The sequence below is a fragment of the Mobula birostris genome, chromosome 17 (assembly GCF_030028105.1).
Source record: "Mobula birostris isolate sMobBir1 chromosome 17, sMobBir1.hap1, whole genome shotgun sequence".
NCBI lineage: Eukaryota > Metazoa > Chordata > Chondrichthyes > Myliobatiformes > Myliobatidae > Mobula > Mobula birostris.
The window spans coordinates 23,801,304-24,089,661 of NC_092386.1; the positions used below are offsets into that span (position 1 = coordinate 23,801,304).

General features: G+C 40.8%; 3 protein-coding genes and 1 pseudogene across 3 annotated transcripts; 2 read left to right on the top strand and 2 right to left on the bottom strand.

Moving 5' to 3' along the window:
• Positions 1-14,008: 14,008 nt before the first annotated feature.
• Positions 14,009-202,197, top strand: LOC140211554 (adenomatous polyposis coli protein-like). Its single transcript, XM_072281384.1, is given in 16 exon segments — positions 14,009-14,183; positions 29,907-29,993; positions 69,073-69,231; positions 91,225-91,315; positions 114,146-114,332; positions 138,137-138,245; positions 152,584-152,691; positions 166,962-167,060; positions 170,460-170,838; positions 171,754-171,849; positions 175,007-175,146; positions 175,559-175,636; positions 176,219-176,335; positions 193,965-194,179; positions 194,675-198,182; positions 198,184-202,197. Coding segments are annotated over 14 exon segments (5,616 nt in total). The 5' UTR covers positions 14,009-14,183; positions 29,907-29,993; positions 69,073-69,090; the 3' UTR covers positions 198,532-202,197.
• Positions 200,020-202,084, bottom strand: LOC140211353 (adenomatous polyposis coli protein-like; annotated as a pseudogene).
• A 30,378-nt stretch (positions 202,198-232,575) lies between the features above and the next one.
• On the top strand, positions 232,576-248,222 carry srp19 (signal recognition particle 19). Its single transcript, XM_072281386.1, has 5 exons — positions 232,576-232,688; positions 240,246-240,321; positions 240,815-240,886; positions 240,983-241,091; positions 246,525-248,222. Exons 1-5 carry the CDS (start codon positions 232,651-232,653, stop codon positions 246,656-246,658), a joined length of 429 nt encoding a protein of 142 aa, XP_072137487.1. The 5' UTR covers positions 232,576-232,650; the 3' UTR covers positions 246,659-248,222.
• A 21-nt stretch (positions 248,223-248,243) lies between these two features.
• reep5 (receptor accessory protein 5) lies at positions 248,244-287,134 on the bottom strand. Its single transcript, XM_072281385.1, has 5 exons — positions 286,759-287,134; positions 286,119-286,212; positions 258,773-258,911; positions 250,914-251,082; positions 248,244-248,843 (listed from the first exon to the last, which is right to left on the bottom strand). Exons 1-5 carry the CDS (start codon positions 286,874-286,876, stop codon positions 248,794-248,796), a joined length of 570 nt encoding a protein of 189 aa, XP_072137486.1. The 5' UTR covers positions 286,877-287,134; the 3' UTR covers positions 248,244-248,793.
• Between the last annotated feature and the right edge of the window lie 1,224 nt (positions 287,135-288,358).

The window sequence follows — 288,358 nt, forward strand, 5'->3', positions numbered from 1 at the left end:
CAACGCACCTTATGTTCAACAGCATTTAGACAAACATTTGACTAGTCAAGGCATGCACAAGTATGGATCTAATGTGAGCGAATGGGATTGGTTTAGATGGGCAAAAAGGTCAATATCCACACAGTGGGCCAATCAGCTCATACATACTTCTGACTCTAATGGTCATAAAGCTTGTGAAGTTAAACTACGTTCTCTTGTGCGCTAGCAACTTTGGAGACTAGTCACATGGAACGTGAAATTCATTTATGTTTCTCTAATTTATAAAGAGTGGAAGACAAACGTAAAACAACATATTGTCAAGGGGCTACATTCAACACAGCAATGCAATTTAAAAGCCTTAATGCACATTTAATGGTTAATCCTGCAGTCTGTTACAGAGTGCACTGGAGGCAATTGGTTAATTCAGGAGACCCCCTTCTATTTATCCCAACAACTATTATTCATTATAAGGACTTCAGTGGTCCTACTGGTTTTGTTATGTGTGTTGGTGCTTTCCGATAGGTACCGGCAGTACAGCTGGTTTACCTGGTAATTTCTGTGATAAAGATCACAGAGCTTATTTCAACAGATTCTATACTCTGAGAGACTTCATAGACACACTCCCATCTTCAACTCTCAATATAACATTGTTTCTGGAGACTCAGGTCTTTTAGCAGCAGTCATGATGAGATCTGTAACTTCCAGAGTTAGAGCTACATACCTGTCTGGACAACTCTGACCATTAAGGTCTGGCTCATTGTCAATGTCCCTTCCAAGGTGTGCGTGCGTGTGCAGGCACACATCTTTTGCCCCTAGTGCACAAAAGGTTGTCACCCTCTACCTTGTTGGCATGTTAAATATATTTCACGATCGTACACTGTCACATTTCCTTTTCCAGTTTCTGATGAGGATGGTGTCAACAACGTGGAGTGTGCGATGATTTAAGACCATCAGATATAGGAGCAGAATTAGGCCATTTGGCCCATCGAGTCTGCTCTGCCATTACATCATGGCTGATCCAATTTTCCTCTCAGCCCAAATCTCCTGCCTGCTCCCCATGCAGATTTATCTGCAGATTTTAGAACTGGATTATTTATACTGTTTTTATTGAAAAATTATTGATTTACTTTGTTGAATTCCAAAGAAGCAAAGGGCCTAAAGCACTAAAGAACTGCTAGTTCATTTAAAGCAGAATGGCTGAATGAAACAGTAGAAACTGCTACACCGAAAGCTCATGAGGTCAGGACCATGCAGCTACAAGGAATACAGAACCTGGTGTTACCTGCGTGTATTGTCATGATGCAAAAGTTGTTGGAGACTTTGCAGGTGGGAAGAAATGGAGTGATATTTGGAAACTTGGCTTCTTAAGTTGTCATTCAGCAAGCAAACCACATATGGATGGTGTGCAAAATCTCCAGCGAGAAAATCCTTCATTACCCGCTACAGACCTGCGACGTATGTTTTGTGAGAGTGCAGATGAATGAGAGCAAAAACGATCAAACCCAGAAGAGATCAAAGTTCTTCTTGACAGTGTTTTGCTAGACGTTAAAATGAATACCTCTATATATAAAATTTAGTTCACACATGTTGTTGTCACTGGGCAAAGAATTGCACAGCACAGGACTTTTGCGCACACTGGTTAGAGGGAACATTGCTGTAGTCATCCTGAACTTCCCAGTATTTGGTCCATGACTGATGTAATGGCTGACTTACTTCGAATTTCACTATTTTCTCAGCAGTTTTTGAACTGAAAATCATCCTGGAGCTTGATAACTGGGAAAATTACAAAGTCTGCTGAAGGAACTCAGTGGGTTGAGCAACATCTGTATGTGGGGGGGGGGGAGGGAGAGCTGAGATATTGGCAGGGGGGAATGTTGCTTTATTAACTATAGTTTATACAACAGGGCTTTCTTACAAGTATCTCAAATCTAAGTGTCCTTCAGTTCCATCAAAAAAATTATTGATAGTAATAGATTGGATTACAGTTAATGGGACATCAATTAATTGGGGCAGCCGCTTATTTGAGACAACTCTTAAAGAATTAAAATCGGCAGGATTTGCTTCATTTATTTGGGATACTTCATCGCTTAGTTGGGGCTTAAGACTTGCCAAACAGTTTCTAACCACTGCATGCACTTGTGAGGCCATTAGACACTGCACCACGCTTACAGCAAACAGGTTTTAAATAGCATCAGTAGCATGTGTGTGTATTCAAAAATCAGTGATTTTTGTCACCGTTAGTTGGTAAGAAATTAGCAATGAGACAATACAGAATGGTTTTGCTCACTGTGGTTTCAAGCATTCAGGCCTGGAGGTGCCAGAAACGGCCTGGAATGAAAATGAAACCATTTCACAACTTAAACAAGCTGTGAACCATGAAAAATTTGAAGGTCTTGACAATTATGTTGAATGTTACAATAAAAGATACAGATTTGGAGGATGCAATCATCGAAAGCATTGCATGACGGCAGTACATCTGCACAAGATATCTGCACTGATTTTATTCATTTACAGTCAATCAAAAGGATACAACAGCGTGCACTGGATGAATTTCTATGTTGGTAACTATTAGGAACTAATACACAGTTTTATGGTACTGTTGTAGTATTGGTAGTGTTCTAATTTGTTCTGTATTTCACTTAAATACATAAATTGTTACTCAATTTGTCTTTTTTATACCTTTTAAGTATGTCCATGAAACTTCGGCTAACGGGGGCAGTCGCTTGATTGGGCTAAAGTGTACTGGTCCTGATGTGACCCAATTAACCGGAATCCACTATTTCACAGAATGGCTGGAATTCTGCCTTGCATAATTATTTGGCTAAATTCAAACAATGTTCGTCATTGTTTTCTAACTTATGATTTTTGCACTATCATATGAAGCCAGTACAACACCTCCAAGACTTTCTGTGCGTCTGGTAACCCACGAAGCTAGGCACGAGGGATTTACTTTTCCTTGCACTTGGCCTTCATGCCATAATCATGTTGTTTAATGTATAAAACATAGTTCACTTGTAGCTCCTTCATGAGAAAACGATACACCACATAAACATATATGTAGGCTTGAAAAATGGTGCAAGGGAGAGGAATTCAAATTTCTGGCGCATTGGAACCAGTTTTGGAGGACTTGGGACCGGTACAAACAGGACGGTCTGCACCTGGGCTGGACTGGAACCAATGTCCTAGGGGGAGCGTTTGCTACTGTTGTTCAGGAGGATTTAAACTAATGTGGCAGGGGGATGGGAACAAGTGCAGAGAGACAGAGGGGTGTAAAATGAGGGTAGAAGCAAAAAGTAGTAAGGTGAAAAGTAAAAGTGGCAGGCTGGCAAATCCAGGGCAAAAATCAAAAAGGGCCACTTTTCAACATAATTGTATAAGGGCTAAGAGTGTTGTAAAAGCAAGCCTGAAGGCTTTGTGTGTCAATGTAAGGAGCATTCATAACAAGGTGGAGGAATTGAATGTGCAGATAGTTATTAATGAATATGATATAGTTGGGATCACAGAGACATGGCTCCAGGGTGACCAAGGATGGGAGCTCAACATTCGGGGATATTCAATATTCAGGAGGGATAGACATGAAAGAAAAGGAGGTGGGGAGACATTGCTGGTTAGAGAGGAGATTAATGCAATAGAAAGGAAGGACATTAGCCGGGAGGATGTGGAATTGATATTGGTAGAGCTGCATAACACTAAGGAGCAGAAAACACTGGTGGGAGTTGAGTACACGCCACCTAACAGTAGTAGTGAGTTTGAGGATGGCATTAAACTGGAAATTAGAAATGCGTGCAATAAAGGAACAGCAGTTATAATGGGTGACTTCAATCTACATATAGATTGGGTGAACCAAATTGGTAAGGGTACTGAGGAAGAGGATTTCTTAGAATGTATGCGGGCTAGTTTTCTGAATCAACATGTCGAGGAACCAACTAGAGAGCAGGCCATTCGGGACTGGGTATTGAGCAATGAGGAAGGGTTAGTTAGCAATCTTGTCCTGCGAGGCCCCTTGGATAAGAGTGACCATAATATGGTGGAATTCTTCATTACGATGGAGAGTGACATAGTTAATTCAGAAACAAAGGTTCTGAACTTAAAGAAGGGTAACTTTGAAGGTATGAGACGTGAATTAGCTAAGATAGACTGGCAAATGATACCTAAAGGGTTGACAGTGGATATGCAATGGCAAGCATTTAAAGATCGCATGGATGAACTACAACAATTGTTCATCCTAGTTTGGCAAAAGAATAAACCAGGGAAGGTAGTGCACCTGTGGCTGACAAGGGAAATTAGGGATAATATCAATTCCAAAGAAGAAACATACGAATTAGACAGAAAAAGCAGCACACCTGAGGACTGGAAGAAATTCAGAGTCCAGCAGAGGAGGACAAAGGGCTTAATTACGAAAGGGAAAAATGATTATGAGAGAAAGCTGGCAGGGAACATAAAAACTGACTGTAAAAGCTTTTATAGATATGTGAAAAGTAAAAGATTGGTTAAGACAAATGTAGGTCCCTTACAGTCAGAAACAGGGGAATTGATCATGGGGAACAAGGACATGGCAGACCAATTGAATAACAACTTTGGTTCTGTCTTCACTAAGGAGGACACAAATAATCTTCTGGAAATAGTAGGGGACAGAGGGTCTAGTGAGATGGAGGAACTGAGGGAAATACATGTTAGTAGGGAAGTGGTGTTAGGTAAATTGAAGGGATTGAAGGCAGATAAATCCCCAGGGCCAGATGGTCTGCATCCCAGAGTGCTTAAGGAAGTAGCCCAAGAAATAGTGGACACACTAGTGATAATTTTTTAAAACTCTTTAGACTCTGGATTAGTTCCTGAGGATTGGAGGGTGGCCAATGTAACCCCGCTTTTTAAAAAAGGAGGGAGAGAGAAACCAGGGAATTATAGATTGGTAAGCCTGACATCGGTGGTGGGGAAAATGCTAGAGTCAGTTATCAAAGATGTGATAACAGCATATTTGGAAAGCGGTGAAATCATCGGACAAAGTCGGCATGGATTTGTGAAAGGAAAATCATGTCTGATGAATCTCATAGAATTTTTTGAGGATGTAACTAGTAGAGTGGATAGGGGAGAACCAGTGGATGTGGTATATTTGGATTTTCAAAAGGCTTTTGACAAGGTCCCACACAGGAGATTAGTGTGCAAACTTAAAGCACACGGTATTGGGGGTGTGGTATTGATGTGGATAGAGAATTGGTCAGCAGACAGGAAACAAAGAGTGGGAATAAACGGGACCTTTTCCTTGGCAGGCAGTGACTAGTGGGGTACTGCAAGGCTCAGTGCTGGGACCCTAGTTGTTTACAATATATATTAATGGCTTAGACGAGGGAATTAAATGCAGCATCTCCAAGCTTGCAGATGACACGAAGCTGGGCGGCAGTGTTAGCTGTGAGGAGGATGCTAAGAGGATGCAGGGTGACTTGGATAGGTTAGGTGAGTGGGCAGATTCATGGCAGATGCAATTTAATGTGGATAAATGCGAGGTTATCCACTTTGGTGGCAGGAACAGGAAAACAGATTATTATCTGAATGGTGGCCGATTAGGAAAAGGGGAGGTGCAACGAGACCTGGGTGTCATTGTACACCAGTCATTGAAAGCGGGCATGCAGGTACAGTGGGCGGTGAAAAAGGCGAATGGTATGCTGGCATTCATAGCATGAGGATTCAAGTACAGGAGCAGGGAGGTACTACTGCAGTTGTACAAGGCCTTGGTAAGACCACACCTAGAATATTGTGTGCAGTTTTGGTCCCTTAATCTGAGGAGAGACATTCTTGCCATAGAGGGGGTACAAAGAAGGTTCACCAGATTGATTCCTGGGATGGCAGGGCATTCATATGATCAAAGACTGGATCGACTAGGCTTATACTCTCTGTAATTTAGAAGATTGAGAGGGGATCTGATTGAAACGTATAAATTTCTAAGGGGATTGGACAGGCTAGATGCAGAAAGATTGTTCCCAATGTTGGGGAAGTCCAGAACGAGGGGTCACAGTTTGAGGATAAAGGGGAAGCCTTTTAGGACCGAGATGAGGAAAAACTACTTCACAGAGAGAGTGGTGAATCTGTGGAATTCTCTGCCACACGAAACAGTTGAGGCCAGTTCATTGGCTATATTTAAGAGGGAGTTAGATAAGGCCCTTGTGGATAAAAGGTTCATGGGGTATGGAGAGAAGGCAGGTACAGGGTTCTGAGTTGGATGATCAGCCATGATTGTACTGAATGGCGGTGCAGGCTCGAAGGGCCGAATGGCTGACTCCTGCACCTATTTTCTATGTTTCTATAAAATGTCGATTTATTTCCCAAAAATGGTTTCAAATAAATCTATCCCTACATAAATTACATATTTATTAATGACCAGAATTTTAGCGAGAATTATCAGTGCTTACATTTACTGTGCTTTTTTCATACTATATATTTCACAGTTACAATTTTTGTCCATTTGTATTTATCCTTCATTCCTTTTCTCCTTACTCGCTCAAATATTTTATCAAATAGTACAGCAAAGTTCTGATGAAACTCTGTTAAATGTGAACTCCGCTTCACTCTTCATAGATGCTGTCTGATTGCTGAATATGTCCTGCATTTTGTGCTTTGTTTTGCCTTACATTAAATAGGAAGCTGTTTCAAGGCACAAAAAATGAGGTTCACAAGGCACTGTATGGATCTCCTTTTGAGTACAGCTGTCTGCTACAACTTTGAACCCAGGCCCATTTTTTCTGCTATTGATGGAGACAGATTTTCAATGGTGCATATCTTACAGTCTTTCCTGTGTGCAAGCAGAGCAGTTCATAATATTTTGTGCAGTCACACAAATTAACCACATATGGCTTTGGGAATTGTTCACATTGTGAACAAACCTGCATTCTGTGGGCTCGGGCTCTTATAAGAGCCCTGTTCAACCACAACTGCTGTGTGTCAGTGGGGTGAATAGTGTATGAGTGATGCTTTCACAAAGGAGGGCAGCCACTGCCTGGAATTTGGCACTCTACAAGGAGATCAGCTGCATAGAACAGGAAGAGGAAAAAACTGAGCGAGAAGTGGTTCAGGACTTTGATTGGAAAACCAAAGGTATAATATCTTTTCGTGATTTATTTTTGGATAATTGTTTTATGTCTTTTGATCAACTTTCTAATAAATATAATTTACCCAGATCTCACTTTTTTAGATATTTACAGATTAAAAACTTTTTAATTACTGTTTCCCCTAATTTTCCACACCCATATCCAATGGACATTTTGGAAAAAATCTTAGATTTAAATCTTTCTCAGAAAAGTGTAGTAGCAATTATATATAATATAATTATGAATTTATGTCCTGATGCTTCTAATAAAATTAAAGCTGACTGGGAAAGAGAACTTGAGATTAATATACCGACTGAAAAATGGGAAAAAATTCTTCAGTTGGTGAATTCATCCTCTGTATGTGCTAAGCATAGGTTGATACAGTTTAAAGTAGTGCACAGGGCTCACATGTCCAAAGATAAACTATCTCGTTATTACTCTTATATTAATCCAATATATGACAGATGTCATTGCGAGATAGCTTCTTTGACCCACATGTTTTGGTCATGTCCCTTGTTGGAGAAATATTGGAAAGATATTTTTGATATTATTTCAACGGTCCTAAATATAGACTTACAACCTCATCCAATTACTGCTATCTTTGGACTACCAATGATAGACTGAAATAATTTAACCTCTTCATCACGAAGGATGATTGCATTTCTTACTTTAATGGCTAGAAGGTCCATTTTGTTGAATTGGAAAGAGATTACCCCTCCTAAGGTATTTCATTGGTTTTCACAAACTATGGTGTGTTTGAATTTGGAGAAAATTAGAAGTGCAGTTTATGACCCTTCCATTAAGTTTGAAAAAACTTGGAGGCCGTTCATTCAGCATTTTCACTTGATGTAATTTGATCATTTCCAAACTTGTTTTATCTCTCTGTACTGTTGTTGGAGGGGAATGGAGTCGTCGACACTGAAGTTTTCTTCTTTTCCATTTTTAAGTTGTTAGTTTTGCCCAAGTCTTTTAGTTTAGTTGATTAATTCTGTTTTTCTTTGGGGATGGGGTTTGTTTTTTTTTTGGTTTTGTTTTTTTTTCTTTTTCATGATTTTTTTTTCAGTTTTTTTTCGATTTGTATTATCCGTTGTCAGTTCTACATGATTGGGAGCTTTGTTAACTTACACTATTTGATTTTACAATTACTTTTCCTAAGTGTAACAATATTTCTCCTACTATTTGTATTATTGCTATGTTTTGTCTATATACTTCGAAATTAATAAAAAGATTGGAAAAAAAAAGAGAAGTGGTTCAGGAGGTAGCCAGACTTTCCTGTGGTCAAAGCTGCAGCCTTGAAAGCTCACCACATATTTCCTGCCTTTGCCAGTCAAGAAACATTATCATGAATAATTATCTTTGTTTCTCCACAAACAAAATGCTGGAGGAACTCAACAAGTCAGGTAGCATCTATGGAGGGCCCAGGCTGATCAGGACTGGAAAGGAAGGGGGGACAGCCAGAGAAAGAAGGTGGGGGAGGGGAATGAGTACAAGCGGGGAGGTGATAGGCGAGACCAGATGAGAGGGAAGGTGATTGGGTGAAGGTGGATGAAGCAAGAAACTGGAAGGTGATTGGTGGAAGAGGCCAAGGGCTGAAGAAGAAGAAATCTGTTGGGGATGACAGTGGAACATGGAAGATAAGGAAGGTAGAGGGAAACCAAAGGGAGATGAAGAGCAGATGAAAAGAAGGGATGAGAGGGGAACCTTCATTGCTCATTCCTGAAACCCGTTCTAAGTTGGATCCCTTAAGCTAATAATTGTTCTCAGATAAAGATTTCCTCTGATCTTCGTGGCTCTAAATTGCCAGAGTCTTTAGAATGGTTGGTGCCAAATGAAGGCTGCTTCACTTAAGCATTAGAAGTTACCCAGCTTACTGAATTGAATGCTGCCTCCCTCGTACCTGGGTCAGAAATATCACTGAATGGCTGCACAACATCTTGAATAGTGAGGATAAACAGTTTGAGGTTGGGGACCTCAACAATACCAATGACAATAGAGATAAAGAGAGAAGGTCTCCTGCAGGCAGAGTATGAAACAGTTTAAAAAGCAGGACGTCAAGGGTTGTATTCCACATATTACTACCAGAGTCATAGAGCACTGCATGTCCTAGAGTCAGAGGAACACGCCTTTGGCCCATCGAGTCTGTACCAGCCTGATTTTCTGCCTGGTCCTATATATCCGCAGCTGGACCATAGTTCTCCATATGCTTCTCATCCATGTACTTATCCAAATTTCTCCTAAATGTTGCAATTGAATTCGCATGCACCACTTCCATGGCAGCTTGTTCCACACTTGCATTAACCTCTGAGTGAAGAAGCTCCCTCACAGGTTACCCTCAAATGTTTCATTTTGTTTTACCCTAAATCTATAATCTCTAGTTTTAGTCTCACTCAACTTCAGGAGAAAAAAGCTTGCATACATTCTCCCCATTTGCACCCCTCATCATATTGTATACCTCTATAAGATCTCCCCCCATTCTGCTATGCTTTAGGCAGTAAAGTCTTAACCTTATTCAACCTTTACTTATCACTGTGTATGGTGGCAATTTAATCATAATAAACAGAAACAGCACACTCCCATGATATTGTACACTAGTTTTCAATATGATGCCACCCCTAAACACATCATCCCCACACTTTCTTCAGTATTTAGAAGGAGCTATTCCCTCTGTAATATTTTTTCACTCTTCTATTTCCACAAAGGACAACTCCTTATTTTTCCCCCATGGCATCTTCTCATTCTTCCTGCCAAAACAGTCATTTACTTACAGTTCAAAGTTGGGGCTCACCATGTGATTTCCTCTTCAGTGGAAAAATCAAGAAACGACTTCTTCGCTGAGCATCCCTGTTCAGTTTGTAAAAGAGACCTTGAGCTTCCAGTTACATGTAGCTTTGATTCTCTATCCCACTCTGACCTACCTACGTTGTTTCAAGAAATCTGATAAAGAACTGGAACACCTTGGCACGTTTAGAATCTTCAGTTGAATTGAATTTAAGAATTTCAGTGAACCAACTGTACTGTGTAAATTTTAAAAAAGTGGTCTGAATTTAAAAAAATATAAAATCAATAATACTAAAAACATGCAGAATCTGCAGAAAGAAAACAAGGAACTGCTTTAGGTCAAGCAGTCCTCATCAGAACTGGGTCAAAGAGAGGAAGATAGCAATTCCACTCTTCTATCATGTATTTCTGGTGATCAGTTTTTCTTTACATCTGTGTCCTTTTCTTGCATTTAACATTTAATTCACTTCCTCCTGTTTGCACTTCCTTCAGACGCTCACCTTTAGCTTCCACCATTATTTTCAGATTTCACGTATCTTTAATTCTCCACTCTGGCCCATCTGTCTGTTGGCTCCTACACTGTTCCTACATGGTAACGAACAACAGGATCATGTCTTATTTCTGGGAACATTGCGGCCTTTGGGACTCAATATAAGATTCAACTATTTCAGGGAACCTCTTTTCCCTGTTTGCAGCAGAACTGACCTATTCTGCTGCAAGGTTATTCATATGCAAAATTAATTTGGTTTCTGTCCCTCCACTGATGCTTTCTACCTTCATTGTAGTCATTTTTTATATTCTCTCAAACATGAGGAAATCTGCAGATGCTGGAAATTCAAACAACACACACAAAATGCTGGTGGAACGCAGCAGGCCAGGCAGCATCTATAGGAAGAGGTACAGTCGACATTTCGGGGCGAGACCCTTCGTCAGGACTAGACCTGACAAAGGGTCTCGGCCCAAAACGTCGACTGTACCTCTTCCTATAGATGCTGCCTGGCCTGCTGCGTTCACCAGCATTTTGTGTGTGTTGCTTCTATATTCTTCTTTTGGTTTTAGTTCTCTGCAATAGCTCTGATCTGCATTTCATAACATTTATATGCAGCTTTAGTTTTTTTTAATCTATCTGACTATCCTTGTTAAACCACAAATCTGTCGCAATGGTGGGGCATTGGGAGCAAGGGTGGACCCAAATGCAAGACACATCTTGTGAGGTTAAGTAAATTGAGTTTATTGTTTGACACCAGGAGAGCAAAGCAGAAGCAGGAATAGCGAACTGGACAAGGACTCAGGACTACGACTAGGCTGGGACTAGGGGTCTGGGCTAGGACTCGGAATTGGATCCCAGAACTAGCAGCGACATGAAGAGGACATGGTATGGACTCCGAGCCAGAGACTGGGCAAGGACCCAGTACCTGGGTCGTGCCCCAGGCTCGGACTCCAGAACCAGGCATGTACATGACATGGGCTAGGGAGAGGAGGAACATGGAAAAACAGAGCCTCGGTCTCAGGAGAGCAGGTACATGGAACCATGGACACATACACAGAACACAGAGTCAGGACCCCTCCTTGGGTACAAGACATAGGGTCGGGACTCATGACCCCCTGCGGGGCAACGGCAAGACGGCCTGACTTAGCCCACGGAGGCGAGGACAAGACAAGACCAACATGAAAGAACACCAGACAGTACCTATCTAGCTCCGGCGATAGAACTAAACTGAAGTGCAGGCAAGGGCTGCAGACGGGGGCTAGAGGTGAGAGGGGCAGAGAAGGGATTCAGACAGGGGATAGGACAGGAATCACAGACCGCCAGGGCCAGGATTTGACTCGGAACTTGGATGCCGCCAGGGCCGGGACTTGACTTGGTACTTGGATGCCGCCAGGGCCAGGACTTGGGACTTGACTTGGAGCCTCCGGGTAGTGGTGAGCTCTCGACTCGGCCCGGGAACAGTAGACAGCTGTTCTTGATTCCCTCCGGTGGGTTAACTGACAGACCCACCTCGGTAAGGAAACTTTGCAGGCTTGCTTTGGTGAGGTAACTTGACAGGGTTGCTCCGGTGAGGAAAGGTGAATTACCGGCACTCGCCTTGGGCGGAGACTAGGCTTGCTCCGGCCAGATGACATTGGCACACCATACCTTTGGTGACTTTGCAGATGCTCTCGCACCGAACAGCTGAAAGCCGGAGACTATAAGCTATCGGTTCAGCCGAGAGTAAGTTGCCTCTAATCACCAAGGCCGAGGGACACGGGAAAACAGGGAACCAAAGGGAAACAGGGAGTCAACGGTCCGGATTGTAACATAAACAAAGTAAATTTGAAGAGACCCCGATCCGGACCATGACAAAATCATTGATCAGGCTTCACAAACTGCATATTGTCATTGCCATCTTGGCTTCACTCTCTCACAGATTTATCTTTCCTCCTATCAATCCCTTCCCTCCTTTCACTCAATTTAGAACCTACTTGTGTTCTCAATTTTCCAGTCCTGCTGAAGGATCTCTGACCTGAGGCATTTTCCATGGTGCCACCTAACTTGCAGGTGATTCAACGCTTTTGGTTTATTCCAGCAGCTGCAGTTCTTTTTGAATTTTCAATTCCTGCAATAGCCCAGTTTCTTTTCCTGAGAATCTTTGCACATGAATTATTCACTTGGTTCTCACTCCTTTACTTCTTCGACTATCTTCATTTACGAACCAAACAGAGGGCTTCCAAACAGCTTATCTTCATAGATATTCTGGCCTCAAGCAGATATATTCTTCATCCTATCCATCCCTTCCCAATTCTCTTTGCAATTTAAAGCTGATTTATTTTCTCTTTTTCTTTTATTTTCTCAATTCCCTAGTCCTTTGAAGAAACAGCAGTGTTTGAACTCCTAGCTGGTGTGCTGCAAGGAGACACTCTGGCACCCTACATCTTTATAATCGTCCTTGATTACGCTCTGCGACAGGTTACCAAAGATCATGACAAGCTTGGTTTTACCATAAAACCAGGATGAACCAAGGGTCAGGCCAGTTACGATTTTGAAGATGACATAGTCCTGCTCTCTGACCAGATGGAGGAAGCACAGCAGCTACTGACAAAAGTGGAAGTTGAGTGCAATAAAGTTGGACTTCACCTAAACGCCAAAAAGGCAGAGTACTTGGCGTTTAATTGTGACGAAGGTACTCTCAAGACTGTAAAGAATGATACCATTAAGAAAGTCTTTGACTACAAGTACCTTGGGTCAAGAATGATGAGTTCGGAGAAGGACATAAAGATACGAAGGGCGCTGGCGTAGAGGGCTATGAATGACATGAAGGGAATCTGGAAGTCGAACCTGACCAGAGGGCTTAAAAAGAGGATCTTCATAGCAGTCAGAGAGTCCATTCTCACGTACGGATGTGAGACGTGGACACTCACCAAGACTATGCGAAAATGGTGGCTATACACAAATGCTCTTGACATGTGTTAGCAACAGCACATGACGAACGTCAAGCTCTATGACAACCTACCAGTGCTCACCACTAAAATCGAGGCGAGAAGACTGCAACTAGCGGGGCACTGTTTACGCCACCCCGAGCTACCTGCCAGCCTAGTCATCATATGGGAGCTCAAGCACGGGAGGATGAACCCTGGGCGCCCTCCGAAGACTATGGTCAACACGCTCCTAGAAGACAGTAGCGCAGCTAATGCAGATGAACTGAACACACCAATGAGGGAGAGGGAGAAGTGGAGAGTCCGTCATCGTGCCTGACGCCGGCCCCTAGGCCTGAGTCGATGTAGTAGTAGTTTGGAGGGTCTCTGACCTGAGATAGCAACTCTTTCACTTTCCTTACAGCTGCCTCACCTGTCAGTGTTTCAGCCCTTTTGCTGTATTCCACCAGCTGCAGTTTTGTTTTTTGGATTTTCAATTCCTGCAGTAGCTCGGTTTCATTTCTGTTGAATGTTTGCACATAAATAATTCATTAGGTTCTCACTCCATTGCTTTGAGAACAGATACGTGAATTGTTGATCTCGTTTCCTAATTCATATAGTATGAATCTGCGTCTAAACGTATTTGACAAGCTATATGCACGGTTAAACTCGTCGCAGCCCGGCTTTGTCAACCTTCTCAGCTGTTAACAGTGACATCCACATCCCGGCGTTCCGGGCAGCGGGGCACCACCGCGCATGCGTACCGGGCGCCCCCTGCCGGTGGTTGGGCGAAACAACTTGAACCAACATGGCGTAGGAGGGTACGGAATGAGAGAGCAGCAGAGAAGAAAGGGACGGTGGGAGAGAGAGGCGGCGGGGAATGTTTCGCCGCATGGAGGACGCATATTCGGTGCTTGAGGAACTTTTGAGCGTTGGTCGGTACCACAGCAGAAGGTTCGTCCGTGTGTGAAGGTGGGGCCCGGGCCTTGCGCGGTGGGGTTCCCGGTGAGTGCGGCGGCTCGGTGATCATGGTGAGCCGCACAGGGGAGGGATTGAACCGGCAGCGGGGCTGGGAGAGAGGGGAGAGTGGCTGGGAGCTCCTCCACAAGCTGCCGCCTTTGCAAACACTTAAACGAAAACAATGGGGTCCTGACGTTGGGTTTAAATCCAGTAAAGGATTATTTGGGAATTCATTTATTCCCAAATGGCCTTTTAAATCAGATGCAGTGATTGTGTTAAACTTTTTGAAAATACACAGCCTCTTTTCCTCTGTCTTTTGACTCGAGTGTGCCATGAATTTTAAAATCGCAGAGAAAATGGGCAAGAGGTCGTAGGAATATGTAATGCGGTCCTCTTTGAGTTTAAGAAACTAGTGTCACTTGGTGAGTTTAAAAACGCAAACACGAGGAAATCTGCAAATGCTGGAATTTCAAGCAACACACATAAAAATTGCTGTGAACGCAATAGTCCAGGCAGCATGTATAGGAAGAGGTACCGTCGACGTTTTGGGCCGAGACCCTTCGTCAGGATTAATTGAAACAAGAGATAGTAAGAGCTTTGAAAGTGGGAGGGGGAAGGGAGATCCGAAATGATAGGAGAAGACAGGAGGGGGAGGGATGGAGCTAAGAGCTGGAAAGTTGATTGGCAAAAGGGATAGGAGAGGATTATGGGACGGGAGGCCGAGGGAGAAAAAAGGCAGAGGGGGGAAGCCCAGAGGGTGGCCAAGAAGTACAGTGAGGGGGACAGAAAGAGAAAAAGGAGAGAGAAAAAAAATTAATAATAATAAATAAATAATAGATGGGGTACAAAAGGGAGGTGGGGTATTAGCAGAAGTTAGAGAAGTCAATGTTCATGCCATCAGGTTGGAGGCTACCCAGACAGAATATAAGGTGTTGTTCCTCCAACCTGAGTGTGGCTTCATCTTGACAGTAGAGGAGGCTGTGGATAGACACATCAGAATGGGAATGGGATGTGGAATTAAAATGTGTGGCCACTGGGAGATCCTGCTTTCTCTGGCGGATAGAGCATTCAGCGAAATGGTCTCCCAGCCTGTGTCAGGTCGCGCCAATATATAGAAGGCTGCATCAGGAGCACCGGACGCAGTATATCACCCCAGCGGACTCACAGGTGAAGTGCCGCCTCACCTGGAAGGACTGTCTGGGGCCCTGAATGGTGGTAAGGGAGGAAGTGTAAAGGCATGTGTAGCACTTGTTCTGCTTACAAGGATAAGTGCCAGGAGGGAGATCAGTGGGGAGGGATGGGGGAGGACGAATGGACAAGGGAGTCACATAGGGAGCGATCCCTGCGGAAAGCAGAGAGAGGCGGGTAGGGAAAGGTGTGCTTAGTGGTGGGATCCCGTTGGAGGTGGTGGAAGTTACAGGGAACAACATGTTGGACCCAGAGGCTGGTGGGGTGGTAGGTGAGTACAAGGGGAGCCCTATTCCTAGTGGGGTGGTGGGAGGATGGGGTGAGAGCAGATGTATGTGAAATGGGAGAGATGCGTTTGACAGCAGAGTTGATAGTGGAGGAAAGGAAGCCCCTTTCTTTAAAAAAAGAGAAATTATTAAGAGTAAGGACTAATTCTGCTAGACCACCACTCTGCTCCGTCTATTGGAATTAGTCCTTACTCATAATTTCTCCTTTGGCTCCTCCCACTTCCTCCAAACTAAAGGTGTAGTCATGGGCACCCGTATGGGTCCCAGCTATGTCTGCCTTTTTATTGGCTTGAACAATCCATGTTCCAAGCCTACTCATAGCCATAGTCATACTTCATTGATCCCGGGGGAAATTGGTTTTCATTACAGTTGCACCATAAATAATAAATAGTAATAGTAATATTACCATTAGTAAATAGTAATAGTCATAGAAATAAATAGTAATAGAATAGTAATAGAAAATAGTAATAAATAATTAAATATAATAAATAGACTGGTATGTGTCCCTCACTTTTCCTTTGCTACATCGACGACTGCATTGGCACTGCTTCCTCTATTTTAACTTCATCGGTCCACTGGACTTATTTCCAAACTGCATCAGGCTTGTTTAGATGTTCCTTTGAAGCTTTTGAATAGAACTTTTTGGCCGCAACGAGCAAAGGTATGTTTGGAGAAAAAAAGGGTGCAGAATTTCATGAAAAGAACTTCTCTCCAACTGTTAAGCATGGGGGTGGATCGATCATGCTTTGGGCTTGTGTTGCGGCCAGTGGCATGCGGAATGTTTACTGGTCGAGGAAAGAATGAATTCAATTAAATACCAGCAAATTCTGGAAGCAAATATCACACCGTCTGTAAAAAAAAAAGCTGAAGATGAAAAGACGATGGCTTCTACAATAGGATAATGAACCTAAACACACCTCAAAATCCACAATGGACTACCTCAAGAGGTGGAAGCTGAAGGTTTTGCCATGGCCCTCACAATCTAAACATCATCGAGAATCTGTGGATAGACCTCAAAAGAGCAGTGCATGCAAAACGGCCCAAGAATCTCACAGAACTAGATGCCTTTTGCAAGGAAGAACGGGCAAAAATCCGCCAAACAAGAATTGAAAGACTCTTAGCTGGCTGCAAAAAGCGTTTACAAACTGTGATACTTGCCAAAGGGGGTTTTACTGAGTACTGCCATGCAAGGTGCCCAAACTTTTGCTTCGGGCCCTTTTCCTTTTTTGTTATTTTGAAACTGTAAAAGATGGAAATAAAAAAGTTTTCTTGCTTAAAATATGAAAGGAATGTGTCATCTTTAACTTATGCCTTTTGGAAATCAGTTCACCTTTTACTCGCTTAGCTATTCACAATAACAGAAATTCTGACCGGGGTGCCCAAACTTTTGCATGCCACTATCTAGTTTCTGTCTGAATAGTATTTTGTGTTGCATGTTTATTATGGGTAATTTGTCATGTGAGTTGGGGCATGGAGCAGGAGAAAGAGAGTATAGTTACTAATTCACAATTTGGGTTTAGTTGAGAGTTGGAGGCAGCTGGGGAATCATTTTTTAAATCGCTAATTATGTTCATTTGCGATGTTCGCTAATTATGCTTAGTTATGCTAATTTGAATGCTAATAATGCTTATTTTGCTATATTACTAATGTAGCTTCATTAGTTTTTTATCGCTATGAGATCATTTGTCTTCGCTGGCTTCGTAATAAAGGGTCGAATGTACTTTTTTTTGACTTGGAACTCAGTTATTTTGAAGCACGTCATGCTGTGGCAACCCCCATACTCGAGTTTCTCAGCGGTTTTTGGTTTGTTTGCAAGTCACAGCTGTGCTGCCCTTCATTCAGGTCATTGAGTATTGAAGTTGGCATATTATGTTGCGTTGTTTAAGTTATTGGTGAGGTCACATTTGGAGTACTGTGTATAGTTTTGATTACCCTGTTAGAGTCATAGAGCACTACAGCACAGAAACAGGCCCTTCCACCTGTCTCATCTGTGTCAAACTGTTATTCTCCCTAGTCCCATCAATTCACAGATGAACCATAGCCCTCCACATCCCTCCCATCCACTTACTTACCCAAATTTCCCTTGAATGTCGAAATTGAACCTGTGTTTACCTCTTCCACTGGCAGCTCATTCCACATTCTCACCACCCTCCGAGTGAAAAAATTCACGCTCCAGTTCCCCTTAAGTATTTCACCTTTCACCCTTAACTTACGACCTCTAGTTTTCATCTCACCCGACATCAATGGAAAAAGCCTGCTTGCATTAATCCTATAGGCCTCATAATTTTGTATATCTCTATAAAATCTCTCCTCATTCTCCAACACTCCAGTGTGTAAAGTCCTAACCTATCCAACCTTTTCCTACAACTCAGGTCCTCAAATTCCTACAACACCCTTGTAAATTTTCTCTGTTCTGTTTCAATCTTATTGGTGTCTTTACATCAACGGCACAGGAGTAGAAACTGCTAGTAGTTTCAAACTCCTGGGAATGTACATCTCACTTAAATTCTCATGGTCTCAGAACACATCCTACACAATTAAGAAAGTTCACCAATACCTCTACTTTCTGCAGAAGCTGAAGAGAGCTGGACTATGCACATTGATACTCGTGACCTTCTGCAGATGCGCAGCAGAGAACATGATAACTTGCTGCATCACTGCACGGTACGGAAACTGCACTGCAGTAGACAAGAAGCCTCTACAACGGGTAGTCTGAACTGCCCTATGCGTCACCGGCACCAGCCTACCTGCCATCAAAGACAACACATATAGAAAGGTGCCAGAAAAAGGCCAGCAACATCATGGAGGATTCCACCTACCCTGCTCTTGGATGGTTTGTCCCACTCCCATCAGGGAGGTGACTGTATAACATTCATGCCAGGACCACCAGACTCTCTAAACAGTTGCTTTTCCTGAGGAGCAAAGCTGATCAACACCTGCACCCACTAACCCCCACCACCACTACTTTATCATTTCAAAGTAAATTTTATTACCGAAGTACATATACCACCATTTCCAACCTTGAGCTTCATTTTCTTGTGCTCAGCAAATCTATAGAATGGTAACTACTGTATAACGGAATCAGTCAATGATCAACCAGAGTGAAGAAGACAACCAACTGTGCAAATGCTAATATTAATAAATGGCAATAAATAACATGAGATAAGAAGATAAAGAGTCCATAAAAGTGAGATGCAACACACACAGGCAGGCCAGGCAGCATCTACGGAAGAGAGTAGCCAGTTGACATTTTGGGCCGAGACCATTCATCAGGACTGGATAAAAAATACAAGAAGTCAGATTAAGAAGTTGGAGAGGGGATGTCAGGATAAGAAGGTGGGGTGAGATCATTGGTTGAAGGAACATTTCGATGATGGGTCAATTGAGTATAGTTATCTCATTTTATTCAAGAACCTGATGGTTGAGGGGTATTAACTGTTCTTGAACCTGGTAGAGTAACTCCTGAGGCTCTTATACCTTCATTTCCTGAGAGTCACCTTATGTGTTTAGCTTCAATTCATGGACATACAATCAATCTATGTATATAAGCTGTATTTACTGTGCTTTTTTATTATTGTGTTCTTTATCTTATAGTGTTTTTCTGTGCTGCATCAGATTGTAGTAACCATTATTTTGTTCTGCTTTACACTTGTGTACTGGAAATGGTATGAAATAATCTTGTTCTTGATCTTGTACATAGGTAACCAGATCTGCCCACAGTACTCCAGATCAGGCCTCACTAACATCCTATACAACTACAACATAACATTCCAATTCCTGTGCTCAATACTCTGATTTATGGAGGCCAGTTTGCTTAAAGTTCTCTTTACAACCCTCTCTACTTTCAAGGAATATTCCCTTTCAATGAATAATGGATCTGTATTCACTGATCCCTGTGTTCTACTGCACTCTTAGTACCTTACAGTTCACTGTGTAAGCTTTACCCTGTTTTGTTCTCTCAAAATGCAACAGCTCACACTTGCTGCATTAAATTCCATCTGCCATTTTCATCCCATTTTTCCAGCTAGTTCATATCCCTTTGCAAACTTTGAAAGCCCTTCTTGCTGTCCACGACACCCCCAATCTTGGTGTCATCTGCAAATTTACAGATCCATTTTACCACATTATCATACCTATCATTAATTAAGGTGACAAACAACAATGGACCCAGCACCGATCCCTGTGGCACACCATTGACGCAGGTCACTAGTCAGAGAGGCTGTTTGGCTTCTTTCATGAAGGCAGTGTCAAATCTAATTTTCTACCTCACTCTGAATTGCAAGTGACAAAACCTTGACCAGTTTCCCATATGAGATTTTGCCAAAGGCCTTGCTGAAGTTCACGCAGACAGTGTCCACTACCTTTAGAGAAACTCTGAGATTGGTTAGACTCAACCTACCATACACAAAGCCATGTTAGCTATTCTTAAGCAGGCCCAATTTCTAAATACTTACATATCCTGTCCTTTAGAGTATCTAACAATAATTTACTTAATCCTGATATCAGGCACACCAGCCTATAATATCCTGGCTTATTCTTAGAACCTTTTTTGAACAATAGATCCACATTTGCCGTCCCCCAGTCCTCCATTATCTCCCTATGGTTAAGGATGTTTTAAGTACCTCTGCCAGGGCTCCCTGCATCTTCTACACTATTCTCCCACAAGGTCCAAAGGGACACCTTGTCAGGCCCTGGGAATTTGGCCCTTCCCAATTTGCCTTGACAGCAAGCACTTACTATTTTGCAATCCAGATAAAGTCATGGATACAGCCCATGAGTTGACTGTTTTATATCAGTTCTATGTACTCCATCCATTTCCCGAGTAAATACTGATGCAAAAAAATCTGTTTAAGATCTCTTCCATCTCCTTTGGAGGTGTGATGGGAGAGATGTGGCTAAACTGGAAAGAGTGCAGAGAAGTTTTGAGGAAGTTGCCAGGACAAGAGAGCCTGAGTTGTAGGGAGAAGTTAGGCTGGGTCTTTATTTCTTGAAATGGAGGAGAATGAGGGGTGACGTTACAGAGCTTTATAAAATCATAAGGGCAAATAGATAAGTTGGATGGTAGCTGTATTTTCCCTGGGGTCGAGGTGTCTAAAATCTAGGGGTGTGTAGAGGTTTTGGGTGAGAGGGAGCTGAGAGGCAACTTTTTCCACTCAAAGTGTGGTTGAGTATATGGAAGGAGTTACTAGAGGAAGTGGTTCAGGCATGTACAATTGTATCATTCATGAAACACTTGGATAGGTATATGAAGTGATGGTGCTGGCAGTGATATAGACTTAACACAGGAAATTGGGACTAACTGGGTGGGCATGGTTGTTTGCATGGACTAATTGTGCTGAAGGCCTGTATCCATGCAATTTTGCTCCAAGTATGAGCCATGTCGGGAATTAAGGGTTATGGGTAAAGGCAGGTAGGTGGGGATGAGTCCATGGTCAGATAAGCTATGATCTTACTGAATGGCAGAGAAGGCTCAACGGGCCAGATGGCCTACTCCTGCTCCTATTTCTTATGTTCTTTTGCAGGTAATGAGCCCAGAGAATTCCAAGGTTTTGTGCAGCTTGGCATTCATTACTAACATCCCTTCAAAACTAATCAACAAACTTCAAGATCTTGGCCTCAGTGAACACTCCAGCCAGTTGATCAGCCCAGGTCTTTAGTACCTGACCAGGCACCCCAACTGGGTCTGATGCTTTCTGTGGGTTCACCCTCCTGAAGGATGCTCTCATGTTGGCCCGAAAGTCTGAAATCACAGGGTCATCAGGGGATATGAGAGTCTGTGATGGTCCTTCCATGTTTTGATGGTCAGAGCGAGCATAGAAGGCTTTAATTTCATCTGGAAGCAAAGCCCTGTTGTCACCCGTGTTGTTTGATTTCACTTTACAAGAGGTGATTGCATTCAAGTCCTGTTTGAGCTGTCAAGCATACTTAACTAATTCAAGTTTAGTCCAGAATTGCCACTTCGCCATGAGGTGGCTTTCCAGAGATTGTACCTGGATTTCTGGTAACCTCCTTGGTTGCCAAACCTGAATGTCTATGAACTGTCCCTCAGCAGATTGCGGATCTCATAGATCATGCAGGGCTTCTGGTTGGGGAAGACTCTAAATGATTTTGTGGGGACTCACTCATGTATGACTGTTTTTATGAAGTCTGTAACAACCATGGCGTATTCATTCAGATTCACTGATGAGTCCATGAACATGGCCCAGACCACCAACTTGAAATCTTGTAATCACTCTGCTGCCTCCCGCAACCAGCTCTTTGTTGCCCTAATCTCTGTCATCTTGCTCTTTAGCCTTTGCATGTATGCAGATAGAAGGTCATGAGGTCAATTGCAAGATTGCATAATCAGATTTCCCAAAATGTGGTCTGGGCATGGAACGGTAGGCATTCCTCATCTTAGTGTAGCAGTCCTCTAATGTATTGAGATCTCTGGTGCTTCAGGTTATATGCTGATGGTAATTGGGCAGAGATTTCATCAAACAAGCCTGATTGAAATCCCTGACTATGATATGAAATGGGTCAGGGTGACTGTTTCTTGTTTGTTGATAGCATTTTCCAATATCTCAACCACTCGATTACAGTCGGCTGGTGGTGGTATGTAAACTGTGGTCAGGATCACAGAGGAGAACTCTTGGTGAATAGAATGGTCAGTATTTGATTGTTTAGTGTGCAATGTTGGGGAACACAAGTACAACAAAGTGGCCACATCACGAACTCTTCCCACAACCTGTAGATTCACTTTCAAGGACTCTTCGTCTTATGTTCTTGATATTTATTGCTTATTATTATTATTGTTTCTGTTTTGAATTTGCAGTTTGTTGTCTTTTGGAACATTGGTTATTTGTCCACCCTATTGGGTGTTATCTTTCATTAATTCTATTATGGTTCTTGGATTTACTGATTATGCCTGCAGGAAAACAGACCTCAAGTTTGTATATGGTGACAGATATGTTCTGATAATAAGTTTACTTTGAACTTTGAGTTGTGGGTCACAGTGCAGGACTGTCTTAAGAATAACTGCAAGAAGTGTGATCTGGCCCAGTGTTTTCATCACTACTTGAAGCTTCATTTTTTATCATCAACAGTTTTGAAGTCCTGTACTTGACCTCATGACCTTTGAGCACATTTGTAGAATCATTTGAGCAGCAGTTTTCCTCTCCTGGTCATCACTCAGTTCCACCAGGTCTCAATGCAAAATATTGACTGCCTATTACCCTTCAGAGATATTGCCTGACACACTTGACTGCTGCAGAATCTTGCTTGACATTCCAGATTCCAGCCTCTGAAGTCTCTTGTGTCTCAGTTCATCTATGACGGAGGTTTTCATGTACAGCCATGTTACATTTGGACTTGATTATTTGGACATGCTCCCAATGGCCTTTGTGTAAATTTGAAACCTTTCTGTTCTGTTTGTCCTAATAGCACAGACTAATTGCATTTTCCCCTTTTTTGGATTTCATGCCACCTATAATTTCCAAAAACAACAATGGTTATTCCTGTAAAACTAGATATTTACTAATATAATTACACGCAATTGTGCATTTGCCCTTCATATCTAAGGCCCAGATAAACAACATCTCAATTTTTTTTTGTGCATCTATTTTCATTTTTGTCCCTCCATGGCCGTTTCCTTTCATTAACTCCTCCAAATATCTGCACTCCTCCATTTCCAGTTTCTTGATCATTTCCATTAGTGGCTGCCTTTAGTTACCAAAGCTCAGCTGTGAGAAACTTTCAAATCTGGAATATTGAATGATTTTAGTCATCCCTTCTAATATCATCTTTTGCGATAGTCAAATTTTATTTGATAGTGATCCTGTGAAGCTTCTGGGATGCTTGGGTGAAGATGCTGTGTAGACATGCTGTTATTCTCTGTGGTGCTAAAAAAAAAATTAACACATTTAAACTAATTATCCTGACTGGTATTGCATGATGCATGTCTATGTATAGTCATACATAATTATGAAGTTTCATTTTGATTAAATTATTACTAAATGTACTTTATATTGTGGGGTCATGTATAGGAAAGTAGGTGAATTTCTAAATACTGATTCAACAATTGGTGTTTAATTTTTACTTGCTTGCAAAGAATAAAATTGTGTTGCAATTCTGTGAAAGCTAAAGGTTATCCACGGAATTTTAGGTTGGATTTGTAAATCTCCTTTCCTTAATAAGCTGTGCTTTAATATAGGTTAAGCGGTCTTGTGAAGTTAAAATTGAATATTCTTAAGTGAAAAGTTTACATCATTAATGAGTGGAGTGTAGACTGCTTCCTGAGTTTTGACAAATCCTTCAAGAACTCATTTGTAGTTTGTTCTTTTCATTGTCAGTTACTGGTTTGTCTGGTTTAAAATTTGTGGGTCTGATCTTTTTGGAGGCTTAATCTTCACATTTTTGCTTAAATGGTAGTTAAATTCTAAATATGCCCTCTGTTATTGAGATTTGAATGAACCTTGTCTAAAGCCATCAACAGAATTTTAATAAAAGAATGGAATGTACTATTTTGATTTACAAGCTGCGTTCACAAGTTTTTCAGGATTAGCAAGGCAATTGAGCCCATCGTGATTTAACCATTCTTGTGCTTATAATTTTAGTATCTAATTGTTTCATACATTCCAGCATTTCCGATTTATTTTGTTCCATATAAACTTAATCTTTGTGTTAGTCTCTTCGAGAAAGATTTTGGAATTGGCTTATTGTCACATATGCTGAGGTGCAGTGAAAAGCTTGTCTTGCATACTGTTCATACTGATCAATTTATTACACAGTACATTGAGGTAGTACAAGGTAAAAGAATAACAAAACACAAAGTGCAAGTCAATAATAAGCAGAAAAGTCTTAACAATATAGATTACGAAGTCAAGAGTCCATCTTATTGTATGAAGGAACCATTCTGTAGTCTTTACAGCAGGGTAGAAACTGTCCTTCAGCCTAGTGGTACGTGCCTTCAGGCTTTTGTATCTTCTGCCTGATAGCAGAGGGGAGTAGGGAGAATGTTTAGGGTTGGTGGGGTCTTTGATTATCCTGCCTACTTTTTATGGACAGTGAGAAATATAGACAGTCTGCAGGGAGTGGTGCGGACAGCCCAGCACATCTGTAGATGTGAACTTTCCACTGGACTTGGAGACTAAGATCCCTATGTTCCTCCACACTGTTAACAATTCTGCCATTTACCATGTACTCTGCCTTCAAGATCAACCTTCCAAAGTGTTCATATTTATTCCCTCAAACATTCATTCTAAATCTTTTAAATATCCTAACCTTGCTGGATGTCTATTATTAACTTGCACTTTTCTGAATGATTTTAAACTCTCTGAATCCCTCCAATAAAGATGAGTGGTGGCATATTAGCCAATATACTTGTTTCTGAAGTAGCTGGGGAAATGATTCTCACAATCTCCACTCTATCATCTTAAAAAAAAAGTGCTTCAAGAAGAAGCTATTACCCTTTTGAAATGTGAAGTACTTCTGTAAAGTCTCTGCTTTTGGATCTTATTGTGACTTACAACTTGACTTTTGTTCCCCTAATTTCCTCCTCCTCTTCCTCCCCCCAACCCCATTTATATTTTTTGTCACGATTAATTCTGCATATTTCCTAGAACTTCAATCCCAGAGGAAGTACCTTCATTGGTATCTTCAGTGGTGCATTCTCCTATATCAGCGGTCCCCAACCACCGGGCCGCAAAGCATGTGCTACCGGGCCGCGAGGAAACAATATGATTTGGCGATATGAGCCAGCTGCACCCTTCCTCATTCCCTGTCACGCCCACTGTTGAGCTTGAACGCACGCAAGGTCATTACCCGCGCGTCATCCATGTCGGCGCGGGGAAGGAGATCAACTCCTCGAGCTTGCAAATGACGACGGGCTTCATGAAAAGTATGTTTGATATAACATCTCTGACAGCATTCTGGATCCAAAGTCAAGGCTAAATATCCTGAGGTAGCCATGAAAGCACTGAAAACGTTGCTTCCATTTCCAACATCATATCTCTGCGAAGCGGAGTTTTCTGCAATGAATGCAACAAAAACTGAATTGCGGAATAGACTGGACTTAAGGAACCCCCTTCGAGTATCGCTGTCTCCCGTCACCCCTCCATAGGGCCGTCTTGTTGCAGGGAAGCAAGCCCAGGGCTCCCTTTGATTCAGCGATATTAGTGTGTTGCAATGATTTTATATGTTCATACGGGGAAAATATGTGCTATGTGTTTAATATCCAAAAGTTACTTAAAATGTTATGCTATTGACTTATAAGTGACTTTATATAACCATATAACAAGTACAGCATGGAAACAGGTGATCTCGGCCCTTCTAGTCTGTGCCGAACGCTACACTCGCCTAGTCCCACCTACCTGCACTCAGCCCATAACCCTCCATTCCTTTTCTGTCCATATACCTATCCAATTTTTCTTTAAATGATAGTATTGAACCTGCCTCTACTACTTCTACTGGAAGTTCGTTCAACACTTACTTCAAGCTCCCCTGTCCTCCCCTGATAATTGACTTATCACTATATTCATGCGAGGAAAATATGCGCTGTGTGTTTAATATTAAATTTGTTAGATAAACACTTTTAGAAACAAAATTAAGTGTAAATTAACCACTTATCACTTATATTCCGGTCGTGATTAACACCCCCTTCCCACCCTCCCCTTCCCTGAACAGAACCGCCAAAAATGATTTGTAGAAAAAAATCGGCACACATGGGCACTGCTTCCTGCGCAAGGCTTCATGGTCATTGTAGTCTTTATCGGGGTAAGCACAACGTATTTGACTGCTACTCTTGTCCGTTGGCAACCTTACCCTCCCCCCCCCCCCTCCCCCGCCTCCAGGTCAGCCAGTCTGCAAGGATATTGTCAATAATAAACCAGTCCGCGTTGCAAAAAAGGTTGGGGACCCCTGTCCGATATGGTACCCTAAAAAATTGTTTCTGGACTTCACATCCTCTTAGGTTATTTTTCCTCTTGTTACATGGCATCATGACAAATCTTATTTGTGAGCTCTACTGCAAAGTATATTTAGGATGCTAGGATTTTGGATGTCAGGATTAAGAATGCATTTAGAATGTATGAATGCTGCATGAAGCTCTTTCTACCCATTTTGCCAACCAGTCATTCTGAAGAAATCTCATTGCTGTACACTTGATTGTTAAATTTTGAAATGGCAAACGTTATAATGCTTCTGTCTATGCCTGAGACTAGGTTACTTAATTAAAAGGTGTGAATGACCCAAAACTGACTGGGGAATGCACCGCAGGCCACGTTCTAGTCAGAAAAAATTCCATCCGGAATGTTTAATTCAGACAATCAATTTCAGATTTTTTCAAAACACTTTCCAATTAATTATATAGACTTCTTTAACTAGTCTTTTTATGGCTCTTGTCAATACATTCTTAATTGCATATATACCACATATTTTGTACCATCAAATATCTCTCCTGTATTAATTGTTTCATCCACAATTTGCCTTTTTTGTGTGAAGTCCTTTCTTAAGTCACTGTAATTAGCTTCAACGTTTTCAAAGTAAATTTATTGTCGAAGTACATATTTGTCACCAAAAACAATCCTGAGTTTTTATCTAATTGTGCATATTTACCTTCATTTTTGATCTCTTTCCATAATTACACCAAACAAATTTTACGTTGTCATTTTTGGTTTTCTGCTCTTTACACCCGCCGCCTTATTTCATAACTGCAATGCTACTCCCTTCCTTGGAATGAAGATATAACAAAATTAGTTGTGAACAGAAATTCTCCTTTTCTGAACATTAATGCTTTCCCTATCTTTTAATAGGATAACTTAGATGACATATCAGCTTTTTTATGTTGAAAGCCTTTTTATCTTTGAAATTTGCCATTGAATTTGCAATTCTCTCCAGTGGACTATTACGAAAGTGCCTAATTAATGTCATTTTCATTATTCCTTAAGCCAAATAAATCACATTCTGCGGTCATCTTGCTTATCTATTTAGAATTGTAGTATCCTCCTTCAGTGCTACTATATTTCCTTTCCTTTTCTTTTGTTACTGAAAACTTGTTATACAGGTTTCCCCCGCCATCCGAAGGTAGAGCGTTCCTATGAAATGGTTCGTAAGCCAGAATGTCGTAAAGCGAAGAAGCAGTTACCATTTACTTATATGGGAAAATTTTGTGAACGTTCGCAGACCCAAAAATAACCTACATGCCAAATAACACATAAAACCTAAAATAGCAGTAACATATAGTCAAAGCAGGAATGATATGATCAATACACAGCCTATATAAAGTAGAAATACTTTTCCACAATCATTGCTGCACTGTTCTCCGTAGCGAAAATCTCACGCAAGCGCTCTCGGCAAAAACACAGCGCAAGCACTCTCCAGTAATCTTTAAGTTATGAAGCTGCCAAATCATACCAAATAACACGTAAAAATACACAGCCGGTATAAAGTAGAAATAATGTATGTACAGTGTAGTATCACTTACCGGAATCGGGAAGACAGCGCAGAGCACACTGATGATGGTGTGTTAGGCTGAGTAGTCGGAGGTTAGGGTGGTGCACTGGCCCCCACCCTCCAGGTCGCCGACCGATACCGATCCGCGAAGCATGCAGTGGTACAGTGGTAGCCGGGAGGCACACAACGCAACTTTAAGAAAAAAGCCGAAATAAACATGCTAATTAATTAGTTGCCGCCCGGCACGTAATTGTTGGCCCAGATCAGAGGCGATTGCCAATTGTCAAGGGTGCTTTTGCTGAGAGAGCTTGTATGAGATTTTCTGCCGGGAGCGCTTGCTGACGGCGCTTGTGCCGTGTCTTTGCCAAGAGCGCTTGCGTGAGATTTTCGCTATGGAGAACAGTGCAGGCAATGACTGTAGAAAAGTATTTCTACTTTATATAAGCTGTGTATTTATCATATCATTCCTGCTTTTACTATATGTTACTGTTATTTTAGGTTTTATGTGTTATTTGGCATGATTTGGTAAGTTATTTTTGGGTCTGCGAATGCTGACAAATTTTTCCCATATAAGTAAATGGTAATTGCTTCTTCACTTTACGACCCTCCAACTTACGAACCGTTTCATAGGAACGCTGTACCTTTGGATGGCTGGGTAAACCTGTATACACACTTCCCATATCCTGTCTGATTCTTTGTGAACTTGGTCTTGTTATGCTGTGTTTTAGCCTTATTCACTCCTTATCTAAAACTCCCTTCATTTGGGTTTTCCTGCTTATTTTTGATTTCTGGATAACTTTCTACTCTATCTTGACTTTATACTTCACTGTTCAGTTTTATCCTTGCTCACTTCACCAGTATACATAGCTTTGAAACCACCTTCCAAGTTGTGCTTTGTTTATCAAGGCTCTCATGGTGGTTGCTTTCAAATCAAGAGGTGTATACCTTTTGCACCATGTTGGAATTTTCAAAACAGTGCAAAATATCAAGTTCAAGTTTGCACGTCCAAACAACTCCATGAAGAGCTCTATGTAGGAGTGCTGTCCAGCAGCAAAACGTCAGATTTCTCACCATACTAAATTGTTTCTCTGATAAATTCATCAATTTACCACTGTAGTTAGATAACCCTGCAGCCTTCTACATGTAGGGAATACAAAGGGTTTTTTTTTTTTGCAGCCAACCTACTTTCAAAATTTAATATTTGGTTTCATGATACTATTCTGGTCAGTTTGCCTTCCTGATCTTTCCAAAATATGTATCATTTTTGAGTTATATAGTACTCCAAATGAGGTGAATAACTTCTCTTATCTGTAAGAGAAGCATAACTTATCTTTGAGTGGAACTACTCCCATTTTATAAGAGTCAAGGTTTTGTGAGCTATATTCATTGCTTTTAATGATTTTTTTTGTTCCATTTCTGAAATGGTTTAAAAAGATGTTAAAATTGAATCCCAGTACCATTTCCTAGGAAGTATTGCAACCAAGGCATAGAAAAGCATAAGATTAAAAACTAAGAATTGTCAAAATGACTCCTTGAGCTTTGTTAATTTCACTTTGGCCTCAACTTCCCTTTCCTGCTCATTTCTCATAATCCTTGATTTCCTTAAAGTTTAAAAATGTATATATTCTGAATCTTAGCTCAGATTTCAGTCTTCATCCTTTAATCAAATCCCATATTTATTCACACTGGAAAAGAAATGGCAACATGAAATTTATAGTTAATTGCCTATAATTTACTTTATATTGGAATACAATCATATTTGCAAAGGAAATTGGTTTTCAGTTGTAAATTTTGATCTTTTTCACTTTCTCAGATATATTGGACCTGTTCCCCTTGGTGAATTAAGTCTTGGATAAAAGAAACTACGTCCATTTGTTGCATCTTTTGTGGCCATTTTCCTGTAAGTGCAACATTCAGGTTTTTATGAATATGTTTTTTTAATAGGCACATGGTATTTTGAGAGATCTTTTGTTGTACTATTAGATTTGATGATTGGAATCAAACAGGAAGTAATATTCTAGTTTGAAGGTGAGATACAAGTTACTACTGACAAGCTCTCGCTGTTTTTTTAAATTTTAGGCATTTTAATCTATGAGCATGATAAAAATTAAACGCAAGGGAATTTAGATGATTTGGGTGGAATACCACAGTTTGTTTAGAAAAATTCTTGGACTCGTAGTAAAAACAAATATATGGATGGTTATCTTTGGCACGTTGATGCCAAATTCTGAGCTAACAATTCAAAAATAACTTAGTTTATGCCAGAAATTTTGTTAGCTTTTTCTTTTTAATAGAATCAGTAAATATATTACTAGTTGGATTAACTATTTTTTAATAAAACTTTATATAGTAATACTTTGTTAAAGAATACAAATTATTCTTTACGCTATTGAATGGAATTCCCCCGAAAGAAATTTATCTTTTACTCACATGTCTGAAATGTGATATTCTAACTACTTAATTAAATGACTATTTGTAGGTATGCTTCTAATATATTGTGCAGAAAATAACTGGTCCCAGTATTCAGTGTTGCAGACCTGCTGTGGAAATTTTTGCTGCAGTGTTATTGTAAAACATTTTTTCCTGATGTAGTTCTCTGAGACCCTGGTAATTTGAAATTCATTGAAGTTTGCTGGTAAATTCAGAGAGGTCAAATGAGGTAAATGTGCTGAAATAAAGTTTTGTAATTTAAATTATTTCACTGCAATAAAATTTACAAATTGAGTAGTCTTACCACCTTGTGATTTTTCAATAAACCATATGATTTTAAAGTTAATATTTTTGGGTTTATTCCAAAATAAATATGTAACAGATGGCAGTACAACCAGAATGTAGAATGGTGTTAAACTGGTAATAATGTTGGTTAATTAAGTGCAAAATTATATTTAACATTAGTAAATGTGATGTATAATGCATTTACTAAGGACATTGAGGTGGTATAATAAGATTAAGCTCAAGCACAGGAATAAAGAACTTCAGAATAGCAGATGTGTTATTTCTGATAGAGAGAAAATGCATTGTCTCTTTAATTAAATATCCTGAACTCAGCAGCTACAGTTCCAAATGTCTGTAGTTGAGCAAATATAGAAAGGTATTTGCAAAGTTTTGTGATTGAAAGTTTCATGAGCCAGCATGTTTCAGTAGAAAGCCAAGTAGTTAGGAATGGTGAGGATGGAGCTCTGCGGGAGAGGTGTGGGATAGCTGGCAGTGGAGGAGTGCCGGGCAGGGGGTGATGAGGGTGCAGACACACCCGGCCCTGAGACACCCAGTGAGGTCATTTGATTCTAAACAATTGGTTTATTAATCATTTCAGAATGTCCTTATGGTGCTTTCCACTCCCTCCCCCCTCCCTTTGCCTTTTCCCAACCATGATTTCCCCTCTCCCTGCCCTCTTCACATTCTCAGTCCACAATAGAGACCCACATCAGAATCAGGTTCATATCACTCACGTATGTCATTAAATTTGTTTTTTTTTTGTGGCAGCTATACAGTGCAGTACATAAAAATACAGTACTGTGCAGAAGTCTTAGGCACCCTAACTATATATATGTGGCTAAGTCTTTTGCACAGTACTGTATCTGTGCAGTATTCTATTCTCTATATTAAATGAATAGAATAGAATTACCAAAGGTGATATGACAATATTTGTTGCTGAATGCTGTTGAGTTGTCATCAACTCATGGCAACCCTGTGGAGAGTGTAGTTGTCTATAGGATTTTGGTGGCAAGATATGGAAGTAGGCCTTTCTTCCACACAGATACTGCTGCTCCCCAGGTTGGGATCCAGCTGGATACGAACTTGGGACCATCCACCTTGAAGTCCAGTGCTGATGCCACCTCAACACCAGCCGGCCAAAATATTTACAGATACATAAATATTTGAGGAATTCAAGCAGATTGTCTCTTCCATAGGAATAAAAACCAAGGGGTCATCTACTGGAGCTTTTTAAGATTGAAGAGCTTTGAATGTGTAGATACAATAAGATCTTTATATTTGTTACTCATTAAAATTAGAATGAAAATGATTGTTAAAAAGTCAGGAAGATCTCTGAGTATGTGGTAGCAGTCACAATGATAATTTCAGGAGAATAGCATGCAAATGGATTCTGGGTTTTGCAATAGAGGAATAAGATGATAGATCTAAATATAATGTGAGAGAGTTTGTTGGAATCACAAGTACAGACTGAATAGTTTTTTGCCACATACAGGTTTCCCCCGCCATCTGAAGGTAGATCGTTCCTATGAAACGGTTCGTAAGCCAAAACGTCGTAAAGCGAAGAAGCAATTACCGTTTATTTATATGGGAAAATTTTGTGAGCATTCGCAGACCCAAAAATAACCTACCAAATCATGCCAAATAACACACAAAACCTAAAACAGCAGTAACATATAGTAAAAGCAGGAATGATATGATAAATACACAGCCTATATAAAGTAGAAATACTTTTCCCACAATCATTACTGCACTGTTCTCCGTAGTGAAAATCTCATGCAAGCGTCATCGGCAAAAACACAGCGCAAGCGCTCTCCGGTAACCTTTAAGCTATGAAGCTGCCAAATCATACCAAATGGCACGTAAAAATACACAGCCTATATAAAGTAGAAATAATGTATGCACAGTGTACTATCACTTACCAGAATCAGGACAGCGCCCAGCACACTGATGATGGTGTGTTAGACTGAGTTGTTGCAGGTTGGGGTGGTGCAGTGGCCCCCACCCTCCGGGCCACCAACCAATACCAAACCGTGAAGCATGCAGGGGTGCAGCGGTAGCCGGGAGGCACACAGCACATCTTTAAGAAAAAGCCAAAACAAACATGATAATTAATTAGGTGCCGCCTGACACGTACTTGTCGGCCCAGATCAGTGCCGATTTCCGATTGCGTCGTCTCTGATCTTGGCCGACAATTACGCGTCAGGCGGCACCTAATTAATTAGCATGTTTATTTCGGCTTTTTTCTTAAAGATGTGCTATGTGCCTCCTGGCTACCGCTGCATTCTCTGCGAATCAGTATCTGTCCGTGGCCTGGGGGTTGGGGTGGTGGGACACTGGGGTGTCATCTCGTCATCGTCTGTTTCTATTAGGGCAGGCAAGTCATCTTCTATCTCTGTCCGCCTCGATGTCGAAGGTCGAGGTTTGTTGTCTGCTGTGGCTGATGTGGAAGGCTTGCTTGACTGCAGAGCCTCGCACAATTTTCTATCACACAGTTCTTTGTAAGCACTCAAACCATCCTGCAAATATCCCCTAAACCTACGTATCCTTTCAAAATTAAAGTCGTACTTTATCATTGCAGTGAAAATCTCACTCAGTTGCTTCCCGTTCAGTTTCTTGACGACTTCACTTTCGGTCCGTTCGCTGATGCATTCAGTTTCGATTGTTATCCTTTCCTCTTCCAATTGCATCAGCTCTTCATCTATCAGTTCTTGGTCATGGGATGCCAAAACCTCTTCAACATCATCTTTGTCAACTTCCACAAGCCAAACTCACTTTGTCCTTGCTTAGTTCACCACGATCGAAACGCTTAATTATGTCTAGTTTTACACTGTGTAACACCCTTACTCTTTCAGGCTTTTCCAACACCTTAGAACTCATCTTGCTAACGGCTGCTCAATGCAAAATGTTCAAGCAATGCCATTCCGAATCCGGAGCAGAGCGGCTGCTCGGGGCGCGCGCTGCCTTTCTTTGTAACAGTGAAAACACCTTCTGAAAGTGGAAACAGGGTACTAATGTAGGTCTTTCGTAACAGTGAGGTTTCGTAAAGCGAACTTTCAAAAAGCGGGGGAAGCCTGTACTAAGTTTCAGGAGCATCTTAATGGAATAGCTAGAGAAACAGGAAGCCTTAGGAAAGGAAATCAGTCGTAGTGCTAAATTTGGGAATATTCAAGACACCAATGTTAAGTTTTGTATGTCCAAAACGTAAAAGTAATTAAAAGAGAAATAAAAACAGGAGCCTGCGGATAACATGTCATAATTTTGTTTTTACTTTAGTGGACAGACATTTGACGTGGTGGCATGATGATGTATGCCATTCACATACTTTCACAAATAACCCATAATGAATTACTTAAGTGAACAAGAATGCTTAATCAAATATTTACAATATTACTGAAATATTAAATACACAACATTCCTCCCTGCTTTAGCTATAAGCTCAATATACTCAATATAGAATGCATATTAATGCACATGCACACGCAGGCACAACTATATAATACAACCACTATCCACAGCATAGTAAATTTTAAATTGTCCCATTGAGGCCTAAAGATTTAATCGCTGTGGAGGCTTTCTTACCTTGGTGGAATAATATCTTTCCTGATGAGGGGGATCATTTTGCTTGGCAGGTGAGATTATGTCTGTGAAACAATCTCAGGTTCTGGGGTCTGTGATATTTGTACCCATGACTGATCCAGCAAAATCCAGGTGAATCCTCTGCCAGGGCAGTGCAGGCCATTGCCAGGGATGGAGGGGTGCTGCTCTTGGCATCTGGTTGTAGGAGTTGATTTTGGACTGCAGGAAGTGGGTCTGACAGTTCTGGCCACTTTTCTTCTCTAACAATTGATTCTGCTCTCAACTGATCGATTTGTTGTCTCCAGATGATTTTAGATGCAATCTTCACTGTTTAGGAGAGTGGTCCAGTACTGCTCTCATTCATTCAGAGTACACACTTTTTGTCACCTCTGTAGTCCCTCACCAGGACTCCCTGTCCAGGAGTGAAATGTCAAACTTCCCTGTTTGATGAGCCCTCAGTTTGTCTCAGCTGTTTGTCCTGCATTCTCCTGTGATTGGCTTGAAGAGATCCAAGCTTGAGCACAAAGGATGGCCCAGGAATAGAACAACAGGTGAGTTGTTGGTTGTGGAATTTGCTGCATTGAGATATGCAAGGAGGAAATTGACAAGCTTCTGATTTGGTGTTAATGTAGTGTGTTCTGCTGACATTACTTGCGGTGCATTTTTTAGACTCTGGGCAACCCTTTCTGCCAAGCCATTTGTAACTGGATGGTACGGTGCAGATATATGTCTTATTTCATTCATTTTCTGGAATGCCTAAACTGCTCTACAACAAACTGTGGTCCATTGTCACTGACTAAGTGTTCTGGAACACTAATTCTTGAGAAGAGGCTTCTTAACTGTGTGCGAGGCTATTGGAAACACTTCTGGCCTCTTTGTAGCTGTGTCCACTATTACCAAGAAATTTGTGCCCGTGATTGATCCAGCAAAGTCCACATGAATCCTCTGCCAGTACAGTGCAGACCATTGCCAGGGATGGAGATGTGCTGCCCTTGGCATCTTCTGGAAGTTTTGGTATCACAAACACTGCATGGCAAGTTGCTTGATCTGATGATCTATTCCAGGCCACCAGACACAGCTTTGAGCCAGTGCTTTCATTTTGACCACACCTAGATGACAGGTGTGTGGCTCCTCCAACACTTTAGCTCTCACCTTGGATGGTACAACAACTCTCAATCCCCACATAAGACAACTTCCATTGGACTTCCGGGTCATCAAGGGAATGGCGGCGTAAGGAAAAGGTCTCTCGACAAAAAAGAAGGTAAACTGCCCCAAAATCGAATTTAGACAAATACTTAATATTGCATAACTATATTAATAAAAGGAGCAAGGATGATGTCTAAGAACAAGATTAAAAAGTCCGCTCCGAAGGCTGATAAACATAAAGAGACGCAGCAAGGCGACGGGCCTAGCTCCCCGACGGCAAGCCAGGACGGAGGTAATGAGGGGGAATCGATGACTCTGTCTTTGATTCTCGGAGAGATTCGCGAGTTCCGACAAGATAACAACAAACAGCTGGAAGATATTAAAGGAGAAATAGTAAAAACTAACTCGCGGATAGACGAAGCCGAAGCGAGGATTGTTGGAATTGAAGAGAAGCTACAAAACGCCGAGGAAGTGATAGCAGAAATGCTGAAGCTGCAAGACCAGCTCCAGTGGAAACTAATAGATCAAGAAGGCCGCTCGAGAAGGGAAAATGTGAGGATCTACGGAGTTCCCGAAGGAACCGAAGGTAAACCTGGATTGATGATTCCCTTCATAGAGAAGCTGCTTAGAGAGAACCTTGATATACCGGCCGCAAAAGACCTACAGATAGAAAGAGCTCACCACGCGTTGGCACCACAGCCTCCAGCAGGTGCCCAGCCCAGATTGATTCTGGTCAGATTTCTCAGTTACAGAACGAAGGAAGAGGTGCTTAAACGGGCATGGCAAAAGAAAGGTTTCATGTGGAACAACTGCAAAATCAGTTTAGACCACGACTACGCACCGGGGATTCTTGCCAGACGGAAGGAATATACGGAAACACGGAGAGTCCTGAAGGAAAACAACATCAGATTCCAGACCCTGTATCCAGCTCGGTTGAGAGTCTTTTACGACGGAGGGACAAAAACTTACGCTACGGTGGAGGAGGCAACGTCGGACCTGGCGGACCGGGGACTACCTATTAAAGTTATCACCCAACCAGAGTCGCTACTGGAGAGGATTCGGCAGAAGTCGTGGCAATTAGTGGGGCAAGGACGCTCCACTCGAACCAGAGTGTCAAACTACAAGGAAAAGCTGCAAATATTCAAACGCGAATGTACAGAGAATACAGATTAATTAAGAGAAATGACTGAAAAGGTAAATCGGACTTAAAGGTAAAATGAAAACTGGTAACTGAAAATAAACTAGGCGGAATAATTTGAATGATAGCAATTTGGTCGAGACATAGATAGGAGAAAATTCTCTATGATTATTCAAGCTGCTGAGGGCCCTCTAACATGGTGAAGATAGAGGTTATCCCTCTGAACTGAGGCAGGTTGGTGCTCAGGCCTCACTGTGGGAAGTCGGGAAAAATTTTCAAATGTTACACCTTCAAAAATGTCCAGGGTGTGGTTATATGTCTTGGTTTACTGTTGAGAAGGGATTGCTTACTGTTTGGTTAGAAAAGGAGAGTTTTTTTTCTACTAGAGAAAAATGCAAACTGAATTGGTAAAAATAATTTCCTATAATGTTAATGGGGTTTTGAATCCAATTAAAAGAAATAAGATTATGTCTAAATTGAAAAAAGAGAGGGCACAAATAGCTTTCCTCCAGGAAACACATATGAGCCAATCTGAACATGGAAAATTAAAAAGAATGGGCTTTAAGCATGTATTTTATTCATCATATAACTTGAGTCACAAAAGAGGGTTAGCTCCTTTACTATCAAGTACTCTTAATTATGAACATATTTCAGAGACTAAAGACAAAGAAGGACGGTTTGTAAAAATCACAGGAAAAATAGAAGGTACAGAAATAACATTGCTGAATGTTTATGCTCCTCCAGGTTGTGAATGGTCATTTTATAGACACATTTTTGACCTAATGGTCAGTTCTCAAGGGGTAGTAATTTGTGGAGGGGATTTTAATATTAGATTAAATCCTGTATTTGGTTCTTCAAGAACAGTTACTCAGAATAAACCTCTGACTCGGAAAATGAATTCATTGATGGAGGAGTTGGGAATTATAGATGTCTGGAGGGAATTACACCCTACTAGTGAAGATTATACACATTACTCTTTCCTTCATTCAGCCTATTCAAGGATAGACTATTTCTTTATCTTTAATACAGATAGACTCAGGATAAAAAACTGTAATATTGCAACAATTGATCTGTCGAATCATAGCCCAGTCTCTATGTCTCTAATCCTGGAAAGGAAAATGAGGAAAACACTATGGAGGCTAAACTCACATATACTCAATAACCCGTAAGTAATGGAGAGATTAAGGGGAGAAATCAAAGAATATCTAGACCTTAATGACACGGGAGAAACATCACCACTGATCTTATGGTATATGAAAGCTGTACTGAGAGGGAAAATTATTTCCATTACCACTCACATGAAAAAAATCAATGCACAAAAATTAGCAGACCTTCAAGGAAAATTAAAACAACTTCAAGTTGTAGATAGCAACAAAAGTAATTCAAATCGAAAACAGGAAATTAGGAAATTGCAAAGTGAAATTTATGATATTTATACGTTGGAAACTCAAAGAAATTTTCTTTACCTGAGACAAAAGAATTATGAAGTAGGAGGTAAATCAGCTAGATTATTAGCATATAAATTATGAAAACAACAAGCAGACAATACAATTCATAAAATAAAGAATCTAAAGACAAAGCTTGTGGAGAGTGCAATAGGGAAAATTCAAGAGAGTTTTGAAACGTATTACCGAGAGCTGTACTCCCAACCCCGGGCCCCCAATGAGCCCTATATAGACAGTGTATTGAATTTTTTAGATCTACCTAAACTTACAGATTTACAAAATGAAAGTTTATTAGAACCAGTAACTGTCAAAGAACTGAACGTGGCCATCTCTAGGTTAAAGGCTGGAAAGTCCCCGGGTTCTGATGGGTTTACCTCAGAGTGGTACAAGTCCCTGAAGACACAGTTAGCCCCATTACTACTTAACACCTTTAATTGGATCTTGCAGAGAGGAGAAACTCCACCTTCCTGGAGAGAAGCGATTATTTCAGTTATTCCGAAAGAGGGTAAAGATAAACTAGAATGTGGCAACTATCGGCCAATTAGTGTTCTTAATTTAGATTACAAACTATTTACATCTATATTAGCGCGCAGATTGGAAAAGCTTTTACCTGGCCTAATCCATTTAGACCAGACTGGATTTATTCAACAAAGACAAACACAGGGCAACATAAGGAGAACTCTGCACATATTAGAACAGGTTAATAAGAATGAGACAGAGACAATGGTAGTAGGATTGGACGCTGAGAAAGCTTTTGATTCGGTTAGTTGGGCATTCCTATACAGAGTGTTAGGAACATTCAGCTTTCAAGAAAAGTTTATTAAAGTAATTCAGACTCTATATGACAGCCCTACAGCCCGAATTAAGATAAATGGGGACCTCTCTGACTCCTTCATCTTAGAGAGAGGCACTAGACAGGGATGCCCAATTTCTCCTCTCCTTTTTGCGCTGTATATTGAACCGCTTGCCCAACTAATAAGACAGAGCGAAATTGTAAAAGGTATCAAGGTGGCAGGGATTGAACAGAAAGTGGCGTTATTCGCAGATGATGTTTTGGTCTATCTGACTGAACCAGAAAAATCATCTATAGGATTGTTTGCACTGTTGGATGACTTTGGGAAAATATCAGGTTATAAAATAAATGTAAAGAAAACTCAGGTTATGTCCCTAAATTATACACCATCCAAAAAGTTGCAGGATACATACGATCTTAAGTGGGAAGCTAAATCATTAAAATATTTAGGAATAACCCTGCCGAAGGATCTTTCAACACTGTCACAGGTAAATTATGGACCATTAATCTCAGAGATAAAAGCAGATATGCATAGATGGAATCATATCCCCTTTTTAAGTTTAAATTCGAGGATGAATACTATAAAAATGAATATTCTTCCTCGGTTATTGTATCTTTTCCGTACTTTACCGGTGGAGGTGGATGATAATCAATTCAGGGAATGGGACAAATGGATTTCCCGCTTCATTTGGCAAGGAAAGAAACCTAGCATTCGATATAACACCTTACAGTTAGGGAAGGAAGGAGGAGGTATGGTTCTTCCTTGCCTGAGAAATTATTTTTATGCCTCACAGATAACCCCTCTGTTATATTGGTGTAATAGGGAATATAAGGCTAGATGGAAGGAAATAGAATTTGGATTAGTTGACAGTTTTCCTCTTCAGGCCTCAATAGCTGACAAAGGATTGATGACCCAGTTGGAAAAATTTAAAAACGCTTGGATAAATCTTACATTAAAAGTATGGCAGAAGGTGGTTAATTCATGTGGAATTAGTAACATGTTAAAACTCTTTAGATGGTGTGCATATGATACCGAATTCCTTCCCAACAGAGGAGATAAAAGATTTGAGTTATGGATAAAGAAAGGTCTTACAACCTACCTCTCATTTATAGATAACAGAGTATTGCAAAGTTTCTAAATCCTGCAGGACAAACATGGCCTAGAACATAATGACTTTTTTAGGTACCTTCAAGTACGAAACTATGTTAACCAGAGTTGTAGATATACAGACCTATCAACAGTAGAATTAGAATTTTTCAAGATTCTGAACTCAGCTTGCAGTTCAATACCTAGTAAATCAGTTTCTCGAGTATATAATGCACTCTCCCATGCTAAAAATGTAAATACACTGTATATTAAAGAGAAGTGGGAGAAAAAAGCGGGGTTGGTACTTTCAGAGGAGGCTTGGGGGAAAATCTGCAGCTTTCAATGGTCCTCAACTAATTCTTTGACTTGGAGAGAACATTGTTGGAAAAACATTATAAGATACTTCAAGACCCCATATCAGGAAAAATATAAAGATACAAACGTGACGTGTTGGAGAAGGTGCGGCTCCAAGGAGGCAAATCATTTTCATATTTTCTGGGATTGCCCTAAATTAAGTCTATATTGGGAAGATATTCATAGAACATTAGTTAAGGTACTTAGGTCCCAGATACCTCTGAACTTTGAGACGCTCTATTTGGGGCATGTATTGTTTCTTGAACAGAAGGAAGATATAAAGTTGCTGCAGGCCCTCTTAGCGGCAAGTAAGAAATCAATCACTAGAAAGTGGCTAAATTCAATACCACCTACATTAGAAGATTGGCACGAAATTATCTTGGAAATATTTAAAATGGAAAAGTTGACTTATTCCCTGAGAATTCAAAAAGAAAAATTTTATCAAGTCTGGAATAAATGTATTGTATATATAACCCCAATGCGAGCAGACTTTAGATGACTCTCCTAATGATTTATATTGCTCTTCTCATCAACACAGTAACATTGCTAACGTAAGCACCCCTAGTCTAAATGTCTTTTTTTTGTTTTCTTTTGGAAAATAGAGAATTAACACAAGTAAAGGGAAAGATTTGGGAAAGGGATAAAAAATGGAAAAATTAAGTAAATAAGTACATAGGGATTGGATAATTATGTCTGCGGGCAGGAGCAAGCATGAACAAATTAGGATATAAACACCTACAATGGTTGTTACATAGGCTTATATACAACATTTTGGACCAGTGGAAATGGTCCAGAAGAGTTATATGGAAACTATTATTACCATTTTTCTGAACAACTAATACCATTACTTAGCCTAATAGATTAGAATCACCACAGTACATAATTATCTATTTAAGTGTCTAATTTCTTTTTATATCATCTCAATGTGTACTTAAGAATGTATAAATAATTATAGTTTTATACATATAAAAAAATGGAAAAGGTTATATGTGTGAAAAAGTACATGATATTTGTGAATTCCTTATCCAAATAAAAATAAAAAAATAATTAAAAAAAAGACAACTTCCATCAAGTGCAAGTTCGTCCCAGTGCTGGTACAGATGGGTGAAGAGGGTTTACTGTTGCATATTCCAGCCATTTTGGGTTGCCATATAGACCTGAGACAACGTGGAGTCTTTTCTAGTTTCTCTTTGGATCATCTGCCGTAATAGGGAGACTTTCGATTTGCATTTGGGGAAAATATATCAACAGGTGTGTCCTCCTTTGTAAATTCTTCAGCTACTTCCTTTTCTAAGGGTAAACAGGACAATTCATCAGCTTTTCCATGGTTAGTTGTCCTCCTGAATTTGAGCTTGTAGTTCTGTCCCCAAAGAAACGAAACCTATTTCTGTATTTGTGCTGCTTCTATGGATTGAAAATGGATACTAGTGTTTGATTAGTTATGAGGATAACCCTCTCCCATACAGATTCTGGTTGAACTGTTTTGCACCCCAATCCAGACTCAAGGCCTCTCTGTTAATCTGTGCGTAATTTTTCTCTGCAGCAGTAAGGGAATGTGACACAAAAGCTCTAGGGTGTTCACTTCCACCACTCATAACATGTGACATGACTACACCTATACCATAAGGTGAGGTGTCACAGGCAAGCTTCACTAGATGATGTGGATCATAATACGTGAGTACAATGTCTGCCATCATAATTTCCTTTACATTTTTGATAGCCACCTCACACTGTCCATTGACATTTCCTTCTGATCTGTAATAATGAGTTCAAGGGGTGGAGCACAGAAGCCAGGTTTGGCAGGAACCTGTTGTAGTAATTGACAAATCCTAAAAAGGACCACAACTTTGACATGTCCTTTGGCCTTGGGGAATCCACCGCTGCCTGAATTTTCTCAGTATACTTGTACATCAATGCTGTGACCACAGTAAGTGACGCTTCATTTTAAAAAAAACACTTGTTGCGTCATGCTCTGAGTCTGTAATCTTCTGTTTTTAACACTCTTGAGATTTCGGCAATGTTCCATGTTATCTTTACCAGTAAAAATGATGTCACTCAGGTAACACTGCGTGCCTGGACAACCTTCTAGCACCTCGTCTGTAGTTTTCTGTCAGAATGCAGGTGCAGTCGTTACTCCAAAAATAACCCTATTATGGACTCTTCTTCCATCTCCAACTGCAGGTAGGCCTCATCTAAGTCTACTTTGCTGAAGTGTTTTCCTCCAGAAAAGTTTGCAATGATATGCTCTTTCCTGGGCAGTGGATATTGATCTACTATCATTTCTTGTTTGATAGTGTTACATGCTCAAGGAGATCTGGTTTTTTTGTGAGAATGATGTAATGGTCTTTTGGAGGTCACCTGATGTGATTTTCCCGCCGATGTGAGGTCACGTGATGACATGTGCCCCGTGACTATATAAGGGCCGACCCAGATGACGCAGTTAGCTTTTGAGTTTGTAGACTTCCAGGTAGAACGTGTTGTGCCTCCGTTTCTGTTGCGTGTTCGTTTTTGTGACGCAGTTTCATTTTTAAAACGGAAGGTGCGTTCTCTTACAAGATATTGTATTATTGGACTGGAAATTTGTGGCTGGAAGTGCCAATTTACTCAATTCTGACAGTTTTGAAGGGAGTGTGAAGAATTCGTCGAAGTGAAGGATCGAGAGAAACCGGCATTGTTTGGCAAGTTTAATAAAGAATCGACCTTTCTGAATCTTCGTTGGGGAGAACCTGCATTGAGATAACTTTTGCAAAAGGGCAATGAGTTCATGCAAAAAGGTGCTCTCTCTCTCTAAAGGAATTTAAGGTCAGTTGATTTAAACTGTTTATTTTCGGCATCGGGAATCCTGTGGACAGAACCAGCAGTAAAGGTGCGTCTGTGAAGAAATCCTTCTCCAGAGAAGTCTCCCCCAATTGAATGCGTAAAACTGTTGGACTTCCGAAGTTATCGCTTTAAGAACTATATCTGACTATCGCTTTAAGAACTGTTTTCGCATTTAACGCTTTAAGAACCAGAGCTGAGTGAAGTTGGTGAACGGCTGTGTACCTGCTAACCTCCGGTTAAAGTTTTCCTTTGTTTTTTTTCCCTTATCGTTTATACGTGTTTAATAAATGTTTGGTTGTTTTTATATAACCTGTAACGATTACTATTCATTGTTGCTGGTTACGTAACAATAGTGACCTTAAAATCACCACAGATCCTGACTGACATATTTTTCTTGGCTACTGGGACCACTGGTGTTGCCCATGGCTCTACTCAGCCTTGGAAAGAATTCCTTCAGCCTCCATGTGATCTAGCTGACTGGCTGCTTTACCATGGATGGTACACGAAACCAGACTGACTTTGTAAAACTTGAGTGTGGCATTTTCATTTAACATTATTTTACCCTTGATGTGTTTGAGTTGTCCAATGCCAGTCTTGAACACTGCTGTGGGATCGTCCAGTGCCTTTCTAAGTTCACTTTCAGTTGACTCTATTACAGCAGAAGTGGTATGCAAATGATGGTGGATCTCCAATCAAGTTGTAGTTGTCTTAGCCAATCACACCCCAACAATGTTGGCCCTCCTGTTTATTTACCATATACAAGCCCAGTGTGGCTTGTTGTATTTTATTGTTACAAATGTTAAACCCATGGGAACGATCTTTTATCCAGTCTAAGTTCTTTGGATGTCTACAGGCTTTAGTTCAGTATTTTAGAAATGCCTTTCAAACTCAATTTTATGGAATGACTGAGACTGCCAAGACAGTGTCCAATCGCAAACAAGAGAAAATCTACAGATGCTGGAAACCCGAGCAATACACAAGATGCTGGAGGAACTCAGCAGGCCAGGCAGCATCCAGGAAAAGAATACAGTTGACGTTTCAGCCTGGCCTGCTGAGTTCCTCCAGTGTTTTGTGTCTGTTGCAAGGCAGTGTCCAATTCCTTTTTAATTAGTTTGCCATTCACTTCTGGTGTAAGCCATATTACTTGTCTGTTGTTAGTTTTCACATTGTAAATCTCATGGCTACGCAATCCTCTTTCACTCTCATCATTATAAGACTTTTCATCAACAGCATGCAGATTAGTGCTGTTTTTGAAACTGCAACTTGATTTTTAAAAATATTTTTTCTCTTCCCTGTGCAGTCCATTTATGTTTGTCTGCCAAACATGCTATTTGTGTGTGTTTTACTTTGTTGCATTTTCTGAAAATTTTGCCTTTAAATCTGCATTGGTCTGGTGTACATGAGCCCCTGCCACATTGATAACACAATTTGTTTGGCCACACTGGTTTCTGTTTAGACATTGCAGTTTTGTTCATGCTCACTTTCATTCCTGACTGCAACTCAGTTGCATCCCTGCATGCCTTTTCTATTGACAGTGATTTCAACTGCTCTTATAAATGTGAATAGTACTTCAGTTAGGATCAGTTCTTGTAAGATTGCTTTGAATGCTTTCTTGTAAGATTCCACAAATGAATCGATCCCTCAGTGCATTGTGAAGTCCATCACTGAACTGGCAATGTTCAGACAATCTCTTCAGTTCATCCATGCATGCTGAAATAGATTCCCCTTCCGCTTATGAAACCTAAGGCGTTCTGCAATCAACAATCGTCTGAATTCTAAATGTTGCTGAATTACTTTCACAATATCAGCAAAGCTCATTCCGGCTGTTTTTGTTGGAGCAGTCAAACTTCTAAGCAAGCTATATATATTTTTTAACTTTTGCACTCAGCAAAATTGGCACTGTCTTTCCATTGGCCATTTTGTTTACTTTAAAATATTGCTCAATTCGCTTAGCTTACAATGTCCAGTTATCTCTTATGCAATTAAACACATCTGTCTTTCCACTGTAGCCAACCATTTCTGCTTTGTTATAATTTATGATTATCACCCAATACTCATTGTTCATGAACCTGTGAATTCGCCCATTTTCTGTATATTTTTTAAACTCAACAATCTCTGTCCCTTCCTGAAGGAGCACATGCTGCACTTTTTTGTAAGCTCAATGGTTTCATGCTGTGCATTTTTAAAAAAAACTCTTAACACCTAGTTGCACATCAACCGCTACGTAGTCGTCTTGGGTTAGTTTATATCTTCCATGTCACCACTGTTATGGTTTGTAAATCCAAAATATAAAAGTTCTTGAAAGTAAAAGACGAGAGCCCGGGGATAACGTGTTTACTTTAGCGAGATGCACACTACTGATGTGGTGATGTGAGGACATGCCATTCACGTACTTTTGCATACAACATAACCTGTAATGAATTATTTAAATAACAAGAACTTAATCAAACAATATATTTAAAATATTACTCAGATATTACTTAAATATTAAATACACTACAACCAAAATTTGAGATGTGTAAATATCAAACAGGTTCATAGGATCTAGAATAGAACTAGAAATTGCTATTGCAATTTCCACCTTTGCTTCCCTCAAAGGTAGAAATTAGGTTGCTTTCAGGTGACTTTTTTTTTCTTGGAGAGCTACAATGAAACTCATTTTTCTTAATCCTACTTAAATTTTCTACTGTAATCTTTTAATTAACATCAATTGCATCTTTCAGGATGGTACATGAAAACCAGACTTCTTGCTTTCATAAGGTCGTTTTGCATTGCTTCATTCCTCATCCTGTGAAGTTAGTGCATTTTGCCTGAAATATGCTCTTTTTGACAGGTTAATACTTGGATAAGGAGTTGATGTAGGAGAGAGGGCATAAGATTTTTGGATCATTGGGTTCCCTTCCAGGGAAGGTGGGACCTGTACAGAAGGGATGACTTGCACCTGAACTGGAGGGGAGCTAATATCCTTGCGGGAAGGTATGTTAAGATTGCTTCGTGGGGTCGAAACTAGAATTGCAGGGGGATGGGAACTAGAGTGCCAGAACAGTTAGTGGAGAGGATGTGGAGGCAGATGTAGGTAAGACCTCAGACAAAGTCAGGAATCAAAAGGTTGAGCATGGTACGACTAGTATCTTGAACTGCCTATATTTCAATGCAAGAAGTATTGTAGCAAAGGCAGAAGAGAGAATAGTGCTGAAGATGAGGTAGCTGGTTTACAAACAGAGGCAATGTGTAGTGAGCAACACACATCAAAGTTGCTGGTGAACACAGCAGGCCAGGCAGCATCTCTAGGAAGAGGTGCAGTCGACGTTTCAGGCAGAGACCCTTTGTCAGGACTAACTGAAGGAAGAGTGAGTAAGAGATTTGAAAGTTGGAGAGGGAGGGGGAGATCCAAAATGATAGGAGAAGACAGGAGGGGGAGGGATGGAGCCAAGAGCTGGACAGGTGATTGGCAAAAGGGATATGAGAGGATCATGGGACAGGAGGTCCGGGAAGAAAGACAAGGAGGGGTGGGGGGAACCCAGAGGATGGGCAAGGGGTATATTCAGAGGGACAGAGGGAGAAAAAGGAGAGTGAGAGAAAGAATGTGTGTATAAAAATAAGTAACAGATGGGGTACGAGGGGGAGGTGGGGCATTAGCAGAAGTTAGAGAAGTTGATGTTCATGCCATCAAGTTGGAGGCTACCCAGACAGAATATAAGGTGTTGTTCCTGCAACCTGAGTGTGGCTTCATCTTTACAGTAGAGGAGCCCATGGATAGACATGTCAGAATGAGAATGGGATGTGGAATTAAAATGTGTGGCCACTGGGAGATCCTGCTTTCTCTGGCGGACAGAGCGTAGGTGTTCAGCAAAGCAGTCTCCCAGTCTGCGTCAGGTCTCGCCAATATATAAAAGCCCACATCGGGAGCACCGGACGCAGTATATCACCCCAGCCGACTCACAGGTGAAGTGTTACCTCACCTGGAAGGACTGTCTGGGGCCCTGAATGGTGGTAAGGGAGGAAGTGTAAGGGCATGTGTAGCACTTGTTCCGCTTACACGGATAAGTGCCAGGAGGGAGATCAGTGGGGAGGGATGGGGGGGACGAATGGACAAGGGAGTCGCGTAGGGAGCGATCCCTGCGGAAAGCAGAGGTGGGGGGAGGGAAAGATGTGCTTAGTGGTGGGATCCCGTTGGAGGTGGCGGAAGTTACGGAGAATAATATGTTGGACCCGGAGGCTGGTGGGGTGGTAGGTGAGGACCAGGCGAACCCTATTCCTAGTGGGGTGGTGGGTGGTTGGAGTGAGAGCAGGTGTATGTGAAATGGGGGAGATGCATTTAAGAGCAGAGTTGATAGTGGAGGAAGGGAAGCCCCTTTCTTTAAAAAAGGAGGACATCTCCCTCATCCTAGAATGAAAAGCCTCATCCTGAGAGCAGATGCAGCGGAGACGGAGGAATTGCGAGAAGGGGATGGCGTTTTTGCAAGGGACAGGGTAAGAAGAGGAATAGTCCAGATAGCTGTGAGAGTCAGTAGGCTTATAGTAGACATCAGTGGATAAGCTGTCTCCAGAGACAGAGACAGCAAGATCTAGAAAGGGGAGGGAGGTGTCGGAAATGGACCAGGTAAACTTGAGGACAGGGTGAAAGTTGGAGGCAAAGTTAATAAAGTCAACGAGCTCTGCATGCGTGCAGGAAGCAGTGCCAATGCAGTCGTCGATGTAGTGAAGGAGAAGTGGGGGACAGATACCAGAATAGGCACAGAACATAGATTGTTCCACAAAGCCAACAAAAAGGCAGGCATAGCTAGGACCCATACAAGTGCCCATAGCTACACCTTTAGTTTGGAGGAAGTGGGAGGAGCCAAAGGAGAAATTATTAAGAGTAAGGACTAATTCCACTAGACGGATCAGAGTGGTGGTAGAGGGGGACTGATCAGGTCTGGAATCCAAAAAGAAGCGTAGAACTTTGAGACCTTCCTGATGGGGGATGGAAGTATATAGGGACTGGACATCCATGGTGAAAATAAAGCGGTGGAGGCCAGGGAACTTAAAATTATCGAAAAGTTTAAGAGCGTGAGAAGTGTCACGAACGTGGGTAGGAAGGGATTGAACAAGGGGGGATAAAACCGTGTCGAGGTATGCAGAAATGAGTTCGGTGGGGCAGGAGCAAGCTGAGACAATAGGTCGGCCGGGACATGCAGGTTTGTGGATCTTGGGTAGAAGGTAGAAATGGGAAGTGCGAGGTGTGGGAACTATAAGGTTGGTAGCAGTGGATGAGAGATCCCCTGAGCGGATAAAGTCGGTGATGGTGTGGGAGACAATGGCCTGGTGCTCCTTAGTGGGGTCACGATCGAGGGGTAAATAAGAGGAGGTATCCGCGAGTTGTCGCTGTGCCTCGGCAAGGTAGAGGTCATTACGCCAGACTACAACAGCACCCCCCTCATCGGCGGGTTTAATAATAAGGTTAGGATTAGTGCAGAGGGAGTGGAGAGCAGAGCGTTCTGAAGGAGTGAGGTTGGAATGGGGACAAGGTGCGGTGGTCGAGACGGTTGATGTCCCGTCGGCAGTTGGCAATAAAGAGATCCAGAGCAGGCAGAAGACCAGAGCGGGGTGTCCGTGAAGAAGAGGAGGGTTGAAGATGGGAATGTATAGTGAGGAAAGGCTATTGATAGGGCGTAATTGCAGTCAACGGGATGAGTTGCAACATAAAAAGTGGACAAAATCTCGAAGGGTGATGAATGCAGGGCTGAAGGTGTTATACTTGAATGGACGCAGTATGCAGAAAAAGGTAGATGAACTTGCGGCACAGTTGTAAACTGGCAGGTATGATGTTATAGGCATCACTGAATCATGGTGGAAAAATTACAGCTGGGAGCTTAATGTCCAAGGATAGACATTGTATCCAAAAGATAGCAAGGGAGAGGGGGCAGCATTGCTCTGTTGGTAAAAAATGAAATCAGATCATTAGAAAGAGGTGGCATAGGGTTGGAAGGTGTTGAATCATTGTGAATAGAACTAAGGAACTGCAAGGGTAAAAAGACCCTGATGGGACTTGTATACAGCCCCCATACAGTAGGAAAGATGTGGTCTACAAATTACAACGGGAGATTAAAATGCATGCCAAAAGGGCAATGTCATGGGGGACTTCAATAAGCAGGTAGATTGGGAAAATCAGGTTGGTGCTGGATTACAGGAAGGGGACCACATGGGAGGTTAGTTCAGAAGGTTCAGACATGAGGTATCCATGGAGTGGTTGGAAACTGGATTTGAAATTGACTGTGTGGGAGAAGACAGAGTGGTAGTGGATGATTGCTTCTCAGACTGGAGGCCTGTGACTGGTGGTGTGCCGCAGGGATCTGTGGTGGGATCATTGTTGTTTATTGTCTATATCAATGACCTAGATGATAATGTGGTAAACTGGATCAGCAAGTTTGTTGATGACACTAAGATTGGAGACCTTGTGGACAACGAGGAAGACGTTCAAAGCTTGCAGAGGGATCTGGACCAACTGGAAAAATGGGCCAGAAAATGGCAGATGGAATTTAATGCAGATGTGTGGGGTGTTGCATTTTGGAAGGGCAAGTCAAGGTAGGACATACACAGTAAATGGTAGGGCATTGAGGAGTGCGGAGGAACAAAGAGATCAGGGAGTTCAGATATATAATTTCCTGAAAGTGGCATCACAGGTAGACAGGGTTGTAAAGAAGGCTTTTGGCATCTTGGCATTCATAAATCGAAGTATTGAATATAGGAGTTGGGATGTTATGGTGAGGTTGTATAAGACATTGGTGAGGCCAGATTTGGAGTATTGTGTGCAGTTCTGGTCACCTAACTGGAGGAAGGATATCAGTAAGATTGAAAGAGTGCAAAGAAGATTTACTAGGATGTTGCCGGGTCTTCAGGAGTTGAGTTACAGGGGAAGATTGAACAGGTTAAGACTTTATTCCTTGGAGCGTAGAAGAATGAGGGGGGATTTGATAGAGTTTTACAAAATTATGAGGGGTATAGACAGAGTAAATGCGAGTAGGCTCTTTCCACTTAGATTAGGAGAGATAAATACGAGAGGACATGGCTTTAGGATGAAAGGGGAAAGGTTTAGGGGGAACATTAGGGGGAACTTCTTCACTTGGAGAGTGGTGGGAGTGCAGAACGAGCTGCCATCTGACGTGGTAAATGTGGGCTCACTCTTAAGAATGAACTGGATAGATACATGGATGGGAGAGGTCTGGAGGGTTATGGACTGGGTGCAGGTCAGTGGGACTAGCAGAATAAAGTTGAAGGACTAGAAGGGCTGAATGGCCTGTTTTCTGTGCTGTAGTGTTCTATGGTTCTGTGGAATTTCTAGAGTGCCTGTGAGATGACTTTTTTTTAGAGCAGCTTGTGGTTGAGCCCACTAGAGGATCAGCTGTTCTGGATTGGGTGTTGTGCAATGAATCAGAATTGATTAGAGAGCTTAAGGTTGATGAACCTTTTGGGGAAAGTGATCTTAATATGATCAAATTCACCCTGAAATTTGAGAAGGAGAAACTAAAGTCAGATGTATTAGTATTACAGTGGAGTAAAGGGAATTACAGATGCATGAGAGGGAAGCTGTCCAGAATTGATTGGAAAACAGCACTGGCAGGGATGACAGCAGACCAGCAATAGCTGGAGTTCCTGGAAGCAATTTGGAAGGCACAGGATATATACATTCCAAAGAGGAAGAAGTATTTATAAGGAAAGATGACACAACCGTGGCTAACAAGAGAAGTCAAAGCCAACATTAGAGCCAAAGAGAGGGCAGAAAATAGAGCAAAGATTAGTACACAGTTTGAGGATTGGGAACCTTTTAAAAACCAATAGAAGGCAACTTAAAAAAAAGCCATGAAGAAGTCAAAGATGGAATACGAAACTAAGCTAGCCAGTAAAATTAAAGAGGATACCAGAAGTTTCTTCAGATACATGAAGTGTAAAAGAGAGGCGAGAATGGATATCGGATCTCTGGAAAACGATACTGGAGAGTAGTAATAGGGGACAATGAACAATGGATAAACAGAATTAGTATTTTTCATCAGTCTTAAGACTCTAGCAGTATGGTAGAAATTCCAGGTCTCAGAGGGCAAGAAGTGTGTGAAATTACCATAACTAGAGAGAAGGTTCTTGGCAATATGAAAGGTCTGAAGGTAGATAAAGTCACTTGGACCAGATAAAGAGGTGACTGAAGAGATCGCGGAGGCATTAGTTATGATCATTCAAGAATCACTAGATTCTGGAATGGTTCTAGAAGACTGGAAAATTGCAAATATTGCTCCACTGTTTAAGAAGGGAGAGTGACAGAATATAAGGAAACTATAGGCCAGTTAGTCTGACCTCAGTGGTTGGGAAGATGTTGGAGTTGATTATTAAGCATGAGGTCTCAGGTTACTTGAAGGCACATGATAAAATAGGCAAGAGTCAACATGGTCTCCTCAAGGGAAAATCTTGCCTGACAATTCTGTTGGAATTCTTTGAAGAAATAACAAGCAGGATAGACAAAGGAGAATCAATTGATGTGTACTTGGATTTTCAGAAGGACTTTGACAAGGTGCCACACGTAAGACTGCTTAACAAGGTACGAGCCCATGATATTACAGGAAAGATTCTAGCATGGATCAAGCAATGGCTGATAGGCAGGAGGCAAAGAGTGGGAATAAAGGGGGCCTTTTCTAGCTGGCTGCCGGTGACTAGTGGTATTTCACAGGCGTCTGTGTTGGGACCGATTCTTTTTACATTATGTCAGTGACTTAGATGGTGGAATTAATGGCTTTATTGCAAAGTTTGCAGATGATATGAAGGTAAGTGGAGGGGCCAGTTGTTTTGAAGAAGTAGAGAGGCTACAGAAGGACTTAAACAGATTAGGAGAATGGGCAAAGAAATGGCAAATGGAATACAGTGTCGGGAAATGTATGTTTATGCGCTTTGGTAGAAGAAATGAAGGGTTGACTATTTTCTAAATGGAGAGAAAATACGAAAAATTGAGTGCAAAGGGACTTGGGAGTCCTTGTGCAGGATTCCCTGCAGGTTAATTTGGAGGTTGAGTCTGTGGTAGGGAAGGCAAATGCAATGTTAGCATTCATTTTAAGAGGACTAGAATATAAAAAACAAGGGTATAACGCTGAGACTTTATAAAGCACTGGTGAGGCCTCATTTATTATTGTTGCCAAACAATTGATACTGGAGCGTACAGTCATCACAGTAATATTTGATTCTGCACTTTGCGCTCCCTGGAGTACAAATCGATAGTAAATATTAAAAATTTAAATTACAAATCATAAATAGAAAATAGAAAAGGGAAAGTAAGGTAGTGCACAAAACCAAGAGGCAGGTCCGGATATTTGGAGGGTACGACCCAGATCCGGGTCAGGATCTGTTCCGCAGTCTTATCACAGTTGGAAAGAAGCTGTTCCCAAATCTGGCCGTAGGAGTCTTCAAGTTCCTGAGCCTTCTCCCGGAGGGAAGAGGGACGAAAAGTGTGTTGGCTGGGTGGGTCGTGTCCTTGATTATCCTGGCAGCACTGCTCCGACAGCGTGCGGTGTAAAGTGAGTCCAAGGACGGAAGATTGATTTGTGTGATGTGCTGGGCTGTGTTCACGATCTTCTGCAGCTTCTTCTGGTCTTGGACAGGGCAACTTCCATACCAGGTTGTGATGCACCCTAAACGAATGCTTTCTACAGAGCATCTATAAAAATTAGTGAGGGTTTTAGGGGACAGACCAAATTTCTGTAGCTTTCTCAGGAAGTAAAGGTGCTGGTGGGCCTTCTTGGCAATGGACTCTGCTTGGTTGGACCAAGTCGGGTCATTTGTGATATTGACCCCAAGGAACTTAAAGCCTTTGACCTATTCCACTTGCGCACCACCGATGTAAATGGAGTATTGTGAGCAGTTTTGTGCCCTTTATCTTATAAAGGATGTGCTGAAACTGGAGAGGGTTCAAAGGAGGTTCATGAAAATTATTCCAGGGTTGAATGGCTTGTCATACGAACAGCCTTTGATGGCTCTGGGCATGTATTCACTATAATTTAGAAAACTGAGGGATGACCTCATTGAAACCTATCGAATGGTGAAAGGCTTTGATAGAATGGAATTGGAGAGGATGCTTCCTTTGGTGGGATAGTCTAAGAACAAAGGATACAGCCTCAGAATAGAGGGGTGTCCTTTGAGAATGGAGATGAGGAGGAATTTCTTTAGCCAGAGATTGGAAAATCTGTGGAGGCCAAGTCTTTATGTATATTCATGGCAGAGTTGATTGATTCTAGAAGGGTCAGGGCATTAAGGAATATGGGGAGAAGGCAGGAGATTGGGGCTGAGGGAAAAATTGGATCAACCATGATGAAATGGCAGAGCAGACTCGATGGGCCAAATGGTCTAATTCTACTCCTATATATTATGGTCTTATCTCCCAAAAATTGAAAGAACTTGTAGATCTTGGTAATCTGAAAGGTAAATTGAATGTCCCATGCAGAGAAAGACTACTAGCTGTCAGAGTTACTTGTTTGGTCACATCCTATCAGAGTATACACTTTATTCTCCCTCCCTTCCTCACCACCTCTGCAATTCAAAGTAACTTAATTTCCCTTTCCTTGTTTTGAGAAAGGTTCTCCGACCTTGAACATCAACCTTATTTTTCTTTCCACAGATAGTCGCCTATTCTGCTGAGTGTTCCCAGCATTTCTCCTGTGCATCTTTCAAGCATAGTAATCCCAGAATAGTATCAATGATGAATGCTGCTGTCCACAAGTAATTTTCTGGTCCCTATTTTTCCTTAATACATTGTAACTATTAATATTGTGTTTGTTTTCCCCCTTTCTTTGATTCAAGCCCCCTTTCTGTCATCATGCCATTTTGCTACTTGTTCTTGTCAATTAACAGTCATGCCATGCTTTTAACTTTATATGCAGCCACTCCAAATCCATCTTTGATTGACATATTTTTGTTTCTTCAGCTGCGTTGATAGGAGGGAAGAAAATGAAAATTTCTGACTGCTGATTAGTTTCTTACGGAAATCTCACATTGGAAATAATCTTACTACTTTTGTCCTGAATAATTTGAGTTTCCTTCCAGTGATTGAAGACTTAGGAGTATGTTAGCTATATACAGCCAGCAGAAACATCAACTCTGTTCAACTCTGCATATACGATGTCAAACACCATATGAATTATCAGTATCAAAGAGATGATCTCTCAGGCTTCAACTTCCAGAAGTATAAAGTTAGTTTGCTTAATCTTTCCTCATTTGTCAAATGTGCCTACCCCAGGGATCAGTTTGCTATACTTTTTTGCTGTGTTTCCTCTGTCACCAGAATACATAATAGAAATCATTGTACAATAAAAGGTCAAATATCCTGTTGAACCTATGCAATAGCTTTCATTCATACTTGTACAGCTATATTTTGGTCCCTCTACCATGGCCTATGAATCCTTTACCTTTTTTTAAAAAAACTCCCATTGCTTTCTCCCCTCCTCTCCTATTGTCCATTCTCCTTCCTCTCCAGATTCCTTCCTTTACAGCCCTTTATCTTTCCTACTCACCTGGTTCCACCTATCACCTAGCTCTCCTCCTTTCCCTCCTTCCTTTCCAGTTCCGAAGGAGGGTCTTGGAATAGTGACTACTTATTCATTTCTGTAGATGCTGCCTGACCTGCTGAGTTCCTCCAGCATTTAGAGTGCATTGCTTCAGAACATTCATCTATCTGTTGTCTGTCTTTATGTAGTTTCAATGGAACAGAATCAGAATGATTGTTTTCATTAACCAGTAACTTCTAACTATTATTTGGAAGTTAAATTATGTCCTGATTTTATTTCTTGAAGACTGGTTCTTATTTTAGTTAATCCAGAATTATGTTATCCCTAACTTTAGAACCCTGGAATGATCCCCAACATCCTTGAGTTCTTTTACTTAGAACAGCTGTCCTGTTTCCAAGATGCCTTCTGAGTCTTTCAGGAGACAAACACAAAATAATTCATTTCTTTGCCAGTTTTTTATCCCCCAATTTAATTTTCCTGTCTGAGTCTATAAGAGGCCCACATTAACTCTTGGTACCTTTTCCTTTTTACCTCCTCCCATGTTGATGGGAGTCTGTTTTTTTTTCTTTCCCCTTTCCTATCAATGCCTTGTTCTTCCTTTGCTGAAAATTGTAATTTTCACAATCCTTTGATTTATGATATTTTTGACAAGATTCAAGTTTTCTTACTTTGCCATTTCTGGAAAGGATGACCATACTCGGACCCTACCCTCTTGAAAAGAGAAAGTAGAAAGGTGATCCAACTGTTTTTAAAAAGTTGAATGAGGAGAAAATTGAAATGAAAGGCCAGTGTTTTAGGATGGTCAAGTGGGGAAAGAGATGAAAAAATGGCTAACATAATCTTTGAAATACTTCTGTCCCTTGGAACATTGGCACTGCCATTTTATGGACAATGAGGATCCTGTAAAACAATGAATTTATTCTGTTGCAAAATAAACCTTTCTCCAAAGGCATTAGTACTATCTGATGGCCAAAGTTGACTGGAAAGGGTCACGAGCAGAAAGGACAGCAGAGCAGCAATGGCTGGAGTTCCTGCGAAAAATGAGGGAAGTGCAAGACAGATATGTTCCAAATAAGAAGGAATATCTAAATGGAAGAAGGACAGTACCGTGGCTGACAAGTGAAGTCAGAGCGAAAGTGAAAGCAAAAGAAAGGGTATACAAGGAAGCCAAAGCTGGTGGCAAGATAGAGGATTGGGAAGCTTTTAAAAACTTGCAGAAAGAAACAAAGAAGGTCATTCGAAAGGAAAAGATGAATTATGAAAGGAAGCTGGTGACTCAGATCAAGGAAGGTACTAAAAGCATTTTTAAGTATATAAAGGGTAAAAGAGAGTTGAGAGTAGATATAGGATCAATAGAAAATGATGCTGGAGATATTGTAATGAGAGACACAGAGATGGCAGAGGAACTTAATCTGTACTGTGTATCCACAGTGGAAGACATCTGCAGTATACCAGACATTCAAGAGTGTCAGATAAGTGAAGTATGTGCAGTGAAAATTACAACCGAGAAGGTGCTCAGGAAGCTTAATGGTCTGTGGGTGGACCTGATGGAATGTACCTTTAGGTTCTGAAGGAAGTAGCTGGAGAGATTGCGGAGGCATTAGCAATGATCTTTCAAGAATTGATAGATTCTGGCATTGTACCCGATGACTGGAAATTTATAAATGTTACTCCGCTATTTAAGAAGGGTGGGAGGCAGTGGAAAGGAAACTATAGACCTGTTAGACTGACATTAGTGGTTGGGAAGTTGTTGGAATCGATTGTTAGGGATGAGATTACTGAGTACCTGGAGGCACAAGACACGATAGGCCAAAGCCAGCATGGTTTCCTGAAAGGAAAATCCTGCCTGACTAACCTACTGCAATTTTTTGAGGAAATTACAAGCAGGGCAGACAAAGGAGATGCAGCAGATGTGATTTATTTGGATTTTCAGAAGGCCTTTGACAAGGAGCTGCACGTGCGGCTGCTTAGCAGATTAAGACTCCATGGAATTACAGAGGTGTTACTAGCATGGGTGAAGCATTGGCAGATCAGCAGAAAACAGAGTGAGAATAAAGGGATCCTGTTCTGGTTGGCTGCCGGTTACCAGTGGAGTTCCACAGGGGTTGGGGTTGGGACTGCTGCTTTTTGTGATGTATGTCAATGATATGGACTATGGGATTAATGGATTTGTGGCTAAATTTGCCAATGATGCAAAGGTTGGTGGAGGAACGGGTAGTGTTGAGGGAACAGAGAGCCTGCAGAGGGACTTTTTTTTTTGATAGTTTAGGGGAATGGGCAAAGAAGTGGCAAATTAAATACAATGTTTGAAAGAGTATGGTCATGCAATTTGGTGGAAGAAATAAACGGGCAGACTATTATTTAGATGGGGAGAGAATTCAAAATGCAGAGATGCAAAAGGACTTGGGAGTCCTTGTTCAGGATACTGTAAAAGTTAACCTCCAGGTTGAGTTGGTGGTGAAGGAGGTGAATGTGTTGTTGGCATTCATTTCTAGAGGTATAGAATATAAGAGCAAGGATGGGATATTGAGACTCTATAAGGCACTGGTAAGACCACACAGAGTATTGTGTGCAGTTTTGGGCTCCTTATTTTAGAAGGTATATAATGACATTGGAGATGGTTCAGAGAAGAATCACGAGAATGATTCCAGGAATGAAAGGGTTACTGTATGAGGAATGTCTGGCAGCTCTTGGGCTGTATTCCCTGGAGTTCAGGAGAATAAGGGGATCTCATAGAAACATTCCAAATGTTAAAAGGCCTAAACAGATTAGATATTGCAAAGTTATTTCCCATGGTAGGGGTCTCTAGGACAAGAGGGCATGACTTCAGGATTGAAATACATCCACTTAGAACAGAGATGTGGAGAAATTACTTTAGTCAGAGGGCGGTAAATCTGTGGAATTTGTTGCCACGAGTGGCTGTGGAGGCCAAGTCATTGGGTGCGTTTAAGGCAAAGATAGATAGGTTCTTGTTTAGCCAGGGCATCAAAGGGTATGGGGTGAAGGCAGGGGAGTGGGGATGACTGGAAGAATTGGACCAGCCCATGATTGAATGGCAGAGCAGACTTGATGGGCCAAATGGCCTAATTCTGCTCCTGTATCTTATAATCTTATCACATCACTTAAACTGCTCTGCTCGGATATCTCAACATAACCAGCAGTTGAAGTGTATGATCATTCACTGAGTATTCAGTCAGCCATGAACACAGATAAATCTGACTGACTAGGTTGACTCTTCCCACTCCAGTGTCAGTTTTCATGCTTGCTATTCTTTATTTCCATTTTATATTGTTGCAAATGAATGATCAGTTCCTGACTGGCTAACTGCTGTACTCCCACTGGCATCATGTTACTTCATTACTCATTTGTCATGTTGACCAAACTATAGGTTTCTTTGCCAAAACCTGCTTCTGCTTCATTTTCTGTAGTCTGCATGGAACAACACCGTTCATGATCTTTGTCTAGTCGGTTACCTTGGGAGTTTCTTTTATCTTTTAACAATATTGGGATTAGATTGATAATTATACAAAACTTTAGATAGTGATGTGAATATTGAGCTTGCTATCAGAGGAATTGGTTGAGTTGAAAGGCATAGCTGCTTTTGAGGGAAGACTAGATAAGCTTGTAAGTGAAAGGAATTGAAGGTCACAATGAAAGATTTAGTTGAGGAACACAGTATAACATTAACATCATAGATGGAATGTCCACACAGTGGTTCAGTGCTATTTATGCGACTTGCGTTTGATGTTGTCAGTTTATATAGTTCATCACACTGGGGAGAAATTAGCTAGGGCAGTGTATTAGGTACTGCCACCTGTCCCATCCACACTCTGATTCCCAACATCCTTTGCTTCCACCAGTTTGACAAACTTGCCCTTTGCTCCACGTTGACAAATATAGCACTGTGGAAAAAGAAACAACAATAAATAAATAAATAATAAATATCGAACTTGAGTTGAGCCCTTGAAAGTGAGTCTGTAGGTTGTGGAAACAGTTCAGTGATGGGGTGAGTAAAGTTATCACCTCTGGTTCAAGAGCCTGATGGTTGAGGGATAATAACTGTTCTTGAACCTGAAGGTGTGAGTCCCGATTCTCCCATACGTTCTTCCTGATGGCAGCCATGAGCAGAGAACATTTCTTGCATGGTGGGAGTCCCTGATGGGTGCTGCTGCCCTGCGGCAGTGTTTCATTTAGATGTGATCAATTTTGGGGAGGGCTTTACCCGTGAAGTTCTGGGCCATATACATTACTTTTTGTACAATTTTCTGTTCAAGGGAATTGATGTTTCCATACCAGGCTGTGATCCAGCTAGTCAATGTACTCTTCACCACACATTTATAAAAGTTTGTTGAAGTTTTAGGTGTCATGTTGAACCTTCGCAAATTTCTCAGGAAATAGGAGTGCCGCCATGCTTTCTTTGTAGTTGCACCTTTATGCTGGGACCAGGACAAGTTCTCTGATATAACACTGAGGAATTTATAGTTGCTGACACTCTCCACTTCTGATTCCCCAATGAGGACTGGCTCATGGATCTCCAGTTTTCTCCTCCTGAAGTCAATAATTAGCTCCTTGGTCCTGCTGACATTGAGTAAGAGGTTGTTGTTGTGGTACCACTCAGTTCTACTGTGGAGAGGGATTTTTGTATTGTTATACAAAGTTAGCATGTTGATGTTGCAGCAAGTTAAGAAAATCAATGTGTTATTAGGCTTTATTGCAAATGTGATGGCATACAAAATTAGGGAAATCTGCGTGTCCTCATAATCATACAGTTTATCTCCAGAAGACCTATGAAGTTGTCACAGAGACCAGTACAGTAATGACATCACTTCTGAAGGAAGTATACTGGTGAGAACAACAAAATGCTGGAGATGTGCGTTGTTCAAGATTTCCACCATCTGCATAACCTCATGTTTATTGCGAGAACAAGATTAAGGTGGTCGATCTCTCTTGTTGCTTTACAGTGGCAGCTCTGTTCTAGATATAGCTTTAGTGATGGATCTTGAAGTTGCTTACAATGCTTTCCATACCTTTGCTGTATTGTGTTTGTTTCAGGTTTTGTTCAATATAGATGTTTCCTGTCATTCAAAGGGAGATTATCTTATCCATATTTCCCAGGGTCAAGAGTCAGTGTTTGGAATTTCTGCATGCGACCTTTCTTCCTCTGTAAATCAAGGAAGAGGAGTTGTTTCCCAAAGTTCTATACAGGGCAAGGGAAGGTTGGGGTTCAGCAGATTTATCCCTCAGCCAGAAACCTGGTCGAACTGATGTGCCCTTCAAGGTTAGAGGATTGTGCTGGAGAAGTATGTCACATGGAGTGTAAAGTCTCTGTCTTTGTTCATGATTATATCATATGCCACTTGGCCCATCAAGTCTGCTCTGGCCTTCCATCATGGCTGATTTATTATCCCTCTAGAACTCATTCTCCTGCCTTTTCCCTGTAAGCTTCAACACCATGACTGATCAAGAACCTATCAGTTCCTCTTTAAATATACTCAATGACTTAAGGCTGATTTATACTTATGTGTCAAATGTACGTTGTAGGTACGGCATAGCCGTGAACCTTACGCTGTACTGTACGCAAACCCTACGCCATAGCCTAACGCGCACCTCTCCCAAAATGTAACTACGTGTCACGGCAACGCAGACCACAACAACTGTGATTGGTCCGCTTGGTAGCATCACATTTCCTCCTACGCTGCAATAGCTTCCCATTGGGCGCGACTGAAGGGCAGGGAAGGAACTCTGGCTGCAATGCTTTCCATAAAGCTTTACAGATCTCTGAAATTATGGAGGACACATTTCACTTTTACAAAAAAAGACGCTCGCTTTCAGCTTGTTTACCCCGAGAAAGACTACCATGAAGCCTTGCACGGGCAGGTGTGTGCGCGTGTGTGACATGCACATGCGTATACGTGCCCGAATTGCAGAGTGACGCAGACACACCAACACACAAGTATGAATGCTCACAACGGCGTAGCCCACTTGCGTAGGCTACGGCGCAAGCTAGTACGCACAAGTATAAATCAGCCTTTAGCCTCTACAGTCATCTGTGGCAATGAATTCCATAAATTTACCACCTTCTGGTTTATAAAATTCCTTCTCTGTTCTAAATGGCTGTCCTTCTATGGAGGCTGTGCCCTAGACTCACCCACAAATCAGAAGCATCCTCTCCACATCCACCATCTAGACCCAGATCCTTGCTTAATGGTATTGGTTCGTGGCATTAAGGTAAGGAACCCCTGCATCAAATGCTCCTCATACACCAGCTCTTTCATTCCCAGAATCATTCTCGTGAACCTCCTCTGGACCCTCTGCAAAGCTGTTAATACCTCTCCAGCAGTGTTTTCCAGTGATCTGACCTCCACTCCCTTTCTCTTTTACTCTTTTGTGTATCTGAGAAAACTGTGGTGCCCTCTCATTATTGGCAAGCTTACCTTCGTATTTCATCTTTTCTCTCATGGTGTATTTAGTTGCCTTCTGTTGGTTTTTAAAAACTTCCCAATCCTCTAATTTTCCACAATTTTTTTTCTGTTCCTTTCTTTTATGCTTTCTTCGACTTCCCTTGTCAGTCAAAGTTTACTCTCCCCACCCCCCACCCCCCACTGGATACCTCATCCTCAGGATGTACCCATCTTGCACCTTCCACATTCTTCCCCCCCTACCCCCACAAACTCCAGCTCTTGCTCTACTAGCGTCCCCTTCCATCAACTTCGGCCAGCTTCTCTCTTTCATGCGTCAAATCCCCTTTACTCCACTGGTACATCTGACCTTATCTTCTCCCTCTCAAACTGCAGGGTGAAATTGTATCATTTATGAACACTGCCTCCGAAGGGTTTTTACCTTATGCTCCCTAATCAAATCTGGTTTATTCCTCAACAGCAATCTAGTGGGCTGAGCAAGCTGCTCTAAAGGCCAACTCAGAGGCTTCCTACAAATTCCATCTCTTGGGATCCAACAGCAACCTGATGTTCCCAATAAGTACTACAACTCCCTGCTCACCCTCCCACTGGAGAATGCTGTGTACCTGATCAGAGAGATGCAGCTCCTAAGGAACTGCGTTAAGGAACTGGAACTGCAGCTCGATGACCTTTGTCTGGTCAGGGAGAGTGAGGAGTTGATTGAGGGAGTTACAGGCAGGTGATCACACCGAGGCCACGGGAGGCAGACAAGTGGGTCATGGTTAGGAGGGGGAAGAGGAAGAGTCAGGCAATAGAGAGTACCCAGGTGGCTGTGCCCCTTGACAATGGGTACTCTTGTTTGAGTACTGTTGGGGGGGACAGCTCACCTGGGGGAAGCGACAGTGGCCATGCCTCCGGCACAGAGTCCAGCCCTGTAGCTCAGAAGGGAAGGGAAAGGAAGAGGGGACTCAATAGTAAAGGGGTCAGATAGGCGATTCTGTGGACGCAGTCCAGAGACCCAGATGGTAGTTTGCCTCCCTGGTGCCAGGGCCTGGGATATCTCTGATCGCGTCCAAGATATCCTGAAGTGGGAGGGTGAGGAGCCAGAGGTCGTGGTACATATAGGTACCAATGACATAGGTCGGAAAAGGGAAGGGGTCCTGGAAGGAGAATATAGGGAGTTGAGAAAAATGACTGCAAAGGTAGTAATCTCGGGATTACTGCCTGTGCTACGTGACAGTGAGAGTAGGAATGCAATGAGGTGGAGGATAAATGCGTGGCTGAAGGATCGGAGCAGGGGGCAGGGATTCAAGTTTTTGGATTATTGGGATCTCTTTTGGCGCAGGTGTGACCTGTACAAAAAGGATGGGTTACACTTGAATCCTAGGGGGACCAATATCCTGGCGGGGAGATTTGCGAGGGCTACTGAGGTGACTTTAAACTAGAATGGAATCAAATTAAAGAGACTAGGAGAGAGGAGGTTAGTTCACAACAGGGGGATGGGAACAAGTGCAGAGAGACAGAGGGGTGTAAAATGAGGGTAGAAGCAAAAAGTAGTAAGGTGAAAAGTAAAAGTGGCAGGCTGGAAAATCCAGGGCAAAAATCAAAAAGGGCCACTTTTCAACATAATTGTATAAGGGCTAACAGTGTTGTAAAAGTGAGCCTGAAAGCTTTGTGTGTCAATGCAAGGAGCATTCGTAACAAGGTGGATGAATTAAAAGTGCAGATTGTTATTAATGAATATAATATAGTTGGGATCACAGAGACATGGCTCTAGGGTGACCAAGGATGGGAGCTAAACATTCAGGGATATTCAATATTCAGGAGGGATAGACATGAAAGAAAAGGAGGTGGGGTAGCATTGCTGGTTAGAGAGGAGATTAATGCAATAGAAAGGAAGGACATTAGCCAGGAGGATGTGGAATCGATATGGGTAGAGCTGCATAACACTAAGGGGCAGAAAATGCTGGTGGGAGTTGTGTACAGGCCACCTAACAGTAGATTGGGGATGGTATTAAACAGGAAATTAGAAATGCGTGCAATAAAGGAACAGTAGTTATAATGGGTGACTTCAAACTACATATAGATTGGGTGAACCAAATTGGTAAGGGTGCTGAGGAAGAGGATTTTTTGGAATGTATGTGGGATGGTTTTTTGAACCAACATGTCGAAGAACCAACTAGAGAGCAGGCTATTCTAGACTGGGTATTGAGCAATGAGGAAGGGTTCATTAGCAATCTTGTCGTGAGAGGCCCCTTGGGTAAGAGTGACCATAATATGGTGGAATTCTTTATATATTGAATCAAAGGTTCTGAACTTAAAGAAGGGTAACTTTGAAGGTATGAGACGTGAATTAGCTAAGATAGACTGGCAAATGACACTTAAAGGGTTGACGGTGGATATGCAATGGCAAGCATTTAAAGATCGCATGGATGAACTGCAACAATTGTTCATCCCAGTTTGGCAAAAGAATAAACCAAGGAAGGTAGTGCACCCGTGGCTGACAAGGGAAATTAGGGATAGTATCAATTCCAAAGAAGAAGCATACAAATTAGCCAGCAAAAGTGGCTCACCTGAGGACTGGGAGAAATTCAGAGTCCAGCAGAGGAGGACAAAGAGCTTAATTAGGAGTGGGAATAAACAGGACCTTTTCAGAATGGCAGGCAGTGACTAGTGGGGTACCGCAAGGCTCAGTGCTGGGACCCCAGTTGTTTACAATATATATTAATGACAGATGAGCGAATTAAATGCAGCATCTCCAAGTTTGCGGATGACACGAAGCTGGGCGGCAGTGTTAGCTGTGAGGAGGATGCTAAGAGGATGCAGGGTGACTTGGATAGGTTAGGTGAGTGGGCAAATTCATGGCAGATGCAATTTAATGTGGATAAATGTGAGGTTATCCACTTTGGTGGCAAAAACAGGAAAACAGATTATTATCTGAATGGTGGCCAATTAGGAAAAGGGGAGGTGCAACGAGACCTGGGTGTCATTGTACACCAGTCATTGAAAGTGGGCATGCAGGTACAGCAGGTGGTGAAAAAGGCGAATGGTATGCTGGCATTCATAGCAAGGGGATTCGAGTACAGGAGCAGGGAAGTACTACTGCAGTTGTGCCAGGCCTTGGTGAGACCACACCTGGTGTATTGTGTGCAGTTTTGGTCCCCTAATCTGAGGAGACACATCCTTGCCATAGAGGGAGTACAAAGAAGGTTCACCAGATTGATTCCTGGGATGGCAGGACTTTCATATGAAGAAAGACTGGATCGACTAGGCTTATACTCGTTGGAATTTAGAAGATTGAGGGGGGATCTTATTGAAATGTATAAAATCCTAAAGGGATTGGGCAGGCTAGATGCAGGAAGATTGTTCCCGATGTTGGGGAAGTCCAGAACGAGGGGTCACAGTTTTAGGATAAAGGGGAAGCCTTTTAGGACCGAGATTAGGAAAAACTTCTTCACACAGAGAGTGGTGAATCTGTGGAATTCTTTGCCACAGGAAACAGTTGAAGCCAGTTGATTGGCTATATTTAAGAGGGAGTTAGATATGGCCCTTGTGGCTAAAGGGATCAGGGGAATGGAGGGAAGGCTGGTACAGGGTTCTGAGTTGGATGATTAGCCATGATCATACCGAATGGCGGTGCAGGCTCGAAGGGCCCAATGGCCTACTCCTGCACCTATTTTCTATGTTTCTATGTTTCTGTGTTTCACAAATTCCACTGCAGTGAGGCCTTTTACATTTTGCAGAGTAATACATTAAGTTTTTTTCCTGGATTTTGTGAAAGTATTTTCTCATGCATCATAAATTGCTTTTTTTAAAAAAAGATTGCATTTTACCACTTTCACTCTAGATTTTAAAGATGTTGAACTCTCAATATCTGCGATAAATCCCTCTTTTCTCTTTTTTGCTTTCCTGTATTTTTTTTAAATATTGCTTGGCACCTGGATTTGCTTCCTCCTGTTTTTCTCTGGATTGTAGATCATATCAGGAGGGATTGGATAGGCTGGAGTGAAGGAGGCTCAGGGGTAACATGATAAGAGACATATGAAATTGAGAGAAATAGATTGGAAAGATAGCCAATGTCTGTTTTGCATGTTAGGTTGGCTGAAACTGGAGGGGATAGGTTTTAGGTGAGAAGGAAGAGGTTTGAGTGGTAAATTTTTCACATAAGGAATACTGGGTATCTGGAGTAAGCTGCCAGAGGAGATTGTAGAAACAGGAGATTGATTGTAGCATGCTCAAAATAAGGTAAGTTGCTTGCTGTTTCTCAAGATTGCATTGGTTCTCATTGTAACAATGTAAGAACTGCACACAGGTTGGAGTGGGATGAAAAGTTAAAATTGAAGGCAAAAGGAAATTTGTTGTTGCCATTGCTAGCGATTTTTTTTTAGTCCCTCTTCTATTCGGACCAGTCTGTTTGTGGTCTTCTACGCTATTACTGTAAGGCCCAATGCAAGCTTGAGGAATAATATGGCAACACAAACTCAAAATGCTGGAGGAACTCAGCAGTCCAGACAGCATGTATGGAAAAGAGTCAACTGTTGATGTTTCGGGTGGGAATCCTGATGAAGGGCCCCAGCCCGAAACATCGACTATTTACTCTCTTCCATACAGGCTGCCTGGCCTGCTGAGTTCCTCCAGCATTTTGTGTGTGTGGCTTTGGATTTCCAGCATCTGCAGATTTTCTTGTGTTTGAGGATTAATATTCTTGTACAACATCTGGGCACATTGAAGCCTTCAGTATCAGAACTGACCATTTCTACTGTGAGTCATTCATTTGTGATATTAATCAATTTCTTGCTTTGAACCCTTGGTCCACCTGAAGTTCACAACATTTCATACTTCATTTCGATTTCCACTCTCCAACTAGCACCATCAACCTATCACTGCTTATTTCAGTACTCACTTCTTTGAGCCAGGTTTTGTTCGGGAATGGTTTAACCTAATTTATCAAGAGGATGGGCACAAAATTGAAATATTTATGGGAAAGGTTTCAACTTTGTGCCCATCCTCCTGCTAAATTAGGTTAAGTATTTCCTAATCACTAGTTTACTTCCATTAAAGACATTGGTTGGGGCTTTGAAGTGAAGACCATCCATCTACATTGACTCCTTTGGTCAAGAGCTCATCCAATGTCCCCCAAGAATTTGAAGCATGCACTCCAACAGTATTCTGTAACCTTCTGTTGACCAGCTTTTTATGCTCATTCATACATGGGAATATCTGGAACACTCCCTGTACCAGACGTGAAGGCCCTGCTTTATAGCTCTCTCCTCAGCTTCAGAATTGTTTAATGCTGAATCTCAGTTTTTTTCATATGTTGTTTGTCATATGATTCAGTTTTTGTTTGTTCCCCTCTACCAGTATCTTGCAAATCTTCTGGAGGAATTTAAATCAAAACAGCAAGATCTCACATGAGATAGCGCATGTCCTGTGGCAAGGATGGGGAATGGTGGCCAAAAATATCCTTATTTGTTCTTTGGTTTGCTTCCTGAGGCTCCATAACATACACACAAAGGCACCAAATTAAATTCTAAAAGTATTGAGCAGCATTGTTATCATAGTAAATAATTATTCTAATCTTATCTACAAACCCCATTTCCAGAAAAGTTGGGATATTTTCCAAAATGCAATAAAAACAAAAATCTGTGCTATGTTAATTCACGTGAACCTTTATTTAACTGACAAGAGTACAAAAAAAAGATTTTCAATAGTTTTACTGACCAACTTAATTGTATTTTGTAAATATACACAAATTTAGAATTTGATGGCTGCAACACACTCAACAAAAGTTGGGACAGAGGCATGTTTACCATTGTGTTACATCACCTTTCCTTTTTAAAACACTTCTTAATCGTCTTGGAACCAAGGATACTAATTGTAGTAGACTTGCAACTGGAAATTTTGTCCATTCTTGCTTGATATAAGACTTCAACTGCTCAACAGTCCGTGGTCTCCGTTGTTTGATTCTCCTCTTCGTGATGCGCCATACGTTTTCAATAGGAGATAGATCTGGACTGGCAGCAGGCCAGTCAAGCACACGCACTCTGTGTCTACAAAGCCACGCTGTTGTAGCCCGTGCAGAATGTGGTCTGGCATTGCTCTGCTGAAATAAGCATGGACTTCCCGGGAAGAGACGTCACCTTGATGGCAACATATGTCTCTCTGAAATCCTAATATACACCTCAGAGTCAATGGTACCTTCACATACATGCAACTCACCCATACTGTGGGCACTGATGCACCCCCATACCATCACAGATGCTGGCTTTTGCACCTTTCGCTGATAACAATCTGGATGGCCGTTTTCATCTTTGACATGGAGAACTGGACGCCCATTTTTTCCGAAAACTAGCTGAAATGTGGACTCATCTGACCACAGCACAGGGTTCCACAGTCTTTCGGTCCATCTGAGATGAGCTCGGGCCCAGAGAACTCGCCGGCGTTTCTGCATAGAGTTGATGTATGGCTTCCTCCTTGCGTAATACAGTTTCAAGTTGCATTTCTGGATGCAGCGACGGACTGTGTTGAGTGACAATGGTTTTCCGAAGTACTGCCGAGCCCAGGTGCCTATAATTGTCACAGTAGCATGACGGTTTCTTAAACAGTGCCGCCTGAGGTCTTGAAGATCACGTGCATTCAACAGTGATTTCCGACCTTGCCCTTTACGCACTGAGATGTCTCTGAATTCTCTGTATCATTCACAATATTATGTACTGTAGATGTTGAAAGACCTAAATTCTCTGCAGTCTTGCGTTGAGAAATGTTCCTTTTGAACTGACTAACAATTCTCTCACGAAGTTTGGCACAAAGGGGTGAGCCACGACCCACCCTTGCTTGCAAAGACTGAGCCTTTGATGGACGCTAGTTTTATACCCAGTCATGATACCTCACCTGCTACCAATTAGCCTGCTTAGTGTGGTGTCTTCCAAACCAGTGTTACTTGAATGTTCTGTGCACTTTTCAATCTTATTTTAACTCTGTCCCAACTTTTGTTGTGTGTTGCAGCCATCAAATTCTAAATTTGTGTATATTTACAAAATACAATTAAGTTGTTCAGTAAAACTATTGAAAATCTTTTCTTTGTACTTTTGTCAGTTAAATAAAGGTTCACGTGAATTAACGTATCACAGATTTTTGTTTTTATTGCATTTTGGAAAATGTCCCAAACTTTTCTGGAAACGGGGTTTGTAAGTGGCAGAGTAGACTCGATGGCCCAAACAGCCTCATTCTGTGTCTTGTGTCTCATGACTATTATATTGGATGTGATTGAAATATTTGGGTAAAAAATCCCAAATGCTTGTAAGGTGGATTCTGCAGGTTCAGCACGACTGGATGATCTTTGTTGCACTGAAGTTTAAAAGACAAACATACAAGTTAAAAGTTTGAAAAGAAATGGAAGTATCATTACCCATAGTCAATATGCAGTAAGTATTGCATTTGTAAAAGTTGAAGTGTGTAGCTTTATCATCATGGCTTGGCTTCGTGAACGAAGGTTTAGCAAGGGGGCTGCTCACGTCTTCTCCAGGTTCGCTGGTGGCTGACGAGTCCAATACGGGACAGGCAGGTTTGGCCACAACGGCTGCTAGGGAAATCCTGTTCTGGGTTTGGTGCTGCTGTGCCATGGTTCTTCCTCCTCCTCCTTTTGTCCTCAATGCCAGCCCTGCATGTGTTCTTGAAGGAGGAGACAGACTGGTGAATGGTGTGTCGCCAGGCCTCACGATCGGAGGCTAGATTAGACTTCTGGCGATGGTCAATGTGACAGGCACCAAAGGATTTCTTCAGAGAGTCCTTGTACCTCTTCTTCGGTGCGCCTCTGTCACGGTGGCCAGTGGAGAGTTTGCCATACAGCACAATTTTGGGCAGGCGATGATCCTCCAGTGTGTAGTTTATAAACAGGTATGATGCATATTTATCAACAGTTTTTAAAAAAAATCCTGTTCCAATGCTGGAATTTCCTGTTTTCTCTCCCCCCTCCCCTTCCCAAATAGGTCACCATCTCATTCAGGATGGCTACATCATCAGCTTCATATGATCAGCTGCTGAAGCAAGTTGAGGCACTTAAAATGGAGAATTCAAATCTGCGACAAGAATTAGAAGACAACTCAAACCATTTGACACAACTCGAGACAGAGGCATCCAACATGAAGGTACATTGCAAGTTTTATACAAGCTTGGATATTACTTTGAATCCTAATCGGATATTTTCTTGCTGTTTGGCATTTGGTACCAGCAGTTGTTGGCCAAAACTTTGCATAGTCAGTTATATGCAGTGTAGTAGTTATTGAGAACTGCTTTCATTGAAGTAAAATTGAATATGTTAGATTCTGTACATTTTCTGCTATCCAAAGTATTGTAAAGTTGATAAAGGGCTTGTTGCAGGATAAATCCAGAGTTGAAATTAGGCACAAGGTAAGTGAGAGTTTGATCGAAACTATCCTTTAAAGAAACATCAATGACTCACCTGGATTATACGCAGCTCTTGAAAACAACACACAGCTGACACTTACTTTTCTGCAATAGCCTATCTAGTCACCAAGTTTTATAAGGCCACTATGTATAAAAATACAAGATAATGGTAAAGATGACCACTAAACTTACTTCTAAGAAAATGTTTTGCACGTATCAAAGGCACACTCAACCCAGTTGAACTAGCAAACTCTTAAAAAAACATTCTGGAATTCTTGCTCAGTTGTGTCATTTCAGCTTAACACCTCCTTCAGCTGATGCTGGGCACCATCATTTAATCATTGAGAGTAATGAGGCCAACATGTTTATTCTGGGTCCAAGACTGTACTATCAATCACAGTGGCTTGATGACACCTCTTCTAACAGCTGTCGATATTGATTTTATGGTAGAAGATAAAATGACCAACACACAAAGGATGAATCATTTCAATAACTTAATTTTAGGATGCATCTGTCCTTGATATTGTTAATAACAGTGAACAAAATTCTTGAGGCACTGTTCTGTCTTCAAATTTAATTCGGACCTCACCATGCTGGATGAGAAGGAATTCAGAAAAGATCTAACAGCTCAAAACTATATCCTAAACTACATGTCTAGAAGACATAGAGGGGCTTCAAAGGCAGCAAATTTGTATTCTACAATTAAACACAACTCATAGCTGGTCCTACTCCTCAAAGTACCTTCATTATTAAGTCACAGGACCAGACTTGGCTCAGTGAGAAATGCAGAATAGCAGGTCAAGAACATTGCCAGATGTAGTACCCAGCATACCTGAAAATGAGATGCCATTCAGAAGCTACACTTCAGGACCACATCCATACTAAGCAAAGCTGAGCAGTGCACAACTAATGGATCATATCAAAACTCTCAAGTGGTGACAAACATTTCACAGGGAAAAGAGGCGCTAAAATGAGCTACATCCTCTGACAGTGGGATCCACCTTATAATTACAAATGACAGTGAAAAATCAAATTTTCTTCATGGTAGGTGAATGGGTACCAGTGGATGGTGTATATCTGGGTTTTTTTAAGTTATTTCATAGGATTCAAGGAATGAGGAATAATATAGAGCAAGGAAGGAAAGCAGCTAGTAGAAATAAATTAAATAAAGGATAAGTTGAGTTGGTGGCTTTGTGGCCAAGTTTACAGATGATACAAAGATAGGTGGGGAAGCAGGTAGTTTTGAGGAAGTAGAGAGGCTACAGGAGGGCTTAGAGAGATTAGGAGAATGGGCAAAGAAGTGGCAGATGGAATACAGTGTTGGGAAATGTACTGTCGTGCACATTGGTAGAAGAAAGGTAAGAGTTAGCTGTTTTCTAAATGGAGACAAAATTCAAAAATCTGAGGTGCAAAGGGACTTGGGAGCCCTCATGCAGGATTCCCAAAAGGTTCATTTATGGGCTTGAGTCAGTGGTGAGGAAGGCACATGTGATGCTAGCATTCACTTCAAGAGGACTAGAAGATAAAAGCAAGGATGTAATGTTGAGGCTTTATAAAGCACTGGTGAGGCCTCACTTGGAGTATTGTCAGCAGTCTTAGGCCCCTTATCAAAGAAAAGATGTGCTGGCACCGGAGAGAGTTTAAAGGAGGTTCATGAAAATGATTCTGGGATTGAAAGGCTTGTCACATGAGGAGCATTTGATTGCTCTGGGCCGCTACTCACTGGAATTCAGAAGAATGAGGGTGACCCCATTGAAACCTATCAAATAGTGAAAAGCCTCAAAAGATTGAATGTGGAGAGGATGTTTCCTATGTTGGGAGAGTCTAACCCCAGAGGGGACAGCCTCAAAATAGAGGGGCATCCTTTCAGAACAGTGATGAGTGGGAATTTCTTTAGCCAGAGAGTGGTGAATCTGTGGAATTCATTGCCACAGGAGCTGTGGAGGCCAAGTTATTGGGTATGTTTAAGGTAGAGGATGATAGATTCTTGATTAGTCAGGGCATGAAGGGATACAAGGAGAAGGCAGGAGATTTGGACTGAGGGAAAATTGGATCAGCCATGATGAAATGCTGGGGCAGACTTGATGGGCTAAATAGCTGAATTCTGCTCCTATAGCTTATGATCTTACAGAATTCACAGCAGTTCAGGTAGCACCTGTCGAAGCAAAAATACAGTTAGTGATTTAAGTCAACAACTTTTCAGAACTGGGAGAGTAGGGATTGTAATAAGTTTGCGAATCTGCAAGTAATTTGTTTTATTTCCCAATCCTGATGCATGTTTCTCAGCCTGATACAATAACTCTGTTTCACTTCAGCAGATGTTGCCCAACCTGCCGAGTGTTTCCAGTTCATCCTTAGCTTCGGGTTTCCAGCATGTGCAGATTTTTTAAATTGTCTGTTTCAGGAGGTAGGGTATTTTCAGATTAGGCGTGTCCAACAATGATCAATGGCAAGAAAAGAGCCCAGGAAAGATTGGGTTATTCTTATAGACAGGTGCCTATTTTTGCATATACTGTGGATTCTGGTTAATTAGAACACATTGGGACCAGTACATTTTGGCCCAATTAAGCGGCTGCCAGAATTAGCCGAAGTTTCGTGGAAATAGTTCAAAGGTGTAAAGAGGACAAACTACTGTTTAACTGAGTAACAATCATGTATTTAAGTGAAATACAAAAGAAATTAGAACACTGCCAATGCTACTGCAGTACTATAAAACTGTGTATTAGTTCCTAGTATTTATCAATGGAGAAATTCATCCAGTGTATGCTGCCACATTCTTTTGATTAATTTTCATCATCATCATTTTGTGCCGTGTTGGATGACATGGACGATCATAGTCTTTGACCATGTTTGTTCTTGGCAAATTTTTCTATACAAGTGGTTTGCCATTGCCTTCTGGCCAGTATCTTTACAAGACAGGTGACGCTTTCCATTATCAATACTCTTCAGAGGTTGTTTTCCCAGCATCGGTGGTCACGTAACCAGGACTTTTGTTATGCTCCAGCTACTCATACGACCATCCACCACCTGCTCCCATGTCTTCATGTGACCCTGAGCAGTGGGCTAAGCAGGTGCCACACCTTGCTCAAGGGTGACCTGCAGGCTAGTAGAGGGAAGGAAAGCCTTACATCTCCTCTGGTAGAGATGTATCTCCTCCCTGACCCACTTAATTGACTGTAAATGAATAAAATCAGTGCAGACACCTAGTGCAGATAGTCGACTGCCTAATATTCCAGATGATTGTCCATACCTTCAAATTCTTCATAGTGCCTAACTTGTTGAAGTAGTGAAATTCTTTCATTTTCACTCCTGTCTGCTTCTGGCATGCCCAGGCCTGAATGCTTGAAACTGCAGTGAGCATAACAGTTTTCAATTGTTTTATGGCTTATTTCTTGCTAACTATCAGTGACAGAAATCACTGCTTTTTGAACACAAACACATGCAACTGACTCTATTTAAAAACTGTTCACTCCAAGCATGGTGTATTGTCTAATTGTCTCAAGTCCACGCAACTAATTCTAGTTAGAAACTGTTCAGCAACAGTCTCCTGTCCCAGTTGTAGCATATTATCTCAAAATAAATGAAGGAAATCTTGACTATTTTCTCAATTAGTTTTTGTTCTTTAAGAGTTGTCCCAAATGAGCGGCTGCTCCAATTAACCGGAATTATGTTTGTTAGATGGCCAGATTTCTCCCTCAGATTACTGTGTCTGTGAGACAATCAGGTACCCAGCTTTAGTGTTCCCATTTACCAGCACTTGGTTCATAGTCTTATAGAACATAGAAGAGCACAGTACAGGACGTTTGGCACATGATGTTGTAATCACCTTTTAACCTATTCGAAGGTTAATCTAACACTTCTCTCCCTCTTTCATCCATGTACTTACCTAAATCTCTTAAGTCTCCCTATGTATCTGCCTCTACCACCACCCTGGCAGCACATTCCATGCACCCACCACTCTCTGTGTATAATAAAAACCTACCTCTGGTTTTGTCCTTATACTTTCTTCCAGTCATCTTAAAATTATACCCTCTCATATTAGTCATTTCTACCCTGGGAAAAGGCGCGGGCTGTCCACTCTATCAATGCCTCTTGTACAGATCTATTAAGTCATTTTTCATCCTCCTTTACTCCAACGAGAAAAGCCCTTACTTGCTCAACCTTTCCTCATAGGACATGCTGTCTAATTCAGGCAACATCCTGATGAATCTCAGGATTTCTTCTCTGCCTTGGTGATTCAAGTGCTCATCCAGTTGTTTTTAAATGTTCTAAGAGTAATTACCCCTATCACCAGTGTTTCAAATTGTAGCCTGGAATCCGATTCTAGAAGGGATAAAAAAAAACTTCCCTCTGATCCCCTCTAACCCTCTTACTCAAATTAAATCAATGCCTCTGGTTTTCGACATCTTCATTATAGGCAGGTTTCCCACTATCCACCCTATCTGAGGCACTAATAATTTTGTTATGTCGATCTTTTCGATCAAGATCTCCCCCACTACCCAGGCCACCTCTACTCTAAGAGAAACAAGCCCCATCTGTCTGTCTTCCAATAACTGAATCATGCATTACTAGGCAACACCTTGGTAAATCTTCTCTGCATTTCTTCCAGTGCATTCACATCCTTCCAATAGTGTGGTGACCAGAAAATTACACAATACTCCAGCTATGGCTGAACCAAAGTTTTATGAAGGTGTACTATAATTCATTGCTTTTATATTCTATGTTCAGCAATGAAGGTCAACATACCCAATGCCTTTTATCTGTCTGTGTCTATCCCTCTCCTCCTGTAGGGATTTACAGGTTCTGTAGCTACATGCCTCTCTTCCTCAATACAGGTTTCCCCTGCCATCTGAAGGTAGAGCGTTCCTATGAAACGGTTCGTAAGCCGGAATGTCGTAAGGTGAAGAAGCAATTACCATTTATTTATATGGGAAAAATTTGTGAGTGTTCGCAGACCCAAAAAATAACCTACCAAATCATGCCAAATAACACATAAAGCCTAAAATAACAGTAACATATAGTAAAATCAGGAATGATATGATAAATACACAGCCTATATCATTGCCACACTGTCCACCGTAGCGAAAATCTCACACAAGCACTCTCGGCAGAAACACTCTCTCCAGTAACATTTAAGCGATGAAGCTGCCAAATAACACATAAAAATACCTATATAAAGTAGAAATAATGTATGTACAGTGTAGTATCACTTACCGGAATTGGGAAGACAACGCCGAGCACACTGGTGATGGTGTGTTAAGCTGAGTTGTCTGAGGTTGGGATGGTGCAGTGGTCCCCAACCTCCGGGCAGCGACTGATACCGATCTGCGAAGCATGCAGCGGTACAGCAGTAGCCGGGATGCATGCAGCACATCTTTAAGAAAAAAGCCAAAATAAACAAGCGAATTAATTAGGTGCTACCTGGCACGTAAATGTCGGCCTGGATCAGAGGCGATTGCGGATTGCATTGCCTCTGATTGGGCTGACATTTACGTGCCGGGCGGCACCTAATTAATTAGCTTGTTTATTTTGGACTTTTCCTTAAAGATGTGTCGGGCTTGTCCCGGCTACCGCTGCATTCTCCGTGGCAATGTATCGGTCCGCGGCCTCGGGGTTCAGGTGGTGGGACACTGGGGTGTCATCTCATCATTGCCTGTTTCCATCAGGGCAGGCAGGTCATCTTCTTCTATGTCTGCCTGCCTCGATGTCGAAGGTCGAGGTTTGTCGTCTGCTGTGGCTGATGTGGAAGGCTTGAAAAACGACAGTATGCTTAACTGCTTAGCTTCGCACATTTTTCTATCATACAGTTCTTTGTAAGCACTCAAACCACCTTGCAAATTTGCCCTAAACCTACATACCCTTTCAAAATTAAAATTGTACTGTTCTGCAATCATTGTTGTCAATTGCAGCGAAAATCTCACGCAGTTGCTTCAAGTTCAGTTCCTGGACGACTTCACTTTTGGTCCGTTCGCTACTGCATTTGGTTTCGATTGTTATCCTTTCCTCTTCCAATTGCATCAGCTCTTCATCTATCAGTTTTTGGTCATGCGATGCCAAAACCTCTTCAACATCATCTTCGTCAACTTCCACAAGCCATACTCACTTTGCCCTTACTTCGTTCACCACGATCGAAACGCTTAATTATGTCTAGTTTTACGCTAAGTGTAACACACTTACGAGCTCTTTTAGGCTTTTCCGATGCCTTGGAACTCATCTTGCTAACAGCTGCTCACAGGCACGTGTTTAAGCAATGCCGGCTAGAATGCAGTTCCGGGGGAGGAACTTGGCTGCTCGGGGCGCGTGCTGCCTTTTATCGCGCACTGCCTTTTTTCGTAACAGTGAAAGCACCTTCTGATAGCGAAAAGAGGTAACTACTGTGGGTCCTTCATGACAGTGAGGTTTCGTAAAGTGAACCTTCGAAAAGCTGGGGACACTTGTATTCCCTAATCCCTACCATGTATATGTATATCTAACTCTTAATCCCAAAATGCATCATGTTGCACTTGACAGAGCTAACTTCCGTTTTTTCATTAATCTGCTTAATTTATCAAATGATCAATATTGTTCTACGTGGGCGGGGGGGAGAGGGGGGAGGAGCCAGACCTTATTGTTTGGGAATGTGTCTGAGGAAAAATTGCTACCTCAGTCTTATAACCCTCAATAACACCATTAATTTTCATTATCTGTGAACTTAATAATCATACCTTGAATTTGCATCCATATGATGAGCAGAACTGATCCCTGTAGACACCACTGACCACAGACTTTTGGTCACAAAAACAACCTGTCACCATGGTTTTATGTGTTCTGTTATGAATTCAATTTTGATTCACTTTGCTTTGGATAATAATAGCATTACTCTTTCACTGTCAATAGCACCACCAATTTTTTGGGATAAGCTTCTCATTGGGATGTTGTTGAAGTCTCTTATGTGCAGAATACAAGTAGTGTAAAGAATTGTACTGATAGCCATGCAATTGTACCTTTTGTTTGGGGGAATGCAGTCTTCCTATCATCGTTTTCAGTGATCTGTGGAATTCAGGTTTATCTCTATTGTAGCTCATATTTTCTACAGTAGTAGGCTTTGAGCTGATGTTAAAACTAATTATACAAGCTTAACAAGCCAGAAATCTGGTGCTCAGTGGCATGGTGGGTCCAAGATATCTGGAGATCCCATTTTAAGAAACACTCATCCAACATCATTATCGATCTGATCAGTTAGTTAGCACTTTGGAGTTGTATTGCACCTTGCCACAGATCTGCTCACCATGAATGACCCTATGTGAAACAGGGCATCCAGGCAACATAGTCTTGATGGTAATCTGAACAGAAGCCTCCCAGTTGCAACCAAGTCTTGATCTGAGAAGATGTAATCCAGGGGTTCTCAACCTTTTTTGCACCGCGGACCGGTTTAATATTGACAATATACTTGCGGACCGGCAGATGGGTGGTGGGGGTGGGGTCGGGGTGGTGTTCAAGTAGGGTTGCCGACTTTCTCACTCCCAAACAAGGGACAAAAGAGGCAGTCAAATACGGGACACTTGTGCTTACCCCAAGAAAGACTACCATGACCATGAAGCCTTGCACGGGCACCGGTGTGCGCATGCGTGTGTACGTGCCAATTTTTTTTCCTACAAATCAGCTTTGGCTTAATCTTCCCAATTCTGTTAAGTGAAACTACACTGTATATACATTATTTCTACTTTATATAGGCTGTGTTTTTATCATATCTTTCCTGCTTTTACTATATGTCAGCGTTACTTTAGGTTTTATGTGTTATTTGGTATGATCTGGTAGGTTATTTTTTGGGTCTGGGAATGCTCAAAAATTTTTCCCATATAAATTAATGGTAATTGCTTCTTCACTTTATGCCATTTCGGCTTACGAGTGGTTTCAAAGGAACGCTCTGCCTTAGCTGGGGGAATATGGGACAAGGGCGGTCCCGTATGGGACAAACCAATTTAGCCCAATATACAGGATGTCCTGGCTAATACGGGACAGTTGGCAACCCTATGTTCAAGTTCAACAGTGCTTGACGGAATGAAGAAAGGTGTGGCTGACTCATATCATTTCATATTGCCAAATCATATTGTTTCCTCGCGGACCAGTGGTCGGGGGCCACTCTTAGCACGAAGAGAGACCAATCAGGATGCTCGCTCTCCCTCTCAAAAAAATCTATTTCCGGGGTATTGTATATAATTTCCGGGCGTCAGGGAGCCACTGTTGATATGCGGGAGACGGGAGAGGTGGGATGTCTGCATGTATCCAGTTCCCTCATTAAGATGCAATGATATCTATCCATGCTTCACACATCAAAGTTGCTGGTGAACGCAGCAGGCCAGGCAGCATCTCTAGGAAGAGGTGCAGTCGATGTTTCAGGCCGAGACCCTTCGTCAGGACTAACTGAAGGAAGAGTGAGTAAGGGATTTGAAAGTTGGAGGGGGAGGGGGAGATCCAAAATGATAGGAGAAGACAGGAGGGGGAGGGATAGAGCCAAGAGCTGGATAGGTGATAGGCAAAAGGGGATACGAGAGGATCATGGGACAGGAGGTCTGGGAAGAAAGACAAGGGGGGGGGAACCTAGAGGATGGGCAAGAGGTATATTCAGAGGGACAGAGGGAGAAAAAGGAGAGTGAGAGAAAGAATGTGTGCATAAAAATGAGTAACAGATGGGATACGAGGGGGAGGTGGGGCCTTAGCGGAAGTTAGAGAGGTCGATGTTCATGCCATCAGGTTGGAGGCTACCCAGACGGAATATAAGGTGTTGTTCCTCCAACCTGAGTGTGGCTTCATCTTTACAGTAGAGGAGGCCGTGGATGGACATGTCAGAATGGGAATGGGATGTGGAATTAAAATGTGTGGCCACTGGGAGATCCTGCTTTCTCTGGTGGACACAGCGTAGATGTTCAGCAAAGCGGTCTCCCAGTCTGCGTCGGGTCTCACCAATATATAAAAGGCCATGCTTTTTCTATCCATGCTTCACCTGCATTCCAGATTTCAACCTTAATCTGCATTTAAAGTTATGCCTTATTCCACTATTAATTCTTTTTGTTCCTTTTATTTATTTTATATATTTTATTTTATTGCTTTGACCTCTGGTTCTCCACCCTTCTGTCAAAAGGAACAGTTTTCCACTATTCACTATGTCCGGATCTCTCATCATTTTATATATTTCTCCCAAATTTCTGTTTATTCCTCTCCATACATGCTGCTTGACCTGATGATTTCCTCCAGCATTTGTGTGGGTTACTCTGGATTTCCAGCATCTGCAGAATCTTTTGTGTGTTTTGTATTTCCCTGATCCTTTATATGTCTTCCATTCATTTAACTGTACACTGTCATCCCAGGAATCATTCTTGATATTTTCATCCCTCATGCCACAGGGGTGTCAGAAATGAGCTGCTTGCCATGGAATATGACCTGCTTTTAACCACATTATTTGTTATGGAGTCATGGAAGGATTTAGCATGGAAATAGGATAAACATCTGTGTTGACTGTCATGCCTACCATCAATTGCCCAGTTACAATAATTCGTATTAATGCTTTTTTTTATTATTCTCCAACTTTGGTATAAACTCCCCGAGATTCTCCCTTTTAGCAGTGGACTGGGAGTAATTTAGTCACCAATTAACCTATCTCCTGCATGCGGCCAAGGGTGGTAGTCTTAGAGCAAGCTTGCACTGTCTACTTTGTCAGAATAGGGAAAAAAAATGCTTTGCTTAAGTTTGTAAAGTTATATTCAACGCAGTAACAAATGCAAGAAATAATAGAAGTTTTACGCTGATGTATTTAGCAATTATATTTGCATCCCACAAAGAAATTGTATTGCTGCCTGATTATTGATCTTGGGTAAAATTGTGCATGAAATTAATTCTTGTGTATGGTGAGTGAGGGAGTGACCTCCTTCAAATTGAGAAACAGTGTGAGGGGAGGGAGGTGTATTAATCAGCCACATTTGTGCAGAGGTGCATCAAATGTTGCTTATACTTTCCTGATATTGTCACACAGTTCAAGTTATGGACAATTTAATTCACTTTAAATTAAAAAGAGATTGAATATGTATGAATGAACTAAACTGAGTTTAAGTAGAATATTATGGCTTCCCTCCCTGGACCAATGCCAGCTCTGCCTTTGTATCTCATTTGCCGTTCAAACCACAAATTAGGCATTTAACTACTCAAAATTTGTTTCTTAATACGCTAGTGTTTTTGAATTCTCTCTAAACCTTGCACTAGATTGTATTGATTAGTATCAAGATCTGGGGTCCTTCCCAAAGATGATGTTTATTGGTCTGTGCCTTAGTATAAGGATAAACTTTCATTAGCAAACAACGAGGCTGGTTGAGTAATTTCTTTCTGTTATAGTCCTCACACATTGAGGTCTTGCTGATATGAACACTTTGCCAGAAATCCACAATGATGGGATAGCTAATCATGGTAACACAGAAGTCCTTTAACTGCCTTTTTGTTCTGCACGTGATTGGTTACTTCAAAATGAAAAAAGTCCCATTTTAAATTGATTTTGCTTTCGCTAAAATTAATTTAGAAACAATTTTAGAAGAAGTGAGCATTATGAAATTTGTTCAACAGCAGTTTTTAAAGTAAGCTGTTTGTCCTACAGTATTTATGATTTTTGCAAAATTAGTTTTTGGTATTGATTGTGTTATATGGTTAATTCTAATGAGTTTTTTGTGAAATAATAGGGGATGACTAAATATGAATCAGTCAGGAGGTAGCTAGTTGGTCAAATTACTTCTGGCTGATTATAAATGTGATTCGCAGAATCTCCTTTCCCAGTTATAAATTGGTGCTCCTAAGAAAATGGTTGATTACTTTCTTTGCTGCATATTATATCTTCTGTTTTTTCAGAAATAAATGGTGCACATTAGATCTTTAAAGGGTAATTTTTATATTGATATTATAAATGAATGTTGTTCATTTCCTTTTTGGCGAGGAGAAGTAAATGTGCATTTTAAATCCAAATCTTAATGATGCAGACTATATTAAATTATACCTCTCAAAGATTCTAGTGATGAGTGTTATTAGAGAACTTATTCAATATTTAAAATGAATATATTTATTGGACAAATATAAATCAAGCAGGTAATATACTCTATTTATATTAAACTGAAGTTAAAACTGCAGAATTCTTACCTTCTATTCGCTTGGCTTTAACTTAATGGGCAAGTGAAGGAGAATTGTTCCCGATTTCAACATTTCTCTTGCTACTTTCAGTTGCTTACAGAAACATCTCTCTACCATATGTTTCCATTCTTTTACCTTCCAACAGTTAGTTGATCTTGTTTTTCTTTGTGAAACAGCTTCAGATTGATTACATTGAAGCATCTATGTAAATTAACTTTGCCTATTTTTCTTAAGTTTTGTTTTCATGTGTGAATTTCCATTTTTTTCATGTAAGCATTCTCCCTCTGATTTCTCTCTGCCCATTCTCCTCCTATCTGGGTTTTGCTAATAGAAATAGGGAAATTTGTTATGTGCAAGCTTTCAGAAGTGACCTAGATTTTAAAATATAACAAGTCATTTGGCTTATCATTCTATTGATAGGCTTTGCCGCTAAAATTGTCACATGGTGGAGGTGCCTACCAGGAAATAGGCGAAAACTCCAAAAAGTTGTTTACAAAGACCCTTACTGAAGGTCAGAAACGAGGTCATCCAGTGTAGAAAAACTCACACTCAATCCTCTCAGACTAATTCTTTGTGCCTCTTCGCAATGCTGATCAACTTTGGAATCCATAGCTAATGCAGGCTTCTTCCGGATGGTTGTGAAAAACTGAAAAAGCTCTGTCTAAGGAAGTGGTAGTTGTTATTGCTACAAACACTATTATTGCTACCCTGTGATTATGAAGCCTGAGCTTGGAACCTTGCTATTTGGATCGAACCTAAAGACACCCAGGTTCAGGTTGGTTTAGATTGAGAGTATATCCTACTGCAACAGAATTGGATCAATCTGGCTGTAGTGTGCCGATTTGTTTTAGTATTATTTATATATTAGGATGATTTGCTTAATGTAAACTCATTATGAATACCATGTTAAGATTGTTTTATTTATGGTGAGAATCAAGTCTGGAAAAACTTTAAAATGTTTAGGTATTCCGTTTTTGGTGGGGTCGTTATGGTGAGGTTATGGTTAGCATATAATTTTATAACCTTGGAAGACGTGTTGTCTTCCCCACAATCTATCTAGAGGTTCCCTACATTTTTTTTAACCTATCTGATTGATACATTTGGTGTTTTAAAAATTGTATTTCACAAATATATCTACCTATCTGTTGTGCTTTTGTACTATGTGTACATTTTCACTGGAAGGCTACTGTCAGCTGCTTGGGCTTGGATTTGCGTTTTTGGTTGAATTTTCATTGTGTCATTGTAATGCCTGTTTTTCAGAAGGCTCAATGAAAGACTGTTCTTTAGATTTTTGTGGTTTCAACTGGTGCTTAAGTTGCAAGAACCAGTTTCATTTGGAAAACAAAAGTTTAAAAAATTCAGGGGCTAGAAGTCTGAAATAAAACGAGAAAATTCTGGAACATGTTTCCAGTGAGATGGCATCTATGGTGCAGGATACAAAGTTGATGTTCCCAGTTTAGACATAGGGTCATTAATTTGAAATGTTAACAATTGTTTCTCTTTCAACAGATGTTGCCTTACTTGTACATTTACAGCATTTAATCCCCTAAACCTATGTACCCTTTCAAAATTAAAGTCGTACTTTATCATTGCAGCGAAAATCTCACGCAGTTGCTTCATGTTCAGTTCGCTACTGCATTCGGTTTCGATTGTTATCCTTTTTTCTTCCAATTGCATCAGCTCTTCATCTATCAGTTCTTGGTCATGGGATGCCAAAGCCTCTTCAACATCATGTTCGTCAGCTTCCACAAGCCAAACTCGCGTTGTCCTTACTTCGTTCACCACGATCGAAACGCTTAATTATGTCTAGTTTTACGCTAAGCGTAACACCCTTACAAGCTCTTTCAGGCTTTTCCAATACCTTAGAACTCATCTTGCAAACGGCTGCTCACAGGCACGTGTTTAAGCAATTCCGGAGAGAATGCAGTTCCGAATCCGGGGAGAGTGGCTGCTCGGGGCACACGCTGCCTTTTATCGCGCGCTGATTTTTTTTTTGTAACAGTGAAAACACCTTCTGAAAGTGAAAACAGGGATACTAATGTAGGTCTTTCGTAACAGTGAGGTTTCGTAAAGCGAACGTTCGAAAAGCGGGGGACACCTGTATTAGGGACCTCTAGTCATGCACTTCAAGGAGCAGAGTCATCTTGGGACACATTTAACAGAGTTCTGGATGAAAGGCTGCTCAACAAAATCCAGACCATGAAATAAGAAATAAGAATCAGCATGAATAAAAGACTGGCTCAAGGACAAAACCGAGAACCTTTATAAATGGTTGGTTGGTGGTTGTTAGTTGAGGCAGTAGTGTTCCAATATAATGGCTTGGATTTGCAAATTGCACCAAACTTGAAAGCTTGGTAAGCACAGAAGATGATATTACAACTGGAGGAAATAGCTGGGAGTTTGGGTAAGTGAAATTTAATAAGGAACTGCAAAATGATGTATTTTGTGAGAAAGGACAATGATAACATTGATTAGATAGCATGGTTTTGAATGGTGTGCAGAAAGAAAGGGAGCTGTGTGCCTTCATGCATAAATCTTTCAAATTGACTCGATGCTGAGAAAATAGTTGGCAAACCAAATGAAATCCTATCCTAAATAAAAGTTATAGAGTATAAAAGAAGAAAGGTACATTACGTACAAACATGCAATTTAGGAGCCAGTGTAGAGAACTCAGTTCTTCAAGCCTATTTAATAAAGACGATAGCAGATCTGATTCTAATTTCAAATCAGCATTACGGTTTACCTGCAGAAATTTTTCTGAAGTCTCTTCAGTGAGTGATAGGTAGCTCCAAGAGAAGAAAAATGTTCACCTCATCTTAGTCCTAGATGAATCATCCCTTATTTAAGCATCATGCCCTGGTTCTAGATTTTCACAAATCCTTCTGGACTTGGCATTGATTTAACAATTTCAGACAATTATATGTTCCAGCCTGATGAAGGGTCTCGGCCCAAAACATCGACTGTTTACCCGTTTCCATAGATGCTGCCTGGCCTGCTGAGTTCCTCCAGCAGTTTGTGTGTGTCGCACACATTCCAGCCTTGTAGTTCACTCCTCCACCCTTTGGTAACAGTACTGATCAGATACAGCAGGCTCTGAGCAGGGTATAGAATATCTCAAATCAAAGCTTCACCAGTGTGTAATTCTAGCAAGGAAAATCAATGCTGCAAAACGTGTACAGTGTATTCTGGTTGATTGGGACACATCTGGACCAGGAAATATTGGCCCAATTAAGCAAAGTTTTATAGAAATAGTTAAAAGGTATAAAAAAAAAGACAAACTACCATTTAGCTAACATTTTATGTATTTAAATGAAATATAAAATAATTTAGAACACCATTGATACCCTCTGGAATACTATAAAATCATGTATTAGTTCTTAATGGTTATTGACGGAGCAATTCACCTGCAGTGTTCATTTGATTGACTGTAAATGAGCAAAATCAACACACACAGTACCTAGTGTAAATAATAGACTGCCTTCATGCAGTACTTAAGACCATAAGACCTTGGAGCAGAATTAGGCCATTCATCCCATTGTGTCTGCTCTGCCATTCAGACATGGCTGATTCTTTTTTCCCTCTGCCTCAGCCCTACCCCCTCCCCCAACCTTCTCCCCGTAACGTTTGGTACCATGCCAATCAAGAACCTATCACTCTCTGTCTTTACTGCACCCAACGACCTGGACTCCACAGCTGCCTGTGGTAACAAGTTCCACAAATTCACCACCCTCTGGCTAAAGAAATTTCTCAGCATCTCGGTTTTAAATGGATGCCCCTCTATCCTGAGGCTATGCCCTATTGTCCTAGACTCATCCACCATGGGAAACATCCTTTCCACATCTGCTCTGTCTAGGCTTCCAACATTTGAAAGATTTCAATGAGATCCCTCTCATCCTTTTAAATTCCAGCGAGTACAGGCCCAGAGCCATCAAACATTCCTTGTATGATAACCCTTTCATTTCCAGAATCATCCTTGTGATCCTTCTGTGAACCATCTCCAATGCCAGCACACCTTTTCTTAGATAAGGGGCCCAAAACTGTTCACATTACTCAAAATGTGGCCTCACCAGTGCCTTAAAAAAACTCAGCATCTCATCCCTGCTCTTGTATTCTAGATCTCTTGAAATGAATGCGAACACTGCATTTACCTTCCTCACCACCGACTCAACCTGCAAATTAACCTTTAGGGTATTCAGCACAAGGACTCCCAAGTCCCTTTGCATCTCAGATTTTTGGATTGCCTCCTTGTTCAGAAAATAGTCTGCACATTTATTTCTTCTACCAAAGTGCATGACCATGCATTTCCGGACGTCGTATTTCATTTGCAACGTTCTTGCCCTGTCCTGACCTGTCTTAAGTCCTTCTGCAGCCTTCCAGTTTCCTCAACACTACCTGCCCCTCCACCAATCTTCGTATCATCAGCAAACTTGAAACAAAGACATCTATTCCATCATCTAAATCATTGATACACAGCATAAGGAGAAATAGTCCCAATACCGACTCCTGCGGAACACCACTAGTCACTGGCAGCCAACCAGAAAAGGGTCCTTTTATTCCCACTTGCTTTAGACTATTACATCCTCCAGATCTTCATTTTCATTGTAACATTCAAGATGATTGTTAATAACCTTCAAATTCTTCATAATTTCACCCATGGAACTCTCAACCTCAGCACTGTTGATATAGGCAGGAGTATGTGCACTATACTACTTCCTGCAATCAGTGAGTAGCTGTTTTGTTTTGCTACCATTGAGGGAAAGTTTGTTGTCATGACACTATGTCACCAGACTCTCTACATCCTTCGTGTACTCCGACTCACTGTTATTTAAGATACGGCCCACTGCCCCAATGCATGAACTTCATATCTTGTCAATCCTTTTAATATTCAAGAAGAATTCCAAACTTCTACCACTCTTTGCAAGTAGATGCATTTCCTTATTCTTTATGCGATGACCCTGATTTTGATCTTCCTTAAAATGGAACTCATTTCTCTTAATGTCTTGAGAATATTCTTCGCATCACACTGAACCTAGATAATGGTAATGTTATACTCATTTTGGATTTGAGGTGCCAGTCCAGTAGATCCACCCTGTGCTCAATCCTGATTCTTTTCAAATCTTCTTATTATTATATTATTCAAAAATAACACAAGTACATCGAAGTAAGCAACACTTACAATGTCTCAAGAAAAAACTACATTATTTTAAAGTGAAAAATTTTTGGTTATAATAAAAAAACCCTACTAAGCAGAAAAGGTGGGGAAAAAAAACCATTAAGTGTACAACGCCGGAGCCATGTGTCATACAAAAAGCTTCTAAAGATAAACATCAAACTGCCAGCAAGAAAAAAAAACAAAATTTACAATTAGATCGTGGAGGAAATCTATCAATTAACTCAAATGATAGTAACAAGCAAATGAACCCCATCTTTTCGCAAAATCAAATAAAGGTTCAAAGGTTTGACTTCTAATTTTCTCCAAACTAAGACATAGCATCACTTGAGAGAACCATTGTGACAAAGTGGGAGCTGATGTATCCTTCCACTTCAACAATATGGCCCTCCTAGCTATCAGTGCAACAAACGTAATAACATGTTGGTCAGACACAGATACCACGGATATTTTGAGGAATTATTTCAAAAAGCACAATTAATTTGTTAGGTTGTAAATTAATTTTAAGTGCTTTAGAAATTGTCGAAGAAACTGACTTCCAGAACTGTTCCAGTATAGAACAAGACCAAAACGTGTGTCGGTGTAGCTGTCTCAGTTTAACATCTATCACAATAACTATCAACATTAGGAAATATTTTAGACAGTCTCTCCTTCGTCAAATGGTAATGAGGTACAATTTTAAATTGAATCAGCACAGATCGAAGAAGAGTTAACCAGCTTCAGAATCCGCGTCCAATCCTCCGTCATAAAAGTCAAATTGAGTTCCTTCTCCCAATCTTGTTTAATCTTAAATAAAGGATGCTTATCCCATTGTAATAATAAATTATAAATTCTTCCAATAGAACCCTTTGTCCAAGGGTTCATACTCATAATAGTATCTGTGAGGGGATCCAAGAGTGCCCCTATTAACTGTTTGAAGAGAGACAGAGAGAGACATTTATCATTGACAGTTTGTTTGGAAAAGAGAGAGAGACGAAGATTGGCAGTTCAACTGTCACGGGAGTTAACTTGGGAGTTAACTTTGGAGTTTTACTTTGGAGATAAAAACTGAGCAACTCGAAGGTTGCTATGGTGACCAACAGGACGTTATTGATGTTACTTCCAAGGACTTGTTGCCTGCTCGCATTCCTTTACAGACAAAGGAAGGAGGGACTTTTTGAATGACAGGTGATGCTCAGCCTGGTGAGATAAATAGGAGGTCAGATGGTACAGATCTCAGGCACATGATCTGGACACAGAGTGAGTATTATTGTGCCCGCAGAGAAAGTGGGTTTTGGAGGATCGATCAGGCAGATTGATCCAAGTGCTCTGCCAGTGAAAATTCAAAGGCAAGACCATGTGTCCAACCCTGGCCTGGATAGACAGCTCAACCACACCGAAGTACGGTCGCCTTTGTTGTTAAAGTCACAGTTGGTGACGTGAAGGATTTCGGAGGACGACGAGGAAAGCGACGGCAATAGCTCACACTCAACACCCTCCCCCTCTCCCCCCTCCCCCCTCCCCCTCTCCCCTCCTCCCCCTCTCCCCTCCTCCCCCTCCCCCCTCCTCCCCCTCCCCCTCCTCCCCCTCCCCCTCCCCCTCCTCCCCCTCCCCCTCCTCCCCCTCCCCCTCCTCCCCCTCCCCCTCCTCCCCCTCCCCCTCCCCCTCCCCCTCCCCCCTCCCCCCTCCCCTCTCCCCCCTCCCCTCCCCTCTCCCCCCTCCCCTCCCCTCTCCCCCCTCCCCTCCCCTCTCCCCCCTCCCCCCTCTCTCCCCCTCTCCCCTCTCCTCTCTCCCCTCCCCTCCCCTCTCTCCCCCCTCCCCTCCCCCTCTCCCCCCTCCCCTCCCCCTCTCCCCCCTCCCCTCCCCCTCTCCCCCCTCCCCTCCCCCTCTCCCCCCTCCCCTCCCCCTCTCCCCCCTCCCCTCCCCCTCTCCCCCTCCCCTCCCCCTCTCCCCCCTCCCCCTCCCCTCTCCCCCCTCCCCCTCCCCTCTCCCCCTCTCCCCCTCTCCCCTCCCCCTCTCCCCCTCTCCCCTCCCCCTCTCCCCCTCCCCCCCTCCCCTCCCCTCCCCCCTCTCTCTCCCACTATTCAACTAAATTCCATGAACTGAACTTGACTCAACATCGTAAGACTGTATCTTTTTACCCCTAGACGTAAAGAAGCTTGGTTTTCATACATATTTTCCCACATCTTACTGATTTACTTATTTATATATATAATTCTTGCTAACCTATTTGATTTATCTTCACTTAGTTTACTGTATTGCATAATTATTAATAAATATTATTAGTTATTAGCAATAGTAGACTCCAAAGTGGTTTCTATTTCTGCTGGTTTCTTTATTCCCGTCACGCGGTACATGACATATCTAACAGGTCAGCCTCCAATATGTAAAGAAAATTACTTAAATGTTTTTGTAAGGAATGCTTAACTTGAAGGTATTGTAAAAAATGTGAGTATGAAAGAGAATATTTATCAACTAATTGTTCAAAAGACATCTATCTTCTTTAAATAAATCCAAAAAAAATTAATACCTTTATTTTTCCAAAGTAAAAAAATTGGATCACTCAAAGAAGGCTTAAAAAAGTAATTTCGATAAATTAAACTACAAAGTTTAAATTTTTTAAGATTAAAAAAATTGCGGAACTGGAGCCAAATTTGTAAAGTATGCTTAATCACAGGGTATAGGTTTAAATTAGCAACTTTAGCTAATTGTATTGGTACAGCAACTCCCAATAACGAGGTTAAATAAAACTGTTTCACAGCTTTCAATTCCAGGTCTACCCAAATTGGCCGATCGTTCTTATCAACCCAATATAACCAAAAGGACATGTATCGCACACTAACAGCCTAGTAATACATTCTTAAATTAGGCAAAGCGAGACCTCCATCCTTTTTCAACATTTATAAGTGACATTTACTCATTCTTGGTCTTTTATTATTCCAAATAAAAGATAAAATAATAGAATCAATCTGATCAAAAAACTTCTTAGTCAAAAAAAAAGAGATATTCTGAAATAAATATAAAAATTTTGGTAAAATCATCATTTTAACTGTATGGATACGACCGACAAGTGAAAATGTAAGTGGATTCCATCTACTAAATAAATACTTCATAGAGCCCACCCAGGGAACAAAATTGGCTTTATAAAGATCCTTATTTTTTAGTGATCATAACACCTAAATATCTAAAAGAATCCGTGACTTTGAAAGGAGTATTATCATGTATAGAGACAGATTCATTTAAAGGAAACAATTCACTTTTACTAAAATTTATTTTGTATCCTGAAAAATCTCCAAATTCATTGAATAATTTTAGCAAGGCAGGAATAGATTCTTCGGTTTTAGAAAAATAAACCAATAAATCGTCAGCATAAAGAGAAATCTTATGAATGGTCTCATTCACAAAAATCCCATGAATATTTTTAGCTTCATGAAGAGCAATAGCAAAGGCTTCTAATATTAAGTTAAGTAACAAAGGACTTAATGGACAACCTTGTCTTGTCCCCCGTGAAAGCTGAAAAAAAGGAGACCTACTGTTGTTAGTGACAACAGTAGAAATAGGAGCTTTATATATCATTCTAATCCAATTATTAAAATTAACACCAAAGCCAAATTTCTTAAACATTAAATAAATATTTCCATTCGACTCGATCGAACACTTTTTCGGCATCCAAAGAGACGATGCATTGTGGAGTTTTAAAAGAGGACGAATATATAATGTTAAGTAGTCTCCGAACATTTGAAAAAGAATAGCGACCCTTTATAAAGCCTGTTTGATCTTTAAAATAATTTTACCCAAAATATTCTCCAACCGATTGGCCATTATCTTTGACAGAATCTTAGCATCAACATTCAATAATGAAATAGGTCTATATGAGGCACAGTCAGTAGGATCTTTATCCTTTTTAAGAATTAAAGAAATAGAAGCCTCATAGAAAGTAGAGGGTACGTCACCTTTCACAAAAGAATCCTTAAACATTTCCAACATATATGGAGAGAGCAATTTTCCAAATTTCTTATAAAATTCTACAAGATAGCCATCAAGACCAGGGGCCTTACCAGATTGCATTGAAAAAACAGGTTTATGAATTTCAGCTTCAGTAATTTGGGCATCAAGAGTTATTTGATCCTCAACAGAAATTTTAGGAAAAGTAATCTTTCGTAAGAAAGCATTCATTTCAGAAGAATCTACTGGACATTGAGATTTATGAAGTTCATTATAAAAATCGTGAAAAATCTTATTAATTTCTTCATATTCCCAAACCAGGGTACCATCTTTCCTATGAATTTTCAAAATTTGCCTTTTGGCTCTAGCCGTTTTTAATTGAGATGCGAGCAGTTTATTTTTATCTCCAAACGTATAAAATTGGCTCTTTGAGTTAAGCAAATAGCCTTCAATGGGATGAGTTAGTAATAGGTTATATTGATATTGAAGTTCCACCCTTTGTTTGAATAAATCAATATTAGGGGAAATTGCATATATATTATTTAAGTCTTTAATTTCTTTTGAAATCTTATCTAATTATACTTTAGTCTGTTTTTTAAGCTTATTCAGCTAAACTTAAAAAAAACAGGCTCAATCCTGATTGATATGTTTCTCAGAGTTTGATACGCAGATTTATTCACAGTACTCCGGTGTGGTCTAAGTAGGGCTTTTCACCCATTTGTATCCTCACTCTCTTGATACAAAAACAGTAATCAAACAGCCTGTTTGATTATTTTCAACTGTAAGTGAATTTGTATTTCTGTCAGATAGCGACCCAAGAGACCGCAAATGCTGGAATGTGGAGAGCAATCAATCAGCTGAAGGAGCTCAGAGGTTTGAGCAGTACCTGTGGGGATTGGGGGGTGTTAGAAGCAGGGGAGAAATTGTTGACATTTTGATCTGAAATCTTGAGAACACCACACACACACACACACACACACACACACACACACAAACTGCTTAACCTGCTGAGTTCCTTCAGTAGGTTGTTGCTTGTATTTTGGGTATGTATTTTGCCAGAATTGTATTAAGGAATATTTTTCTTTCACCTCACAGAACAGTTTAACAATTTATAGGCAATTAAGGAAAGAATCAGAACACAGTGTAGTATTATACTAAAAAACTGGAAATATTGGTACAGTAACAGTATGGCCAGTTCAAATCGTAACTCAATTTATAGATAAATTGGTAGCAGCCAAAGCAGTGAAAATCATCTTCAAGTGCTGATGCATTATAAATAAATGAATTGTTGGTTCTCGATTTAACCTCTGTTTCCTCTGGAAGTAGAAACATTAGGAGGCCATAAATGAGTTCTGTTGCAACTCCTCTTGCTGGTGTAGTTTGCAGTTGGAGGCTCCAGTGTGTGGCTGCTGAGCAGTGTGCAGCCTATCTTGTTCTATCTTAGGTTTTTGTTATGATTATAGCCATTCTGATTGTGCTTCACTTTGTGCTGCAGGAAGTCCTGAAGCAACTGCAGGGTAGCATTGAAGATGAGGCTCTGGCTCTGGCTTCTGCTGGACAGATTGATCTACTAGAACGACTAAAAGGTAAGTCTTGTAGCACATACACCCCCATTTTACTGCAGGTTTGGTTTCATATCATTGAAACATATGGCTTCAGTGTTATAAATAAAGCATTAGTGGTATTTTCAGATTCATTTCGAAATGCTTTGAGCAATTCATCAGGTTTTTAAATCTGGAATCATCAGTTATGTTTGGATATCTACAGGTTTTGAGGTGCCAGATTTTTTTTATATTTTGCATTTTCAGTTGGAGCGTAGCGAATACTTTAATGGATATAGAAGTATTCCAAGCTTGGTCTTGAGTGATTTGTTTATATTAATAATGGGGAAAGGGGAGAATTTGAGCTTTAAACAGCTGGAAAGTGCATCAAAATTTTTCAATTTTCAGAAACGTCAGCTAATGATTACTTCTTGTTGCTTGACTGTTACCTATCTGCATCATGTCCTGCAGAACCAAGATGCACGAAATAAGAAAGTTTGCAATGCAGGTGTTGCTATAAGGCTAATTTTTATTATCTTATCATACCCCCTTTGCAAGCTTGCTCTTGTAAAACTTATCTGTCTAGCAACTGGACCTGCTGTTACTTCGCAGCTCCTTAAATCCTTTTAACCTCTAATTTTTTTTTGTCTTAGTGTGGGGAAAAATCTGGCAGTTCAGATGAGAACAGGATTCATCAAATTTGAGCCTCACATCCTTGACCCTCTCCTGCCATCTTGTGCCCTAACACCACTATGGCCTTGTCTTTGTATTTCAGTGGCAGCAGAAATCCTTGGAGATCAGGCCATTTATCATGCCTTTTACAGACATCCCACCTCTCCCGGAGTTCTGGGAGTCTCCCGCATATTGATAGTGGCTCCCTGATGCCCGCAAATTATATACAATACCCTGGAAATCAATTTTTTTAGGGAGAGGGAGAGAGAGAGAGAGAGAGATATCCAAAAAAGAACATATAAAACATACTTCACCCCAGAATACACTAAAGTGTACCCCTGCCTAAGAGGGGTCAAAAATAATGACAGTGTTGCTCGCTGCACTGTTTGCAACAGTGACTTTTCTATTGCCCATGGTGGGTTAAGCCTGTAAAAGACATGTTGAGGTGAGTTTAACAGGTGTCATTCGTTCATTAGCATAGCTAACATTATTTAAACTAGCTGGCTAGCTGCTCAGGAGCTACCCTATTGCAGACATCCCACCTCTCCCAGAAGTACCTGGAGTCTCCCGCAAATTGATGGTGCTACCTCCCTGAAATGACTTTTTTGCAGGGTGGGGTGTCTGCTTTTACAATTAGGTACAGTTTCAAGAAAAAGTTTGTGAACTCTTTACAATTACCTATTTTTCTGCGTTAATTTCTCATAAAATGTGGTCTGATCTTCATCTAAGTCACAATAATAGACAAACCAAATCTGCCTAAGCTAATACCACACAAACAATTATACTTTTTTCTCGTCAATACTGAGTACACCATTTAAACAGTCATAGTCAAGTTCAAAAAAGTATGTGAACCTCTGAGGTAATGCCTTCTACAAAAGCTATTTGGAGTCGGGTGTTCCAATCAATGAGATGAGATTGGAGATGTGGGTTGTAGAGGTACCATGCCCTATATATTAAAAAAAATCAGACGAAGTCAGGTTACTGACGAGTCTGCTCTTATCAAGGAAGATCTGTTTATGTGCACCGTGCCTCAATCAAAACAGCTTTTAGAGAACTTCGGAAGAATTGCAGAGATGCATGAAGCTGGAAAAATCTACAAAAGCATTTCTAAAGACCTGAGTGCTCATCAGACCACAGTAAGTGAATTTGTCTACAAATGGAGGAAACTCAGTACTGTTGCTACTTTCCAGAGGAGTGGGCATCCTGCAGAGATCACACCAAGAGCACAACATGCAGTGCTGAAGAAGGTGAAAAAGAACCCAAGGATAATAGCAAAAGACCTGCAGAAATCTCTAGAACTTGCTGAAGTCTCTGATCATGTGTCCTCTATAAGAAAAACACTTAATAAGAATGGTAGGACACCATAGACGAAACCACTGCTCTCCAAAAAAAAATTGCTGCGCATGTAAAGTTTGCAAAAGACCACTTGGATGTTCCACAGTGTTTCTGGGACAATGTTCTGTGAACAGATGAGACAAAAGTTGAACTTTTTGGCAGAACACACCAACACCGAAACCTCATCCCAACTGTAAAGCATGGTGGAAGTAGCATCAGAGTTTGGGGCTGCTTTGCTGCCTCATGGCTTGTTTAGCAATTGTTGAGGGAACAATCAATATAAAATTGTATCAAGACATTTTAGATGAGAATGTCAGGGTAGTGGTCTGTCACCTGAAGCTTAATAGAAGTTGAATGATGCAACAAGACAACGATTCGAAGCATAAGAGTTGATCAACAGAATGACTTAAAAAGAAGAAAATTTGTGTTTTGGAATGGCCAAGTCAGAGTCTAGACCTTAACCCAATTGAGATGTTGTAGCATGACCTGAAGAGGGCTGTTCATGCAAGGTATCACAAAAATATTGATGAACTGAAACAATTTTTTTATGGTGGAATGGTCTCAAATTCCTCCTCGATGTTGTGCAAGTCTGATCGACAGCTACAGGAAATGTTTGGTGAAGTTTATTACTACTAAAGGAGGCTCCAGCAGTTATTAAATTTTCCAGCCTGGACAGTGAATGATTAAATAAAGATATGAAAAGTACAATTAATTGTGTGGTACTTGTTCAGGCCAATTGTGTTTGTCTATTATTTTTACTTAGATGAAGATCAGACCACATTTTATGAGTAAGTAATGCAGAAAACCAGGTAATTACAAAGGGTTCATAAGCTGCTTATTAATATGTCAGATCTAGTTTACTCCAGAGTTATGATGTTGAAAGTATCAAGGATGGTACTGTCATTGAAAAGGAAAATAAACATGAAATAATTTCTCTCATATCACAAATTGTCTTTATCTGAGATTTACATGGCTCCAGTGTTATTTTCCATGTCAACACACCTTGTGGTTTGGAGCCTATTTAGGCTGCTTCATTGGTGTAGAATTGTGAATTACTGCTAGGCAGCTTTTAGTTTTTGCAATAGAGATGGTCATTAAGCAACTAAAAAAGATGGTTTAGTTAAGGAAGATTTACTTGACAATCTCTAGTAACTATCCCATGGGTATCATACCAATTTTATGATGACCATAGCTATTTTCCTTTATATTAGTTATGATTCCAACCTTTGAAAGAATTCAGTTTTACTCCCCTTTTCCTCCCCACTCCTCTGCTGACACTATTTTAATCTGGTATCAGCAACATAGGTGTGGAGTAGAAAGTCTCTGCAAGTTCAAGTTCAAGTCTTCTGCACTCTTGTTGATCTTTCATTGATCCTGTTATAGTTTCTGTTCTATGGATTTGTTTCCTATACCCACAGGAGAATGGATCTCAGGTTTGCATATGGTGACATGTATGTAATTTGATAATAACATTTACTTGAACTTAATTGCATATTTATTATGACTGATTACTCCATGGTCATGGCCAGTAAATTCTTTTTTTGGAGAAACTTCTAAAGTAATTTCTCAATTTTGATCAAAACCCAAACCCCCCCAATATTTGAGGCTGCAGTCCCATTATACCAGAAGAACTAGGTTTGGTTATAACAGCAAATTAATCTTCCATTAGCATTTCCATTTCCTTAGTAGGAGCCCAAGTTAGATGTTGTGGTTGGAGGAGAGTAAGAAGGAAGTAGACAATTATGTCCATACCATTGAAGTGGAAATGTTCTTGGCATATAACAGGAACTGTGGTTTTACAGATGGGAAAGGAAGAAAAATTGAAGTGTAATGTTGCAGTATGGCAGAATATATGCATTTGATATGTTCCCACAACCATCAATATAACAATAATCAAATCATCTATTTTTACTAATGTTGATTGAAGGACAACTATTCATGAATTCCCCTACTCTTTGAAATATTGTCAAGGAACCTCTTATATAAGTTGTCCTTTAGATAGTACACCAATGTAATTCTCATGTACTCCAGGGGCAGAACATCTTGCATTTTCCAGTGGTAATATAGTCGACTACGAGTGCTAAACCTGTACTAGGTGGAAACAAAAGATATATGTGTGAGAGTTATTTAAAATAATTAACACTTCTTAGAATTAATTATGAACTTAAACTGAAGAAAAATAGTTTAAGCATTTTCTAGTGAATTTCGTTGATTTATTTAAAGTAGTTTTAAAATTGAGTTATTTTACTTGTAATATTTATTTTTCAGTTTTGAATACTTTAGAAACTTTATGAACGTCAGACATTAATATTCCAATTGTCTGACAATTTTGACGACTGGTAAGCTGAGGGATATATCTTAGCTGGCAAGCAAAGCATTTCTCAGGAAGGGCAGGGCACACCTTTCCTTGTTGGAAAACCCTTTGCTTCATAGATACTTGCTGATTAACAGTGAGCTTCAGGATCTTCCTGAAGGTAAATGCAGGCAGGGAGTAGCATGTATTTGGCCTGTTGCTCACAGAAGCAGGTTATAAATTCAGACTGGCTATCAGATACATCTTGAGGCTCGTTTATTGTGCACCACACTTTTGCATCCACCCTAAAGGGCAGCTGGAACCTTGATTTGACTTTCCTCTGGTAAAAAACCTTTTTGACAGCAAGTACCCTCAATAGTTCTACTGACAAGTTTTACTAAAAACTTTTGTGCTTAAGTGTCTAATGTGGAAGTCTTCTTTCTCAGGGAGTACTACCATCTGAGTCATGGCTGATGCTGTTAAAGTCGGCAGATGAAGCAAAGTTGACATGACAGTAGTTCAAACAAATTATTGATATGTAGCTCCTCTTGCTTGTAAAGAGAAAAATTTTCCACATTAACACAAGCAATTCTATCATTTTTCAATGTACTGTTACTTTTTATCATGAGATTCTTTTAAACATTTCCTTTACAAATTTTCACTGGGTGAAAATTCAAGATGGTATCTCAGACTAATGATACAGAATTTTAGAGGCAACTTGATTGGTTCATGCCACAAACAAGTGAAAGCTTGGTAATTCCTGCAATTTGAAATATGAGATTGTGGTTTACGTTAATTTTTTTTTTTGCTCAGTTCCTTGATTAATGGTTATACCAAAAAAGAAATTTAAGTTTCCTAATCTGAATGCCCAATTAGCTAAAATGGAAGTTATCAGCATTCACTAAATTCGATTTTTAAAAGGGTGACACCTTGAAATGTGACATTTTCTTGTGAGATGACTGGTGTCAAAAAGCATGTCTGCAAGATGCAGGATTTGTAAATCTGTGCTTGATTTTTACATTCTGCTTTCAATCTGATTTTAATGGTTTTAATGAGTGTGTTCTCAACTGAGCCAACTGGATGCCAAGACTCAGATATGTAATTTGGTGGAGTGTCATGTCACAAGTATGTGATTATTTTGTGTTACTGACTTTAGTACAGTTTGCTGCATGGGATCCTAAGATGTCAGTCTTGGCTTAGTAATGACTCTTCAGTGTAAGGTGGAAGAGATGCCACATTGTCACATCTTCCAGATGTAGAGTAACATTGAAAAATCTCCTGTTTGTCTTCTCAATTGGACATAAAGTATTCCACTGCATATTTTATAAGTTTTCTTGTTGACCTGGACAACATATGAGAAGCAGTTAAAACAGATGTTCTGCCAATTTAGAATTTGACTGATATGCCTGCCAGTATAATTTAACTAGTTACACTTCAAAAATACTTACTCAGCTAACATAGTCCAATGTAAAAGGTTATGAATGGTTAAGTTTTAAATGGAAATAAGTTCTTTGGTATTGTGTAACTTTCGCAATACCTATGGCTATTTTGAAGAAGTCAGTTTTTAAGTGAATGTGAGAAAACACAAATGTACTAGAAAAGTGAGCATAAAATATGGAACAGGTTTTTCCTGTTCTTTCATTGTAGTTTAATCCATGGGAAGTCACATTATTAAACCATTGTATATTCTATTGTGATGCTGCTTCTACACAGATGGTGCTTAGTGTTCCAGGATTCTGTCTCCAGTTACAGTAATGAAAGGGTCAGGATAGGAATACATCTGCAGAGGATGGTTTTCTGTACATTTGTTGCCTTTATTTGATTCTTGAGGGGTGCAGTGAAAGATGTCACGGTGAATTACTGCATTGAAAGGAGGGAATGTTTTAAGGTGGTGGATGGAGTACCAATTTTGTATTGGATGGTGTTGATATTAGTTTATAGTGTTGTCAGAAAGTGCACATATTCAGGCAAGCAGAGAGCATTCATTCACATGGTTTGTCACTTATTAAAAGTGGGAAGGGTTTGGGGAGTTAGAACGCAGAATACCCATCCTCCGGCTCTTTTTGCTACTATGTTTGTGTAGCTGGTCACATTAAGCTTTGACTTGGTGGTTATTGATTTTTTTTTTGTTCCTGATAATAACACTGAATTGGGGGTGGGGGTGGGATTAGAAATGATTAATCCTTCTCCTGTTATAACTGGCATCTTTAATGCATTTACTCTCCACTTTTCAGCTGATTCTGAGATTTGTAGAATTCCAGTGAATTCAGAATCTTTCAAGTGAGATTCTTGTCTACATTTTCATAAGAAACGACAAAATTTTTACATGTAATTGGGAATTATATGTAGTTTTTGAAGGAATTTGTGTCTATATCCCATACTTCCCTCAGGAATAGGATGTTATGCCAGTTCATAGAGCCACTCACTTCCCTGTTGCCTTTTCTCCTCACATTCCCATTAATTTTACCACCCATACTATATGTGGCAATTTACAGCGGCCAGTTAACCTCCTAAATTGCACACCTTTGGGTTGCATATAGAAATTAGCTGGCTGTAATGACATCCAAAAAGGCAGATTCCTGAAATATGCATTCCACAGTGACCTCAAAGAAAGAAAGATTATGTAAAGGACAATGGGAACATTAAATGAATGTTCTTAAAGGCTTCTTTAATAAAAAGTGACATTTTCACTGACTCATGGCTACCTTTGGGACATGATTGCTCAAATTGAAGAAGGAGCATCCAGGATGATACTGAGTAACTCAATTCTTTTTGTCACGAGTTCTAGGAGGTTCAACAAAAAAATGGGCAGAAAGAGCTCTGCTCCTTTGCCAACCTCAGCTGTGGTAAATGTGTGGATCCCATATTGGGCTCATCGGCCATCTCAGAATTCAGAGCTGGAGTGGAAGCAAGTCGTCCTTGACCATGAGAAACTGCTGAAGAAACTTTTTCCTGGAGATCCCTTAACTGACTTTGTATTCAGATTCAAGGCCACAGAAATTTCTGTAAGGCATTGTTGGTGACTGGTGTTTTCTCTTTTTGGCTTTGAGGGAAACATGTTTCTCTTGGAAAGAGATCTTCAGATGATGGAGTTTTTGTTAGCATTGAAATCTAAGTATTCAAACCAGAATACAAAATACAAGGTTCTGATTGATAGCAGCAGTTGTGTATATTGTCACAACTGGATGGTACTGGAAGTGGTGAGCTTGCCATTTTAATCTCACTGGTATTGATTAAAATGTCATGAAATTTCTTGAACAAATGTTTCACTGAGGTAACATGTTTTAGATAGACATTTTGAAGAACTTAAAAACTTAACATGAGTAAGGACGTCATTTGGATTGAATATAAGGTCTCCTTCACTGATTACCACCATACAAACACATCTAATCAAGTTTATTCACATTACAATGTTCTTCCAACAATGTATTGCTTCATCTATTCGATCTGAATTTTGTTACTAATATAGATTCAATATTACCCAATACTGGAAGTAACTTCCAGGGTTCTTTACATATCACTGTACATGATGTTTTTTTCTCTTCTGTTCTAAATACCTTGCATTTATTTGTGACACAGTACTCTCATTCTTAGCTTTTCATTTACTGGAAACTATCTTGTTCAATCCTTTCGTAAGTTTGTGGTCATGTTATGATTTTAGTTTTGAGTCTCTTTGTTATAATTTGTTATTTTCTTAAAAAATACTGTTTTAAAGTTGATGTTACGTTTTACTGATAAGTAGCTCTTTCCTGAATCTGCCTTTTGCTTTCACTGGTCCTGTGCTCCTCTATGCCACTATGTACATCCACAGGAGCCCATTTCTGAACTTACAAATTCCATTCTATATATTTGAAATCAATGATACCTATGGCATTGTATGCAAAATGAATTGCCTTTCAAAAATCCATTTCTCTACCTTTGATGTGAACCTAGCAGAGAAACTCTGGCAGTTCCTAGGGAAATGGACAGATTCGTAAGAGTGCAGGTTGGTGGGTCAAGACAGTAAAAAGTGGTGTTGCTGGTAAGAAGTAGGGCTTGGAGCTTCAATTGATGGAGTGTGTCATGTTGGAATATGGAGAGAGTTACCATTAGTTTAAAGGAGTGATTGAGAGATCAAGGTCAACTACTTGTTGAGAAAAGGTACGCAAATGAATACTCAGGAGATTCCAAATGTCAAACATTATGACAAAGACCAAATCAGCAAACTTCCTTATAACATTGTTACGCCTAAAGGTTCGCGATCCGCTGGTAAGACAGAAAGATATAAATTCCCCTTCCCTGTTTCAAACTTCATTTATTAGGACAGAACAGAGCAAACATTAAAATACTGCAGTGAACATCCCTTTCTGCCAATCTGTGGCGCCGTTTGCGATCCAGCCCATCGGTGAGGCCTCGATGAACACTCACTGAGCCCACTGACTGCTCTACTTTCATTCCCACTGCATTGATATAAAATGCTGCAGTAAGTGAGCCAAGGCATTAGCATCAGCTCAAACTACCGAATCAATCATCACTTGTCATCACTCTTCGCAAGTCCCACCCGTGTTCATGTGACTTTCAGGTTCTTATGGTTGTATTCTCATGGTTACTGTATTGTATGCCTGGAAAATTTCTGGAACATAATGTGTAACATTTTTAAGGTGAATTAAAAGTGTTGGGATATTAATAAAATAACATCCACTGGTCGAGAAACTCTGCTGTTTCAGCACCACCAAAGTTCCTGGTAAACCAGATTATTGGAGTTTTTCTATAACCCATGGACCAAGGAAGTTCAAATGACTTTTGCCTTCAGTTCAGTTGTAAGACACACACAAGCATTTTGCAGTACAATTTCTGTATTGGATGAATTTACACAAGGAACTTCTGTTTGTCTTTTTAAGGATGTATCTGGTAGACATATAAGAACTATATAGATTTTTCAAAGGCTATTGATAATACTCCACACAGTAAGTTAATGTAATGATCTGAATCAAGTGTTTTTGCTGGCACAAAGACTGATAGGTATGAAAATTGTGACAAAAACACTAGAGCACAACCTGTAATAGGACAGTGGGCAAGAAATAACAGATGGAGTCAAAATGTAAGGTTATCTACTCTGGAAAGAAAAGTAGGTAATCAGATTATTATTTAAATGTAGTGCAACTTCAAAATATAGTGGTATAAAAAGCTTTGGGACCCTAGTACATGAAATGCAAAAAGTACTGGAACACCGGTGAAGTGTTGAGAACTAGAGAAATACTGATGCAACTCTTCAGGGTGGTAATAAGTTCACACCTAGAGTGTCCTGTATAGTTTTTGTTTTCATATTTAAAGAAGTAAGTGCTTGAAAGGGAGAAAGTGTTCCATTTCGGTTCCGATATGTCTGTCTATGGCCTCCTTCACTGTCATGACAAGGTCACCCTCTGGTTGGAGACACAACACCTTGTATTCCATCTGGGTAGTCTCCATCCTGATGGCATGAAAATCGACTTCTCAAACTTCCGGTAATTCCCCTTCGCCCCCCCCCCCCCCACCATTCCCATCTCCTTTTCCTCACCTGATCTCCTTGCTGGCCCATCACCTCCCTCTGGTGCTCCTCCCTCTTTCTTTCTTCCTTGGCCTTCTGTCCTCTTCCCCTTCTCCAGCCCTTTATCTCTTTCACCAATCAACTTCCCAACTCTTTACTTCACCCCTCCCCCTCCCGGTTTCACCTATCACCTTGTGTTTCTCCCTCCCCTCCCCCACCTTTCAACTCTACTCCTTATCTTTTTCCTCCACTCCTGCTGAAGGGTCTCAGCCCAAAACGTCGACTGTACTCTTTTCCATAGACGCTGCCTGGCTTGCTGAGTTCCTCCAGCATTTTGTGTGTGGTGCTTGGATTTTCAGTATCTGCATATTAACTCTTCTTTACAAAAGGTGGCTGGCTGGATTCCTGGGGTAAAAGATTTGCAGGTTGGACCAATGGAGTTTTGACAAAAGATAAAATTGAGACTTAAGATTTTGGAAGAGACTGACAGGGTAGGCGCTTATAGATTTCTTTCCCTAATAAGAGTATCTAGAACTATTGCACATAGTTTCAGAATAAAAAAAGTAACACATTTCTAGTAGAATTTTTTTTTGTTGAGTAGGTTGTGAACCTTTGGAATTCATTACCTTTGAAAGCTGTGGATGCAGAGTTATTTAATATACTCGAGGAAGAGATAGAAACTCTTACACTGAGGGTGTCAAGGAGTATGGAAGCGAGTGTACTGAGGCCAGGATTACATCAGCCTTAAATTGTAGAGCAGTCTTGGGGGCATTTGGCCTACTCCCGTACCTGTTTTGTTTTATTCTATGTTTATGATCTGTGGAATATGTGGAATTGGGGAATTAAACTGGCAAGGATTGAAAAAAAGAAAAAGACAATAAACAAAGGTAGGAACAAACAGGTCGTTCTCAGGTTGGTAGGCTGTGACTAGGGGTTTCTAGTGGGATTGGTATTTGGCCCACACCCATTCACAACTATGTGCTGGGCTCCAAATATGCAGTTAAAGCCACTGTATTAGGTACAGGATGTACCCAGTGGCCACTCAATCGCTATTGAGTGTATGTTCATGGTCTTCTGCAAATCACTATTGCACTGTATGGTTATTTGAGTTACTGTGCCTTCCTGTCAGCTTGATCCCGTCTGGCCATTCTCCTCTGACTTCACTCATTAACAAGGGCATTTTCACCCTCAAAACTCACGCTCACTGGATGTTTTTTTTTGCTCTTTGTACCATTCTCTGTAAATACTAGAGACTGAAGGGCGTTGGTCATCAAGGGAATGGCGGCGTAAGGAAAAGGTCTCTCGACAAAAAAGAAGGTAAACTGCCCCATAATCGAATTTAGACAAATACTTAATATTGCATAACTATATTAATAAAAGGGGCAAGGATGATGTCTAAGAACAAGATTAAAAAGTCCGCTCTGAAGGCTGATAAACATAAAGAGACGCAGCAAGGCGATGGGCCTAGCTCCCCCATGGCAAGCCAGGACGGAGATAATGAGGGGGAATCGGTGACTCTGTCCTTGATTCTCGGAGAGATTCGCGAGTTCCGACAAGATAACAGCAAACAGCTGGAAGATATTAAAGGAGAAATAGTAAAAACTAACTCGCAGATAGATGAAGCCGAAGCGAGGATTGTTGGAATTGAAGAGAAGCTACAAAACGCAGAGGAGGTGATAGCAGAAATGCTGAAGCTGCAAGACCAGCTCCAGTGGAAACTAATAGATCAAGAAGGCCGCTCGAGAAGGGAAAATGTGGGGATTTACGGAGTTCCCGAAGGAACTGAAGGTAAACCCGGATTGATGATTCCCTTCGTGGAGAAGCTACTAGAGAGAACCTTGATATTCCGGCTACAAAAGACCTACAGCTAGAAAGAGCTCACCGCGCGTTGGCACCACAGCCTCCAGCAGGCGCCCAGCCCAGATCGATTCTGGTCAGCTTTCTCAGTTACAGAACGAAGGAAGAGGTGCTTAAAAGGGCATGGCAAAAGAAAGGTTTCATGTGGAACAACTGTAAAAATCAGTTTAGACCACGACTACGCACCGGGGATTCTTGCCGGACGGAAGGAATATACGGAAACACGGAGAGTCCTGAAGGAAAACAACATCAAATTCTGGACCCTGTATCCAACTCGGCTGAGAGTCTTTTACGACGAAGGGACAAAAACTTACGCTACGGTGGAGGAGGCAACGTTGGACCTGGCGGACCGGGGACTACCTATTAAGGTTATCACCCAACCGGAGTCGCTACTGGAGAGGATTCGGCAGAAGTCGTGGCAGTTAGTGGGGCAAGGACGCTCCACACGAACCAGAGTGCCAAACTACAAGGAAAAGCTGCAAATATTCAGACGCGAATGTACAGAGAACACAGATTAATTAAGAGAAATGACTGAAAAGAGTAAATTGGACTTAAAGGTAAAATGAAAACTGGTAACTGAAAATAAACTAGACGGAATAACTTGAATGATAGCAATATGGTCGAGACATAAATGGGAGAAAATTCTCTATGATTATTCAAACTGCTGAGGGCCCTCTAACACAGGGTGAAGATAGAGGTTATCCCTCTGAACTGAGGCGGGTCGGTGCTCAGGCCTCACTGTGGATAATTGGGAAAAATTTTCAAATGTTGCACATTCAAAAATGTCTAGGGTGTGGTTATATGTCTTGGTTTACTGTTGAGAAGGGATTGCTTACTGTTTGGTTAGAAAAGGAGAGTGTTTTTTTTTCTACTAGAGAAAAATGCAAACTGAATTGGTAAAAATAATTTCCTATAATGTTAATGGGGTTTTGAATCCAATTAAAAGAAATAAGATTATGCCTAAATTGAAAAAAGAGAGGGCACATATAGCTTTCCTCCAGGAAACACATATGAGCCAATCTGAACATGGAAAATTAAAAAGAATGGGCTTTAGGCGTGTATTTTATTCATCATATAAATTGAGTCACAAAAGAGGGGTAGCTACTTTAATATCAAGTACTCTTAATTATGAACATATTTCAGAGACTAGAGACAAAGAAGGACGGTTCATAAAAATCACAGGAAGGATAGAAGGTACAGAAATAACATTGCTGAATGTTTATGCTCCTCCAGGTTGTGAATGGTCATTTTATAGACACATTTTTGACCTAATGGTCAGTTCTCAAGGGGTAGTAATTTGTGGAGGGGATTTTAATATTAGATTAAATCCTATATTAGATTCTTCAGGAATAGTTACTCAGAATAAACCTCTGACTCGGAAAGTGAATTCATTGATGGAGGAGTTGGGAATTATAGATGTCTGGAGGGAATTACACCCTACTAGAAAAGATTATACATATTACTCTTTCCCTCATTCAGCCTATTCAAGGATAGACTATTTCTTTATCTTTAATACAGATAGACTCAGGATAAAAAACTGTAATATTGCAACAATTGATCTGTCGGATCATAGCCCAGTCTCTATGTCTCTAATCCTGGAAAGGAAAATGAGGAAAACACTATGGAGGCTAAACTCACATATACTCAATAACCTGAAAGTAATGGAGAGATTAAGGGGAGAAATCAAAGAATATCTAGACCTTAATGACATGGGAGAAACATCACCAGTGATCTTATGGGATACATTGAAAGCTGTCCTGAGAGGGAAAATTATTTCCATTACCACTCACATGAAAAAAATCAATGCACAAAAATTAGCAGACCTTCAAGGAAAATTAAAACAACTTCAAGTTGTAGATAGCAACAAAAGTAATTCAAATCGAAAACAGGAAATTAGGAAATTGCAAAGTGAAATTTATGATATTTATACGTTGGAAACTCAAAGAAATTTTCTTTACCTGAGACAAAAGGATTATGAAGTAGGAGGTAAATCAGCTAGATTATTAGCATATAAATTACGAAAGCAACAAGCAGACAATACAATTCATAAAATAAAGAATCCAAAGACAAAGCTTGTGGAGAGTACAATAGGGAAAATTCAAGAGAGTTTTGAAACATATTATCGAGAGCTGTGCTCCCAACCCCAGGCCCCCAATGAGCCCTATATAGACAGTGTATTGAATTTTTTAGATCTACCTAAATTTACAGATTTACAAAATGAAAGTTTATTAGAACCAGTAACTGTCAAAGAACTGAACGTGGCCATCTCTAGGTTAAAGGCTGGAAAGTCCCCGGGTTCTGATGGGTTTACCTCAGAGTGGTACAAGTCCCTGAAGACACAGTTAGCCCCATTACTACTTAACACCTTTAATTGGATCTTGCAGAGAGGAGAAACTCCACCTTCCTGGAGAGAAGCAATTATTTCAGTTATTCCGAAAGAGGGTAAAGATAAACTAGAATGTGGCAATTATCGGCCAATTAGTGTTCTTAACTTAGATTACAAACTATTTACATCTATATTGGCGCGCAGATTGGAAAAGCTTTTACCTGGCCTATTCCATTTAGACCAGACTGGATTTATTCAACAAAGACAAACACAGGACAACGTAAGGAGAACTCTGCACGTGTTAGAACAGGTTAATAAGAACGAGACAGAGACAATGGTAGTAGGATTGGACACTGAGAAAGCTTTTGATTCAGTTAGTTGGGCATTCCTATACAGAGTGTTAGGAAAATTCGGCTTTCAAGAAAAGTTTATTAAAATAATTCAGACTCTATATGACAGCCCTACAGCCCGAATTAAGATAAATGGGGACCTCTCTGACTCCTTCATCTTAGAGAGAGGCACTAGACAGGGATGCCCAATTTCTCCTCTCCTTTTTGCGCTATATATTGAACCGCTTGCCCAACTAATAAGGCAGAGCGAAATCGTAAAAGGTATCAAGGTGGCAGGGATTGAACAGAAAGTGGCGTTATTCGCAGATGATGTTTTGGTCTATCTGAGTGAACCAGAAAAATCATTTATAGGATTGTTTACACTGTTGGATGACTTTGGGAAAATATCAGGTTATAAAATAAATGTGAAGAAAATGCAGGTTATGTCCCTAAATTATACACCATCCAAAAAGTTGCAGGATACATATGATCTTAAGTGGGAAGCTAAATCATTAAAATATTTAGGAATAACCCTGCCGAAGGATCTTTCAACACTGTCACAGGTAAATTATGGGCCATTAATCTCAGAGATAAAAGCAGATATGCATAGATGGAATCTTATCCCCTTTTTAAGTTTAAATTCAAGGATAAATACTATAAAAATGAATATTCTTCCTCGGTTATTGTATCTTTTCCGTACTTTACCGGTGGAGGTGGATGATAATCAATTCAGGGAATGGGACAAATGGATTTCCTGCTTCATTTGGCAAGGAAAGAAACCTAGAATTTGATATAACACCTTACAGTTAGGGAAGGAAGGAGGAGGTATGGTTCTTCCTTGCCTGAGAAATTAATTTTATGCCTCACAGATAACCTCTCTGTTATATTGGTGTAATAGGGAATATAAGGCTAGATGGAAGGAAATAGAATTTGGATTAGTTGACAGCTTTCCTCTTCAGGCCTCAATAGCTGACAAAGGATTGATGGCCCAGTTGGAAAAATTTAAAAACGCTTGGATAAATCTTACATTAAAAGTATGGCAGAAGGTGGTTAATTCATGTGGAATTAATAACATGTTAAAACTCTTTAGATGGTGTGCATATGATACCGAATTCCTTCCCAACAGAGGAGGTAAAAGATTTGAGCTATGGATAAAGAAAGGTCTTACAACCTACCTCTCATTTATAGATAAAAGAGTATTACAAAGTTTCCAAATCCTGCGGGACAAACATGGCCTAGAACATAATGACTTTTTTAGGTACCTTCAAGTACGAAACTATGTTAACCAGAGTTGTAGATATACAGACCTATCAACAGTAGAATTAGAATTTTTCAAGATTCTGACTTCGGCTTACAGTTCAATACCTAGTAAATCAGTTTCTCGATTATATAATGCACTCTCCCATGCTAAAAATGTAAATACACTGTATAATAAAGAGAAGTGGGAGAAAGAAGCGGGGTTGGTACTTTCAGAGGAGGCTTGGGGGAAAATCTGCAGCTTTCAATGGTCCTCGACTAATTCTTTGACTTGGAGAGAATATTGTTGGAAAAACATTATAAGATACTTCAAGACCCCATATCAGGAAAAATATAAAGATACAAATGTGATGTGTTGGAGAAGGTGCGGCTCCAAGGAGGCAAATCATTTTCATATTTTTTGGGATTGCCCTAAATTAAGTCTATTTTGGGAAGGTATTCATAGAACATTAGTTAAGGTACCTAGGTCCCAGATACCTCTGAACTTTGAGACGCTCTATTTGGGGCATGTATTGTTCTTGAACAGAAGGAAGATATAAAGTTGCTGCAGGCCCTCTTAGCGGCAAGTAAGAAATCAATCACTAGAAAATGGCTAAATCCAATACCACCTACATTAGAAGATTGGTACGAAATTATCTTGGAAATATTTAAAATGGAATAGTTGACTTTCTCCCTGAGAACTCAAAAAGAAAAATTTTATCAAATCTAGAATAAATGGATTGAATATATAACCCCAATGCGAGCAGACTTTAGATGACTCTCCTAATGATTTATACTGCTCTTCTCATCAACACAGTAATATTGCTAACGTAAGCACCCCTAGTCTAAATGTTTGTTTTTTTTTGTTTTCTTTTGGAAAATAGAGAATTAACACAAGTAAAGGGAAAGATTCGGGAAAGGGATAAAAAAATGAAAAAATTAAGTAAATAAGTACATAGAGATTGGATAATTATGTCTGCGGGCAGGAGCAAGCATGAACAAATTAGGATATAAACACCTACAATGGTTGATACATAGGCTTATATACAACATTTTGGACCAGTGGAAATGGTCCAGAAGGGTTATATGGAAACTATTATTACCATTTTTCTTAACAACTAATTCCATTACTTAGCCTAATAGGTTAGATTTACCACAGTACATAATTATCTATTTAAATGTTTATTTTCCTTTTATATCATCTCAATGTGTACTTAAGAATGTATAAATAATTGTAGTTTTATACATATAAAAAAATGGAAAAGGTTATATGTGTGAAAAAAGTACATGATATTTGTGAATTCCTTATCCAAATAAAAATAAAATTAAAAAAAAAAAATTCTAGAGAGTGTTGTGTGTGAAAATTCCAGGAGATCAGCAGTTTCTGAGATACTCAAACTACCCGTCTGTCACCATCGAACATTACATGGTCAAAGTCACTTACATCGCATTTCTTCCCCATTCTGATGATTGATCTGAACAACATCTGAACTACTTGACCATGTCTGCATGCTTTTATGCATTGAGTTGCTGCCACATAATTGGCTGATTAGGTATTTGTATTAATGAGCAGGTGTTCAGGTGTACCGACTAAAGTGGCCAGTGAGTGTATTATTTCCAAATTTGCTGTTGATATAAAACTAGATGGAGTCATGCATACTCAGAACACGCTGGAGGAACTCAGCAGGTCGGGCAGCATCGGTGGAAATGATCAGTCGATGTTTCAGGCCGGAACCCTTCATCAGGACTGTAGAGAGAAGGGGCCCTATAAAGAAGGTGGGGGGAGCGTGGGAAGGAGAAGGCTGGTAGGTTCCAGGTGAAAAACCAGTAAGGGGAAAGATAAAGGGGTGGGGGAAGGGAAGCAGGGAGGTGATAGGCAGGAAAGATGAAGAAGGAATAGGGGAAAACACAATGGGTAGTAGAAGGAGGCGGAACCATGAGGGAGGTGATAGGCAGCTGGGGGAAGGGGCACCCTTCTTTGTAGAGCCTCTACCCCTTCCCTCTACAGTCCTGACGAAGGGTTCCGGCCCGAAACGTCGACCGATCTTTTCCACGGATGCTGCCCGACCTGCTGAGTTTCTCCAGCGTGTTCTGAGTGTTGCTTTGACCCCAGCATCTGCATATTACTTTGTGTTTAGGAGTCTTGCATAGGGAGGTGGATATAAAGAGACTTGCCATGGATAAAGTCAAACTCAGTGAATAAGCAAGAACATGACAGATGAATATGTAATGTGGAAAAATGTTAAGTCATCCACTTTGCAGAATATTTTATTAAACATAACAATTGGATAATATTGATGTTCAAAGGGACCTGACTCTGCTTGTACATGTCCCAGAAAGACATTCATTTGAGTTCAGACCGCCACCTGAGCCCATCCCATTTGACTGGGTTTGACCCCTCTCCCTCTCTTCCTGCTGCTACCATAGGGTGGATGGTGCAGGAGTCTTGGTTTTGCCTCCAGATTCAGAAGCAGTTGTTGCCTTTCAGCTGTCGTGCTCCTGGACCAGCCTCATTCTCCTTAGCACTGAATGGACGCTGCAGCTAGGGTCTGCAGCCAACAGGATTCGAGACCAGCTTCACTTGCCTTAGCACTGAACTGGCTTCATGGCTGTGGACTCATTTTGGGGACACTGCAGTTCATGGTCTGTGTATTATTTAGTTTTTGTATTATTGGCATGATTTGTTCCTTTTTTATACATTGGATATTTGTCGGTCTTTGTCGTGTGTGGTTTTTCGTGGTTTCTATTGTGTTTTGTGGCTGCCTGCAAGCAGATGAATCTCAAAGATGTATATGGTGTACATACTTTGATAATAAATTTACTTTGAACTTTGAAACCTACTGAATATTGAAAGTCCTGGATAGAATGGACATGGAGAGTACGTTTAGTGGTGGGAGATTCTGGAACCAGAAGGCACAGCTTCAGAATAGGACATTCTGTTAGAACAGAGAAGGGGAGGAATTTCTTTAGTTGAATCTGTGGATTCGCCTATTCCATAGGTAGGTGGAGAATCTGTGGAATTCATTGCCATAGATGGCTGTGGAGGCTAAGTCATTGGATATATTTAAAGTGAGGGTTGATAGGTCCTTGCTTAGTAAGAGCATCAAAGGCTACATGGAAAAGGCAGGAGAATGGGGTTTGAGAGCGAAAATAAATCAGCCATTATCGAATGGCAAAACAGACTCGATGGGCCAGATGACCTAATTCTGCATGTATGTTTTATGAATTTATGGTGATAGGTGAGACCAGATGAGGGGGAACACTTCAAGATCTCATTGACTTCAGGAAAGAGGGTGATGTATGTGTTCCTGTCTACATCAATGGTGTTGAGGTTTAGAGCTTCAAGTCCTAGGAGTGAACATTGACAATCTAGTCTGTTCTGGCCCAACTAGTTGATAATCACGACCAAGAAAGCTCACAAAAACCTCTACCACCTCAAGAAGCTAAAGAATTTGGCACGTCCCCATCAACCCAATAAATACCCATATAGAAGGCTGGATGCATAATGGCTTGGTGTGGCAGCTACTTTGGACATGACTACAAAAAACTGCAGGGATTTGTGTTCACAGCTCAATACATCACGGGAGCCAGCCTCCCTCTATGGACTCTGTTTATACTTGACGCAGCAGCATAATCAAGACCCCCTACCTATTCTGGACATTCTCTCTTCTCCCCTCTCCCATTAGGCAAAAGATAAAAAGGCCCAAAAGCACATCCCATCATGCTCAAGGACAACTTCTATCCCACAGTTATCAAACTCTTGAATGGTACTCTTTTACGATAAGATGGACACTTGATCTCACAATCAACCTTGTTATGATCTTGCACTTTATTGTTGACCTGCCTGATAGTTTATCTGTTACACTTTATTCTGTATTGTTATTGGTTACCTCGTTCTACCTCGGTGTGTGGTGTAATGATTGGATCTGTATGAATAGTATACATACTGTTTTCACTGTATCTTGGTATGTGTGACAATAATAAACCAATACCATATTTTCAAAGTTTGTAAGAAATCACTGCTGCCTGGTGGACCATGAACTTTCTAAGGCATTTGAGATCTCCATCTTTGAACGTGTTTTTTTTCCGTCAGACAGCTACAAGAAGTGGCGATTTCATCATTAATACCTCTATTTGCTGAGTAGCATTTCCTGTAACGTGAAATGCTCTCAGGGTCTTCTCATGGGGCACAAATTTCAAGGGATGTAGTTGTATAGGGGAGGAAATTTAGAGAATCTGTTTTGCGGATGTTTAGTATAAGACCCTTTTTTTTCTTTCTCTGCAGTAAGTGAGTCAACAATAATTTGGAGTTAAGCCTTTGAATGTTTGTATACTGAATTACTGCATGGTATTTGAAGCCGCTGCTTTTATTTCCTTTTGAGTTGTCGCACAATAGAGGTGATGTTCATTATGCCTTAAGTGAACAGAATCTAGTTCTTCACTAGGAAGAGGTGGTCATGAAGGACACTTGTAACTTTCCTGGAGACGAACGGCAGGGAGACCTGTTGTTAACAGATTTGGATTCCTTGAAGATGATCACAGTTACTTTGTCTCTGAGATCCCCTGATGTGTGCTTCTCTTCTAGATCTGCAAGATGCTGTTGGTGATTGAATTTCCTCTGTGCCAAATTTTAGAATTTCAACAAATGCACAGTTTGGTTTAGAGGCCTTGTTGCCACTTGGCACTACTGTCATTGTCCAGGTGTGGCAATAAGATTGAATGGAATATTGCACTGTAGGTTGGAGTCAAGGCCAATCACGTTAAGATATAAGTCTTGATTGAGGAGTTTTTGAATTGCATCTTCATATGGACAATTTCTGTCTTTTTATTTTTGGATAAACTCTTGTCTGATCTTACTCTCATTGTGGTGGAACTTGGGTGTTTGTGCCATGGGTGTTCCTAATGCATGCCATTTTTATCACCTTGTTACCATATTACCTGGACTCCTTACGTAATCTGTCCTTTAGGTCACAGGTTTTGTTGGACCTTATCCTTCAACTATCTGCAGGTAGGGTTTTCTTCCTCTTAACATGTGGTTTGTTGGATCCAATAGTGTCATTTTTCTGCTTAATTATTTTATTTTTATTTAGAATAGGCTCTTGTAGCTCAACGAGGCACATTGTCCAGCAACCCACCGATTTAACTCTAGCCTAATCACAGGACAGTTTACATGACCAATTAACATACATTATCTTCAGGATCTTCTGGTTGTTCTGATCAAATTTATTCTGATGTTTTTCAACAGACAAGTCAAGAGACTCTTCAAGGTGTTAATTGTATTTTGGGCAGTCCAGACATTACGGACACTGTAGATTAAGAGTTTTCTGATTGTCCCTGAAGTATTATCTGAGAGCTGTCTTTGCAGGGTCTTTGAGTCTTATACAGATGTGCATAGCAATTTGAACAGGATGTGAGTCACTTGTGGAATACCTTGCCTCTGATCAATTGCATCTTCAAACATGAACAGTTTTCATTTCAGTACTTGGATTAATATCATTCTGCAGATTTGTAAGTTTTTAAGAAAGCTTTTTTAACCTTTGGGGAGTTGATGATAGTGAATTTGGTGGACACCTCCCCTGGAATGTCTTGGAGAAACGGGTAGCCTGTCTTGTTATAGGTGACTATTACCTTGTAATATTCATGATAAATATTTGCTTATCAGCTTAACTGTAGATGTTGTCTACATCTTGTTGCATGTGGATATTGACTACTTTATCATTTGAAGATTTGCATAGGCTAAATATAATAATCAGGTCATCCCACCTATCATGATGGAACAAATGCTCATGGACAAAAGGTGAAGCTAAGCCTGTGATTCGGTATAGGAGCCGAAATTGTCATTATCAGCTATAATACCTTTCTGCTGGGTGACATTTCACCCATTTCAGAGTTTTTCACCTTACTGTTACTGTACACCTTTCACATTGAATTGTCATAGAACTGAAAGAGGGGATTCAGCTCATCAAACTTGTGTCAGATTAATCTGCCGATTATCTTATTCTTCAAGTACTAAATTTTTGAAAACAACAATTGAATTTACTTCTACTGCTCTGTGTTACGTACCCCGTAACTGGGTTGCCAAACCAGCAGAAATGGATCACTCAGTTGGAGTCTGGATTACTGGAACTAAGAAAGTTTTATTAAAGAAATAAGCAACACAGTACTCTAATAGTAAAGATATAAATGCAACAGGTTAGCACTGAATAAACACATGTACACAGAACTAGGATAATAGGATCAATCAAGCTCTATCGCAGTCTAGAAGTGTTCAATCACAAGTGACAGAGTTTAGTTCAGTTCGCAGCAATCGTTGTGCTGTTGAAGAGAGAGAGAGAGAGCGAATGCTGATATTCAAAATCGGATTCAACAGACCTTTGATATTTCTCGCAGTTAGCTTTCGGGCAAGCCCTTTGTAATGTCTTCTGAGGTCACCGACTGTGACCCCCCTGTTTTCAGATACGATCGTTCCTCTGCGGTAAACCCGGCGCCCAGGCAAGGGTGGACACACGCACCAGGTTCCCGCCGACCGAATCTTTCCACCTTGTGTGTCTGTGGCTGGTCCCGTGATCAGCCCTCCAAAACTCCCACCGACTTGTGGGGGCGCACCGCTTCCAGGGTCTCGATACCTCGTGGTGTCTCGTGTGGTGTCTGTTGCCTTAGCGAACCTGTCTCTTTTTATCCCCCTGTTAGGGTATCGCCTGTCCTTCAAACAGTTCAGGATCAAAGGAGCTGGTCTTGACAATACGCAGACCGATGTCTCCTTCTGTTAAATTCTCTCGTCTCTTCATTAACATTTCCAAATGCTGCTCCATTGTCTTACTTATCTCTCTCCTGAAGACAGGTGGCAGATCAACTGTTGATCCCACTGGTAATAGCACAGGACAGTCAACATCTTTTCTATGTGTACTTTTGTCACATCTGCAAGACAATGAATTCCAAATTAGTGAAACGTTGCAGTGCTCTTGAGGGAAACACTTTCTCACCTCAACTGGAGTTGTGGTTTAGTGTCCACATCTGGGCCAAACTGTAACATGATATGATATGAATGCCCTTTGTGATACTTGAACTAATCATAATGTGTTTTCATTTTTTCTTCACTGAACCAGTGCTGTCAGGTAGCACTAGTGATAATAGTGCACATCGGTACCTATAGATTTCTGGAATAGTTTCTTCTGAGTATTCAGATTCATTATATTTGTGTTATTTTAAGAATGTTTTCACAGTTGTATGGATTTTAGATGATTTTTTCTTAATTCATAATCATCATTCCCAAATCATTTTTTACAAAATGGCTGATAATATGCATAATTTTATTTTTCAGAACTGAACTTGGAATGCGTAAATTCACCTGCAATAAAATTAAGGCCAAAGATGTCGCTGCATTCATATGGAAGCCAAGAAGGATCAGTGTCTGGTCAGTCAGGAGAGTGTGGTTCAATTCCAAGAAGAGGATTGATCAATGGAAGCAGAGAAAGCACTGGGTACTTAGAAGAATTAGAAAAAGAGAGGTACTTCTTGATTTATGTCATTGCTATTATTTTAGAGTATAATTAGTTTCTTTAACTGAGAGCATAGCAAGAATTCCTGAAAATATTCTGAGTTAGCCATGCCTTTAACTCAAACTTTGTGCTGTTGACATGTTTGCTAACATGGGCTCAAAACGTGTGCAGACTTATTAATTATCTTTAATATGTGACAATGCATATTTCCCATCCAACACATTTTTACTATTTTCACATTTTTCATTTTAAATATTTGTCAAAATTTCGTATGAAACTACAGTGTGAACTGAACTATTGCAACATTTTAAATTAAATGGTATCTTAATTCTAACTCAAATAACTTTTTTTTATTTTGTTCATTACGTGTAAACGTAGGGTCGTTCACACTCTTCTCAGTGGATGAGATACTGTGCTCAGTCTTTTCCATTCACCCTTTTACAAAATCTCCACTACGTTGCTCAATTTTTTTTTTAACCTTCAGTCAGTATAATTTGTTGTCAATCCATTGTTAAAGGACCAACAGTGTGGTATATCCAGAACACTATAATCTTTTCCAACCCTAGTTGGAGATATTGACTTCTTTAGTGCTGCAATAGAGTTCAGGATTTCTACATTATAGCTTGGAGAACAATACCCCATCTATATCTGTTTGTAATGTTCCTAAAGGTTTTTGTCTTAAAATATAGTGTCTTGGTACTTGTTTATTGTTGTCATATGTACCAAGATGCAGTGAAAATGTTTGTCTTACATGCTGTTAAAAAGATCAAATCATTACACAGTGCACTGAATTAGAATAAGTATTAGTTTTAGGCTACGTCCACACTAGACCTGATAAATCCATAACCGAAGCTGCTTCTCTTCATTTTGACCCTCTGTCGACACTGAAGCGGTGTTTTCCTCCCCCAAAAATGGAGCTTTTCTAAAACACTCTCCAGTGTGTTTAAATCTAAAAACGCCGGTTGGGCGATGTAGTGTGTACGGGGTAATCGGAGGTTTTAAAAATCCTGTTGTCCCTTTCATCGGTGAAGAGACTATGGCTGTAGGAAATGTTTCCAGGGTGAGCCCTTTGTGGGAGTGGGGAAGATGTTGGTGGGGCCACCCGGGGGTCTGTGTGTCCGTATGTGTAGCTATTGTAGTGGCTGTGAGGCTGGTATTGTGGCGGTGAAAAGTACTGGGTGGGGGGAGCCATCATATTCGTCATCATTGCAAATCCCTCCGCAACAGAGTTAGTCAGTTTTTCAATGTTCGTTGTCAGCCGGGTCATAGTGTCTGTGAACTCCCAGACAGTTGCCTTCATATGCTCCAGTATTTGTTTTTTTTAAGTTTTCAGTCCTCCCGCGCGAGAGCCAACAGCTGTCTGTTGTTTGGCAATTTCCTTTTAAGTTTTTCTAGTCTGTAACTGGGCAAACACGCACCAAGTATACCGTTCCCTCTTCGCTTGTTTTCTGTAGATGTGTCCTGCGCATGCCTAGTAGGAGGACATTTGCCCAAATACCTGTTTTAATGTGGATGGAGGTATTTTCAAAAATGCCTGATGTGGACGCCTATTGTTTTTACGCAAAACCGGTGTTTTCAAAATTATCTGGTCTAGTGTGGACGTAGCCTGAGGGTACGTCCACACTACGCCGGATAATTTTGAAAACGAAGCTTTTTCTCTTCGTTTTGCCCTCCCATCCACACTGAGCCGGCGTTTTCAGCCCCCGAAAACGGAGATTTTCGAAAACACTCTCCAGAGTGAATAAATCTGAAAACACTCAGTATCCGGCATAGTGTGTACGGGGTAAACGGAGAGATTTAAAAACATTGTCATGACAACACCTCAACAACAATGCTTTTTTCTGCTTCTGCTTGGTACTGCGCAAGCACTGCCTGATGGCTGTTATAAAGCGCAGTTGATGTGAACAGCGTGAGAGTTAAATTGTAAAGTGAGCTTTTTTGACTATCTAAAATCGCTGTCACGACGTGCTGGAACAGATGTTCGTTGTTTTAACAATGAAGTGAAGAAGTGAATAAGTATACTCACTTCGCCCTGTTTTCTGTCTTTGCTTGTATGAAGGTAGCTTACCTATTCATGCAAGTACTTCTCTGACAATAGATGTGTAACAGCCTAATGTAACATTGTATGGGAATACAAGATAACGCTGATGCAGACGTTTTATACATTTAACAAGGTGCTTTATTAATGCAACAAAGTTAGTTAATTTTGCAATGTTCGTCGTCAGCTGGGTTATACTGTCCGTGGACTCCCTGTCGGTTGCCTCCATATGCTCCAGTATTTTTTTTTCAGTTTTAAGTCCTCCTGCGCGAGAGCCAAGAGCAATTCCTTTTAAGTTTTTCTACTCTGTAACTGGACAAACGCGCACTGTATATCGTTTCCTCTTCGCTTGTTTTCTGTGTGTCTTGCGCATGCCCAGTAGGAGGAGATTCGCCCAAATATCCGTCTAATGTGGACGGAGATATTTTGAAAAACGCTTAGTGTGGATGCCTGTCATTTTTACTCGAAACCGGCGTTTTCAAAATTATCCGGCGTAGTGTGGATGTGGCCTTAATCTATGTTCTGTGTAACTGAGCTGCACTTGAAATTATCCAGACTTCTTTCGGAATGTCTGGAACAGCTGATGAGGAGAGTAATATGCAGAAATGCACTTCTTTTAAGTTGTTTTAAAGCCTGAGATTGTCAACACATTTGCAGGTCCTTTCCAGTGTTGTAGGGTAGGGATATGGTTATAAGCAGAATCTTGAAGGGTATTGGTTACAATTTCGAAATAGATCCAATTGATGCTTTTCATTTTCAAAATGCTTATGGCATGGTCTTCAGTGATGCCTCTGATTAACTACAATGGATACAAGGCTTCTTTAAAATTCTTTTATGTAATAGGGAGGATCTGAAAGTTTCTGCTTTGAAAGTCGCACCTTTTGAAGGGAAAATTCTGAGGAACAACATGCCACTTCTGTGCAAGCATTGTATTTTATGTGCTTGCTTCGAGCTGTTTTTATGATAAGTTCTGGTAAATAAAGACGAATCTTTATGATTAATTAATACTTCCACATTGTTAACATTTTCCTCTGAAGTTCACGTTGCCATTGCCTTTAGCAATTTCTGTTTAAAATGCACTGTCACTGAGTTAACTTCAGTGCCAGAGTAGTAGATTTTCTGGATTATTGGATGTAATTAGAACCCAGCAGATTTTTAATTAATTTTTTTTAGCTGTTGTGTAGTATTATATTAAATTCTTCCGTGGTCTTTTGGGAGTTGGGGAAGGATGTGTGTACAATAGCCACTGGGTTTCCTGCATTACCTGCCGTCTATTGTACTGGTAGTCACCCATTCCCTTCCTGCTTTTGTGTACATTTTACTTGTACTTCGACCACAGAATTAAAAATATATGATACTTTTAAGAAAGGACACTAATACAGTACATAATACTGCAGATGTGATGCACCATACGGTTTCACTAAAGCATACCCTCCATACTTATGTGTTTAGTTCCCAACATTAAAATATCTTTTATCTTTCTTAAATACTTGAGTAATAGTACACCAGCCTTTTGTGAATCAGATACTAGGGAACTTGGGTCCCTCTGTATCTTGGAGCTCTACAACAGTGGTCCCCAACCACCGGGCCATGAGAAAAAGGATATGATTTGGTGATATGAAACTATATGAGTCAGCTGCACCTTTCCTCATTCCCTGTCACGCCCACCATTGAACTTGAACCCACACGAGGTCATCAGTCAGTCATTAATCTACAACTATTCGATGAGTAAAAAACAAACGTTCCTTGAGAGTTTCTTTGGAAGAGGTGGTAGGGGACATAAAAGGCCGAACGATGATGATAATGCAGAGACAGCTGAGGCCGAGACTGCAAAAAAAAAGGAAAGCTTCCTTCAACAGAAAATATGATGAGTCGTACATAAAATATGACTTTATTGCGACCGGTGACTCACACGCTCCAAGCCCCCTGTGTATGATATGTGGAGACAAGATGTCTAATGAGGGAATGAAGCCCTCAAAACTGCTTTGGCACCTTGAGCCCAAGCACTCTGCACTTAAAAGACAAACCCGTTGAGTTTTTTGAGCGGAAAAAACGTGAGCAAGCGGGACAGAAGTGCTGAGAGCCACCACCTCCACAAATGCTGCTGCTCTGAGAGCGTCATACTTAGTGGCTGGCCGTATTGCTATGGCAAAGAAGCCTTTCACTGTTGGTGAAGAATTGACTCTGCCTGCTGCCAAGGACATGTGCCATGAACTGTTGGGAGAAGCTGCAGCTAACAAGATGGCACAGGTTTCTCTTTCAGCTACCACAGTTTCAAGGAGAATCGATGACATAGCGGAGGACATCGAAGCACAGCTGTTGGAATGGCTTAACGAGTCACCATGGTATGCTATCCAGGTCGATGAGTCTACCGATGTCGACAACAAGGCAATACTGTTGGTTTATGTGCGATATATATTTCAAGATGATGTGCATGAGGGTATGTTGTGTGCACTGCTGCTGCCAACTAACACAACTGGGGCAGAACTATTTCAAGTCTTTGAATGACTACATGTCAGGCAAACTGGACTGGTCATTCTGTAAACATGAGGAAATCTGCAGATGCTGGAATTTCAATTAACACACACAAAAGTTGCTGGTGAACGCAGCATTCCAGGCAGCATCTCTAGGAAGAGGTACAGCCGACGTTTCGGGCTGAGACCCTTCGTCAGGACTAACTGAAAGAAGAGCTCTTCTTTCAGTTAGTCCTGTACCTCTTCCTAGAGATGCTGCCTGGCCTGCTGCGTTCGTCAGCAACTGTTATGTGTGTTGCTGGTCATTCTGTGTTGGAATATGCACAGACGGAGCTGCAGCTATGACTGGATGGCTGTCTGGTTTCAATACCCGAGTCAAAGAGGTTGCTCCTGAATGCCAGTCTACACACTGTGTCATACACAGGGAAGTGCTGGCTAGCTGAAAAATGTCACCTGATCTTAACAGCATATTGAGTGATGTTGTTGAAGTTATCAATCACATCAAAGTAAAAGCCCTTAACTCACGTCTGTTTGAGCAGCTTTGTGAGGAAATGGATGCAGAACACAAATACCTTCTCTTGCACACTGAAGTCAGGTGGCTATCGAGGGGGAGAGCCCTGGCCAGGGTTTTTGAGTTAAGGGAGCAGCTACAGAGATTTCTTTCAGGAAAAAAGTCACCACTGGCAGCACACTTCAGTGACGAGGAGTGGATAGCAAAACTCGCTTATCTGTGTGACACCTTCAACCTGCTCAGTGAACTTAATTTGTCACTTCAGGGGCGAATGACAACTGTCTTCAAGTTGGCAGATAAAGTGTCTGCTTTCAAAGCCAGACTGGAACTGTGGCGACGGCGAGTGGACAGGGGCATATTTGACATGTTCCCAACATTAGCTGGGATTTTGGGAGAGACTGAGGCTGCACTGTCCTTCTCACAGCTGGTGCGTGATCACCTATCTTCGCTGTCGACAGAATTCGAGCGTTACTTCCCAACCGCAAATGACCCAAGACGTGCAAAGGAACGAGTCCGTGACCCATTTGTTAATATCCCAGTGAATCATCCATGTCAGCGCAGGAAGAAGATCAACTCCTCGAGCTTGCAAATGACGTTGAGCTGAAAAGTATGTTTGACGTAACATCTCTGCTGGCATTCTGGATTAAAGTCAAGGCTGAATATCGTGAGATAGCCACAAAAGCACTGAATATGTTGTTTCCATTTCGAACATCATATCTCTGCGAAGTGGGGTTTTCTGCAATGAAAGCGACAAAAACTAAATTGCGGAATAGACAGGACATAAGGAACCCCCTTCGAGTATCGCTGTCTCCCATCACCCCTCGATGGGACCGTCTTGTTGCAGGAAAACAAGCCCAGGGCTCCCACTGATTCAGCGATATTGGTATGTTGCAATGATTTTATATGTTCATACGAGGAAAATATGCGCTGTGTGTTTAATATCCAAACGTTACTTAAGATGTTATGATGCTATTGACTTATAATTGACTTATCACTATATTCATGAGAGGAAAATATGCTCTGTGTGTTTGATGTTATATTAGTTAGATAAACCCTTTTAGAAACAAATTTGAGTGTATTGGCCACTTATCAGTGACTTATAGTTGACTTATCACCTATATTCCGGTCGTGATTAACACCCCCCAGCCCCCATCGGCTGGACCACAAGAATATTGTCAATATTAAACTGGTCCACAGTGCAAAAATGGTTGTGGGCCCCTGCTCTACAATCACTCAAGGTTCATTTTTTATTAATCATGGGACAATTTACAATGACAAATTAACCTAACAATGGATACATCTTTGGACTGTGGGAGGAAACCGGAGCACCTGGAGTGAAACCCACTCCTTAGAAGCAGTGACGGGATCTGAACCCCCCGGTCACCTGCACTGTAAAGCTTTGTGCTAACCACTACGCTACCATGCCTCCCTAGATAATGCATATTTTAAATTTCTTCAGTTTTATACTTTTCCACATCATACTCCATTTGCCAGATCTTTTGCCCCATCTTACCTTTCCAAACCTGACGAAGGGTCTTGGACCCTAACATCAGCTGTTTATTCCCCACCTTATATGCTGCCTGGCTTGCTGAGGTCCTCCAGCATTTTGTATGTGTTACTCAAGATTTTCAACACATGCAGAATCCCTTCTGATGATCTGTCTCTGCCCATCTATCCTACCCCTTTTTAGTCTCCTCTATCTGCTTCACGCTTTCCTTTCCTCCTATCTTCACGCAGTGGCAGTAGGTTCATTCATCTAAATTTTAAAAAGTTAAGGTGCCAGCTCCACACTTTTTGTTATCTTGCCAATGTAAAAAAATACATCTGCTCTCTATCTCCTGTTAGCTAGCATGAATATTTCATTCCTACCAATATATTGTCTCTTAAACTGTAAGCTTTTTTTTTTACTATAATCTTTGGTGTGGCACCTAACTTTACTTTCTGGAAATTTGAATTTGTGTATTACCTATTCATAAAGCTCCAAAATTTTGTCAAACAGGATTTTCTTTACACAAAAGATGCTTTGAATTTTCAAGTGCCCTATTATAACACTTTTAATAATAATTTTAGCATTTTTGCTGTGATGTGTTGCTAGTTAATTCTTACTCTCTCCCATTTTTTTATATGTTACATATGCTATTTTCCAAGCTAATGGCACCTTTGCTGAACCTGCAGTAATTTGGAAACAAAACCAGTGCCTCACTAAAAATTATCCCTAGCCACCTTTAGACTCTACCATGATGTCCATTATGACGCTGATTCTTTGTCCTTTGCAACCAAGATTGACTCCCATCTGGATCAGAAGTCTTGCCCACTTGCATTGTGGTTAACCTTTCCTGTAGTTTATCTTTATTTCAGTCCATCCAAAGTCTTGGCAATATACTGAGCTTCCAACAGTATCTTCCTGAGGAAAGGCTGATGTAAAGTGATCATTTAGCAACTCAGACATGTACTCTGTGTCCATCTGATTTTCTTTTTCTTCTCTTGTGAATTTCTCCTCTCCTGTGATGATGCTTTTCCTGGTTAGGTGGCTGGAGAATATTTTTGTTTTTCCTTTTGTTATTGCTGTTGGTGTTGTGCTTTCTCTCTTTGCATACATCTCTGAATGGTTTTCAATCACCCTCTTTCTTACTTGTGTTAACAATCTGAATGTGGGCACATGGCCAAGTGGTTAAGGCATTGGACTAGCGACCTGAAGGTCGTGAGTTCGAGCCCCAGACGAGGCAGCTTGTTGTGTCCTTGAGCAAGGCACTTAACCACACAGTGCTCTGCGATGACACCAGTGCCAAGCTGTATGGGTCCTAATGCCCTTCCCTTGGACAACATCGGTGTCGTGGAGAGGGGAGACTTGCAGCATGGGCAACTGCCTGTCTTCCATACAACCTTGCCCAGGCCTGCGCCCTGGAGAGTGAAGACTTTCCAGGCGCAGATCCATGGTCTCACAAGACTAACGGATGCCTTAATAACAATCTGACCTTCTGTTTTTGTTAAGCAACCTATTCCTCCATCCTCATTTTCTGTCAACCTCGTGTGTGGTTGAGGCAGACACAAAAAACATTAGATGCTGGAATCTGGAACAACAAATAGAAACATAGAAAATGGGTGCAGGAGTAGGCCATTCGGCCCGTCGAGCCTGCACCGCCGTTCAGTACGATCATGGCTGATCACCCAACTCACAACCCTGTACCTGCCTTCTCTCCATACCCCCTGATCCCTTTAGCCACAAGGGCCTTATCTAACTCCCTCTTAAGTATAGCCAATGAACTGGCCTCAACTGTTTCCTGTGGCAGAGAATTCCACAGATTCACCACTCTCTGTGTGAAGAAGTTTTTCCTCATCTCGGTCCTAAAAGGCTTCCCTTTTATCCTCAAACTGTGACCCCTCGTGCTGGACTTCCCCAACATTGGGAACGATCTTCCTACATCTAGCCTGTCTAATCCCTTTAGAATTTTATACGTTTCAATAAGAGCCCCCCTCAATCTTCTAAATTCCAGAGAGTATAAGCCTAGCCGATCCAGTCTTTCATCATATGAAAGTCCAGCCATCCCAGGAATCTGCTGAACCTTCTTTGTACTCCCTCTATGGCAAGAATGTCTTTCCTCAGATTAGGGGACCAAAACTGTACACAATACTCTAGGTGTTGTCTCACCAAGGCCTTGTACAACTGCAGAAGTACCTCCCTGTTCCTGTACTCGAATCCTCTTGCTTACGAATGCCAGCATACCATTCGCCTTTTTCACCGCCTGCTGTACCTGCATGCCCACTTTCAATGACTGGTGTACAATGACACCCAGGTCTCGTTGCACCTCCCCTTTTCCTAATCGGCCACCATTCAGATAATAATCTGTTTTCCTGTTCTTGCCACCAAAGTGGATAACCTCACATTTATCCACATTAAATTGCATCTGCCATGAATTTGCCCACTCACCTCACCTATCCAAGTCACCCTGCATCCTCTTAGCATCCTCCTCACAGCTAACACTGCCACCCAGCTTCGTGTCATCCGCAAACTTGGAGATGCTGCATTTAATTCCCTCGTCTAAGTCATTAATATTTATTGTAAACAACTGGGGTCCCAGCACTGAGCCTTGCAGTACCCCACTCGTCACTGCCCGCCATTCTGAAAAGATCCCGTTATTCCCACTCATTGCTTCCTGTCTGCCAACCAATTCTCTATCCACATCAATACCATATCCCCAATACCGTGTGCTTTAAGTTTGCACACTAATCTTCTGTGTGGGACCTTGTCGAAAACCTTTTGAAAATCCAAATATACCACATCCACTGGTTCTCCCCCATCCACACTACTAGTTACATCCTCAAAAAATTCTATGAGATTCATCAGACATGATTTTCCTTTCACAAATCCATGCTGACTTTGTCCAATGATTTCACTGCTTTCCAAATGTGCTGTTATCACATCTTTGATAACTGACTCTAGCATTTTCCCCACCACCGGTGTCAGGCTTACCGGTCTATAATTCCCCGGTTTCTCTCTCTCTCCTTTTTTAAAAAGCGGGGTTACATTGGCCACCCTCCAATCCTCAGGAACTAATCCAGAATCTAAAGAGTTTTGAAAAATTATCACTAATGCATCCACTATTTCTTGTGCTACTTCCTTAAACACTCTGGGATGCAGACCATCTGGCCCTGGGGAATCATCTGCCTTTAATCCCTTCAATTTACCTAACACCATTTCCCTACTAACATGTATTTCCCTCAGTTCCTCCATCTCACTAGACTCTCGGTCCCCTACTATTTCCGGAAGATTATTTATGTCCTCCTTAGTGAAGACAGAACCAAAGTAGTTATTCAATTGGTCTGCCATGTCCTTGCTCCCCATAATCAATTCCCCTGTTTCTGACTGTAAGGGACCTACATTTGTCTTAACCAATCTTTTTCTTTTCACATATCTATAAAAGCTTTTACAGTCAGTTTTTATGTTCCCTGCCAGCTTTCTCTCATAATCTTTTTTCCCTTTCCTAATTAAGCCCTTTGTCCTCCTCTGCTGGACTCTGAATTTCTCCCAGTCCTCAGGTGTGCCGCTTTTTCTGGCTAATTTGTATGTTTCTTCTTTGGAATTGATACTATCCTAATTTCCCTTGTCAGCCATGGGTGCACTACCTTCCCTGGTTTATTCTTTTGCCAAACTGGGATGAACAATTGTTGCAGTTCATCCATGTGATCTTTAAATGCTTGCCATTGCATATCCACTGTCAACCCTTTAAGTATCATTTGCCAGTCTATCTTAGCTAATTCACGTCTCATACCTTCAAAGACCCTTCTTTAAGTTCAGAACCTTTGTTACTGAATTAACTATGTCACTCTCCATCTTAATGAAGAATTCCACCATATTATGGTCACTCTTACCCAAAGGGCCTTGCAGACAAGATTGCTAACTAACCCTTCCTCATTGCTCAATACCCAGTCCAGAATGGCCTGCTCTCTAGTTGGTTCCTCGACATGTTGGTTCAGAAAACTATCCCGCATACATTCCAAGAAATCCTCTTCCTCAGCACCCTCACCAATTTGATTGTCCCAATCTATATGTAGATTGAAGTCGCTCATTATAACTGCTGTTCCTTTATTGCACGCATTTCTAATTTCCTGTTTAATACCATCCCCAACCTCACTACTACTGTTAGGTCGCCTGTACACAACTCTCACCAGCGTTTTCTGACCCTTAGTGTTATGCAGCTCTACCCATATAGATTCCACATCCTCCCGGCTAATGTCCTTCCTTTCTATTGCATTAATCTCCTCTCTAACCAACAACGCCACCCCACCTCCTTTTCTTTCATGTCTATCCCTCTGGAATATTGAATATCCCTGAATGTTGAGCTCCCATCCTTGGTCACCCTGGAGCCATGTCTCTGTGATCCCAACTATATCATATTCATTAATAACTATCTGCACATTCAATTCATCCACCTTGTTACGAATGCACCTTGCATTGACACACAAAGCCTTCAGGCTTGCTTTTACAACACTCTTAGCCCTTATACAATTATGTTGAAAAGTGGTCCTTTTTGATTTTTGCCCTGGATTTGCCGGCCTGCCACTTCTACTTTTCACCTTACTACTTTTTGCTTCTACCCTCATTTTACACCCCTATGTCTCTCTGCACTTGTTCCCATCCCCCTGCCATATTAGTTTAAATCCTCCTGAACAACAGTAGCAAACGCTCCCCCTAGGACATTGGTTCCAGTCCAGCCCAGGTGCAGACCGTCCTGTTTGTACTGGTCCCACCTCCTCCAGAACTAGTTCCAGTGCCCCAGAAATTTGAATCCCTCCCCCTTGCACCATTTTTCAAGCCACGTATTCATCCGAAATATCCTCCTATTTCTACTCTGACTGGCTCGTGGCACTGGTAGTAATCCAGAGATTATTACCTTTGTGGTCCTACTTTTTAGTTTATCTCCTAACTCCCTAAATTCACCTTGTAGGACCTCAACCCGTTTTTCACTTATATCGTCGGCACCTATGTGCAGCATGACCACTGGCTGTTCACCCTCCCACTTCAGAATTTCCTGTAGCCGCTCAGAGATATCCTTGACCCTTGCACCAGGGAGGTAACATACCGTCCTGGAGTCTCATTTGCGGCCGCAGAAACGCCTATCTATTCCCCTTATAATCAAATCCCCTATCACTATAGCTCTCTCACTCTTTTTCCTTCCCTCCTGTGCCGCAGAGCCATCCATGGTGCCGGGAACTCGGATGCTGCTGCCTTCCCTTGATGAGACATCTCCCCCAAAGTATCCAAAACAGTATATCTGCTTAGGAGGGAAATGACCTCAGGGGACTCCTGCACTACCTGCCTACTGCTACGCTGTTTAGTGGCCACCCATTCCCTTTCTGCCTGTGTAGCCTTTACCTGCGGTGTGTCCAACTCACTGAACGTGCTATTCACGACTTTCTCAGCATCGCGGATGCTCCAGTATGAATCCAATCGCAGCTTCAGCTGCTCAACGCGGTCTGCCAGAAGCTGCAGCTGGACACATTTCCTGCACACATAGTCGTCAGGGACACTGGAAGTATCCCTGATTTCCCACATGTTGCAGGAGGAACAAACCACGGGTCTGATCTTAGCTGTCATGACCTACCCAATACGCCACAGCCTCACCGCCTTCCTTGCTTCAAATAAAATACCGCTGCAGACTGTTCTCCTTTTAAAGGAACTTACCCGGCCTTACCTCACTTGGAGTGAAGCTCGTCCTCAGCCTCTGCTTGCCGAAGCCTCTCGAGCCAAAGCCTTCCTACTCTATCTCCCTCTACTCCGTCGCCCACTCCATCAAACTGCTCTCTTTTAAATACTCCCGCTGCTTCACTGACTGACTTACACGCACTTGCGCAGTCCTGTCCCGATCAACCGCCAAGAAAAATGGCCGACTCCCACAAACTGTTCACTTTTAAATACTCCCGCTGCTTCATGGACTGACTTACACGCACTGGGTAATAAACTGGAGGAACTAATGCATCAAGCAGCATCTGTGAGAGGAAAAAAATTATTGATGTTTTAGGTTCTGTACCAGGACTGAGAGTGGAGAGGCAACATGGCAAGTGAGACTTGGTCACAGGAGGGACAGGACTGGTAGCTCAATGTTCCAGGGTTCCATTGTTTTAGGTGTGACAGAGCAGGTGGGATTAAAGGGGGTGGCATTACTAGTTGGGAAAAATGTCATAGCAGTGCTCAGACAGGACAGACTAGGGAGCTTTTCTAGTGAGGCTTTATGGGCAGAACTGGGGAATAAGAAAGATATGGCTATGTTAATGGGATTATATTATAGACCTCCCAACAGTTGCAGGGTTTAGAGAAACAGATTTGTAGAGAGGTCACAGACTTTTGCAGGAAACATAAGGTTGTGTTTGTAGGTGATTTTAACTTTCTACGTATTGACTGGAATTCCCATACTGTAAAAGAGTTGGATGGGAAAGAGTTTGTCAAATGTGTTCATGAAAGTTTCCTTATAGAAGTTTATGCAGAGGAACATTTTGCATTGAGTGATCATAATACCATTTATTTCAAGGTAGTTATGGAAATGGATAAGTCTGGTCCTCGAGTTGAGATTCTAAATTGGAGAAAGACTGATTTTGATGGTATCAGAAAGAATCTGGCAGCTGTAGATTGGACATGTTGTTTCTGGCAGAGGTGTACTTGATAGGAGGCCTTCAAAAGTGAAATTTTGAGAGTACACAGTTTGTATGTTCTTGTCAGAGTGAAAAGCAAAGATAACACGTTTATGGAACCTTGGTTTTTGAGAGATTTTGAGGCCTGGCCTTGAGACACCAGGGAAGGTCATTTGATTCCAAACAATTGGTTTATTAATCATTACAGAATGTCTCTCTGGTGCTTTCTGCTCTCCCCCACCCCCCATTTCCCTTCCCCTTTTCACAACCATGATTCCCCTCTCCCTGACACCTGCCCACTCTCAGTCCACAATAAAGACCCATATCAGAATTAGATTTATCATCACTCATATATCATAAAATATGTTTTTTGTGTGGCAGCGGTATAGTGCAACACATAAAATTACTGTACAAACATCTTGGGCACCTTAGCTATATATATCTGCCCCATGTCCAGATGTATAAGTATTTAAATAGGGACTGATTTAGGGAGTTTTTTGAGAAATTTACCAGGGAAGTTGATGAAGGCAAGGCAGTGGGTTTTGTCTACTTGGACTTTAGCAAGACCTATGGCAAGGTCCTGAATGGGAGGTTGGTCAAGGTGGTTCATTTGCTTGGTATTCAGATTGCTTGGATTAGACATTGGCTTCACGGAAAAAGCCAGAGACTGGTTGCCTCTCTGAGTGGAGGCTTGTGATTAGTGGTGTGCCACAGGAATTGGTCTGTAATATAATTTTTATTGAATTTTCAAAAGGAATACATGAAAAAAAAGAATTTACCCTCCCCCCTCCCCTTAACCCTACCCCCCATATAAAGTCCTACCTAAAAAGAAAGAAAGAAAAAAGAAAGAAAGGAAGAAAGAGCCGCCTGGGTATTGGAAGGTTTCCACATGCTCCATGGGATTCAAAATAAATTTGGTATAATTATTCGTTACTTTCCCCAAGTGACCAAAGTCTTTATCGGAGCACTTAAATATGCCATCCTATCTTTTGTAAATAAGGGCGCCAAATATTCAAAAATGTTACATATTTGTCTCTTAAATTATAAGTAATTTTTTTGAGTGGAATAGAACTAGCCATTTCATTATTCCAACGATCCATACTTAAATACGAATCAGATTTCCAAGTAACTGCTATAGTCTTCTTAGCTACTGCCAATGCAATTTTTATAAATTCTTTCTGATATTTATTCAATTTAAGTTTCGATTTTATCCCTTCAATATGACCTAATAGGAATAATACAGGGTTATGTGGAAGTTGAGTTCCAGTAATTTGTTCCAATAAGATTCTTAAATTTATCCAAAAGGGTTGAATTTTAAAACAAGACCAAGTAGAATGTAAAAAAGTACCAATTTCTTGATTACACCGAAAACATTTATCAGATAGATTTGAATTTAATCTATTTATTTTTTGCGGTGTAATATATAATTGGTGTAAAAAATTATATTGTACTAATCTAAGTCGAACATTTATTGTATTTGTCATACTGTCAAGACAAAGTCTTGACCAATTTGCTTCATCAATATTAATATTCAGATCTGTTTCCCATTTTTGCTTTGACTTAAGGGTTCCTTGTTTAATTGTCTGTTCTTGAATCAAATTATACGTACAAGAAATAAATTTTTTAATTTTCCCTTTTTGTATTAAAATTTCAATTTCATTAGGTTTTGGCAAAAACATTGTTTGACCCAGCTTACCTTTTAAGTAAGCCCTTAATTGAAAGTAACAAAAGAAAGTATTATTAGATATTTTATATCTATCTTTTAATTGTTCAAATGACATCAATATACCTCGTTCAAAACAATCTCCTATAAATTTAATCCCTTTTTGGTACCAATTATATAAAAGTTGATTATCCATTGTAAAAGGAATAAGCTTGTTTTGGAACAAAGGCCTCCTTGCTAATAGAGATTTCTGTGTTTCATTATCAACATTTATCTTATTCCATAGATCAATCAAATGCGTTAATATAGGAGATTCTTTCTTTTCCCGTATCAATTTAGATTCCCATTTATATATAAAATCTTCAGGTCTATTTTCTCCTATCTTGTCTACTTCTATTTTAATCCATGCTGGTTTTCGATCATCGAAGAAAGATGCAATAAATCTAAGTTGATTTGCTTTATAATAGTTTTTAAAGTTTGGAAGTTGTAACCCTCCTAACCCAAATTTACATATCAATTTTTCCAATGATATTCTTGATATTTTACCTTTCCAAAGAAATTTTCTCACACATTTATTTAACTCTTGAAAACATTTCTGTGGCAATTGTATTGGTAATGTTTGAAACAAATACTGTAATCTAGGAAATATATTCATTTTTATAACATTGACTCTACCTACTAATGTTATTGGTAATATCATCCATTTGTCAAGATCTTCTTGAATTTTTTTCAATAGTGGTAAATAATTAAATTTATATAAATTCTTTACATCATTATCAAGTCTTATACCTAAATACTTTATACCATTTACCGGCCATCTAAATTGAGTTACTAATCGACATTGACTATAGTCTCCTTTAGTAAGAGGTAAAATTTCACTTTTATCCCAATTTATTTTGTAACTTGATACCTTCCCATACTCATCCAATCTAGAAGATAATTTATGTAACGAATGTTGTGGGTTTGTTAAATAGATCAAAACATCATCGGCAAAAAGATTAATTTTATATTCCTCCTGATTAACTCTAAAATCCATAATATCTGGATCAATTCTAATTAGTTCTGCTAATGGCTTTATCGCCAATACAAATAAAGCAGGTGATAGTGGACAACCTTGTCTAGTTGACCTTTTTAACTGGAATGGTGTTGAAATTTGAGAGTTTGTCACTACTTTAGCTTTAGGGTTAGAATTTAAAGTTTTAATCCAATTTATAAAAGGTGTTCCTAACCCATATTTTTCTAGTACTTTAAATAAAAAATCCCATTCTAATCTATCAAATGCTTTTTCTGTATCCAAAGCTACTACTATACTCTTCTCATCCCTTTTTTGTGCCAAATGAATTATACTGAGTAGCTGGGTTACATTATCTGCCAATTGTCTATTTTTAATAAATCCCGTTTGATCCATATGTATTAATTTTGGTAAATATTTAGATAATCTATTCGATAAAATTTTTGCTGTTATTTTATAATCCGTATTCAATAAAGAAATAGGCCTGTATGATGTTGGTTTCATAGGATCTCTGTCTTTTTTTGGCAATACTATTACAATTGCTGTTGAAAAAGATTCTGGAAGTTTATGTATTTTTTCTGCTTGATGTATTAGTTCCATAAAAAGAGGAAATAATAAATCTTTAAATTTTTTATAAAATTCAGGTGGAAAACCATCTTCTCCTGGAGATTTATTACTTTGGAGTGATCCTAAAGCTTCTTCAACTTCTTTTAATGTAAAAGGCATATCTAATCCCTTCTGTTCTTCCAAATTCAATTTTGGGAGAGAAACTTGTGATAAAAACCTTTCTATCTCGTTAACATCATTTTGGGATTCTGACTGATATAATTCAGAATAGAAATTTTTAAAGGTTTCATTTATTTCAAAAGGTTTATAAGATATTTTATTTGCCCTTGTTCTAATTGCATTTATTGTTTTGGAAGCTTGTTCTGTTTTCAACTGCCAGGCAAGAATTTTATGTGCTCTCTCACCTAACTCATAATACCTTTGTTTAGTTCTTATAATTGCTTTTTCCGTTCTATATGTCTGAAGCGTATTATATTGCAACTTCTTATTGACAAGTTGTTTTCGTTTTTCTTCTGACATATATCTTTGAGATTCTTTTTCTAATTTTGTAATCTCTTTTTCCAATTGATCTAGTTCTGCCATATATTCTTTCTTAATTTTAGACGTATAACTTATTATCTGGCCCCTAAGATATGCTTTCATCGCATCCCATAATATAAATTTATCATCCACTGAATGAAAATTTGTATCCAAAAAAAATTGAATCTTTTTTCATAAAATCACAAAAATCTTGACGTTTTAATAATGTTGAATTAAATCTCCATCTATAAGCCACTTCTTCCTTATCAGCCATTATTATTGTCATTAATAAAGGGGAATGATCTGATAATATTCTTGCTTTATATTCCATATTTTTCACTCTGTGTTGAATATGCATTGATAATAGAAACAAATCTATCCTTGAAAAAGTTTTATGTCTATGGGAGTAGAACGAATAGTCTCTTTCTTTAGGATTGATTCTTCTCCATATATCAATCAGATTTAAATCCTTCATCAATGATAAAGTTAAATTTACTACCTTCGATTTTATAACAGCCTTGGTTGATCTATCTAAGACTGGGCCTAAGCAAAAATTAAAATCTCCAATTAATATTTTTTCATGCGCATCCGCCAAATTCAGAAAAGCTTCTTGTATGAATTTTGCATCATTTTCGTTTGGTGCATAAATATTCATAAAAGTCCATAGTTCAGAAAAAAGTTGACAATGTATAATCACATATCTCCCCGCAGAATCAGTTATTACATTTTGTATTCTAATTGGTAACGTTTTATTGATCAAATTTGCTACTCCCCTCGCTTTTGAATTAAATGAAGCCGCAACAACACTACCCACCCAATCTCTCTTTAGTTTCTGATGTTCTGTTTCTGTTAGGTGCGTTTCCTGTAAAAAAGCTAAATCTATCTTCATTTTCTTAATATGTGTTAAGATTCTTTTTCTTTTCACTGGTCCATTAAGCCCGTTAACATTAAAACTCAAAAAATTCAATAAATTAGTCATTATTCTTAACTCCAATCTAAAACATTATTTATCTTCTCAACTCTCATAGTTCCTTGGGGAATCTCTTTAAACTTCACCACGTTGCTATGTGTCTCCCTCCCAACCTTCCAGACAGAAAGAAAAAAAAAGATAGAAAAAAAAACAAAAAAAGAAAAAACAAAATACCCCCCCCACTAATGTTGTGAATGAAAGGATACACAACACTACCCCCCTCCATTTTGCGGGTCGTGGCAAAAGCCACGCTTGCACACATGACCAGCGTAGCAATCGATCAGTGCTTCTTCCAGCTCCCCCGCAAAAAAAACATTTTATATATATATAGACAAAAGTAGTATTACTATTCCCGACTAATATTCCTCCAGTTTTAACCTTTCTTACCCCCCCCCGTATAATTAATAATATATTTATACATTCATCCAGCTTCAAAAATCCAACAAGTCCATTCTTTAACCCAATCTTCATCTTCAATCTATCTCGCTCTCCTGGGTTTGTTCTTGTATCTGGTGAATATTCAAAGAATCTCGCACAAACTGCTCTGCTTTCTGGTAGTCATCAAAAAATCTTTTTTCTCCACCAGGCAAAAAAATCTTCAAGGTTGCAGGATAACACAATACAAATTGATAACCTTGATCCCATAGGGTTTTTTTCACTGGGTTAAATTTCTTCCTTCTCTTCAAAAGTTCGTAACTTATATCAGGGTAGAAAAAAACTTTGTTCCCTGCCATTTTCAATGGCCCTTTTCTATCTTTGGCAGCTCGAGCAGCTGCCTGTAGAATCCTTTCCTTGTCTTGAAATATTAAGAATTTTATTAAAATCAATCGTGGATATTGGTCATCTTTTGGTTTTGGTCTTAAAGCTCTATGTGCCCGCTCAATTTCAATTGGTCGAACCTCCTCTTCCATTTGCAAAACATCCGGGATCCATCTTTGAAAAAATTCTATTGGTTTATCTCCCTCCGTACCTTCTTTAAGACCAACAATTTTAATATTATTACGTCTACTAAAATTTTCCAACATGTCCACTTTCTCCAAGAGTCGGTTTCTTTCCAAATTCCAGACAAGCAGATCATTTTCTGTTTTTTCCACTCTATCATTCATATGCCCCATTGCTCTTTCCATCTTCTGAAGCTTCTTATCCATTTTGTCCTGTCTTGCCATAACTTTATCATAGCAGATCTTCGTATCTCTAAGCTCTTCTCTTACTTTTCTTAATTCAGCTGTTAACTGCAATATAGCCTCTCTCATATCTCTATCATCTCCTTTACTTCCAATCGCTTCCAATTCTTCCTCCTCTTCTTCATCTGTGTTCTCTGCAGAATCCAATTCTGACTCTGAGTCATTTTCAATTGCAGTGGCTGTTGGTGCTTGTAGTTTGCGTTGTGTCGATTTGCGCATGCGCTCTTCTTTGCGCATGCGCATTTCCGGTGTCTTCTTCGAAGAGGCCGTTACCACCGCCATTGCTCCCTGTTCTACCGAAGGAGATCCAACCTGAGTCCGAGGCTCCATCGGTGCAGTAGGCCCTTTTTTCTTCCCGTCTCGCGGCTGCTTCGCAACAGCAGACTTCTTTTGTTGCGGTTTAGGAGGCATATCGTAAAGTAGTCTTACAAAGTTTATAAATAGTTTTCAGAAAATATTTACTAACTTTGTTTTGTTTAAACGGTACTTTACTGATTTGTTGCGGGAGAGCTGGATTTACACGTCTCAATCCCACGTCATCACGTGACGCCCCCCGCCACAGGAATTGGTGTCGGGTGCATTGTTTTTCATCTATATCAACGATCTGGGTGATAATATAGTAAACTGGATCTGCAGATTTGTGGATGATACCAAGATTGGGGGTATAGCAGACAGCGAGGAAGACTATCAAAGCTTGCAGTGGGATCTGGATCAGCTGGGAAAATGGGCTGAAAATGACAGGTAGAATTTAATGCAGGCAAGTGTGAAGTGTTGCACTTTGGGAGGACCAACCAGATAGTCTTACATGAGCGGTAGGGTATTAAGTAGTGCGGTAGAACAGAGGGATCTGGGAATACAGATCCATAATTCCTTGAAAGTGGCATCACAGGTAGATAGGGTCATAAAGAAAACTTTTGGCACTCTGGGCTTCATAAATCAGAGTATTGAGTACAGGAGTTGGGATGTTATGTTGAAGTTGCATAAGATGTTGGTAAGGAGTATCTTGTGCAGTTCTGTTCACCTATCTACGGAAAAGATATCAATAACGTTGAAAGAGTGCACAGAAAATTTGCAAAGATGTTACTGAGACCTGAGGACCTGAGTTGTAGGGAAAGGTTGAACAGGTTGGAACTTTATTCCCCAGAATGTAGAAGATTGAGGGGAGATTTGATAGCAGTATACAAAATTATGAGGGGTATAGATACGGTAAAAGCAAGCAGGCTTTTTCCACTGAGGTTGAGTGAGACTAGAACTAGATAACATGGGTTAGGGTGAAAGGTGAAATGTTTAAGAGGAACATGAGGATAACTTCTTCACTCAGAGGGCAGTAAGAGTGTGGAACCAGCTGGCAGCTCAAGTGGTGGATGTGAGTTTGACTTCAACATTTCAGAGAAAGTTGGATAATTACATGGATGCGAGGGGTATGGTAGGCTATGATCCAGCTGCAGGTCCAATGGACTAGGCAGATTAATGATTTGGCACAGACTAGATGGGACAGAGTGCCTGTTTCTGTGCTGTAGTGTTTTATGACTCTGTGCCCAATAAAGAGGAATGATGAGAAAGAGTCTAAAGTTCCCATTATCACCTCCAATCAATGTCCTTTGTTCAAGATTACCTCCCTCCAGCTGCTGTCTCCTACCTTCACTCTCCCCTCCCACCACCAACCTCCAGCTACACCCTATCCTTGTTATATGCAGAGGATACGTTCCTCGAAGTTAACGCATAATGTGAAATCACATAATGTGAATAATTATTTAAATGGAGAAAATGGAGATGCGTTCCAGAGGGCTTCCTAAATATGTTTTATCTGTAAGTTATTCACATTTTCATACCAATACGACACAAAAGCAGTACTACAAAACATTTGTATTATATTTTATCAATTTAAGGTAATATTCAATGTAATAAATCATAGAAAGTTAACATCCTAGGATGTACAGTACTCACCAACAGTGGCAGATGCGTTCGCAACGGGAGGTGAGTGGTTGTTGTGTTGTCGGGCAGCTTTACATGGATAAGGTGGATGGTTGTGGTCATCAGGATCATATCAAGCACAGCAAGAGGTGAAGGAAGACTCTCAGAACTCTTAGAGCTGCTGGCAGCAGAAGGTGATACCGATTTAAATAAAGTGGTGAGGGTTGTTTGCTCGGCAGCATTTGGTTTTTCAGCATAAATTTGCTTGTAAGGAAGAAGGGTTGACGGCAGGGAATGACTGAAATGCTGACTCTGTTCTAAGCGTGGGTCCATGTCCATCGCCATTTGTGCCAAGTGTTCTGACTTCCACCATTCCCTCACCATCGGTAAACTTCTGCGATTTTCAAGATCGTCTGTTGCTTGCAGCATCTGAGAGATAGTTCGCCGTAAAAAAAATACATACGCCTTGAATGTGGATCACGCCTTGAATGTGGATCACACCTTGGTCGAGTGGTTGAATCTGCGATGTTGTGTTAGGCGGCAGGAAACGCACTGTTATGTTAGGATGAATACTGTCCAAGTGTTTAGGATGGGCTGGTGCTTTGTCATGCAACAAAAGAACTTTAAAGGCAAGATTTTGTGCCTGGCAGTAGCGTCCCAGAGCTGCGTTACCTTCAGCTGATGCTGCGCTGTTTATAATTTCCAACTTTTTTTCAAGTGTTAAAGCGGTTCTCTGCTGCTCGGCTGATGGGACAGGACCTGACATCGGAAGCTTAGGAGGCATAGTTAAGTATTTCAAGTACAAAATCACTGCACCATAGGTAAAACTAACAGGAGTTTAAGAGTGCAAGATCGTGCATCCACACCTTGCCAAAACCAATGCCGAGTGGCGGGAGTGAGACTGTGAAGTGCGCATGTGACTTGTATTGGCAGGAAAGCAGTGCTCCTCGCATAACTGTGAGTTTTGGACGCATATGAGGAGACGTTGGTAGAAATAGGTTCCTCGCATAACTGTGAATCCGCATTGTCTAAAGACGCATAAAATTAGGATAGGGTGTATTGCTCAATATTTTCTCTCCCTTTTCTTGCCTCTGTCTCTCATTTCCTGCTACTATCTCCCAACTCCACATCTATTTTTCTCCTCTATCTGGTGCAATCTGCCAGTCATCATGCACCCCTCAGTCTATTAATCACCTTGGCCTCCTTTCTCGCCATCTCCCTTTCTCTCTGTGCTGGCCATCTTGCCAGTCCTGATGCAGGGTTCCGACTCAGACATTGACAGTTCCATCTGCCGATACCACTTGACCTGCTGGCTTCCTCCACCAAATTGTTTGTTTTTGTGGCTAAAGCAGCTTCACTTGAAATATCTTCATTTGTTCAACTTTAGCTTTGCCTGCCAAGTTTTGATTCTGTTTTACCCAGGTTAAATCTGTACTCATTACATAACACATTGAAATTGGCTTTTCTCCAGTTCATTATTTTGGGCTGGTGTATATCCTCAGCTATTCTAAACATTATGTAATTTTGATCAATATTTCTTAGATGTTTTCCACTCACACCTATGACATTTGGCTCAGTTAAGTTCCAAGAACAAAATCTTTGGGCCAGAAACACACTTATAAGAAAACTCTTCTAACCCCATTTCAGAAACTCCTCCTCTGCTTTGCCTTTGTTATTGTTACCCCTATCTATATTTAGGTATCCAAAGTACTACATTAACATTATTCTTTGACTTCTGCACATCTAACTTTCCTGTAAGTTAGCTCTATGATGGCCTTCCCAGTATTTGGCATCCTTTAACAGAGTTCCAGTGGTATAAGAGTGGATCCAAGTAGCTATTTACATGCAACAGTGGCCATACCCCGGTAAACGGCTTTGACAGGCAGGTTAAATCAGGTGAAGGCAGCCGGCAGCCCCATACACCAGTGAGATATGGACATGCCTGCCCCAGCATGCGAAGTCACCTTCAGCAAACTGGGCAGATGAGATCCAACGGCCAGGAAGGCAGTACTGCAATACCTCGTGGAGAGTGAAGGGCATGACAAGGCATGGTCATCCACTGCAACCAGTTTCCGACCCTTGTTCGTACTACTGGACTAATACTGCCGAGATTGACAGAATGGGAGTGCTCCAGAGCAACGGCTTTTCCATTTTAAAAACTGTCCTCCATAGGTTTCCTGTCATCATCGTACACGACAGACAACCACCAGTAATATAAGTCCACCTCTGTTGTTTCTTTAACTAGAGATATGGAGATGTTGTGGTGGTGCTTTTAAACAGGTTTTGGAACTCAATATCATGAGCATACATGTGGAACTACCCCACATACGAGCACAATAGGTTAAGATCAAAATTGGACTTCAGAAAGTTATTTATATTAGACCACTGGGCATCCCCAGGCAGTTTGTTGGCAAAGCCTGCATTCAGTGAGCTGCTGAACTGGCCTTCAAATGTTTGTGTCAGACCCTGAGTGAGACAACATTGGCGGCAGTGGAGAGGACTCAGTTGACAGAAGGCTGAACCAAAATTGGCAGTCCTGTGGAGTCCCATCTGTTACACTCTGACCTGAAGTTGTTTAATTAATTGCAAGTGGACTGTGTGTCTTTTGAAGGTGTATGTTCTCCTTGATCTGAGAATAAGTTGGATGGTATATGACATAAAGTTGCTTTCTTTAAAAAGCAGCATGTTATCTGTTTTAATTAATATTAAAATTGCCTTTGGCAATTTACCAGAGAAAGTGAAGGCAACATGATCTCCCATTTGGACAGATATTCCTGGTACTTGTTTTAAACAAGTTGTGTGTTGTAACAGTAGAGTTTCTCTTTATTTTGTAGGTCTTTGTTACTTGCTGAGATTGAAAAGGAAGAGAAGGAAAAGGACTGGTATTATGCACAGCTTCAAAATCTTACAAAGAGGATTGAAAATCTCCCCCTTACAGAAAATGTAAGTTCAAATCCAATTCTAATTTTTCTACAAAATAGGTAGGAACACATAATTATGTAAAAGTTCTTGGCTAAATCTGTTCTTGTATTGTTTTGAACCTTTTACTTGTTACATTGCGAATGAGGCCACTACAGTAAGAAAAAGTATACATTCTGAAAATGCTTCATTGAAGGCGCTAAGAATTAAATAATATCAGATACCAGCAATGATCTAGGCTAGGGTTTATGGGTTTATAAAAAAGATGAACGCATAAACCCTAGCCTAGATCATAGAAAAGATTTTGAGTTTTGAAGAGGTAATAAATGAATGTATGGTAAGCTTTAGGAAATGTGTCTTTGACCTGAGCTTGAAATAGCTGAAGATGACATGAAAGGTGAGAAGTCATTAAGAGAGGGTGGATGATAGACAGTAATACATGACTATGGAATCTTGGAGTGAATTGCAAGATGTAAAAGTAGAGCAAGAGGATAAGACGTGAAAGAATAGGACCTATTAAGTGTGACAGTGGGAAAGTGTGTATGGAACCGGAGGAAATAGCAGAGGTACTTAATGAATACTTTACTTCAGTATTCACTATGGAAAAGGATCTTGGTGATTGTAGTGATGACTTGCAGTGGACTGAAGAGCTTGAGCATGTAGATATTAAGATATTAAGAAGGAAGATGTGCTGGAGCTTTTGGAAAGTATCAAGTTGGATAAGTTTCCGGGACCGGACGAGATGTACCCCAGGCTACTGTCCACGATATCTTGAAGTGGGAAGGAGAACAGCCAGAGGTCGTGGTACATATTGGTACCAATGACATAGGTAGGAAAAGGGAGGAGGTCCTGAAAACAGACTACAGGATGTTAGTAAAGAAGTTGAGAAGCAGGACCTCAAAAGTAGTAATCTCGGGACTACTACCTGTGCCACGCAACAGTGACCATAGGAATAGAGTGAGGTGGAGGATAAATGCGTGGCTGAAGGATTGGAGCAGGGGGCAGGGATTCAGATTTAACTTAGAAATATAGAAAACCTACAGCACTATACAGGTCCCGTGGCCCACAAAGCTGTGCCGAACATGTCCTTACCTGAGAAATTACCTAGGGTTACCCATAGCCCTCTTTTTCTGAGCTCCATATACCTGTCCAGGGGTCTCTTTAAAGACCCTATCGTATCTGCCTCCGCCACCGTCACTGTCAGCCCATTCCACACACTCACCACTCTCTGCATTTAAAAAAAATACAACAGCAACAACTTACCCCAACATCTCCTCTGTACCTACTTCCAAGCACCTTAAAACTGTGCCTTCGCATGCTAGCCATGTCAGCCCTGGGAAAAAGCCTCTGACTATCCACATGATCAATGCCTCTCATCATCATATACACCTCTATCAGGTCACCTCTCATCCTCCGTCGCTCCAAGGAGAAAAGGCCAAGTTCACTTAACCTATTCTCATAAGGCATGCTCCCCAATCCAGGCAACATCCTTGTAAATCTCCTCTGCACCGTTTCTATAGTTTCCATGTCCTTCCTGTAGTGAGGTGACCAGAACTGAAGAGTACTCCAAGTGGGGTCTGACCAGGGTCCAATATAGCTGCAACATTTCTGGATCACTGGGACCTCTTTTGGGGCAGGCATGATCTGTACAAAAAGGACGGGTTACACTTGAATCTGAGTGGGACCAATATCCTGGTGGGGAGGTTTGCTAAGGCTATTGGGGAGAGTTTAAATAGAATTGCTGCGGGGGTGGGAAACAAGCTGAAGAGACTGGGGAAGGGGCGGTTGGCTCACAAATAGAGAAAGTTTGTAGGCAGTGTGAGAGGGGGGATAGGCAGGTGATAGAGAAGAGATGCGTTCAGACTGATGGTTTGAGATGCATCTATTTGATTGCAAGAAGCATCATGAAAAAAGCAGATCAGTTTAGAGTGTGGATTAGTACTTGGAGCTATGATGTTGTGGTCATTACAGAGACTTGGATGGCTCAGGGGCAGGAATGGTTACTTCAAGTGCTTGGCTCCGGATGTTTCAGAAAGGACAGGGAGAGAGGCAAAAGAGATGGGGGCGTGGCACTACTGATCAGGGATAGTGTCATGGCTACAGAAAAGGAGGAAGTCATGGAGGGATTGGCTACTGAGTCTCTGTGGGTGGAAGTTAGAAACAGGAAGGGGTCAATAACTCTACTGGGTGTTTTTTATAGACCACCCGGCAGTGACAGGGACATCGAGGAGCAGATAGGGAGGCAGATTCTGGAAAAGGTGTAATAATAACAGGGTTGTCATGGTGGGAGATTTTAATTTCCCAAATATTGATTGACATCTCCCTAGAGCAAGGCGTTTAGATGGGGTGGAGTTTGTTAGCTGTGTTCAGGAAGGTTTCCTGACTCAATATGTAGATAAGTGTACAAGAGGAGAGGCTGTCCTTGATTTGGTAGTGGGAAATGAACCTTGTCAGGTGTCAGATCTCTCAGTGGGAGAGTATTTTGGAAATAGTAACCATAATGGAGTAAGGGGAAATATGAAGCTATCAGGCAGGAACTTGGAAGCATAAATTGGGAACAGCTTTTCTCAGGAAAATGTACAACGGAAATGTGGCAAATGTTGAAAGGATATTTGCGTGACGTTCTGCATTGGTACATTCCAATGAGACGGAAAGGATGGTAGTGTACAGGAACCATGGTGTACAAAGGCTGTTGAAAATCTAGTCAAGAAGAAAAGAAAAGCTTATGAAAGGTTCAAAAAACTAGGTAATGATAGAGATCTAGAAAATTATAAGGCTTACAGGAAGGAGCTTAAGAATGAAATTAGGAGAGCCTGAAGGGTTCATGCAAAGGCCTTCGCGAGCAGGATTAAAGAAAACCCCAAGGCATTCTTCAAGTATGTGAAGAGCAAGAGGATAAGACGTGAGAGAATAGGACCAATCAAGTGTGACAGTGGAAAAGTGTGTATGGAACTGGAAGAAATAGCGGAGGAATTAAATGAATATTTTGCTTCAGTATTCACTACGGAAAAGGACCTGGGCGATTGTAGGGATAACTTACAGCGGACTGAAACGCTTGAGCATATAGGCATTAAGAAGGAGGATGTGCTGGAGCTTTTGGAAAGCATCAGTTTGGATAAGTCACCGGGACCGGATGAGATATACCCCTGCCTAATGTCAGAGGTGAGGGAGGAGATTGCTGATCCTTTGGCAATGATCTTTGCATCATCAATGCGGATGGGAGAGGTTCTGGAAGATTGGAGGGTTGCAGATGTTATTCCCTTATTCAAGAAAGGGAGCAGAGATAGCCCAGAAAATTATAGACCAGTGAGCCTTACTTCAGTGGTTGGTAAGTTGATGGAGAAGATCCTGAGAGGCAGGATTTATGAACATTTGGAGAGGCATAATATGATTAGGAATAGTCAGCATGGCTTTGTCAAATGCAGGTCATGCCTTATGAGCCTGATTGAATTTTTTGAGGATGTGACTAAACACATTGATGAAGGAAGAGCAGTAGATGTAGTGTATATGGATTTCAGCAAGGCATTTGATAAGGTACCCCATGCAAGGCTTATTGAGAAAGTAAGGAGGCATGGGATCCAAGGGGACATTACTTTGTGGATACAGAACTGGCTTGCCCACAGAAGGCAAAGAGTGGTTGTAGACAGGTCATTTTCTGCATGGAGGCCAGTGACCAGTGGTGTGCCTCAGGGATCTGTTTTCGGATCCCTTCTCTGTGATTTTTATAAATGACCTGGGTGAGGAAGTGGAGGGATGGGTTAGTAAATTTGTTGATGACACAAAGGTGGGGGTGTTGTGGAAAGTGTGGAGGGCTGTCAGAGGTTACAACAGGACATTGATAGGATGCAAAACTGGGCTGAGAAGTGGCAGATGGAGTTCAACCCAGATAAGTGTGAGGTGGTTCATTTTGGTAGATCAAATATAATTAGATTAGATTAGATTCAACTTTATTGTCATTGTGCCAAGTACAGATACGAAGCCAATGAAGTGCGTTTAGCATCTGACTGGAAATGCAAAGAATAGTGTTATTTACAAAATAACTGCGAATAAAAAAGTGCTACAGCACACAAATATAAAAGTACTGAGATAGTACAATATGGATGCAATACTGCTTAGTGCTGTGATGAGAGGTTCAGCAGTGTCACAGCCTCAGGGAAGAAGCTCTTCCTGTGCCTGCTGGTGCGGGAGCGGAGGCTCCTGTAGCACCTACCAGATGGGAGGAGAGTAAAAAGTCCATGGTTAGGGTGAGATAATGCTTTTCGCCCTGCCCAGGCAGTGTTTATGGTAGATGTTCTCAATGGTGGGCAGAATATAGTATTAATATAATGGCAGAATATAGTATTAGTGGTAAGACTCTTGGCAGTGTGGAGGTTCAGAGGGATCTTAGGGTCCGAGCCCATAGGACACTCAAAGCTGCTGCGCAGGTTGACTCTGTTGTTAAGAAGGCATATGGTGCATAGGCCTTCATCAACCGTGGGATTGAGTTCAAGAGCTGAGAGGTAATGTTGCAGCTACATAGGACCCTGGTCAGACCCCACTTGGAGTACTGTGCTCAGTTCTGGTCGCCTCACTACAGAAAGAATGTGGAAACCATAGAAAGGGTGCAGAGGAGATTTACAAGGATGTTGCCTGGATTGGGGAGCATGCCTTATAAAACCAGGTTGAATGAACTTGGCCTTTTCTCCTTGGAGCGACGGAGGATGAGAGGTGACCCGATAGAGGTGTTTATCAGCCTGTGAGTTTGACATCAGTGGTGGGTAAGTTGATGGAAAGTATTCTTAGAGATGTTATATATAATTATCTTGATAGACAGGGTCTGATTAGGAACAGTCAACATGGATTTGTGCATGGAAGGTCACGTTTGACAAATCTTATTGAACTTTTTGAAGAGGTTACTAGGAAAGTTGTCAAGGGTGAAGCGGTTCGATGTTGTCTCTATGGACTTCAGTAAGGCCTTTGACAAGGTTCCAAACGGAAGGTTAGGAAGGTTCAATCATTAGGTATTAATATTGAAGTAGTAAAATGGATTCAGCAGTGGCTGGATGGGAGACACCAGAGAGTAGTGGTGGATAACTGTTTGTCAGATTGGAGGCCGGTGACTAGTGGTGTGCCTCAGGGATCTGTACTGGGTCCAGTGTTGTTTGTCATATATATTAATGATCTGGATGATGGGGTGGTAAATTGGATTAGTAAGTATGCAGATGATACGAAAAATAGGTAGAGTTGTGGATAATGAAGTAGGTTTTCAAAGCTTGCAAAGAGATTTAGGCCAGTTAGAAGAGTGGGCTGAAAGATGGCAGATGGAGTTTAATGCTGATAAATGTGAGGTGCTACATTTTGGTAGGACTAATCAAAATAAGAAATACATGGTAAATGGTAGGGCACTGAAGAATGCAGTAGAACAGAAGGATCAAGGAATAATGGTGCATAGTTAGTTCCCTGAAGGTGGAATCTCATGTGGATAGGGTGGTGAAGAAAGCTTTTGGTATGCTGGCCTTCATAAATCAGACCATTGAGTATAGGAGTTGGGATGTAATGTTAAAATTGTACAAGGCATTGGTAAGGCCAAATTTGGAGTATTGTGTACAGTTCTGGTCACCAAATTATATGAAAGATGTCAACAAAATAGAGAGAATACAGAGAAGATTTACCAGAATGTTACCTGGGTTTCATCTCCTAAGTTACAGAGGAAGGTTGAACAAGTTGGGTCTTTATTCTTTGGAGCGTAGAAGCTTGAGGGGGGACTTGATAGAGGTATTTAAAATTATGAGGGGGATAGAGTTGACATGGATAGGCTTTTTCCATTGAGAGTGTGGGAGATTCAAACAAGAGGACATGAGTTGAGAGTTAAATGGCAAAAGTTTAGGGATAACATGGGGGGGAACTTCTTTACTCAGAGAGTGGTAGCTGTGTGGAACGAGCTTCCAGCAGAAGTGGTTGAGGCAAGTTCAATGTTGTCATTTAAAGTTAAATTGGATAGGTATATGGACAGGAAAGGAATGGAGGGTTATGGGCTGAGTGCAGGTCGGTGGGACTAGGTGAGAGTAAGAGTTTGGCATGGACTAGAAGGGCCAAGATGGCCTGTTTCCGTGCTGTAATTGTTATATGGTTATATGGTTGTAAGATGATGAGAGGCATTGATCGTGTGGATAGTCAGAGGCTTTTTCCCAGGGCTGAAATGGCTGCCACAAGAGGGCACAGGTTTAAGGTGCTTTGGAGTAGGTACAAAGGAGATGTCAGAGGTAAGTTTTTTACACAGAGAGTATTGACTGCATGGAATGGGCGGCCGGCAATGGTGGTGGAGGCGGATACAATAGGGTCTTTTAAGAGACTTTTGGATAGGTACATGGAGCTTAGAAAAATAGAGGGCTATGGGTAACACTAGTAATTTCTACGGTAGGGATATGTTTGGCACAACTTTGTGGGCCAAAGGGCCTGTATTGTGCTGTAGGTTTTCTATGTTTCTATGTTTTCTATGTAAAAGCATGAAGACACCATAGAATATGAAATTAGTGTAGGGAGGTATAAGGAGAAGGAGTTGAATATTATTTTTAAGGTCAGAAGTAAAGCAAGAATGGGTATCATTTGGGACAAAAATTGTGTAATGGAACTTGGATTAATATCTTGGAAAGCCTTCAAATTGACTGTTAGAATATTTGAGTCTATCGTAAGAAAAACTTTTGTCGGGGTTTGAGCTGTTGTGGTACAAATGTAAGAATTGATAGACATTGCTACATCTAGTCCGTATATAGGTAGTCATATTAATGGATAGGACATAAGGTTTTTCTCTCAGCCAAAAGTCAAATGAGTCACTCATGTTGTGCACACACAACCAAGGAGAATTTCATCATTTTGTTTGAGGACAAGTGGACTTGAAATCATTTCTTCCTCATCCAGTGCTTAAATTTTAGATACAGTTTAACTAAACATTGTAAGTTAGGGAATTAAGGTCATAAGCAGGTAAAGCTAAATGTTATCTATGCAAGTGAGTATTGACATTGTGACTATGAATTATGTAGGAAAAAATTATGAAGACTAGTTTTCCCCAGTGTTTTCCATTATTTTACAGTTGCACAAAGCATGCTGGAAATGCAATCTCCAAAATACATCAGATCTGCTGTATTTCTGTAAGCAAATTATACACCTAGAAGGGTTGTAAAGTAGATCGTTTTTACATTTGAAGAGAAGTGGCAACAAGAGCAGAAATGGAATGGAAATAACAGTAGAAAACCAAATGATCCAGTTGTTGGTGGATCTGGCAAAAACAAGGTGGCAAAGTGAATAAATTAGAGACCCGACACACTTTTGTCTGCAATGTTCGAAGTTTAACTCAAAATTGCTACATATGGCAATAGTGCAGCTAATCATTTACCTTGCCAGGTGAACAATCTTCTCTTTAATTCCTCAGCTGCCATTGAATCAGAGACACGGAAGAAAACTGGCAACTCAGAATGGGACATTTGTTAACCATCCACAGCAACCTTGGTGGGACCTCAAATTCAGTTGATAATTTGGAATTTAAAATCCACACATTTATAGTGATGACAACAAAACTACAGGATCGTTGTAAATACCCACACAGTTCACTGATGTTCCTCGTGGCAGGAGCTTACTATACTTTCCTAGTCCAGCCTATGTCAGATTCCAACTTAAAAGTAGCTGATCACTGAAACATTCTTTGAAATGCTACAACATTTGGTATCTGCAAGGGAGGAAGGATAGAATGAGATAGACCACCTTGCAAAAACCTATGCATTGAATTCAGACACAGCACTTCTAGCCCAATTAACCTTACAAAGTTCTTGCAAACACCTACAGACTGATGTCTCACTTGGGACATCACATTCACAAGCTGGTCGATCAACAGCCTGACATAGGTGTAAGCAGAGAATCATTCCTTACCAGTGCACCTCCATCACAATCCCTGGATGCATCCTAGGCTATAGAATGACAGATCACTGCTGACCAAACAGGCAGAGTCCAAACTGCATCTCTAGCAGACAATGAATGAACCAACACAAGGGACAAACAGACCACTCCTAGACCAAACTGAATCAAAAAACCCAGTTTGGAAACCTGCAGCAGTAAAATATTTAAAGGTTCAAAGGTTCATTTTATTGAGAAAGTATACACATACAACTCTAATATTTGTCTTCTCCAGGTAGCCATGAAATACGAAAAACAATGGATGTTGTTGAAGAAAAGACATCAATATGCCCACCCCTCGGCACGGAAATGAAAAAGAAACAATGCCTCCCACCCCTCGCGCAAAAGATGGAAAATAGCAGCTGGAACATCAAAATCCTCGAAACCCCAACCCCCTCCCTCGCAAGAAGACAGTGATAATAACATCAAACCCCCGCCTTGTAGAAAAGAACAGCACCAGTAGCATCAAAACTCCTAACCCCTCCTCTCCCGTACACAAAAAACAAATTGCCCGCACAGGAAAACACCAGCAAGAACATCAGACCCCAAATTCCCAACTCCTCCCTCTCACAAAAAGTAACATTATCGCCCACCCACTAATCGGCAACTAGAAAGAAAACATTGAAAAACTGAAGAAGATCAATAATCGCTGCCCTCGGAGAGGCTGCTGGCTCATGACGCCGTCCTCGGAGGAACTGCTGGCTTGCGTCACTGCCCTGGGAGAGGCCACTGGTTCGCGTTGCTGCCCTTGGAGGAACTGCTGGTTCGCATCGCTGCCCTTGGAGAAGCCACTGGTTCGCGTCGCTGCCCGCGGAGGAATCGCTGGCTCGCGTCGCTGCCCGCGGAGGAACCGCTGGTTCGCGTCACTGTGCTCAGAAAAGCCGCTGGTTCGTGTCGCTGCCCTTGTAGAGGCCGCTGGGTCCCTGTGCTTTCAGAGATGTTTTTGAAATTCTGAGATTTGTGGATTGGATTCTCAATTCTGTGTTTTTTTTTGAGTTCTTACCCATACTTTATTGTCGATTGGTGGGCTGGGGCTTTGGTGATCCATTAGTTTTTGTGTGAGGGAGGGGTTGGGGGTGTTTTGGGGTTTGCGAGTTTCTGTTTCTTTTTCTTTTCATGTGTGGGGGGGGGGATTGATGTTTTTCTTTCAACTACTTCTATGGTTTTCTGTATTTTATGGCTACCTGGAGAAGACCAATCTTAGAGATGTATTCTGCATGCATACTTTGATAATAAATGAACCTTTGAACCTTTTAAGTGCAGTACAATGATCACATAAATCTCAGAATATCGACAACTTCCTCCCATCAGCATTTAAGGAGAGCGGCCACATGAACTCAGTCTTTCCGTGAAGAGACCTGCCACGCCATGTCTAACTGCCACTGACCCAGCCACGACTGCCGGTGCCCCCGTGGCCTCCGTTGAAAGTGACCGTTAATCTCCTCTGCATTCACCTCGATGCTTCAATCTTCTTCAATGATCTGAAATGGAGTCGTTCCTGACCCCATGCCCATCCCTGGTCTTTTCCACAAGGCAGTTCATGTTTTTGGTCCTCTTTGGGATCTCACCTCTGGTCCTCTCCACAAGCAGCTTGTGTTCTTGGTCCTCTCCAGGCACAACAGAGCTCTGGATCATTCGATCAAATTCAAAAATGCACGTCACAGGCTCCAACAGTTTCCATAACATAATCAAGACAGAAGAACAAGTAGAAGACATAAAGAAAGCGAAATAATTTAAGTGATTGGCTATCTGGGGGATGTCACCCAAGGAATTGTAGTTTGCTGGCACCATCTTGACCGGAAGTCAAATATTGAGTATGAATGTAAAAGATAATTACACAGCAAACTGAAGGGTACTTCCCACATTCCAAAGATGTACAAGTTAGTAGATTAATTGGTCATATGAGTATAATTGACCACCACTGGCTTATTGGGCCAGAAGGTCCTGTTACCATAAGACTATAAGACCGTAAGACAAAGGAGCAGAATTTGGCCAGTCCATCATGGCTGATTTATTATCCCTTTCAACCTCATTCTCCTGCCTTCTCCCCATAACCTTTGATGCTTTTACTAATCAATAACCTATCAATTTCCACTTTAAATACATTCAATGGCTTGGCTTCCACGGCCATCTGTGGGAAAGAATTCCACAGATTCAACACACTCTGGCGAAAGAAATTCCTGCTCATCTCTGTTCTAAAGTGACGTCCTATTCTGAAGCTGTGCCCCCTGGTCCTTGACTCCCCCATTATAGGAAACCTCCTCTTCATATCCACTCTTATCTAGGGAAGGCATTTTAATATTCAATAGGTTTCAATGAGATCGCCCTTCATTCTTCTAAACTCCAGCAAGTAATGGCACAGAGCCATCAAATACTCCTCGTACATTAACCCTTTCATTCCCAGGACAATTCTTGTAAACCTCCTCTGGACCCTCGCCAGCCAGCACATCTTTTCTTAGATAAGGGGTCCATAACTACTCACAATACTCCAACTGTGGTTGAAACATTGCTTTATAAAACCTCAACTACACATACAGTGGTATGCAAAAGTTTGGGCACCCTGGTCAAAATTTCTGTTACTATGAATAACTAAGCGAGTAAAAGGTGAACTGACTTCCAAAAGGCATAAAGTTAAAGATGACACATTTCTTTCATACTTTAAGCAAAAAAAACTTTTATTTCCATCTTTTACAGTTTCAAAATAACAAAAATGGAAAAGGGCCCGAAGCAAAAGTTTGGGCACCCTGCATGGCAGTACTTAGTAACACTGCCTTTGGCAAGTATCACAGCTTGTAAATGCTTTTTGTAGCCAGCTAAGAGTCTTTCAATTCTTGTTTGGGGGATTTTCGCCCATTCTTCCTTGTAAAAGGCTTCTAGTTCTGTGAGATTCTTGGGCCGTCTTGCATGCACTGCTCTTTTGAGGTCTATCCACAGATTCTGGATGATGTTTAGGTCAGGGGACTGTGAGGGCCGTGGCAAAACCTTCAGCTTGTACCTCTTGAGATAGTCCATTGTGGATTTTGAGGTGTGTTTAGGTTCATTATCCTGTTGTAGAAGCCATCCTCTTTTCATCTTCGGCTTTTTTACAGACGGTGTGATGTTTGCTTCCAGAATTTGCTGGTATTTAATTGAATTCATTCTTCCCTCTACCAGTAAATGTTCCCTGTGCCACTGGCTGCAACACAAGCCCAAAGCATGATCGATCCACCCCCATGCTTGACAGTTGGAGAGGGGTTCTTTTCATGAAATTCTGCACCCTTTTTTCTCCAAACATACCTTTGCTCATTGCGGGCAAAAAGTTCTATTCAGAAGCTTCAAAGGAACATCTAAATAGGCCTGATGCATTTTGGAAACAAGTCCTGTGGACTGATGAAGCTAAATCTACTTTCAAATGCCGGTGTAAAATAAAGCTCTAACAGCTAAATGAATTGGAAAATAAGTCAACAAACCAATTCATTGCTCTCATAATGAGAAATATTTGAGTAACTTTTTTTCATATTTTGTTTAGCTTATAGTAGAAAGCAACCAATATACATTGGAATTGTGAGATATAAAACACATTATTTGCTTATGAATTGAAATAAAAAAGGATGTTTGAAAGTCTCAACAGGGCTGGCAGCATCACACATTGATTTACGATTTGATCCAAAGCTACTGGAGGAAAGCAAGGAAGGATTATTTTGTGCTGCAAATGTTAATGAACTGGATATTTTTGTACTTGAGTACAGCAGAAGATGAACAGTTATCTCTAAAGGAAATTGAGTAAGCACCTACACAAAGTGAACTTGAAACGTCATAGAGTTATAGCGGGGAAATGGGACTAACTGGATTGCTTTGCAGAGAGACTGCATTCATTTGATGGGCCAAATGCCTTCTTATATGCCACAATGACCTTTAACATAAAACATTCAAATATATTTCAATTGCACAATCTTGATACTACCTGAGCTTGCTTCTCCATATCCTGACATGTTCCCAGTTGCTCCTCCATTGCAGATCGAATTTGCCATGCTTCATACTCTTAATTGCCTTCTAGTCATGTCAGTCTACAGAGGTAACTGTCCAAAGTTGACCAATTCAATATAGTTTCCATAATATATAGAGAATGGCATCAGAACGTATTATTTCAATAACAATTACCTATTCACAGTAAAAGGTTTGACCACAGCTTTGGGAAGGCAAAAGATGACATGCTAATGATTTTAGTTTTTCTCCCCTTATAATAGGTTCACCTAAAAAGGAGCACAGTGAATCTTACATTTAAACAGTGAAAAGGTAATACAAAAAAATCAAGCAATTTGAAAATAGAAAGCTTTAAACCTTGAGATACACCAGAACTGATGTTTCTGTCAAGACTTCAGGTTTCAGGAGGTAACTCACTGCCAACAGGATACCAGCCTTAGACCCCAGTATTTAAGTACTGGTGTAGGTCAGTAGTGAACTCCAAGATGAGTATAGTGGGAGACTTAATTATCGAAAAGCCATTGAAAATCATGGATAAGTGGTTAGACACTACCTTGTTAGAGATTGTCATTAGCTAGTACCTTCCTGGTGTGACTGTTACTTGGCACTTATCAGGCCATTGCTACATGGTGTCTAGTTCTTGGTACATGCAGGTGTGGGTTGCTTTATTTACTAGCAAGTTGAAAAATGATATTGAACAGTGCAATCATCAACAAGCATTCCCACTTCTGAACTTATGATGGAAGAAATATAACTATCAATTGAGCCTAGGATATAGTCCTGAGGAATCCCTGAAGTGATCGCCTGGGGCTGGGATGACTAAACTCTTTCCTTTCTTGGAGCTATGTCAGAGAGTTGTACAATGGTAAAACTGGCCATTCAGCCCACCATATTCATGTTACCCAATTCCCACAGGAGACCTATAACCTCCTTCGCCTTGACAATTCACGCAGTTGTCTAGCTGCTTTTTCAATGTTGTGAGCTGCAATGATATATAGCTGATAATCAGTACCCAAATGGTACATGCGCTTATAAGGAAATTGCTACTTTTTATTTCGTCAGATTTCAGAACACTTTCCATCAGAATTTTCTCAACTGGGGAACAACAGAAAGATGGTGGCCACTCAGACCTCAATGAAAGTCCAGCAGAGTACAATTGGAAATGACAGCAGCAAAGACCAGACGCATCATGAAGTTTAAGTCTTTTGATTAAGCACAGGCTTGTATGATAGTTCGAAATTTCCTTAGAACTGCACAGGGCTTAGAACTGCAACTGCACTGTTAACACTGAATGTTTGGGCTAATAATTTTGATACATATTAATACAATAATACTAAATTTCATTAAAGGCAAATTACCAGATACATTGAATTCAGTTTCACAATTTACTGACAAAAATTTGAACTCACAACTCAAGGGCCAAATACATATTTGAACCTAACAGAAGTTTTTAGTTTAGGTTTACCTAAAACAATGTTTCTATTGCCTAGTATAAATTATTTCAAAATTCCAGTTTCACCATGGAAGGTAAGAGAATGCCAAACTCCACTGAAAAATTACTAGTATCAGTTACATGAGCAGTATTAGGACTAAGTACTCCATGTATTAAGTGTTCAAATTTATTTTCCTTCAAATTGGAAAGACATGCATTAAAATGGCTTTTTTTTCCAGGAACGTAGCATGCACCAAGAACCACTAAACTGCTTGTATTTGCTGCTGTTGTAATTTTTGAACTCCTCTTGAGGCTTCGGTTTAATGTCAAATCGAATAAGTGACTTCTCTGACACTGGAGCACTTACTCAGCACCGAAGCTTCCGCCCTAGATTATGTGCTGTTGTCTCTGAAGTAGAACTCGAGCTACTATTCAACTGTGGCAGACTGAATAATTAGTGAATGCTTTTATTTCTGAGGTGGATTCTTTTTCTCCTTTTAGCTTTTTTAAAAACCTGATGCACATATGTTCCTGTTAAATGGCCTCTTCCATAAAAGAGTATATATTTTCAATGAAAGTCTGTTTTGAAATACATATGCCAGATAAGAGAAATGCTTATGCCTGCCGGAGCTTTTTAAAAAATATTTTTATGCCATCTAATTAATGTGGAGGAGCTTATTGGCCATAAAATTTTCAATGCCTGTCACGTGATCAAATGCTACCAGAGCTGGTTTGTACATTTTCATCCACCCCCATAGGACTTTTCCCTTGTCATTTTAACAGCACAGTCAGAATAGGTCTGTGGATTTCTGAGCACATCCTTTGTGTCTGTATTGTGATACACTGCAAGGTCTCAGTGGACGTGCTGTTCTCTGATCATGTCATGCCACTGAGGGGGATGGTGCTTGCTGCTGTTCATTAAAACTAAAGAGTAAGGAGAGGAGCTACAGTTCCATTTGAGAGATGCAGCATGGAAGCATAGCAGACAAAAAAAATCTATCTCTTTCCTTGATGTTCTAAATTCCAATGTACTTTCAACAGAAATCATCACAAACTAAGCAAGAACAAGCAGTGCCACATGATGCAGATGGACCGAGTGATTGTCTGGAAACAACAGAAGCCAGCATGAGCACGGCAGGGAGTGGGCAGGTGAGGACCTTTTCAGTCTTGCACAGAATAAGAGAAATCAGTGGCGAATTTTTTTCAGCAAGATGAAGTGTTGTAATCTTTCATTTAACTAGCATTGCACACTTTTGTGTCCTTTAAATGGCCTTGATGATTTGATGTAGTTCTCCATTCATTAAATTGCTTGGTCAAATAAATTTTACACTATGTCATCACAAGGAATTTCAAGAAGATCTATATTTCTAAGATTCAGCTTTGAAACTATTGACGATGAAGTTTTAACTCATGATTAATGAGTTAATGATATCCAAATGATATCTAATGATAACACAAGATAATGATATCCAAAAAAAAATTTGAAGTGTATGCTTTTTTTTCTAATGTTGAATTTAATAGGAGTATCACTATTTAATCTTCGATTCTAAAAGTACTTTCTTGTTTAATAATCCAGGAAACTTTTAACATTTTATAAAATGAAAATGCAAAGTAAAAATGCAGTTTGGATTACGAAATGAAGTAAAATTCCTTGAAATAACTTTACTTTCCAACTAAAACAAAATGTAGATGAATAAGAAAACCCATGCTTTGTATCCTGGATACTGTATAACTTAGATCAACAGCTGTCACAATTCATGCGTAAGTTTCTTTAAGTAAACTGTTTCCTTATGAAAAATGAACAGTCTAATTGAGGTGATGAGTATGCATTTATTTCTTTGTTGACTAAAGTAGACATTTCATTTTGCACCATCTCTCCAGAATTGAGGTCTTTCATTGTTTTCACCTTGACACAAGCAATGTTACGTAAGTAGTATGAAAGCAACGGTAGATGAAACTTCCATTGTTGGTTTGGAACAAATGCTATTCTCTGCAGCATAGCGTCTAGGGTTCCATATACAGTGGATTCCAGTTAATTGGGCCATCGGTAAAACAGGGCAGCTGCTTATTTGGGACAACTCATAAAAAACCAAACTCATCAAAAAAAAAGCTGAGATTCCCTTTGTTTGTTAGGATACTATGCTGCTTAATTGGGACAGGAAACTTGCCAAACAGCTTCTAACTAGCATCAGTCACGTGCGTTTATGTGGCCGTTAGACACAACACCATGCTCAGAACGAATGGTATTTAAATAGTGTCATTTGCGTGTGCTGGTGTAATATTATCCATTTGGGCCAACGGACGCTGATTCAAAAAGCAGTGATTTTTGATCATTTTGTTTTTTATTGACTTTAAAATATTTTGGACCCTCGCCAAGATGTCACAAAAAATTTGCCACCAACCAAGAAAAAACAATTACTTTACTGGGCCAAATTAAAAGCCTCTATTTGTTGTTGAATTATGACACTACAGGTTTCCCCCGCCATCCGAAGGTAGAGCATTCCTTTGAAACGGTTTGTAAGCCAGAATGTCATAAAGTGAAGAAGCAATTACCATTTATTTATATGGGTAAAATTTGGGAGCGTTCGTAGACGGAAAAAATAACCTACCAAGCAATACCAAATAACACAAAAAACCTAAAATAACAGTAACATATAGCAGGAATGATATGATAAATGCACAGCCTATATAAAGTAGAAATACTATTCTACAATCATTGCCACAGTGTTCCTGGCAGCGAAAATCTCGCGGAAGTGCTCTCGGCAGAAACACTCTCTCCAGAAACCTTTAAGCTATGAAACTGTCAAATCATACCAAATAACACATAAAAATACACAGCCTATATAAAGTAGAAATAATCTGTGTACAGTGTAGTATCACTTACAGGAATCAGGAAGACAGCGCCGAGCACACTGATGATGGTGTGGTAGGCTGAGTCGTCAGAGGTTGGTGTGGTGCAGTGGACCCCAACCTCCAGGCCGCTGACCGATACCGATACGCAGAGAATGCAGTGCTGGCCTGGACGCACCCAGCACATCTTTAAGATAAAAGCCATTGGAACCGCCCCTGTCTGCAAATGGAGTAGCAGTATTTTTGTGCTGCTCTTAGTTTTCCTTCTCTCCCCCTAGTTTAAGCTTTGATTTTAAAATTTTTACTTGTTGATTCTTGAGGGGGATCAATATGTCTATGTCTACAAGAAGTGGGAAGAATTTACCTGAACCTAGTGATAAAGGTAATGGGAAAGGAAAGGTGCAAAAGGAAAGATCTGATGAAATGCCATCGTGGGCTGAAGATATCGTTCGGACACTGAATCCAATTAAGGATCAGAATGGATCAATTAAAGACCAACTGGAAAAGAATAGTAATGAAATGAAGTCATTTCTGGGAAAACTTAAAGACCTGGAAACTCAAGTTATTTCACACGAAGAGGAATTGAAGATAACTAAGCAAAAGTTGTCTGAAGCTACAACTCGTTTGGAAAGATATCAAAATAAGATTATAGACCTGGAAACTAGGTCTCGACGAAGGAATATAAGAATTGTTGGGCTGCAGGAAGGAGCTGAAGGTGGAGATCTAATGGCTTACTTTGGTAAGCTTTTCCACACTTTATTTCCTACCATTCTATCAAAGCCACCTGCTATAGAAAGGGCACACAGGGCGTTTATCTCGAAATTGAAGGATTCTAGTAAACCAAGATCTGTTCTGGTTTGCTTTCATCACTTTAAAATTAAAGATCAAATAATGCGACAGGCAAGAAAACAGAGAGGTTTTAGATTTATGGAATCTGAGCTCCGCTTCTACGAAGATTATCCAAGAGAGATAATGGAACAAAGATCAAAATTTGCCCTGGTAATGAAACAAGCATATGATAAAAAACTTTTTCCGCCTCTGAGGTACCTGACAAGAATTAAAATTTTCCCTGCTAATTCTCCTCCTCGTATTTTTTTGATCCAAAAGCTGCGCTGGATTTTGTTCAGGCTTTACCTGCTGCTGTCTCCAACGCCACTGTTGAATGATCCATCTGAAAGGCTGTTTGGCTATTTGGAAATTATTCGCATTTTGGAAAGAACATTTATGAAGGTCACTTGTATATTTCATCGAGAGACTAATTAAAGAAGACGGAGAGTTGTTCTTTATTGCATATTGTTGGTTTTCCTTTGGAAAGATTTATGGTTTAAGTATCTCTGTTTAAATGATCTCTGGACATTCTACGACTGAGAGAAGAAGATAAGGCGATTTGTTCCTTTAATACTTGGTTTGTTTCTTTTTTTTTATCAGCTAATTGGTAGTTTTTTCCTACTAATAGGGCTTTTTATTTTTTTTCTGTTTTATTATAACATTTTATAATTGAATTTAAAGCTTTTTTAGAGAATTAATATTAAACTTAAACATGGTGCTGGTTTTTCTCTCCAAGAGATAACATTATTTTGGTTCTTTCTTGTTTATTATTTGATGGAATGTAAATACCTTTTTTTGCTGAGACTTTATTGTTTTTTTTTCACAAGGTCACTCTACTTTTTTACTAACTGGGGGGAGGGAAAGAAAACACAGACAGAGCAGTCAGCAGCTTTAAATTCTATCGTAGATTGCTTGCCTCTTTCGGGTTTCCGGGTGTGGGTGGTGGGTTTAGAGTTAGGAGTTTTTTCCCATTGGGTGATTCCGGAGTGTGCGTGTTTTTTATTTGGTCGTATTCTTCATCACCGCCATCTTTGATCTATTCCGTATTGGTATGTGCTCTGTGCATGTATAAAGTAGAATAAAATTATAGTATGGTGTTCAAAAGGATTAATATAATAAGTTGGAATGTACACGGTTGGAATCATCCTATTAAACGAAAGAAGACTTTTAAAATTATTAACCGATTTCAACCTGATATAATCTTTGCTCAAGAGACACATATCAGGGCGGGAGATCAAAATAGAATTTTTAGATGGTGGAATGGTTTGCAATTCCACTCTACTTCTCAGAGTAAAACAAAAGGCGTGTCTATTTTCATTAAACCTAATATATTTATTCAAGAGGATATTGAATCAGATTCTAATGGTAGATTTTTAATAGTTAAAGAAGCAATCTGTAACAGAAAAGTTGTTTTGGTTAATTTGTATGGTCCTAACTTAGATGATCCTTTTTTTAAAAAGGTATTTGCTTTACTGCCTGACTTAAATGAATATATGCTCATAATGGGTGGGGATTTTAATTGCTGTTTAAATCCTATGATTGATAAGAGCTCAACCAATCAGCAACTTCCAAATCGATCCACGTCATTTATTAGCAAACAACAGGAATTCTGCAGATGCTGGAAATTCAAGCAACAAACATCAAAGTTCTCACAGCTGTCTAGACTATTCCTCTTCTCACCCTGTCTCTTGCAAAAACGCCATCCTCTTCTCGCAATTCCTCCGTCTCTGCCGCATCTGCTCTCAGGATGAGGCTTTTCATTCTAGGACGAGGAAGATGTCTTCCTTTTTTAAAGAAAGGGGCTTCCCTTCCTCCACTATCAACTCTGCTCTTAAACGCATCTCCCCCATTTCATGTACATCTGCTCTCACTCCATCCTCTCGCCACCCCACTAGGAATAGGGTTCCCCTGGTCCTCACCTACCACCCCACCAGCCTCCGGGTCCAACATATTATCCTCCGTAACTTCGCCACCTCCAACGGGATCCCACCACTAAGCGCATCTTTCCCTCCCCCCCCTCTCTCTGCATTCCGCAGGAATCGCTCCCTCCACAACTCCCTTGTCCATTCATCCCTCCCATCCCTCCCCACTGATCTCCCTCCTGGCATTTATCCATGTAAGCGGAACAAGTGCTACACATGCCCTTACACTTCCTCCCTCACCACCATTCAGGGCCCCAAACAGTCCTTCCAGGTGAGGCAACACTTCACCTGTGAGTCGACTGGGGTGATATACTGCGTCCGGTGCTCCCGATGTGGCCTTCTATAGATTGGCGAGACCCGACACAGACTGGGAGATTGTTCTGCTGAACACCTATGCTCTGTCCACCAGAGAAAGCAGGATCTCCCAGTGGCCACACATTTTAATTCCACATCCCATTCCCATTCTGACATGTCCATCCACGGCCTCCTCTACTGTAAAGATGAAGCCACACTCAGGTTGGAGGAACAACACCTTATATTCCGTCTGGGTAGCCTCCAACCTGATGGCATGAACATCGACCTCTCTAACTTCCGCTAAGGCCCCACCTCCCCCTCGTATCCCATCTGTTACTCATTTTTATGCACACATTCTTTCTCTCACTCTCCTTTTTCTCCCTCTGTCCTTCTGAATATACCTCTTTCCCATCCTCTGGGTCCCCCCCCCCTTGTCTTTCTTCCCGGACCTCCTGTCCCATGATCCTCTCGTATCCCCTTTTGCCTATCACCTGTCCAGCTCTTGGCTCTATCCCTCCCCCTCCTGTCTTCTCCTATCATTTTGGATCTCCCCCTCCCCCTCCAACTTTCAAATCTCTTACTCACTCTTCCTTCAGTTCGTCCTGACGAAGGGTCTCGGCCTGAAACGTCGACTGCACCTCTTCCTACAGATGCTGCCTGGCCTGCTGCGTTCACCAGCAACTTTGATGTGTGTTGCACGTCATTTATTAATTCCTTTTTGATTGATTTTGGGTTGATTGATTTGTGAAGGTATCTTCATCCAGATAATAGAGAATATGCTTTCTTCTCACATGTTTATAAAAAAATAGTCGAGGATCGATGATATTATAATTGATCCCCGCTTCTTGCCTAGTGTTAAAACCTGCGAATATGACGCTATTGCTATATCTGATCATGCGCCTCTGAGTTTGTCTTTTGAATTTGATGATGTCATTCTTGCCCGCCCACCTTGGCGCATTTCTCAGACATTATTGCAAAACTCTGACTTTGTCAGTTTCATTGAAACCCAGATAAAAGAATGTTTTCTTTTTAATGATATAGGGGGTATGTCTAAATTAGTTATATGGGATACATTTAAAGCATTTTTACGTGGTCATATTACTTCTTATTCAGCTAAACTTAAAAAAACAAACTAAAGCAGAATTAGATAGAATTTCAAAACAAATTAAAGATTTAGATAATATTTATGCAATTTCCCCCAATACTGATTCATCTAAACAAAGAGTGGAAATCAATCACAATATAACCTGTTATTAACTCATCCCATTGAAGGTTATTTGCTTAAGTTAAAGAGCCAATTTTATACATCTGGAGATAAAAATAATAAACTGCTTGCATCTTAATTAAAAATGGCTGCAGCTAAAAGGCAAATCATGAAAATTCGTAGGAAAGATGGTACCTTAGGTCAGGAATATGAAGAAATTAATAAGATTTTTCAAGATTTTTCTGCTGAACGATATAAATCTCAATGTCCGTTAGATTCCTCTAAAATGAATGCTTTTTTACGAAAGATTGTTTTTCCTAAAATCTTGGCTGAGGATCAAAAAACTCTCGATGCTCAAATTACTGAAGCCGAAATTTATAAAGCTATTTTTTCAATGCAATCTGGTAAGTCCCCAGGACTTGATGGTTATCCTGTAGAATTTTATAAAAAATTTGCAAAGTTGCTCTCTCCGTATATGTTGGAAATGTTTAAGAATTCTTGGCTTCTATTTCTTTAATTCTTAAAAAAGGTAAAGATCCTACTGACTGTGCTTCATATAGACCTATTTCATTATTGAATGTCGATGCTAAGATTCTGTCAAAGATAATGGCCAATCGGTTGCAGAATATTTTGGGTAAAATTATTTGTAAAGATCAAACAGGCTTTATAAAGGGTCGCTATTCTTTTTCAAATGTTCGGAGACTATTTAACATTATGTATTCATCCTCTTCTAAAACTCCACAATGTGTTGTATCTTTGGATACTGAAAAAGCATTCGACCGAGTCGAATGGAAATATTTATTCAATGTTTTAGAGAAATTTGGCTTTGGTGTTAATTTTAATAATTGGATTAAAATGATATATAAAGCCCCTATGCTACTGTTGTCACTAACAATCGTAGGTCTCCTTTTTTTCAGCTTTCACGGCAGACAAGGCAAGGCTGGCCATTAAGTCCTTTATTGTTTAATTTAATATTAGAACCCCCTGCTATTGCTCTTCGTGAGGCTAAAAGTATCCATGGGATCTTTGTGAATGAGACCATGCATAAGCTCTCTCTTTATGCTGATGATTTATTGGTTTATCTATCTAACCCTGACGAATCCATTCCTGCCTTGCTAAAATTATTTAATGAATTTGGAGGTTTTTCAGGATATAAAATAAATTTTAGTAAAAGTGAATTGTTTCCTTTAAATGATTCAGTCTCTATATATGATAATACTCCTTTTAAAGTTTCAGACTCTTAGATATTTAGGTATTATAATTACTAAAAAATATAAGGATATTTATAAAGCTAATTTTGTTCCCTTAGTAGACTCTATGAAATATTTATTTAGTAGATGGAGGCCACTTACATTTTCAGTTGTTGGTCGTATTCATATAGTTAAAATGATGATTTTACTGAAATTTTTATATTTATTTTAGAATATTCCTGTTTTGACTTGGAAGTTTTTTGATCGGATTGATTCTATTATTTTATCTTTTATTTGGAATAATAAAAGACCAAGAATTAGTAAATGTCATTTACAAAAATTGAAAAAGGATGGAGGTCTTGCTTTGCCTAATTTTAGAATGTATTATTGGGCTGTTAATGTGCGATATACGTCTTTTTGGTTGTACTGGGTTGATAAGAGTGATAGGCCAATTTGGGTAGATCTGGAACTGAAAGCTGTAAAACAGTTTTATTTAACTTCGTTATTGGGAGCTCCTTTACCTATGCAATTAGGTAAAGTTGTTAACTTCAACCTATATCCTGTGATTAAGTATTCTTTACAAATTTGGCTCCAGTTCTGCAATTTTTTTAATCTTAAAAAATTTAAACTTTGTAGTTTAATTTACCTAAATTACATTTTTAAGCCTTCTTTGAGTGATCCAATTTGTTTACTTCGGAAAAATAAAGGTATTAATTCTTTTTTGGATTTATTTAAGGAAGATAAATTGATGTCTTTTGAACAATTAATTGATAAATATTCTCTTTCATACACCTTCTGCAATACCTTCAAGTTAGATATTTTTTATAAACTATTTCAGTAATTTTCCTTACATATTGGAGGCTGACCTGTTAGATACTATTATGAGTATGAATCCTTTGATTAAGGGTTCTATTGGAAGAATTTATAATTTATTATTACAATGGGATAAGCGTCCTTTATCTAAGATTAAACAGGATTGGGAAAAGGAACTTAATTTGACTTTTATGACTGAGGATTGGATGCGGATATTGAAGTTGGTTAACTCTTCTTCAATTTGTGCTAGCCATTCATTGATTCAATTTAAATAGTACATCGTTATCATTTGACAACGGAGAGACTTTCTAAAATCTTTCCTAATGTTGATAGTCATTGTGATAGATGTAAAACTGAGATAGCTACACTGACATATATGTTTTGGTCTTGTTCTGTATTGGAACAGTTCTGGAAGTCGGTTTTCTCAACAATTTCTAAAGCACTTAAAATTAATTTACAACCTAATAAATTAACTGTGCTCTTTGGAATAGTTCCTCAAAATATTCATGGTATTTCTGTGTCTGACCAACATGTTATTGCATTTGTTACATTGATAGCTCGGAGGGCCGTTTTGTTGAAGTGGAAGGATACATCAGCTCCCACTTTGTCACAATGGTTCTCTCAAGTGATGCTATTTCTTAGCTTAGAGAAAATTAGAAGTCGAACCTTTGAACCTTTATTTGATCTTGAGAAAAGATGGGGCTCATTTGCTCGTTATTATCATTTGAGTTAATTGATATAATTTTTCCACGATCTAATTGTAAATTTTTTTAGTATATTTTCTTTTCTTGCCGGCGGTTTGATGTTTATTTTTAGAAGCTTTTTGTATGACGCATGACTCCAGGGTTGTACACCTTATGGGTTCTTTTTTTTTCTCACTTTTCTGCTTAGTAGGTTTTTTTTTTGTTATCACAAAATTTTTTTTCGATCTTTAAGATAATTTTTTTTTTGAGGCATTGTAAGTGTTGTTACTTCGATGTACTCATGTTATTTTTCCTGTATATAACAATAAAAAGATTTGAAAAGAAAAAAAAAGCCGAAATAAACAAGCTACACACATCAAAGTTGCTGGTGAACGCAGCAGTCCAGGCAGCATCTCTAGGAAGAGGTACAGTCGACGTTTCCGGCCGAGACCCTTTGTCTTCCTGACGAAGGGTCTTGGCCTGATGCGTCGACTGTACCTCTTCCCAGAGATGCTGCCTGGCCTGCTGCGTTCACCAGCAACTTTGATGTGTGTTGCTTGAATTTCCAGCATCTGCAGAGTTCCTGTTGTTTGCAAAATAAATAAGCTAATTAATTAGGTGCCACCGGGCACATAAATGTCGGCCCAGATCAGAGGCGATTGCCAATTGTGTCGCCTCTGATCTGGGCCGACATTTATGTGCTGGGTGCGCCCCGGCTACCGCTGCATTCTCCGTGGCAATGTATCGGTCCGCGGCCCGGGGGTTGGGGTGGTGGGACACTGGGATGTCATCTCATTGTCATCTGTTTCCATCAGGGCAGGCATGTCATCTTCTTCTATGTCCGCCTGCCTCGATGTCGAAGGTCAAGGTTTGTCGTCTGCTGTGGCTGATGTGGAAGGCTTGAAAAACGACAGTATACTTGACTGCTTATCCTCGTACATTTTTCTACTATCTCATGCAGTTGCTTCACGTTCAGTTACTGGATGACTTCACTTTCGGTACTGCATTCGGTTTCGATTGTTATCCTTTCCTCTTCCAATTGTATCAGCTGTTCATCTATCAGTTCTTGGTCATGGGATGCCAAAACCTCTTCAACATCATCTTCGTCAACTTCCACAAGCCAAACTCACTTTGTCCTCACTTCGTTCACCACGATTGAAACGCTTAATTATGTCTAGTTTTACGGTAAGTGTAACACCCTTATGAGCTCTTTTAGGCTTTTCCAATACCTTAGAACTCATCTTGCTAACAGCTGCTCACAGGCACGTGTTTAAGCAATGCCGGCGAGAATGCAGTTCAGGGGAGGAGCTTGGCTGCTCGGGGCATGCGGTGCGCTGCCTTTTTCCATAACAGTGAAAACACCTTCTGTAGCGAAAATGGGTAACTAATGTAGGTCTTTCATAACAGCGAGGTTTCGTAAAGCAAGCATTGGAAAAGCGGGGGACACCTGTATGTTATGCAGGAAAGCATTCAAGGCCGTCCATTATCTGCACTGGGTGTCTGCACTGATTTTGTCCATTTACAGTCAACAGCGTACACTGAATGAATTCCTATGTCGATGACTAATAGAAACTAATACACAGTTTTATAGTACTGTAGTAGTATTGGTAGTGCTGTAATTTATTCTGTATTTCATTTAAAACTTTAATTTGTTATTCAATTGGTGTAATTTGTCTTTTTTTTGTACTTTTAACTGTTTCTATGGAACTTCAGCTTTTCCTACAACATTTCCTGCGCTTACGCCATTTTTGTTTCAATGTTGCCACTGTGCCTTTTATTCCATAATCTTTAATTTTGATGATAAACTTAAGTAACATGATCAAAGGCCTTTAGAAATCTGTATGCACAATGTGTACTGCAGCACAATTGGCAATCATCTCTGTACCTCTTCAAAAAAAAATGTAAGCACAATTTTTCATTTGGCTTTTCTTTATTAATGTGTTTGTCCCTGATTATCTTTTCCAACAGCTTTGTTGCCAGTAAGGTTACATAGACTAGCATGAAGGTGCTGGGCACATTGGGTCAGATTATACTGGTCTCTTGCCATGATTTCCACGGGAATTGCTAATTAACTGACTGTTCAGTTGATCTCTGACATCAGAGCCTGCATGATTCATTGCAAAAGTCAGAGATCAGATCAATCACAATATTACTAAATTATGGAACTGACTTCAGAAGCAACCTGATCGCCTGAACTTTGACCTCGTCAGCAATATTCCCTCTAAGGTGTGCGCGTGTGCACATGCACACATCTTTTGCTTCTAGCACACAAAGGAATTTAAACTGCACGCCAAAGCTTGTCACCCTCTACCTTGTTGGCATGTTAAGTATATTTCACGATCATACACAATCGCATTTCCTTTTCCGGTTTCTGATGCAGGCGGTGTTGACAGCGTGAAATTTGAAATGATTTGTCTGCAGATTTTAGAACTGGCCTATTTATACTGATTTTATTGAAGAAATTGTTGATTCACTATGTCGAATTCTAAAGAAGCAAATGCCGTGAACTGCTAGTTCATTTAAAGCAGAATGGCTTAATGAGACAGTAGAAACTGCTTCACTTAAAACTCATGGGGTCAGGAAAGTGCAGCTACGAGAAATATTTATGTACAATACAGAAACTGGTGTTACCTGCATGTATTGTTGCAATGCAAAGGTTGCTGGAGAATTTGCAAGTGGGAAAAAGTGGAGTGATCTTTGGAAATTTTAAAGCGTCATTTGACAAGCAAATCACATGTAGACGATGTGCAAAAGCTCTAGCGAGAAAATCCTTTATTACTCGCTACAGGCCTTCTATGTATGTTTTGTGAGAGTGCAGATGAACGAGAGTGAAAACAATCAAACATTGTCCTCAACTTCTTACAGTTCATAGCTGGCATATGTAGCCTGATCCTGATTAAAAAGATACCTTATCTGAATTGTTCTTTGTGTCTCTCTGGTTAAAAACAGTAAAAAGATCTCTTGTGGTAATAAGCTGCTAAAAAGCCATCAGTGTTTTGGGGTTGGAGCTCAAGATTCACTATCTGAAACTTAGCAACAGCTTCTTGTACTCTGCAAGTAACTTACTTGATACAGAAGTTGTGCTCAACTGGGGTTCCGTATTAGGATAATGTTGGTGCAGGCAGGTGACCATCCCAGATAATAAGTTTGGACAGCAGATAGATCCACTTCTAGATTCTGCCATGAATGGAAAATTCCTCCTGGCATCAACCCTGTCAAACCCTTTCAGAATCTATTTCAATTAATTCACCTCTCATTCTTTTAAACTCCAGTTATAGACCCAATCTATTCAATTGTTTCTCATAAGTCAGTCCCTTCATCCCCATATTGACCAAATCAACCTTCTCTGAACTGTCACAGTTTAAAGTAGATTCTTTCTAAATTATGAAAATAAAAAAGTAAAACAAATCTTCAAATATGTTCTCAGCAATGCAGTGTACAAATGTATCAAAACTGTAGTTTTTCTTACATGTTGTAAAAGCCAACATTCAATTTACATTCTTGATCGCTTGCTATACTTGCATTCTAACTGGTTTTCCCATCAGTCAGTCAAATCTCTCTATAAAGCACATTCTATTGTCAGTTTCCATTTAAGTAATACTTCATTCCGCTGTTCTTCCTAAATAATAAATAGTTCCATGTTTCCACACTTTATATTCCATCTGCCAATGCTTTACCCACTTAAGTTTTATTCCTTTGCAGATGATTTGGGTTCTCTCCACATCTTCCTTTCTGTCAGCAGATTGGACAACCATACATGTGGTTTCTCATCCAACTGTTAGCATGATTGTTAATCCAACATTCCAATGGTTCTCTCTTGAGGGTTATAATGCTGGTCTCCCACACAATAGCACCAGCCTTTATACACCTTTCCCAGTACTGCACCCCCTCGTTTAAGGGTGATTAGAAGATGATGGCAAGTACCTACATAAGTATCACATTTCCTTAAACAAACAACAGGAGTTATACACCTTTCCCAGTACCGCAACCCCTCGTTTAAGGGTGATTCGAAGATAATGGCAAGTACCTGCATAACTATCACATTTCCTTAAACAAACAACAGGAGGAACTCAGAGGGTCAGGCAGGATCTGTGGAGAGAAATAGACAACCAAAGTTTTGGGTTGAAATAGCGGTGGTTGGCCAGTATAAAGAGGTGAAGGGAAGGGGTGTAGCCAGAGCAGGCAAATGATAAGTGGTTCCAGGTAAGGAGGGTCATAGGCAGATGAAGGAGGAAAGAGTGGCATCTGGGAGATGATAGTGGAGGCAACAGAGGGATCCAGAAGATGGAATTTGATAAGAAAGGAAGATGGATCATGGAATCAAATAAAGGAAGTTTGATGGGCAGATGGACTTGGGGACCCAATGAGAGGAAAGTATGGGTGATAGGCAGATGGAGGGTGGAGCAGAGAAAAATGTGGAATGAAATACAGTGATGTGTGGAACTGAGAGGTATAAGAGGAACTAGGTAGATCAGGAGGAGGGACAAAAGGAAAAGAGAGGAAGCAGATTACCTGAAATGCTGAAGGTTTGAATCTGAACATTTGAATGTTTTTTTACTTACATTGAAAGATACAAGAGCAAAATTTGCTGCTAGCATGGAATGGCTCGTGTTTATTATTGATATTCATTTGAACTGTGGGCACGTCTTTCTGGAACCACTCATGAGGGTAAATTTCCCAAAGGATTCTGATGCAAAATGTTCAGTCTTCTGCAATATACTGCCGTTGTGTGTGGATAAGAACAAACCCTGCTCTCAGAATGATTTGAAAACTATACCTCTAGAGACCTTGTTAGATGTTGCTGCCAAGGACATTGAATGCTTTTGATCAGTCTTGAAAATCATTCCCAAACATCCCAAAAATTAAATTGTTAAACATTTAAAACTAAATCACTTAAATTACTTAAAAAGAATTTAAAACACTGCAAACTTCAAAATACAAAGAGTGAAATCTGTTACTTGAGTTAAATGTGTATTACCTTGCACCCATTCTTTACTTTTCGAATGAGAGTACAGCAATTCCTGCTCGGGTGCATAATACCTGCCACATTCCCTAGTGTAATGTTGGGCATTGTGGTAATTTTACACCCTGCCATTGGACGACATGAGAAGTCCAACATTGGAGCATGGTTCTGAAAATGTCAGCAATCAAGTTTACACATGAACCCAGGTTTTATGCAGAAATGGCACCATTTCCAAAGAAGCTTCAGATCACGAGAACATTGAATCTTGCAATGAGAGATGTACCTGGCTGTCCCCAGTGTTCCTGAATTTAGAGGAATGCCAGACAGGTCAGATTGCGTTGCACTAGCTTTAATCTGAACCAGCTGCCAAAATCTTCACACCCACATTCACAGGGAGGGAAGTGATTACGTTGGGTTGTTATTCTCGATCATCAAATAGACATATAGCCATTTTCAGAATTCTGCCTTTGCTAGCAAGATTCATCTACACATTCATGTCGTGAGGCTAACGTTGCCATTGGTATTACGTAATTATTTGTGCACAGAGTTGTTTTTTGAGTTCACCTGCACTGTAGTTGCAAAATTACTTACAAATGTTTTAAAAGCTCCTAACATTTTGGAAAGATTTTTGTTTATTTAGCAAACTTAGAATTTATATCATCTGCATTTTAGGGTTCAGGATCACGAGTTGAACAAGATACTACTAGTGTAATGAGCTGCAGTAACTCCTACTCAGTTCCTCGAAGACTGACAAATCACCTGGGTACCAAGGTAACCAAAGATTCCAGACTACAGGTCGCTACACTGCATTTTTTCTAATACGTCAATTATAACAATGCTTTGGCTGCCTTACTAGTATGTTTTCTATTTCCATTAACAAATGCATGTGGTTGGTTATCCTTACTATGTCCTTTTAAAGATATTTACAAAAAATGGTGTTTACTAATCTGATAACTGGTATCTGATATTGCAGCTACATTCCACATACGCAGTGAAAAATTAAAGAACGTAGTAAGGATTATATTTGAATCAAGCTTAGTGTCAAAACAATCAACAGAATTAGAATTATTGCATCCAGGAATAGAATCACTAGTTTAGTCTATGTTGATACTCTAATAGTATATACAAAGAAAACAAGTTATCTGATTTCTAACAACTGAAATCTGACATTAATCTGAATGATACTAACCCAGTTTTTTAATCAACTTGCCTTGAATTATAAGCATAGAAATGGCATTGCTTGCTTAGCTGTAATGAGTCTGCTGGCAATTAATACTTCAAATTGTTTCCTGAAAGATTTGAATTCTATTAGCATTTTAAAATAGTTACAAACTATTCGGTGGTAGCCTTGGCTAAGTGGTAGAGTGATACTGGTCACTGAACTGTAAATACTTGGCTATGTATAGTTAAGTCTTTAAATTGATTTACAGGAATGATCGTTCAAAAGGAGTGTTCACCTGTTACGAATGATTTCCATATTGGTACATGATAGAACTTAAGACAGGAGTAGGACTGATGAACTCTCACCTCGTGGAACAGCCATGTATTCAGAATGAATGCCATGTATCAAATTATCAATGCTGTCTGACTTAAAGGAGATTTGAAGATTGTGGAAGTAGAGTGAAATTGACACACCCAAAGGCAAAAATTTCTGATTTTTAAGGACTTCATTTCGGGGTGTGTATGTGTTGGGAGAGGGGAGTTGAGGATGGTGGTAAAGATTGAATTGGGTGGGAATCTGCACCAATCACCTATTCTTCATTATTTTTCCCAGTACTTGAGAGTTTTTTAAGTAACAGATTATGCCCCCCCCCGTAAATGTGACAAAAGCCTGCTTTTAATGATCTCATCCCGACTTTAACAACTAAATAAAATTTGAATGTTTTCTAGGCGTAACTACTCACACTAAATCAGAAATAATATTTCTAAACAGCTGAAACTGATCTGGAAATACAATGCTGTACAAAATAAGAAAATAAATCCACAATTAAATGAGGTTTTAATTTGCATGGTGTACCTGCTCTACATAATTAAATAATTAATTTTAAATCTGGGACTAAATAGTAAACCTCTAGTGATTGTATTAGGTTGAAGGTACTGCTGATAAGTATTAGAAATTGCAGCACCAGCTGTGTGTCGAGACTTTTGGTATGTGGGAACTTCTGTTGGGACTTCCCCGATTTCCACAACTGCCTTTTGAGTTGATTCAGTACATGGTCAGGGAACTGACATAATCAGAGGCAAGTTCTCCTGAGATTCTTCTCAGACGAGGAAATACAGGTAAAGGAAGAAGCAGTGTGTCACCCATTTATCATTTTGTGAAGAATCAGCATATTCTACATATTGGAATTTTTATTTCCATGAGTAATTTAAAAGTGAAAGAACTCATCAGCATGATTGCTTCCAATTAAAGTTATTGAGAATCTTAATTGTCTTTCAATTAACAAAATTTGACATAGTGATCAAACCATATAGAGAGCATGTAGAGAAAAATCAGTCATAGAGTCACAGAGAAATGGACACAGACACTTTGGCCCATCTAATCTGTGCCAAACTATTAATTGCTTCATCCCATTGACCCAGAACATAGCCCTCCATATCCTTCACATACATGATTCTATCCAAATTGGTCTTCACTGTTGAAATCAAACCCACATCCACCACTTCTGTTGATAGCTTGTTCCATACTTTCACTACCCTCTGAGGGAAGATATTCCCCCTCATGTTCCCCTTAAATATTTCACCTTTCACACTTATCCCATGATCTCTTAGAGTGGGGGTTCCCAACCTGGTATTCATGGACACGGCAGTTAATGGTAGGGGTTCATGTCATGAAAAAGGTTGGAGACCCCCCCCCCCCCCGCCCGTCTTGAAACCTTTCTTAAACAACAGAATATGATTACCTATCCTCCAAACCTATGGCACCTCACCCATGGCTAAGGATATTTTAAATATGTCTGCTGGGGCTTCTGCAATTTATCCACTTTAATTTGCCTCAAGACAGCAAACACCTTCTCCTCAGTATTCTGAATATGGTCCATAGCCTCGCTGTTTCTTTGCCTCATTTCTTCTATAGACTGTGTGTCCATCTCATGAATAAATACAAATGCAAAAAAATCCATTTAAAATCTCCCTGCCTCATTCAGCTCCATGCATAAATTATCATTGATCTTCTAGAGGACCAATTGTGTCCCACACTATCCCTTTGCTCTTAATCTATCTAAAGAAGCCATTGGGATTCTCTTTCACCTTGTCTGCTAGAGAACATCATGCCTTCTTTTAGCCCTCCTGAGTTCTTTCTTTAGTGTTCTCCTGTATTTCTTATACTCCTTAAGTACCTCATTTGTTCCTTCCTGCCTATACTTGTGATGCATCTCCTCTTCCTTCTTAACCAGGGCCTCAATATCTCCCAAAAAAAAACTAAGTTCCCTAAACCTGTTATCGTTGCTTTATTATTTTGATAAGAACATACAAACTCTGTACTCCCAAAATTTCTCCTTCGAAAGCTTCCCACTTACCAAGTACACCTTTGCCAGAAAACTTGTCCCAATCCACACTTGTCAGATCCTTTCTGACACCATCAAAATTGGCCTTTCTTCAGTTTAGAATCTCAACCCGAGAACCAGACCTATCCAGCTCCATAATTATTTTGAAACAAATGGTATTATGATCACTAGATGCAAAGTATTTCCCTGCACAAACTTCTGTCACCTGCCCTGTTTCATTTCCTAACTGGAGATCTGGTATTACCCTTTCACTCTCTAGTTAGGACCTCTGTGTATTGACTAAAAATTGCTCACTTTAGCAGGAACATAGAATGAAGTTGCTGTATGGAATACTTGCAATCAAATTCAGAACTCATGAATTTCACTAGTTTTTGTTTGCATATTTGTACCTTCTGATATTTGTATTAGAATAAAAAATGACATGGTTAGATGCAAATAAAAGAGATAGTTATTCAAACAGTTGAATTATTGTATTAATATTTCTACATCTGCTTAGAGATCTGGTGATAAAGTCAAGAGAAATGATAAGAGGTATTGAATTAGGAAAAATTGTAGTTCGGTGTATTGTTTCCAAATGAATATTTTTTGTTATTTGGCTTTAGGTTAATAATCGTAGATCCGTAATGTGAATAGAATTAACCTTTCTGGTTCACTTGGGCTATAGGTGGAAATGGTATACTCGCTGCTGTCAATGCTTGGCACACACGACAAGGATGATATGTCTCGAACTTTGCTAGCAATGTCTAGTTCTCAGGACAGCTGCATGGCTATGCATCAGTCTGGTTGTCTTCCACTGCTCATACAGCTTTTGCACGGCAATGATAAAGACTCTGTGCTGCTCGGCAATTCACGTGGCAGTAAGGAGGCCCGTGCACGGGCTAGTGCTGCACTACACAATATCATCCATTCACAGCCAGATGACAAGAGAGGAAGACGGGAGACCCGTGTTCTTCACCTGCTGGAACAGATTCGTGCATATTGTGAGACATGTTGGGAATGGCAGGAGGCACATGAACAAGGCGTTGATCAGGATAAAAATCCAAGTATGGCATTTTCTGAGGAGTGTTTTATGTGACTAACTTTGGATTTTTTATTATTAAAAAAGATGCAACCTTTCAAAAGACTTATTATATGCATAATATTATTAGTTTATTTTGTAAATATGAGAAATAATCTTGTGCAATAAGAGGTTTGGGTTTCTCAGGAAACACAACTTGGAGACTTTTCCAGCTAATTGGAATATGTCATCCTTTCCCTTCTTGAATGTCCATTGCATCTGGACTGCTTGTATTAATGCATTCAGTTTAATTATCATTACCTGTCTGCTAGACATTTATGCAATGCTTGATTTATATGTGCTTACTCAAAAGCTAGCACTCATTTTGTGCACTGTATAGTTTCTATTTAGATTAGTGTTTTCTGAATGTCCATTTAGTTTATAAGATATTTTGCAGAATGTTATGCTGTTATGGTACTGAGAGTGACTGTATTGGCATATCATGTTTTAATACCATTTCGTCTTCGTAAATAGTTCAATTAATTTTGAAATTCAAGTTCCTTAGAGTTGATTAAACAGTTTTACTATCAACAGAAAAAATGCTATAAATGTAAGCCTGTTTTTTGCGTATCTGTATTCTAACTGATTGAGAAGTTGGACAGACAAATGCAGCAGTGGAAAGCATTTCCTGAAATGTTTAATGTACATTTAGAAATTTGAACTGTTCTTATTGCATCAATCAAAAGGTTTGCTAGTTTAAAGCAAACCTTTTGATTGATGCAATAAGTGATAGCAAATGTAATTTGTCATTTGTTCGACAAGGAATGGTACATCAGTATTTGTAGAGGTTTATTTTACTGACCAATGATTTCTAGAATTTGTTCCTAATGTTCACTGATTATAATACTGAAATTTGAATTACACACATAAATCTCAATTCAAAGGCATTATATTTCCATAGTGCCATCTCCAGTGGAACACCAGATCTGTCCTGCAGTGTGTGTACTGATGAAGCTTTCCTTTGATGAGGAACACAGGCATCCAATGAATGAACTTGGTAAGTTATATCAAACATGTTTTCTGGATTAGATTCCATACATAGTTCGAACATAGTGTGGAGCAGAACAATAATGAGTTAATGATCCTTGGTTGGAAATCCTTAGAGAAACCCTACTCTTGGATTCCAAAACTGTGCACCATAGATTTGATTTCTAATTTTGCTTTGGAATATTTTTGGATAAGGGGTCAGAACAAAAGTGGAGTTACAGAACTGAGGTTTGCTCCATCAAAGTGCACTTTGCTAGTGTAAGAAGAGCAATGATGTTGACCTCCACCATTTGCAGGTTCAGTCTACAGTTCAATACAACATTGTTATTGTGCAAAATACTGGGACACATAGTTGTTGGTCAACTTGTTTTGCTGTGTGTAGTATCTTGTAAAAAGAGGTGTTTATTTTTTATATCAATTATTTGATTTTCTTTTGAAATCTATTATATTATTGAAGCACACCCATAGTATTGGCCTTTTCACAAGATTACACTAAATAAAACCAGCAAGAATTACTGATTTTCTTTGCTCAGAGAGCTAAGAGAAGAAATGAGTAAGCTTTTAGATATGTAATGCAAGAATAGTTTGCACACAAGTGCATGTCTGACACTGTGACCACTCAAAGTTTGGTCATTGTGATCCTTAGTCCCCCGCATATGCAGTCATCTATGTATAACAACTTCGGATGTACATAAACCAATAAAACCATCCATTAAGGGGAAAATGATTTTCAAATTCACATGCAAATCTAGAGGGAAAGATAAAGCCAGCAGACCCACTGATTTACAGTGCAAGGAATTGCCATTAGTTAGCAAAAATAGCACTACAATCCTTAAGGGTATCCAAGATCCTTTTGATCAGTGGGTCTGTTTAATGGGTTTGTGGAATTCTCCTAAGGCATGTGATTCAAACAAGGTAACAACCTTCAGTAAGTTAACAAGTACATGAGTGCCATGTGCATTAATTGTTCATTATGTAGCCACATCTGATGCTTTTATGCCAGCATTGCATATACACTTGTTATTTTGTCTCTGGATAGCGGGTAGGATATGCTCACTCTTCATTTTGGAGCAGAAGAACCCAGGCCAGAATAGTTGCTGGCTGAGGCCGTCAAATATTTGTACACCTGCTTAAAAGCGTCATGCAAAATTCTATTGATTATGCAAAGTTGCTAATTAACCAACCCAGACACTACGCACACTATTCCAATGATTATTACTGATGCTTCTCCTCCACCCATAGTCATGATCAGCTCTTTCCTCCAATCAAAACAAACTTCTGGAGGAATCCAGTGGGTCTGGCAGCTACTTTAGTGGAAAATGGACAGTTGTCATTTTGGGTTGAGGCCCTTCATCCAAACTGAGATAAAAGATCACATGATGCCCACCCAACAATGTACTGTAATGTATATTACTGTCTGGCATCTCTTTTCATGCGGTGACCATCCCTCCAACTCAGTTCCTTAATCGTGAGGAGAGGCCGAGGACGAAGTGAGGAAATCTTGGGTGTCAGTCATTGTAAACCATTGGAGCCTCTTCTTTTGGGGAATTTGAGGCTTGACATTACAGGATCGAAGTTTGCAGATGGTCAAAACATGGATGCATGGTAAACTGTGAGGAGGATACGTAGATGGGTAGCATCAGCTAAGAAATCAGAAGTGTTACATTTTGTAGGAGGAATGAGAAGAGACATTGTAATTCTAAAAAGGGTTACAAATAAAGGGAGATCTGGGGATAAATATGAATAGTTTGTTGCAAGTAGCACAGTAGATGGAGAAAGTAGTTATAAGAAAACCTTGGGTGCAGGGCTTTATATATATATATATATATATATAGATCATGGGAGCTTATAAGTCATTCTGAACTTTTATAGAACACTGGTTTGGCCACAACTAGAGAATTGTGTTCAAATCTGGACATGACAATTGGAAAAAAAACACGTGAAAGATTCAGAGAGGGTACCAGAGATGAGGGACTTTATTCACGTAGATAGATCAGAGAATCAGAATCGTGTTTCATATCAGGAGCATATATCGTGAAATTTGTCGGTTTGATGCAGGAGTACATTGTAATACATAATAATCAAATAATAAATTACAATATATGCAAAAATAAATAAGTAGTGCAAAAGGAGAGGTAAAAATACTGAAGAAGTGTTCATGGGTTCATTGTCCATTCAGAAATATGATGGTGGAGGGTTAAAAGCTGTTCCTGAAACATCAAGTTTGATTCTTCAGGCTCCTCTAACTCCTCCTTGATGGTAGCAATGAGAAGAGGGGTTGACCTGGGTGCAGTGTGTCCTGAATGATGGATGCTGCCTTTTTGAGGCATCGCATTTTTGGTGACGTCCTGAATGTTTGGGAGGCTACTACACATGGTGGAGCTGGCTGAGTTTACAACTTTCTGCAGCTTAATCCAATTCTGTGCAGTGGCCCCTCCATACCAGATGGTGATGCAGCCAGTTAGAATGCTCTCCTTCGTACATACGTAGAAATTGACGAGTGGTTTTGTTGACATACAATTCTCCTCAAAGTCCTAAAGAAATATAGCCACTGTTGTGCCTTCTTTGTAATTACATCAATATGTTGGGCCCAGGATGGATCCTCAGGTAGGCGAAAGATAGAGAATAGAAGCTCAGGTTGTTCTCCTTGGAACAAAAGAAAAGTTGCAGGAATATACGATTTTTGAAATCAGAATGGCACTGAGTAGATAGAGAGAAAATGTTCTCATTGTTGGAAGATTCAAGAATGACAAGGCATAGAGTGAAGATGATTAGCAAAATAACCAACAGTGATGCCAGGGAAAGCTTTTCCTTTGCAACGAGAAGTAAGGGTCTGAATGCACCACCAGAGATGGTAACAAAGGCAGATTCAGTTGTGATGTTAAAAGGGGGCTGAATCTTCAGCGTTATGGGGTGAGGGAACCAGCACTGTTCTAATGAGCCAGGACAGATACGGCAGCCCAAGTAAGATCCTTTGACCTTGTAACTGCTCCATTAAATTACTCTTTGATTAATTAAATATTTTACAGTGATAGCCTTCATTGGAATTGAAGGCTGTAAATTAATATTTAGTATATTGTTTAAAATTTAAAATGATGTTTTTGGCTTATGCTTTTAAAAAAACATTATGAATACTTTTAAAGTTAACATTGTTATATCATGTACAGGTGGTTTACAGGCAATAGCTGAATTATTACAAGTGGATTGTGAGATGTATGGCCTCACAGATGACCATCACAGCATTACATTGCGAAGATATGCTGGGATGGCACTTACAAATTTAACTTTTGGGGATGTTGCAAATAAGGTGAGCAGTTTGTTGCAGATAAAGTTTAGTTTTGCATTTTCATTATGGCCTTGACTTTTGAGGAGATATAAATATGATTCAATTGTTTCTTTTTTGGGAGGGGGAGATTGGTTGTTCAGAATTTCAGCAACAGCAAAATATTGTGTCAGCTTTTCAAGAGAATGTGATGTATGAAATCATTGTAGATGGTCACATTCTGAATAATTATATTTAAATGAGAAGATACTTTAAGATTATCATAAAATTAATTTGTATCAGACTTACTTGTTTTGCACAGTCTTGTTCTACAAAAAGGTCCCCACCTTGCACTCAATTCCTAATTTTCGGCCAACTTGCGTTTAAGTAGTCTTAATAATTAACTTCATTTCTTCATGTTACATCATGCTTCTGCATTACTGCTTCCTTTACACAGGCTACACTCTGTTCTATGAAAGGTTGTATGAGAGCAATGGTGGCTCAACTTAAATCAGAAAGTGAAGATCTGCAACAGGTAGGAATGGATATTAAACCTGAGCTTCAGTGAAGCGTCAGTATTTAATTTACTGGGTCAGTCAAAGTTCTTGGTATAAAGTTTCTCTGAATGCACTGAGTACCTAAAAAGATCATTTATGTGAGGTTACTGCCTTGCCACAGTGAGAATATACTTAAAAAGAATGATATAAATAAGGATTGAATTATCTTATCAAAATATCTTCTTTCATTTGCAAAGGGAGTATATACAAATTCTTATATTGTCCAATTATTACGTAATTTTTTTCTTTTAATTGGATATGCAGGCTTGCATCTTTGAATCACATTTTACATTATTTGGCTGTTCATCACTGTGTATGTTCAACCCTAGTACAAATGTATAACCATTTCCTGAAAAAATTTTTGCCGCCTCTGTAATAATTTCTTATGACAATGGTTTCTCCAGTGGTCAGTTTTTCAGAAGTATTTTCATACATGAACGTGACTTTGGGCTTGCAGTCTAAACATTAAATTAGGAATGAATAGGAAATAAAATATAATAGTATATCTATAAAATCGTAGTATTCCCTATTATCATTACTTTAATTGTCAAATGTTTCAGGTAATTGCAAGCGTGTTGCGAAATTTATCATGGCAAGCAGATGTAAACAGTAAAAAGATCTTGCGTGAAGTTGGTAGTGTGAGTGCTTTAATGGAATGTGCACTGGATGTTAAAAAGGTAGGAAATGATTCTTTTCACAAAGTTGAAATTTATGATGTTTCCTCCCAGAAAGTTCACAAGAAAAAGTGACTTCCAGATATTCAGGGGTCTCTTGTTATCTTTGTTGATTATGTTTCAAACGCTCTTTTGCATGGCTATGATGCAGCAAAACTACTTACCTTTCATAAAAATTAATTCTTTATGTGACAATTCAGCACTTCCTTTGGAGGAAAGAATTGTCAACCAATTGATACCTGTCAGTTTTTATCCTTCTACAAGGCCAGCTTACAGAAACTTGATTAACTTCAGAAAAAGATTTTATATCATAAGACCGTAAGACATTTGAGCAGCAATTAGTCTATTTGTCCCATTGAATCTGTTCCGCTTTCAATCATGGCTGATCTTTTTTTTTAACCCCCCCTCTGCCCCACTCCATGGCCTTCTCGTAACCTTTGATACCGTGGCCAATCAAGAACCTATCAGGCACTGCCTTAACTGCACCCAACGACCTAGTCTCCACAGCTGCCTGCGGTAACAAGTTCCACAAATTAACCACCCTCTGGCTAAAGAAATTTCTCTGCATCTCTGTTTTAAATGGACGCTCCTCTTTCCGGAGGCTTTGCCCTCTTGTCCTAGACTCCCCTGCCATGAGAAACATCCTTTCCACAACTACTCCATCCAGACCTATCAACATTTGAAAAGATTCAATGAGATTCCCCGCGCCACCTCCCCATCCTTCTAAATTCCAGCAAGTACAGGCCGAGAGCCATCAAACATTCCTCATATGATAATCCTTTCATTCCCGGAATCGTCCTTGTAAACCTCCTCTGAACTGTCTCCAATTCCAGCACATCTTTTCTTGGATAGGGAGCCCAAACTGTTTACAATATTCAAAGTGAGGTCTCACCAGTGTCTTATAAAGCCTCAGCATCACATTCCTGCTTTTTTCTAGACCTCTAGAAATGAGTGCTAACATTGCATTTGCCTTCTTCACTATTGACTCAACCTGTAAGTTAACCTTTAGGCTGTTCTGCACAGGAACTCCCAAGTCCCTTTGCATCTCAGATTTTTGATTTTCTCCCCATTTAGAAAATTGTCTGGTCTTTTATTTCTTCTCCCAAAGTGCATGACCATTTTCCAACATTGTATTTAATTTGCCACTTTCTTGCCCATTTCTCCTAATCTGTCTGTTCTTCTGTAGTCTATCTGTTTTCTCAACACTATCTGCCCCTCCACCAATCTTCGTATCATCTGCAAATTCGGCAACAAAGCCATCTATTCTATCATCCAAATTATTGATATACACCACAAAAAGAAGAGGTCCCAACACCGACCCTGCAGAACACCACTAGTCACTGGCAGCCAATCAGAAAAGGATCCTTTTATTCCCACTCACTGCTCCTACTAATCAGCCAGTGCTCTAACCATGCCAGTAACTTTCCTGTAATATCATGGGCTCTTAACTTGGTAAGCAGCGTGTGTGGCACCCTTGCCAAAGGCCTTTTGAAAATCTACATATACAACATCCCTTTATCTATCCTACTTGTAATCCCCCAAAGAATTCCAACAGGTTCATCAGGCAGGATTTTCCCTGAAGGAAGCTATGCTGACTTTGTCCTATCTTGTCCTGTGTCATCAGGTACTCCATAACCTCATCCTTAACAATTGACTCTGACATCTTCCTAACCACTGAAGTGAGGCTAACTTGTCTGTAATTTCCTTTCTGCTGCCTCCCTCCCTTCTTAAAGAAGGGAGAGACATTTGCAATTTTTCAGCACTCCGACACCATGCCAGAGTCCAATGATTCTTGAAAGATCATTACTGTGTCCAGTTCTGGTCACCTCACTATAGGAAGGATGTGGAAGCATTGGAAAGGGTACAGAAGAGATTTATCAGGATGCTGCCTGGTTTAGAAAGTATGCATTATGATCAGAGATTAAGGGAGCTAGGGCTTTACTCTTTGGAGAGAAGGAGGATGAGAGGAGACATGATAGAGGTGTACAAGATAATAAGAGGAATAGATAGAGTGGATAGCCAGTGCCTCTTCCCCAGGGCACCACTGCTCAATACAAGAGGACATGGCTTTAAGGTAAGGGGTGGGATGTCAAGGGGGATATTAGAGGAAGGTTTTTTTTTACTCAAGAGAGTGGTTGGTGCGTGGAATGCACTGCCTGAGTCAGTGATGGAGTCAGATACACTAGTGAAGTTTAAGAGACTACTAGACAGGTATATGGAGGAATCTAAGGTGGGGGCTTATATGGGAGACAAGGTTTGAGGGTCGGCACAACATTGTGGGCCAAAGGGCCTGTACTGTGCTGTACTTTTCTATGTTCTATGATGCCTTCATAATCTCGATCACTACCTCTTTCAGAACCCTAGGGTGCAGTTCATCTGGTCCGGTTGACTTGTGTACCTTTAGGTCTTTCAGCTTTTTGAGCATCTCCTCCCTTGTAATAGTAACTGCACTCACTTCTCTTCCCTCACACCCTTAAACATTTGGCACACTGCTAGTGTCTTCCACAGTGAAGACTGATGCAGAAAACCTATTTAGTTTATCTGCCATCTCCTTGTCCCCCATTATTATTTCTCCAGCCTCAGTTTCTAGTGGTCCTATATCCACTCTCATCTCTCTCTTACTTTTTATATACTTCAAAAAGCTTTTCTATCCACCTTAATATTGTTCCTTTAGATTATGAGGACACATAGTCCTCTTTTATTGTCATTTAGTAGTGCATGCATTAAGAAATGATACAATATTCCTCCGGTGTGATATCACAAAAACACAGGACAGACTGAGACTGAAAAACTAACAAAACCACATAATTATAACATATAGTTACAACAGTGCAACAATACCATAACTTGATGAAGAACAGTCCGTGGCACAGTAAAAAAAGTTCAAAGTTTCTCGAAAGTCCCACATCTCACGCAGACAGGAGAAGGAAGAAAACTCTCCCTGCCATGCCCGACCACAGTCCGACTCTGAGTCGTCCGAAAACTTCAAGCTCTGATCAGCCCTCTGACACCAAGTACCGAGCGCCATCTCTATCCGAACTTTTCGACCTCAGCCTTGGTCGCCAGCAGCAGGCAAAGCCAGGGATTTTGGGGCCTACCCTCCAGAGATTCTCGATCGCACAGTAACAACATGGTGAACCAGGCATTTCAGAAATTTCTCCAGATGTTCCTCTGCTTCTTGCATCTGCCTTCATCAAATCAGAATTGTCCACGGCCCCTATTTAACAGAAACAATATCATTTCACCGGAGAGCTGCGTCACGCTGCCATCTTCTCCTCCCGCCGAGTTTGCTAGCTTGCTTTCATATTTCATCGTTTCGCTTCTAGTGATTCTTTTAGTTGATGTCTGTAACTAAAAGAGTCAGTAGGTTTTTAAAAGCTTCCCACTTATTTTTGCTTTGTTGTATGCCCTCTCTTTTTGCCTTTATGTTAGCTTTGACTTCCCTTGTCAGCCATGGTTGTACTATTTTGCCATTTGTGTATTTCTTTGTTTTTGGAATACACCTATCCTGCACCTTCCTCATTTTTTTCCCAGAAACTCAAGCCATTGTTGCTCTGCTGTCATCGTTGCCACCATCTCCTTTCGATTTACTTTGGCCAACTCCTCTGTCATACCAGTGTAATTTCCTTTACTCCACTGAAATACTGCTACGTCAAACTTCACTTTCTCTCTATCAAATTTCAAGTTGAACTCAATTATATTATGATCACTGCTTCCTCAGGGTTCCTTTACCTTAAGTTCCCTAATCGTCCGGTTCATTACATAACACCCAATCCAGCATAGCCGATCCCCTAGTAGGCTCAAAGACAAACTGCTCCAAAAAGCCATCTAGCAGGCATTCAACAAATGCACTGTCTTGAGATTCATTCCCAACCTGATTTTCCCAATCGACCTGCATATTAAAATCTCCCATGACGATCATAACATTGCCCTTTTCATACGCCTTTTCTATTTCCTGTTGTAATCTGTAGTCCACATCCCAGCTACTGTATGGAGGCCTGTATACAAATGCCATCAGGGTGCTTTTACCCTTGCAGTTTCTCAACTCAACCCACAAGGATTCAACATCTTCTGATCCTGTGTTACATCGTTCTAATGATTTGATGCCATTCTTTACCAGCAGATCCATGCCACCCCCTCTGCCTATCTTCCTATCCCTCCAATACAATGTATAACTTTGGCCTTTCAGCTCCCAACTGCAACCCTGCTGCACCTTCACTCATCCAGCTGTCTGCAATTTTGTCCCATCATATGCCTGCTCTTCCTGACAGTCTGACTGCACACTATCTTTGCTCTTTTTACGATCCATCCTATCCTGAGTCCTTTCGCTCCAGTTCCAAACCCCCTGTCAAATTAGTTTGAACGCTCCCCAACAGCTGTAACAGACCTGCCCGTGAGGATATTGATCCCACTCAGGTTCCGGTGCAATCCATCCCTTTTGTACAGGTCATACCTTCCCAGAAGAGATCCAAATGATCCAAGCCCTGTCCCCTGCACCAGCTTCTCAGCCACACATTTATCCGTCAAATCATCCTGTTTCAACTCTCACTGGCACAGGTAGCGATCCAAAAATTACTACCCTGGAGGTCCTGTTTCTCAGCTTTCTGCCTAGCTCTTTAAATTCTCTCTTCAGGACCTGTTTGTTTTTCTTTCCAATGTCCTTGGTACCAATATGTACCAAGACATCTGGCTGCTCTCCCTCCCCCTCCAAAATGCTGTGGACACGATCTGAGATGTCCCTGACCCTGGCACCTGGGAGGCAACATACCATCCAGGTGTTGCATTTGTGTCCACAGAATCTCCTGTCTGTTCTTTTGACTATTGAGTCTCCTATCACTACCACTCCCCTCTTCTCCCTCTTTCCCTTCTGCACCATGGACCATGTTCAGTGCCAGTAATCTGGTCTCTGTGGCATTCCCCTGGGTGGTCATCCCCACGACAGTATCCAAAATGGTATACTAATTATTGAGGGGAATGACCACTGGTGTGCTCTGCACTAACTGCTTATTCACCTTCCCCTTCCTCCTCCTGACAGTCACCCAGCTGCCTGCCTCCAATTTAGGGGTAACTACTTCCCTGTAAGTTTACCGCCCTGGATACTGTTGGCGGGGACGACGAACCAGGTGTGAGCCACGGTGACAGGGCCTCCGGCACTGAGTCCGGCCTGGTGGTCAGAAGGGTGGGTTGGAGAAGAGGAGAGCTGTCGTCATTGGAGACTCTATAGTCAGGGGAGCAGACAGGAGATTTTGTGGACGTGAGAAGGACACCCACATGGTTTGTTGCCTCCCGGGTGCCAGGGTCCGGGATGTCTCTGACTAGGTGTACGACATCCTGGTACGAGAGGGAAAGCAACCAGAAGTTGTGATACATGTTGGTACCAACGACATAGGCTGGAAGAGGGATGAGGTCCTGAAGTGTGAGTTTCAGGAACTAGGCAGAAGGCTGAAGAACAGGACCTCAAGGGTGGTGTTCTCAGGATTGCTGCCAGTGCTACGTGACTGTGATGATGAGAATTGGAGGAGATGGCAGTTGAATGCATGGCTGAGGAGTTGGTGCAGGGAGCGGGGTTTTAGATTTTTAGATCATTGGGATCTCTTCTGGGGAAGGTGGGACCTGTACAGATTGGATGGGTTGCACCTGAACTCGAGGGGGAGCAATATCCTTGCAGGTAGGTTTGCTAGCATGGTTCGGGAGGGTTTAAACTAATTTGGAAGGGGGATGGGACCCGGAGCGATAGAGCAGTGAAAGAAATGCATGGAGTAAAGCCAGATCTAACATACAGAGAGGCTTTGAGGAAAGAGAAGCAGAATAAAGGGTGTAAAGTCAGTAAGGCAGAAGGGCTGAAGTGTGTGTACCTCAATACAAGAAGCATCAGGAACAAAGATGATGAACTGAGAGCTTGGATACATACATGGAATTATGATGTAGTGACCATTACAGAGACTTGGCTGGCACCAGGGCAGGAATGGATTCTCAATATTCCTGGATTTCAGTGCTTTAAAAGGGATAGAGAGGGCGGAAAAAGGGGAGGAGGTGTGGCATTACTGGTCAGGGATACTATTACAGCTACAGAAAGGGTGGGTAATATAGCAGGATCCTCTTTTGAGTCCGTATGGGTGGAAGTCAGGAACAGGAAAGGAGCAGTTACTCTATTGGGGGTATTGTATAGGCCCCCTGGTAGCAGCAGAGATACAGAGGAGCAGGTTGAGAGGCAGATTTTGGAAAGGTGCAAAAATAACAGGGTTGTTATCATGGGTGACTTTAACTTCCCTAATATTGATTGGCACCTGATTAGTTCCAAGGGTTTAGATGGGGCCGAGTTTTTTAAGTGTGTCCAGGACGGATTCCTGTCACAGTATGTGGACAGGCCGACGGGGGGAATGCCATACTAGATCTAGTACTAGGTAATGAACCGGGTCAGATCACAGATCTCTTAGTGGGTGAGCATCTGGGGGACAGTGACCACCACTCCCTGGCCTTTAGCATTATCATGGAAAAGGATAGAATCAGAGAGGACAGGAAAATTTTTAATTGGGGAAGGGCAAATTATGAGGCTATAAGGCTAGAACTTGCAGGTGTGAATTGGAATTGTGTCCTTGCAGGGAAATGTACTATGGACATGTGGTCAATGTTTAGAGATCTCTTGCAGGATGTTAGGGATAAATTTGTCCCGGTGAGGAAGATAAAGAATGGTAGGGTGAAGGAACCATAGGTGACAAGTGAGGTGGAAAATCTAGTCAGGTGGAAGAAGGCAGCATACATGAGGTTTAGGAAGCAAGGATCAGGGACTTCCGGTAGAGCTCAAGGAGTGAAGTCGTGTTCTTGACTCGCTCCATTACCTCTGAGTTTTTCTTCTTATGATCAGCTATATTTTAACTAACCATTAAGGCATCGACTTTTACAATACTTTGGAACAAATTGGGCTCTTTGATAATCGGATGCGTTTAAGGTTTAAGGTCTGCTATGTCTAAGAATGGAAAAAATGGGAAAGATGGCAAACCTCCGGTTAGACCGAAAGGTACCGATTTTCCTCCGACTGAACCACCGGTGACTTTGAAAGCTATATCGGATCTAATTCAAAGGGAAATTTCAACCTCTATTACGGAGCTGATTCGTGCGGAAATTTCAATTAATTTCCAGAAAATTACCGATTCAATCGATAAAATACAAACATCTATCACGGAACATCAGTCGGCTATATCTAATCTTCAAAAATCCACGCAACAAAATGAACTCAAGATGGGGAAAATTGAAGAAACAATTACTATAATGAAGAAAAAACGACTTTCTGACCTTTAAAAACTCTGACTTAGAATCCAGAATGCGACAGCAGAATCTTCAAATGATTGGTGTGTGTGAAGCTGTTGAATCTGACAACCCTATGAAGTTTTTTTCTCAACCTTTAAAAGATGCATTTCCTACTGTATTTCCTGACCAACCACCATTATTGGATCGTGTTCACAGAGTTCCATCATACTCGTCTAAGTCAGATAAACCTCGACATGTCATCTTACGTTTTCATTACTTTCAAGACAAGGAGAAACTGTTTCGATTCGTTCGATCTAAAGGTTACATTGATTTTTTGGATCTCCATTTCCGGTTCGTGGAGGATTTCAGCAAACCAATTCAGGATCAATGGGTTCGTTACAGATCTGTGATATGGGAACTCTACAAGATGGATTTAAAACCAGCGCTGCTTTACCCAGCACGTCTAAGGATTCGTACGTTGGATGGAGCCCTCCGTTTTTTTGAATCTCCATCGGATGCCCAGAGTTATCTGGATCAATTTTCACCTTCAACATCTTAATCGTAATTTTTAACTATCTCCGTTTGATCGGAGGTTGTGAATCTGTCGGCCTTAATTTATTTTTTGCCTTATATGGGCAGAAAAGTTTATTTTTGATTAATTAATATGGTTGCTAAACTTTCTTTCTATCTGCATCATTCCTTTCTTTTTCCCAAGGGATTCTGGGTGGTTATTTCCTCAGTGTCATTCTACGTATTTCCTTTGAGGCCTTAAATTTTGTAGTTTTTAAATCTACTTTTTTTTGTAGGTTTTTATAACTAGTTTATGTTAATAATTTCATTTCTTTTTTTTTTGTTTATTCATAGGGTCTGGGGTTTGTTGCGGTTTTTTTTATATTTTCTGGCTTTTTCTCTGTTATATTAAGTGTTTGTTTTAATTGATTTACTTTTTTTATTCTTTTACTGTTTTATAACTAGCTGATCTTTTTTATTTTTACACTTTTTTTTAAGTGAGCGTCTATCGGAAGTCATGGGGGTAGTTTTAGTGCTTGCTTCTTTCCAGCTGGTCTGTTTTAGATTTAGCCTTGGGGTTATGGGGTGGGGGGTGATGGGAGGGGCTTCACATTTTACTTTTTTTCTTCTTGGGCTATTTACACTATTGAAGTATTGGTTGCGTTCTCCTCCCCGGTACCTCTTGTTTGTTCTGTTCCCTTTCCGGGTTCGTGGGTCGAGCCTATCGTCAATCCTCCTTTTTGCGGGTTGACTTTAGGGTTTATGGAGTCTATTATTAATTTTGTCTCCTGGAATACTAATAGTCTTAACCATCCTATTAAAAGGAAAAAAGTTTTTAAAGTGTTCCGGAGACTTAAAGCACAAATTCTATTTTTACAAGAGACCCATGTGTGGAGGGGGGACAGACTACGTTATTTTAAATTCTGGAAGGAATAACAGTTTCATTCGAACTCTAATGCTAAGATTCGAGGCGTCTCTATTTTTATAGACTCCTCAGTTACTTTTATACCACATGATATTATCTCTGATCCGAATGGTAGATTTCTACTGGTTAGTGGTCTACTATGTAATAAAAAGGTAGTTTTGGTTAATGTTTATGCTCCCAATATGGACTGTCCGGAATTTTATAAATCATTATTCAATCAGTTCCCGAATTTGAACGAGTTTTCATTGATCTGGGGCAGAGATCTTAATACCTGTTTATCTCCAGCTTTAGACCGTTCGGCTCCTCTACGGACCTTACCTAATAAATCTGCAACCTTGATTAATTCATTCCTCTCTGATTCTGGGTCGACGGACATTTGGCGTTTTTTGCATCCTCAGGAAAAAGATTTTTCTTTTTTTTTCACATGTTCACCATTCCTATTCAAGAATTGATTATTTCTTTATTGACTCTCGTCTTATTTCTTCAGTGATTAAATGTGAGTATGACTCTATAACCATTTCGGATCATGCTCCACTTAAGCTTTCTATTAAAATTCAGGCCAATACACAAAATAATAGACAATGGCGTTTTAATTCGCTGTTGCTTCAGCACTCGGACTTTGTTAACTTTATGAATGAACAGATTGATCTTTTTTTTACAATCAACTATACAGAGGATATTTCTGTGAACATTCTTTGGGATACTTTTAAAGCTTATACTCGTGGTCAGATTATCTCGTATTCTGCTGCTTTGAGGAAGAAGCTGAAGCAGGAGGAGTTGGTAATTGTGGACAAGATTAAGGAAATTGATAAGAAATATGTTACAGCTCCCTCTGAGGAGTTATATAAACAAAGAACTGAATTTCAAATGGAACACAGTTTATTACTTTCGTCCTCAATTGTAAACCAATTAAAGAAAACAAGAAGTGAATTTTATGTACACAGTGACAAAATTGGCAAACTGTTGGCTAACCAATTGAAGTCTAATTATACTAAATCTCAAATTAATCAGATTTATAATCAAAATGATCGACTGATACTTGATCATGCGGGGATTAATCAAACCTTCTTTGATTTTTATTCTTCCTTATATCAATCAGAGTCTTCTCGAGACTCTAAATATATGAATGATTTTTTAGATAACCTAGATTTCCCTGAGATTTCACAGGATATGTCTTCTATGCTAGATACTCCCATTACCACTGATGAGATTAAGAATGTTATTTCCTCCATGAACCTGGGGAAAGCTCCTGTCCCTGATGGGTTTACCGCAGAATTTTATAAACGTTTTGCACCTTCCCTTGGTTCTGTAGGGTTTTCGAGGCTTCATTAAAACTTGATAAACTTCCGGAATCTTTCAATAGAGCGTCAATCTCTCTAATATTAAAGAAGGATAAAGATCCTGCTCAATGTGCATCTTATAGACCAATATCTTTATTAAATGTTGATTCTAAAATTTTTTCTAAATTATTAGCAAACAGATTAGAAAAAGTACTTCCTTTTATTATTTCGGAAGGCCAAACAGGTTTTATTAAAGGTCGTTACTCTTTTTATAACATTCGCACACTGTTAAATATTGTTTATACCCCCTCACAAAATGTTCCTGAGTGTGTTATCTCTTTAGATGCTGAGAAAACTTTTGATAGAGTAGAATGGCCTTACTTATTTAAGGTGCTTGAAATGTTTAATTTTAGCTGGAAATTTATATCCTGGATCAAACTGTTATATCATTCTCCTGTGGCCTCGGTCCGTACTAACTCTTTAAGCTCACCTTTTTTCCCTCTTTTTCGAGGTACTCGACAAGGTTGTCCTCTTAGTCCTTTATTATTTGATATTGCATTAGAACCTCTTGCAATTGCCATTTGAGAATCTCCAAATATTACTGGGATAACTCGGGGTTTAAAATCCCTATGCTGATGACTTACTTTTATATATTTCTAATCCTCAAAAATCCATCCCTGCTGTTTTAGATTTATTAGCACAATTTAGACTTTTTTCAGGTTATAAATTAAATCTTAGTAAGAGTGAACTTTTCCCGATTAATAAACAACTTCCCTTGTATCATAACTTTCCGTTTAAATTGATTAATAATTATTTTTCATATCTTGGGATTAAAATTACTTGCAAACACAAAGATTTATTTAAGATTAATTTTTTACCCTTAACTGACCATATTATTCAACTTCCATCTAAATGGTTTCCATTATATTTAACTTTGGTTGGTCGTATTAATGCAGTTAAGATGTTTTCTCTGCCAAAATTTTTATATATATTTCAGGCATTACCAATTTTTGTTCCAAAATCTTTCTTTGATAAAGTTGACTCAAAAATTTCTTCATTTATTTGGCAAAATAAAAACCCGAGACTGGGTAAAATACATTTACAGAAAGCTAAGAGAGATGAAGGTTTAGCATTACCTAACTTTAGATTCTATTATTGGGCAATTAATATTCGACATATGAAATTTTGGTTACTTGATCAGGATATACTATCCATTCCTAAATGGGTAGCAATGGAATTACAATCTGTTCAGGGCTATACACTTGGCTCTATTTTAGGTTCCTCTCTTCCTTTTGATTTGAAATACCTCAAACAGGTCTCTAACCCAATAGTTAAATATACCTTACATATTTGGTTTCAATTCAGAAAATTTTTTGACCTTAACCAGTTTGGGCTAGCGATTCCTATTTTAGGTAACATACTTTTTCCTCCCTCTTTCACAGATCGTGCTTTTCAAATTTGGAAGACTAAGGGTATTTCACGGTTTTTGGATTTATTTTTAGATGGTTCCCTTATGTCTTTTGAACAATTATCTAATAAATATAATTTATCAAGAATACATTTTTTTTAGATGTCTACAAGTTAGAAATTTCCTAAGTACTATACTTTCTTCCTTTCCAATGCTTCCTCCTACATAAATTTTAGATACTATAATTAACCTTAATCCATGTCAGAAAGGTGCATCGGCTATGATCTATAATATTATTATGAAACTTGGGAAAGCTCCATTTGATAAGATTAGGGTAGATTGGGAACAGGAATTGGGTTCTATCATTTCTGTGGATGACTGGGGGCAGATTTACAATTAGTCAATACTTCCTCTATCTGTGCTAAACATTCCCTAATTCAATTTAAAGTTGTTCATAGAGCACATATGTCCAAAGATAAATTAGCTCGTTTTTATTCTCATATTAATCCTTTTTGTGATAGATGTCCGGGGCAGATAGCCTCTTTAACTCATATGTTTTGGTCTTGTCCTACTCTGGAAACTTTTTGGAGAGACATTTTTAATATTATCTCAAAGGTATTGAATATAGATATCTCTCCTCACCCTATTACTGCTATCTTTGGATTACCTAAAATTTCCAGTAATCTTTCTCCTTCAGCCCGTAGAATGATTGCATTTCTTACTTTAATGGCGAAAAGATGTATCTTACAACATCAGAAAGAGCTTAATGTTCCAACTACCTTTTTTTGGTTTTCTCAGACGATATTATGCTTGAATTTGGAGAAAATTAGAAACAATCTCTATGATTTCTCACTTAAATTTGAACAGACCTGGAGATCTTTTATTCAACATTTTCATTTAATGTAATTTTTTTTTCTTCTCTTTTTTGCTCCATATTTATATTCCCTTCTTGTTTTTTTTTACTGTTTTTAATGGAGGTCGGGTTTGAGGACGTGATTTTAAGTTCTTTAACTCTACTTGGTTCCAATTTAGCCCATTGCTTTGCTTTGCTTTTAGTTTAGTTGCACGGTGGGTTTTTTTTTTGGGGTTTTTTTTTCCTTTTCTCTATTGAGATATAAAAATTAGTATACTATTATGTTACCTTATTATGTTATGTTTAAATTACATTGTATCATTTTTTTTATCTGTATTAATATCTCCTGTAATTTTATTATATTCTAACAGTGTATTAGTGCCTATATGGCTTACCTTTTTGTATATTTATTCAATAAAAAGATTTAAAAAGAAAGAAAGGAAGCAAGGATCAGATGGGTCTATTGAGGAATATAGCGAAGCAAGAAAGGAGCTTAAGGAGGGGCTGAGAAGAGCAAGAAGGGGGCATGAGAAGAACTTGGCAAATAGGGTAAAGGAAAACCCCAAGGCATTCTTCAATTATGTGAAGGACAAAAGGATAACAGGAGTGAAGGTAGGACCGATCAGAGATAAAGGTGGGAAGATGTGCCTGGAGGCTATGGAAGTGAGCGAGGTCCTCAATGAATACTTCTCTTTGGTATTCACCAATGAGAGGGAACTTGATGATAGTGAGGACAATATGAGTGAGGTTGATGTTCTGGAGTATGTTGATATTAAGGGAGAGGAGGTGTTGGAGTTGTTGAAATACATTAGAATGGATAAGTCCCTGGGGCCTGATGGAATATTCCCCAGGCTGCTCCATGAGGCGAGGGAGGAGATTGCTGAGCCTCTGGCTGGGATCTTTATGTTCTCATTGTCCATGGGAATGGTACCGGAGGATTGGAGGGAGGCGAATGTTGTCCCCTTGTTCAAAAATGGTAGTAGGGATAGTCCGGGTAATTATAGACCAGTGAGCCTTATGTCTGTGGTGGGAAAGCTGTTGGAAAAGATTCTTACAGATAGGATCTCTGGGCATTTAGAGAATCATGGTCTGATCAGGGACAGTCAGTATGGCTTTGTGAAGGGCAGATCGTGTCTAACAAGCCTGATAGAGCTCTTTGAGGAGATGACTAGGCATATGGATGAGGGTAGTGCAGTGGATATGATCTGTATGGATTTTAGGAAGGCATTTGACAAGGTTCCACACGGTAGGCTTATTGAGAAAGTCAGAAGGCATGGGATCCAGGGAAGTATGGCCAAGTGGATTCAACATTGGCTTGCCTGCAGAAGGCAGAGGGTCGTGGTAGAGGGAGTACATTCAGATTGGAGGATTGAGACTAGTGGTGTCCCACAAGGATCTGTTCTGGGACCTCTACTTTTCGTGATTTTATTAATGACCTGGATGTGGGGGTAGAAGGGTGGGTTGGCAAGTTTGCAGATGACACAAAGGTTGGTGGTGTTGTAGATAGTGTAGAGGATTGTCAAAGATTGCAGAGAGACATTGATAGGATGCAGAAGTGGGCTGAGAGGTGGCAGATGGAGCTCAACCCAGAGAAGTGTGAGGTGGTACACTTTGGAAGGACAAACTCCAAGGCAAAGTACAAAGTAAATGGCAGGATACTTGGTAGTGTGGAGGAGCAGAGGAATCTGGAAGTACATGTCCACAGATCCCTGAAAGTTGCCTCACAGGTAGATAGGGTAGTTAAGAAAGCTTATGGGGTGTTAGCTTTCATAAGTTGAGGGATAGAGTTTAAGAGTCGCGATGTAATGATGCAGCTGTATAAAACTCTGGTCAGGCCGCACTTGGAGTACTGTGTCCAGTTCTGGTCGCCTCACTATAGGAAGGATGTGGAAGCATTAGAAAGGGTACAGGGGAGATTTACCAGGATGCTGCCTGGTTTAGAGAGTATGCATTATGACCAGAGATTAAGGGAGCTTAGGGCTTTACTCTTTGGAGAGAAGGAGGATGAGAGGAGACACGATAGTGGTGTACAAGATAACAAGAGGAATAGATAGAGTGGATAGCCAGCACTTCTTCCCCAGGGCACCACTGCTCAATACGAGAGGACATGGCTTTAAGGTAAGGGGCGGGAAGTTCAAGGGGAATATTAGAGGAAGGTTTTTTTTTACTCAGAGTGGTTGGTGCATGGGATGCACTGCCTGAGTCAGTGGTGGAGGGGATATACTAGTGAAGTTTAAGAGACTACTAGACAGGTATATGGAGGAATTTAAGGTGGGGGGTCATATGGGAGGCAGGGTTTGAGGGTCGGCACAACATTGTGGGCCGAAGGCCCTGTAATGTGCTGTACTATTCTATGTTCTATGTAACTCCAATCAATAATCTCAACACTCTGCTGTACAAGCCAAATGTCATCCAGGAAATTTTCTTGGAATACTAAAGCAATTGACTGTTGATCATAGTGTGAATGAGGAAATTGAACAGTATTTAAGAAGGATAAATCTAAAAGTGTGCCAAGAATCTCAGATGGTGATGTGGAAGCATACAGAAGTGAGGTAAATCAGCTGGTTAAGTGGTGTCACAACAACAACCTTGCACTCAACATCGGTAAGACCAAAGAATTAATTGTGAACTTCAGGAAGGGGAAATTGGAAGAGCACTCCTGTCCTTATCGAGGAGTCAGCGGTGGAAAGGGTGAGCAGCTTCAAGTTTCTGGGTTTCAACATCTCAGATATCTATCCTGGGCCCAACATACTGATGCATACATGAAGTAGGCACACAAATAGCTATACTTCCTTGGGAGTTTGAGAAGATTTGGTATGTCATCAAAGACTCCAGCAAATTTTAATGTGGAGAACATTCTGTCTGGTTGCATCACCTTCTGGATCACACAGGATGGAAGAAAGCTGCAGAGGCTTTGTAGACTCAGTATGCACCGACACAGACACTAACCTACTCACCATCAAGTACATCTTCAAAAGTTGATGTCACCTGTTGTAAAGGCACTGCCTAGAAGAAGGTAATGGCAAACCACTTCTGTAGAAAATTTTGCAAAGAACAATCACGGTCAAGACCAAGATTGGCCACATCGTATGACATGGCTCATAATGAATGAATGTGGAAATTATTACCAGTTGCCTCTTGTGATTTCAAGAGATTTTTTAAGTGCAGACTACTATGTAATCACAGCATGGAAATGGACATTATGTATGGACAAATGGCAGTATATATATGTTGGTTTAAAGCGGTATTTTAACTTTGAGACTCAGTTGGATTGTGGAGAAGTGAAAGATTGGTCAACATTTTCCCAAGGGTATCGAAAGCTTATGTTTGTCAAACCTGCCAATTGCTGAGCAGCAGAACTTGTTTACAATGTACAACAAAGTGTAAATGTTGGGGATAAATCTTTGTTAAATGCTACAAAATATACAAATGGTCACTCTTGAATTATGGGAAGATTAAAAATGAATTCTCCACAAAATGAATATCAAGCCCTACCATCCCATTCATTATTAACTAATAGATTCCAGGATATAATATTAATACATTTTAAAATGAACTCTGCCTGAAAGATGATTATTATAGTCTACAGTGTATCTAACAAATATTTCTTGACAAAAGAACCAACTGATTCCCCTCCACCAGCACCCTCATCGCCTGGCTGAACTAGTCCTCGCCCTCAACACTTCTTCCTTCGACTGCTCTCAGTCTGTCCAAATGCAAAGGGTAGCCATGGGCACACAGTTGGGCCCCAGCTATGCCTGCCTCTTCATTGGCTATGTAGAACTCTCCTTGTTTTGAGCCTTTTCCAGTAATACGTCCCAACTTTTCTTCTGCTACCTTGACAACTGCTTTGGTGCTGCTTCATGCACCCATGCTGAGCTTGTCAATTTCATCAACTTTGCCTCTAACTTCCACCTGTCCTTAAATTCAGTTGGTCCAGTTCTGAGCCTCCCTCTCCTTTCTTGATCTCTCTGTCTCTCTGGAGACAAACTGTCAACTGACATCTTTTATGAACCTACTGATACCCACGGTTATCTTGACCATACCTCTTTCCACCCTATCTCCTGTTATTCCCTTTTTTCAGTTTCTTCACCTCCACTGCATCTGTTCCCAGGGTGCACCTTTCCAAGCTAGGACATCGGAGATGTCCTCCTTCAAAGAACAGATTTCCCTCCTTCCACTATTGATGCTGCCCTCACCCGCACCTCCTTCACTTCCCGAACATCTGCGCTAACCCCATCTGTTTAGGTTCCTCTTGTCCTTATCTACTACCCATCAGCCTCTGCATCCAACACTTCATCTTCTGCAACTTCCACCATCTTCAAAGGGATCCTACCACTAAACGTATCTTTACCTGTCTCCCCCCCTGCCCCCCCCCAGCTTTCCTGCAGGGATTGTTCCACCTGTGATTCTCTTGCCTGTTTGTCCCTCCCCACCTCCCCACTAATCTCACTCCCGGCACTTATCCCTGCAGGTGATCTAACTGCTACACCTGCCCAGATACCTCACCTCCATTCAACGTCCCAAACAGTCCTTCCAAATGAGGCAACATTTCACCTGCGAATCTGCTGGGGTTGTCTATTATGTCCAGTGCTCCCAATGCGACCTTCTTTACATTTTTGAGACCTGTTGTAAATTGAGGAATTGCTTCGTCAAGCACCTCCGCACGATCCACCTAAAGCAAAACTTCCCGGTGGCCAAACATTTTAATTCTGATCCCCGTTCCTGTTCTGACATGTCAGTTCCTCTTGTGGGAAGATGAGGCTACCCTCAAGGTGGAGGAGCAACACCTTTTCTTCTGTTTGAGTAGCCTCTGACCTGATGGTACAAATATCGATTTCTCTTTCTGATTTAAAAAAAAAAACATTTTCCTTCCTCCTCCCCTCTTCCTCTATTCCCCACTCAGGCCTCATACCTCTTCTCATCTGCCTATTATTTCCCCTTGGTCTGCTCCTTCTTCCCTTTCTTGTATGGTCCAATCTCCTCTCCATCCCTTGAGCTTTCTCACTCACCTGACTTCACCTATCACCTTTGAGCTATCCTCCTCCTTCCCCTTCCCCCCATTTTTTTTATTCCAGCATCTTCCCCCTTCCTTTTCTGTCCTGATGAAGGGTCTTGGCCCAAAACGTAGATGCTGAGTGACCTGTTGAGTTCCTCTGGCATTTTGTGTGTGTTGCCTTGGATTTCCAGCATCTGCAGACTTTCATGTGTTTTTAGATGTTTGGTCTTTCGAGGTAGACACAACAATAAAAGTGATTAAGGAAATTAAAGTTTTGTGGTATTCAAATTTATTGCATATCAGAAAGCTGCGTCATGTAACTACACCTGATACAGTTCCAAAATATCCTCTAAGTATGAACTGAAACAAAATTGAAGTTGAATATTTTTTTTCTCTCTTGTTTTTAAAGGAATCAACTCTAAAGAGTGTTCTCAGTGCACTTTGGAACTTATCTGCACACTGCACTGAGAATAAGGCTGACATCTGTACTGTGTGTGGAGCACTTGCCTTTTTAGTCAGCACTTTAACTTACAGAAGCCAAACCAATACACTTGCCATTATTGAAAGTGGAGGTGGCATCCTAAGGAATGTTTCCAGTTTGATTGCTACAAATGAAGATCACAGGTACATGTAATCTTTGATTTGTTGAAAATAGGGTAATGTTCCTCAGCCTTGATTTCAAATTCTCACATTTCACTAACTTTTCTCCTTTCGTGTCCTCGGTCAGTTCATCTTGAGTCCCATTTCTCAATTTCCTAAAGCTATTACAACAGCTTCTGATTGCTCAACTTCCCTTCCTGGTCTTTGTAGTAGTAACATTGTTTATGAGTAGTAACCCTGCTCCAATCCATTTTTATCAATCTTCCACTTCAAACCCTGCTTTTATCCCCAACCTCATTCCCCTTTGCCTTTATCTCTTTCATCTTCTCTCTTCACTCATAAGTACATCCCCATTCCCACCCCCAATGACTTTACTTCTGTTACTTTTCCACCCCCTATCAATTAACAATGTGTAATGTTTAGATCTATTAAATATGTTCATATTTATTAAGTTTAATATAGGTCTGTTATTTTTTGATTTGAAGATATCAATCTAAATAAATGTTATTTTCTACCCAGGCAAATCCTCAGAGAAAATAATTCCTTACAGACGTTGCTGCAACACTTAAAATCTCACAATCTGACAATAGTTAGCAATGCATGTGGAACCCTTTGGAATCTATCCGCTCGAAATGCCAAGGATCAAGAGTCTTTGTGGGACATGGGAGCAGTTAGCATGCTTAAAAATCTAATTCATTCTAAACACAAAATGATTGCAATGGGAAGTGCTGCAGCTTTGAGGAACCTGATGGCTAACAGACCTGCCAAATACAAGGATGCCAACATCATGTCTCCAGGATCAAGTCTACCATCTCTGCATGTTCGAAAACAAAAAGCTCGGGAAGCAGAGTTAGATGCTCAACAGTTATCAGAAACTTTTGATAATATTGATAACTTGAGTCCCAAGGCATCTCATCGCAACAGACAAAGACACAAACAGGGCAGACACAATGAATATGTTTTAGACTCTAGTAGACTTGATGATGGGGTATGCAGGTCAGAGAGTTTCAACACTGGAAACATGACTGCCTTATCACCTGACATGACTTCCTCAATGCTACCGAATTCATCAAGAGACAGCAGGGGAACTGTTGATAGCTCCAGACCAGAAAAGGAGAGAAACATAGAAAGAGATCGAAGAGGACCAGATGCTGCTTCCTTTCCTCCTGAAAATGCACCAGATCCTTCCAAAAGATTGGGGAGGCAGGTGCCTGCCACCACAGCTCAAATAGCCAAGGTCATGGAAGAGGTATCAAGTATGCATTTATCATCAGAGGACAGGAATTCACCGTCAGCTTCTGATTTGCACTGTCTGCCAGAGGACAGGACTGGAATGAGACGAGGTTCATCATCTCATCCCCATCCTAACATGTTTAACTATAGTAAATCTGAAAACCCCAACAGAACCACCTCCATGCCTTATGGGAAAACAGAGTACAGGAGGTCATCAAATGACAGTTTAAATAGTGTTAGCAGTAGTGATGGATATGGTAAAAGAGGGCAAATGAAGCCGTCGATTGAAACCTTCTCAGAGGGTGATGAAAGCAAATTCTGCAATTATGGAAAATATCCAGCTGATCTTGCCAATAAAATTCACAATGCCAATCATTTGGAAGACAATGATGCGGAACTGGATACACCAATTAACTACAGTCTCAAATACTCAGATGAACAGTTAAATTCTGGCCGACAGAGCCCGTCACAAAATGAACAATGGGCACACCAGAAGCATATTGTAGAAGAAGAGATGAAAAGAAATGAACATAAGCAGTCTAGAAGTCAACCCTCTGGATATTCTATTTTTTGTGAAAACACCTGCAGTGGAGAGGAAGGGCATATTAAATTCCAACCTCGATTTAGTCAGTCAGATTGTTCTTATAGTACCAGGGCACATAACAGTTCTGATCAAATTAGAGTTGACTCTGAACACAGAATGAACCAAAAAATTAATCCATCTGTTTGCCAAGTGGATGACTATGAAGATGACAAACCAACCAAATATGGTCAGCGTTACTCTGAAGAGGAACAGCCTGAGGGGGAAGAGGACAGGTCCACAAATTATAGTATGAAGTTTACAGAGGAGGAACACCATGTCGAACAGCCAATCGATTATAGTTTGAAATATGCTACAGAAGTGCCTCCCTCTTCACAGAGACAACCTTTTATATATTCAAAAGGTCCTTCAGTTCAAAACACAACAAAAGACCATGCATCATCAAGTTGTGGAAACACACCAAGTTCCAATATCAACACTACCAGCCAATGGAGACGACTTCATCCCAGCCCTGCACAAACAAGAACAACTGCTGCTCCTACTGTTCAGAAACCAACCACTTGTAAGGCTCCTTCAATTAACCAAGAAACCATGCAAACTTACTGTGTGGAGGATACTCCTATTTGTTTTTCAAGGTGTAGTTCACTTTCTTCCTTGTCGTCAGAGGATGAGATGGAGGGTCGTAGCCAAACCAAACGTGTAGCAGATGATGGCACCACTCTGCAGATCATTGACCTCAAGGAAAATAATGGACAGCTACCTGTTGAAACAACAATAAGTGAGGCTTCCTCTACTTCATATCATACCCGAATGAAACAGAATAGGTTGCAGGCCACTAATGTGTCTCAACCTGATATTGGTCGTCAAAAAGCTGTTGAGTTCTCTTCAGGTGCAAAATCACCATCGAAGAGTGGGGCTCAGACTCCGAAAAGTCCACCAGAACATTATGTGCAGGAAACTCCTTTGGTGTTTAGTAGATGCAGTTCTGTCAGTTCATTGGGAAGCTTTGAAAGTCAGTCAATTGCTAGCTCCATTCAGAGTGAACCTTGCAGTGAAATGGTTAGTGGAGTTATAAGCCCAAGTGATCTTCCAGACAGTCCAGGACAGACAATGCCTCCAAGTAGAAGTAAGACTCCTCCGCCCCAGCCAGCTCAGCTAAAGAGAGATGCACATAAAATCAAGGATCAGACTAATGTTAAGAGCAGAGAGGTTGGCCAACGGCAGGAGGCTGTGAATGAAGCAGTTCAGAGAGTCCAGATTCCTCAGGATGGTGATTGTCTGATGCATTTTGCCACAGAAAACACTCCAGATGGATTCTCATGTGCATCAAGCTTAAGCGCTCTTAGCCTGGATGAGCCGTTTATTCAGAAGGATCTTGAGCTCACAGTAATGCCTCCTGTTTATGAAGATGATCACAAGAATGAAGAGATTGTTAAGAAAGAAGATGTAACTGAGAAAAATAAACGTAAAGTAGAGAAATCTGCAGAACCTGAGAAAGATATACTGGACGACGACGATGATGATGATGATATTGATATCTTAGAAGAATGCATAAATTCAGCCATGCCAACTAAATCTTCAAGTAAAGCTAAGAAAACTGCTGCTAGTACTACATCACGGATACCACCTCCTGTAGCAAGAAAACCAAGTCAATTGCCTGTGTACAAATTGCTTTCTAATCAAAATAGAGTTCATTCTCAAAAGCACGTCAGTTTTAACCATGACATATTTAGAGAAGATATGCCACGAGTTTACTGTGTTGAGGGGACTCCAATAAACTTTTCAACAGCAACATCTCTAAGTGACCTCACCATTGAGTCACCTCCAAATGAATTGGTAAGTTCAGAGGCTATTCAGCCTGCGTCTGAATCTACAGTGTTGGAGAAGAGAGATACCATACCTACTGAAGGCAGGAATATGGATGATGCAGAGACAGCAAAAGGTCTTACTACTGCCCAGTCAGGGCAAGATGACAAAATGGAGGAAGGTGATATTTTAGCTGAATGTATAAACTCTGCTATGCCAAAAGGAAAGAGCCATAAACCCTTCAGAATTAAAAAAGTGATGAGCCAAGTTCAACAAACATCAAATTCTTTGAACAGTGCAAATCCACAAGAGGCAGAAAAACAAAACCCAACATCTCCAATGAAGCCATTGTCTCAGAACAATGAGTGCAAGGTACGTTCATTACAACGTCCATCCATACCTGATCCTGAAAGTAGCTTCAATGCTGAAGATCCCTCCACAGAACACAGGAGACATCGAGAAAGGTGGCAAAAAGCAAGTTACAAAAAACATTGCTGGGGATTTTCAAGATAAGCCACCTAGTAACGATAACCGTGTGCGTGGAGGCTTTGCATTTGACTCTCCACATCATTATACTCCAATTGAAGGAACTCCATATTGCTTTTCCCGAAATGATTCCCTCAGTTCACTCGACTTTGATGACGATGACACTGATCTCACAAAAGAAAAAGCAGAATTAAAAAAACAAAAGGGCAAAAAGGACAATGTTTCCAGTGATGTAAAAAGTTGTAACAGCAGGTTACAGACAATCTCTTTTTGCAGCACACACACAGCAGTGTACATTAGTACACTGTAGCTATCTGTGCACATCATGTGATCACAAGATTGAGTCATTGCTTCAGACAACATACCGTCCGATCCGATCATGCACATGAGCAGGCTGGGGAAGGCTGTTGCACCAGAAATCGTATGGCTGTGAATTTCACAGCTGCATGATTACCTAGAGGATTAGGAAACTTCACAATTACTAACGTGGAATATTAATACACCTCATTCACTTTTTTGCATGTAATTAAATATCTATTTTTTTAAAACTCCCTGACCTTTTTTTGCTGTTAAAATGTTGAACATGATTGATATATTTTAATGGATTTATCTAGACTATTTCCAAGTATTTTTTTAAGTTACATAAGCCAAGCAATACATAAAGGGATCATGGCAGGAACTCTTCATACATAATACAAGTAAAACTGACTGTACATTGTTGTCTTTGACAGCTGTAGGAATAATGTCAAACTTCCCAACCAAATGTCCAGCAATAATATAGTTTTGTAACAAATATGGCTTCCTTAACAAAGTCCCTCTGCGAAGAAAAAAAGCGGATATTTACAAGAGCATCTTAGTTGAGCAATAATTTTTGTAAAACATAACTTCAAATGTCAGATAGTTGTTCCAAAAAAATCATACATAATGAACCACTTTTATACAACCAATGTTATTTCAAACAGAAGTTACTAAATAGGATCCAGACTGATGTTTAGGGCTTTGATTTCCACTAGAGTCAGTAGCTTCAGGTTTAGAGCTCTCCTTCCTTTTGCTGTTGTTGTTTACAGGCATTGGAATTTGTGATGGCCGTGTCGTGCTATTATCTGCGATACTCTTTCGAGGGCTGGATATATAGTTGAAAGGAGTTACTCTTGCAGCAACTGTACCACTTGGTGAGTTGTGCTTGCTTGAGCTGTTTGAACTGAAGGGGGTACGCTCAGTGACAATTGTAGTCTCAGTTTCTGGTGAGGTAGCAGAACTGTTCATAGCAGATCTTGTTTCTGCCGCCTTTTTTTCTGGACTATCCAAATGAGTAAGTGAATTTAAACATTTTTCCATTCTCAAACCGTGAGGAAGAGTTCTGTGTTCTGAAGATGGTTTGTTCTGTGCATCACCTGAACCTTCGTCATCATTTGGGCACATCTTTTCAGGCAAATCATCAATAACTGGTGGTGTATTACCTGTTGGAGACCTTCCAGGGCGAGGGTTATTTATTGGGCGGTCTTCGATTCTCACCCAGACATCCTCAGTTTTTGATACAAGGGCATGCCATCTGGTAAACTAATTTTTTGCTTTCAGTGCTATGTCCAGTTGAATTATTCTGAACATGGCTGTTTATTTGTGGAATTTCATTATCTTTAATTTTCCTCCAAGTTCCTCTCAGAGGAACGGGGTTTTCCTTGCCTTGTTTGCTACCATGTGCACAACTTCCCTGATGTGGTTTCTCATCTTCACTTTTGGCCTTCTCACTTGATTCCGAAGAAGCTGACAGAATTGATGAAGAACTCCCCGTTCTACGCTACGTGCTAACACGAGGAAGGGATGAGGAATGCTTGCTATGTTCACGCTTCCATGTACCTGATCTATTGACTGGAAGCCTTGAAGGACTCTCAGAATGAGATCGAGCTATGTCATGTTTCCGCATAGGTCGCCCTTCCAGCTGTTCTGCAGAGAGATTCTGGTTTGGAGGCACTTTTCTCCAACTACTGGTTTGGTTTAGTAAATGACTGGGCATCACATCCAAATGCTGGGATGGACTTAAAACTGGAGTCTGAGTTTGTGATCTTGGTGATGTAGGCCTAGAAGGTGGAAATAAAGTTTCAAAAGAAGTAGATTCTTCTAACTTTCTTCTCAAAGTTGGACTTGGGGCTTCTTTCATAAATGTTGACTGGCGCATTAATGTAGGCCTTTCAGATCTGTCAGACTCACTGCCACTGGATTTTGTTGAAGACATTCTTGAAAATTCTACTCTTTTTCCCGGTACGGTGCTGCTGCTACTCTGGCTTAGACCTTTAGAATGAGACTCACTTCTGGTTATAGAAGGTGTGCCCTTTCCTAGGCTTGTTTGCTTTGGTGTGGCCTGTTGTAATGGTCTGCCTGGAGATGTGTAGGACATTTTTCCTGATCCTGACGGTTTAGCTGAGGCAGTACTTGGAGAGGATGTTCTTGGAAGCTGTGACATTTTGTTGGAAGGGCTGATCCCATTTCTCCCTGGAGATATGGAATTCCTACCAGGAGATTGCATGGGTCTAGATAATGACTGCTGGGAGGGTCTAGAAGGAGTAGAATCTCTAGATTCTGATCTAGAAGATCCTTTGCTGCTGGATGCTCCCTGACCAACTGTTTGCTTGCCTATTGGACTTGACTCTAATTTTAATGGAGTTTTAATACCTCTTGATGAATGACTTGAGCTCTGCCCAGAGTTTGGACTTTTAGAGGTTATATTTTTAGGTGGCATCTGCGGAATAGGGCTAGTGCTAGGTGAACTGTTCCTTACACCAGGTATGTGAATCATGGTCCTTCCGCGTGAGATCATTGGCATATTTGCCTGTTGGGAGTTTTTTGGCTGGTTGGTAGGAGTCTCAATATTAGAACGGGCCTTCCCAGTTATTAAACTTTTATAGACTCTTTTTCCTCCGCGAATTGCTTTAACATTTTCTTCTTCGTTCTTTCTATGTCACTGGTGATTTTATCACTAGGTTTCACTATTTTAGGGCCCTTATTAGAAGTGAATGGTTTTTCTTCCTGATCAGGTGTAAGATGAAAGGGTGACCCTAAGGAAATACCAGATTTGAGGGAGAGAATGGAGTCAGAATCAGAAGAGCCCTGCCTTGACAGGCAGGCAGCAGCCTGATGCAAGCTACTGACTATAGAATTAGCACCCTCTTGAATGGCTTTCCAATCAAAACTTTCAGAATCTGGAGAGAAAGCTTGCTCTGAAATGGGGCTTTGCCTTGATCTCTTAAATTCATCGACTTATTCATCTCCTCTGCTGATGCTGCTGAGGTATCACTTCCCGTATTTTCCCAGTTACTCTTGCCTTTTGCAAGGAGCTTTTCCTTCTTCGCCATAGCTGAACTGATGCATTCTTGGAGAAGGTCATCTTCAGAATCTGTGCTAAGAGAGCTAAGGGAGCTATTTCTAGAGAAACACACTGGTGTGTCTTCAACATGAAATGACTTGGGGGCATAGCCAGATGCTGGTGGTCTGTTTACTGCAACTTGGCTACTTGTGTGTTCTCCCTGTTCAGAATGCTGTACTGTTTTTTTATTATTATTCTCCTGGTCAATATCACTAAGTGAACTTAATGATGAATTACGAGAAAAGCAGACAGGAGTATCTTCAATGGCAAAATTTTGCATTTTTTCATCAGTCACTGTTTGCTGGTCATGGTTGTCCTTTGGTGTTTGAGAGAAAATGGCCTGCCTCTGTACAGCAGATTTTGACTGCCTTCTCCCTGACACAGATTTTTGACTTGGTTGAACTTTATCAGTAGATTGTTGACTAAGGGATTTTGTTTGCAGCTTTGGACTGGAGTATTTTTTTCCTGACCTAGGTTTTACCAGAAAAGTAGATAGAGCCATTACTATGCTGTAACTTGTTGTATATTGTTATTTGAGGTCAGATGGCTACTCTTTTACGAATGATACAAAGTATTTCAGAAGAACTAAATGAACATTTCAAAATAAATTATTACTGTATGTATTAATTTTTGTGTCACTTGAATTCTTGTGGATAAGATGTTCCAGCGAACCAGCGTACAAAGAAATTTCTCATCCGCAATTTCAATTTGACCCACTAACAGGCTGGAGGGGCTGGAGAGATATAGCTGTGACTTTCCATATGATTGCTTCATACTTCTCCACAATTCGGAGGTCATTCAGCCCATTGGTTCCACGCCAACTCTGACTCTTCGTATCAATTCTACTTACCCACTCCTCCACCTATAATCCACTTTTCTACACGCATTAGTATCCCAAATCTTCCACCGGCCATCTGCACTTGGGGGAATTTACTGTAGCTAATTAACCTAATAATCTGCATACCTTTAGGTTAATATGTGATTGTAGATCATGATAGAAAAGACCAAAGATTCTTATCTTAGACTGTTATCTTTCATCTGTTTCATTTTTATCTATCCAGTCATGGCCAGAGATTCAACAAGACTCCTTCTTGCTCTGTTCTCCCAGAGATCCATAGTCTTTTTCCAAGTTGCACATTTCCCCTTGACAGCATCACCTAGGAAAAACTCCATTGTTTTCTTTATGAACATTTGGTGAAACTGCTCATCCAGGGAAAGGAAAACAGTTAATGTTTCTGGTCAAAGATCCTTTATCAGAATTGGAAAAGTGAGAGGACTCAGGTCACATTCCCACTCTAAATTTATTTGTCTGTGGCTTGCCCTTTACAAACATAATCTGGGAGAGCAATGCCTTCCACCTCCATTTAGGCACATAACAGGTTTTTCTTCACAGAATTCATCAATTTGCTAATTCTGTTTGTATCAGACCAGGCTGCAATGCTATCCATTTCTAATTTTAACTTTTTCATTCTCCCCAAACACTTCTGGACATCACTAGCATTCTTTTTTTCCAGGTTTCAGCAACAGATATGACCTATGTTTCACAATATTAATCAAAGTCAAAGTAACTTTATTACCGAAGTTCATATGTGTCACAGTATACAACCCTGAGATTCATTTTCTTGTGCACAATTACAAGGAAACACAAGATAATCAATGAAAAATGACACAAAGCAAAGATGGATAAACAACCAATTGGCAAATGCAACAAACTGCAAATGCAAAAAGAAAAAAAAACACAATAATAAGTAAATAAGCAATAAATATTGAGAATAGTTGTCGAATCTATAGCTTATAGGAATGGTTCAGTGATGGGGGTGAGTGAAGTTTATTCCCTGTGGATCAAGAGCCTGATGGTTGAGAGGAAACAAACCTGATTGTGGGACCAGAGGATCCCATGCCTTTTTCCTGATAAGACCATAGGACATTGGAGCAGAATTAGGCCATTCAGTCCATCGAGTCTGCTTTGTCATTCCATGATAGCTGATCCCACTCAACCCCATACACCTGCCTTCTTGCCATATCCTTTGATGCCTTGACTGATCAGGAAACTATCAACTTCCGCCTTAACATACCCATGGATTTGATCTCCACCGCAGTCTGTGGCAAGGCATTCCACAGATTTAACACTCTCTGACTAAAAAGATTCCTCCTTACCTCTGTTCTAAAATTTTGAGGCTGTGCCCTGTAGTTCTGGATACCCCTACCAAAGAAAACATCCTCTCCATATCCACCCTGTCTAGTCCTTTCAACATTTGGTAGGTTTCAATGAGGTGTGCCACATTCTTCTAAATTCCAGTCCCAAAGATACCAAACACTCCTCATATGTTAACCCCTTCATGCCCAGAATCATCCTCATGAACCTCCTCTGGACTCTCTCCAATGACGACACATCCTTTCTGAGATACAGGGCTCAAAACTGTTGACAATACTCCAAGTGCGACCTGACTAGTGTGCTATAAAGGCTCTGCATTATCTCTTTGCTTTTATATTCTATTCCCCTTGAAATAAATGCCAACATTGCTTTTGCCTTCTTTATCACAGACTAAACCTAGGAATCTTACACAAGGACTCCTAAGTCCCTCTGCACCTCTGATGTTTGAATTTTCTCCCCAGTCTGCACTGTTGTTCCTTTTACCAGAATACATTATCATACATTTCCCAACACTATTCCATCTGCCACTTTTTGTCCATTCTTCCAATTTGTCTTTAAGTCCTGCTACAATCGCTTTACTTCCTCAGCACTACCTACCCCTCAACCTATCTTCATATCATCCGCAAACTTTGCCACAAAGCCATCAATTCCATTATCTAAATCATTGACAAACAACGTGAAAAGCAGTGGTCCCAATACTGACCCCCTGAGGAACACCACTAGTCACTGGCAGCCAACCAGAAAAGGCCCCTTTTATTGCCACTTACTGCCTCCTGCCTGTCAGCCATTCTGTTATCCATGCCAGTATCTTTCTTGTAACACCATAGTATCTTCCCTGTAACATCTTGTTAAGCACCATATCAAATAACGTCTAAAAATCCTAGTAAATAACATGCACTTCCTTTCCTTTGTTCACCCTGCTTGTCACTTCCTCAAAGAGCTAACAGATTTGTCAGGCAGGATTTCCCTTTACAGAGACCATGCTGACTTTGACTCATTTTATCATTAGTCTCCAAATACCTCGAAACCTCATCCTTAATACCAACATTTTACCAACCACGGAGGTTAGGCTAACACCGATAATTTCCTTTCTTTTGCCTTCCTGCCTTCTTAAAGAGTGGCGTGAGATTTGCAATCTTCCAATCCTCCAGGACTATGCCAGAATTAAGTGATTCTTGTAAGATCATGACGAATGCATCCGTTATCTCTTCAGTAACTTCTCTCAGGAATCTGGGATGTAGTCCATCTGACCCAGGTGACTTATCCACTTTAAGACCTTTGAGTTTGCCTAGCGCTTTTTCCTTTGTAATAGCAATGGCACTCATTCCTGCTCCCTGACACTCACAGTTCTCTGACACACTGCTGGTGTCTTCCACAGTGAAGACAGATGCAAAGTACCCATTAAGTTCATCCAATATCAACTCTCACCTCCCTTTCCCTCTATATAACTGAAAAAAATTTTGGTGTCCTGCTTTATATTATTGGCTGGTCTGCCCTCATATTTAATCTTCACCCTTCTTACAGCTTTTTAGTTGCCTTTTGTTGGATTTTAAAAACTTCCCAACCAAGCAACTTCCCACTCACTTGCTACCTTATATGCCCTTTCCTTGGTTTTTATGTATCCTTAACTTCCTTTGTCAGCCACAGTTGCCCACCTCTGTCATTTTGAGAACTTCTTCCTCTCTGAGACATGTCAATTCTGTGTGTTGTGGACTATTCCCAGAAGCTTCAGCCATCTTGCTCTGCTGTCATCCCCAGCAGTATCCTCCTCCAATCCACCGGAGCAAGCTCCTCTCTCATGCCTCTGTAATTCCCTTTATTCCATTGTGATACTGATACATGTGAGTTATGCTTCTGCCTCTCAAATTCAATCATGTTGTGATCACTGCCTCCTAAGGGTACCTTTATGTTAAGCTCCCCAATAAGATCTGGGTTATTACACAACACCTAATCTAAGATAGCCTTTTCCCTAGTAGGCTCAAGCACAAGCTGCTCTAAACAGCCATCTCGTAGATGTGCAACAAATTCCCCCTCTCGTGATCTGACACCAACCTAATTTTCCCAGTCCCCATGCATATTGATGCCCCCCCATTACAATTGTGTCAATACCCTTATTGCATGCCTTTTCCAGCTGTTTTTGCAATCTCAACCCCATATCTTGACTATTTGGAAGTCTACATATAATTCCCATAATTTTTTTTAACCCTTGCAGTTTCTTAACTCCACCCACAAAGTTTAAAGATTCTCTGTCCCTCTGTCACCTCTTTCTAAAGACATAATTCCATCTCTTACCAACAGAGCCACACCACCACCTATACCTTCCTGCCTGTCCTTTCGATACAAAGTATATTCTTCAACAATAAGCTCCCAACTATGACCTTCTTTCAGCCATGACTCAATGAGGACCACAACATCATACTGGCAAATATCTAATTGCACCACGAGTTTGTCCACCCTATTCCAAATGCTACGCATATTTAAATACAGCACATTCAGTCGTGCATTCTTCGCCCTTTTGAATTTTGTTTCTGTGGTACAATTTAACTCTTTACTCTGTCTGCATTTCTACCCAATCACTGGTTTGTCCTTCCTTACATTCATGTTACAACCATCATCTACTTGTAAACCTGCTGGCTCATCCTCAGCTCAAGCATACTGGTTCCCATCCCCCTACCATATTAATTTAAACCACTCCCAACAGCTCTTCTAAATCTGCCCACAAGCTATGAGATTGCAGCTATGAGAGGAGAGCATGGCTTGGATGGTGGGGGTCCTTGATGATGGAGGCTGCTTTCCTGCATCAGCTCTCCTTGGGATGTGCTCTATGGTGGAGAAAGCTTTACCTGTGATGGACTGTATCTGCTGGGCTATATCCATTACATTTTGTAGGCTTTTCCTTTTAAAAGCATTGGTGTACTAACATACCAGGCCATGATGAAGCCATCAGTATACTCTCCACGCGTCTATAGAACTTTGTCAAAGTTTTAGATGGCATGCAGAATCTTTGTAAACTTGTAAGAAAGTGCCTTCTTTGTAAAGGCCATTACATGCCAAACCCAGGACAGATCCACAGAAATGATAACATCGAGAAATTTAATATTGCTTTATCTTCTGATAAGGACTGACTCATGGACCTCTGGTTTCCTACTCCTGTGGACAATAAACTGCTCTTTGGTCTTGCTGATATTTAGTGACAGGTTATTGTGGTACCATTCAGCCAGACTTTCAATCTCTCTCCTTTATACTAATTCATCACCACCTGAGATTCTGTCAAAGATAATAGTGTCATCACTAAACTTAAATATGGCATTGGAGTTGTACTGAGGTATTGAGGTCTAGGTCTTGAAATCTACTGTGTAGTTTTAAGATGTTCAATTTTGTTGATGTTCAATGCAGAGCTGTAGTAAATGAAGAGTATGCATCTTCACTCTCCAGGTGTTTCAGGGTTGATTGATAAGTCAATGAAATGGCTTCTGCTGTTGACCTGTTGTAACAGTAGACAAATTGGAGCGGATCCAAGTTGCACCTCGGCCAGGAGTTCATATGTTTCATCACCAATCTCTCAAAGCACTTCATCACTGTGAATATAAGTTCTACTGGTTGATAGTCATTGAAGCAGATTACCACATGCTTTTTGTGCATGGGTATAACTGAAGCCTGCTTGAAGCAAGTGGGTACCAAAAGTTACTGAAGCGAGAGGTTAAAGATATCAGTGAACACTCCAGCCAGCTGATTAGCTCAGGTCTTCAGTAAATGGCCAGATACCCTGTCAGAGTCAGATGCTTTCCAAGGGTTTACCCTCCTGAAGGTTGCTCTCACATTGGTCTCAGAGTCTGAAATCACAGGGTCACTGGGGGCTGTGGGACTTTGTGAAGGTGCCTTGATGTTTCATTGGTCAAAGCAAGCATAAAAGGCATTAAGCTTATTTGGAAGTGAAATCCTGTTGTTATTTTCCTCACTAGCAGCTGTTAGCGTTCAAGCCCTGCCAAAGCTATCAAGCATCCTTCTGAAACTCAGGTTTGGTTTGGAATTACCACTTCATATGTGAGATGGCTTTCCAGAGGTCATACCTGGACCTTTTGTATTTTTCTTGGTCTCCAGACACGAACACCACCGATCTGACGATCAGCAGATTGTGGATCTCTTGATTCATCCAGGGTTTCTGGTTAGGGAAGACTCTGAATGACTTGGTAGGGACACACTCATCCACGACTGATATAGAGTCCGTGACTATATTCCCCCCACCTCCTCAACTGCCTTTAGTATCCTATTAACCAGACAACTTAAGTAACGATGGGATAAAGGATCTAGTGATGAATAAATTTCTCAGGCTTCCAGCTGGGTACAGGTATCAATTATAACCGATGTTTTGATGACAAGCTCCACCATCTTCATCAGGGATGATGCCTGGGCGTGTCTAGTCGGGTGGTATTTATACCCCTGTAGTTCATCCCTCCTGATTCAGTCCTCATCCAATCAAGGTTCCAATCTCCCACTTTGTTTACAATTGAATTGCAGTTCTTACTTAGAGCAAAACCTTCATCTTTGGGATCATCTAAACAAACTGGGCCTTGCATTCTTATAGATATTCTTTCTTTTATCTGTCCCTTCCCCATCCTTATTTTCTCTGTTTCCCAGTTCTATTGAAAGATCTTTGGCCTGAACCAGTCATTGTTTTTCTTTCCACAGATGCTACCTGTCCTGTGCATTTCCAACATTTCCTATTTATCTTTTAAAATTTCCAGCATCTGGAATTTTTTTTAAGTGTTCAACTCCATCCTTCTTGGCCAATGTCTGAAAACTGAACCAGACTGTTCACTTCCTTGATTCATGTGCATCTCTCGTCCCATGCTGGGCAGTTCAGTAACATAATGATTAGCACAATGTTTTACAGCATCGGCTGTAAGATCGAATTTTGATTCCCACCACTGTAAGGGGTTCGGACATTATCCCTGTGACCCAATGGACTTCCTCAGGACACTCCAGTTTCCTCCCAGATTCTGAAGATGTATGGTTAGGGTTAGTGAGTTGCTACGCTGGTGCTGGAAGCTTGGCAACACTTGAGGGCTACTCCACACAATCCTCACTGATTTGATTTTAAGCAAACAATGTATTTCTCTGTATGTGTTTACGTACATATGACAAAGTTAATTTTGAACTGTGCTTTCACTAAGATGGGGCTGTCCATCTGTATTAAGGCCATCTTGCAACACTTACTCTGTAGCCTTCTATGTCAAGTTAATTTAATTGCTCACAAGTCACTTCTTAAATTCTCCCAGCAACTCTGTTTCCACAACTCTCTCCAGTGGTACATTCCAGGTCCTCACCACTCCCTGGGTGAAAAAAGTCCCCCTCAGATCCCCTTTAAATTTCTTGCCACTTCCCCTAAATCTATGTCCTCTAGTTGTATTCACCTCTGAAAAGGGAGAAAAGTTCCCTACACTCTGCCCCCCTATGTATATGCTTCTTAATGTTATATAACTCAATTGTGTCACCTCTTGCAGATGGTGGACTGAACACTCTGTTTCCATGTCATGTCACTCTAAGATGATCATTTTTTAATGTTTTCGTCATCCTTGTGCATACTTTAGTTTGTGTTTAAGCAGTACTGTATTTTAAAATGTCTTTTTTGGTTTGAAATTGGCTTCTAGATTTTAGCCTCCTTGCCATAATTGCCACTTGGTTTTGTGCAAAAGCTCACAGTTGAGCAGCTTAACGTGTAATTTCTCTGGACAGTTACTCTATTACTACCACTAGGGGGAGTTGAACATCAAAATAAGTCTTAAAATTACTCTCTTGCACTTTCTCCAAAACTAACAAACATTTTCAATTGTTGAAAAGCCACCACTCAGCTTGTGCTAGAACCTCACCAGAAACATAGAAAACCTACAGCACAAAGCTGTGCCGAACATGTCCTTACCTTAGAACTACCTAGGTTTACCCATAGCCCTCTATTTTTCTAAGCTCCATGTACCTATCCAGGAGTCTCTTCAAAGACCCTATCGTTTCCACCTCCACCACCGCTGCTGGCAGCCCATTCTACGTACTCACCACTCTCTGCGTAAAAAAACTTAACCCTGATATCTCTGTACTTACTTCCGAGCACCTTAAACTATTCCCTCTTGTGCTAGCCATTTCAACCCTCGGAAAAAGCCTCTGACTATCCACATGATCAATGCCCCTCATCATCTTGTACACCTCTATCAGGTCACCTCTCATCCTCCGTCGCTCCAAGGTGAAAAGGCCGAGTTCACTCAACCTATTCTCATAAGGCATGCTCCACAATCTAGGCGACATCCTTATAAATCTCCTCTGCACCCTTTCTATGGTTTCCACATCCTTCCTGTAGTGAGGCGACCAGAGTTGAGCACAGTGCTCCAAGTGGGGTCTGACCAGGGTCCTATATAGTTGCAACATTACCTCTTGCCTCTTAAACTCAATCCTGTGATTGATGGAGGCCAATGCACCATATGCCTTCTTAACCACAGAATCAACCTGCACAGCAGCTTTGAGTGCCCTATGGACTCGGACCCCAAGATCCCTCTGATCCTCCACACTGCCAAGGTTCTTACCATTAATGCTATATTCTGAAGATTTTAACATTACCTTTGCCATATCAGTTTTAGTAGCAAGCCTTCTCCCCCGCCCCCTAGTTCTTTTGATGTCTGACATATCTGACATGTTGATGATGCTGCTTCATACAACTATTTGCCAGCAAACCACAAATACATTAGATCTACCTCAAAGAATTACGTGTTCCGATCACCAGCTTCCTCAGAATATCCAATGCAAGTACAGGATTGGCTTCAGAGGGAGTGCAGGAAACAGATCTCTGCTATGTCAAAGAGAACATGAAGTAGGTACTCTGGAATATTGAAGAGCTTTGAAGAACCAGGACTTCAGGATGTTAAAGGGACCCTGGTGTGTTTATGAGAGCATGGATACCAGGACCCTGGTGTGTTGATGGACTGTGGGAATTGGGATTCTGGTGTTTTGAGGGAAATGCAGGAACCAAGGCCCTAGTGTGTTTAAAAAGGAGTATGGGGAATCAGCACTTGACCAGATGCTCAATAATAGTTTACTGCAGGAGTTCCCATCATGGGGCCCATGGACCACTCAGTTAGTAGCAGGGGTCCAAGGCATAAAAAGGGTTGGGAATCCTGGTTTAGAGGATTTTCAGAGTTTTACATTGTCTCCACTGCTGAATCACCACCTTAACCATTAACCTATTTTTCCTATTCATGTCCTGTCCTCGTTCTGCTGTGATGTGATGTTTGATTCACTAGTTTTGGATCCAAGCTATCTGGTAAGATAGCTGCGCACAGGGTCACAGCCTCTCCAGGTCCAAGCAAAGGTGTAATTGTTCATCCTTTATCTGATTTTTAATGATCACAAGACACTGCTACATATTAAGACTATCCAGTACTGGAAGTCTACCCCACGAGTGAGTTACAAGCAGAGGAGCTGGACTTGTCGCGGACCATGTTACAGGAAGCTATCAGAGTCGGTGCACAGACTAACAAGCGGTGTGAGTGCTTGTCTTGGTCATTTTTCTTGTGATTGCAAGATCACAAGTCCAATTCACTGGTTCATTTGCAAGACTGACAGTGGGGGAGTTGCATGCCCTTGGATGTAGCACAGACCAGGCCCTCATGTCATAGGCCTGTTGCCAGCAGCCAGGGGTGGTGGCATGGTGAGCGTCCATGCTGGGCTGGAGGCTGGGGGCCTCTCGTGTTGATACTGCTCTCCTGTTTGCGCTCGGTGGAAGACGAGGTGGATTGCTTTTGTTTGCGGCTGCACGAGGGTGAGGTGATCACACTGCCGTGGCTTGTTCTTGTCAACAACATCCCATGCACCATCAATCTACAGGATTGGGCTACATTATTATTTTTTGTGTGACTGTATGTTTACTTCCATTGTAATTGTATGTACTATATTTGTCTTGTGCTGTGTTTGACTGTTTTTGTAACTTGTACCCGGAGGAACACCGTTTTGTTTGGCGGCATTTATGTATGGTTAATTGATAATTAAACTAAAACTTAAACTTGATTGCGTTCAAGAGCCGCGAGGTAATGTTGCAGCTCTATAAAACCCTGATTAGAACACACTTGTAGTATTGTATTCAGTTCTGGTCACCTCATTACAAGGACATGCCAGCATTAGAGTGGATGCAGAGGGGACTTACCAGGATGCTGCGGAGATCAGAAAACATGCCTTATGAAGAAACGTCAAGTGAGACGGGACATTTCTCTTTGGAACAAAGTTGGATGAGGGGTAACTTGATAATGATGTACAAGATGATAAGAGGTATAGATAGATAATAGCCAGAGACTTTTGCCCATGAACGTACTGGAGTCCATAATTTTAAGGTGATTGGAAGAAGGTATAGGAGGGATATCAAAGGTGGGTTTTTTACACAGAGTGGTGGGTGTGTGGAATGTGTTGCCAGGGGCGGTAGTAGATGCAGTACATTAGGGATATTTAAGAGACTTAAGTAGGCACATGGATGAAAAAAAATGAAGGGTTAAATTGATCTTGGAGGAGGTTAAAAGGTAAGGCACAAAGGGGTCTGCACCGTGCTGTACTGTTCTATATTTTATTATACAATATCAGCTCTAAAGTGGCCTCCTTGATGTTATGAAAGTCATCCCAAATGCATGATATAAACTTGCCTTCTCTTGCCATTTAATTTGGTCAGTCCTGCTGTTGACTAAAATTGTCCATGATTGCAAACCAAGTTACTTCTTGATTAATACTCTGTCCTACAGGTATATGTGCAGCTAATGTTAGGAAACCTCTGCTTAGTATTAGCAACAATGACTTCTTTTTGTGATGTCCACCCAGAGTGATTCTACATTTTGAAGCTTTGAACTATGATTACTCCTCACTCTGGTATTAACAGAACTACAAACCTTTTCCTTACAGCCTGAATTTCCCTGGAATATCAAATCTCTTGGTCACCTAGCAGCCATATCCTTGTAATTTTTGTTGAAACATTTATTACTGTTTAGATAGTCATCCAGTTTATCTTGCTGTGAACGTTGTGTTCATTTAGATAGTCTTTCATTTTATCTTGTCAGTTTCCTGACTCTATTTACTGCTGCACTCTCTGCTTCTGCAGCTTCCCCATGCACGCCTTTTATCATTATCCTTGTCACTCCTCTATTGTCCGTTTCCCTTTTTTTTTGCTTTGTTATATATCCCTTTGCCTAAATGCTATGTACAAGTATGAATAAACATTTTGATGTCAGTCAAATTTGGTGGCCAGAGATGGGTTCTTACAACTGTTAATAGTTTCCTAATCATCATTACTGATACTTCCTTTTTGTTTCAGATATATTTCATTAAGTGGATTACTGAAATATCCCAGTGGTGAGATTTGTACTTACTGCTGTGGATAAATAGACCTCCAGACTCTAGTCCCTTAGCATAACCACCAAGCTACTGCACTCAGTTTTGTCTGAGTCAAAGAATGCATCTGAATCCCATTTCAGACATTGTGGTGAGTGGAAACTAAGATATGGTCTCTGGGTATTAGGTTGGATCTATTCAGAGTGCTTGCAACTTACGTTTTTGCCACCCACCATCATAAGTGACATTTTTCTGGTAGGTATATGGTTTATTCTTTATTATAGCCTATCTAGAATAAAGCAATAATTTTGTAAGGTAGTTAAGTGATCCTTTGACAAAATAATAGTAATAGAATCTGGAATACACCATGAGAGTAGGATTGAATCCACTCCAATGTTCAATTAGATTGTGACTGATCTTGTTTGTTGCCATTCGATTCTGGTAGTCTGCAAGAAATGTGTGGATCTTAGTCGTCAGTGTAACAGCAAACAAGTATTCACAGCTGTCTGATATACAGCATTCCAAAGATTCACAATGCCATCTATGAAAATATTTCTCAATTCATTCTTAAATGGCCAACGCCTATCTGGCTCCAGTTCTAGATTCCCCAGTTGGAATAAATAGCATCCATACCATCCACCTCAGATGCCATCCATGTCTCAATAACGTCTTTGCAGATGCCAATCTGGGATTCACATATCTGGGATGTCAGGGTGGATTTCCTTAATGGGCAGCATCTGTGTGTGACATTGATTAATGCGTGGAGGCTGATGGACCGACAACCACCGTACAGTCCTTGACTGATTGGGGGCATGGATACAAGACGATGGGGACCATACACTGCTACAGCCTCCTCCTACCTTCACTGGGGTTGTGATGTGTCATCATGTGATGCGGGAAGGGCAAGACAAGAACGCATGAACCAATGCTCATAGACGGATCAGAGGTGGAGAGAGTGAGCAGTTTCAAGTTGCTGGGTGTCAAGATCGCTGAGGATCTAACCTGGTCCCAACACATCAATGCAGCTATGAAGAAGTGGCTATATTTCATTAGGAACCTTGAGATTTGGTTTGTTACCTAAAACACTAGAAAACTTCTATAGATGTACTGTGGAGAGCATTCTGACAGGCTGCATCACTGTCTGGTACGGTGGGTTGGGTGGTGGGGGGGGGGGCGGGGGAGAGAAGCTAGTTCACAGGACCAAAAGAAGCTACAGAAAGTTGTAAAGTTAGTCAGCTCCATCTTGGGTACTTGTCTCTGTAATACCCAAGACATTTTCAAGGAGCAGTGCCTCAGCAGAAAGGCAAATTCCATTATTAAGGACTCCATTCATCCAGGGCATGCCCTCTTCTCATTGTTACCATCAGGAAGGAGTACAGAAGTTTGAAGGCACACACTCAGCGATTCAGGAACAGCTTCTTCCCCTCTGCCATATGATTCCCAAATGGACATTGAACCCATGAACACTACCTTACTTCTTTTTAATATGCAGTATATTATTTCTGTTTTTGCACTATTTTTAATCTATTTTATATATATATATATACTGTAATTGATTTATTTATTTTTCTTTCTATATTATTATGTATTGCATTGTACTGCTGCTGCTAAGTTAACAAATTTCTGGACACACGCCGGTGATAATAATCCTGATTCTGATGTTCCAACATCTCCAGCGTTGAAGTCTAGGCTGGATCGCTGTTTGTCTGGAACCTGGAATCTCCCTGTTGACTTTAGCACCAGGGATGAACCTATCAGGAGCTAAGCACCAGATGGCAACATCACAATCTTCAGAGAAGCTTACAGAAATGCATATTGGCTAAAATAACTAGCAAGGAAATTAATGGGCCCAAAAAGCAATGAATTCCCAGGACCTGATGACTTACCTCCTCAGAAGCAGTTGTGGAGATAATGTTATTTTCCAAGATTTCATGGATACTGGAAGGTTCCTACGGATTACATGATGCTAAATGTAACCAAACCATTTAAGAAGGGGCTAAGAGAAAGAAACTGGTGCCTGACATCAGGAGTAGAGAAAGTACTGGAATGTATTGATAAAGAAATGATAATTAGACACTTGGAAAATAAAGGAATGGGGTGCGTAGATACAGCGTGATTTATGAAAAGGAAATCATGTTTATCAACCCATTGGAATTTTTTTTGTGATTATACCTAGCAGGAAACAAACTAATTTAATGATGTATTAGACTTTCAGGAAGTCTTCAATAGGGTCTTCAAAGGATTATTTATACGAGGGGTGATTGATAAGTTCGTGGCCTAAGGTAGAAGGAGTCAATTTTAGAAAACCTAGCACATTTATTTTTCAACATAGTCCCCTCCTACATTTACACACTTAGTCCAGCGGTCATGGAGCATACAGATCCCTTCTTTGTAGAAGTCGGCATCTTGGATCTCCAGACAGTTATCCACAGCAGGGGTGATTGGTAAGTTTGTGGCCTACGGTAGAAGGAGATGAGTTAATAATTTCAGACTTTCCTCATAATCACTCAAAGAGTTGAACTGCACATGCATGCAACAAGAGCTGTATAACTCATCTCCTTCTACCTTAGGCCACTAACTTACCAATCACCCCTGCTGTGGACCGCTTTCTAGAGGTCCAAGACGCCGACTTCTACAAAGAAGGGATCTGTATACTCCACGGCCGCTGGACTAAGTGTGTAAATGTAGAAAAAATAAATGTGCTAGGTTTTCTAAAATTGACTCCTCCTACCTCAGGCCACGAACTTATCAATCACCCTTTGTCAATGCATGTTATTTTGGGTAACACACTGACATGGATTAATTTAAGGACAGAAAACAGGTGAAAGGAATACATGGGTCATTTTCAGTTTGTGAGGTTATGACTGACAGGGCGTAGCAGAGATAAGAGCTGGGATCTCACTGTTTATATTTTATATCCGTCTTGTAGATAAAAGCATCGAGAGTACAAGTCCAGCCCCAACTACCGAACCAGTCTGTTTCTAAAGTAACTCAAATTTCAAAAGCTCTTTACCATGAAAAATTATTCGTTTTCAACCTAAAGTTTAAAAGTATTTAATTACACTTAAATTTACTTAATATACTTAGATATTGTTTGCTTAATATCTAATAAAAATGTTAATCTTTTCACCTCTGATGCAGAAGCTGTAGGGCTCGGGGTGCGTGAGCTGCTGGGGAATTGCTGCACCTTTGGGCTCTTGCTCCTATGTATATTTGTGGTTATTTGTTCACCTGTGTCGGGACGTCAGTGAGAAATGAACCGCAAGCAGCTGAACACTACTTCTGGACTTCTGCATTTGCATGCACTCATACGGAAATGCAGAAGTTGAGCTCAGCCACATGAAGTAATTTCACTAAACATCATAAGTTTTAGTTGAGAAGTCCAGGACGCAGAAACTGCAGAGTGACTCATGCAAATCCAGGTTCAAAGGTAATTGAAGTAGTAAAAACACCAGGTTCACAGCAGATGCCATTTTATTGTCTCTTCATTCAACATTGAAACATCTAGACAGCAAAGGTGGAAACATCAGAGTGCTCATTATTGATTACATTCAAGACAATCACCCCCTCAAACTACTTAGTAAGCTCCAAGACCTCAATTGGAGGGTGTACCTTATGAGAATAGGCTGAGTGAACTTGGCCTTTTCTCCTTGGAGCGACGGAGGATGAGAGGTGACCTGATAGAGGTGTGTAAGATGATGAGAGGCACTGATCATGTGGATAGCCAGAGGCTTTTTCCCAGGGCTGAAATGGCTAACACGAGACGGCATAGTTTTATAGTGCTTGGAAATAAGTGCCGTGGGGATGTCAGGGGTAAGTTTTCACACAGAGAGTGGTGGGTGCGTGGAATGCACTGCCGGTGGCAGTGGTGGAAGCGGACACAATAGGGTTGTTTAAGAGCCTCTTAGATAGGTACATGGAGCTTAGAAAAATAGAGGGCTATGTGCTAGGGAAATTCTAAGCAGTTTCTAGAGTAGGTTACATGGTCAGCTCAACATTGTGGGCCGAAGGGCCTGCAATGTGCTGTAAATTTCTACGTTCTATGTTCTCAATACCTCCTTGTGCAACTGGATCTTCGATTTCCTCACTTGCAGACCCTAGTCAGTTTGGATTGGCAACAACATCTCCTCCACAATCTCCATCAGCACACGTGCACGACAAGGCTCTGTGCTTAGCCCCCTGCTTCTCACACTTTATAATTCTGACTGTGAGGCTAAGCACAGCTCCAATGCCATTTGATGGGTAAAGCCCTCCCCACCATTGAGCAGATCTATACAGAGCACTGTCGCAGGAGAGCAGCATCCATCAGCAATGACCCCCACCATGCTCTCTTCTCGCAGCTGTCACCAGGAAGAAGGCACAGGAGTCTCAGGACCCACAGCACCCGGTTCAGGAATAGTTACTACCCCTTAACCAACAGGCTTTTGAACCAGAAGAGATAACTTTACTCAACCTTACTCACCTCATCACTGAACTGTTCCCATCAGCTCTGAACTCATTTTCAAGGACTCTTCATATCATATTCTCTATATTTGTTGCTTATTTATTTATTTGTTTGTTTGTTTAATCTCTTCCATATTTGCAGTTTGTTCTCATTTGTAACACTCACAACATGCTGGAGGAACTCAGCAGGTCGGGCAGCATCCGTGGAAACGATCAGTCGACGTTTCGGGCCGGAACCCTTCATCAGGACTGCAGAGGGAAGGGGCAGAGGCCCTATAAAGAAGGTGGGGGGAGGGTGGGAAGGAGAAGGCTGGTAGGTTCCAGGTGAAAAACCAGTAAGGGGAAAGATAAAGGGGTGGGTGAGGGGAAGCAGGGAGGGGATAGGCAGGAAAGGTGAAGAAGGAATAGGGGAAACACAATGGGTAGTAGAAGGAGGCGGAACCATGAGGGAGGTGATAGGCAGCTGGGGGAGGGGGCAGAGTGAAACAGGGATAGAGGAAGGGAGGGGGAGGGAATTGCCGGAAGTTGGAGAATTCTATGTTCATACCAAGGGGCTGGAGACTACCTAGATGGTATATGAGGTGTTGCTCCTCAAACCTGAGTTTAGCCTCATCATGGCAGTAGAAGAGGCCATGTATGGACCATACCAAGGGGCTGGAGACTACTTAGACGGTATATGAGGTGGCTGCTTATCTGTTCTGTTGGGTACGGCCTTTCATTGATTTTATTGTGTTTCTTAGATTTACTGTCTATGCCTGCAAGAAAACAAATCTCAGGGTTGCATATCATAACATATATATACTTTGATAATAAATTTACTTTGTTTACTTTGATCTGGCCTCTGGCTTTGTAGCTGCGGGGGGAAGCGACCAAGACTAGCTCATACTAACCATGCAAGGTGAGAATCTCCACAACACAGATAACAGAATTTGAAGGCTAAAATATATTTGTAAAAAATAAATCTGTACTTATCAGAATTGGAATTTACAATCTCTTGTGGCAAGTTCCTGCACATTGTGAGAATTTCCCATACATAAAACTTTCGAGAGAATGGGGTCAGAATTGGGTTTGCTCTTTAAAAAAAAAGCTGGGCTTTGCCCACTCTTCACAACTGGTTATGTTCTTTGTAGTGTGTTTGCAGTCCTTGAACATTACAGAATTCAGTCAACTTTCAACCAACTGGCTGTAACATTGCATATTAAAAGTCAGACTGGATGGTTTATGAGTTCTTTAAGATACATTAACTTCATTTACACCATATTGTCTGTTCTTTAAAAAAATGAAATGAAACCATGCAAACCATCATCTACCTACATATATGAAACAATTCCATATTGTGAGTGAGTACTTCCTTCAGTTAGTCCTGACAAAGGGTCTCGGCCTGAAACGTCAACTGCACCTCTTCCTACAGATGCTGCCTGGCCTGCTGCGTTCACCAGCAACTTTGATGTGTGTTGCTTGAATTTCCAGCATCTGCAGAATTCCTGTTGTTTGGTCTTTTGCCACTAATCGTTGTTGGTAATTCTGTTCGGGGGGGGGGGGGGCGGGGTGTTAATCACGACCAGAATATAGGTGATAAGTGCCTAATACACTCAATTTCGCTTCTTAAAGGTTTTATCTAACGAGTTTAATATTAAACACTCCGTGCATATTTTCCTCACATGAATATAGTGATAAGTCAATTATCAGGGGGGGCTTGAAGTAAACGTTGAATGAACTTCCAGTAGAAGTGGTAGAGGCAGGTTCGATATTATCATTTAAAGACAAATTGGATAGGTATATGGACAGGAAAGGAATAGAGGGTTATGGGCTGATTGCAGGTCGGTGGGGACTAGATGAGAGTAGCGTTCGGCACGGACTGGAAGGACTGAGATTGCCTGTTTCCGTGCTGTAATTGTTATATGGTTATATAACTCACTTATAAGTCAATAGCATCATAACATTTTAAGTAATGTTTGGATATTAAACACACAGCACATATTTTCCCCGTATGAACATATAAAATCATTGCAATTTCAAGTATCGCTGAATCAGTGGGAGCCCTGGACTTATTTTCCTGCAACAAGACGGTCCCATCGAGGGGTGATGGGAGACAGCGATACTTGAAGGGGGTTCCTTATGTCCAGTCTATTCCGCAATTTAGTTTTCGTTGCATTTATTGCAGAGATATGTTGGAAATGGAAGCAACGTTTTCAGTGCTTTTGTGGCTATCTCAGGATATTTAGCCTTGACTTTGATCCAGAATGCCGGCAGAGATGTTATGTCAAACATACATCTCAGCCCGCCGTCATTTGCAAGCTCGAGGAGTTGATCTCCTTCCCGCGCTGACATGGATGGCGCACGGGTAATGACCTCGCGTGCATTCAAGTTCAACAGAGGGCATGACAGAGAATGAGGAAAGGTGCAGCTGACTCATATTATTTCCTTGCGGCCCGGTAGCGCATGCTTTGCAGCCCGCTACCGGTCCGCGGCCCAGTTGTTGGGGACTGCTGCCTTAAGGTACAGGAGCCCTTAGGAAGAAATTATGGAATTCACCCTGCATTTTGAGAAGAAGGTGAAATCAGATGCATTAGTATTACATTGGGGTAAATGGAATTACAGAGGCATGAGCAGGGAGCTGGCCAAAGTTGATTGGAAGGCAATGCTAGCAGGGATGATGGCAGGAAAGCAATGATTGAAGTTTCTGGGAGCAATTCAGAAGGCACAGGATAGATCTTCCCAAAGATGAGCTAGTATTCTAAAGGGAGGGTGATGCAATCGTCGCTGACAAAGCAAGTCAAAGACAGAATAAAAGCAAAAGAGAGGGCAAGTAATATAGCAAAAAAAGCAGTAAATTAGAGGATTGTGAAGCTTTTGAAAACCAACAAAAGGTAACTAAAAAAGCCACGTGGATAGAAAAGATAAAATATGAAGATAAACTAACCAATACTATAAAAGAAGATACCAATATTTTTAAGATATATAAAGAGTAAAAGAGAGGCAGATGTGGATATTGGACTGCTGGAGAGGTAGTAATGGGAGACAAAGAAATGACGGACAAACTTAAGCATTATTCTTCATTTGTGGAAGACATTAGCAGTATGCCAGAAATTTGAGAGTATTGGGGGCAGAAGAGAGTGTAGTTGCTCTTACTTAGGAGAAGGTGCGAAGCCGAAAAATCTGAAGGTAAGTAAATCACCCGGACCAGATGGAATACACCACAGGGTTCTGAAAGAGGTAGTGAAAGAGATTCTGGAAGCATTGATAATTATCTTTCAAGATCACTAGATTCTGGAATGGCTCCTGAGGAGTGGAAAATTGCAAATGTTACTCCACTCTTTAAAGAGGGAAAGAAGCAGAAGAAAGGAAGCCTGATTTCAGTGGTTGAGATGTTGGAGTCCATTACTAAGTATGAGGGGCACATGATAAAAATAGGCTAAAGTATGCATGATTTTCTTAAGAGGAAATTACGCCTGACAAATCTGTTAGAAGTCTTTGAGAAAATAACAAGCAGGATAGACACAGGAGAGAAATGGATGTAGTATCTTTGATTTTCGTAAGGTCTGACAATGTGCCACACATGGGGCTGCATAACAAGATAAAAGCCTTTGGTATTACAGGAAAGATACTAGCTTGAATAGAAGATTGGCTGACGAGCAGGAGGCAAGAAGTGGGAATAAATAGGGACTATTCTGGTTGACTGCTTGTGACTAGCGGTGTTCTGCAAGTGTAGGTGTTGGGACTGCTTCTTTACACGTTATATATCAATGATTCAGATGACAGAATTGATGGCTTTGTGGCCAAATTTGCAGACAATACAAAGGTAGGTGAGGGACAGGTAGTGTTGAGGGGGTCTGCAGAAGGACGTAAACAGATTGGGAGAATAAGTGTAATGCCCTGGTTAAGATTTTTACTGCTAATGCAGCAATGCATTTCATTTAGTAGCTTTCTGGAGAAGCAGTGCATCTTGCTTGATAGCATGTTTAGGTTTCAGGTAAAGGTAAGGGGCTGTGATGTTCAACTTAGGAATGGTGTGTCAGCCAGTCAGGATGGTGGAATTGGAAGGAGGTTCTAGAGGGAGCAGTGCAGAGAGAGATCTGTGATGGACACTGGTGGAGTTCGTGGTCATTTTGGCGGGAGCTGCGGAAAGGACAGGAGGGAAGGTAGCCGAGGATGCCATGGGAAGGAGCATCCCTGTTGCACAAGGTGCTTTGTTCAGATGAATGACTCCAAGCAGAAAGGGCCAATACTCCACAGAGGGCATCCATTTGTTTGAAATGGATTTCGAGCGACGTTTGGGATATGGTGTGTGCTTTCAAGCAGACCGTGGGTCCAGAGCGTGAGTGAAAAGGACAAGTTCAACTTGGGCTCCTATTATATGTGCACATTTAGACTGGGGTAACTGAAATGGGGCCTTTTATTTTTTCCCCCTTTTCTCTTTCCTACCAACTGTTCAATAAAGTTGAAATTTGTAAATATACTTTCTTCATAACTTTATGTGGTGTACAATTTATTATTTCTTGCCGACAGATAATTGTGTACGTAGCATATGCTCAAATCGAGGTTTCTTTAATCAGAACGTCATGACGATCCCTTTTGGTTGAGGGGGAACTTCTTTACTCAGAGAGTGGTAGCTGTGTGGAACGAGCTTCCAGCAGAAGTGGTTGAGGCATGTTTGATGTTGTCATTTAAAGTTAAATTGGATAGCTATATGGACAGGAAAGGAATGGAGGGTTATGGGCTGAGTGCAGGTTGGTGGGACTAGGTGGGAGTAAGAGTTCGGCATGGACTAGAAGGGCCGAGATGGCCTGTTTCCATGCTGTAATTGTTGTATAGTTATAATAGAGGGACGTCCATTTAAAACAGATGAGGAATTTCTTTAGTCAGAGGGTAGTGAATCTGTGGAATTAATTGCCGTAGATGGCTGTGGAGGCCAAGTCATTGGGTATATATAAAGCAGAGGTTGATAGGTTTTTAATTAGGGTGTCAAAGGTTAGGGGGAGAAGTTAGGAGAATAGGCTTGAGAGGGATAATAAAACAGCCATATCGGAATGGCTGAGCAGACTTGGTGGGCTGAATGGCCTAATTCTGCTCATATGTCTTGTGGTCTTAAGGTCTTAAACATTGAGAGCATAAGATGAAGAGTCCTTGAAAGCAGGCACAAAGTCAGCCCTGCAAATCCACGTTGATAGATGCTCTTTATGGCAAGGACATAACCTCCTTCAATATCGTTCCTAAGTCCCATTACCAACGAAATTCTGCAATACAATTTTCTCATTCACCACCACGATGTTTCTCCACTGTTCCTAATTCAATCTCTTTGGCACCGGTTTTTACATATATTGTCCAAAAATTCCAGCTCGCCGTTATGTTTAACCTGACCACTTTGGTCTCCATGGAGCTGCTGCGGGATGCTGGGGAATTTCAGAAACCAGCCGAGTTTCAATAGGATCTTCCTGAGGCTGTCACGGCTGACTGTCAGGTCAATGAATAGCGCGTACAATCTCATGTTCTGTTCGCAACACCCCTCCTGTATCTGGCGCAGGATGAAGATCATGTCAGACATGCCTCTGTTTGCTCTGAATCCGCACTGTCCCTCTCTGAGGTTGCTTTTTGTAGTAGTAGAGGAGACTCTGTCCAAGAGAATTCTGGCAAGGATTCTGGCAGTGGACAGCAGGTTGTAGCTTGAGCAATCTGATTTCTCCTCTTTGTTCTTGTACAGGGAGACAATTACAGCGTTGTGTAGGCCAGCTGGGACTGAATCTTTCTCCCAACAGAGTATGAACAGGTTTGTGAGTTCGCTCAGTAGCATGTCTCCACCCACTTAAGGCCATAAGTCATAGGAGCAGAATTAGGTCAATTAGCCCATCGAGTCTGCTTGGCCCTTCAATCATGGCTGATCCTTTTTACCCCTCTTCAGCCCACTACTCAGCCTTCTCCCCGTAACCTTTAATGCCATATCAGATCAAGAACCTATCAAGCTCTGCCTTGGCAGATTGCAGTCAGAGTCTCAGCAATGTATGTTGTTATTTCCCTCAGTAACCTGGAAACTATTCTCTTCAGACACGGTAATTTACTTAGTTAAACAACTCACACTTGTCACACATTGTCAGCACACACCAGACGTGTGATGACACACTGTGACATACAAATATTTCAATGTGCACGCTCTCCCTCAATGTGTACACACAAACACACTGATATTCACCACAATCAACACACAAACATACACATAATATCAGAGTTTGACACACGTTCAAAGAGACAGGCACAAATTCCCATTTAGGAATGAAATCTGTCCTCCTTACCCAGTCTTTCTGAGGCATTGAGCTGCCCTCTGACGTGACGTCACATCAACAGTTCACAGACAGACTCCAGGGTGAGATTGCTCAGGATGATGATCTGGGAGGGTTTGATGGATGCTGAACCCACGGCCCACTTCATCCATCTGCAATACTAAGATGTCTTCTTGAGTATGTCCCATGTGTGTGTGTTTGCCCATATCCCTCTAACCATTTCCTGTCCAAGTTTTTTTATGCAGAGAGTGGTGAGTGCACAGAATGGGCTGCCGGCAGTGGTGGTGCAGGCGGAAACCATAGGGCCTTTTAACAGACTCTTGAATGGCTACATGGAGTTTAGAAAAATAGAGGGCCATGGGCAAAGCCTGGGTAGTTCTAAGGTAGGAACCTGTTCAGCACCAGCTTTGTGGGCCGAAGGCCCTGTATTGTGCTGTATGTTTTCTACGTTTCCTCATATTCGGGGAAGCGAAAATGCAGACAATACCCCCAGTGTGGTCTGTCATCGACATCAAAGATCTTGCTTAAGTTCATGTGGACAGTGTCGAATAGGCTGATGAATACAGGACTGAAGGTGTTATATTTGAACGCTCCAGTATACGGAATAAGGTGGATGATGTTGTAGCACAGGTGGAGATTGGCGGGCATAGCGTTGTTGGTGTCACTGAGTTGTGGCTGAAAGGAGATGCTGGTTGAAGCTCAGCATTCAAGGATACACCTTGTATTCAAAGGACAAGCAGGTAGGCAGAGGGGATGGGGAGGCTCTGTTGGTAAAAAAAAAAATGAACTGAAATCCTTAGAGAGAGCTGACATAGGATTGGAAGATGTTGAGTCATTGTGGGTAGAGTTAAAAAACTGCAAATGTAAAAAGACCCTGATGGTAATTATATACAGACCTCCAAATAGTAGCCAGGGTCGAAATGGGATAAAAATCACACCAGGAGAAGGAAAAAAGGGCAAGGTGACGGTCGGAATGGGGGGTTTCAACATGCAGGTAGATTGGGAAAATGCTCCCAATTGTTGAGCCCAATGGGAGAAAGGCAATTCTGGAGTGGGGTTTTTATAATGAACCAGATATGATTTGGGAGCTGAAGGGAAATGAATCTTTAGGAAGCAGTGATCATAAAATGATAGAATTCACGCCAGAGTTTGACAGGGAGATAAAGTCAGATGTATCAGGAGATGTAAAGGGAGATGAGTCAGAGGGGAGTAAAGTTAGTTGCAGAGGCTTGAGGGAGTTGCTGGGCAAAGTAGATTGGAAGGGGACACAAGCGGGGATAATTGCAGAACAGCAAAGACTGGAGTTGATGGTTTGGGATGAAACCCTGCATCAGAACCTGTGTTGCTTAAGGGTCCCTGCAAATACTTCCCCTGTCCTAATGAGGGGCTGCGGGTGATGGGGTTGTGGGAAAGGGGACAGAGGGATCCTCATCTCCATCTTTGTCCCCCTCCAGCTTCTCGTTACGTCTACACACACGGTTCACCCACAGGCTTTCCACCCCTCCCCCACCTGGTTCTGGTTCAATCCGCCGTTCATCTCTCCCCTGCTGGTTCCCATTATCAACTCCTTTACTGTCTCGAACCCTCACACTCCCCCACTCCACACTTCACACTCACAAATGAATGTTAACATTGAATGCAGGGCCTGTCCCTGTGCTGTACTGTTCTATGTTCTCTGTTCCCTGTTCAGAAGAATGAGAGGAGATCTCAGGGAAGCACACAATTCTTTCAGGTCTCAACAGGCAGGATACAGGGAGGATGTTTCCCTGTCTGAGGAGTCAAGGGTCAGGGGTCACTGTCTGTTTGGAATTCTCAGCACCCGTAGGGGGAGGGAGGTCTGGGGGCTCCTAGCCATTCAGTTCACAGAGCAATCGCCGTACAGCATAGAAATGTGCCCTTTGATCCATCACCTCTGTGCTAACCTATTTATCTATCTACATTTATCCCTTTGGCCGGCATGAGGTCACTCTCCTGTGCCTTGCCTATTGAAGTGTATTGAACCAGAGGTGATTAGGTAAAGGAACCCTTCGGAGAGAATGCTCACAACATAACTGAGTTCAACTTGAAATTTGATAAGCAGAAAGTAACGTCAGATGTTGTAGTAATCAAGGAGTTGGCCGAAGTAAATTTGTCAGAAATGGTGTCAGTTTCTGGGAAAATGAGGAAGGTGAAGGATAGATGTATTCTGAAAATAAATAAATACTCAAATGGCAAAATACTACAACCAAGCTAATGTAAATGCAAAAGGGTGGGCATACAACAAAGTAAAAATTAATAGGAGACAGAGAATTGGGTTTTAAATACCTACAGAGAGGAACTGAAAGAATGATTGGGAGGGGAAAAATGAAATTTTAAATTGAATTGAATTAACTTTATTAATTACATACTTCATATACACGAGCAGTAAAATTCTTTACATTACGTCTCCGTCTAAGTGTACAATTTACAGTATCGGTGCTGGGTTGAGCGTCGAGCTAGCAACTCGGCCTCATAAAGCCTGCTTAAAAAACGCCGTCATAACAGCAACCCGATGACTCCACTCGGAGCTAAGGGCTTTCTTCTTCTTCTCTTCATGATAAATTATATGTTTAACATGCTTGTCAATATAACATAGAAATACAGATGTCTCAGCATAAGTTAAGCAGTCTAATGGTCTAGTGGAAGAAGATGTCCCTGGACCCTGTTGGTCCTGGCTTTTATGCTGCGGTACCGTTTCCTGGATGGTAGCAACTGGTACAGTTTGTGGTTGGGGTGCCGGGTCTCCATAGATCCTTCGGGCCCTGTTTACACATCTGTCTTTGTAAAACAAGTGAGCAAGCAATATCAAATTGTTTTTCAATTGTGAAAAAAAAAAAAATAGAGATGAGAGTGGATATAGGACCACTAGAAAATAAGGCCGGATATAACAAAGGAGAACAAAGAGATGGCAGATGAACTAAATGAGTATTTTGCGTCAGTCTTCACTGTGGAAGACACTAGCACTGTGCCAGATGTTGAAGAGTGCAAGGGAAGAGAAGTGAGTGCAGTTACTGTTACAAAGGAGAAGGTGATCAAAAAGCTGAAAGACTTAAAGATACATAAGTCATGCAGACCAGATGAACTGCACCCTAGTGTTCTGAAAGAGGTAGCGGTAGACATTGTGGAGGCATTTGAAATAGTCTTTCAAAAATCATTGGACTCTGGTATGGTGCTAGAGGACTGGAAAACTGCAAATATCACTCAACTCTTTAAGTAAGGAGGAAGGCAACAGAAAGGAAGTTATAGACCAGTTAGTCTCACCTCTGTAGTTGGGAAGATGTTAGAGTCAATTGTTAAGTATGAGGTTATGGAATACTTGGTGACACTGGACAAGATAGGACAAATCAGCATGTCTTCCTTTAGGGAATATTTTGCCTGGCAAACCTGTTGGAATTCTTTGAGGAGATTACAAGTAGGGTAGATAAAGGGGTTGTAGTGTATGTTGTATATTTGGACTTTCAGAAGACCTTTGGCAAGGTTGCACACATGAGGTTGCTTGTCAAGTTAAGAGACCACAGTATTACAGAAATGTTATTGGTATGGTTAGAGTATTGGCTGGTTGGTAGGATATACAACGCTGGAAAAATCATGGTCATGTACTTTGGTAGTCGACATAATATGCAGATTATTTTAAATGGAGAGAAAATCCAAAATCTGAGATGGAAATGGACCTGGGAGTCCTTCTGCAGAACACCCGAAAGGTTAACTTGCAGGTAGAGTCAGTTGTGGGGAAGGTAAATGCAATGTTAGCATTCAGTTCAAGGGGTTTAGTGTACAAGAGCAGGGATGTGATGCCGAGGATTTATAAGGCACTGGTGAGGCCTTGCCTTGGGTATTGTGAACAGTTTTGGGCTCCTCATCTAAGAAAAGTTGTGCTGGCATCATTGAGTGTTCAGAGGAGGTGATAAGGATGATTCCGGGAATGAAAGGGTTATTAGACGTGAAGTGTTTGATAGCTCTGTGCCTGTACTCACTGGAATTTAGAAAGATGAGGGGGGAATCTCATTGAAACCTTTCGAATGTTGAAAGGCCAAGACAGAGTAGATGTGGAAAGCAAACAACAGGAATTCTGCAGATGCTGGAAATTCAAGCAACACACATCAAAGTTGCTGGTGAACGCAGCAGGCCAGGCAGCATCTCTAGGAAGAGGTGCAGTCGACGTTTCAGGCCGAGACCCTTCGTCAGGACTAACTGAAGGAAGAGTGAGTAAGGGATTTGAAAGTGGGAGGGGGAGGGGGAGATCCAAAATGATAGGAGAAGACATGAGGGGGAGGGATAGAGCCAAGAGCTGGACAGGTGATTGGCAAAAAGGGATACGAGAGGATCATGGGACAGGAGGTCCGGGAAGGCATGAACATCGACTTCTCTAACTTCCGCTAAGGCCACACCTCCCCCTCGTACCCCATCTGTTACTTATTTTTATGCACACATTCTTTCTCTCACTCTCCTTTTTCTCCCTCTGTCCCTCTGAATATACCTCTTGCCCATCCTCTGGGTCCACCCCCCCCCCCTTGTCTTTCTTCCCGGACCTCCTGTCCCATGATCCTCTCGTATCCTCTTTTGCCTATCACCTGTCCAGCTCTTGGCTCCATCCCTCCCCCTCCTGTCTTCTCCTATCACTTTGGATCTCCCCCTCCCCCTCCAACTTTCAAATCCCTTACTCACTCTTCCTTCAGTTAGTCCTGACTAAGGGTCTCGGCCTGAAACGTCGACTGCACCTCTTCCTACAGATGCTGCTTGGCCTGCTGCGTTCACCAGCAACTTTGATGTGTGTTGTTAGATGTGGAAAGGATGTTTCCCATGGTGGGGGAGTCTAGGACAAGAGGGCACAGCCTCACGATAGAGGGGCGTCTGTTTCGAAGCTGAGTTTGAACACAGTATCAAAGGTGGTGGGGAGAAGGCCTGGGAGTGGGGTTGAGGAAGAGAAAAAAAGGATCGGCCATGATTGAATGGTGGGGCAGACTCGATGGGCTAAATGGCCTAATTCTGCTCCTATATCTTATGGTCTTATGGTCTTAAATACACCCAACGACCTGGCCTCCACAGCTGCCTGTGGTAACCAATTCCACAAGTTCACCAGCTTCTGACTAAAGAAATTTCTCCTCATCTCTGCTTTAAGTGGATGCTCCCTTATCATGTGAATGTGCCCTCTTGTCCTAGACTCCCCCACAGGGGATACATCCTTTCAACCTCATGAAATGAATGCTAACATTGCATTTGCCTTCCTCATCACCGATTCTACCTGCAATTTAACTTTTAGGGTGTTCTGCATAAGGACTCACAAGTCCCTTTGCATCTCAGATTATTTGGATTTTCTCCCAGTTTAGAAAATAGTCCACACATTTTTTTCTACTACCAAAGTGTATGACCTTGCAGCTTCCAACTTCTTATTTCATTTGCTACTCTCTTGCCCATTCTCCTAATTTGTCCAAGTCCTCCTGCAGCCTCCCTGGTTCCTCAACACTCCCTGCCCCTCCACCAATCTTTGTATCATCTGAAAACTTAGCCATAAATCCATCTATTCCATCTTCTAAATCATTGATATACAATATAAAAAGAAGCGGTCCCAACACCGACCCCTGCAGAACACCACTAGTCATTAGCAGCCAACCAGAAAGGGATCCTTTTATTCCCACTGGGTGCCTCCTACCAATCAGCCAATACTCTAACCATGTAAGTAACTTTCCAGTAATGCCATGGGCTCTTAACTTGGTAAGCTGCCTCATGTGTGGTACCTTGTCAAAGGCCCTCTGAAAGTCGAAATATACAACATCCACTACATCCCCTTTATCTTTCCTACGTGTAATCTCCTCAAAGAATTCCAATAAGTTTGTCTTTGTCCTACCTTGTCCTATGTCACCAAGTACTCCATAACCTCATCCTTATCAATTAACTCCAACATCTTCCCAACCACTGAGGTCAGGATAACTGGTCAGGCTAATTTCCTTTCTGCTGCCTTCCTCCTTTCTTAAAGAGTGGAGTGACATTTGCAATTTACCAGAACTCTAACCCCATGCCAGAGTCCAATGATTTTTGAAAGATCATTACTAATGTCTCCACAATCTCCAATGCTACCTCTATCAGAACCATAGGGTGCAGTTCATCTAGCCTGGGTGACTTATGTACCCTTAGGCCTTTCAGTTTTTTGAGCATCTTCTCCCTTGTAATAGTAACTGCACTCACTTCTCTTCCCTCACACCCTTCAACATCTGGCACACTGCTAGTGTCTTCCACAGTGAAGACTGATGCAAAATACTCAATTTAGGCCATCTGCCATTTCATTGGCCCCTGTTATTATTTCTCCAGTCTCATTTTCTAGCGGTTCTATATCCACTCTCATCTCTCTTTTATTTTCTACACATTTGAACAAGCTTTCACTTTGATATTGTTTGCTAGCTTGCTTTCATATTTCATCTTTTCCCTCCTAATGATTATTTTAGTTGCTCCCTGTAGGGTTTTAAAAGCTTCCCAATCCTCTGTCTTTCCTCAATTTTTGCTCTGTTGTCTGTCCTCTCTTTTACATTAGCTTTGACTTCCCTTGTCAGTCACAGTTGTACTATTTTGCCAATTGAGTGTTTATTTCTTTTTGGAATACATCTATCCTGCACCTTCCTCTGGGATCCCATCAGTGCCTTGGGTTTTATAGCATTTTGGCTTGGAAGCACCTTTGAGCTCGTCCAGAGTTAGCGGGCCATCAAGCTTAATCCTGACCTGATGCTGAGGGATCATTGTACTTGACCATTACCCCCAAAAAGGCTCTCATAGTGCTCTGTACATCGCTTCATGATGGCTTCCTTGTCTGTCGGCAGGCTGGAGCCGTCAGATGAGCATAGAGGGGCTTGAATCTGACGGGCTGGACCAGACAGTACGCACAGCGATTGGTAGAAGGCTCAATGTTGCTGGAGTCTGCATAGTGATGCGTTCTTTCTGCTAAGGCAGTCCTGCAGTCATTTCACATCAGTCTCAGTCTGTCTTGGAGGGGTCTGCGTTCTGCCTTGCCCTGCATTCATCCTTGGCCGCTTGGTCGTCGGGTCTAGACAGCAACACTTGATGGGAGGAGCGTGTCTTCTGGAGCAGGTTCCGGATTTCAACGTTGTTGTCACCAGACCAGTCCTCGTTTCTTCTTGAGGAGTACCCAACTACCTCGACAGCCACATCTTGGACGGCAGTCTTCAGGTGCTCCCATTTCTTTCCTGTGTCGGAGTCTGTGCTTGGGGTGCCTTTGTCTTGCAGTGGGAGTTGTAGTCACCACCTTTTCTAGATCCGTCTCCAACTGGAACAAGCAGTGCTACGCCTGAAGAGGGCTGCCGAATGCTGCTGCTGCTCAGGTGGACGGACAGATGACCCGTGAGTCTGAGCCGCCGACATGCAGAGTTGAGCCTGTGACTCTCAGTGTCATCTAACACCTGTCGTTCCGCCCTTTCTCCATCGCTGTAGGATTTTTCTTCCTGCCTGCGCTGCATAGGTTTATAGTGAGGATTGGTGCACGCTGACCGATTCCGCTCTTTAAGGCTGGAGGATATTCCACAATGGCACAGCGAGCTTCGACGACTGTGACGACCGCAAGGCTGTAGGTTGAGTACGTTAGTTTTTCCATCTCCTAGACAGACTGCCTGGAAAACTAAAGAGTCCCATTTACCCAGGTTTGGAATCAGAGTTGTCCTTCTAGGCTGGCTGCCAGCCAAGGCTGATGAGCCCAGCCTGCCTGCCCAGTTACACCACCCAAGTGCCATCTATAAATTTGCTGATGATACAACCATTACTGGCAGAATTTCAGAGACATAAGGGCGTACAGGAGTGAGATATACCAGTTAGTTGAGTGATGTCACAGCAACAACCTTGCACTCAATGTCAGCAAGGCCAAAGGGCTGATTGTGCACTTCAGAAAGGATGAAACGAGCGAATACACACCAATCCTCATAGAGGGATCAGAAGTGTAGAGAGTGAGCAGTTTCAAGTTCCTGGGTGTCAAGATCTCTACAGGTCTAACTTGGATGCAACATATCGATGCAGCTATAAAGAAGACAAGACTGTGGCTATATTTCATTTGGAGTTTGAGGAAATTTGCTTTGTCAACTAAACCACTCGAAAACTCAACAAATGTACCGTGGGGAGCATCCTGACTGGCTGCATCACAGTCTGGTGGGGGTGGGGTACAGCACAGCACAAGATCGAAGTAAGTTGCAGAAGCTTGTAAAATTAAGTCAGGTCCATCATGGGCCTCAGTAGTATCCAATACATCTTCAAGGAATGGTACCTCAGGAAGGCAGCATTCATCATTAAGGATCCCCACCACCCAGGCGGTACAGAAGCCTGATGCACACACTCAGCAATATATATAAACTGTAATTCAGGTTTTTCTTCCTCTTTATTTATTTATAATGTACTTCAATGTACTGCTGCCATTAAGTTAACAAATTTCACGACATATGCCTGTGATATTAAACCTGATTCAGATCATCTACAAACTTGTAGATGGAGTTTAAGCAGATGCTATAAAACAGAATTTTATTTTTCGTTATTGAGCATTCATTTTATTTGGTGCATTTGTTTTAATTACTACAGGTCTGCGGGCGGTATAACAGCTTTTCTCCTTCTAAAAGTGGCAGCTGAACCTAACTCCATCCTCGCCCCCAGGGGCCAGAAACCCAGAATGTTATTTTGCGATAGCGGAAGTTGAGTTAACCTGATGATTGACAACCACTTGGGCCAATAACAGCAGACAGATTAACCGATGCCTCAATGAGAAAGGAACTTCCGGTTTGCCAATTGGGTCGCTGTGGACGGCGGGAGTTGGAGGAGTGAAGAGTAACAGCGTGAGACAGTATGGTGTACATGGATAAAAGTCATGCCGATAAAGACAGGTAACCATCTGTCGCTCCGGACAGAGCGATGGGGCTTCCTTTTGAACGGTATCTCCGTTGGGGGAATCCATCGGAACACTCCAGATGGAACATCGGCGTTCCGACGGTGACGTCACACCGCTGCAAAATGTTCCTCCAGCATATTGTGTGTGTTCAGAATCGGCTTTATCGTGAAATTTGTTATCTTAGCGGCAGCAGTAAATGAGTATATGTTTGTATATTAAATAGCTGGATTAAAAATGATGCCAAACAGATAATATTAAAAAAGTGAGGCAGTGTTCATTGATTCAATGTCCATTTAGGAATCGGATGGCAGAGGGGAGAAGCTGTTCCTGAATCGCTGAGTGTGTGCCTTCAGATTTCTGTACCTCCTACCTGATGTTAACAGTGAGAAGAGGGCATATCCTGGTTCTGGGGGTCCTTAATAATGGATCTGAGGCATTGCTCCTTGAAGATGTCTTGGAAACTATAGAGGCTAGTACCCATGACTAATTTCACAACTTTCTGTAACTTCTATCAATCCTGTGCAGTAGGCCCCTCCCCCTCCCCCGCCCCCATACCAGACAATGATACAACCTGTCAGAATGTTCCCCACAGTACATCTATAGAAGTTTTCAAGTGTTTTAGGTGACAAACTTAATCTCTTTAAACTCCTATTGAAATATAGCCACTGTCTTGCCTTTTTTATAGCTGCATTGAGATGTTGGGACCAGGTTAGATCCTCAGAGATCTTGACACCCAGGAAATTGAAATTGCTCTCTCTCTCCATCTCTGATCCCTCTATGAGGATTGGTTCATGTTCCCTCGTCCTCCCCTTTCTGATGTCCACAATCAGCTCTTTCGTCTTACATGACATTGAGTGCAAGTTGTTGCTGCAACACCACTCAACTAGCTGGTATATCTTGCTCCTGTACGCCCGCTCATCTCCATCTGAGAGTCTACCAACAAAGGTTGTATCATCAGCAAATTTATAGATGGTATTTGAGCTCTGCCTAGCCACACAGTCATGGGTAAAGGGAGTAGAGCACTGGGCTAAGCACACACTCCTGAGGAGTACCAGTGTTGATAATCAGCGAGGAGGAGATATTATAACCAATCCACACAGGTTGTGTTCTTCTGGTTAGGAAGTCCCGGATCCAATTGCAGAGGGAGGTACAGAGGCCCAGGTTCTGTATCTTCTCAATCAGGATTGTGGGAATGCTGGTGTTAAGTGCTGAGCTATAGTCGATAAACAGCATCCTGACATGGGTGTTTGTATTGCCCAGATGGTCTAAGGCCATGTGAAAAGGCATTGAGATTGCATCTGCTGTTGATCTATTGTGATGGGCAAATTGCATTGGGCTCAGGTCCTTGCTGAGGCAGGAATTGATTCTAGCCATGACCAACCTCTCAAAGCATTCATGTCCATAGATGTTTGTGCTACTGGACGATAGTCATTAAGACAGCTCACACTACTCTTCTTGGATACTGGTATAATTGTTGCCATTTTGAAGTAGGAGGGAACTTTTGGCCTTAGCAGTGAGAGATTGCTAATATCTTTGAACACACCTGCCAGTTGGTTGGCACGCGTTTTCAGAGCCTTAGCAGATACTTCATCGGGGCCTGCCGCCTTGCAATGGTTCACCCTCCTGAAAGACAGCCTGATATCGGCCTCCGAGACAGAGATCACAGGGTCACCAAGTGCAGCAGGGATCTTCACAGCAGTAGCAATATTCTCCCTTTCAAAGTGGGCATAGGAGGCGTTGAGCTCATTTGCTCATGAAGCAACTCTGCCATTCTTACTATTGGGTTTTGCTTTGTACGAAGTAATGTCCTGCAAACCATGCCAGAGTTGACGTGCATCCGATGGTGCCTCCAACCTCACTCGGAATTATTTCTTCACTCTTGAAATAGCCCTCCACAAGTCATACCTAGTTTTCTTGTACAAGAGACCCTGGTTCTCTTCTGCCTAGGGAAGTTATTGACATTACCTGGGTCTTTAGTGTTGTACATAAGCAGCTTTGAAAGAGATAGTTGTAGAGGTAACTGGGCTGCTGGGCCGAACAGCCTGTTTAGGTTCTGTATTACTGAGTCTATAACTTTATCCCACTTGCAGTGTTTTCTGCAGACTGGAGTGAAGCAAATGTGACTCCACTATATAGAAAAGGGAACAGCCAGTCTATTAACCTATCATCGGTAGTTAGGAAAATGCTGATATCAAAAATACTGTGGTGTCCTAATACATAGAAAATTGTTATGATAAAGCTTGCATTGGAATGTGTTTTTTTAGTGAATATACAAAGAGGTTCTAAGGGGATTGTTCAAGGACATCTTCAGTCTCCCACTGGTGCAGTAGGAGATTCCCACCTATTTCCAGGAAGCTGGCGACGTGTTTGGTTGCATTGGCCCCTGCGGATCCAAACAAAGTTGTAATTGTTAATCCTTTACGTCTCTTGACGATAGCCAGACACTGCTGGGTATCAACACGAAGTACTGCAGGCCTGCCCCACTAGAGAGTTGCTGAACAGTGGTGGAGCTGGACTTCTACGCACCGTGTTGCAGCCTGCTCCAGCCACCCAGAGGCAGTACGCAGAGTGTGGTCCAACAGATGGCGTGGGTGATTGTCCTGGACGTTTTTATTATGATCACCAGACCCTGTTAGGTATTGCGAAAGTAGAACACTGTGAGTTCAATTCACGGGTTCATTGGCAAGACTGACGGCAGTGGACTGCTTTGCTTGGTAGTTGTACAGACAAGGCTCTTGTGCTTCGGCTGCCGAGAAGAAAGACGCTGGAGTAGGCTATGTGCCGCTGGATGCTGTGCTGGATTGGGGACTGACCCCTCTGGTCGGTGCTGCTCTCCAGTGTTTGCTCAGTGGCAGTCAGACTGGTTTGCAATCATCTGTGGCTGCATTTGCACAAGATGAGAAACTGCTGCAGGCTGTTATTGCAGAAACATGGCTTCAGGACAGCTTCCATGTACCAGCAATCTACAGGCCATATTACTCAGGTATATGGGTTGTTTTGTTTTTGTAATTGTTTTTTTTCTCCTGTGATAATTTTATGTTCTATATGTACTGTGCCGTGACTATTAGTACACCTATCCTCGTTATATGCGCCTTCAGACTATGTGGATTCACAGTTATGCGAGGAACCTATTTCTACCAACGTCTCGTTATATGCGTCGAAAACTCACAGTTATACAAGGAGCACTGCGTTCCCGCCAATACAAGTTAGGTGCACGCGCCACAATTTCACTCCCGCCAGTCTTGTATTGGTTTTGGCAAGGTGTGGATTCACGATCTTAAACTTTTGTTGGTTTTACCTACGGTGCAGTGATTTTGTGCTTGAAATATTTCACTATGCCTCCTAAGCGTCTGATGTCAGGTCCTGTCCCATCAGCCGAGCGGCAGAGAACCGCTTCAACACTTGAAAAAAAGTTGGAAATTATAAACAGCGCGGCATCGGCTGAAGTTAACACAGCTCTGGGACGCTACTGCCGGGAACAGAATCTTGCCTTTAAAGTTCTTTTGTTGCTTGACAATGAGCCAGCCCATCCTAAACACTTGGACAGCATTCATCCTAACATAACAGTGCGTTTCCTGCCGCTTAACACAACATCGCAGATACAACCACTCGACCAAGGTGTAATCCACATTCAAGGCGTACGTATTTTTTTACAGCGAAATATCTCTCAGATGCTGCAAGCAACAGACGATTTTGAAAATCCCAGGAGTTTACCAACGGTGAGGGAATGGTGGAAGTCGGAACACTTGGCACAAATGGCGATGGACATGGACCCACGTTTAGAACAGAGTCAGCATTTCAGTCATTCCCTGCTGTCAACCCTTCTTCCCTACAAGCAAATTTATACTGAAAAACAAAATGCTGCCGAGCAAACAACCCTCACCACTTTATTTAAATCGGTATCATCTTCTGCTGCCAGCAGCTCTAAGAGTTCTGTGAGTCTTCCTTCACCCCTTGCTGTGCTTGATATGATCCTGACAACCACAACCATCCACCTTATCCATGTAAAGCTGCCCGACAACACAACAACCACTCACCTCCCGTTGCGAACGCATCTGCCACTGTTGGTGAGTACTGTACATCCTAGGATGATTCTCTGTGATTTATTACATTGGATATTACCTTAAATTGATGAAATATAATGCAAATGTTTTGTAGTACTGCTTTTGTGTCGTATTGGTATGAAAAAAAATGTGAATAAATTACTGATAAAACATATTTAGGAAGCCCTCTGGAACGCATCCCCATTTTCTCTATTTAAATAATTATTCATATTACACGATTTCGCATTATGTGTCAACCTCGAGGAACGTATCCTCTGCATATAACAAGGATAGGGTGTACTGTATTTTGTATCTTGGCCTCAGAGGAACGCTAGTTCATTTGGTTGTATTCATGAGTATGGTTGAATGACAATTGAACTTGAACTTCAAAAGGGCATCAAGCAAACTGATGCCCAAGAAGGGTAGGGTGAGCTGCCTCAATGACTCTTAATGATAGCGGAGTCAAGGGATATGGGGAGAAAGCAGGAATGGGGTACTGATTGTGGATGATCAGCCATGATCACAGTGAATAGCGGTGCTGGCTCGAAGGGCCAAATGACCTACTCCTGCATCTATTGTCTATTGACTATTGATAGCACTCACATCTACTGTGATGAATTGTTTTGAGAGGACACTCATTGCTTCAGTTGACTCCTATCTGAGCAAGGACCTGGATCTGCTGTAATTTGCCTACCACTACAACAGGGCAATAGCAGACACAATTTCACTGGCTCTCTGTTGGGCCTTGGACCACCTGGACAATTGGAAAGCATATGCCAGGCTTTTGTTTACGAATTACAACTCAGCATTCGACACCATCATACTCTCAGTACTAATCAACAAGCTTCAAAACCTGGGCCTCTATACCTCCCTCTGCAACTGAATGCTTGACTTCCTTACCAGGAGACCAGTCAGTGTGAATCAGTAATAACATCTCCTCACTGACAGTCAATGCAGGTGCACCTTAAGGACTTTGCCTACTGATGATGCCAATGAGATTGATCGGCTGCCTGAGTGGTGTCAGAACAACAGCCCTGCACTCGCGTCAGCAAGACCAAGGAATTTATTGTAGACTTCAGGAAAAGGTAGTTGGGGAAACACACTCAAGTCTTCCATTGAGGGGTCAGTGGTAGAAAGGAGGAGCAACTTCCAAGTTCCTTGGTGTCAACATTTCAGAGGATCTTTCTGGGACCCAACACATTGATGCAATTGTGGAGTAGGCAGGCCAGTGGATATACTTTTCTGAAGAGTTTAGCAAGACTTGTTATGTTACCAAAGACTCGCAGATCTCTTCAGATGCACCGTTGAGCTTTCAGATTGGTTGCATCACCACCTGGTGTGGAGGGGCCATTGCACAGGATCAAAAGAAGTTGCTGAGGGTTGTAGATGCCACCATCTCCATCATGGGCAGAACCCTTCCCACCATCGAGGGCCTGTTCAAAAGGTGACGCCCCAACAAGATACCATCCATCTCCACCCACGTCATATCTTCTGCTCTTTACTACCATTAGGGAGAGGGTGTACATGAATCTGAAGATTGACCCTCAGTGTTTTGGGAATGGCTTCTTCCTCTCTGCCATCAGATTTCTGAACAGTTCATGGACACTGGCTTGTTCCTCTTTTGCAGAATTTATTTATATAAATTTCATGACATGTCAGAGATAATAAACCTTCATTCTGATTCTATCTGAGTGCCTTGTCAAAGGCCTTTTCAAAATCTGAATAGGTACTATACTGGATTCCCATTGTCTGGTCTCTGTTATTTAAATACTTCGAGATTGATCAAGCAAGGTTTACTGTCTTGAAATCCATTAAGATTTTATATTAGTTGGTAGAACTGAGTTTGTCATCTGCAAACTTAAATTATATTCAAGCCCAGTTAAGCTCTCTCAATATCTGGTTATTTCCAGAATATTTGTTTTGCTTTCTGATTTTCGGCCTCTGCATTCTTTTGGTTTTGTGCGTACTAAGTATTTACTATGCTGGGGAATATCTAGAATAAAACGTCTGTGAACTTTATTGGAAAATGTGACAGGAAAACTTAACCTTGCTTTAGGATATTACCAAATGGAGAACTAAATACTTAGAACATGGAGCATGGAACAGTACAGCACAGAAACAGGCCATTCGGCCCACAATGTTGTGCTGACCCAGCTAAAAAGTAAATCAGAAAAACCTAAACACTAATCCCCCCTACCTGCACAATGTCCATATCACCCCTTCTTCCTCATATTCATGTGCCTATCTGAGCAACCCTTAAAAACCTCTAATGTATATACCTTTATCACCATACCAGGCAGTGCATTCCAAGCATCCCCCACTCTCAGAGTAAAAAGCTTACCCCACACATCCCCCTTGATCATACCTCCTCTCACCTTCAATGCATGCCCTCTGGTATTAGACATTTCAACCCTGGGAAACAAATCCTGTCTTTCCACGCTATCCATGCCTCTCATAATCTTGTAAACCTCGATCAGATCTCCGACGCTCCAGAGAAAACAACTTAAGTTTATCCAGCCTCTCGTGATAGTACATGCCCTCTAAACCAGGCAGCATCCCAGTAAACCTCTTCTGCACCCTCTCCAAAGCCTCAACATCCTTCCTATAGTGGGGCAACCAGAACTGTCTGTTATACTCCAGTGTGGTCGAACCTGAGTTCTTTAAAGTTGCAACATAATCTTTTGACTATTGAACTCAATGCCTCGACTAATAAAAGCGAGCATTCCACAAACCTTGTTAACCATCTTATTGACCTGTGTAGCCACGTTCAAGGAGTCTGAACTTGGATCTCAAGATCTCTCTGCTCAGCAACACTATTAAGGACTTTGCCTCTAGGAGTGTACTATCTCCTTGCATTTCTCCTCCTGAGGTGTAACACCTCACATTTATCTGGGTTAAACTCCATCTGCCATCTCTCAGTCCATATCTACAGCTGATCAATGTTGTGCTGTATTCTTTGCCAGTCTTCTACACTATCCACAACTCCACCAATCTTGGTATCATTTGCAAATTTACTACTCCACCCATTCGCACTTTCATCCAGATCATTTATTAACCTTCCAAACAGCAGAAGTCCCAACACATGACCCTGTGGAACTCCACTAATCACAGGCCTCCAGCTTGAACAAGTTCCTTCACCCATTGCTCTCAGTCTTCTATGCGCAAGCCAGTTCTGAATTCAAACAGCTAAGTTGCCGCGGATCCCGTGCATCTTAATCTTCTGGATTAGCCTCCCATGAGGTTCTTTAAATATAAATCCAACAAAAACATTTAAAAAGCTAGATGTTGTGTAAGATTGCAAAGCATCAATGTTGGCTGTTTGGACCTAAAATGAGATTTATAGTGGCAATTGATAATCAACTTTGATTAAATGAAGCAGTGTATTGTTGAATGTAGAGGAACAATATAAATTCATAGAATTACAGAAGATCTGTCACAGACGATAGTATTTTTCTTGATGCATTTGAAAGTATGAGGAAGATTGTGAGTTAAAATTCTTTATTTTGAAGGTTTATTTGCATTTATCCTGCATATATAAACAGCAAAAAGACCATTGCCGAAGGACGAAGAATACCAACAGAAAAGGTAAGACTTAATTTCAAACTCATGGTTTGGAACCTGTCCTTTACACCTCCACATTTTCTGTCTCTGACCAATGTTTCATCTTGCGTTATGATGAAAATTTGGTTTAGGGGTTTCCGTTGGTCTAATTAACTCTATTGAAAGGTGTCCTTTAAATCTCAGTTAGGTAGCATCTCTTCTGATTAATTTCGGTGTATTTTTTATGAAATAATTTTTTTTGGCTGGGATGGCCATTGTCCCTGCAGTTCATTTCATTCCATGTCATTAATTATCACTTTGACTTGTAGTTCATTTTTCTTTACCTCAGCCACACCATTTTAATCAGCTTGAGGCCCGTTCTGCCAAAGCCTTTGGCCATTCTGTTTACTCATACATATTGGCCTTCACTTTCGGTGAATTTACTCTGTGAGCTACTAAAGGGAATACTTTACAAGAGTTATGTAGCATAAATGGACATTGCTGCATCAGCATTGATTTTATATTTGTGTTTTCAAAGGCTGTCGAAAATCCAACGTTTGGAGAAATTCGAGATGTTTGCATGGCAGCAGGGTTAAGTGTGGTTGTAGAGGTATAATGTTTCTGTTATTCAATTTACTGAATGCCGAATATTTCACTTGCCTGCTTGACTGTGTACCATTAGTAGCGTCCTGTGCTCTGCTTTCAGAATAAACTTTACCCACGCGAGTGGAACAGAGACGTACAGTTCCGAGGCAGAATACGCGTTCAGTTGAGAAATGAAGATGAGTCCTTGTGTTTAGACCAGTTTCCTACACGTAAGCATCTGAATCTGTTAAATGTAGCTGTGAATTATTTAGGATAATATGTATTCTGGCTGTTCTTTTTTGAACCAATGTCAATGTCTTGTATGTTATACTCTTCAATGCCATCAGAGGTCAGATACCTGACTCGATTGAACTTCTTAAGGAGGTCACACATAGGGTTGAAGAGGATAGTGTACTTGATGAAGATCAATGTCAGCGAAGCGTTTGACAAGATCCCATGTGACAGATTGGTCACAAAATAAAAGTCCCTGGGATCCAAGGGAGAATGGATAGAACAGTACAGGCCCTTTGGCCCATGATGTTGTGCAAATCTCTTAACCAGCTCCAAAATCAACCTAATTCTTCCCTCCCACATTGCCCTCCATTTTCCTTTCAACTATCTGCCTATTTAAGAGTCTCCTAAATGCCTCTAGTATATCTGCCTCAATCAGCAACCCTAGCAGTGTGTTCCACACGCTAATCACTCTCTGAGCAAGGAAAAAGCTACCCCTGACATTCCCCCCCAAATACTTCCCTCCAATCGCATTACAATTATGCCCTTTTGTATTAGCCATTTCCTCCCTGAGAAAATGTCTTTGACTCTCCACTCTGTCTATGCCTTTTATTATCTTATGTGCCTCTAAGTCACCTCTCACTCTTTCACTCCAAAGAGAAAAAGCCCTAACCCGCTCAGCCTATTCTCATAAGACATAGTCTCTGATCGAGGCAGCTTTCTGGTAAATTTCCTCTGCACTCTCTCTAAAGCTTCCACATGCTCCTTAAAATGAGGAAAGCAGAACTGACTTTAATACTCCAAGTATGGACGAACCAGGTTTTCATAGAGCTGCAACATTACCTCGCGGTTCTCGTGCCCTCTTAACTTGTGCAGCAACTTTGAGGGAGCTGTGGACGTGGACTCCAAGATCCCCCTGTTTCTTCATACCGCTAAGAATCCTGCTGTTAACTCCTGTACTGTGCCTTCAAATTCCACCTGCCAAAGTGAATCATTTCACACTTTTCTGGGTTGAATTCCATCTGCCATTTCTCAGCTCAGTTCCTCTTCCAGTTGTAAGCTCAAACTTCCTGTAGTATCCACACCACCATCAATCTTCATGTCATCTGTAAATTTACTAACCCACCCTTCCACTTCCTTATTCAAGTTGTTTATAAAAATCAGGGAGACCTGAAGTCCCAGAACAGAGCCCTACAGGACACCACTGGTCCCTGACCTCCAGGCAGAATATGCTCTGTCAACAAACCCCCTCAGCTTCCTATGGGCAAGCCAAGTCTGAATTTACACAGCCAGGTTTTCCTAGAGCCCATTCCTCCTGACTTTCTGAATGAGCCTATCATGGGGGAACCTTTTCAAATGCTTTACTAATATTCATATACACCATGTCCACTGCCTACCTTTATCAATATGCTTTGCCACATTCTCAAAAAATTCAATCAGGCTCGTGAGGCATGAAACAAGCCATCACAAAGCCATGCTGACTCTTCCTAATCAGACAATGCTTCTCCAAATGCTTGGAAATCCTGTCCCTAAGAACCCTCCACTGGTCTATAATTCCCAGGGGTATCCCTGTTAACTTTCTTGAACAAAGAGATGACATGTGCCGTCCTCTATTCTTCTGATACCACTCCTGTGGCCAGTGTAGATGCAATGATCATTGTAAATGGCACAGCAATCTCTCTTCTTGCTTCTTGTAGTTACCTGGGAAACATCCAGTCCAACCCAGACACTTGTCTATCTTAATGCTTTTGAAAAGTTCCAAAGCATCCTCTTTCTTAACCTTGACACATTCTAGCACATTCACCTGACCTTGCATTCATCAAGGGCCCTCTCACTGGTGAATACTGATACAATGTGTTCTTTAAGGACCTCCCCTACCACCTCTGACTGCAGAAACATGGTTCCTCTTTTATCTTTGATCAGTCCTATATTTGCCAAAGCCTTCTCAAGTCCCCTTCCAGCTCTCCTAAGCCCCTTAAGCTCCTCTTGGCTACCTTATAACTTTGGAGAGTCCTGTCAGATATTTGCTTTCCAAACTTTGTGTGCTTCCTCCTTCCGCTTAACTGAATGTTCCACTTCTCTGGTCAACCATGGTTCTGTCACTCTGTCATCCTTTCCCTGCTTCAATGGGACGAACCTCTCCAGAACACCATGCAAGTACCCCCTATAGAAGTTCCACATTTGTGTAATATGCTTACCTGAGAATATTTATTCCCAATTTATGCTCCCAAGTTTTTGCCTAATTGCGTTGTAATTAGGCTTCTCTCAAAGAAATTCTCTCCCACACCATCTGCTCCTAACCTTGACCAAGGATATGCTAAAGGTCATGGAACTGTGGTTACTGTCTCTAAACGCTCACTTGCCAAGAGATCTGTCACCTGACCAGGTTCATTGCCTTGTACGAGATCCAGTCTGGCCTCTCCTCTAATCAGCCTGTCCACATAATTTGTCAAGAATCCTTCCAGGATATTCCTAACAAATTCTGGCTCACCTAACCTTCCACAGCAAATGTAGTAGCTACAGTGGCATGCAAAAGTTTGGGCTCCCCGGTCAAAATTTCTGTTACTGTGAATAGCAAAGCCAGTAAAAGATGAACTGACTTCCAAAAGGCATGAAGTTAAAGATGACACATTTCTTTCATACTTTAAGCAAGAAAACTTTTGTATTTCCATCTTTTACAGTTTCAAAATAACAAAAAAGGAAAAGGGCCGGAAGCAAAAGTTCAGGCACCCTGCATGGTCAGTACTTAGTAACACCCCCTTTGGCAAGTATCACAGCTTGTAAACGCTTTCTGTAGCCAGCTAAGAGTCTTTCAATTCTTGTTTGGGGGATTTTCACCCATTCTTCCTTGCAAAAGGCTTCTAGTTCTGTGAGATTCTTGGGCCGTCTTGCATGCACTGCTCTTTTGAGGTCTATCCACAGATCGATGATGTTTAGGTTGGGGGACTGTTAGGGCCATGGCAAAACCTTCAGCTTGCGCCTCTTGAGGTAGTCCGTTGTGGGTTTTGAGGTGTGTTTAGGTTCATTATCCTGTTGTAGAAGCCATCCTCTTTTCATCTCGGCTTTTTTACAGACAGTGTGATGTTTCCTTCCAGAATTTGCTGGTATTTAATTGAATTCATTCTTTCCTCTACCAGTAAATGTTCCCTGTGCCACTGGCTGCAACACAAGCCCAAAGCATGATTGATCCACCCCCATGCTTAACAGTTGGAGAGGGGTTCTTTTCATGAAATTCTGCACCCTTTTTTCTCCAAACATACCTTTGCTCATTGCGGCCAAAAAGTTCTATTCAAAGGGCTCAAAGGAACACCTAAACAAGCCTGATGCATTTTGGAAGCAAGTTCTGTGGACTAATGAAGGCTTCTAGAACAGGATAATGAACCTAAACACACCTCAAAATCCACAATGGACTACCTCAAGAGGTGCAAGCTGAAAGTTTTGCCATGGCCCTCACAGTCCCCTGACCTAAACATCATCGAAAATCTGTGGATAGACCTCAAAAGAGCAGTGCATGCAAGACGGCCCAAGAATCTCACAGAACTAGAAGCCTTTTGCAAGGAAGAATGGGCGAAAATCCCCCAAACAGGAAGTGAAAGACTCTTAGCTGGCTACAAAAAGCATTTACAAGCTGTGATACTTGCCAAAGGCGGTGTTACTAAGTACTGCCATGCAGGGTGCCCAGACTTTTGCTTCGGGCCCTTTTCCTTTTTTGATACTTTGAAACTGTAAAAGATGGAAATAAAAGTTTTTTTGCTTAAAGTATTAAAGAAATGTGTCATCTTCAACTTTATGCCTTTTGGAAGTCAGTTCATCTTTTACGCACTTAGCTATTCACAGTAACAGAAATTTTGACCAAGGGTGCCCAAACTTTCGCATGCCACTGTATATCTGAAATTATGGGATTATAACTTTTTAGAAAAGGGAATTAGACACATACTTGAAGGCTAAGTCTTTACTGGGCTATGAGAATAAGCAGGGCGATAGCTCTCCGAGCACAGGTTAAACCTGTAACCAAACACATCTCTTTATATATATTTGATTGAGTAGCAGTCGAATTGTTTTTACCAATGGTCTCTTTATTCCCATTTTCTTCAGAATCCTTTCTACGATCTTAAATGCCCATTTGGGTTTGATTTCAGTCAGACTATTTGAAAGTTGATGTTTGATTTTTATTTTATCATGACTAATTTCATTTCAAAAGGTCAGACCTGGAAAACCCCATGCAGTGTTTGCATTTCTGTAAGTGAAGAGAGTGAGAAATGTCAGGGATCAGAATATTCTGCAGATATTAACTTTCAAACCAGGCTGTGTTCTGAAGCTATACTGAGCACAGCCAGCTGGTTAAGTTTCTGGTGTAATTCTCCCTTGGAAGATGATCTCCAGTTTGGGGTTTGAGTTGAAGCTGTAGCAGTGATGGCACGTCAGGGGCAACCAATATACAATCATAAACAAAGTTAAATTGGTAACATTATAGGAACTTCTCAGTAGACTTTGTTTCCCAAAGAAAATGTTCCTGCTGTTATTGACATAGGAAGCACACAAGAATATTGATGGGAGGAAATAGCCAAAAATATATCAAGTTAAGACAGGAAATTGGAACATTATTGAAATGTATCTTTAAAATTAGTTTCGCTGTCAACAAAGTTTTCTGGCTTTAAATAAGGTGGCCTTCATTCTGGTGGGTTATTAACATCAATGTTTTAAATAAATGTTCAAGCTCATCTGTGTACTACCAGCTTGGCAAATCACACTTCACTGTAAACTAGTGGATCTCCAGGGGCATTCCTACCATCACTAGCCCAGGATTGAAGCATGACCTCTGATGTTTCGGGATCTGTTTCTGTTCCTGAACTGGTTCAGTAAGCTGGTAATTAGTGTTCTTTGTCAGATCGCTCTGTTCCCACAGACAGTCATATAAAGTCTTCAGCTCCTTTTGGTCTGGAAATATTTGCCCTCCGCATAGAATCCAGGAAGTGAAGCAATTGGGTATGGGAGAGTGACAATGAACTGAGAAAGTTGACTTATGGCGTCATTTCTAGAATCACATCAACATTATACTAGAATAGATGAGAACCAAATTTCAGTAGTGGTAGTCCATGATGAAACTTTTTAAGGATAACCATATAACAATTACAGCACGGAAACAGGCCAAAATTGGAAATATCAGAAAATTGTGTTGGTTTTTAGTGTTTGGTCTATTTAAGGAAGGAAGTTGATTTTTAACTAAGTAAGAGATTTTTCAGTGGTGAAATTGCTGCTGGAGGATGAGATGCCTTTTTATATAGCTTCAGAAATAGCTTTCCACTAATAAAGCCACGTGATATTTACCGAAACTCTGAAATTATTGATTGCATAAGTAGAACCAAGTTGGTGGTATTTTAAAAGTTACATAGATTTGTGAAGAATTTTTTTTTTCTCCCTCACCTCATTAGGTAAATCGGTAATGTTGCATGTAGCAGAAATGATTCCAAAACTGAAAACCAGGACGCAGAAGACAGGAGGAGGTGATCAGAATGCACCGCCAGGGGAGGGGGGCAAAAAGAGCAAGAAGAAGAAGAAGAAGTGATTACTTCATTGATGGTGCTGGCTTGAGTAATTTATTGTGAAATAGTTCCTGTATTTTCAGATCATTAAGCATTGTTTTCTTTTGCTTAGTGTCATACGGCAAGCCTGGCAGCATCTCATCTTTTAAATTTAATTTATATAATGGGAAGACATTCAAAATACTATATATGATGTTAGAACATTTTCTTTATGATACCCTTTCAGTAGTTAACCTTCCTGGTACTACAGGTCTGCTCTGGAGTTGATGTCTTTTGGTAGTATGAACATAGCTCATTCTGTATTTCTTGGAACAAAGTTAAGTTACCTTGAAATGTTAGCCTCACTTTACTTTTTGGAACCTGCTAACTACTATTGAATATTCAAGTGATTTTTGTTTTCACAATGCTTAACAGAACAGAGCTTTAACTCATAGTAATGGAGTACTTGTAGTTTAACTTTCATAGCCCATCTTTGAAGGACAGAAAATATTAACATTCCAAGTACGACTATGTCAAAATGTGATGTTTCATGTTATATAAATAACTGGATGTGACAATATTAAAGCTGATGTACTTTCTTTCCCTCTCATCGAAATTCTTGTTCCACTTACCTGAAAAATACTGTCTTCCTCCTTTGCTATCTCAAGCTCTCCCCTGACCTTGGCATATACTGCTTGTGATGTGAGGGAAGTTTTAATGTACCCTAATTCCATATCAGCATTGTTTCTGTAGCAGCAAGTGATGTCGATGGTCATGAAGCTCAATTTCAGTCCATTCAACTCCAGATGAAAGTAGCTGATTTATAAGCCTTTCTTCAAACTTCAACGCCAAATCAAAATACTGCTGTTTGGATTCTATTTTGTCCCAAATTACAATCAATCACCCTTTACTCTCATTTGTAATGCTAATGAACAAATATGTACGTATTCTGACAACACAGGTCTTGGAATTCTACCATTCGTTTGACATTACACTTGATGAACTCTACAACAGTATTAGAGTTCCACAATGGTGTTTATGCTGTGCAACGAAGGATCTGCACTTTCCTCCTTAAACATCTACACCTCTTCACTCTACACTGCTTTTAAAACCTAACTTTTCAACCAGGATTCTTTCAAATTAAACTGTTCACAATTCACCCAATTGTCTTAATTAGGCTGTGTATCCAAACCATTCCCATATGCTGAGAATGTTAAATTTAAATTCATGACCTGAGGCTTTTTTGTTATTGGTAAGCATAGGCTTGTCTTGCTCCAAGTCCTGCTTGTAGCCACTTTTCCCCCAACATTGCCAGCTGTGGTAGTAAGTTTCAGTTCATTCTAAACCCTCTATTAAGATTTGCAATGTTTTGAAGTTTCTTCCTACCTACACCCATTCAGATCTATAAATGTTTGTGATGTACGAGACTTGCCAGATTCATCTTTGAGGGAATTTTACTTCTCTTGCTAAAGATGCACAATTAAATTGAACTGGTTTTCAGTCACCTGTGAAGACCTCTGGACCCTGTAGCTTTTCCCAAGAAATTGTGACATGCATCTTAATATGGACTTAAATACTTGTATTGCTAAATAAACAGTTTAAAACACAGCTGGGTCACATAGTCAAGAGTCTCATTATGAAATGTTTTAATAAGGGTTACAGATTGTAGGTATATAGAATACTAAAATTTCATTAGAAGTTTATAGTATCCTGATGCGTGAAAAATACCTTCTATGTCTTGCCTCTATTGTGTGATATTCTAGTTTAATTCACAGTACTAGCTACTGAAAACATGGCAAAATGCTGCAGAAACCATACTTGCAGTTTTAGCATATTTGGCAATTTGAATAGATTGTTCGAAGGAAAAAACAATCACTTGTTAAGTTTATTGTACATTCACCATACAATGAAAAGACAAGACAAACCAGGGAAACTACACTCAGAATTAAACCTCTATCATTGACATAGTTCAAAAACTTCTCGCAAGCAATTAAATATTGAATGTAGTATTACATTAAATTTGAGTATTACATTTTCCACTTGCTTTTGGTAAAATTGAGTACATAGATAAGAAACACATTTAAAGTGTGCATTTTTTAAAAAACTTTCCAAAGGCAATATCTTAATACTCTGGATCCCAGGGAGCAAAGAATACAGGCAAGCTTTCTAAAGGTATTGCTTAAGTGCTCTTCTTCTCTTCAAAGATTAGGTTTGCTGTCGCTTTCTTGGCTGGAAAAGACAAATACAAAAATATTAACAATTTTGAAATACTTATTTTACTTAATCCTAATGTTGCAAAAGTTGTCACACAGGAACCACCCCACCACATTACCAAATTAATTTTTTCAAACACACTTTTGAAATCATTCTGCACTCACATGTTGCCAGATAACACTTTTCTAGTACTTAGCCCACTTACATGTCTTTGGCCCATAGCCTTCTAGCTGTTGGCAATTCAAGTGTTCGTATGGATATGTTGTGGGAGCATCTGCCTCAACCACACAATCAGTCGGTATTGCTCTGACTTATTTTCCAGCATGACCTACCAAATTAACAAGCAGAAAGCTGATCATTGCAGCCAGGCTTGATCTGATATCTCGGCTCAGTACCTAAAGCAGAACCTTCAGAATTAATTTGCAATGCAATCTTAAACACAGGAGGTTCTGCAGATGTTGGAAGTCTTGAGCAACATGCAAAATGCTTTATGTCTGCGAACTTTGCAGCGATTTGCCACGCTAATATGATGAACTGATACCCAGGCTTTGGGGCCTATTCCAGGGATTTGGATCTAAGACCTCAATTTGGGTCAGAAGGCTGTTGTTGCTTGCTTTTATTGTTTGCATGATTTGTGCTTTTTTTTCCCTCCTCTTTTTTGCACATTGGGAATTGTTCTTTTTTTTAAATAAATTGGGCTCGCTGCTGCTGCCTGTAAGCAGACAAATCTCAAAATGTATTTCAAATCTTAGTAGGGACTTTCGGTCCGATGCTCTTCTCCTCACATACCCGATGGAGGTGCAGCTTGATGAACATGAGGAAGCCTGCGGATGCTGGAAATCTGATCAATACACACAAAATGCTGGAGGAACTCAGCAGGTCAGGCAGCATCTATGGGAAAGAGTAAACAATCGATGTTTTGGGCCCTGACCCTTCATCAGGACCGCAGAGGGCTGTGCGCTCCGCACACTGATGTATGACTGGGTCGCAGGATTCAGCTCAAACTGTGTCACCAATTTTGCAGATGACACAACCGTGGTTGGCCTCATCAATAATGATGATGAGTCTCCACTCCTGCCGAAGGGTCTTAGGCCAAAATGTCGACTGTTCACTCTTTTCCATAGAACGCTGCCTGACCTGCTGAATTCCTCCAGCATTGTGTGTGTGGGGATGCAGCTTATCAGGACGGTCTCAATGGTGCTCCTATAAATTTCTGTTAAAATGGAGGAGGGAAAGGAACCCCGTTTGCCTCAGTCTCCTCAGGAAGTGGAGACTCGCCTGTGCCTTCTTATTCAGGGAGGTGATATTGAGGGACCAGGTGAGGTCATCCATGGTGAACTCCCAGGAACTTGGTGCACTTAACTCTCTCCACGGAGATGCCATGTATTTGCAGAGGGGGCTGGTTCATCTGCACCTTCCCAAGGTCCACAATAATTTCCTTGGTCTTTTCCTCATTTGGATTTGGGTGGGTGGTTTTCTCACTAGTCCACCAGCCTCTCCACTTCCTCTCTGTACTGTGACTCACCATCGCTACTGATGAGGCCAACCACTGTTGTGTCATGTGCAAACTTAGCAACACAGTTTGAGCTGAATCCTGCAACAGTTGCGTGTCAGCAGTGTGAACAGCAGCGGACTGAGCACACAGCCCTGGGGAGTGTTGGTGTTCAACATAATGGGACCAGAGACGTTGCTACCCATGCAGACTGACTGTGGCATTTCTGTTAAATCCAGGATCCAGTTATAGAGGGAGGTGTTGAAACCCAGTGAGGACAGTTTCCCCACCAGTTACTTAGCATGGCAGGCAGCATCTACAGAGGGGTGTAAACAGCTCAATGCAATCAGACAATGTTTGTAACTCCAGGATAAAGACTCTAGAGTGATGAACAATGTTGGCCTATGGAGACTCTTCATCTATCCCACTCAAAGGACCAAGCATACTGAAGGGTTCTCCTAATAATTATCCTCCTTTTGAATGTTTGCTTTGAGAGAGCATGTTGCAGGCTCAGCAAGCACTCGTTTAAGAGGCAGTTCAACCGATCTACTCACAGAAGCACCATAGTGAAATATGCCTTTTATTTATCTTACCATTTTCTCTAATGCTATCTGCAGCTTCCGAAGCCCTGTCACCTAGATCCTTCACGACCTTATCCAGTCGAGCCTCGTGCTTCAGAAAGAAAGTGCGGATAAAGCGCTTGTAGATTAACTGAGAGCCGTTGTTTGAGATGGGGGCCATACACCAAACCAGGAATGTGCACTAAATGTCAGAGAAAAATACATTTAATAACTGGAGATACTTCAACAGCCTATAGTGCTATTGCATTAAATTACTTGTTATATCAACTGTCACAAAATAATTTGCATGATATCTTGATTTATGAGTTATCAGTTGGATTAGTTGTTAAGACTTCTACAAATACAGGTGTCCCCTGCTTTTCAAACGTTCGCTTTACAAAACTTCACTGTTACGAAAGACCTACATTAGTACCCTGTTTTCGCTTTCAGAAGGTGTTTTCACTGTTACGGAAAAAAAATTCAGCGCGTGATAAAAGGCAGCACACCCCGAGCAGCCGCTCTCCCCCGGATTCAGAACGGCATTGCTTTAACACGAGCCCGTGAGCAGCCGTTTGCAAGATGAGTTCTATGGAATCGGAAAAGCCTGAAAGAGCTCGTAAGGGCATTACACTTACAGTAAAACTAGACATAATTAAGCTTTTTGATCGTGGTGATGGAAGTAAGGACAACGTGAGTTTGGCTTGTAGAAGCTGACGAACATGATGTTCAAGAGGTTTTGGCATCCTATCACCAAGAATTGACAGATGATGAGCTGATGCAATTGGAAGAAAAAAGGATAACAATCGAAACTGAATGAGTAATGATGAAGTACGACTTTAATTTTGAAAGGGTACATCGGCTTAGGAGATATTTGCAGGATAGTTTGAGTCCTTATTAAAGAACTGTGTGATAGAAAAATGCGCGAGGCTCAGCAGTCAAGCAAGCCTTCCACATCAGCCACAGCAGACGATGAACCTTGACCTTCGACATCAAGGCGGGCAGAGATAGAAGAGGATGAGCTGCCTGCTCTAATGGAAACAGATGACGAGATGACACCCCAGTGTCCCACCACCCCAACCCCCAGGCCACGGACAGATACCGATTCGCGGAGAATGCAAAGGTAGCCTGGAGGCACACAGCACATCTTTAAGAAAAAAGCCGAAATAAACATGCTAATTAATTAGGTGCCGCCGACACGTAATTGTCAGCCCAGATCACAGACGACGCAATCGGAAATCGGCACTGATCTGGGCCGACAATTACGGGTGGCACCTAATTAATTAGCATGTTTGTTTCCGCTTTTTTCTTAAAGATGTGCTGTGTACCTCCCGGCTACCTCTGGACCCCTGCGTTCTTCGCGGATCGGTATCGGTTGATGGCCCAGCCTGCGACGACTCAGTCTAACACACCATTATCAGTCTGCTCGGCGCTGTCCCGATTCCGGTAAGTGATACTACACTGTACATACATTATTTCTACTTTATATTGGTATGATTTGGCAGCTTCATAGCTTAAAGGTTACTGGAGAGAGTGTTTCTGCCGACGGCGCTTGCGTGAGATTTTCTATGGAGAACAGTTCCGTAATGACTGTGGAAAAGTATTTCTACTTTATATAGGCCGTGTATTTATCATCTCATTTCTGCTTTTACTATATGTTACTGTTATTTTAGGTTTTATGTGTTATTTGGCATGATTTGGTAGGTTATTTTTGGGTCTGCGAACACTCACAAAATTTTCCCATATAAATAAATGGTAATTGCTTCTTTGCTTTACGACATTTCGGCTGACGAACCCTTTCATAGGAACGCTCTACCTTCGGATGGCGGGGGAAACCTGTATATCCTCTTGCCATGTGATTTTAAATGTCAGAAAAATATTCAGTCTATCTTTGACCTAAATGGCGCTATAAATCATGAAGGTAAGATATCCATCCTTTCATTGATGCTGAAAGGCTGATAAGACACAGGAGCACCTGAGCAAAGGGGGGAAATATTAGCAACAAGGAGTGGGGAGAAGTGAAACAGGGCTGAAATACTTGAGCACTGAGAACTTGCATTCAGTCAGCAGAGATAGAGACTTCACCTTATTAATTCTTGGAGATATAAGATCAGGAAAGGTAATTGTCTCTCCAGTGGAACACAAACTGCTACTCACTGTGGGACAACTTACCATTAAGAGACTGGTTTTCATTACTGCAAATTATTCAATCCTTTTTGTATATTAAGTCTGTAGGGGCATAGATCTGCTTAGACCAAAGCACCACTCTAAAGCAAATCCTTAATGATTGATTGGAAAGTTTTCTGCTGAGATTAGCACTATGGGAAGCTATCATTTTGACAGGTGGTCACAGAGCCCAGATGCCCTATGAGGCATCTTCAGGATCTATTGGCTGCTGAATGAATTCCTGGTGTATTCACTCAGGAAATCACCAATTTACAGCACAACACCAATTTACTGAAGTATAGAGTGGAGGTCCTGTTACAAAGCCTGAGCGGAGTTCTAGAATACCTTACTACATGGAGATACTATATTCATGCATTTATCCCACCTCCTCCTCCCCACCATATAAATGCAAACAGTACTAGAGATCTATTCTTACTTTCATAATATTTATTTTATTGCAATGTTGCAACGTTTGTCCTTTTTTTTTACATTAACAGTTCTTCCAGTTCTCACTAGAATTTGGAACGACTCAAAAGCTGATGATCATAAATTTTGACTACCTCAAGTTAAAATCTGACCCCGACCCTAGTTCTACACTGCGTAACCAATTCTGGTCTTTAAACAGCAAATGCTGCTTTATTCCACTTTTGAAAATGGCCTTCTATGTTCTTTCTTTTATAAACCCATAAAGGATCTAGATAATCCTTTTCAGAATTCCTCCCTTTTTGTTTGTTCTTAAGCTAAGCCAGATCAATATTAGTCGTTAGGTTCCTTTGTTGTATCTGGTCTCCCTGAGGAGCACAACTCTAAATGCAACTAAAAGGAAATGGAGCCAGCAACCCCTTCCCCTCTACACATAAAATAACTGAAACATTGCTCAGTGTCCTTTATCTTCTCCATAAGGTCAAATCAGCAATGAATCGAAGGCCCCCAGCAACGCTACACCCCACTCCCACCAGACTAGACACACTGTGCAAGGTACGACTCTAGCCACCGTAGTGCTTCCTTTTACAGTGTAATGACTTTAGTGCCTCAAAACCACACTCAGTTCACTGGCTTGAACTGACTTTATTACCTACATCCTTCATATACATGATGTGTAAAAATCTTTACGTTACGCCTCCAAATATGCATTGTGCAATTTATAGTAATTTATAATAAATAGTATGTACAATAGGACAGTCAATATAACATAGAAACACAGTTGTATCAGCATGAATTAATCAGTCTGATGGCCTGGTGAAAGAAGCTGTCCCGGAGCCTACTGGTTCTGGCTTCTATGCTGCGGTACCATTTCCCGGATGGTAGCAGCTGGAACGGTTTGTGATTGGGGTGACTCGGGTCCCCAATGATCCTTCGGGCCCTTTTTACACACCTGTCTTTGTAAGTATCCTAAATAGTGGGAAGTTCACATCTGCAGATGCGCTGGGCTGTCCACACCACTCTCCGCCGAATCCTGCGATTGACGAAAGTACAGTTCCCATACCAGGCAGTGATGCAGCCAGTCAGGATGCTCTCAATTGTGCCCTGTAGTAAGTTCTTATGATTTGGGGTTTAGGATTTAGGATTTAGGATTTAGGATTTATGAAGCTTCTTCAACTGCCTGAGGTGAAAGAGGTGCTGTTGTGCCTTTTTCACCACACAGCCGGTACGTACAGACCACGTGAGATCTTCGGTGATGTGTATGCCGAGGAACTTAAAAGCTGTTCACCCTCTCAACCCCAGATTCACTGATGTCAATAGGGGTGAGCCTGTCTCCAATCCTCCTGTAGTCCACAACCAGTTCCTTTGTTTTTGCGACATTGAGGGAGAGGTTGTTTCCTTGACCCCACTGTGTCAGGGTGATGACTTCTCTGTAGGCAGTCTCGTTATTATTTGAAATTAGACCACTCAATGTGGTATCGTCAGCAAATTTAATTAACAGATTGGAGCTGTGGGTCCGACACAGTCATGGGTATACAGAGAGTGAAATAGGGGGCACAAGGCAGGGTGAGGGCCGGTGTGTAGAGCTGTGGCTATTGCGTCATCTGTTGATCGGTTGTATAGGTAGGTGAATTGTAGGGTGTCCAGTGTGGGTGGTAGCAAGCTGTAAGTGTAGTTCTTAACCAGTCTTACAAAGCACTTGCTTATGTAACATGCTGTAAGTTTTCACTGCTAATAAAATGACTCTGTAATGTTTCACTGCTGATGTAATGGTTTCTCTGTAATGTTTCACTACTGATGTAATGGTTTCTCTGTAGCAGCAATGTTTGGGTTATAACTAGAGATAAGAGGACTTTGGATTGTGGGGGCTATACAATGAGAGAAATGTCGTTCTTTCTTGTGAGTCTGGAAGAGAGATTTTCACGGTCTTTTTTCCGCGGGAGAAGGGGGAGGAAGATGCACATGGAGAGAGCTGGGAGATGACTGGACGGAGTGGACCAGGAGCGAGGATCCGAAGGTCGGCGAAGGTCGATGGCTGATGAATGGCCGTATTAGTGAGCTCCAACGTGCACTTTGACTTTTCCCTTAAAATGGGCCCTTTTTATTTTCTTTACTAACCGTATATTCAGATTAAGATTTATAAAGTTCAATCATTTAATCACATATGGTGTACTGTTGGATATTTGGCCGTGCGGATTTGTAACCGGGTGACACATCATGCAGCATCCACACAAATGAGATTTCTCAGTTTGGCGGGGCCAGAAGTTGTTTTCCCCTCGATGAACACGTGCTGGCCGAGCCTGAGGGTTACAATTATTATTGAGGTGAATGCAAGAGGGCCAGTCGTTCAGACCAGCCAATCTTGTGCAACTCTTTGGTTCACATTTGAACTGGGACCATGATGAGGTCAAGGAACAATCTAACTGAGAAATTAATTCTCACTGAAAACCTGCAGTAAAGTGGCAGCTCACATCGGATTCTTTTGGTGCAGCTGGTGAAAACACTCCTATGGGCTGCGGACTGTGCAACACTGTGTGCAGTTCTGAACTGATCGATAAGGATTAATATTCCTGTTACAGAGAGAGTGCGGTGAATATTGACCAGACTGCTTCACCATGTTGAACGGCAGAGCACACTAGTAGGCCAGATGTCCTGTTCCTGGGCCCATTATCTATTCCTATTGTGGGGGAGTTAGAGTGCTCAAGGACTACCCAAAAAAAAATCCCTCTCCTGAATTGCAACAGAATTCTGGTCATCACTGATGTCTGGTCTACTTGACAATTCAATAAATATCGCACTGGAGGTGTATCCCTTTAAACATAGAAAGTGTTAAACATAGCTTTTCCACTGGGACCTCTCCCTTGCATGATGTAGTGTTTTTTTGTGATACATGCATAATTCAATGTGGTAAAGCACTGTCACATGAAATGAGAAATCCAACTGTTGTGTACCTTTGTACATTCCCACCTAACATTGTGGGATCAACATTTTAATATGCACTATGAACATTGTATGCTCTGACCACACTTATCCATCTATTCAGCTCCACAGTCTGGTCCTGCAGCAAATAAAAGATTGTCGAAAATAACTGAATATACAGAACACAAACTCTGGCAAGTTACTGTTCTTCTCTGCAAAAGCATGTGACTTTTTAATCTGAATAATATGAAATATTCAGTAATTAACTTTTGCAAACATCTGTGCACCTTTTTTGCATTCCTTCAAATTATCCCTAATCTGAACTAAACTCAAATTACTGTCACAACAGTTGGAATCCAGCTAGAATATAACAAGGAGCTTTGAATAATACATTTCTGATACCAAACTCTTTTCATGTGTCCCAAGAACACGAACAACAGAATTTGCAGTTATTTATGATTATCAAAGGTATTCAATGCCCACAGTACGATTGATTCTCAAGTCCCAAATGAAGGTATTAAGCACCAGCGATGGGATGTTGATGACGCACTGACCAACCTCACTGTGTGACCACAGAACAGTATGAGCTAAGGTCAATCAGTAACCTTTGAATGATGGCCTAGTTTTACCAGCTGAAACAGTATGTGTACTTGCTTGTCTTCCTCATACTTTGCAAAAAAAGAAACAAGGAAGGCAGAGCAAGATAGGAAGTTGGATGATGATGTAATCCCTCAGCTGGAAAGGAAATGGAAATGAAATTTCTTCTTTGGAAAGGAGTTCATATGCCACTGCAAAAAAAAAAATTACTACGCCATTTCACATCATCCATTAAACCAGAATATATTCTAATTCTGTGAGCATAATAATTAATGCTTAATGCTGGTAAATCAACTTAACTATTTGCTATTTTAGTCTTATATTGTTCACTCACACATGATGAAGACCCTAGAAAGGCTGGTCCTGGTCCTGGCTCACCTCCCACCGGTCAGATCAGCCCTGCGTCTCTGCAGTTCGCTTACCAGTAGCACATGAGAGTCGCTGATGCTGTCATCCACCTGCTGAACGCAGCCTACTCCCATTTGGATAAGCAGGGTAGCACTGTGAGGATCATGTTGTTTGATTTTGCTGGTGCCTCCTATACCATACATCCTAATTGCTGGGGGTGGGCAGGGGAGGAAGCTCCGTTCAATGCAGGCTGGCACCTCCGTTGTATCCTGCATAATAGACTACCTGACTGGCAGACCACAGTTTGACTGGCTTCAGAGCAGTGTGTCAGACTTGGCTAAAAGCAGCACTGCACAGGTGACTGTATTGACTCCTGTTTACCCTGTATACCTCAGACTTTAGATACAACACTGAGTCATGTCATCTGCAGAAATTCTCTGATCTCTCAGCAATTGTTGGGGATATAAAGGGAGGACAGAAGGATGAGTACAAGGCCCTGGTGGAAGACTTTGTCAAGTGGTGCAAGCTGAATCATCTGCAGCTCAACATCAGTAAGACAAAGGAGATAGTAATGGACTTAAGGAAGACTAAGCCTGCACTGTTCCCTGTTACCATTACTGGTGAAGACGTGGATGTGGTGAGGACCTACAAGTGTCTGGGGCTGCACCTGGATGACAGATTTGAGTGGAACACTAACACAGGATATGTACAGAAGGGCCAGAGTTGCCTCGACTTCCTGAGGAGATTGAGGTCCTTTAGAGTATGCAGGTCTCTTCTTCACATGTTCTACCAGTCTGTTGTCACCAGTACAATCATCTATGTGGTAGTGTGCCAGGGAAATGGGATCAACATGGGTGATGCCAACAGACTGAATAAACTGATTAGAAAGGCTGGCTCTGTTACAAGAGTCAAACTAGACATACTGGAGGCTGCGGTAGAACAAACAACTCTGGAAAATCCTGGCAATTCTGGACCATACCATGTTTCTCACCCCCTGCATGCCACCTTGGCTGAACAAAGGAGCAGTTTCAGTAATAGACTTAAGACAACTGGGCTACTCCAAAAAGCACTATGAGGTTATTCTTACCCTCGGTCATCAGGCTTTATAATGAGTCAACCTATAGCCGGGGAAGTGATCTTGTAATCTTTGATTTGTAAATCTTGCACATCTTATTTTTAACTTACCTTATTTTATTCTTTCTTACTTCTCTTCTAATAGTTGTATATATGTACACTTATAATACTACTGTGACACTAAGTTCCTTTAGGATCAGTAAAGCATCTAAATTTACAAGAATTCATATGAAAAGTAGAAACCATTATCTTACTTTTTTTTTTACCTATACTACTTGAGTAGTGGATACCAAGAAATATCAATTGTGCTTCAATTATTCCCAACGTACGCTTTAATTTGATTGCAACACCGATCCACTTTTACCCACCTTCAATATATAATAGAAGGGAAACCAGGAAAAAAGTATGTCCGAAAAGAATTCAGCAACACTGAAGACACCGTAAACTACCCAGTACATCAGCCATATCGTGTCATCATCTTTATCAGGGCTTTCAATGGCCTTGATTCTGCAGGAATGAAAAGCAAAACAAAAATTAATTCTTGCAGGCAAGTATTTCAAGAGCATAGAAAATCTGTTTTTAATATTATTTTTAAATAGGTGGTCATACTGGAAGGCCAGATGTAGATACACTGGGATACGGGTTGAAACTCTCTAGTGCAGCACCCTTGGGAATTAGCCAGTGTCAGACCACAGACAAGGACCTGATCATTTCCCTCCGAGTGGGAGAGCTGTTCTGACCAGAGAACGAAAGACACAGACCCCACCCTGGATTATGGAGGGTTTCTGAGAACGGCTCAGAACCCAAAATATCAGAAATTCTGTAGACTGAGATCTCAAAAGTCAAACTGGCAGGTCAATTTGCTCCATATTAGTACAGTTACTTTTAGATCTTTGTTAGATTTAACTAATTCATGCAGATTTGTATGACAGATTCCATCAGTTCTATTCCCCAACATTCCTCCGTAGCCTAACCTCTCACATGTTCAGGAACTCTGCCACCCACCAGTTTACAGCAGTTAGTTGACATCTCGGTGTATCTCTGGGATTTCAGCAGAAACAGAGAACCTTGAGGAAACCCACAGAGAATTTGGTATTGGTTTATTATTGTCACATGTACCGATAGTGAAAAGCTCATCTTGCATTCTGTTTATGCAGATAAAATCATTGCCCGATACATTGAGCTAGAATAAAGTGAAACAATAACACTTCAGAATAATATGTACTGCAAAAGCTACCAAAAATGCACAGTGCACGTAAACAAAGTGCAAGATCGTAATGAGTTAGATTGTGAGGTCAAGCATCCATCTTATTGTACAAGAGATCTGTTAAAGAGACTGAAAACAGCGGGATAGAAGCTGACCTCTAGCCCGGTGGTATGTGCTTTCAGGCTTCTGTATGTTCTGCCCAATGAGAGAGGGGAGAGAGAATGTCTGGGGTGGTTTGGTCTTTGATACGCTGGCTGCTTTTACTGAGGCAGTGAGAAATGTAGTCAACGGGGGGGTGGGGGAGGGCTGGTTCCTGAGCTGCGTTCACAACTCCCTGCAGTTTCCTGCAGTCATGTGCAGAGCCATTGCCTTACCAAGCCATTATGCATTCAGACAGAACTAAGACCAACTAAAATTTGCAAACAGCAAACAGTGAACACATAATCGTTGGCAGACATAGAGGGATATGGGTCAAACACAGGAAATTGGGTGTAGCTGGGACAGCACTGTGGTTGGCATGAGCTTAATGGGCCAAAGGACCTGTATCTGTGCTGTATTGCCCCAATTTAGGATTTGACCTCTGTCAATACTAGGTTTAACAATAAACTCACAAGAACTGTGAATACAATTTGTGATGTTTTTGTTCTGGACAGGGAGATGAAAAGATTGAATGCAAGGCCAGTGGAGTCAGTACAGTGAAGTGGTACTAAGGTAAAATAACAATCAGCCACGAGCTCACCGACTGGCCTTACCCTGCTTCTCTTTCCATGTTCTTTGTTTTGATGAGAATAGAATAATGGGTAAAATGGAAACAAGTCTGAGAAACAAAAATATTGCAAAATGGAGGTGGTTAAAGAAGAGTAGGTTGATTAAAAACAGAATCGCAAGAGGACAGAGACAGTCAGACAGCATAACTGTGTAGATCACAAGCCCACAGAAAAGAGCTGTCCAATGGGATCACTTGGGTAACACTTCAAAAGACCTAGTAGGAAAGATGAATTAGTAAATAATGTTTCTCAATCAATCAACACTGGTCACAATGAATGATTTAAGGAGCCTCTGTGTGCTTCTACACTGTAATTAAACTTCAGGCCTATTTTAAGTATAATCAACTGATCTAACTCAAATAAAGTATTCTGTAGGTCACAATCTGAAAATGCTGGTGATAAATGTTCACCATGTGACACAAGTACAATATTTTTCCTCAAACTGAATGCAAAAATAAAAATTAATTTTCCCAAAAGCTGTTGAACAGATATGCTTTATATTGTTTCAGCTGGCAAACATATTACTGAGAACAGTTTTATGCCCAACTGTCATTTCCCTGTGTAAGCATTGTGATCGTGGCTTAAAACTGCTTCAGAAAAGTAAAATATCTACACAGGAGAAAACCCAAGGGCAGATATGCACAGCACAACTATACTTAATGAAATGTTTAAAAAGCATGTACTTGTATATATAGAATTACTGTTGAAACATGCAAATTTGTCTTTAAATTTTGGTGCTTTTAAAGAATTATGAAAGAAATTACTGATAGATTTCAATGAGGCCAAGTTACAGATCACTGCATTTTCGGAACAGGAGATATTTTCTGAAAGTGGATACCATCCATTTGGCAGACTAAAGGAGTGGTGTTATAGTCTGCACCATATTCTGGTCATATGTAAAACACAAGAAACAGAAGCAGATGGTCATTTAGTTCCTCTCATCTGCTCTGCCATTCACTGAGATCACAGCTGATCTTTTGGCAGAGTGGCACTTTTCTGCAGAAGCCCTATCTACCTCCCATTCCTTTAATCTTTGAAATTTGTCACCGTCTAGAATGTACATGGTGACTGGGTCTCCACAGCTACTTGGGTAAAGAATTCCAAAGATCCACTAACCTCTGTCTCATCTCTGTCTTGAATGGCCAAGCCCTTATTTTGAGACGGTGACCTCAGATTTAAGGCACCCCAGCTAGCAGAAACATATTCCCGAAAGCTTTCCCATCAAGTCCACCTTGCAAGCACTTGTGGTGAATGCTAAATTTGCTGGTGATCCAAAGATAAGTGGGAAAGTAATTTCTGGAGATAATATAAAGAAGCTCTAGAAGTGGCATATAGATAGATAAAGTAATGGGCAAACATGTAGCAAAGGGAGAATAAGCATATCATTGCCAGCTAGGGTTAAATCAGAGGTTGCTGGCTGATGTGGCTTGAAGGGCCAGAAAGGAATCCAAGCTGTATCTCTAAATAAATAATAAATATCATTTTCTCAACAAATAATGCTGGAAATGTGAAGTTGTCCTTCCTAGCAAGAAAAACAAAGCAGCACATTATCTGAGTGGTGAGAGCGCTAGGATGCAGAGATGGAGGTAGGGCGAACTGCTGCACAAAAGGCTGGTATGCAGGTATATTAAGTAATTAGGAAAACCAATGGAATGTTAAGGGATTATCGTGAAAAGAATTAAAGGACAAAGATTATGTTTCAGCTTTATAGAGGAATAGTGAATATAGAGTATTGTTCTATGCAAGGATGGACATCAATGCATTGGAAGCATTTCAAAGGAAGTTTACTTGATTAATATCTGGAATGGTTTGTTTAACATGAAGTTGGACAGTTAGTTTTACACTCAGTGAAGTTTTGAAAAACCAGGGCTGACTTGACCAAAACATTCTTGATCCTGCAACTGAGGGATCTTGACAGAATGGATACAGAAGGAATGTTTGCTGTTGTGGGAGAATCTAAACTAGGAGCCTCAGTTAAATAGCGATCATCTATTTAAGGTAGATGAGAATTCCAATGAGAAAAAATAGTGTAGTGAAAGAACAGTCCTTGAACATTTCTTTAAGGCAGAGGTATGGCTGATAGATTTTTGATTATCAAGATTTACTTACTTATTTAGCGATACAGTGCGGAGTAGGCCCATCGAGCTACGCAGTCCCAACAACCCCCGATAAACTTGATTAATCCTAACCTAATTACAGGACAATTTACAAAGACCAATTTACCCACCCAGTACGTCTTTGGACTGTGGGAGGAAACCGGAGCACCCGGAAAGAAAATACATTCCACAAGGAGGTAGTACAGAGACTCCTTACAGAACGGCACCGGAATTGAACTCCGAGGTCCAGAACGCCCTGGCTGTGATAGTGTCGCACTAACCACTACACAACCCTGGCACCAAATTTAGAAGTGAGGGCTCAAGGTTACAGTCGGGTTACTACAGCTCCATTAATCCCATTTTACACATTATTTTAAATCATCCTGCAGTGACCTGTATGCCACATGCAATACAATGGAATAGACAATTGTCCTTTAAGGTCATCACCTGTTAGTGTGCAACTTTTTCAAGGCTTTTTTTGCAACATTATGAAGAACGAGGCGCAGCAACCAGGACATCTTCAAGGAGCGATGCCTCAGAAAGGCGGTATCCATCATTAAGGACCCGCATGACCCAGGTCATGCCTTGTTCTCATTGCTACCATCAGGAAGGAGGTACAGAAACGTGAAGGCACACACTCAATGATTTAGGAAAAGATTCCTCCCATCTGCCATCTGTTTTCTGAATGGACACTGAACCCATGAACACTACTTCACTACTTTTTAAAATTCTATTTTGCACTACTTAAATGTAATATATATATATATACACACACCTACTGTAATTCACAGCTTTTTTTTTATTATGCATTGCATTGTACTATTGCTGTAAAGTCAAATTTCACATCATTTGGTGGAGATATTAAACCTGATTCTGATTCATTGCATAAGGAAATCAAGATCTATTTCTTAAAATATTTCCATGCATTGATGTCAGCAAGAGTGAAAGAAGCCAGGTGATGACATGGAGAAAATCTGAAGATGTTGGGAGGAGGAGGGTCAAAACAGCAAATATTCTCAGTATAGGAAGAGCAACGGAGTTTTCATCGTGACAGCCCTTTCAAAAATGGTACATATTCATTATAAAATAATGTCCTATAAACAATTCCTTGCAAATGTATGAGCTCATGTATGTACACATCAGGAAGCAGAAAAACTGGTCATATAGTCTTCAGTGCACGCTGATGAAGTCTACACTGCAGTTGCTGCACAGATGATGGGTGAACTCTACACCATCATGGTGGACAGCACGGCAGCGTAGTAATTAGCGTCAATGCTGTTACGTCGCCAGTGACCCAGGTTCAATGCCACCGCTGTCGGTAGGGAGTTTGTACTGGTTTGCTCCGGGTGCTCCAGTTTCCTCCCATGATGAAATGGCAGAGCAGAGTTGAGGGGCCAAATGGCCTAATTGTGCTCCTATCTCTTATGGTCTCCCACATTCCAAAGGTTATGGGAGTTAGTAGGTTAACTGGTCACGTGGGTGTAATTGGGTGCTGCAGGCTCACTGGGCCAGAAGGGCCTGTCACCGTGCTGTATCTCGAAACAAAATAAAGTTTAGCCAGGACAGCTCAAACAATGGAATGGTGCACATTGCTACTATGAGTACCTCAAGAAATAATAGCCAAAGAGTTGGATACTTAAGTTTAATGTAACTTTACAACTTTAAGCTCACCTTTTTAGCCTTACCACCCCAATTCAATATTCCGTAGTAACAGCCGTGCCAAGTGACAGAGGTATTTCGCTAATTTCACTTTAAATTATGTCCCACCTTTCTGGTGCAGCTGGAAATCATGTTTCCAAATTACTGGTGCACTTTGCTTTGAAACCCTCAATGAGTTCACACCCAGGGAAGAAAAACAGGTAATTTGGTTCACTTCCCAAAACATGCAAGACGAAGCCACTATTTGCAACTCTAGTGTACAATATGAAAGTGTCATACAAGATTCTTTTTCCCCCAATAAGTAAGGTTGAGAGAAGTGCTTTAAAAGAGGTTTTCAAAACTACTGACTGATGGAATTAAGAAGGAACTTTTAGTGTCTTCAGTCAAAATGCCTCTATGACTGGAGGTTGCAGCCAGTGGTGTGTCATAGGGAGCAGTGCTGGATCCATTGTTGTTTATCATCTGCAACAATGAGTTGGATGATTACGTAGCAATCTAGATTAGCAGATTTGTGGATGACACCAAGAATGGGTGCATGGTGGACAGCAAGGAAGGCTATCAAAGCTTGCAAAGTGATCTGGACTAGCTAGGAAAATAGACCAAAAAATTGGAGATGGAATTTAATGTAGGTACATGTGAGATGGAATACAGATCCATAATTCCTTGAAAGTAGCAACATAGGTAGACAGGGTTGCAAAAGCAGTTTTAGAACCAACTCATGAACATTATCTATCTTGGCTCTCCTTTTGCACTAATCATTTACTTTTCTTATTTAATTATCTATTTCTTGTTGTAAGTTATAGTTTTTTAAAAAATATACTTGCATCATACTGCTGCTACAAAACAACATATTTTGCAACATATGATAGAGATATTAAACCAGATTCTGATACTGGCCTTCGTAAATGAGGGTACTGAGTACAGCAGTCGGGATGTTACACTGAAGGCTGAGTTTGGAGTATTGTGTGCAGTTCTGGACACTTACCTACAGGAAAGTTATCAATAGGCTTGAAAGAGAGCAGAGAAAATTTATAAGGATGTTATTGGGACTTGAGGCCTGAGTTACAGAGAAAGGATGAAAAGGTTATGACTTTATTCACTGGAGTGCAAGAGAACAAGGGAAAATCAGACAGAGGTATCCAAAATCATGTATAGATAGGGTGAATGCATAAGGCTTTTTTCCTCTCAGATTGGATGAGACTATAACTAAAGGTTTAGGGTGAAAGGTGAAACATTTAAGGAGAAATCTAAGGGGGAACTTCTTCATTCAGAGGATGATGTAAGTGTGCAACAAACCACCAGTGGAAGTGGTGGTCACGGGTTCAGCTGTAACACTTTACAGAAGTTTGTATAGGTACATGGATGAGAATGATATGGAGGGCTATGGCCCAGGTGCAAGAAATTGGGACTGAGCAGAAGCGAGGTTGACATGGACTAAATGGGCTGAAGGATCTGTTTATGCTCTATGACTATAACTTAGCAATATAATCATAGAGTCAGAGTCAATTGTACAGCATAGAAATGCCCATTTGGCCTCTAGGCAGGTATATGCTGACCTTTTTGCCCATCTACGTCAATGTCATTTGCCCACATTAGGACCATTAGCTCTTTAAACATCTGTCAAAATGCCTCTAAACAGTAATTGTATATGATTCTATTGGCAGTGCATTCCATATATAATTTACAAAGAAACCTTATTCCTGATGTCTCCTTTAGGGTTGGTAGATGCCGATACAATTACAACATAGTAAAATGCATTTGAACGTGTACTTACATGGTCTAATGAAAATAAATGGCATTAGCATAAGCATGAATCACATTATTGACGAGTTAGAAACATAGAAACATAGAAAATAGGTGCAGGAGTAGGCCATTCGGCCCTTCGAGCCTGCACCGCCATTCATTATGATCATGGCTGATCATCCAACTCAGAACCCCGCCCCAGCCTTCCCTCCATACCCCCTGACCCCCGTAGCCACAAGGGCCAAAATGTCTGTTGCAGTGCTGTATGATTTGATGATTCTAATTTTCCATTATTTACCTTAAAACTAAGTCCTTTTCCTTTTGCCATCAGCAAGCATTTTTGACTACCTACCCTATTTACGCTACTCTTAATTTTGTTTACTTCCACCAGGTCACTCCTCAATCACCTTTTCTCCAGGGAAAACAAGCCCAGCCTATCTAAAGTCTAAAATTAAAGTCCTCCAATCCAGTTGACGTTCTGGTGAACCTCCTCAATCACAGCCCAACTTTGGTTAGCAACCAGAACACACAACATTCCGAGTATGGCCTAAGTAGTGCTTTGTAAAGTTACAACATTACAACCCAACCCAACCCAACCCTCGACCCATTAGGGCATGCATGCCATTTGCATTCTTTATGATCATATTCACCTGCATTGTCACTTTCAAGGAATTATGGACTTTGAATCCTAGATAATGTAATTTGCTCACCTACATTATTTAGTGCCCTACAATCTCCCATGTCCTACTCCTGCTTGACTTCCCAAGATGTTTCCTTCACCTTGGACCTTGAGAAGCCATTTGCCAATACTCTGCCCAACGTTCCAGCTGATCATTTAATGAACTGTAAACTTACTTCTTGTATTGCTGGATTTGAAATACAAAATTAAAAAGCCTTAATGAGATCTAGTTTAATTAACCTGTTAAACAAATGATACAATTTCTTTTCCACCCTCTATTTCCCCTCCCCCCTCAGAACTCAAATTTACAAAGTCAATTTTCACCAGAAACACAACTGTAAAATAATGCCAAAAACATGATAGTTCACAAATTAAGACTTTAAAAAATAATTTACAATTGACCAAGACATTTCCCTAAGCTACAGAAGGAAAAGGAATAAAGCTTTTTAGATACACTTGATCAGTGGACACCCAGACTTTTTGAAGGTTAAATACTGTAGGCAAAACTGCGAACACTGACAGTTCATTAACAAATATGTAGGGAGTTATGGCAATAGTCCAGCTGTCAATAGTTTGACAGTAACACGTAATAAAACACAACATAGGTAAGTTGGGGTTTCAATGTACTTGAATCTACAATTAAACATAATTAGTACTGTTTGATTAAATCGACATCAGTTTAAGATAAATTGTTACGTACAATTTCCTGCAAATTATTTCTCACATTTTTTTCTCCAAGAGTCTATTTTTGGGACTTAAACTGACATTCCACTGCAGTAATAAGGCACTGATGCATTGCCAGAGGTGCCACATTTTTAATGAGAGATTGAACCAATACTCTGTACATCTGTTCATGTGAACAGAAAAAGTCCTTCATACACTTTTCCTTTAACCACCAGGGAGTTCCCCTGACATCCAGGCCAATATTCTTACCCCAGTCAATGCCAGGAATACTACTAACTTCCACAGTAAGAGTAGTCCATTTGGCCCCTCATTGTTAGTCCATCATTCAACAAGTTCATGGTTGTCCACCTCAGCTTCACATTCCTGCATCAACACCATATTGCTCGATTCCAGTAACATCCAAAACTTAACTTCTCTGCCTTAAACATATGCAATGACCCAGCATGCACAGCCAGCTGGTGTGGAAATCAGAAGATTTGCTAGCCTTTATGTAAATAGACTGCTTCATTGTCATGTACTGGCTGGACAATACTATATTTCAGTACAGTGTTGGCATAATGGCAACACATTCCAATCAGGAGAAACATCAAGCGTGCATCTACGCTTGAACCCTACCAGAATGTTGTATGCTTCACTGAGATCCACTCTCACGCTTACAAATTCAAAATAGCATAGTATGCCTAACCCAGCAGCAAATTCACAATTTCAGGAATCAATCTGGCCATCACTCACTGCACTCTCTGTTGTATGTGTGGCCACTTTATTAGCTACTAGACAACCTGGTGACCTGTTGGGGCACCTTTTGAGAGAAAGGTAGTGCAGTCTGATGTGATGTGCTTTGGAAATTAAAGAAGAACTCAGTGTATTAAAGAAAAAAGATGCGTAGCAAGACAAATATTGCTCCTCCTCATTTAACGAAGGACACTTTTTATGACCACATTTCTGGTTGATCTGCCACCCTTCAGGAACACTCTAACGTTTTCATGTCTTTTTCCCCGGCTTAAAGCCACATACAGCTGACCATGCTGGAATACCGGTTTCTCCAGATAAATCCAACACATTCTCCATGGTTTGGCCTTGTGCCTTATGTATAGTCATAGCAAAGCATGACTGTATCGGGAACCGGCTCCGCTGAAGAGGGACATCTTCCCCTTCTGATAAACTGAGAGTAATTCTTGGGATCATAACAATGTCATTTTCGAACGCACCAATGTTTACCTTTGCTACGATGAGATTGTCGTGCAGTTCTTCCACCATCATTCGCGTTCCATTGCAAAGCCTTGGTGGATCCAAGTTCCTCATTGAAGTGATGGGAGATCCCCTCTTCAATTCCAGTTTATGTCGTGGCAATCCAGAGAGTTCGACCGAATCAAGGAATTCTGTAGGAAAATGAGTGGCGTTAGCTCCTTCACTTACGGCATTGAAGGAGCAGTATTCTTTCATGATTCCAGGGAAGTGTCTAATGCATGTGAAGTTTATTTTCCGCATCATTTCATTAAGAGAACCAAGATAGAATTCCTCAAGACGTGTTCTGCAGGATTGTCGAATGCCGGGTAGATGAGATCAATGCATTCTTCCATAGTTGTTGCTGGCAGAATCATATCTTCAGGTAATTTGATTTCATTGTTTTCATTTTTCTCAAACTTGTCTTCTCCAACATCCAATAAGAACTGAGAATATCGTCCTTCTCCCTCACTCAATCGCATGTTTCCCTTCAATTGAAACTTGAAGCTTCTCCATAAGTATGATTTTTTTTGAATGCATGAGTTCTTCACATCAGCGTCATTTCCACGTTTCACAACTGCTAGAAGTTGACAGAAATCGTCACAGCAAATGGTTAAAATACCCCCGAAGGCCTCATTCTTACCGCATACATCACGAAGAGTGCTGTCCACCGCTTCAAAGCTCTCCCGCCTAATCATGGGGCACTATCCCAGACAATAAGTTTCACATTTTGGAGTAAATTTGCAATATTGGTGTTTTTAATCGATGTTACAAAGGGCATCCTCATTGACTTTGAGGGGTATTTTGAATCGTGAATGCACTGTCCTACCACCAGACACCCGTCTCTTCCACTCTCCTCCTTCTCTGCCTGTTCTTGTCATTCTGGAGACGCGCAGCCATTTCATCCTTCGTCTCTTCATCTCTTCTACCGTTTCTCTCTGATCTTGGAGTCGTGCGGCCCTGGCCTGATCGGATTCTTGTTCTCTCCTCTGCCTGTGCCTACTGTTGTCATTTTGGAGACGTGCATGCCTGTCCTCCTCTGTCTCGTCTTCTCTCATCTTTTTTGTCCTGACTCTTCGATCCTGAAGTTGTGCGGCCCTGGCCTCATCCCATTGCTGTTCTGTCCCTCTTCTTGCCACTTCCCGACGATATTTGGCGTCACCTCTTGACCATAATGTCCCCCTTCTCTTTCCACGCAGCATATTTAGGCTATCCATATATTTTTACTCTAATGCTTGACAGAAGATAGGAAGCAGTAACACCAAAGCCTCCGTGATGCTGTTGTTTCTTGATGATGTGGTTGGTGGTCTCCTAAATGGACGTGATAGCCCTGCCCTTTTGCTGCGGTTGGTATGGCTGCTGTGAACATTGTGAAGCGCGGGCTGAGGCTGGCCATGCGCATGCGTCGGGCTGTGGCGTCGCGGTCTCCATGGAAGGTGGAAGCGGCTCTGTGAGCATGGTGAGGCGCGGCTGAGGCTGGCTGTGCGCATGCGTCGGGCTGTGGCGTCCCGATTTCCCCGATGGCTGATTGGGTCTCGGGTGAAAGACAGCCTGTTGATTTTTGGCGAATGAGCAATTTTATACGAATATATAGCCCTGAACTTTGCCTGCATTCTGTAAGTTAGCGCATTTTAATTCAACTTAGCCCAAAAAAGTGCTGCTGTTATGCACGATTTGCGCTAATTGAAGGTCACAAACAGACAAACAGAGCATGAGAGTTTTAGTAGTATATAGATACCTGTATAACCTGCTTGTTAATGCAAATGTCTAATCAATCATGTGGTAGCAATTCAATGCATAAAAGCATGCAGACGTGGTTCAAACTAAATATCAGAATGGAGTGAGTTTGACCGTGGAATGGTTGTTGGTGCACGATAGGGTGGTTTGAGTACCTCAGAAATTGATAATCTTTTGGGATTTTCATGCAGAACACTTTCTAGAGTTTACAGGGAAAGATGTGAGAAACAAAAAGAAAGTCCAGCGTGCGGCAGTTCTGCGGACGTAAATGCCTCGCTAAAGAGAGAGTTCAGAGGAGAATGGCCAGACTGGTTCAAGTTGACAGGAAGTCGACAGCAACTCAAATAACTATGCCTCATAACGGCGGTGTGTAGAAGAGCATTTCCGAATGCAGAACACATTGAACCTTAAAGTGGATGGACTATAGCAGCAGAACACCACACAGGGGTTCCACTCCTGGATCGAGTAAAGTGGCCACTGAGTATATCTTTCCTTAAGTGGGGAAACTAGACAAGTATACAACATTTCAAGTGTCATTTCTCCAGAGCTGTATATAATTGAAAAAGGATAACTATATTTAAAGTCAAGTTTATTGTCATATGTACATGTATGCACAGGTACAATGAAGAACTTATTTGCAGTAGCATCACAACAACATAGCATTAGAAATGCAATATCCAAACAAAAAAAAGCAAATTAAACTTAAATTATACAACACAACTAGAATAAAGGAAAATGAAGTCCACTATAGTGCAAAGTGTTGCGATACAGAGGTAGTGACTAAAGTTGTGAGGGTTTGTTCAAGAATGTTTGAAGGGACGTAGCTGTTCTTGAATGTGGTGGTGAGGAGCTTCAGGCTTTTGTATTTCCTGCTTGATGGTAACTGGCATTTCTGATGGTGAGGATGTTTGATAACAGATGTTGCCTTCTGAAGGCAGCACCTTCTGTGGACACTAACAATGGTGAGGAGCAATATGCCAGTTATGTATTCTGTTGAATCCACTACCTTCTGCAGGTTCTTGTGTTCCTGCACATTTGAAATTCTGTACCAGACCATGATGCACCTGGCCAGTTTTGTAAGGGTATTCAATGACAAGTCAAACCTCCTAACGGCTGGACCCAGGATATCAGACATGTTAATGCACAGGAATTTAAAGCTCCTGGCTCTCTCCACTGCTGATCCACCATCGTGGCCTTGCACATGCTTGCTCTCCTTCCCCTTCCAGAAGTCAACAATCAGTTCTTTAGTTTTGTTGACATTGAGCAAGAGGTTGTTGGTACTGTACCACTCAACCAGATGTCCTATCTCACTCCTGCACACTGACCAAAGATGCCTCTAAATTTTTTTTTTTACAACAGCTGCACACACCAACTATTGGTCAGAACAGCAATTAATTTTATTTTATTTTTTTTTTTTTAAAACACGGCCTGAAAATTAAGTGGCATTTTAAAGAAACATCATATAAAAGAAAATTCCAGGTGAGTGGCAACAAAGGCTATGTGCACGGGAGCATTTCAGTTACTGCGCGGCAGCACACCTGCACAGCTTAGAGGGAACAGTGACACTGAATCATCACCACCTGCAATTCATCCAACAATAGCGGTATCATGAAATTTGTATATAGCACTGGACCTGTGCTTAGCAACACAGTCACATGTATAAAGATTAGAACAGGGGACTAAGCATTCTTGTATTCAAATCCTCTTGCAATAAAGGCCAACAAATCATTTGCCTTTCTAATTACTTGGTACTCTTGCACGTCACCTTTCAGTGATTTGAGTGAAATTGTGTCCTCCTAAAAACCATCTCTCACCATTTAAAAAGAAAATGTTTTAAAATCAAAATGGTCTCATGTTTTTCATACATTTCCTGTGTCCACCCACTCACAGCCTATTTGAACCACTTGGGCCCCTCACAGACCACATTCCTGCTGAGCTTTGCATATTCAGCAGCCCTGGATATACTACTGAAATTGGTTTATTGTCACATGTAGTCTTGAATACTGTTGATAACAGATTAGATCATTACACCATACATTGAGAGAGAACAAGGTATAATAGCAAAAAGTAGAATAAAGTGTAACAGCTATGGAGAAAGTGCAGTACAGGTAAACAAGGTGCAACATCATAACAAAGTAGGTTGTGAGGTCAAGTCAGTCTCATCATACTAAGGAATCATTTAATATCACCATATCTTGTTGTTGTTCCTCTCCACACATTGTGGTACTCCAACCCAGCATGCATGGAAAGCGTGCAAGGGGCCCGCCAGATTTGAACCCGGGACCACTCGCCTCACAGTCTGGTGGGGGTGTCACTACACCACCAGCCAATCACCATATCTAATTAAATCATATTACCGTTGTCCCTCATCCACATCACTGAACTGGGGGTCCCAACACCAATCGCTGAAACCCCTACCAGCTACAGCCTCCCAACCTGGCACCTCTTTTTTCCTACTCCAACTGTTCAATTAGTGTAGGGAGTGTGAATCAGAGTCTAAAATGAACAAAATATCTTTGCAGTTGCTTCAGCAAAGATATTTGAGGATGACAGATAAAACGGCAGCTGGTGTGGTCAATAAAGTGTACAGTGGATCGTGGTTAAATTACTCACCTAGCATTACGATTCCTGAATCGCTGTGCAGAGAGCTGTATTTGAATTTAGTTCCAAATTATTAAGTAAATCTGGAATTATCAGCAGCAACCATAAACTTCTATGTTATTGTAATCAGAATGGAAGGAGGCCATTTGACTGGTCAAGATTCTCCCAGCCTTATTCTGAGAGAAGTCTGGAGTTGACATGTCAGTTAGCCCAGCTGCCTTTTAGCTCCAGTAACCAGAGTTCAATCCTCTCCTTCAATGTGCAGAGTAAAAAACCTTCCTTTAATATCCCCCTTGAACTTCCCACCCCTTACCTGAAAGCCATGTCCTCTTGTATTGAGCAGTGGTGCCCTGGGGAAGAGGCGCTGGCTATCCACTCTATCTATTCCTCTTATTATCTTGTACACCTCTATCATGTCTCCTCTCATCCTCCTTCTCTCCAAAGAGTAAAGCCCTAGCTCCCTTAATCTCTGATCATAATGCATACTCTCTAAACCAGGCAGCATCCTGGTAAATCTCCTCTGTACCCTTTCCAATGCTTCCACATCCTTCCTATAGTGAGGCGACCAGAACTGGACACAGTACTCCAAGTGTGGCTAACCAGAGTTTTATAGAGCTGCATCATTACATCGCAACACTTAAACTCTATTCCTCGACTTATGAAAACTAACACCCCATAAGCTTTCTTACCTACCTGTGAGGCAACTTTCAGGGATCTGTGGACATGTACCCCCAGATCCCTCTGCTCCTCCACACTACCACGTATCCTGCCATTTACTTTGTACTCTGCAATGAATTTTCATCTCCTTCTACCACCGCAGCAATGCTTGCCAAACCCTTACCATAAATGTCCAAGGAGATTTTCCTTCATTTCATTTGTCAATCACCTCCTCTGCTCTTACGAGAACAGCAATCTCTCTAGAATATCCACAAAGCCACATCCTGAGAGGAAATCAAATTGCTACGTTTTAAGGAAGTGAAAAAATCATGGGTCCTTTTGTACTAAGATCTGTATTACATTCTGAACTAAGTTTTTCAAGAATGCTGCCAGGACTTGAGGGCTTGACAACAGAGAGGAGTAGGGCAGGCTAGGACTTTATTCCTTGGATTACAGGAGACAAAAGGGTATAAACTTACAAAGAGCGTTGATAGGGTGAATGTGCATAATTTTTTTCACCAGAGGTGTTGGAACCAAAAACCAGGTGGTATAGGTTTAAGGGATAACTTTAAAAGGGGCCTGAAGGGAAACTTCTTCACACAGAGGGAAGGTACATTAACATTTAAAAGACATTTGGTTAAGCACATGAATAGGAAAGGTTTAGAGGAAAAGGGGACAAAGATGGGCAAATGGTGGGCTCATTGGTCAATATAGGTAAGTTGAGCCGAAGAGCTTGTCCTGCGTTATCACTTTATGGCTCGCAGAAAGCCATGGCATTTGTAAGAATGCCATTCCATTCTCTTACCAAATCAGTTTGGTTGGATTGATTCTATGTCAGAGTCTCCATGACTCACTGTGAAATTCTGGCGTGACTACTGCTCTGCACATGACCACAATAAACTGCAGAGTTTATCACAGGAACCAGCCTCCCTTCAATGGGCTCTGTCTGTACTTCTCACTGCTTCAGTGAAGCAGCCAACATAATCAAAGACCCCACCCACTCTGGACATCCTTCCTCCTCACGGCCATTGGGCAGAAGATACAAAAGCTGAAGGTACATAACACCAGGCTCAAGGGCAACTTCTATCTCATTGTTATCAACTCTTAGGAGGACCTCTTGCGTGACAAGATGGACTCTTGCCCTCACTGTGATCTTGCACTTTTTCATTCACCTGCACTGCATAGTTTCAGTAGCTTTTACACGTTATTCTGCATTGTTACTGTTTTACCTCATTATAGCTCAATGCAATTTAAAGAGATTTGATCTGTATAAACAGCATGCAAGACAAGCTTTTTGCTGCTGCTTGGTACATGTGGCATTAATAAACCAATATCTATAGTTATTGGGAATTTTAATTTATCCAAAATACAAGAATAAACAAGGAAAATTGGTCAAGGTTCATTTCGAACCAATCCACCATCAGCAGTCTTCCATCCCCAGTCATGATGGAAATTGCCTTTGTTCTTCCTCCTCTCTCAAATTCTTCACCACATTACCTGGAAGGATTCTCCCTCATATGCACGCACACATAAATAATTAAAATGCCACAAATATTTGAAACAAAAGGATTGCAGACCCAGAAATGGAAAATTTGACAGAATTTACAAAAGTAGGCAAGGAATTTGTAAGCTATTGAAAGCCAACACGGAATTACATTTTAAATTTATAGACCTTTTAAGGCAAATTAAGCAAGAAATTTTCAAACGCATCCTGAGCAATAGTTGAGACCACCCAAGTCACTTTCAAAACTGCCCTTTGTTAGTCAAGGAAGTTTAGAAGCAAGAGATAAACAGGAAAGCCTTTTCCTGATGGAAAACATTGTCTCAAAAAGCACTGAACATAGATTCAACCAAAATACTCAAAAGTGAATGAGAAACATCAGGCATGGAAAATTCCGCAAGGACAAGCAGGGTTGTGGGACCAATTGAATTATTTTATTTCCATAAAGTGCTATGGCTGCCATCTGTGATTATCGTGATTCAAATGGAGCTATATTTGTTAAAGGAAAATGGTGCATTTGCTCTGAGCATTTATTAAGGTAATCTTCCACAAAAAGGTAAAGCTGCAGCAAGGAGACAAAGAGATGATGCCTCCTGAGAGACAGTGTATTTAAAATAGCTCACATGGCAATCAAGCCACATTTTCAAATTGGGTCAGCCTGGAGAAGTAAAACATGATACATTGAGTATAATTACCTTGGGAAGAGTTAAATTACAAATAATAGAATCAAAACAAAAATCATTAATGCTGAAAATACAGGGCAGGTGCCATCTGTAAGGCCTGGGTGCCAATTCAAAATTTAAAATTTTAAAGCAGCAATGAAAGCTGACACAGAAAAGGAGGTATGAACTGTGAATTCTGCACCTGACAAAGGAATCTGAGGATGATTGGCAGCAGATTTCAATTTACACCATCTTTTTGTTGTGCTCCTAATATTTTAAAATGGAGTCTCTCCAAAATTTTCAAACAAGAGGTCAAACAGTAAACGCTACTTCATCTCTACAGAGCACAAAAATCAATCTGTTGTCCAAAAAATTAAATGCATTTCTGGTTCAGATACAAATGAGGAAGGTCACCTGAAGTTGTTGAATTCACTATTAAGTCCAGAAAGCTGCATTATTTTCTACATTATTTGTGTATGTGTCAGAATTTTCACCAGCATTGGGCCAACACGATTTATTTAAATTTTTGTTTACAGGTACAGCAGGCGTGTGACCAATTAACCGACTAACTTGTTAACTTGTACATCTTGGGAATGTGGGAGGAAACTAGAGCACTCAGCAAAACCACAGTCACAGAGAGAATGTACAAAAAATAACATTTGTAACACAATAGCACCCAAAAAATGTGCTACAAATCTATCCTACCTGTCACATTCATGTACTTTTACCCAATCTTTTCTTGAATTATTAAATTTGAATCTCACCATGCCAGTGCATTATAACTCTAAATTACAAGCTCTAAATTAGCAAATTCCAGACTAACTTAACAAGTAAAAAAAAACCTTCTCAGATTGATAAGTGAATCATTAGCCATCACCTTATGTCTCATACATATTTCCGCTGTAAGTAGCAGTTTCTCTTTATCTTCGCAATCATGAGCAACTATCAAATCTTCTCTGCATCAAGGTCAACATGCAGTTTTCTTGTAACAAATGTATTCATTCTCACTACCACCTTAAAAATATTCTCCATTTATGACTAAATAGAACATTCTCATAACTTTAAAGGCATTCACACCAAAAATTATGATTAAAAATTCAAGAATCTAACACATGAAAACAACATATTAATGTGGAATAATTGGCTGTCAGACAGAAAATATGGCTTTGAGAGTAAATGAAGATCCTTTGGAGAAAGATTGAATTTCCACAACACAAGAGTCATGGTTGAATAATTTACTCAGGTTTTGAATATTGTACATTCAAAATGTAAAATGCCTCAGAAATAACAAAGTTGAGATAGGTTGTAAAAAAACCTTTAAAATGCAACTTATTGTGAAGAAACTCACATTCGTAGGGTATGATTTGGAGAGTGGATTACAATTTCTCTAAACAACATTGGGTGTGTGTGTGTGTGTGTGTGTGTGTGTGTGTGTGTGTGTGTGTGTGTGTGTGTGTGTGTGTAATACAATAAAGTCAATCTATTATGAAAATGGAGTCTAACAGTGGTGGGAACAGAAACTACATCAACTACTCCCAATAGGAGCAAAGCAATTTCTCAAAAAGACCCAATGAATGGAGGAAAGCTGCAGGTAAATTATGTGCATTATAGCAATCTTACTCATTTTATAATAGTATTGCACCAAACTTGATTGACAGGCAAATTACCTAGTCAACTTTATTCAAGCTGACTAATACAATGTCATTATAAGTAGCTTTTAAAATATATACAAGTCCACTGGGTGATTTGTCAGACAAGGACCATGATTAGCATATTAGATTCCTGCAGTCAAAGATTGTTCAAAAAAAAATCTACAATCTACATAGAGTAAAATCTCTTCATAAGTTTTATTTACCTTCTATCTTACCCATCAGTTGAGAGAGACAATTAAAATGCTAAAACTCAGAAATAATTGAATTCCTGGGCATATAATATGGGGATTCTGGCTGCCTGCAGAAATGCATGGTCTACATTCATTGGCAAAGTCACTAATGATGTTATAAAGGATGAGCTTGTCTCTCAGGTTTCATTGCACTGAGTATAAAATTCAAAAGTGCAGCAATTGCTCCACCCATTTTTTTCAGCAGCAAAACAGCGCCTTAAAGTTGTCTTTGAAGTCTTAACACAAAAAAAACTTAATTTTCCAGGTTCACAGCATAGTGTTCCCATGCCACCGTGCAATATTGAACAGATTGCCAGTTTTAGCATATTTCCTAATGATATGTTGCAATTTCTCAGAGATCTTTACCAGCAGCTCTTAAAGGGTCATTCCACAATTCAAGTAACACTTTTGTCGCTCTGTGTAGCGACTGAATGATAGGAGGGAGAGGGTTCCTAACTTGGGGTGCATGAACCCCTTGCTTAATGGTATTGGTCTATGGCATAAAAAAAGTTTGCGAGGGTCACTGGGACCTGAACAAGCTGGCGAAAAACAGTGCAGCGCAAAGAAATCTTCTTTGAGCAAGGGAAGCATCTTAATAAAACAGTGAGCAGCCAACTGAGATGTAGTAGAGATAAGAAGAACTGCCCAGAAAGAGCCTGAGCCTAAGATGTTGAGAGAGACTGTGAATAATTTCCATGTCAAAAAAATTCTAGACACACAAGGGTGTAATGTAAAGTTGCACAAAATAGACCACACTTTGGACAAAGAACAACTTGAGCATTAACTCTTAAAGTAGCACAATTTTAACATTAGCATTTATAAGAAAGCCTGATTACTATGTAACCATATAAAAATTACCAAATATAATTATACAAAAATTATCATTTGCTGGCTGCAAGAAAATGAATTGCAGGGTTGTAGATGCTGACATATGTACTTTGATAATAAATTTACTTTGAAATTGAAGTTGAAAATTTCATGTTTACTGATATTTTTTCCTGTTGCTTTAGTGCTACCGCCATTTCATCTGGCAGGGGAAAGAGGAGAGAAAGAGAGGGAAAGAGAAAGTTTATGCTTGGCAAAATTCAGTTTTCAGAGAATAGCAATCCAAGCCAAAAATAGACAAGCACCAACAGGCCCAGAAAAATAACAAGCAACACACATAAAAGTCAGGACTAACTGAAAGAAGAGACAGTAAGAGATTTGAAAGTGGGAGGGGCAGGGGGAGATCCAAAATCATAGAAGACAGGAGGGGGAGGGATGGAGCTAAGAGATGGAAAGTTGATTGGCAAAAGGGATACCCTCTCCCCCTCCCAAATCTCTTACTATCTCTTCTTTCAGTCAGTCCTGACGAAGGGTCTCGGCCCGAAACGTCAACTGTACCTCTTCCTTGGGATGCTGCCTGGCCTGCTGCGTTCACCAGCAACTTTATGTGTGTTGCTTGAAATTCCAGCATCTGCAGATTTCCTCGTGTTTGCAGAAAAATAGCATACAATTGCTGTACATAAAATTGTATCTGTTTTTAAATCTCACAGGTTTTTGTTTTGGAATATGAACGGATCTTTTACTACTCATTAATAGCACGAAAATCTAAAAGACAGGAACAGGTCAAGCATTGTTGGTAATGAAACGGTGAGGCAGATCTTAGGGATGAGAAAACGGGTAAAGTGCTGTATTAGGAGTAGCTGAGTAGTTTTCAGCAGCACCAAACTAGTCCAAGTGTAATTTGATATTCATTGACACTTCACTGCCTGGCCCTCTTTCCACAGTCCAACTCTTGCATCATGGTGCCTTAAAATCCAGTAACTTCCTCAATCTGCCACTCACTTCTCCCTCAATGGTATTGACACAGCCACACCTGGTTAGTTAAATACAAGTCACCCAGTGTCCCATTCCCAGATCAAGCATCATCCCACCATCTCAATACATCTTCCCACTGAGATTTCCCTCATTCTCCCACAATACCAGTCCTCTCGATCTCCAGCCACATTTTCTCTTCCCATGTTCTTCCAGGTTATGGAACATGATCTTAGAACTTCTCTCACCCTGGTATTTTGGGATGTTTGTGAAATAATAGTATAAAGTGAAACTCTCAAATTACTACCATTAAGCAAATATCCACCCAAGGATGCCAGACCACATTTTTGAAACACTCAGTTCTCACTCTTTGAGCTTCAGTCAGGTAATTCATTTGGGCCTAGCCCAGCTCCTAACACAGCTTCCTCCTGCCTGTGCTCACCTGCTCTGGATGTGGAGAACCCATCTCGCAGACCCACCACCCATAGTAACCAGATGCAGAGGCATCGGCCTCAGGTGCATATTGTTGAGACACTTACCCCAGAATAATCCCCTAACCATCTGGAGATAAAGCCTTGGTTTCTGTGAGGTATTCCACGTTATGTCTAATGTTTCTGATATTCAACGGAGTTAAGGAGGAGAAATACCAGCGGATGTCACCCCTCCACATCCCTCCCATTTGGCTGCACAAATGTAGGATTTCAAGAATTATTGAGATTTAAGTCAGTAAGATTCATGTTGGTTTGAATAAACAAAATACAACAAAACTGAACACAACAATGAAACAATTAATTTGCAGCAATTACACTGCCCATGTATAATTCAAACAGACAGATGTGGGCATTCTAAAACTACTAACCAAGTGTGAAATATTATGAGTATATGGTTTCAACAAGTGGTGCAGCCTGGGAGCAGTGGGAATGTTTTGTCCTCGAAAAGTGGGCCAGATTTTAAATGTTTATACTCACAAAGAAGGCTTAAAATGTAAAACTGTCCTTCTTTGAAGTCATTGTGTTGAAATATATAGACAAGCAATTGAATCATCAAGCTGTGGAAGGCTTAGAGCCAAGTGCTGGAAAATGGCATTGGTAAAGATGGGTACTGAAGAGTTGGCACGAACTGTGTGGGCTGAAGAGCTCATCTCTGCTGTGCAACTCTCCCACTCGTTTACTCTGGTAACCAAAACATTCACTATTCAGTCATCTGGATGAATATTAAAAACATTTTCATATAAATATGCAGATGAAGGGGAAGACTCATTTTTAAAACTGCAAAATCTATTCACGTGTAACACTGTAGGCAATAAATATATCTACAGTTTTATAGGATTTTTAAAGATAATCCTGTTTATGGAATATCAGCTGTATTCGATACAAACATTATACACACTTCAATTGTTCAATGTTATGAGGAAGTAAAATCGAACCGACAGTGCACTCGCATAGCTGCTTGAACTGCTGTCAATGCAGTCCTTACGAAATACTTAAAGTCAAGAACAGAGAGTAAGGCAGCTCTTTAATCCTTGTTGCAACTCGACAGTGATAAATACTCCAATGATGTGAACCATAAAGAAACTGATAACATATCACTTTAGCTACTCCTCTAGCCCGAGACAAACTCGAATTAGAACCCATTTTACGTCCAATGAACAAACCGTACATTAAGCTCCCTTTTCCATGCCAGATATTTCAACATGCGTTCATGTTTCAGGTGCTTAACTGCGGCACTATAAATATTTCTCTTCATTCTGCCATAAAGAGGCAGATACCTCTTCAAAAAAAGTTGGAAAAGTTCATCTTTACAAGCAATATTTACACTTTCATGCTCCATGGCAACTAAGTTAATACTTAGTTCCAACTACTGTTACCAACATGCAGTAAGATCAGAAGGTCCATATTTCCTGTAGTGGCGTATATTCTATACCTCAGAAATTTTGGATACTACCAAAAACTGCAAGACTGAGTAAAAATTACTGCAACAATTAACTTACAGCTCTTAATTACTTGTATCCAATTCTGGTCACGTAAATTTAGGGAAGATGTGAAGGATTTGGACTGGGTGCAGAAAAGATTTCTGAGAATGGTTCCAGGGATGAGGGGTTTCAACTACAAGATTAAAGTGGAGATGCTTGTTCTCCTTGTGTAAAAAATAATGTTTATAGAGTTGTTGAAAGTCATGGTTGGTTTAGATAGAGGAAGTGACAGGAAACTATTCTTACTAACAGGTTGGAGGGCCCAAATTTAAAGGTACAAAGAAAATCCTTTTTCTTAAAAAAAGCCCCAAGAATCTATGATCTAAACATTGTTCTCAGTAAGGGAGGTGTAAACAGAATAAATTAGGACTTACAAAAAAACTGTATGGGCACTCAAGGAAGAACAAGTTACAGTGTTGTGGAGAGGTAGGTATTGGAATTGACTGTACCATAGCAATTTTAATTGTGATTCTAGATACTATAATTTTGTCACTGCTTTATTAGATGAACAGATCATAGGATATAGTCTAGTGCTAAAGGTATTATTTCAAACAGGCTTTTCACTCATGGCAAGACTAGATATTCACTGCTGATAATAAATGTTAAGTAAAATAATACATATAAATTGACCTAATAACTGAGTGGATAAAATATACCTACATAAATAGCAAAGACACAATTAGACCAGTGAGAAGCCAAGTTTTATCTTGGATTGTGCTGAGTTAGCCAAGGCAACAGTCTGTGCTAAGATTAGACTCAGGATCCTGGAAATAGGGAAGAGGATTGGTACGACAACTGCTGTGCCCACAACGGCAAGAAACTGCACAGTGTTGCTCTACACATTATGGGAACTCGCCTCCCCTCCACAGGCTCCATCCTTCTCACTGCCTCAGTAAAGCAGCCAGCATAGTCAAAGACCCGACCCACCCCGGACATTCTGTCTTCTCCTTTCTCCCATTGGGCAGGAGATACAAAAGCCTGAAAGCGTATACCACCAGCCTCAAGGACAGCTTCTGCTCTGGTGTTATAAGACTATTAAATGATTCCCTAGTATGATAAGATAAACTAACTCTTAACCTCAATTTACATTGTATGAACTTGTCCTTTATTGTTTACCCATACTGCACTTTCTCTGTATCTGTTAACACTTTATTCTGCATTGCTATTGTTTTAACTTGTTCTACTCAATGCATTGTGTAATTTGACCTGTATGAACCGTATGCAACACTATGTACAGTTTCTCAGAATGTGACAATAAAAAACTAATTTCAATAAAACAGTTTCCAGTCTTGATAAGCAGCTTTTGCAGAAAAAAACTGGGTGTCAGGTTAGCACCAAATTGAGGTGCTTATACGTCCACATTTAATTATTTGTCAATACTCACAGATAAAGATTTTTTAAAAATCACAAAAAAAAGCTCGCAGTGTAAAGTACTGAAACAATGTCCACTCCCTAACTGGTGACTCTGAACCTATTTGCCTCATTGGATTACAATTGCATCCCTTATTATATGGGCCACACCCAAACAGGTTACTTCCAATTAATGATTTTTTAAAAAATCTAACAGCAATGCAAATAAATATCTTGCAGTACATCATTCCTACATTTAATATATGCGCTAGATATTTGACAAGGAGCAAAGAAAAATATTATTTACTGCTAAAATAAATCTAGCTTAAAAGGAAGTCATGTTGCCTGCAATGAATAGGCTATATGGCCCACAGTCTGAGAGCCACTGCACAGAAAACCTACATCCTAATATGTTTCACCGTGATCTAGAATGGCAAACAAACATTCCGAGTTCTTCATTAGTTTTTGTTTGGACGAAATATAGAATACTGTACATCATTATGATCTCATTGAAACCTATCAAGCATGGACTCAGAATACAAGGATGCCCCTTCAGATCAAAGATGAGGAGGAATTTCTTTAGCTAGAAGGAGGTGAATCTGTACAGCTCTTTGTCATAGATGGCTGTGGTGGCCAAGTCATTGGGTATATTTAAAGTGGAAATCAATAGTTTCTTGATTAGTAATGGAGAAGCCAGGAGAATAAAGTTGAGAGGGATAATAAATAATTCATGATTAAATGATGGCGCAAACCCGGTGGGCCGAATAGCTCAATTCTGTTCTTATGCCTTATGGTCGTTGTATGTTCAGATAAACAGCTAAAAATATACAACCAAACATTTGCATTTCTCTGCTGGACCATAAGTGACCTTGATCAAAATCATGTGAGAGCCATGCTATCAATCATGTTCTGCTGTGAAAAAAGCCTGAAGTATGGGGAGCAAAATAGCAAAAGGGAAAATTTCTATAGCAAAGGTGAATAGCAGAATATACTGAACAGGTGAAAAATCAAAATAACATTGTGTGAGTTTCCTTCAGTTATTTTAATAATAATAATTAGACAACTATTATTCTTAGCTAATTTCACATACATAAAAACTGAAATATCTTTGAAGGTCTACACTTTCTGGTAAACTAATGCACCCAAAGAATCACATATTTTATATTTTCAAACTATTTTACTGAGTTTATTAATCTCACCCATAATTGTAGATACATGATTTATACTTCCAACAGCCATTGTATTTTAATGCATTTATCTCTATTTGTAGGTCATTGAGACTACTTGCCACAAGAACATAAATGACATAGAAATAAATTCTATAAAATAATGAATTTCAAAAGTTAAAAGATTTCAGAAACATGTTTGAGAAAAGGGTTTCAGATGACCTACATTAATCTTAGTTAAAAACAGATAGTGTGATGTTCCACAGATATGACAACAATCTGCTTCTCATCAGGGCCCATTCAATCTGCCTTTTGAGCTACCTTTAAGTACATCACATGACATTACATCATAAATTTTTAAAATGCATTATGTCATCATCTGCATGATTAAAAAAAACACATTGGTTTTCCCACCTCCTGCAATCTCTAGAATTTCAACATCTGTTTGAAGATCACAAATTTCTTTGCAGTTTTCATTTCATTCCAAAACAAAAGCACTAATCTTGCCACCCTCCTTGCAGCCTGCAACTCCCTACTTTCGAGCAATCTCCATAAACTACACACTATGTTTGCCAGGCTGCTGTGCGAATTAATAAATACTCGCTTTCCCAGTTCTGACAAAAGATATTTGACACGGAATGTTAATGCTGCTTCTCTTTTGAGAAATGCTACCTGACCTGAGTGTTTCTAGCATTTTGGTCTTTCTTTTGCATGTTGGATGTTCAAAGGTCTTCTTTTGTTTTTATGGGTTCTACTGGGTTTTTTTTGATTTGTGGCTGCCTGAAAGGAGACAAATCTCAAATGTTGTATGAAGTATACATAATTTGAACATTATTGTAGGTTTCCAGCATTTACAATGAGTCTTTGGTTTTCACTTGTATATAGTGTTTTGGATGCTCTAGTTTATTTTGAAAATACAATGGATTCCAGTTAATTGGGCTAGCGATTAATCTGGACAGCCACTTATTTGGGACAACTTTTAAAGAACAAAAACTAATCAAGGAAACAGCCAGGATTCCTTTTATTTATTTGGGACACTAAGCCACTTAATTGGGCAGGAGACTGTTGCTAAACAGTTTCTAACTAGTGTCAGTCACATGCACTTGTATGGCTGTTTGACACCACACCATGCTTGGAGTGAACCAGTTTTTAAATAGTGCCAGCTGCATGCACTTGTGGTCAATATTGATCTTGTTCATTTGCAGTCAATCAAAAGAACACACAGTATACACTGAATGAATTCCTCTGTTGATAACAATTAGGAACAAATAGAGTTTTATATAGTACAGTAGTTTAACTACTGTACTTTTTAAAACTGTTCTAATTTTCATTTAAAATACATAAGTTGTTATTTAGTTAAAATGGTAGTTTGTCTTTTTCAGAACCTTTTAACTATTTCCATGAAACTTCTAATTGGGGCAGCTGCTTTAATTGGGCCAAAATGTACTGGTCCTCATGTGTCCCAATTAATCGGAATCCACTGTATATAAAGCTCTTCAAATAGTTCAGTACTAAATGCAAATCTTTCACATTACATTGAAGCTAGAAAGATCAATTTCTACCCTCGGATGAATTTGATATAGTGGACAGTGCTACTATGATTAAGTTGAGTAATCCAGGTGAAGTCACTTCTGAGCACTACTGGGAACTGCAGGATGTGAACAATCAAGTGCAGAACTGATTTAGGTTACGGCGACTGCAACAAGATCAAGGTTAGCACAGTAGAGAGGCGATCCCCATATGACAGAAGGTTTGCTTTTCTAGAAAGCGGCCTATATCGCTATTTCACATAACGCAAAGCAGCGTCATCTGCGCATGTGTCAATAAATACAAACTGAAAAAATATCGTTTGGATTTACTTACTTCCCACAGAAATATGACGATTCCGTAACGGCAAATTTCTATAACCCAGGGGTTGCCTGTACATGTTTACTAGACAAATAGGTACGAGACCGATGGACAATTGACACTTGTGGAATGGTATACAATCATGATTTAATAATTTTAAAGAATAAAGCAATAAGGGTACTGAATGTAACATACATTTTAGAATGTGTTCATTTAAAGAAGAAATGGGGGCACGATTACCCATAAACAGAAAACTATTAAATACAAATTTAGTACAACATCCTACCAAATTATTCCACAATTCACAGAATGTCTCGATATTTAAATATGTGGGCCATTCCCGTTTCACAAACCATTAATTCATACAGCAAAGAGTAACAACATAGCATCAGGTCCACGTAGATGAACAGACCAGCTCTGAATCGCTAATAGAGATTAAAAACTTTACAGATTCAGATTATAATAAAGCGGATGTCACTTACGATACATAAGCGGGGTAAACGAATCCGATCAAGTTGCAAAGTAAAGATGCTGCATAGCCGACTACAAGGTAAATGGAAATCAATCCAATGCAGGCTGCGAAAATAAACAGAAACACCGTAACACAGGGCACATTAACGGCTTCTTAGCTATATCAAAGGAAACCAGTTCAACAACAGGGCGGAGGCAGGGTATTGTTTACCCGTCGGAGCCCGTTTTCTCAGCAAATGTCGTTAACAGACCCAAAGTAACAGTTTTACATGACGAATCTTTTCACTGTAGTTTTCGACATCGGCGAGTTGGCATATAAAAGTAACATTGGCAGCGACAGGATATTAAGCATTAACCTGAAATGGCCACCTCTCCGTGTTAAATTACAGCAAAAAATATGAACACACGTCACTTCGTTTACAGAAATATTCACTATTCGCACGGTGATTCACAGTCCCGATCGGGACACGTTGTACAATAAAGTACAAAATCAACTGAACTATAATCGGACACTGATTTTACAAATCATCTACTTAAGTAGCATATAGGTGATACTGTTTCAAAGCAGACTATCTGCCGTTTACTAGTTAATAGCAATAGAGTGTTGGAAATAAACGCAGCACGGGTTGTCTCCACCCTGCGCTGACTCACCCAAAGCAATGTAAGTTCTTTTAATTCCCGTCTTGCTTTCGATTTTCCCCAAAACATCCGACAACAGATTTTTCTCCTTCAGGAAGTTATCCAGGCGCTGCATAATGGAAGCGGCCATGACTTTCACTGGCTCACTCAGTGTTCGCAGGTTGCAACACTGATCTCAAACACTGCGACTGAGAACGTCTGCAGCAGGCAGAGCGGGGCGGGGACGCGGGGCGCGTCGCCGATTTCTTCCTCCGCGCCGTCTGTCCGAGGACGTCAAACCCCGGACGTCACAATATCCCCGGCCGGCTTTCTGTCCCATAGCGGGGGGCAAAGGGGACCAGGAGGCACACTTGTTTCAAACATGAACATCCATATTCGTTAATATGCTCGACTTCCTATCGTGTTCTTTTTGATCGTAACTTCTGCGTAAATGTTTATAGTGTACTTTCTAAATTTTCCGTGACCATGTTTACGTAACAAAGTTGCCACACTTGTGATTTCAGGCCTGGTTCCTGACTACCATGGTAGAAAAAAGACTTACATCATCTTGTTTCTCTGAAGTTTTAATTTTCAAGTTTAAGATTCACTTTGAAAATATTCAGCAATACAGCAACGATTTGAAGAGAGGATGGGAGTAATGGATCTAATTGAAACAAGAAAAAGACGTTGGCACAGTAATGCATGGGATCTGTGCTTGGCTATCATTTTGTAGGAAACCTGTGACGCTAAAACTCAGACCAATTTATTTACATAAAGTTACATTCCCACTCTTACCATAATCTGGAGAAGACCACTAACTCTCAAAATTGCCTGGATTTCTTCATCTTTTGGAGAAACGGTGCATCAGCTTGCATGTGGCCAATGGGGAAGAAAGAACTGTTGTTAATTCTGTGGTACCACAGTATGTCAGCTATATGCTACTTAAAACGTTAAAGTAAAATGTAAGAAAAACTCACAATTTCAGTTTGAAGAACTATCAAATCCTCAACCATGCAGACTTGAGGATGGATGGGAGGTAATTTTCAAAATTTCTCTCTCTCTCTCTCATACCAAGCTAAGAGAAATAATAATAATGCATTCAAACAATAATCAGAGCAGGCAGCCATCAGAGAGTCTGCAGATGCTGGAAATCCAGAGTAACACACACAAAATGGTGGAGAAACTCAACAGATTCAGGCAGCATCTCTGGAGAGGAATAAACAGTGGATATTTTGGGCTGAGACTTTTCATTGGGGCAAAATTTCTCCAGCGTTTTAGCTATCAATTTCATTTCCAACTTGACTTTCTGAACTCAAAAGATATTCTTCACCCTTGAAAATTAAAGCTGTAAACTGATAGAACATATTCCTTCTGTATATGTCATTAACTGTCCTAATAGAAGGTTGTACATTACAGCACAGTACAGGCTTTTTGGCCCACACTGATCTTTTAACCTACTCTGGGATCATTCTAATCTTTCCCTTCTCCATTTTTCTTGTGTCTATGTGCCTCTCTAAGAGTCTCACAAATGTCCCTATTGTATCTGCCTCTACCACCACCACTGGCAGCATATTCCATGCACCCACCTCTCTCTGTGTAAAAGACTGACCTCTGACATCTCCCTTATACTTTC

Coding starts and splice junctions, on each gene's coding strand:
- srp19 (XM_072281386.1), top strand. CDS start 232,651: ATGGTGTACATGGATAAAAGTCATGCCGATAAAGACAG. Junction 240,322..240,814: donor GAAGAATACCAACAGAAAAG/GTAAGACTTAAT, acceptor GTGTTTTCAAAG/GCTGTCGAAAATCCAACGTT. Junction 241,092..246,524: donor TTTAGACCAGTTTCCTACAC/GTAAGCATCTGA, acceptor TCACCTCATTAG/GTAAATCGGTAATGTTGCAT.
- reep5 (XM_072281385.1), bottom strand. CDS start 286,876: ATGGCCGCTTCCATTATGCAGCGCCTGGATAACTTCCTGAAGGAGAAA. Junction 286,213..286,758: donor AAGAACTTACATTGCTTTGG/GTGAGTCAGCGC, acceptor TTATTTTCGCAG/CCTGCATTGGATTGATTTCC. Junction 251,083..258,772: donor CCTTCTATTATATATTGAAG/GTGGGTAAAAGT, acceptor TCTGACATTTAG/TGCACATTCCTGGTTTGGTG.